Below are 243,793 nucleotides of genomic sequence, written 5' to 3' on the forward strand. Positions count from 1 at the left end.
ATGCAGAGTAGTTAAATCTCAAGCGGGTTGTGATAACTTGTGAGACTGGAAGATTGGGCTTCCAAATGGCAGATGAAACTTAATGTGGACAAGTGCAAGGTGATGCATATAGGGAAAAATAACCTTTACTGTAGTTACACAATGTTAGGATCTATCTTTGGAGTTACCACCCAGGAACGATATCTAGGCATCATAGTGGATAATATATTGAAATCATTAGCTCAGTGTGCTGTGGCGATTAAAAAAGCAAAACAGAATGTTAGGAATTATTACGAAGGGAATGGCAACTAAAACAATGGATGTCATAATGCCTTTGGATTGCTCCATGGTGAGACCGCATCTTGAATACTGTGTGCAATTCTGGTCGCCGCATCTCAAAAAAAGATATAGTTGCCCTGGGAAAAGTGCAGAGAAGGGCAACCAAAATGATAAGAGGCATGGAACAGCTGTACTATGAGGAAATGCTAAAGAAGTTAGGGCTGTTCAGTTTGGAGAAGAGACGAATGAGGGGGGATATGATAGAGGTCTATAAAATCATGAAAGGACTTAAACAGGTTAATGTAAATCGATTATTTAGTCTCTCAGATAACAGAAGGACTAGGGGGCACTCCATGAAGTTAGCAAGTAGCTCATTTAAAACAAATCAAAGACAATCTTTTTAACTCAGCACATAGTTAAGCTCTGGAATTCATTGCCAGAGGATGTGGTTACAGCAGTTAGTGTAACTGGGTTTAAAAAAGGTTTGGATAAGTTCCTAGAGGATAAATCCATAAAATGCTTTTGATCAATAAGGAACAGTAGCTTGAAGATCTATTTGTTTGGTACTTGCCAGGTATTTGTGACTTAGATTGGCCACTACTGGAAACAGGATGCTGGGCTTGATGGACCCTTGATCTGACCCAGTATGGCATATCTTAGATTCTTATGATAAGTTACACCAGCTTTCAAGCAAATGCATTTTTGTTTGTCTGTGCTGTGCTGTGCTGGGTTCTACACATACCGATGAATTTTCAAAACGTGTTTATACACATAAATCTGCTTTGAAAATCCAGGCAAAAAGTCTGTGGGAAAAAAAGTACGCCTTGATTTTAGTCCCTTACAGGCTGCTGAAAATTGCCTAGTTTTAAGAGTGTAAGTGGCTCTTTGAAAATAGCCCCAGCTGATATGCACTCAAAAGTACACACAGAACATGATTTTGAACCCATACCCTGTCTACCAAATAGGCATTCTGGGGAACAAATTTGTGGTGGGATCAGGATTTGCATGCATATTTTTCAGCAAGTATAGTTTTGTGCATGTATGCTGTGCTGGGTTACACTCACACGCATACATTTAATTTGGGAATCTGGGCTAAAGTCACACTCATGAGACTGTAGCCCTACACAGTGCTGCTGAAAGTTACTCTTTTTACAATCTCCCAGGGTTTTTGCTTTTTTTCTTTCCACTTGCTCTACTCTTCTAATTATCTTTCATGTTTTACTGAATTGTGTTTCAAAATAGTTTTGTGTTTCAAAATGTTTTACTGAATTGTGTTTCAAAATAGTTTATTCCATAAAGCATCTACGGTTGTCCAACTGAGGTTATTTCCAAAGGGCTAATAAAAGTCATTTAAGAAGTAACAAGATATTGTGCACAGATGATTTGCTCTGGTGAACTATGCAAGCAGTGTCTTTGTCTTATAAAAAATAATGTTCTATTAGTCCTCACAGACATCTGTTAGCTCAATTTGCTTTAGATTAATATCTGTTAATGACTTTTAACAACCTCTAGTTAGTGTAAATTTCCTTAAGAAAAAAACCTCTTTTTATTGGAGTTGATTTTCCTCAGCAATTAATCAGAAAACTACCAGATTACTTTACAGTAGTTCCATAGAAAAAATGGCAGTATAATAGTACAGAACAATCTGTAATAGTTCACATCATCATCGTTTATATATTACATGCTCTTCCAGCGAGGGAGCTCAAAACATGGACCAATGTACAAAGAACAGAAATGTGAAATATTTATCTGAGTTCATGCAGTACCCTGCACTGATTACCATTGGATGTCTATTTAGTAATCAATATATTTTAATCTAGTAATGCAGTTATTCAATCAAGAAATGCAGAATCATGTTAAAAACAAACCAGAGTGCTTAATCTGTGATGACATAATTATCCAACCTCAGTGGCTGTAACCATGCAATAACGGTTACAAACATTTCTAATAAACGCCATATCAAGCAAAGAGAGACCAAGGAGAGCTAGAGATGTCTATTCTGTGGAGTAAACAACTTTGAATTTGATTCAAGCAATAATTTAAAATCCTATATGACTGTTTTGCCTCCCTCCCTCCCCAGCAACACCACAAGCATAAGTGTTAGGGTTGGAGGGGGAGCGAGGGAAGAATGTAGTGGAGGGGGCATTATTTTATAATAATACTGAACCAGGGAAGGGGTAGAAAGAGGGGGAGGTCTCCCTGCAGACCCCCGTCCCCTAACATTTGTTTTTCAACTGCTTACAGAGGGGTTTGGGGGGATAGTGGAGGCTCAGCCAGTAGGATTCATGTTTTATATATTGGATGGGGGACTGTGCTTTGGGCCATTATGCCCATGTGAGACTTTTGTTTTTATTTTTTGTGAAAGATATGGCCACTTAACCAGCTATTTTCTTTTGAAAATAGCCAGTTAAATCTAATGTTATCTGGTCACATGAAGCTTAATATTGTAACTTTAAACCTAACCGGCAATATTCAAAAGCTAACAGGTTAGGTTTAAAGCTATTCAGCTAAAGGTAGCCAGATAACTTTATTTGAGATATTCAGTAGAATGCTTATCCACTGAATATCCAGGATAACTTATCAGCCTAAATTTAGCCAGATAAGTTATATATTCTATGTTTTTTTTAATATTGGCCTCTGCATTATGTAATAATATATTGGGAGAAGATGGACTATGTTGAGTTGGATGGATGCTGTATTCTTGTGAACCACATTGAATTTAGGTGGTATAACAAGTTTATTAAATAAATAGAATAATTTTGGAGGGTCTGTAAATCTGAGTCAGTTTTTATTATCCTTTTTCTAATCATTTTTCTTTTAAACACCAAAGTATATTTATAAAAGTGTGCTACAAATTGTGGCTTTAGTGCACCTTCATATTCACTAAATTGGGATAATTAAGTACTGCAATTTAGTGAATACTGTGGTACTGTTCCCATGGATGGGCATGTGCAAACATTACCAGTGGCAATAATATCCACATATTATCTGTGGTCACTGTCTCTTCTCCTTCAAACACACTCCCCACCCTCCACCCCCGAAAAGGTCTAAGGGAGTATGAAACTTCAGTTCTTTCTCCAACTGTGTCAGAAGTAGCTCTCCTCCCCAGTGTATCCCCTCCAGTTGTGAAGTAACAAGTACACTTCCTCCCCTGAACCCCCCGCCAAATGTTGAAGAAGTAATCCCCACTCCCTAGCACAGTCTCCTGCATGTTCAATCTAAAGGCCTGTCACCTGCAGACAACTCCCCACCATCCAAAAAAAAATAAGAAAGCCCCCACACATCCTTCCAGACACTCCCTCATCCACATTCCTGGGAACCTTTGATTTCCAGTCACCCTGAGATTACCATGAATGGGGGGGGGGGGGGGGGGAGGGAGGGTGCGAGGGACTGGATGTGTACAAACATTACTCACACATTAACACACTCACATGTTCACAATCGCTTTCACATACACACACATGCTCATTCCTCATTCTCTGACATTCTCACATGCTCACTTACACCTTTACTCCTTTCATTTTCTCACATACACACACTCTCATACACATGCTCGTTCACTCAGTTCTCTCCCTCTACCACACACACACATACCCCACTCACTCTCACACCCATGCTCATTCACACTTTCACTTCTCTTCCTCTTACAGAAACACACACACACGTACACATACTCACAGACATGCTCTTTCCCATCCCCCTGATATAATCCCTTCCTCATGCACATATCCATTCACATACACACACACAAATGCCCTCCCTCACATATACACACACACACACACACACACATATGCCTTCCTTCACATACACACATATATGCCCCTTCACATATACACCCACATGCACACATATCCCCCCACCACCACCACCACCACTCACTACCTCTCCCCACCCCAAACTTACCAGTAGCAGCAACCTCCTCCTGGGGCTGATGGGAAGACTCCTTCTTCCAGCCAATAGCAGCAGCAGCATCTTCTGCTGCTGCTGTTGGCCTCCTACCCTCTTTCTGTCCCTACAGGCCAATCAGAGGCCTCCTCCCTTCACCCTGCCAGCACAGTCAGAAAAAAGGGAGGAGACATGCATTAGTCTGCAGGCACAGGAAGAAGAAAGGAGGCCTCCAATTATTCACAGGACAGGGAAAAAGAAGGAGGCATTCAATTGGCCCATGTAGGCCAATCAGATATCTTCTAGTCAGGCTGCTTCACTAGTGCAGCAGCAGCAGCAGCAACAGATTACCCAGAGATTATAGGTGTTGGCCTGGAAACCCGACAATTCCATTAGAATACCAGAGTCTCCAGGTCAAATCCGGAGAATTCCCAGGTATGCTCATCCACCTTCTTTCCTCTGAATTCTCCCTAGTTGTAAGAGCCCCCTGGGTTGAAAAGGGGCAGCAGTGATCCTGTCCCCATCCAAAATGGTGATGGCTTATCTGAGAATCCCATTTGTCCCTCACATGTGGGTCAGAAGAGATCAATGATTCAACCAATGCCATTGGATGACAGCACTGTGAGGCAGGAAAGGCTGAGGGTCACTCCTGCCAATTTTTGACCTGGGTGGTTCCCACAGATAAAGAGTCCTGGGCAGAAAAGGAGAAGAGAGAATGCAGGTTTTCTGCCTTTTTGGGTGAAGGCAAGATTGCTGGGGGCTAGGGCTTCATATTAAACATCTGGGAGATGCTAGGAAGCAGAGGGGTTACTTATTGGATTTTCAGAGGTGCTGGGGAGGGGGGTTTACTTCTGCCTCATGAGGGGGAAAACTCAGGGTTTGTGCCCTTCTAGGTCTTTACTGAGTGGGGGGGGGGGGGGGAGAGAAAGATGGCTAAAAGGATTGGCATGCACATTAACCTAATATAGTTTTCAATAGTAATTAACTACACCTCAAAAAGTGTAGTTAACTAGTGCAGCTTAACATAGATCAAAACATTTATTCTGATCCATGATAATCCTTTTGTATGCCACAGCTCATTAATTTGCAATGAAATTATTATTATTTGTATTTGCTTATTTTTATTTGTAATAGTGTGTGCACATTTTTGAAAGTATGTGAGAATGTATTTTTAACTTACCAATGCACCAGTTTTGGCATTTAAAGTGCATTGACATGTTATCACAGCTTAATAAACAGACCCCACTGAGTTCCTGAGTGAAAGAGGAATGCAGAATAATTCATGTCATCACTGTCACAAAACATGGCATTGAGATACACTTGAATGGAACAAGCCAGTGCTGTAAAGTAGAGGACATGCTTAATGCACATAGCTAAGAAGGAGCATAAGATTAGATACAGATGTGAAATTCTACAAGTCAGGACAAAGTAGCCATTTTAATTTTTAGTACTGAGCTCTATATTGCTGTAATTGTTTGTCACTTTGGTAGCTATCCCATGTATTTCCTACCAAAGGTGTTTTTCTCTCTTGGCTTGTGGTTCATGCACTTTAATATTCATGGCATTAAAAGTGAATTGACTATGTAAAGTTAAGGCATCATGGAATTACAAAGCCACTTACCATCAAGCAAATTGTAAGCAATCACCACATATGATGATATGTTGAATTGTGCCTTACACAAAGTAGTAATATCATTGCATTTAATATTGCTATACATGTCATTCTAAAATGCATTAGCAAGTTGGTCTTAAAGCTTTCAATAAAGCTTTCAGGCTTACCTGTTCATGGCAGCATTTTAGACACATTCATATCTAAGCCTGCCTTAACATGATTTTTCAAGGCACCAGTTGTTTTTAAATATTAAAAAAAAATAAAATAAAATCCTACCACATTTGCAGTTATTTCATAGCTGTTAACAATAAGCTAAAATTGAGTACAAAAACATACATACTGTATAATCAAAAATCATATATTAAACCAAACTACCTTTGGAAATAGTTTAAATTCACTCAAAGGGTAAGCAATGAATATAGCTATAAACTTTTAGAACTCAAAATGACTTGACAGATCAGCACTGATTGACAATATTCAGTGTGCTTCATTTTTAAAAATGAAATAGTACCATGAACCACTTTGAACTGAACATAGGCATGTCTGTCTTTGAACCCTTATTATTTAAAAAAGAATTCATCTGCCTCTCCAAAAAGAGCTCTGAGGCATAGTTCACCAGTGTTCTTGATAATTAAAGCTGAAAGTTAACATACAATTTTTGAGAATTCAGTTTTCTTTAATTCCAATGTAAAAATCTATAGTTAGATGTAATTATGATTTATCATAGACAAAAAAGGATACAGTGGTTCCTTACTCCAGTCTTCATGGTCTCTAGGAGGTCTAGTTTTCAGGATTACCAATGTATGAAAATTAACCTTGTTCTTAGATAAACATGTATGTACCTATATCTCATGAATAATCATTGTAGTTATCCTGAAAGCCAGACCTATTTGTGTCCAGAAGGACTGAAGTTGAAAATCACTGCCTTAGTACTTATGACCCGTAGATATTTAGGGTCTTATTTTAAAAAAAAGACTATGTCTCATTCTCTATCCATGGAAAACAATTGTTATTGAATAATGTCCTTAATGCTTTTGTACATCATTGACAAAACTATTTTCAGAACTGGCATGTCAATGTCCCAGTATGCAAAAGCTCTTCATTACCTGTGATGTCTTTAATTGCTGCTTTCGCTCCAGCCACTTCTGAAGCCACGGATGCATAAATAATTCTTGCTAAGTCTCCCACTATGCCATGTAGTGCATTAAAATTCTCTACGTTGAAAACATGCTTGTTGAAGGGTGTACTGGCTATTTCCTTTAACTCCCCTTCATCTGCATTTTGCACACCAACTGCAAACATGTTAACATCAGCAGATTTGAGCACAGATGACGGTGAGCCAACATTGTCCTCGGATCTCCTGTCCGTTAACACTACAATAACCTGAGGGACTCCATCGCTGGCTCTGCTCCCTGCTTGTTTAGTCAGATGGTTCTTGATTAGGTACTCTAATCCTTTGCCGGTCCTGATGCCTCCCCCCATATAAGGCATATTCCATATATGGAAAAGAATGTCCTGGTTAGCCTTATATGTATTTAACTTGAACTCTGTGTGCGGGTTTCCACTGTACTGAATCAAGGCAAAATGAAAATCATTTCCTCCAATATCTAACCTTTTAACCACATTGTATAGAAATTCCCGAACCTGTTGGAAATGTTCCTTTCCAATACTCCAGGAAGAATCCACTAGAAATATTATATCTGCAGCAGCAGCAACAGCACCGTTTTTGTCATCTTTAAAAAAAGACATTGATTTAGGATTTTTCCAAAATTTTCCCTTATTCCATATCTTTATTTCATTACATTTTTATTCTCCTCTTAACTTTTTGACATGTGCTTCTTTCAGTAACATAGAACCATCTTCTTTTCTGAAGTGATTTTTCCCGTCACCTATCTATCTTAAAAAAAAAAAAAAAAAAAGTATGGCAGGGATCCACCATGACTAACAGAATATGTTATAAATGGATGGAGATCTATTCTTTGAATAGTCAGCACATGTTACTATACTGATTAGCCATTCTTTCATAGGGGATGTGGATACTACTTCTAAAATCTGTGGAATTTCAGGCTGATTTGAAAAAAAAAAAAAAAAGACTAAACTGGCCACCCTATATATTGCATTCCTGTATTGTAGATGGCAGTCCAGATTATTGTTTTATGTTGATGTCACAGTCAGTTCCTCTGTCCTAATGGCCCCTAGCTCTATGGTAAGACCAACCTATATTTTTCTTTTTATTCTCCCACAAATACATACTAAACACAAACACTGACCCATTGCCATTACACCCAGACTTTGTTAATCCTTGGTTACTCCTGATGTCTTGTTAAATATTAGATATCGGTACACAATTCTTTAAAAATTAAATCAATCCACTACAAACTGAGAGGGATCAGAAGTGGAAGCACAAGTTTATAGATGCTATGGGATAAAACTGTCTTTCATGACATAGAGCTTGTTGACTGCCATAGTTTAATTTGTTAATGAGTATGGGTGCAAGGAAACTTGGGCAGTATTATAATTGGATATGATGTTTTACTATAACTGTTTCTTGATGTTGGTGCATATTGATGTTTTATTATATTTATTGATGCATGTTGTAGTCAACCTTGATAGGGTCAAATGAACTTGGGAGGCAGAGCATAAATTTGCAAATTAAAATTATAGCTACCGGCTTACAGAGATTCTTGCACAGAAACTCAAAAGACACTAATGCCCAATTCAAGGCAAATGAAGTTTGTCATGTGTTCGTTACTATCCATTCTCTTCATTCATTTTTCCAGGTCACAGAAACTTTCTCAGACAAGAGAGTCTTACCTTGTTGTGCATGAAGTCTGGAAACACTTGAAAGCAAGAGAAAAAAGGATGCCAATAACGGCAAAGATCGATGTTTCCTCATTTTGATATTTTTCTCTAAAAGCATCAGATTAATCATCTAAAACTGAAACAAAAATGTGAAGATTAAATGCAGGTATCACTTTCTTTAGATTATCACTTAAGACATCAAACCTACCACATTTGTTAGATTTCATATGTACTGTACAGCTGTCAATATGATCCAACCTGCTACATATAATCTATGGGTAAATTTTCAAAGACTTATTTGCAATCTTTGTGGGTAAAAGTAAGAGTTATGCTGGTAGATTAGCTATAAATATATATATATATAAATAAATAAGGGCACAAACAAACAAACCCGACCCTTTAAATCTAATTATTTAGCATCCCCTACCCTCCCGACCCCCCCCCCCAAAAAAAAAATGTTCCCAAAGTACCTGGTGGTCCAGCGGGGGTCCCAGGAGCGATCTCCCGCTCTCGGGCCTTTGGCTGTCACGGATCAAAATGGTGCCAATGGCCCTTTGCCCTTACCATGTGACAGGAGCTATCAGTGCCATTGGCCGGCCCCTGTCACATGGTAGGAGCAATGGATGGCCCGCACCATTTTTAAAGATGGTAGATATATAGAGTGTTAGATTGTCTCTTTAAATGGCTCTCTCTCTCCCTGCCTCTCTATCCCCGGTCACTTGTGAGTACATACATAAAGGCTCCACACATATACATGATATGGATATTTTAAATGATACACGTGTAACTGCACACATGATATAAAATTAAGCGTATTTTGCTCACATGGCCAATACACGTTTATGGGCGCATGCATGCTCCTTTTAAAATATACTTGTTAGATGGCAGGGGGAAAAGGTGAATTGAATTCAGACAACCGAAGGCCCTGACTTCCATGGTCTGGGATACTGAAATGCAGACAAGGGAAAAAGCACAGGACTTCTTCTCTGGCCAAATCCTAAAGGAAATGAAGAAAGCATGCATGGGGGTAACTTGCTGTTGCGGCAATTACTACCCTTAACCAATAAGCCTCGATACTTTTGATGCAACTCCAACATTGCTTTGTGCTTCAACGGCAAGGGAAAAGAGGAATTGGATTTAGACAGCAACTAATATGGGCCCTTACTTTTATGAGCTGGGGAATTGATAAGCATGAGGGAGACCTGCACAGAGCAGCAGTTACTCCCTTAACCGAATGCTTTTGATGCAACTGCAACATTGCTCGCTTCTTCAAAGGAGGTGGGTGGGAACTGGAGGGAAAGAGGAATTTGGATTCAGAGACAACCAACACAACCCATTACTTTTTTGCAGTCTGGCTCACTGATGCACAGACATTTAAAAGAAAAAACAAAAAAACCCCATAAGATTGTTTCTACAGCCCAGTCCATAAGCAAAGCACGTCAAGCAGCCCTGACTAATAAATGGGGTAACCTGCACATCGCGGCAGATACTACCATGAGAAGCTTAATGGGCAGATTGGATGGACCATTGGTCTTTTTCTGCCATCATTTCTATGGTTCTGCTTCCCTGTGGAAGAATAGATCCACCAAATGTGAATGCAAAGAAAGGCATTCTCTCTGACAGCCCTGTGCTAAGGCCGACTCTCTTAAATCCTCCTGTGTCACATGGGCACAGGAGTTTGGTTAACTCAAATGATCCCTCCCAGTGGGGTGGTATACCTCATTATACTGACATCACACATAAGGACAGGGTCTGTTGAGATGTCTGACTCATACTTCTAGCATAGTAGGGCCTCATGAGAGCACTGATGCCATAAAGGTATAAGGGTAGCTCTGCTAGTAAGAGGCAGATTTTGGCATCCCCTTACATCATTTTAATAACATTGAAGGGGGTTTTTTTTTGTTAACAAATTCCTGCTGTGCTAGCAAACAGTCTCTTACTTCCAGAAATGGAAAGCTTACATTGTTGATCTTTCCTTTTATAAAATGACAATTTTTTGGAACATTGTTCCTTCACATGCATAAGTTTCTTCCTATTCTATGCTGTTCCAAGGACCAAAATAAGTACAAGTAACAAGAGGGATTTATTTTGTTTGGTAAACAGCAAACTATCAATGTATGAGTACTACAGCCACTCCAGTTACATTTATTCAACAGAAAATAGGAACAGTAACTAAATGATTTTATGAGGTAACATAATAGCAGTCTGGTACTGATTCATGCAAGGCCTTGCCCTCAAGTATTGTGTGAGAGAAAATTCATGATCAGTCAGGCTGCTTGGTTTCCAAATCATACACCTGCAAAATTTAAAGACACGCTGTTAACTTCCTTCTTGCCTTGTTGAATCTGATTTATACTCAATGCAATGGTGAATCATTCCCAGGTTTAGTCTTGACCTGTGCACCAGTTTTCAAAGGGGGAAGAGGAAGAAACAATTCACAACAGAGTAAACTGAGGCAAAGAGAAATTAAGTGACTTGCCAAAGTCATAGCCAGTAGGAGGGATTTGAACTCTTGAGTCTCAGGGCCTCTCACTCAGAGGGCTCTGCTATAACCCATGGATCGCACTTCCTCCCTGGACGTTTGGATTTGTTTGTATAAATGCAGTACAGTTCCTCTCCTATTCTTACAGCACACAAGATGGTTTTCATCTGCTGCCTGACACCACATGCATGTTTCTAATCATTCTTCCAAGCTATAATCATTCTTTATTGCTAAAGAAAGCTATTTCCCTATTTCCCCAGTAACTACTTAAGTTAATACTATATATGGTATAATACATTTGGATCTATCTACAGCAGGCCTTGTCACACCATATATAGTATTACGTAGTTACTGGGAAAATAGGGAAATGGTTTTATTAATTTAGCAATAAAGAGTTTTAAAGAGTGATTGTCCAGGTTATGCATGGGTTGTGGTGCAGCGTGCATGGCTACATAGATAACTACGTATAGCTGTGCACGAGTGCGCCTTAGAGGGAACATTGTTTGCATGGCACATTCCATTTTTCTGTTAGTCTAGCTCTTCTGTGCAGTGATCCTGGGTAGGCCCCATCAAAGAAAAAAAAAGAGGGAGGCCTCAGCAGGGCCGCTGGCACAGCTCATGCCATTGGCAGCCAAAGTAAAGAAAAGATGAGAAAAACCCCTTGTGGGCCACCAGCAGTTCTCAATGTGCCAGCAGTCAAAGAAATAAAGAAGTGAGGGAGGCCCTGAAGAGATGCTATGAGTGTGTGTTTGAATGAGAGAGTGAGACAGCGTGCCTGGGTGATTGCGTGTCTGAATGATAGAAACTTTTGGCTTTTCTAATGCTTTTATTTGGGGGAAGGGGGCACTGTTGTGCATTCATAGTGGCAGACACGATTTTGTGAGGTTCCGACTATCCTAGGATCATTATCCACTAACTGTCCCTACTAATATTGCGATTTGTGTATGGATGACAGGATGAGGTGGTACATTTGCAGTTACAGTTCCTCTCTCATCTTTTATTGAGCTCAGTGGGTGAAATACGTTTGCCCGCAACATGAACAGTCGACACATCTGCAGCACACAAGGTAGGCCTATTTCGGACTTTGATTGCGAGGCTGGAGGGAAAGAGAAAGTGGGTGGAGCAGACCTCTCAGCAACGGCACCTGATCAGGCACTGATGACCCAAATTTTGGGTGAAATTAGAGGATTATGGGCTGAAGTGTCTAAGGAGCTGAGTGATGTGAAAACATTGATAGCCGAGCTCAAAGAACACATTGATAATATGGGCCCTAGAATGAATGAGCTGGAAAATCAGGTCTCGGCAATTGAGGATTAGGAGTCCTCTGCAGTGAACTCATGGGCAATGTTTAAAAAAATAAAACAGATGAACACCCTCGAGGCAAAGGTTGTTGATATAGAGGACCGCTCCCTCAGATCTAACATAAGAATTGTGGGGGGGGGGGGGGGGGGTCCCAGAGAAGATGGAGGGGCTGAGTCAGAAAGTTTCTGGAACAACTCCTGCATGCATTGCTACTACCGAAGGAAGGTGATCCCTGCCTAGAAATTGAGCCGCTGAGTAGGGGAGCCGGGTGGATCTGGTAACAGCTCTCCTCAAGTCTTCATTGTTAAGCCACACAAATTCCAGACTAAGGAATGAGTCTTGAGAGGGCTGACAGAACTTGGCCCCTTAATGTATCAGGGCATCCAAAATCACCATTTATGCCTGATTATAGCACTGCTACTCATATGTGGAGGGTGGAATATACATGGGTAAAGAAAATTCTTTATAACTTGAAAATAAAGTTCAAGCTCATCTACCCAAAAATTAAAAAAAAAAAAAAAAAAAAGCTAATAACATGGCTTTTTAAACAAGCGTTCCAGATTAGACTTTCGCACCTTCAGCATTTACACCTTTATGCGCAACTTCCCCTACCGCACCGCCTTCCCTCCCTTTCTCATCCCTCCCTTTTTTGCACCCCTCCTATTCCCCTCCCCACACCTATTGCACTTCTGTCTCCTCCCAGTGCTTCGCCCTGGATCTCTCCATGCCATGTCTCTTCCTCCACCCCAGTCCCCCCCTGCCCCCACCATACCAGCAAAATATCTTCCGCCACCACTTGTAATTTATACTTGCAATGCGAGTTCCACTCTATTTCCCCCCCTGCCCCCATACCAGGAAAACTTCTGCCGCCGCTACTTTAAATAATAGTTACATTGTTCTTGTTCTAAGCTCTTCTTATCCCCGCCCCAGTTGTACCTCTCCCTGTTCAATGTACTTTTGTTGCAAGTTATATGTAAACCAATATGATGTTCCCACGAATATCGGTATATAAAAATCTATATAAATAAAAATGTAAATGTTCGTTTGTTTAAAATCTTAAATCTCCAAAAGTTCTTCACCGATTGCTTTGAAATTTTGACACAGCATTGCATTCAATTTTGCGCGTGTTTTTATATACCTATATTATATAGATGTTACACCTGTAATAGGTAAAAACATGATTTTTTGCAAAAACAGCACCATCTGTTGGACGTAAAAGCAACACACGCTATCTACAATATAAATGGGCTCTGACCGACGGACCGCAAATGCGCAGTAGAGAGCAGCTCTACCACGCATGTGCGGACCATAGAGCTCTGCGCTACGTGCTGGGTGTCACAGGGGGGAGGAGGAAAGGGCAGACGAGTCGCCGCTCCGAGAAACGGCTCAGCCCGTTCCTCTGCCGCTGGGGAAGGGGGGAGGGAGTAGGGACTGCCGGACAGTTACACACAGGAGGAGGAAAGGGTAAAAGAGTCGCCGAGCCAGTCCGTCCACCGCCGGGCAAGGGAGGGAGGGAGTTGGGACGGCTGGAGCAGAGCTAATGCGCATTGTGAAATTAAACCAGACTGAGCCACAGCAACGCGTGGCCAGGTACAGCTAGTGTTAAATAAATAAATAAAATACCCAGCTAAATTGATGGTGATGACAAATGGGTCATAGAGAAGCTTTGATACACCCCACAAGGTGATGGGGTTTGCACAGGCTATGGAGGGGTGCAATGTCACCTTGACAGAAGAACTCGGGCTAGAAGAATGGGCATATGAGCCTAGTGAAGATTAATGGAGGGAGCCCTGCTATAGGAAATCCAAATTCTTTTGATGGTCACTGGCACTATCTGTGTGACGGGATCCCTTACTGCGACGCTGAGCATAGCATGTGCTTCATTCAGCAAGTCTGATGGAGAGAGATGACAAAGTCAAACAAGCTCACCTCAGCTGAATCTGTGATAATGACTGAGAGCAGAGAATCCACACAATAGAGGACACCTTGCTGGATGTCTGATAGCCTTTTGTTTGTGATTTACACAAACACACACTAGGATCCTTTCTATGGAATGAAAGGGGGCATAGATAGATGTAGGAGATGAAAGAGTCCTTTATCATAGAATAAATGACTCTTCATCATTTGACTCCTGGGCTAAAATTGACAATGAAATAGCTGACAATCTAAGCCCAGTCCAGACAAAAATACTTCAAAAAGAATGAAATGCCACTAAACAGATGAAGCCATGGTACAATGAAGAACTAAGACACACTAAACGATCACTGAGAAAACATGAGAAACAATGGTGGAAATGCCCATCCAGAGACTCACTAGGAAAATACAGATCCCTCCTAACAAAATACCGTATACTAATAAATAAAGCAAAAAAAGAATACTATGCGAAACAGATATACGGAGTCTTATTCAACACCAAACTACTCTTCGAAGTTGTAAACTCTTAATCAAAGACCTATCTTCCTCCATATCAAACAACCTCATCTTCTCAAAAAATGCCTGCAATGATTATGCAACCTCTTTATTAGATAAAATCAATAGATTAAAAATGCAAATCACTAACAGCTCACAAAGAAATGAACCAGATAAAAACCATGAACAAGCTAATTGGACCACATTTGACAGAGTAACTAAACTTGAAACCAGTGAAATCATTTCTAAAATTAAGCCTGCAATTCATCCATATGACTCAATCCCAGCAAACTCCTTGAAACTAATAAATGAAGTAATCACCACAACAATTATCAATCTTTTGTTCTCAGAAAGTCTGATCCCAAATAGGGCAAAACAAGCAGTGATAAAAACAATCCTTAAGGATAAAACTGGTAGAATTGACAATTGGAACAATATCCAAACTACCTTTCCCTCTCAAAACTACTTTAAAAAGCAGCGCTACACCAACTGGAAAACCACTTAGAAGACCATGACATTCTATATCCAAACAAATTCAGATTCAGAAGAAAATCACTCAGCCAAGACACTATCCATATTGCTAATGGATCCTATACTATGCGGAATTAACGATAATTTATCCTATATTTTGGTGCTAATAGATCTAACAGCAGCCTTCAACACTGTAGATCATACCCTGCTATGCCAGCAGCTGAGAAAAATTGGAATAGACGGCAGAGTACACAAATGGTTCTCTTCATTCCTTTCGAACAGGACATTCAAAGTAAAACTAAGAAACAATATATCTGACACATTCCCTATCAATACAGGTGACTCCCAGGGCTCAGCATTCTCGGCAACACTATTTAACATCTACATGCTTCCTCTATGTAAATTACTGACAGAATTAGGAATCATCTTTTTCCTGTATGCAGATCCACATTCAATTCTACTCATCATTTGAAATTACACATCGACACTCTCAAAATACATGAAGGCAATACAGCAAGAGCTTTCTAATCTAAAACTAACACTAAATAAAAAAAAAAACCAACACCTCATCTGGTTAAGGAGAAAGTCCTCCATAGTTAAACCTCCATCTCTTGACCTAGATAATTTTGATATCACACTCACAGATCAAGTCCAGGACTTAGGAATCCAGATTGACGAAAATGTTACAATGAAAAGACACATAAATAAATTAATCACAACAGGATATGCAAAACTGCGCATCCTACGTAGACTGAAACCATTACTTACTACTGAAGACTTCCGTACAGTTCCACAATCACTAATTTTCTCAAATATTGACTACTACAACTCCCTATTACTAGGACTACCAACCAGCCTATTAAAAAAACTACAACTACTACAAAATAGAGCAGCAAGACTTTTAATTGAACCAGGAAATTTGATCACATCACACCCTCGCTTATAGCACTGTATTGGCTACCGATACAATACCGATACCAAATATATTTCAAAGTTTTAACTCAAAATTTTAAAATCATCCATAATGATAACCAAGAACTAATAGGAGTGAAACTTCAACCATACACTCCACAATGAACCTTAAGGTCTCAAAACAAAGGACTATTATCTGTACCTATGATTCGGAGCACACACCTGACATAATTAAGAGAGTGGGTGTTCTCAATAGCAGGTCCTAAACTGTGGAACTCACTATCAAAGACAATACGACTGATCCCAGAAAGAAAGATATTCAAATGTGAACTAAAAAATCCTGGCTTTTTAAAAATGCTTATAATCTAATTTAAATTCTTTCAGAATCCTAAGTCAACAAGAACTTATATCTTAACTTAAACTCTATCTGTATGCAGAGTTAATAATAAGAACAAAAAACAATAACAAGTAATGAGAGAACAAAGTAGTTCATGACAACCCCCTACAGCCATGTAAATTTACTAAACAAAATCCATATCCTACTAACTTATTGCCCCCTCCTTCAGTTGGGCCATATAAGAGCATCATCCTAGAGTCATATGACCCACTTGAGTTCCTCCAATGTATATATCATACCAAAATATGTTTCTTATCAAAGTATATGTATCCTCAAACTGTATCTTACAAAAATTTGTGTTTTACCAATGTGTCACATCATAATGTAATGACCTAAGGACACTTGCTACTTTTGTAAACTGTTGTGATCTTCACTTGGAACGACGGTATATAAAATAACAAAATAAATAAATTAAATAAATGAATGTGGGATATGGGCCTAGAAGGAGAATTGGGGAATTAGGAAGAGGCTAGATATGTTTCTTGAGGGGAGAGGGAAGAGGGAAGGGGAGGAGGGATATGGGTGAAGTATGGCAACACATACCGTATATGTATTTTCCTTATCTCTGTCCTAAGCATATTTTGTGAGATGCCTGGCACCAGGAACAGTGAAGTCTTCTTGTCACACTGCCATCTTCAATATCAAGAGGGAGCGAAAATGCTATCCTCTTTAGAAGCTGGCATCCATTCTAATGTTATGGAGGCGAGAGACATCATATGGACTTTGGCGGGCACTAGTACACAAGTCACAGAGAAGAAGAGCCTTGATGATCGAGAGGAAGTTCCTGGCTATTCAGAGACGGCAACTGGAAGGCATCAGCTTAATGACTATTGTAGAAATAAGAGGCAGTGCAAGAGTTGGGGTTTCTAGGGGGCAAAGAGGAAGGATAAAGAGGCAAGATGGGTTAGATGGAAGGGGAGGAGAAGGCAGAGGGACGGACATTCCAATACGGGTCTTTTTCAGGTTTCTGCTTCTCTACACGTACATACAGACTGGGGTCAGATGCACTGCTCATAGAGAAGGGGGGAGAGAGTGGGTTCTAGACAATCTGGGGAATGAGGGGCATTGGCTGGTTTTCCTCTTATATCCCTCTGAGAATGCAGTTGCATTTAGGGATGGGAGTTTGCTGTTGGGTGAGTTGTTTACTGGGAAAATATTGCTTTGGAATAAGAGAGATACCAAAGAAAGCTGTATATATGATTATCAGAGTATTGTTACAGCAAACATAGGACCAATCTGGAGTGGAGGAGTAGCCTAGGGGTTAGAGCAGTGGGCTATTTGCTCCTTGTGACCTTGGGCAAGTCACTTTACCCTCTATTACCTCAGGTACAAACTTAGATTATAAACCCTCTGCAGATAAAAAAAAAATACCTTTAGTACCTGAATATAATCTGCTGTGAGATGCTATGAAAAGTGGAATATTTATTTATTTATTCGCTTTTATACATCGACATTCGTGGGTACATCATGCCGGTTTACAATATAACTGAAGGAGGAAATTACAAAAAACCAGGGTGGGGGGAGAGGGAGCAGATAGGAAGAGAGAAGGGGCGAGAGAAGAGAGGAAAAACAGGACTAGGAGAAAAGGATCAGCACCTGATGGAAAAATATAAAAATCTAAATAAATAAAAATATGGAACATGGCCTTTTCTGAGGCTAACATAATCTCTTTCAATGTAAGGGGAGTAGGCACTCCTATAAAATGTAAGCACATTTGGAAGAAACAAAATGTGAAAATTTCCCTTCTGCGGGAGACCCACTTAAGTGACACAGAACATGCTAAGCTACAGAGGGATTGGGTGGAAGAGATATTTTTCTTCATATAATTTGAAAAGCACAGGGATATGTATTTTGGTACATAAAGCACTTCCTATGCAGGTGCATATGCAGCTCGCTGAGCTGGATGGCCATTATGTAGTAATGGAGTGCTGGGTTTATGGGGAACACGTCACATTAGCCAGCATATATGGTCCCAATGAGGGACAGAGAGAATATTACAAAGCCTTGGTGGGTATCCTGTTAAAATTCTCCACACTGCCCTATAACATTGGAGTGGACTGGAACACATGTTTTGACCCTTGGCATGACAGGTCTGCACAAGGGCAGGTTATGGGTCAAGAGGAAGGATTGTGTTTGCCTGATGGAAAAACTCAGACTGCTGGATGTGTGGAGACCTCAATAACCTGCAGGCAGACATTATACAAACATCTTGCAGAGGCATCAATCCTACAGCGCATTGATTATTTCCTGAGTGTGACCGCTGTACTGTGGATAGCTGGTTCCATGGATATTTTGACAGATATCAGACCACAGCCCGATCTTATTCCCTTTAAAGTTTAATCAGGGACATCAAATTGTAAAGCCTTGCATTTCAACCCATCACTAGTAGGAAATGATAATTTTTGTGATATGATAGTGGATACAGTAAAGGAATATAGGGAGATCCATGTGAGGGCAGAGCAAAACCCTGTTGTGATATGGGAGGCTTTGAAATCCATGCTAAGTGGAAAAATCATCAGCTTTGTGTGTCACCAGAAAAAAATGAAATTGCAAAAAGAGAAAAGATTGAAACAATGCATAGGCTTCTTAGAAGCCCAACATAAAGGTAATTGTTCCCAGAAAGTGTATAAGGCTTTGCAGAAAGACAGGGAGGAGCTTCAGCAACTTCAAATTGAAGGATTAGAAAGAGTATTCCAGTTCTCTCGCCAGTAATTTTATGAGCATGGGAATTAAACAGGGGCACTCTTAGAGAGGATGATAAGAGAAAGGAAAGCCCACATGATGATCAAGTGTCCAGAAGATATCAGGTGGAGTCGTTCATGATGTTATGGAAATAAATGACATATTTAAAACCTATTGTGAAGATGTGTATTCTGATCAACGAGCATGATCGCAAGCAGACTTAGTAGCTTATTTACAGGAGGTGTTAAGCCTAGGGTGACGGTCAGGCAGGTGGCCAAGCTGAGGATGCCGAAAACAATGCAGAAGATCTACAAGGCAATAGCAGAACTGCCTAAGGGCAAAAGTCAGGGGCCAGGCAGCTATCATATAGATTTTTTTAATGGTTTTCTCCTGAGCTGTCATCGGTCTCATGGTGCACATTCAATCATTTTAGGCAGCTCCTGGACACAGAGCATATCATGACAGATGCAACTGTAGGCTAATTACATAAGCCAGGTAGGGACAATCTGGAAGTGAATTCAGATCACTCAATCTCTCTCCTCAACACAGATATTAAAATATTAGCTAAAATCCTATAATTGCAGTTAGAGATGATTTTGCTCTGTCTGATAAGGGAAGATCAAACAAGGTTTATAAAGGGGAGATTATCCACTACTAATAATAGCAGGCTCATGAACATTTTAGTGTTAGCCAGACAAGAGAAAAGAGAGGGACTAGTAGTGGCCTTAGATGCTGAAAAGGTCTTTAATCACGTTAATTGACCTTTTCTCTTTCAGGTGCTAGAGAAAGTGAACTTCCCTGGGGAATTTTGAGCATGGGTTGGGACACTCTACTCACATCCCAGAGCTTGAGTCTTAACAAACAGATACTGTTTGGATCCTTTGCTAGTACAGCAGGGTACAAAACAGGGAGCCCCCTATCCCCATTGTTATTTGATCTGGCCATTGAAGTGTTAGCGGAGAGGATACGTATTTGTCTAGGAGTCACTGGATTCCAGGTAGGAGGGATGGAGCCATATAATATCATTATATGTAGACAACATCCTCCTCACTCTGACAAATCCAAGACATGCAGTCCCAAAACTCTTAAAATTATTATCATCCTTTAGTAGAGTTTCTGACTATAAGATCAATTTTTCCAAATCTGAAGTATTTCTCATAGATGTCATGAGCATTCCTGATATCATAAGAACATAAGAAATTGCCATGCTGGGTCAGACCAAGGGTCCATCAAGCCCAGCATCCTGTTTCCAACAGAGGCCAAACCAGGCCACAAGAACCTGGCAATTAACCAAACACTAAGAAGATCCCCTACTACTGATGCAATTAATTTAATAGCAGTCTATAAACTTGCTTAATAGCAGTTAATGGACTTCTCCAAGAACTTATCCAAGCCTTTTTTGAACCCAGCTACACTAACTGCACTAACCACATCCTCTGGCAACAAATTCCAGAGCTTTATTGTGCGTTGAGCAAAAAAGACATTTCTCTGATTAGTCTTAAATGTGCTACTTGCTAACTTCATGGAATTCCCCTAGACCTTCTATTATTCGAAGGTGTAAATAACCGAGTCACATCTATTCATTCAAGACCTCTCATGAAATCCAGGGCGTAATTTTGCATTGAGTAAAAAAATATTTTCTTATGAGTTTTAAATGTATCACCTAGTAACTTCATTGTGTGTCTCCTAGTTTTTGCACTCTTTGAAAGAGTAAGTAACTATTCCACTCCACTCCTGTCACATGTTAGGAGCACTGGATGGCCCGCGCCATTTTTAAAGATGGTGCCGGCCATCCAGTGCTCCCTCCATGTGACAGGGGCCGGCCAATGGCACGGATACCCTGTCACATGGTAAGGGCAAAAGCCATCAGCGCCATTTTGATTAGTGGCAGCTGACGGCCCGGGAGCGGGAGATCGCTCCCGGGACCCCCACTGGACCACCAGGTACCTGTAAAATGTTTTTGGGGGGTCGGGAGGGTGAGGGAAGCAAAGGGATTAGTTTTAAAGGGTCAGGGTGGGTTTTTTGTTTATCGGCTCGGGCGCAGCCGATAAACAAAACCGCGATCGGGCCCAATGAAAAAAAACCCACATGTGAATCCGAACCGGAATCCGAACCGATTCCAGTTCCGTTCACATCTCTAACAGCAGCGCCCAGTTCAAAAAAGGATTACAACTGATTTATTGATGGATCTAACAGATACAGTTCTGTTTAATAATTATTTTTTGTTTGGCCAGCAATATTATCATCAGGTGCATGGCATTCCCATGGCCCCCTCAGTGGCAAATTTGTATGTCGCAGATTTTGAGGAACAATTTATTTTCACGTCCTCATGGTGGGTACACATAGAAGGATGGTATCGGTACATTGACAATGGGGTACATTTTAAAAAATAGCGTGCACGCGTACTTTTGTTTGCGCACCAGGCGTAGCCGCGCGTATCTTATAAAATCCGGGGTCAGCGCGCGCAAGGGGGTGCACATTTGTGCAACTTGCGAGCGCCGAGCCCTGTGCGCGCTGCCGGTTCCCTCCGAGGCCGCTCCAAAATTGGAGCGGCCTCGGAGGGAACTTTCCTTCCACCTCCCCCCACCTTCCCATCCCTTCCCCTATCTAACCCACCCCTCAGCCCTACCTAAATCCCCCTACTAACCTTTATCCGCAAAGTTACGCCTGCCTCCGGGCAGTCGTAACATATGCGCGCCGGCTGTCTGCTGCCGCGGCAGGCCCCAACACAGGCCGCTATGTCTGGGCACTTGGCCACGCCCCCAGACCGCCCCCACGCCCCTGAACATGCCCCCAAGCTGACACCATGCGCCCGACCGCCCCTTTTTGCAAGCCCTGGGAATTACGCGCATCCTGGAGCTTGTGCGTGCCGCCGAGCCTATGGAAAATAGGCTTGGCGCACGCGGGGGGGGGGGGGGGGGGGTTTCTCAGTTTGATTAATACCTTAGATGAACATTTACAATTTACAGCACAGAATTCACCACATAAGGTCACGTTTTTGGATGTGGCAGTGTCTTTTGATAAAGGGCAATTTCATACTTCAGTATACTGCAAGTCAACGGATAGGAATAATCTGTTGAAATTTCATAGTCATCATGCCCGGTGTTTCAAAATGGGTCTGCCGGTTAGCCAGTTTTTCCGCATCAGAAAAATTTGCTCTAGCACATTAGAATTTGAAAAACAGGCTAAGCTATTAAAGGAAAGAATTTCAGCTAGAGGATATCCTCATAAGGCAATACAATGTGCATACAAATGGGCCAAATATAATGACAGGCAGCAACTTCTCCAATATAAACTGGGGCTAGAACAATCTAGGTTGGTTTGTGTTTTGAAACAGACCATGGCGGTGGGAGTTTTATCCAGCAGGACTTGGTCTCTCAACTACAGATTCCTACGCTGAGACGAGAAGTTTCCCTCCGGATTACCTCCATTAAGGGAACGCTCCTTCCAGGTCGCATTTTGACCGCCATGGCTCCCATCACAGTCCGCACCGGGGCAATCCACTCGGAGGAGATAGCCTTCTTGGTTCTCCAAAAGGCTGTCCACCCCGTGGTGCTAGGGCTGCCGTGGCTCCAAAAGCACTCGCCTGTGATCCAGTGGGATACTCTGCAAATCACTAAGTGGAGTCCCTATTGTCTCTCTCATTGTATGAAGGTTCCCAAGCCTCCAACACTTCTGCTTTTGCACTCCGCCCTTGGACCTCCAGCGTCAAATGAGGACTTTGTGGATGTCTTCTCGAAGACTAAAGCGCAGAGATTCTTCCGCAGCATCGTCCATATGACTGCGCTATTGACTTATTGCCTGGATCTATGCCATCTCAGGGTAGGGTGTACCCCTTGTCCCTGCCCGAGACACGGGCCATGTCTGAGTACATCACTGAGAATTTGGCGAAAGGATTCATTCACCTGTCAAAGTTGCCCTCCGGGGCGGGATTCTTTTTCGTCAGCAAAAAAGATGGCTCCTTGAGGCCCTGTATTTACTACCGAGGGCTCAATGCAATTACCAAACGGGACCGCTACCCTCTTCCGTTGATTCCAGAACTACTTGATCACCTCCAAGGCGCAAGAGTTTTTACTAAGTTGGATCTACGCGGGGCCTACAATTTAGTAAGATTCCATCCCGGGGATGAATGGAAGACCGCGTTCAATACCCGGGATGGGCATTACGAATACCTCGTAATGCCCTTTGGCCTTTGTAATGCCCCAGCGGTCTTCTAACACCTGATGAACGAGGTGCTACGGGAATTGCTCAATGTCTGTGTGATCGTCTATCTCAACAACGTCCTGATTTACTCCCGTGACCTGCCTATGCATCGCCAGCATGTTCGCCAGGTTCTCCAAATTCTCAGAGAACACAGCCTATATGCTAAGCTTGAGAAATGCAGCTTTGAAAAGACTTCCTTGCCGTTCCTAGGGTATATTGTTTCGGCTGACAGCTTCCAGATGGATCCGGAGAAAGTCGCTGCAATTAGGAACTGGCCGCAACCGAGGGGTCTCAAGGCGTTGCAATGTTTTCTCGGCTTTGCTAACTTTTATCGGCATTTTATTCCTGGCTATTCTCGCATAGTGGCTCCTCTGACTGCGCTCACCTGGAAGGGAGCCAATGCGGTGGACTGGCCTGCCCAAGCCTGCCAAGCTTTCGAGGATTTGAAAAAAGCCTTCTTACAAGACACATGCCTCCGCCATCCTGATCCAAGTCGGCCGTTCGTGGTTGAGGTCAATGCCTCAAATGTAGCTGTCGGAGTGGTGCTGAGCCAGCACTCCGACAATGGACAGCTTCTCCTGTGTTCCTTTTACTCTAGGATGTTCTCCCTGGCTGAGAGTAATTACGGAGTCGGCGACAAAGAACTGCTCGCCGTGAAACTCGCCTTGGAAGAATGGAAGCAGTGGTTGGAGGGATCCAACCACCCCTTCACCATTTACATGGATCATAAAAATCTCTCTTTTCTCCACCAAGACCAGCGCCTGAACCCGAGAGAGGCCCAGTGGTCTTTGTTTTTTGACCAATTTGACTTCACGCTACGATATTGCCCTGGCTAAAAGAATGTGTGGGCAGACGCCCTCCCACGGTCCACCGAGATTGAGGAAACGCCTGAGACGCCTCAGTACATTTTGGATCCCAAGAAAGTGTGTCTCGCCGCCACCTCCGTGTCTTCCGAAGAAAAGACTGTAGTCCCACGCTGCTCTCATAGGGCCGTGTTGGCATGGGCCCACGAATCCCTCACTGGAGGGCATGCGGGCCGTACCGGTACGCTAGACCTCCTCAACCGCTTCTATTGGTGGCCAACGGTAAGACAAGATGTTCGTCTCTTTGTCGACTCCTGCCCCACTTGTGCATTGCAAAAACCGTTTGGCAGGAAGCCTAGAGAGTTGTTACACCCCTTGCCTATCCCAGTAGAGCCCTGGACGCACATCTCCACAGACTTTGTGGTGGATCTCCCAGTATCAGACATGAACACGGTCATCTGGGTTGTTGTGGACCGGTTCTCCAAAATATCACATTTTGTTCCCCTGTCAAAATTGCCTTCAGCGCCTGACTTGGCTAATTTATTTGTTCAACATGTGTTTCGACTTCATGGGCTTCCCCAGGACATCGTATCAGACCAAGGACCACAATTTACCGCCCGCTACTGGAGGGCGTTATGTAAACGCTTCAAGGTCCAGTTGAGTCTCTCATCAGCCTTCCACCCTCAGAGTAACAGGCAGACTGAATGTACGAACTAGACTCTAAAGACCTTTCTGCGCTCCTTTGTCAACGAAAGACAAGATGATTGGACCAAACTTCTCCCGTGGGCGGAATTTTCATACAACAATCATACACACTCCGCTACTGGAAGTTCTCCCCTCTTAGCTGTCTATAGGAAGCAACTTCAGCCGCCCTTGCCCTCACCTGAACCCAGCGCACTGCCAGCAGTGCAACTCTCTGCCCACCAGCCCTCTGGACGTCTATTCAAAATAAGATGCAAAGGGCTGCTCTTGCTGCCAAAAGATGGGCAGACACTCACCGTCAGCCAGCACCAGTTTACCTCCCTGGAGACCGTGTTTGGCTAAGCACAAAGAATCTACAACTTCGGATTCCTTCCCGCAGACTCGCCCTCAGATTCTGTGGACCATTCCGCATTGCCAAGCGAGTAGGAGCCGTTTCCTACTGCTTGTGTTTACCCTCCTCAATGCATGTGCATAATGTCTTCCATGTGTCGCTTTTGAAGCCTCTCATCCTCTCCAGGTACCATCCCCGAGCGCCCGAATCTGCAGATCCTTCCATGCCAGGAGACACCACCTACCAAGTCCGGGAGGTTCTAGATGTCAGATTCCATCAACGTTGCTGGGAGTACCTCATCGCCTGGGAAGGTTGTGGGTCCGAGGACAACACATGGGAGCCAGCCCACAACATCCTTGATAAGGACTTATTGAAAGCCTTCCATCAGGACCACCCAGGTAAACCCGGGCCTGCTAAGAGGGGGCGTAAGAGGGGGGATACTGTTGCGGTCCCATTCATGGCAGCCACGACTGGGCCCTTACCTCCTTGGCCCCGGTCCGTCTCTGAGGGTCTGCGGCCTGTTTCGCGGCATCCCCGTGGGGGGGACGCCGCCGAGAAGCCCTGCCTGGATGCCTTCTCCCTAGCAGTCCGCGCTTATGAAGGCCGTTTCCCACCACTAGAAGTGCTGCCCCACCGATGATGTCAGATGCCGCGGCCTATGTAAGGCCGCTGCGGATCCCAGGACTTTGCCTTGCAATGGGGTTCCTTGCAGTTCTCGGTTGCTCCGTGCCCCGGAGTGCGCTATTGCATTAGCGACTCCATTCCTGCCTGAGACCTGTGTTCTCTCCATGCCCAAGTCTTGCTTTTGTCTGGTTCCAGTAGCCAGTCCTGCTTCAGCTCCTGTCTGGTTCCAGTAGCCAGTTCTGTTTCAGCTCCTGTCTGGTCCCAGTAGCCAGTCCTGCTTCAGCTCTTGTCTGGTTCCAGTAGCCAGTCCTGCTTCAGCTCCTGTCTGGTTCCAGTAGCCAGTCCTGCTCCAGTTCCTGCTTGCTTCAGTCCTAGCCTGCTTCAGTTCCTGCCTGTCACCAGAGCCCAGCCTGCCTGCTTCAGCTCCAGCTTCAGTGATCGCCTAAGTCCCAGCGGCCGGGCTCCTACGGGCTCCTCCCAGGGGAGTACCTGCTTCCAGGGTGAATCACCTAAGTCCCAGTGGCTGGACTCCTACGGGCTCCTCCCGGGGGAGTACCAGCTTCCAGGGTGAACCTCACCTTCTGCTCCTGCCTGGTATCTGCCTCCCGACCTGTCACACTCCAAAGACTATAGTTCACCTCTCCTCAGTCTCTCACAAGTCGGCCAGAGGGTCCACTAAACACTTCATTCACAACAGGCGGGACATGAATTTTCACAATTGAAGTGGACTATAATTGAACAACTTCACGAATCTAAAAGCAAAGATTCCAAAAATAACCAAACAAAAAATCAATATGCAAAAAAGAGATGTCAAACAATGGGAAACATTCTACGAAATAACTGAAATAGAAGTTGAATTGATGCTAAAAAAAAAATAAACCCTGCCCCACATGCACAAGATACAATTCCAACCATAGACTTAAAAAAAGCAGTCAACATAGTCTCTCCAACTCTAACAAAAATCATTAACCTATCACTAAAGGAAGGAAACATGCCAGACTCACTAAAAGGAGCAATAGTAAGCCCAATTCTAAAGAAAAAAAAAACAGCGACCATCTAATCCTGAGCAATTATAGACAAGTATCAAACCTACCCTTAATTGCAAAATTAATAGAAAAAACCATACAAAAACAAATAGCAGAGCACTTAGAGGACAATAATATTCTATACCCATCACAACATGGTTTCCGCAAAAACTTCAGCACTGAAACACTACTGCTTGCACTAACAGACAACATCATGAGAGGATTTGACAGTGGTAAACAGTACCTCTTAATAATGCTTGACCTATCAGCGGCGTTCGACACAGTAAACCATAATATACTAATAAATAGATTAGAAGAAATAGGATTAAGCAATAAAACACTCAAGTGGTTCAAATCATATCTAAATAACAGATACTTCCAAGTACAAATCAAAGACGTAATGTCAGAGAAAATAAACCTACTAACAGGAGTTCCACAGGGATCTGCCTTATCTGCCACACTATTCAACATATACATGCTACCTTTATGTCACCTCCTAGCTGGGCTAGGAATTTTGCACTATATATATGCAGACGATATTCAATTAATACTCCCAATTGATGACACAATTGAGAAAACTCTAAACTTAGCCAACATGTACCTAGATATTAGGGATGTGAATCGTGTGATCGATCGTCTTAACGATCGATTTTGGCTGAAGGGGGGGGGGGGAAATCTGATCGTCTTAGTTTTTTTGGTTAAAAAATCGTTTTATCGGGGGAGGGGGGAGGGCGGGAAAACCGGCACACCAAAACAACCCTAAAACCCACCCCGACATTTTAAAATAAATCCCCCACCCTCCCGAACCCCCCCAAAATGTTTTAAATTACCTGGGGTCCAGTGGGGGGGGTCCCGGCGCGATCTCCCGCTCTCTGGCCATGGCTGTGTTAATAGAAATGGCGCCGGTGGCCCTTTGCCCTTATCATATGACAGGGCAAAGGTAGCGCCAGTGCCATTTTGGTTCCTGGCTCCGACATCACGAGTGCAAGAGATCGCTCCCGGACTCCCGCTGGACCCCAGGGACTTTTGGCCAGCTTGGGGGGGGCCTCCTGACCCCCACAAGACTTGCCAAAAGTCCAGTGGGGGTCCGGGAGCGACCTCCTGCACGCGGGCCGTATTGCCATTATTCAAAATGGCGCCGGCGCTACCTTTGCCCTCACTATGCCATACGAGCGACGTCGGCCCGTATGACATAGTGAGGGCAAAGGTAGCGCCGGCGCCATTTTGAATATTGGCAATACGGCCCGCGTGCAGGAGGTCGCTCCCGGACCCCCACTGGACTTTTGGCAAGTCTTGTGGGGGTCAGGAGGCCCCCCCCCAAGCTGGCCAAAAGTCCCTGGGGTCCAGCAGGGGTCCGGGAGTGATCTCCTGCACTCGTGACATCGGGAGCCAGGAACCAAAATGGCGCTACCTTTGCCCTGTCATATGATAAGGGAAAGGGCCACCGGCGCCATTTCTATTAACGCAGCCGTGGCCAGAGAGCGGGAGATCGCGCCAGGACCCCCCCACTGGACCCCAGGTAATTTAAAACATTTTGGGGGGGTTCGGGAGGGTGGGGGATTTATTTTAAAGGGTCAGGGTGGGTTTTAGGGTTGTTTTGGTGTGCCGGTTTTCCCGCCCTCCCCCTCCCCCGATTTACGATTTTTTGACGATAAATCGGGGGAATTGCTATTGTATCGCGGCTCTAATGATTTTTGACGATTTAAAATATATCTGGCGATTGTTTTAAATCGTCAAAAAACGATTCACATCCCTACTAGATATAATAAAACAACTTCTAAACCAAATGGAACTAGTTATCAATATAGAGAAGACGGAATTCTTACTCCTTGAACGAAAAAACAAAATGATCATTCAGAACCCTATAACAATCAACAACAACCAAAAAATACAACTAGCTGAGAAAGTACGAAACCTGGGAGTGAAAATCGATCCGAAACTAAATCTGAAACAACATATATCCGTACTAGGAGGTTGAGGTACTATATTTTCTTTTTTATCAGGAATTCAGTTAGGTCTTTCAGCAGTTACCTCAGTAGCCTGAGACATTTCTGCGCTACCAGCCTCTCCCCAACAGCTTCTGGCAGTGACACAGAAGCACGTGCAGTATTCTCCACCTCCATTACTTTCTGCTTCAGAGTCAGCCCCAGACTCATTCCCTGACCAAAGTTCACTACTAATTCACCATCTGGAATCACTTCATTCGCTGCTACCACCTCTGTCTTAGCTGCTTCCTGCCCTCTCATGTCTGGACATTGTTTCACTAAATGAGTCACATTTCCACACTGAAAACACTTCATATCTTCTGTTGTAGCAAACACAATGTAATCAGAGTCCTCAATTCTATATTTCAAAGAAACGCCAGTGAGTTACCATCTCTCTCTCAGAGCTTTCCCTGGAACCAGGTACTCGCTCCTCGAGGGTCTACTTCATTCCAGCCTCTGGGCTGCCTCAAGAGACTATTGTGTGAGTGTTACCATCAAGGTTCTGTTCCTGAACTCTGCCTACTCACTATATTCAGTTTCTCTACAGCTCAGCCATCCTGGGATCGCTGTTCCAGTGCCTGAGGGACTACAGCCCAGCCGGGCTCTTCCAGCTCACTACTGCCACCTCTGGTGGTTCACTCTACCGTTTAATAAAACATCTAGTGTGTGTCTCTCTCCCAACTATGAGCCTGACCGGTGGCCACTCTCAGGATCTTCTCCCGGGGCGTGGTCATCTGCCACCGGCCCAAGGATCCACCCATAATTATCACAAATAATAACACCTACTGCCAGCACACAGTCTTCCACAGTAGCACTTTCTGGAGGTACGAATCTTACCCCATGTCTTTAAGTTTAAACTTCACCATTTTCATTAGTTGAGATTTTCTTCCTGAACTGGCCATTCTGGCCAGGTTTGCTGATCAACGTCAGCTTAACCAACAACCTCCAGCCACTAAACAAACAGAATATAAACCACAAATAGAGAAAAACACATAGAAAAGCAGAAAACTCCATTTTCTACACAAACTTAGCACAACTCTGCACACCAAACACACGCAGCCTCACTCTCATGGCAACCCCACAATCCCTAGGGAGAGCATAAGACAGCATCCTGTGCATGTGTGTTGAATAAGAGAGAGTGAGACAGCATGCCAGTGCGTGTTTAAATGAAAAAGAGACAGCATGCCTCTGTGTATGTTTGAATGAGAGTGAGACAGCATACCTATGTACATGTGTGTTTGAATGAGAGAGAGTGAGACAGCATGCCTGTATGTTTGTGTGCAGAGGCGGATTGCAGGAAAATATCACCCTGTGGGGATTTTTTCAAAACCAGTCCATTTGGTAGCCGTCTGACTCCATAGTGTGCTTTCCCTGTAGAATGTGCTTCAACAGCTTGCAAAAGCATTTCAGGCTGACACTTGAGAGTACACCATGTGACCTGGAGCCTTGCAGAAATGAGCCAAAAAATCTCCAACATAAATTTCACATTTTTCCTAAATAACTAAGGAGTACAGCACACCCTAGACCAGGGGGGAGCAAACTGAGCATCGGTCCCCCTTCCATCCATGTAATCAGTTGTGTTTCCCACAAGTTTGGTTATATCTCTCATGGATTTCGGTCTGACATTAAAGACAAGCACATTGCCAGCCAATGTCAGGCACACACACACACACTCTCCCAGACACTAAGATATACACACACATACTCTCTCTCTCTCTCTTTGACACAAAGATACATACACACTCTCTTCTTCTCAGTGTATGGATGTGTCTGTATCTGAGAGCAAGGGAAAGTGCATCTATCTATGTCAAAAAAATGTACACCCATATACATTCTCTGACAAATAGCATGAGATAGGGTAGTGAGAGCTGCTGATCCACAGCAGCACTACTCCAGATACAATCCTGCTTCTCTACATGGAGTCAGTACAGCCAGGGCTGGTGCAAACGTATTAGGGATCATAGATGAACCTTACAGCTTTGCACCCCTAAGACACCGCCTTCCCTACCCATAATTAAAATGTATGCATTTATAATAGATTTTACATGAAAAAGAAGATTCAATGTACAGTTTTCAGAGATACAAATATCACTTACAACAATATGCATATTATTTTTACTTGCACTGCTGTGGTGTCAGCCAGAAAACCCTGAAGAAAAAAAAAAAAAGACATTTGGACTCCATATCGCTCCTCAGTAAACTTAAGCACCATGGGATGGGATGCACTGACTCAGTTTGAATTGGTAACTGGTTAAAAGATAGGAAGCATACAGTAAGACTAAATGGTCAGTTTTCCCAGTGGAGAAAGGTAAACAGTGGAGTGCCCCAAAGATCTGCCCTGGGACCAGTGCTGTTCAGCTACTTTAATAAAGATCCAGAAAGGGGAACAACACGTGAAGTGATCAAATTTGCAGATGACACTAAACTTTTCAGGGTAGTTCAAGTGCAAACAGAATGTGAGAAACTACAGAAGGATCTTGTGAGACTGGAGAACTGAGCATCTAAATGGCAGATTACATTTTATATGGACAAGTGACAGCCGGGAGGTCGGAGGCTGCGAGGGGAGCCCATCCCACTCGCGCTAGAAGAAGAGGGAGGCCCCCGGGCCATGGGCGGTGGGAGCACTAGGCGGGCCATCTAGAGCGCCACAGGTCTGGAGCCGACAACTGCATAGCCTTTTCTTCTTCCCGGCCCCCGCAAGCCGGAAGAAAAAGTGGTGGGTCCACGCGGGCGGGAAGAAGGAAGGGTCACGCAGTCGCCGCCCAAAGCAGAAGGAAGAGCAATAGTGCTGCTCCCCACCCTCCCCCACCACAGATGCAGGAAGTAGAGCCACACCAGCCCCCCCCCCCCCCCCCCCCGTGCCGCCTCAAGAAAAATGAAGAGTCCCCGTCTGCCGCCAGGGCTGAAGGAGGAAACTGCTGCTGTGCTTCTGATAGGGAGCGGGGTAGGAAGTGAGAGAGAGTGTGTGTTTGTGTCAGTGTGTGTGTGACTGTGTATGGGAGTGAGGGAGCATGTTTGTGTGTGAAAGAGGGAGCTGTGTGAAGGGGTGTGTGAAAGTGTGTGCAAGAGAGAGCCTGTGTGAGGGAGAGGGGAACCAGAGATCACTGGGTGGGTGGGCAGGAGGAGGGATGGAGAAGTGAATTGATGGGGGGGGGGGGGGCGGGGGGATCAAAGGAACTATCCACCCCGGGTGCCAAATGCTTTAGGTACACCACTGAAAATAACCTTAATTTTAAATACACGATGATGAGAAATCACCAAAGAAAAAGATCTAGGAATGATTTTGGACAGTACGTTTAAAACCTCGGCTCAATGTGCAGTAGCAGTCAGAAAAGCAAACAGAATGCTAAGAATTATTTGAAAAGGAATGGAGACTAAAACAGAGAACATCATAATGCCTCACTTTGAAGCACTGAAAAAAGTGCAAAAAGCAGAATATAAATCTGTACAGATCAACGGTGCAGCTGTACCTTGAGTACTACGTGCAATTCTGGTCACCCCATCTCAGAAAGGATATAATACATTTAGAAAAGGTGCAGAGAAGGGCAACAGAAATGGTGAAGGTGTTGAAACAGTTTCCTTATGAAGAAAGGCTGAACAGGTTAGGTCTTGTCAGCATGGAGAAGAGATGATTGAGAGGGGATATGACTGAGGTCTATAAAATCGTGTGGAGTAGAACAGATAAAGAGGGAACAGTTATTTACTCTTTCAAATAATACTAGGTGTAAGGGGCACTGAAACTAATAGGTAGCAGATTGAAAATAAATTGCAGAATGTATTTTGGACACTTAATTGTCATACTTGATATCTTTGTTTTCTTACAGGAAACCCTAGGTTGGGCTGTGACAAGGGCACCTCAAGTCCTGCCCTCTTTGAACATATAAAGCTATATATCCCACAGTCATGGATGATCTTCTAATAACCATTGTACTGCCTTTTGATGATGTGCAATTCAGTAAAATATATATATCAGTACAGTTACTGGAAGCTAATAACTTAGCTTTTTGTTTCCTTTTTCCTGTGCTAATATCTGTTTATTCCTATGCACTATCTTGCTCATAGCATAGTGATTATACTCAGTAGTTACTTGATTTGATTGTATGCTATTTAACAGAAAATGCTTCGTGCAGCAGTATCTCATAATATCATCTGCAATTAATCATTAATACATGCCTCAAATCTAGTATATCTGACTGAAGCACTCAAATGAAAAAAAATATTTTAAAAACGCTCATTAAAATTCAAGTTGTTAGGAGACACCATTTATCTTAAAATGGTTGTACTTCTGCCAGTTTAAGTCATAGTGTTCAAGGGAAAAATTAGCAAGGTGGGGGGGGGGAAGAGAAAAGTGCTGAAAAATTCATCTAGTTTAGAGTATTTACACAATATTTTGTTAAATCTCCTGGTCTTTGTTTTTAAATAAGAGCATAAGAACATAAGATTGCCTTACTGGGTCAGTCCAAGGGTCCATCAAGCCCAGTATCCTGTTTCCAACAGTGGCCAATCCAGGTTACAAGTACCTGGCAGGATCCCAAGGGGATTTTCTTTAAGGAAGCAATAAATCTACAATACAGCACTTATCACTCTGGCACACAAGTTATGGACACATGATGAAAACTGTACCTCATGTTCTTTGTTAAGTGAAAAGTTGAAAAACAAATAAGGATTCATGTTTTTGTAAAGAACACTACCTTCAGCCAAGTTATTTCAACGGCAGCTACATCTCTCAAAGGACCATTCAGTCTTTTTTAATTCCATGTGTCACTAGTTCCAAGGGAAAGCACATTAAAAAAAAAGCATATGCATGTAACCCTCTGTTCAACTACAAATTCTTTCCTGAGTGTTAAAACCCAGGTGTTAGTTTAGCATATGGGATCCCCACCTCTCTGCTAGCAATTCACTTAAATGCCTCTCCCAGTCCCTTCCCCCATCTCATCACTTACAGATACATGCCCTAACGATTTTTCTATAGCAATAAAAAAGTTTGCCTTTTAAATCTTTTTGCCTGTTGTAGAGTTCTAATAAATCATTAAAAAGGGAGAAGAGTTAGACCAGTCCTATGACTCAGCAGTCTGGGTGAACATTATGGTACTTGAGAGATATGTGCAAATTTCCACTCTGATAGAGCTGGCAAGGTTTGGGCACATCGTGAAGGTGATTCACTCAGGATATAGGTGGGGCAGAAAGAAATTGTCATTACATGAGTGACTCCTATTGGCAAAAGTGCAGCATTGAGAGGTTCAGTCTTGGAGGGTATGAGTCATCAGGACAGTCATCTAAGAAAGGCTTTTAAGGAGAGGAAAAATGGAGATAGATTATATAAAAAAAAAAAAAAAGAAGGGAAAAATTGTGTAAAGTTACTATTTTCAACTTTTTTCTTTCCAGAAAGTTACTTTACTCCTTTCCACGTCAATGAAGACTAGACTAAGGGTTTCCTCAGGAACTCTTGAACACTGGCATGAGCCATATGAGTATAGCACCCTAATACCGAGTTTGATAGTCAGAACAAAAGGTTATCACATGTCGTGCAAAACTAGAGGCAGAGATCGTGAAAATCAAACATACAGCAAACCACAAAGGGGAGCTTTTGCTGCTCAATCATGATAATGACTGAAGAACTCAGAGGGGCCAGATAAAAAGGTGAAGCAGGCTCAGCATACTCATACCTTTGTGAGAATCTCCCACAGTGTATTAAATGAACTGCCAAGAAGTCACAAGAGTGCACCGTATAAGAAGAAAGTAAATAAAAGTCATAAATTGAGAAGTTAAGGTTCTCATTCTTTCCCGGACTTCTTTTCCAAAAGCCTTAAAACTACTATTGATTTCTGCCAACAGTGTATGTACACAACATACATGGAGAGGATAATTTTCAAAGAGACTTACCTGGGCAATTCGTTAGTTAAACAAAAACACAATATAGGGCAGGAAAAAACACTCACAAGTAAAATTTTAAAAGCCCTGCACGCGTGAATTATGGGGGTTATGCGCATAAGTGCCGGGCCTTTCAAAAGAGGCGGGTTCGGGGGTGGGCCGAGACAGCGCCATTAGACGCTGTCCCAGGGAAGTGCGTGCCGGCAGTCGGCCAGCGCGCAGAGTTTACTTCTGCCCCAGAGGAGCAGTAAGTATAAAAATAATAAAAATTGGGGCTAGGTAGGGTTAGGTTAGGGGTCGGGGAGGAGAGGAGAGGGGGAAGAGGGAGGAAGGATAGCATTAGGATTATGGAAGTTCCTTTCCAGTCCGCCCTTAATGGGAGCAGACTGGGAGAGAACTGGGAAAAAGGGCAATCACGTTGCTGCGTGTAATTTGAAAATGCCCCCTCTGCGCGCGAGTCACGGGCTGCCCGCACATGCATGCGTGGATGTTAAAATCCAGCGCTCATATGCGCACGGCCATCGTATTTCGTAACACGTGCGTAGCGAGACACGTATGTTAGAAAATCGGTGCATCCATGAGTGCGCGCTGGGAACTGCGCGCACATGGATGCATGTGCACTGGTCTTAAAATCAATCCCTCAATGTCCATAAACTTATGATTCAAAAAGGTTTTTAATACAAAAGAGCCAGATGTATCCAGAGATATCCGAACTCAGAAGTGAAGTTACACAGTCTCCAGACATGGACCGCGTTTCGAACAAAAACTGCGTTGGAAGGAACTGAAATCCCAACATTCAACTTATGCAAAATGGATAAGGAGAACGAGTAATCTATTAGGCATCCAATCGAGCCTCATGTAACTTCACTTCTGAGTTTGGATATCTCTGGAGATACATCTGGATCTTTTGTATTAAAAACCTTTTTTGAATCATAAGTTTATAGACATAGAATGTTTTTTCCTGCCCTATATTGTGTTTTTGTTTGCTTTGTGCCTTGGGCAGTCACCTTGTTTCGCTTGATCAATTCATTAGTTACCCAAGTGATTCCCCGGGCCTAAAAATGATCCTCCCCTCAGTACCAAACTTTACAAGCTGCGGGAAAAGCGGGCATTCTCAGTGGCCAGGAGAGGTTAGAGGAGGGAAAGTTTTTGTGGGGTTATAATTTTCAAATCCATGTGCATACTCTTCCATGCAGACTCTACACACTATTAAAGCAGGCACAAAATCCGTGAATACTTTGTACCTGTGGACACGGTAGGAATGAATTTTTAAAGGGGGATCTATCCATGTAGTTTCCCTTTTCTTACCCTATCATTTGAAGCTCTTAGGAGAGCTTTTCAGGAGGATCCCAGGATTTCTATATTTCCATTCCTGCCACCTGATATAATGGAGGAGGGGAAGAATTCTAGATCAATTAAAAACTGGGATTTGGTGAGTCAGAGTGATTTTTAAATAAAAGGAATAAATGACTTTCCCTCCTATTAAAGCACGGTATGTTGAGATGGATACAATGGTTCAAATGGATTTCTTGTGCTCCAAATTAATAGGAAAGCAAGGTTCAGTCCGTCAAAGCTGGGTGCCCATTTTGAAGTATCTTGAAGTCTCCAAAGATGTTTAACATGGGGAGTGGGACTTCTGGGGCTTTTTTATTCAATGGCATGATGTCTCAGCCCTGGAGAAAACAAGACTTCTCTAAAGGGTGCTTTGCTGCTCGACCAGTTAGGGAGAGGGTGGAAAGGAATTTGGTTAGGTATGGTTGTTCAGGTCTCTATAGTAAGTTTTTGACTGTTGATGAACATTGTATATATATATATATACCAATTCTTTATAACTATTATTAACATTTTATCTTTTATAAAACCCCAATAAAGGCTAAGTTTTAGCTTGAAGGTCCATGGGCACATAAGAAACTGCAGACCTTCAAATTATCCTCCCTACTGAAAATTTCCCTGAAGAAATATATACATATATACTTTGCTATATATAGCAGCTAACTGGCGTTCCTCAACTGTATTACTCTCTGCCTAAACTTGCCTTCCTCTCTCATACTCCAACTGTTTCTGAATCATCATGGGAATCAAAATGAGGCCCGTTTTGATTCCTGCAATGATTCAGAAACAGTCCGAGGAGCGCCAGTTAAGCTGGGCGCAGGTTGATCTTTCAGCGTTCTTTTCCTCATCAAATGTGAACCGTTTGCAGTATGAATTTGTGATCAAGAATATGCAGCAGCATGAGAATCTAATGCCATTCTGGCCCAATGATGCGGTATCTTCAGGAATTTGACACACGTACTTCAAACTTTTAGCAAGTCGCGGTGCTTGTTTATGTAGAATTCCCTCTGAAGAAGCTGACGGGTGAAATAAGGGTCCTTATTGGGGATCTTCACAGCAAAGTGATAGCGTTGCACCGAGTCACCGTATATGTATTACTGTTTGTGGGTGGCATATCAGTTGTTGATTGATGTTGTTTCAAAATTTTGTATAATGAGTTTTGAAATATTCTTTATGATCTTAAGCATCTTTAATGTTTTGTAATTGATGAAATGTGTATTGTTTTAGTATGATTGCAGTATGTGTGACATTTGGTTTTGAGAAGGCACTTGTATTCGTTTGTGCACAGGGTGTGGCATAGTATTTTTAAAATGTATGTAATTTAAACCTTGCAATAATTAAGAAGTATACAGGAATGGTGTGTTTATGTTTCAATATTTGTGTGAAATTATTGATCTAATAATATATTTTCTGTATCTGACTTGTATTTTGGAAAATTATGCATTAGTGCTTTTTCCTTTTGGTTATCGCAGTGAATGTGTTATTGGGTCACTTATAATTTACCTAGTGACATTGTATTGGATATATTAATTATACATACATATATATATATATATATACACACACACAAACTAGACAGAAGAAATATTTAAGCAAACAGTCCCCACCCACTACACGTATAGTATCACTATTGTAGGAACCCAAAAATCTTTTTATTATCTTTTCTTTTTGTTATATATGAACACATAATAAGAACACTCTCCTTAAAAGGAATAACTGTTCTTATTATGTTTGAATACTGTGTTCATATATAACAAAAAGAAAAGATAATAAAACAGATTTTTGGGTTCTTACAATAGTGATACTATATATAAATAAAATCAAAATACCGGACAATGTCACTAGGTAAATTTCAAGTGACCCAATAACACATTCACTATGATAATCAAAAAGGAAAGAGCAGAGAGCACTAATATGCAGAAATATGCAGTGTTTTTTTTTTTTTAATACTTCTGTACCTTTAGATGTACTGACTTATGTGCGTATGTACTGGCTTATGCAGACTAGTGCAAGTTCCCCTCTGCAAATGTGCATGTTTTCTCAAACTCCACACAGACTTACACCCAGAAAGCTACATCCTGCTCAGAACAGATGTAACTTTGTGTGATTTATGCACACACTTCTGAAAATCAACGGTCTCTGCAGAAATGCTTTTCTCTACTCCCCCCTCCTTTACCCAGAATGACTACCATGAGTTTAAGTACGTGCAAAATTATGTTTTTTTGCATACTTTTCATGTACAAACCTCTGTTGATTTTTAAAGGGACACGCTTTGAAAAAGGGCTTTATGCATGTGAGGGCTTTATGCATGTGAGTTGCTTTGAAAAACAACAATTCAAATCCATTCAAATATAATAGCAGATGTGTTCTAATGCAGAGGAACAGAATCTGCTCACATGAACAAAGTATTTTGCTTCTATGGAAATATAAAATAATGGTAGAGTATTCCCTTAAACTCCACTAACAGGCTTTACCCTTGGATCACAGATAGAATTTTCTGCCAGAAAGGAATTCTGTCCTATTGCAAAAATGGTTGTCTCTGTCGCCCTCTTTCTGCAAGCAAAGTATCTGACAGCAAAAAAAAAAGAAAAAAAAAAAGGATTCCAAACTTTTTGTTTCTACTTTTTCTCCTAAAAAAAAAAAAAGAAATCTAGTTGGAGTTCAAAAAGTATCAAACTTTTCTCATCAACCACCGAAACACCTTTTAATGTGATTGTCATAGGTATATCTTTTATTTACATATATAATTGTTGCTTAGAGTAGTCTTTTCATATTCATTTTCTCATAAAGAGACTCCCATATAGTTATTTGCTCAAAAAATATTCATATCTTTTCATTTTTTTCTCTTCCCTTTCACACAAGTTCTATCTGGTGCACCTCACTGGAAAATTAAGAAATTTCCTGAGACTCTGTCCCCTCCCCAAACTTTTAGTTTTGGAGATCTGAAATGCTAACAGATATGCATGCATGAATTTCTTGAGCTTCCAACTAATGAGCAGAGGAAAGTTAGGGTATTCCCCAAGCAATCAAATGCAAGACAAGGCATGTGATTCAATGCTAGCTGCTTCTAACCCTGAGTGGGACATTGCACGGAGGGCGTTGCCTGCAGGAGTTCTGCTTTATGTTCTCCTCTCTTGCCCCCTACAAAACCTATCAGCAGTAAACCAGGGGTCACTTCCTTTATGTGTGTGCCAACCATATGCGAGGGTAAGGTCAGTGCACATGCCCGCTTTTCCTTCAAAGGAACAGTTACTGCAGCGAGGTCAGCTGCAGCATAATGCAAGCCTGCTACCCAGCCAACGTCAAAGACACTCCTGCAAATTTGCAAAACTGCAGGAGATGCAGAGTTTACCTCAGTCATTATATTCTCTGTGTGGCAGTTAAGTAAAAGTTAGCAAAAAGATTTCCAGACTATTGGAGGCAAACTTTAATAAGGGACTGTTTTCAATTTTAGTCTTTTCCAGTATCTCAATACATTCTTCTAAAATTCTGTGTTTTTGTAATATTTTTCTTATAACAAAAATGTGCTGTATAACTTTGTACAGTTAAGAGGTATCGCTTACTAGAAGATGCTTGTTTTCCAACAGACAGCAATTCTTAAAGCAAATATATAGAGAGAGAACAGAGAGAGAGAGAGAGAAAAAAACATAAGTATATATAGAGAGAGATAGATTGATATATAGAGAGATATACTGAGATGAGAGAGAGAAATAATAAGTATAAGCAACAGATGAAAGTATATGGAGAAAAGACAAATTTGAAAGTAAACATGATAACAAAACAAAAACTTAATTAGTATATTTCCACTTACCCCAAGAAGATTCAATGCCAAGTACTTTTTTCTGCTTTTGTTTGCATTTGAGTCATATTCTGATATGGTATCCTCCTTTTTGGGGTCTCAATTACTATGTTTTCTCCACCCAGCAAAAATATAAAAAAAAATAAGATGACAGAAATGGGGGAAGGAGAAAGTATTGCTAATCTTAAAAATAATTTAGAAATCCCTTTTGAAGGTCCTGCTTCCAGTGGGGCTGCTGGAGCAGTGAAGTTTCCAGCTGCCTTGTGTGGAAGATGCAGCTCGGTACTGGGACTGCCTCCAGTGCTCCTGTCAAGGCCCCCTCACTGACCGACCCAGAAACTGGAAATGAAAAGCAGTCTTGCACTACTTTGTTACATCTGGCCCTCATTTATGGATGATGTCACAGTTCGAACATTGCCTTTCCATCCACAAGCTTCTCTCTTCAACCAGATTTTTACATGAGCTCTTGAAAAACTTCTGTTCCTCCTCTGATCATACTTTTTTTTTTTTTTTTTTAATTTCTCTGTTCGCTTGCCTTTGCAGCAGAAAAGCGACAGAAGTGGAAGGTCTGCCTCATGCACCAACTATGTGCTGCCAGTTATTCTTAACCAACTTTTCCAAGTTTGGCTTCCAATGTAATTATTTTTTTTTTCCCCAGATGTGTGAACGTGAAAAACAGGACACTTAATCTGCTTTTTCAAGATATTTTTTTTCTTTATGTGTATTAATTTTTCAAAACAGCATTTCTTAGGATCTTATTTAATCAGATATCCAATTTTCTCCTGCTTATGTGGAGAAATAATGTCTGTTAATCTGCAGTGCCTTCATTGGCAACGACCTGCGATATTCCTCCCCTATTTCATTCACCCGCCCCCCGCCCCCCCAACCCAGCTCGGCCATTGCAGTTGCTGTCCTCGACTGGGGGCCACAAACGGCTGCCCCTTCCCGAGCCTGGCTAACATGGCTCCTAAGTCCAGCCTCTAAGTGTCACTACCACACAAGGACTGAGATTCACTCCCCGTTAGGAAGTGCGAATGCCACCACTTCATCACCCTCGAGCCCAGGTGAGAGGGGTGCTGAAGACCTGACCAGAGAATTCATCCCAGGTCCTCCACATGGCAGCGCACAACACTATCTCTGAGCCCAGGGTCGGCGCGTCCATTAGGCGAACTCCGGCGGTCGCCTAGGGCGCCGAGCCGTAGGGGGCGCTGAAGAGCATGTGGTGCTCACGGCAAAGAGAGCGGCCCTGAGAAGCACACAGTCGGCGCCGAAACAGGGGGGCAGCGCAAGGGTCGCCTAGGGTACCTAATACCCTCGCACCGGCCCTGACTGAGCCACTCAGCCAGCCCATATCCTGATCTTCTATGTATTTACTTTTTTTCAATCCTTTATTAATGTTTGTAAAAGTGGTAATTTGTTTTTTTATTATTATATTTATGATGTTCCAATGAGAAACGAAACACAAAAGAGTTCAATAAGACTGAACAGTAAAAGCAAAGCTGTTGAAAGACTTAAGTTTCTGAAGGGAAACTGTGGGCCTCTCCTGGTTTGTTTGTTTGGGTTTTTTTGGAAGTTGCATTCCAATACCCTGTGCTATTTGTAAACCTGTTTCTTCTATTTGAAATAAGCACTACAAATACCATGACACACTGAAAACTTATTTTAAAAAAACAAGACAGACAAAAGGCTCCTTCCTGCAACTGGAGCTCATCACTTTGTAAAAGTCACACATTTTCTCCTAGTCCTAACAACTATGAGTTCTGTACAGCTGATATATTTGCTAAACAAGATTTGAGGATGTGCCCACATCTTTTTGTCCTTCCCTTTTAATTTTGAAAGAAAAGCACTACATTAATACACTACACTTTAAGACCTAAATGGCAAGTTAAATGTATGAATGCAGATGCCTAAAATATGTAATGGATTTTCAGTCACAAGTCACCTTCATTACAGGGCTATAAAAACGGGCCTTTCCGCATATACAGAATTGCACACAAAACAACCATTCATAAACTGCCTGCAGGGCTTTTCCAGCTGTACTTGACCATACTTAGTACTGGCACATTTATTTCCCCTCAGCCCAGGAGGGGAGCAGCAGGTTAGGGAGCAGAGTAGCTGTTCTCTGCTCTGCTCTTACTGCTCCAGTCTCACCCCTCCCCCTCTCTTCAGGTTGCTGCCTGGGAGGGGAAGGGGCAAGATGGAGCAGGAAGCAGAGTGCTGTTCTCTGCTTGGCCCCAGCCCTGTTTGCTGTGACCAGGGACAATATAGAGCAACACCAGAACCCGGTAATTGCCTATACTATTAACTATTCTGTATTCTGTAATTTTAATAACTTTTATTAGCTGATACCTGGTAAAATTCCTCAGAGGCCCTTATTCACTCCACTCCTCCCCAGGTCAATCCTAGCTCTCCCTTCCATCTTCCACCTTCCCCGGCATGCTCTGAGCCCTCCTTCCCAGCCCACTGACCTCACCCTCTCCAGCCCTCCCCCAGGACTCCCCAACCTACCCATCCCAATCTGAGCATACTTCGACCACCCTAGTCCAAACCCAGTACACTGAACCTCCTCTGCAGCCCTACCCCAGGACCTCTGACTCCACTCCCCAGACTAACCCCAGCACACTCTGACCCCCTCCTCAGAACACTCACACCCCCAAACCAAACCATATCCAAGCATTTCTTTCCCCTCTCTAGCTGGATCTCAGCACAATCCAATCCCTTTCCCCAGGCTGACCTCAGGACTCTCCTTCCTCTCTCCAACTCAACCTACTCCCTAGCCCAATACAGCACCCTCCTCCTCCCCCCTTCCCAGCCTGCCCCCACAATTTCTAACACTCTCACTTCCCAACCTGGTTTAGCACTCACTGATTTTCCTCAGAACTCTGACCCACCTCCCCAGCCCAGTCCTAGCATCTTCTGACCTCCCCTTCCCCAGTCTGGCCTCACCACATTCTGACTCCCTTCCCCAACCTGTCCCCAGCTCTCCTTTCCCAGCCTCCCCAGCCTTACTTGACCCCAGCATTCTCTTCCCCAACACTCTCCTCCCCCCTTTTTCTTGCCTGACCTAGCAGTTTCCTCCACTTTTCCCCATCTGGACCTCCAACAGTCACTTATTCCTCCCTTCGTAGCTCAACTCCAGCATAGGCTGACCCCCACCATAGGCATTGTAAGAGTGGGAGCCATGGCTCCCCCAAACTTTCCTCCAACAATGGTAGGGGAAGCCTCATTGGTGGCAGGTAGGATGGCACATTAGGTCCTTTTCGCTGTCCCCCTCCCCTCAGCATTGCCGCGATGCCCTCACTCGCTCTCCTTGATCCTAAAGAATCTCTTTCTTGGCTGCTGGTACCTGAATGATGTCATCGGGCGCTGACATCGAGGAGGAGAAAACAGCCAGCATGGCAAGGCCTCAATCCTCCGAAAACAGGTTGGGCTGGGCCACCACAGAGCCCATAGTGCGACAGCCAGAGAAGAAGTGCAGGCTGCCATAAAGCCCATCCCACGGTGGCTGAAAATGAGGCCCTGGCCTGCCTAGGTCTGTGCATAGGTGTGTGTGAGTGCTTGCCTGTGTGTGTGAGACAGTGCCTACCTGCTTGTGCATGTGTTTGTGTGCCTGCCTGCATGTTTCTATGAGTTTGTGTGAGATGCCTTCCTGCTTGGCTGCATCTATGTATGAGTGTCTGCATGTGTCTGTTTGAGAGAGTGCCTGCCTCCATGTGTGTGTGTATGCCTATATGCCTGTGTGTGTTAGAGTGCCTTCCTGTGTATGTGTGTGAGAGAGTGCCTTCCTGTCTGTCTGTCTGCATGTGTGTGTATGTGCCTTCCTGCCTGAGTGTGAGAGTGCCTTCCTGTCTGCCTGCCTGTATATGTTTGTACCTGCCTGTATGTGTGTGTGAGAGAGTGCCTTCCTGTCTGCCTGCCTGTATATGTTTGTACCTGCCTGTATGTGTGTGTGAGAGAGTGCCTTCCTGTCTGCCTGCCTGTATATGTTTGTACCTGCCTGTATGTGTGTGTGAGAGAGTGCCTTCCTGTCTGCCTGCCTGTATATGTTTGTACCTGCCTGTATGTGTGTGTGAGAGAGTGCCTTCCTGTCTGCCTGCCTGTGTGTGTGTGCCTGTCTGCATGTTTGTGTGTGTGTGTGTATATATGAGTGTGTGAGAGAGTGCCTTCCTGTCTGTCTGCATGTGTGTGTGTATGTGCCTTCCTGCCTGAGTGTGAGAGTGCCTTCCTGCCTGTATATGTTTGTGCCTGCCTGTATGAGTGTGTGAGAGAGTGCCTTCCTGTCTGCCTGCCTGTGTGTGTGTATGTGCCTACCTGCCTGAGTGTGAGAGTGCCTTCCTGTCTGCCTGCCTGTGTGTGTGTGTGCCTGTCTGCATGTTTGTGTGTGTGTGTGTGTGTGTGTGTGTGTGTGTGTGTGAGTGTGTGAGAGAGTGCCTTCCTGCCTGCTTGTGTATAAGAGAGTGCTTGCCTGCCTGTATGGGTGTGAGTGCCTGCCTGCGTGTGTGTGTGTGAGAGAGAGAGCATGTTGGGAATGTTTGAGAGAATGAATATGTGTAAGTGTGAGCATGTGGGAAAGAGAGGATAAAGTTTGTGTGGCCACCCTTTCCCCAATCCACAACATTCTCAGGGTGACTGGCCATCAAAAGATCCCAGGTATGAAGAGCAGGAGATCTTTTAATATTTACTAGTTTTAATTTTAGGGTGTTAAGAACATAAGAACCTAAGATGTGTCTGCTGTTCTGAACTATGTTTTGGGGAAAATATTAAAACAATTATGTGAATTGTAATTATTGGATGTTCTATTCATTGGCTCTTTTGAAATATTTATCCCTTTTATTAGTCTGGTTTTACTATTTTGAATGATGTTTTATATTTCTAGATTTTGTTTGGTGTTTTATGAGGAATGGTGGTGGTTATTTTTCATTGTCACACTGCATAATACAGTAGGACTTGTTGCAGTTTCCAGTTTAGCTTATTTCTGCACGTTTCTATTTCTATTTTATGGTCCCTTATTTTGTATTTGGTGAGGGTCTGTCTATGTTCTGCAAGTGTGAGGTATTCTGCTAGCACAGGGGTGGCCAACTAGTGTCTCATGAGGTTACCATTGTAGTTTTTGTCTGCAAATATTTCTGTTTTTAATTTGTGATCACTTATTTTGTATCTGTTGAGGGTCATTTTGCATGTGTGACTAAGGTGAGATATTCTGCTAGCATGTAGTTTCTGTGCAGGGTTTTCTAGCAGTCTTGCTCATTGTGTTTTCCAAACAAGAAGTGTATTGCTATTCTAGGTCCTGGTGTAATTTTTGCAATGATGTTTAATCATAGGTAGGAGTTGTTGCTTTTGGAGTCTTGTGCGTTATTGCTGCTATAGTATGGCAGGTTTGCTAAGTATATGCTAAGTATTTTTTTCCCCCAAGTTTTTGTATTATTTCATAATGTGCCTGGTAGTGGAGGAAATTTATGTTTCTATTACTTAGATGACACCAGATTTTTTTTTCTGTGGTGAGAGATAGGGGAAAATATCCTGCTCTGCCCCCATTGTTAGAGAGCTCTGTGTGTGTGTGTTAGGGGGTGGCCTGTGATCACAAATACTCACTAGGTACTGACATTTCTGTTAGAAATGCTGTTTTTGTTGTTTCCTAGAACAAGGGGGAAAGCCAACAGTCACTCAGCAGTGCATGGTTCGGAGAAAAGTATCCTTGAAGGATACTAATGAAACAGGAGAGTTAGGGCATCCCAACAGAGAGGTTCCATTAAAAGCAAACATAGTCCATGTGCCTATATGTAAAAAATCACCAAACCTAATGATTTCTGAATTATCCCTAACAACTGAAAAGCAGGTTGTTAATACAAACAAAAAATACACTTTGCAATGTCTGTATGCCAATGCCAGAAGTCTAAGAAGTAAGATGGGAGAGTTAGAGTGTATAGCAGCAAATGATGAGATTGACATAATTGGGATCACAGAGACTTGATGGAAGGAGGATAACCAATGGGACAGTGCTATATCAGGGTACAAATTATATCACAATGATAGGGAGGATCAACTTGGTGGGGGTGTGGCACTTTATGTCCGGGAGGGTATAGAGTCCAACAGGATAAAGATCATACAAGAGACTAAGTGCTCAGTAGAATCTATATGGGTAGAAATCCCATGTGTATTGGGTAAGAGTATAGTGATAAGCATATACTACTGTCCACCTGGACAAAATGGTCAGACAGATGATGAAATGCTAAGAGAAATCAGGGAAGCTAACCAATTTGGCAGTGCAATAATAATGGGAGATTTCAATTACCCACACTCACATAAACATAGTGCAAGAACAAAGATACAGTTCCATCCAAACTTCACAATTATTTTTATTGTAAGTTCAGGTATTTATAGTTCATTTAAGTAAGGCAACTCCAATCAAGTGAACATGAAGAATATTTATAAAGTCCCCCGACGCGGTCCGCGTTTCGGGTGAGCTGCATCAGGAGGGACCACAGCGAAATTTTTAGTCTACAATAAAATAACATCAATCAAGAACGAAACAAAACAGGCTGCAAGTGAAAGATATAACATAGAAAATTCATACCTTTAGAGTTAACATCAGGAGCGCAAATGCCCCATACCAGTGACAGCCATTTAAATGAAAAAAGGCGCGAAAGAAAAAGGTTTCTCTCGCGAGATGCTGCAAGCGGTGAGTACACAGAACCACACATGCCGGATTAATGACTAATCAATAAAATAGATGCCATTCTATTTCCTCTCCTTCCTTGTTCTGGAGGTGGTCCCACACCCTCACCGGGGGGGAGACTACGCCGGGATATTAGGTAGGAGGGAGCAGCGTTGGATTTTTACCTTGGACACAGTTTCACCCAATGGTCTAAACAAGGAAATAGAATGGCATCTATTTTATTGATTAGTCATTAATCCGGCATGTGTGGTTCTGTGAACTCACCGCTTGCAGCATCTCGCGAGAGAAACCTTTTTCTTTCGCGCCTTTTTTCATTTAAATGGCTGTCACTGGTATGGGGCATTTGCGCTCCTGATGTCAACTCTAAAAGTATGAATTTTCTATGTTATATCTTTCACTTGCAGCCTGTTTTGTTTCGTTCTTGATTGATGTTATTTTATTGTAGACTAAAAATTTCGCTGTGGTCCCTCCTGATGCAGCTCACCCGAAACGCGGACCACGTCGGGGGACTTTATAAATATTCTTCATGTTCACTTGATTGGAGTTGCCTTACTTAAATGAACTATAAATACCTGAACTTACAATAAAAATAATTGTGAAGTTTGGATGGAACTGTATCTTTGTTCTTGCACTATGTTTATGTGATTGCTTGCTTATGTGCAAGGTCGCTTCTGCTGATTTCTGGAGATTTCAATTACCCCAATATTGACTGGGTAAATGTAACATCAGGACTTGCTAGAGATATAAAGGTCCTGGATGTAATAAATGATTGCTTCATGGAGCAATTGGTTCAGGAACCAACAAGAGAGGGAGCTATTTTAGATTTAATTCTTAGTGGAATGTAGGACTTGGTGAGAGAGGTAACGGTGGTGGGGCCACTTGGCAACAGTGATCATAACATGATCAAGTTTAAACTAATAACTGGAAGGGGGACAATAAGTAAATCTGCAGCTCTAATACTAAACTTTCAAAAGGGAAACTGATAAAATGAGGAAAATTGAAAAAAATTGAAAGGTACAGCTGCAAAGGTTAAAAGTATTCAACAGGCTTGGACATTGTTTAAAAATACAATCCTAGAGGTACAGTCCATATGTATTCTACACATTAAGAAAGGTGGAAGGAAGGCAAAATGATTACCGTCATGGTTAAAAGGTGAGGTGAAAGAAGCTATTTTAGCCAAAAAAAATATCCTTCAAAAATTGGAAAAAGGATCCATCTGAAGAAAATAGAATAAAACATAAGCATTGTCAAATAAGTGTAAAACATGATAAGACAGGCGAAGAGAGAATTTGAAATGAAGTTGGCCATAGAGGCAAAAACTCATAATAAAAATGTTTTTAAATATATCCGAAGCAAGAAACCTGTGAGGGAGTCAGTTGGACCATTAGATGACCGAGGAGTTAAAAGGGCTCATAGGGAAGATAAGGCCATTGCAGAAAGACTAAATTAATTCTTTGAGTCCATGTTTACTAATGAGGATGTTGGAGAGATACCAATTCCTGTTGCTACTGTCAGTTCCCGACTGCTTCACTCCACCTACCTTTCCTTTCTTGAGGCTCCTCCTGCTCTTGATGGACACCTGGCTGCCGTGGCGTCTGCCTGCCGTCCTCTCTGGCGTCCCCGGACCGGCTTGGGCGCTGCCTCCCGCTATGTTCTCCGAGTATCTTAGGGCACGTGCGCCATGCAGCCCACATTCTTATTTCCTCATTGGCGCATTCTTCAGGGGCGTCCTCCTGTGATGACGTCACGTTGCCCGGATATTTAAGCCTACTGTTTATTGCTAGCCGTTGAGTTAGCAAGGGTGATCTTACGGATGGGATTCGCTCTCTGTACCCAGCTACTCTGCCTTCCAACTTCCATTGGACTCTTTCTGCTAATGGGGTACCCGCTCCTCGGGGGTCTCTTTGCTTCTTTCAGGCCGCTATCAAGTAACCGGTACACGCTCCTCGAGGGCCCATGTTCCCTGACCCGCTGCCTGCATCTATCTCCACTTCTACGTGGAAGAATTCGCTACAGACACCATCAGTGAGTACTACTAACATCCACTCCTCAGAGCTGTCTCCCTGGAACCAGGTACTCGCTCTTTGAGTGCCTGCCTCCGTTCCAGCACCAGTGCCATCTCCTACGTGGAACCGCTGTGTGAGTACTTTGCCAACAAGTCTCTCTGCCTCCATGGATCTGGTACTCGCTCCTCGAGAGCCAGCTCTTCCTATCTCTGGGCTTCTCCATATTTGGGACTCTGTGAATGTCTATTGTACTCACTATCTCAGTTCTCTCCACTACAGCACTGCTACCAGAGGAACCACTGTTCCAGCGCCCTGGGGAATACTAGCCCAGCCGGGCTACATCTTCTACTCACTACTGCCACCTCTGGTGGTTTCTCAAACTGTCTAAATAAAGAATTATCTGTGATTGTGTGTCCAGAGCTGAGCCTGACCTGTGGCCCCTCACAGGACTTCCCCCCGTGGGCGTGGTCAGCTGCCACAGTGTCCAAGGGTCCAGCCAAACCTCACTAACTATAACAGATTGCTAACTCCATGGATCCAGCACAGCTCAATGCCCTGCAGGCCATCCCTGGCCTGGCCCTGCGCATTGCTGAACAACAAGACGCATTGGAGAAACTCACTTCTGCGTTCCATCAGCTGCACGCACAGAAGAATCAAAGCGCTGCTTCCAGTAATGGAGGTCAGTTACCTGAAGTAACTATAAAGACTATCGTACTTCTGGCTGCTCCAGTTCGTTTCTCTGGAGAAATTCAAAGAACTAGAGGTTTCCTAAATCAGTGCTGCATGCATTTTGCATTACAGCCTTCTCACTTCCCCACAGCCAACGCCAAGACTACTTATATTCTATCTTATCTTGATGGCAGGGCCTTGTCTTGGGCCTCAACGCTGTGGGATCGTAAGGATCCAATTCTGCAGGACATTGATGGATTTTTGGATTTGTTTAAATCCGTTTTTGATGATCCTGCTCGAGTGACTGTTGCTGGTTCTGCTCTGGTGGACCTGAAGCAAGGCAACTGACCATTGGCTGATTTTGCAATAGAGTTCAAGACTCTTGCTACGGAATTATGCTAGGATTCCAAATGTCTGAAAACCCTCTTCTTCAGAGGTTTGGATACTCGCTTGAAAGACGAGCTGGCCGCTCGTGAGACACCTGACTCGCTGGATGAACTAGTGGCTTTGGCTACTAGAATTGACCACCGGCTTCGTGATAAGGTGAAAGAACTCAAGCCTAGTAAAGGACCAGTTCAGAAGGAGGTTCGTGCTAAACCTGCACTTCGGATGGTTCCAGCAATACCTGTCGCCAGTGGAGAGGAACCGATGCAACTTGGTCACAGTCATCTGACTTCAAAAGAGAGAAGACTTCGGAAGAAGCAGGGCCTATGTATGTACTGTGGACAAGCTGGTTACGATGTCCCAACATGCCCAATTCGTCTGGAAAATGGACGGGCCTAAGTCCTGCGGGAGGACTGTTCTTAGGCCTTACTATGCCCTCTCCGCTCTCTCTCCCAGTCTCCCTGATCTGCGGACCGTCCGAAATTCAAACTCTTGCCCTGGTGGATTCAGGGGCAGGAGGCAGCTTTATACTTCGACACCTAGTGGAACATTTGAGGATTCCCCTCGTCACTTTGAAGGTTCCACTGCTCTTATCATCTATCCATGGAGAGCCTTTGCCAGGTGACGTGATGGAGGCCTTTGCCAGGTGACGTATGGAGGGCTCCGCTCCGGAGCCCTCCATACTGAGTCGATTTCCTTCTTTGTGTAAGAAAGGCCATGCACCCTATCGTTCTGGGGTTACCCTGGTTGCAGTTGCATCAGCCTCAATTCGACTGGGCCACCTTGGAACTCTCCCGCTGGGGCCCAGGTTGTCATGGCAATTGCCTTAAGGAGGTTTCTCCTGTCCTCTGCATGCCTACAACTCCAGTGATGTCAGGACTGCCGCCTCAATACGCATCATTTGGTGATGTGCTTTCCAAAGAAGCTGCTGACATCCTTCCTCCACGCAGATCTTATGACTGTGCCATAAGACTGAAACCGAACACTGAACCTCCTAAAGGACGTGTGTATTCACTCTCTGTAATAGAGAATAAATCTATGTCCGAGTACATCAAGGAGAATTTACAGAAAGGATTCATTAGACCATCAAAGTCTCCAGTCGGCGCAGGCTTCTTCTTTGTGGGGAAGAAGGACGGTACCTTACATCCTTATATCGATTATCGAGGTCTGAATGAGATCACGATCAAAGACCGATATCCCCTGCCTTTAATCTCAGAACTGTTTGATGGCTTCAAGTTGCCAAGATATTCTCGAAACTTGACCTGAAGGGAGCCTATAACTTAGTTTGCATTCGCAAGGGCGACGAATGGAAAATAGCCTTCAATACTCGAGGTGGTCATTTCGAGTACTTAGTAATGCCCTTCGGCCTGTGCAAAGCACCCGCTGTGTTCCAGAACATGATGAACGACATCTTGCGGGACCTGTTGTACAAGAGTGTCGAAGTGTACCTAGATGACATCCTGATATTTTCTCAGGACCTGTCTACTCATCTAGAGGATGTCAAACAAGTACTACGAAGACTTCGAGAACATTGGCTCTACGCCAAGCTATCCAAGTGCGAATTCCACAAGGAGTCTGTGCCTTTTCTTGGCTATATTGGGTCTAAAGATGGCTTCCAGATGGATCCCCAAAAATTAGAGAGTATTAAAAATTGGTCCCAACCTACCAGCCTAAAGGCCCATAGACGATTTTTGGGGTTCAGTAATTACTTTAGAAGCTTTATAAAGAACTATTCTTCTTTAACTGTACCCTTAACTGCAATGACCCGGAAAAGGGACAATGCTTCTAAATGGTCTGCAAAGGCCATTTCCATGTTCGAGGATTTAAAGACTGCCTTTTCCACTGAACCATCATCCAGACCCCAACAAGCCTGCCTTTTCCACTGAACCATCATCCAGACCCCAACAAGCCATTCATCGTGGAGGTCGATGCTTCTGATGTCAGTGTGGGAGCTGTATTGAGCCAAACCGGAGACTCCAAATCCTTACGTCCCTGCTCTTTCTTCTTGCGACGTTTCTCTCCGGCAGAGAAGAACTATGGGATCGGAGATAAAGAGCTCCTGGCTATTAAGCTGTCATTCGAGGAATGGCGGCCTTGGCTCGAAGGCGTTCAACATCAAATTACCGTGTTTACAGACCATAAGAATCTAGAGTATCTCCGCCATGCGCAACATCTTAACCATAGACAAGCCAGATTGTCCTTATTTTTTAACCGTTTTGACTTCGTGCTCAAATATCGCCCCGGAGACAAGAATACCAGAGCTGATGCCCTGTCATGCTCCTTTCTCTCGGAGGATGTTCCAGAAGAACCTCAGCATATTATCGACCCGAAGAAAGTCATCTTGGCTACTCATACTGTACCCGCTGGTAAAACCATTGTGCCTAAACACCTCAGGAAGAAAGTGCTCTATTGGGTGCACGAGTCCAAGCTGGCTGGCCATCCTGGTCAATGCCGTACCTTGCTGAAGCTACAGAAGTATTATTGGTGGCCAACTATCAAGGAAGATACACTCTCCTACGTAGCATCTTGTGCCAACTGTGCCAAGCACAAACCTACTTCTGGCCAACCGTGGGGATTGCTACAACCACTTCCAGCTCCGGAACAGCCCTGGATGCATATCGCTACTGACTTTGTAGTCTATCTTCCCCTCTCTGGTGGTATGAATACCATTTGGGTCACAGTCGACCGCTTCAGCAAGATGGCCCATTTCGTGGTGCTGCCTGGCTTACCTTCAGCCTTGGAGCTTGCGAAGCTCATTATAATCCACATCTTTCGCCTTCACAGACTACTGAAGCACATAGTCTCGGATCAAGGATCAAGGATCACAGTTCACGGCAAAATTCTGGAAGGCTTTGTGCAAGCTTTTCGACATCTCTCTAGATTATACATCTGCCTATCATCCTCAATCAAATGGCCAAACAGAATGGATGAATAGGACCCTGAAACAGTTCATTCGGGCCGGTGTGAGTTGCCGTCAGAATAACAGGACCGAACTGTTACCATGGGCTGAATTCGCCATTAATTCTCATCCAGCTTCATCCACTGGATCAACACCTTTTGAAGTGGTATATGGACGTTCACCATCACCGCCACTTCCATTGAAGCTTTCAGTGACGTCCCCAGCAGCTCAATCTACTGATGATGATATCCATCAATTATGGACTCAGACGAAAGAATTGCTATTCAAAGCGAGTGATCAAGCCAAAAGGTTTTATGACGCTTACCTTCCAAAGCACCTGTCTTTCAACCTGGTGACAAAGTCTGGCTATCCACTAAGTACCTTAGACTGAAGTTACCCTCCACTCGATTTTCTCCTTGCTACGTTGGACCATTTCCAATCCTTCGACGTCTTGGCAACATCACTTACAGTCTGAAGCTACCACCTGGATTAAACATCCACAACGCTTTCCATGTTTCACTTTTGAAACCACTCATTCTCAGTGAGTTCTCTTCCAAGTCTCAGGAACCATCTCCCATCAATGCAGAAGATGACCTAGAATACAAGGTCGAAGCCGTCCTTCTTGTCCGAAGACGAGGCAAGACTTGGGAATACCTTCTTTCGTGGAAAGGTTTTGGCCCCGAAGATAATTCTTGGGAGCTTCTGGCTAATATCCTTGACAAAGAGATGCTCCATCAGTTTCATCTCTCACATCCTTAGAAACCAAAACCTGGTACCAGCAGAGGAGACCACCCTTTGAAGGGGGGTACTGTTGCAACCGTCACTTCCAGATGGCTTCACTCTGCCTACCATTCCTTTCTTGCGGCTCCTCCTGCTCTTGATGGACGCCTGGCTGCTGCGGTGTCCGCCTGCTGTCCTCTCTGGCGTCCCCAGACCAGCTTGGGTGCTGCCTCCCGCCATGTTCTCCAGGTAACTTAGGGCGCATGTGCCGCGCGGCCCTCATTCTTATTTCCTGATTGGCGCGTTCCTCAGGGGCGTCCCCCTGTGATGACATCACGCTGCTCGGATATTTAAACCTACTGTTTATTGCTAGCCGTTGAGTTAGCAAGGGTGATCTTATGGATGGGATTCGCTCTCCGTACCCAGCTACTCTGCCTTCCAACTTCCATTGGACTCTTTCTGCTAACCGGGTACCTGCTCCTCGGGGGCCACTTTGCTTCTTTCAGGCCGCTATCAAGTAACCGGTACACGCTCCTCGAGGGCCCATGTTCCCTGACCCGCTGCCTGCATCTATCTCCACTTCTACTTGGAAGAATTCACTACAGACACCATCAGTGAGTACTACTATCATCCACTCCTCAGATCTGTCTCCCTGGAACCAGATACTCGCTCCTCGAGGGCCTGCCTCCGTTCCAGCGCCAGGGCTATCTCCTACGTGGAACCGCTGTGTGAGTACTTTGCCAAGTCTCTCTGCCTCCATGGATCTGGTTCTCACTCCTCGAGGGCCAGCTCTTCCTATCTCGGGGCTTCTCCATATTTGGGACTCTGTGAATGTCTATTGTACTCACTATCTCAGTTCTCTCCACTACAGCACTGCTACCGGAGGAACCGCTGTTCCAGCGCCTTGGGGAATACTAGCCCAGCCGGGCTACATCTTCTACTCACTACTGCCACCTCTGGTGGTTTCTCAAACTGTCTAAATAAAGAACTATCTGTGTTTGTGTGTCCAGAGCTGAGCCTGACCTGTGGCCCCTCATGGGACTTCCCCCCATGGGCATGGTCAGCTGCCACAGTGTCCAAGGGTCCACCCAAACCTCACTAACTATAACAGTTCTGGAGATGGTTTTCAGGGGTGATAAGTCAGATGAACTGAACGAAATCACTGTGAACCTGGAAGATGTAGTAGGCCAGATTGACAATCTAAAAAGTAGCAAATCTCCTGGACCAGATGGTATGCATCCTAGGATACTGAAGGAACTCAAAAATGAAATTTCTGATCTATTAGTTAAAATTTGTAACCTATCATTAAAATCATCTATTGTAACTGAAGACTAGAGAGTGGCCAATGTAACCCCAATATTTAAAAAAAGGCTCCAGGGGCGATCCGGGTAACTATAGACCAGTGAGCCTGACTTCAGTGCTGGGAAAAATAATGGAAACTATTCTCAAGATCAAAATCATAAAGCATATAGAAAGACATGGTTTAATGGAACACAGTCAACATGGATTTACCCAAGGGAAGTCTTGCCTAACAAATCTGCTTCATTTTTTTAAGGGGTTAATAAACATGTGGATAAAGGTGAACCGATAGATGTAGTGTATTTGGATTTTCAGAAGGCATTTGACAAAGTCCCTCATGAGAGGCTTCTAAGAAAACTAAAAAGTCATGGGATAGGAGGCGATGTCCTTTCATGGATTACAAACTAGTTAAAAGACAGGAAACAGAGAGTAGGATTAAATGATCAATTTTCTCAGTGGAAAAGGGTAAACAGTAGAGTGCCTCAGGGATCTGTAATTGGACCGGTGCTTTTCAATATATATATAAATAATCTGGAAAGGAATACGACGAGTGAGGTTATCAAATTTGTGGATTATACAAAATTATTCAGAGTAGTTAAATCACAAGCGGATTGTTATACATTACAGGAGGACCTTGCAAGACTGGAAGATTGGGCATCCAAATGGCAGATGAAATTTAATGTGGACAAGTGCAAGGTGTTGCATATAGGGAAAAATAATCCTTGCTGTAGTTACACAATGTTAGGTTCCATATTAGGAGCTACCACCCAGGAAAAAGATCTAGGCATCATAGTGGATAATATTTTAAAATTGTCGGCTCAGTGTGCTGCAGCAGTCAAAAAAGCAAACAGAATGTTAGGAATTATTAGGAAGGGAATGGTTAATAAAACAGAAAATGTCATAATGCCTCTATATCGCTCCATGGTGAGACCGCACCTTGAATACTGTGTACAATTCTGGTCGCCGCATCTCAAAAAAGATATAGTTGCGATGGAGAAGGTACAGAGAAGGGCAACCAAAATGATAAAGGGGATGGAACAGCTCCCCTATGAGGAAAGGCTGAAGAGGTTACGGCTGTTCGGCTTGGAGAAGAGATGGCTGAGGGGGGATATGATAGAGGTCTTTAAGATCATGAGAGGTCTTGAATGAGTAGATGTGAATCGGTTATTTACACTTTCGAATAATAGAAGGACTAGGGGGCATTCCATGAAGTTAGCAAGTAGCACATTTAAGACTAATCAGAGAAAATTCTTTTTCACTCAATGCACAATAAAGCTCTGGAATTTGTTGCCAGAGGATGTGATTAGTGCAGTTAGTGTAGCTGGGTTCAAAAAAGGTTTGGATAAGTTCTTGGAGGAGAAGTCCATTAACGGCTATTAATCAAGTTTAGTTAGGGAATAGCTACTGCTATTAATTGCATCATTAGCATGGGATCTTCTTGATGTTTGGGTAATTGCCAGGTTCTTGTGGCCTGGTTTGGCCTCTGTTGTAAACAGGATGCTGGGCTTGATGGACCCTTGGTCTGACCTAGCATGGCAATTTCTTATGTTCTTACCATTATGTCTGGTTTTCTAGCATAAAGGATGTAATTGGTCTGGGAATGAATACTTATACTCTATGATTTATGTGAATAATGCATGTAAAAGAGAATGACATTAACTATAAAAGTAATGTAAAAGAATTGGCAGTGGAAATGTGGGCGGAGCTTGCTACAGAGTTGGGGGCAGAGCTGGGGCAAAGCTTGATTGGCCTTCAAATCAAAAAGGTGTTCCACTGTCTCTGAACCCACCAGCTGTCTAACCTCAAAATATACAACCGCCTCCTCCCCGCAGAGCTCAACTCCAGCATCCTCTTATCCCCTTTACCTGGTATGACCCCTGCAAACTCCATCCTTTCTCTGCAGTCCAAGTGCAGAACTCTGTCTGATGCCCAACCTGAGCACTCCCTTCATCCACTGTAGCCTGATCCCAGGCCTCTCTGACCCCAGTACAGCCTGACTCTCCTACCCAGCGTGGTCCAGCACTCCATCCTCCACCTTTTCTAGCTTGCCTCAGAAATCTCTGTCCCAACCTGGCTCAGTAATCACCAACTTCCCCTTAGCACTCTGAACTACCTCCCCAGCAATCTCTATGTCCCCTCCACAGCTTGGCCCTGGCACTCTCTGACCTTTACATCCCCAATATGACCTCAGTACAGACCATACCCAATCCTTCCTTTCCCCCATCTCTGCCCTGTCCTCATGCCATTGCACTCAGACCCTCTCCATAGCCTGACCTGTAACCAGCATATATAGACTCCTTCCACAACCCTCTCTTTCCCTCTCCCTAGTCTGACCTGAATCCAGTGCACTCTTCCACATTACTCTCCTTCCCCCTTCTACAGACTGACTCCAGTTCCCTCAATGCTCCCTACGCCTACCTCAACTTTCCTCCACCCCTCCCTATCTGGACCCCAACAGTCATTTCTCCTTCCCTTCTCAGTCCAATCCCAGCATAAGACATAGTTAATGAGACAAAGCCAACATGGATTTAGCCAAGTGAAGTCTTGCCTCACAAATTTGCCTTACTTTTTTGAGAGCGTAACTAAACATGTCGATAAAGGTAAGCCACTTGCTATAGTGTAGCTGGATTTACAGAAATCATTTGACAGAGTCCTGCATGAGAGATGTCTTAGGAAATTAAAAAGTCATGGGATAGGGGGCAGTGTCCTATTGTAGCTTGCCAACTGGTTAAAGATAGAAAACAGAGAGGAGGGCTAAATGGTAAATTCTCCCAATGGACAAAAGCGAATAGTGAAGTGCCCCAAGGATCTCTTCTGGGACCACTATTTTTTTTAATATATTTATAAACGACCTGGAAATGGGAACAACAAGTGAGGTGATCAAATTTGCCAATGACACAAAATTATTCAAAGTTGTTAAATCCCAAGAGGATTGTGAAAAATTGTAAGAGGACATTGAAAAATTGGAAGATGGGGCATGCAAATAGCAAATAAAATTTAATATAGACAAGTGCAAAGTGATGACTTAGGGAAGAGTAACCCAAATTATAGCTACATAGTGCAAGATTCCACATTAGGAGTCACCACTCAGGAAAAGGATATAGGTGTCATCATCGAAAATATGTTGAAATCTTCTGCTCGGTATGGAGCACCAGCCAAGAAAGTATTGCAGAGGTGGACTCTTGGCCCGAGGTGGTTTTGGCGCCACCCATGGGGAAACCCCCACGGGTCCCCACCGTCAGAAGGTGAGGCCAAAAGGGAAGCGAAGGCCAACTGAAGCTTTGCCAGTACCAGCCCTCGTTCCCCGCAGGTTGAGCCCCTGGGTACCGGGGTCCGACTGGACTTAGGTGGGCCTCCGCATGATTGATCCCGGAGAGAGAGTGTCCAAGGCAGGTTGCCTGGAAGCAGCAGAGATGCAGGATCTAAAGGGAGAGACTGGATCCAAAGTCCGGACAGACTGGGGCAGAAGCAATGCAGTTGGAGACAAGATTAAGTCTAGACTGCAAGTCAGGCAGAGCTGAAGACGAGGCAGGGTTCCAAGTCCAGACAGACTGAAGCAGGCAGCACGGTTGGGAACAAGGTTAAGTCTGGACTACAGATTAAGCTGAAGCCTAAGACAAGGCCAGGTCCAAGCAAGGGTCATGGCTGGCGGCTGAAGATGAGGTCAGGTTCAAGCTGAAGTCAGGACAGGTGTCTGAAGACAAGGTCAGGTTCAAGCAGAAGTCAAAGACAGGGAGATCCATCTGAAGGGTAGAAGGAACAGAAAGCTGGAACAGGTATTGGAGCAGGAGTAGGTACTGGAACCAGAGCAGGTACTGGAATAGGAACAGGTACTGGAATCAGAGCAGATACTAGAACAGGAATGAAGCACACAACAGGAAGCGTGGAGACCTGTTGCCAAGGTAAAGTCTGAATGGTGGGGAACACCTTATATAAGGGGGCTGAGTGATGTCATCATCCGGGACCACGGGAGGCTTTCCCGCCACGGTCGCTTTAAAGCTAGGGAAGGCGCCCACGCGCCTAAGGCGAATAGGCAAAAAACTAAGAGTTGGCGGTGTCTCCCCACGACACCCGTGGGGAGACCCGGCTGGGACCGGAGGATACCACCGCAACACCAGAGGGGCCTGGGAGCTCAGGCGGAGTGCGAGCGCATAGGCAGCTGCCTACAGCTGCCAGGGAAGATGGGCCAGGTCCGGGGCCCAGACATCGGGGGTGAGTGAAGCTTGCTGCGGGCCAGCCACAGCTGGGGAATGCAACAGTACCCCCCTTTACGCCCCCCTCCTGGAGATCTGGGTTTGCCCGGATGGGATTGATGAAATTGCCGAAGGAGCCCTATGTCAAGAATGTTACTGGCTGGTTCCCAGGAATTTTCTTCGGGACTGTACCACTCCCAAGAGAGGAGGTACTCCCAATGGTAGCCTCTCTTCTGGATATCCAGGGCTTCTTGAACTTGGTGGAGGGTATCTATCTCAGAGACAACTTGTGAGGGTACTGGAGCCTTACGGGATGGCCAAGAAAGTACTAGAGGTTTGAGCAGCGAGACGTGGAAGGAGTTGTGCACTCCCAGCGTAGGCGGAAGACGGAGCTGGTAGGTCATTGGGCCAATGAGTCAAGCAACAGGAAATCGCCCTATTACCTGGGAGCAAACCGTTGGGAGGGAAGCTTCAAGTGAATATAGTGGGTACTCAGCCATACTCTGTCGCCAGGTTGGAACTCAGGAGCAGGTCTATGAAGGGCATCTGAGGTATTCTTGGCACATGCGGCAGCTTCCCGCAATCTTTGATTGGTATGTGTCCACAAGGCTTGAAGAGCATCAGCTGTTGCCTGAGCCGCTGGAGAAGGCACTGAAAGAGGAATCAGCAGAGGAGGCCGTGGCTGTCTTCTGTACACCAGAGAGAAGGGGGGAAACTCCCATGGCTGAAGCAATGTGGGAATTGTGCGAGAATTCAGCCCACGGGAGCAGTTGAGCCCAGTTGTCTTGCTGTTCATTGGAGTAAGCATGAAGAAAGCACTTAAGGGAGCTATTCATCCACTCAGCTTGGCCATTAGCCTGGGGATGATAAGCGGTGGTTAGACTGATGGAGATCCCAAACGTTTTCCACACTGAACACTAGTAGCGGGTGACAAACTGAGGCCCTCTGTCTGAAACGATATCTTCAGGCAATCCATGGAGACGAAAGATTTGTAGGAAGTGGAACAAAATGAGCCATCTTGGAGAACCTGTCCATGACCACCCAAATGACAGTGTTCCCCTTAGACATCAGAATGTCCATCACAAAATCGGTGGACAGGTGAAACCAAGGTTCTTTGGGGGCAAACAATGGCTGCAGTAGCCCCCAAGGTCGGCCCACAGGTGGTTTTTGCTGAGCACACATGGGGCAGGAATCCACATAAGCACATGTGTCAGAAGACATGGTGGGCCACCAGTAGTAATGCTGTAGGAGGGACATCGTCCATGCGCATCCAGGATGGCCAGTTATTCGGGAGTCGTGTGCCCATTGTAGCACTTTCTCACGAAGCCTGCGGGTACCAGTTTTCCCGGCGGGCACAATCATGGTGGCAGACAGGGAGATGCAGTCTGGGTCTATGAAGTGCAGAGGCTCTTCTTGGGAGTCCTAGGGTTCGAACGAGCGGGACAAGGCGTCAGCACACAAATTTTTCTCACCTGCACGGTAACGTAGGTCAAAATCAAACCGAGTAAAGCACAACGCCCAGTGGGCCTGGCGAGAGTTCAAGTGCTGGGCGTGTCAGAGATGCTCCAGGTTCTTATGATCTGTTAATATCATGAATCGATGTTGAGCGCCCTCCACCCAGGGGCGCCATTCTTCGAGGTCTAGTTTGATCGCAAGGAGTTCTCGATCCCCGATGCTATAATTTCGCTCCACAGGGGAGAACTTATGTGAATAAAAGGAACACGGATGCAGAACCCTTTTTGGGAAATGCTGGCTCAACACTGCCCCTGCTCTGATAGCAGAAGCATCAACTTCAATGATGAAGGGGCGTTTCTGGTCCAGGTGACATAAGCAAGGTTCATGCAGGAAGGCATCTTTGAGGGCCTGAAAGGCCATGATAGCTTCTGAGGGCCAATTCTTGGTGTCACTTCCCTTACAGGTAAGGGCCGTGAGGGGTGCGGCACCAGAGAGTAATTAGCTATGAAGTAACGATAGTAATTGGTAAAACCTAGGAACCACTGGAGCACCCAGAGGCCCATAGGCCAGGGCCAATCTTGGTTGCTTCGTAGCTTACCAGGATCCATGGTGAAAAGCCATGTCGAGAGATGATGTATCCCAAGAAGGGCAAGCTCTGTTTTTCAAACAAGCATTTATCTAGCTTGGCAAAAAGGTGATTTTCACGCAGGCGCTGCAACACCATGCGGACATCTGAATGATGGGTAGCAAGGTCCTTTGAGAAAATAAGGATGTCATCTAAGTAGGCGATGACCTTCACATAGAGCAGGTTGCGGAAGATTTCGTTGGTCATACGTTGGAACACCGCAGGGGCATTACAAAGGCCAAATGGCATCACAAGATATTCATAATGCCCATCCCTGGTACTGAAGGTGGTGTTCCAGACATCTTCAGGGCGAATACAAACCAGATTGTAGGCTCCTGATAAATCCAGCTTGGTAAAAATAGTTGCCCTTTGGAGGCGGTCGAATAGCTCATTGATCAAAGGCAGAGGACACTTGTCCTTGCGAGTGATGGCATTCAAGCCTGATCCTCTTGTCGGCGTTCTGCCGACAGGCGGCAGAATGCGGTATTAAGTACCATGTGAAGATGACGGGAGCCAAACCGTGGTATTGAGTACCAAGTGATTTTGATGGGAATTAAACCTTGCATTTCTTAAGTTCAGGCATAACAACTTTCCGATGCGGTTACAGTCCCTGAAGCAGCGTGGAGCGAAACGTACGTCGGACTGCACAAGTACCTTTGGATCGGAAGTTCACTCCTTTAAAAGCAATTCCTGAACAACTTCATCTGCAAAGCGCGGCAGCGCTACAGATAAAATCTGGAAGCACGGCGGCGCTCCGTACAAGTAAGGAAATACAGTCCTTTTTTGATTAAATCAACACTGTCACATCAAAACATTTTAACAATATAAGAAAAAAAGAAAAAAAGAAAAAAATTAGTTAAATTAAATAAAATATTTCAAGGACTTTAATGGATTAAAAACTTTAACGGACCGATGATTAAAACATGACCCGTTGTGGTTGAGAGCCTGGCTTACTGCCAAACCAACCGAGGGTGGTATGATGGTCCCACAGCTTTAAGTAAATAATGCACAGAAAAATGAAAAATTTGTAGCTTGCGACGTCTTTTGTGTGGAGATAAGTGTAGCAACTGTTCCTTTATAGTAGATTTTAATTACCCCAATATTGACTGGGTAAATGTAGCATCAAGATATGCTTGGGAGGTAAAGTTTCTAGATGAAATAAATGATTGCTATATGAGCAGTTGGTCTGGAAACTGATGAAATGTGTGTTGCGCTCCTCCCACAGCTGGAGCCACACGAGGCACTTACCTCCACAGCCCAGGCCGCCGCGGCTCCCTCACGGCCCAGAGGCTGCCCTGATACTATGTTCTCGTGGCTTGGAGGCCTCGCCGCCGCTCCTACCTCCGCAGCTGGGCAACTGCCATCTTCCGTCTCTGTGCAGCCAGGAGGCCGCATCCCCAGTCTCCCCTTCACAACTGGAACCGCCTTCCGTCCTTCTTCAGTAGCCGGACACCACCAATCCACGTCAGGGCCTGCCCTTGGCCCTTCTCCGGCTCCTCTTGCTCCTCTCTCGCAGCAGCAGCATGGCCACTGTCCAGGATCCTGCCCAGCTTCCTTCTAGGAGCGGGCCCGTGGCTTCCTCTGAGATATAAAGGGCCAATGCAGGTGTTGTCTTCCTGAACTCCTCCCAGGGAGTTGCCTTCTTTAGCCCTATAAAAGGGCTCTTCAGTCATTCAGTCCTTGCTTCGGCAAGGGGCTAGTCCTCCTAAGGGCTCCTTGTCTCCGTCCCATTGTCAGCGCAACAAAGTGGAGTCATTTTAGACCTAACTCTTAGTGGAATGCAGGATTTGGAATGAGAGTTAACAGTGCTGGGGCCTCTCAGCAACAGTAATCATAGCACAATTCAATTTGAGTTAACGACTAAGAGCACAATAAGTTAAGCAACAGCTCTAGCATAAAACTTTCAAAAGGGAGACTGATAAAATGAGAAAAATAGAAAAAAACCTGAAAGGCGAAGCTACAAAGGTTAAGAGTTTACATCAGGCAAGCCCAGTCCAGATGTATCCATGCATTCAAATAATTGGTAGACAGGTCAAATGACTACGTATCAACACAATTAAAAGAAGAGGTGAAGGAAGCTATTTTAGGCAACATAATTTATTTCAAAACTTGAGGAAAATAGGAAAAAGCATAAGCTTTGGCAAGTTAGATGTAAAAAATTGATAAGGCAGATTACAAGAGAATTTGAAAAGAAACTTATCTTAGAGGCAAAATCTCCATAATATATCTGAAGCAGGAAACCTTTGAGGGAGTTGATTAGACTGTTAGATGATTGAGATTTTAAAAGGGCGCTTAGGGAAGATAAGGTCATTGCAGAAAAACTCAATTAATTCTTTGCTTTGGTGTTAATTGAAGAGGATATTGGGAAGATACCTTTGCCAGAAATGGTTTTCAGGGGTGATGATTCAGAAGAACTGATACAAATCACTATGATAATTGCTGCCCACTTATTAAAAAAGATATTTCCATTAACAAAAAACACCACACCCCATGGTACAACAATGAATTAAGGATATTTAAAACAACACTGAGAAAAGCTGAGAGACAATGGAGAGCTTCTCCTTCCACTGAAACACTAACTTCAAATCTCTATTACATAAATACAACGAAGCCACCAATAAAGCAAAAAAAGAATTCTATTCTAACAAAATAAATAAATTTCAATATAACCCTAGAGCTCTATTCTCATACGTAAAAGACCTGACCAGTCCTATTGAAACTCCCACATCAAACAACTCTTCTAATTGCAATACAATTGCTCAATATTTAAAAAAAAAAACAACCTTTAAACATATTTAAAAAACGTAGCTCCTGTGAACTCTAACCATATTGTACTACCAAGCTATCCTAAGGACTATTTAACCTCCTTTGACACAGTTTCATCTCTTGAGGTCGAAGGTATAATTAAAAAAATGAACCCAGCTGCCCACCCAATTGACCATATCCCAACTAAACTATTAAAAACAATCACCAATATAGTATCTAAACCTATTGCCGATATAATTAACTTGTCCATAACCGAAGCTAATGTCCCACTCACTTTAAAATCAGCAATAGTAAAACCAATCACAAAACAACCACAAGCAAACTCATATGATCTCTCAAACCTAAGACCCATTTCTAATATACCTTGTATATAAAAAATTCTCGAGAAAGTAATTAACAATCAACTAACAGATTATCTGGATAAACATAGTACCCTGTACCCAGCACAACACGGGTTTAGAAATTATTTTAGTACAGAGACCTTTTAACTTCACTACAAGATATCATCCTAAGAGGAACAGATAACAGCCAATCTTACTTCCTGATCTTACTGGACTTCTCTGCAGCCTTTGATACAGTTAACCATAATATCCTCCTTGATAGACTAAACGAAATAGGCATTAAAGACTTAGCGCTCAAATGGTTTAGCTCTTACCTAATAAATAGAACATTCAAAGTAAAATTTCTTGATAAAGAGTCACATCCTATCGATCTCAGCTTCGGAGTGCCCCAAGGATCCTCTCTATCCTCTACACTATTTAATATCTATATGCTCCCTTTATGCAAAATTATATCAGGTCTCGGTCTAACACATTTTATCTATGCCGATGATGTTCAAATTTTAATACCGATCCAAAAGTCCATTGACCAAACTCTAAAGCTCTGGGACATATACCGATCCACCATTGAAAAGGTATTAACCCAAATTAATCTTTCCCTAAATACTAAAAAAACTGAAATCCTATATATCTCCCCTAAATTAAGCAAGACAAAAGAGCTTGAAATTCAAGAAGCGGCCAAAAACTACCCCATCTCCCTAGAAGCACGAGATCTAGGGATTCTTATAGATTGCAAATTCTCCATGAAATCCTGTGTTAAAAAAATCATAAGTGATGTTTACTTCAAATTAAACATACTCAAAAGATTAAAACCCCTCCTATTCCCTAAAGACCTTAGAACTGTCTTACAGGCACTTGTCTTATCAAGATTAGACTATTGTAACTCACTATTCTTAGGCCTTCCCGCAAATATAACAAGACCATTGCAACTTCTGCAAAACTCTGCAGCTAGACTCTTGACAGGCACTAGAAGATCTGAATATATCACCCCAATACATTGGCTGCCGGTCAAATACAGGGCCCAGCATAAAATCTTATCACTAATACACAAAACCCTCTACAATGAAAAAATTGAATGGCTAACCTCTTCACTTCACTTCCACACCCCCTCAAGAACCACCAGATCAACCGGAACAGGGATGCTACCAATTCCTTCCCCAAAAATTGCCCACCTAAATAATGTAAGAGAAAGATCTATCTCTATTGCTGGACCCCTTCTATGGAACTCCATCCCGCAGGAATTACGACTAGAAGCTGACATCAAATTATTTAAAATGGGGATTAAAACTTGACTTTTTAAACAAATATACCAAGAGCTGTTAGCATAATTATCTTACACTTCTGATTTAATACCAAGATAATGTATATTTTTATTATACTGTCTCTACCCTAACTATACTACCTCTCTAACTGTTTAAATTTTGATTATTTAGCATACTATTTAGTTTGCTATTTTAATTATATTATGAAATAATGTATTTACTTCTTTCTTCTTTGGAAATGCAAATAGTTTTAAATGATTAATTGCTAACTACTGTAAATTGATTAGATATGCTTGCATGAAAAGTCAGTATATAAAAAGTATTAAATAAATAAATAAAATAAATGAAGCGGAAAGATTTATTAAGGCAGACCGACAAAATAAAGAATAGCAAATCACCTGGTCTACATGGTATACACCCCAGAGTTCTGAAAGAACTAAAAAATGAAATTGCAGATATGTTACTGATAATTTATAACCTATTGTTGGGATCGTCAATTGTGCCTGAAAACTGGAGGGTAGACAATATAACACCGATCTTTAAAAAAGGGCTCCAGGGGTGATCCGGAAAACTATAGACTGGTGAGTCTGACTTCAGTGCTGGAAAAAATTGTAGAAACAAAATCACAGAGCATATAGAAAGACATGGAAGTCTTGCCTCACCAATCTGCTACATTTTTTGACAGAGTTAATAAACATGGATAATGGGGATCCAGTAGATGTTCAGAAGGTGTTCGTTTGACACATTGCCTCATTAGAGACTCCTGAAAAAATATTAAATCAACAGGAATGGAACAATACTTCAGGACAAAGCAGGACTAGGTTTTCAGTCTGACCAGCCCCCTCCCTCTTGGCTTGAACCCGCAGTTTCTGGGAACCAGTAGGACTTTCTGGCATGGTACATGATAGTGGTTAGGCAGGACAGGAACTGGAGACAAGGCTGGAATGGAAGGCAGGGCTGGAACTGAAGACAAGGGCTAGAACTGGAGACAAACAAGAGCAGTGACAGGCAAGAGCTGGAAATGAGGGCTGGAACTGGAGGCAAGGCCTGTGTAAAAAAATCTCTTTAGGAACTTATCCGAGAGGCCCTTTGACCTGGCTTTGTATACTTCAGTTAGTACCAAATTAAAAGCTTCAAAGAAAAATCTGTAATCACTAAGAAACAGAAGGCAATTAGCTTACTTCCTGTTTTTATTATCTGATGCTTGCATAGACAAAAATGCCACCAGCAGCTAACAAAAGATAATGAGAACTCTGAGTGACACAGTAATATGTCACACCTTATAAATGATTGTTGGATATGATTTATTATTAATATGTATTAAATTCCAAGAATCTTATGCCCTTGTCTGTGTAACTAATACCTATGCATAAGCTTATATTTTTTGTAAGAAATAACCGTAACATTTTGGAGTAAACAACTCTAACTACTCCCATATATTGTTAGGCTTTTGCTAATAAAGATTATATAAATATATAAATCCTAGCATTCGGCAATTACGTCATTCTCATTGCTTCTGCCTTAAGCTGTACTAGCTAGGCCTAAGAAGCACAGTTTCAAATCTCATGATGGCAGTTAGCAAAACCTAACTGGGATTTCAAGCCTGAAATCCAGAAATTCATCACAGGCCTAGACTGCAGGGACTGAAACTTGAGTCAGGCAAGAGCTGGAGACACAGGCTGGAAAAGGAAACAAGTTATGAAACTGGAGACAAAGACAGGACCTGGAGGCAAGGCAGTAGCAGGAGATAAGAGATGGAAGTGAAGGCCCATAGGGAGCACCAGGCAGGACAAGAGAAGGGCTTGACAAGACAAGACTTGGACAAGACAAGACTAGACCTGGACAGGACAAGACTGGGATGGGACAGGACAAACTTAGGACTGAACAGGACAAGGAAAATTCCATCACAGGTAACCAGGAACTGAAGCACAGCAAGGTATATATAAAATAAAACAAAGAACCACCAGCCAATGAGGCCTAAGCAAGACAAAGCAAGGTGACACTAGAAGGCATGCAGGCCACAAAGGGCAAGATTGCCAAGGAAGTTGCAGAACAAGGGGAGAAGGCCAAGGAGACCAGAGGGCAAGGTTGGAAGGCCAAGGAGACCATAAGGCAAGGTAAAACAAGAAGGCTTCAGGGGCAAATCAGAAGCAAAGCAAGGCAAGGCAAGCAGGGCCAATGCAAGGAACCAAGTGGGAAAGGCAGAGCTAAATAGGGTTGGCCTTGGTGCATCACAGAGCCATCAAGTAGGTGGCTAGAGTGGGAGAAAAAGTGGCTCAGTGGGGAACTGCTGGCATAAGCGAATTGTAAAAAAAATTGTAGGAGGACCTTGCAAGATTGGAAGACAGTATAATGGACAAAAACTGGAAAAACCGTGACACAATAATCTCAAAAATCACAATGAAGTCACATGTGTACTATGGTTCTTTTCAATTAGGTATACCCTCATTTATGGGCTAGTGCACACTTCCGCCTACCGGCGTTTTTTACTTTTAGGTACAATTGCCAATTTGGCTGCCCATTTAAAATACGATCATAGGGTTACCCACTTTTTAAGAAAAGACCATATTTATACGCCGCTGCTTGTCTTTACAAAAGCAGATGTTTCATGAAAACTTTTTTCTTTTTTTCAAAATTTATACCGCCCTTTTAGTCTTTTTTTCTTTTTTTCAAAAAAGTCTCTTTTCCAACTTTTTTATTAAAGAGAATATATCCACTTATCTTTTCAGTGGAATAGCAGTAGTCCCGAGAGCTCAACTGCATGCCGCTTTGCTAGCTTGCCCGACACCGCTGGTGTTTTGAAGTAAATTCTTCGTCAGGGGCTTAAATGCTGAAAGGATGAAACAGAACATGTTATCACAACTTTTAAAACGTTAAAATCCCTTTTTGGAAAACAGAGACCCTCATAAATCCACCTTTAAGACCAATAATTTCAAGCAATGGTTCTTTATTGGAACCATTGGCGATTATGTTGGATAAATTTCTTCAACCATTCGTGAAAAAAACCCAATCATTCGTCCAAGATACTACTCAAGTTTTGAAAAAATTGTCTGAGATAAAATTACCATCATCTTCAGTGCAACTTATTTCAATGGATGTAGTCTCATTGTACACAAATGTGTCACATGAAGTAGCAATTGATGTTATAAATGAAACTTTAATAACACATAAACACCGTATTCCATCATCTTTTCTTTTACAATTGACAGTTCTGGTGTTGAAGCAGAATTATTTTTTCTTTAATGGAAAATTTTTCCTCCAAACTCACGGTATTGCCATGGGGTCATCAGTGGCACCCACAGTAGCAAATTTAGTCATGAATAGATTGGAAACAAAGATCATTTATAAATCCCCATATTTTCAAGAAACATGTTTGTGGATCCGATATATTGATGACCTCTTTTTTATTTGGAAATCAGACATGTCTCAATTGCAAACATTTATATCGTGGTTAAATGTAATTGATGATGATTTAAAATTTACATCAGTAATATCAAATCAACAATTGCCTTTTTTAGATATATTGGTAATTAAAAATGGTACAACAATTGAAACAACTCTGTACCGTAAAGAAATAGACAGAAACAATCTATTACGATTTCAGAGTTTTCATCCCAGGGCATTTAGGAATGGCCTTCCAGTTGGGCAATTCTTTCGAATACGTCGAATATGTTCATCATTGAAAGATTTCAAAGTTCAAGCTTATGATTTGGCAAGACGTTTCTTTGAAAGAGGATACCCGCTGAATATAGTGAAATCAGCCTATAAAAGAGCAAGATATTCCTCTAGGGATTCATTATTAACATATCGGGATAAGAAATCAATTCCGCAAAATGTATGTGTGTTACAGTACACCGATAAAGTAGGGGACATAGTGGGGAGTATACATGCACATTGGCATATACTCCAATTACACACAATTTTTCAAGAGTTTCCTTTAATTTCATTTCAAAGGGGATTAAATATTAAAAATCACATAGTAAGAGCAGCATTGCCTTCCCCCTCTAAGTTTGAATGAATCGGTTCACACTCTACTTGTGGAAAATGTGACATGTGTGATCTGTCAATTACCGGAGACATTTGGAGAGATTCATGTACTGATATCATATATAAGAAAAAGTTTTTCACAGACTGTGACTCCTATCAAGTGGTATATGTTATTCAATGTGGCTGTCCTATGTTATATGTTGGGAGAACATCAAGGCCTGTCAGAGTGCGACTTAGAGAACATAGGAGCAGATTGAATACCAAAAATCTAGAAGCCCCGATGGTTAAACATTGTATTTTGAAAGGTCATAAGTTTACGGAATTACAAGGGACTATCTTAGAAATTGTTCCACAAACAGTTAGAAAAGGAGATTTGCACACCATACTTAATTACAAAGAACAAAACTGGATCTTTAAATTACAGTCAGAATCGCCACGGGGAATGAATGACGCCATCGAGTGGTCTTCGTTGATTTAAAGGGACATTTTAATAGCCCAGCTGATCTCTAAAGTAAGAACTCTCTGATTGGTTCATTTTGAATACGAGCACGTCTTTAAAATGTAAGCGTCAAGATGGCGGATCCATAGTAGCCACATATTTCGACCGATCCTCTAATGCAGTAAGTCTCTGTTTTCCAAAAAGGGATTTTAACGTTTTAAAAGTTGTGATAACATGTTCTGTTTCATCCTTTCAGCATTTAAGCCCCTGACGAAGAATTTACTTCAAAACACCAGCGGTGTCGGGCAAGCTAGCAAAGTGGGGCAAGCTAGCAAAGCGGCGTGCAGTTGAGCTCTCGGGACTACTGCTATTCCACTGAAAAGATAAGTGGATATATTCTCTTTAATAAAAAAGTTGGAAAAGAGACTTTTTTGAAAAAAAGAAAAAAAGACTAAAAGGGCGGTATAAATTTTGAAAAAAAAGAAAAATATTTTTATGAAACATCTGCTTTTGTAAAGACAAGCAGCGGCGTATAAATATGGTCTTTTCTTAAAAAGTGGGTAACCCTATGATCGTATTTTAAATGGGCAGCCAAATTGGCTATTGTACCTAAAAGTAAAAAACGCCGGTAGGCGGAAGTGTGCACTAGCCCATAAATGAGGGTATACCTAATTGAAAAGAACCATAGTACACATGTGACTTCATTGTGATTTTTGAGATTGGAAGACAGGGCATTTAAATGGCAGATGAATTTTAATGTGGAGAAGTGCAAAGTGATGCACATGGGGAAAAGTAACCCACACTGAGTTGCACAATATGAGGTTCCATTAGGAGTTACCGTCCAGGAAGAGGACTTGGGTGTCATAATGGACAATATTTGGAAATCCTCTGTTCAGTGTGCGGCAATGGTCAGAAAAGCAAACAGAATGTTAGGAATTATTAAGAAAGGAATAGAGAATAAAACAGTAAATGTAATAATGCCTCTGTTTTGCTCCATGGTGAGGCAGCACCTAGCATACTATGTACCGTTCTGGTCGCCACATCTCAAAAAAGATATAGTTGCATTGGAAAAGGTACATAGAAGGGTGACTACATGATAAAGGGGTGGAACAGCTCCCTAAGAGGAAAGGCTAAAGAAGTTGAAGCTGTTCAGTTTGGAGAAGGTGGGGGGATATGATTGAGGTCTATAAAATTATGTGGAATAGAAAGGGTAAATATAAATTGGTTATTTACTCTGAAAAAATACAAAGACTAGGGGGCACTCCATGAATTTAGTAAGTAGCACATTTAAAATCAGAGAAATGTATTTTTCACTCAACGCATAATTAAGTTCTGGAATTCATTACTGGAGGATATAGTTAAGGCAGTTAGCAGAGCTTGGTTTAAAAAAAAGGTTTGGACAAATTCCTGGAGAAATCAATAAACTGTTATTAATCAAGTAAACTTAAGAAATAGCCAGTACTTATCATTAAGCAATAGCAGCATGGGATATATTTACTATTTGGGATCTTGCCACCTACTTGTGACCTGGTTTGGCCTCTGTTGGAAACAGGTTGCTGGGCTTGGTGGACCCTTGGTCTGACCCAGTATGGCAAGTTCTTATGTTGTTATGGATGATGAACAGCAACCATGCCCTCAGATTACAGAAATCCCATAAATTTCCTCTCCCTGCAACTCATCATGTTCAGACCAACATATCTTGTATAAGCTAACAGGCAACTTGGCCAAATTATTATAAAACTTACATTATTACAACAACTTACAGGATATTCATAAGATACTCCTATCAACTCACAACATTCCTGAAATAGTGTACAAAGAGGCATACAAATGGGTCTGTCTCTTTGATGGGCCCCTTCGATCGCAGCCAACAAGCAGTGGTTTGTCTTGCAGGCTAGTGTCTTTGAAAGAACTGAATCTACCCCAGATGATGTGGCCAGAATCGTGGATCAGAGCAAGAGTAAAAGCCAGAAGGAGGGGGATACCCTGAAACAGAGCTTGTTCAGTCCAGCCCCCTCTTAAATAATGTACAGCATATGTAACCTATATAATATTTTTGGAAGTATTATTTTTAATAAGGCACATATGCCCATTAAAGACAGGGGAAAATCTTTCCATAGTGTTTGTTGTTTTATTGTTTGAATAACTTCACCCATATTTAATCTGTACAGCTCAGAGAGATTTATGGGCACACATATTCCCAAATATTTTAGTTTCCCTTATGCCCACATAAGCGGGAATGAACTCTGCCAACCAGTCTGCGATTCTACATCCAGTGCCAATGCTTCAGACTTGGTAAAGTTTATTTTTGGACCTAAAAGCTTGGAAGTCTTCACAAATTGCTATATGAAATTGCTATACTGGTTCTAACCGAGAGTCCATCAAGCCCAGCTTCCTATTTCCAATAGTAGCCAATCCAGGTTACAAGTACCTGGCAAGCACCTAAGAAGTAAATAAATTCCATGCTACTAATACCAGTAATACGTAGGGCTAGTCCCTAAGTCAACTTGGTTAACTGCAATTTATGGACTCCTCTTCCAGGAAATTGTCCAAACCATTTTTTAAACCCAGCTACAGTAACTACCTTAACCATATGCTCTGGCAATGAGTTCCAGAGCTTAATTGTGCACCTGAGTGAGAAAAATCTTTCTTCAGTTTATTTTAAATGTGCTACTTGCTAACTTCATGGAATGTCCCCTAGTCCTAGTATTATCTGAAAGAGTAAACAACTGATCTACATTTACCCGTTCTAGTCCTCTCAAGATTTTATGAACTTTTATCATATTCCCCCTCAGCTGTCTCTTCTCCAAGATGAACAGCCCTAATCTCTTTAGCCTTTCTTCATAGGGGACCAGTTCCATACCCTTTATTATTTTGGTTGCCCTCTCTGTACCTTTTCCAATGTATCTATATCTTTTTTAAGATGCAGCAACCAGAATTGCATACAGTTCTAAAGGTGTGGTCTCATCATGGAGCAACAGAGGTATTATGACATTATCCATTTTATACATCATTCCTTTCTTAATAATTCATAACATTCTGTTTGCTTTTTTGATCACCACAGTACATTGAGCCAATGGTTTCAATGTATTATCCACTGAAACGCCTAGATCTCTTTCCTGGATGGTAACTCCTAAATTAGAACCTAGCATTGTGTAACTACAGCAAGGGTTATTTTTTCCTATGTGCATCACCTTGAGCTGGTTCATATTCAATTTCATTTGCCATTTGGATGCCCAGTCTTCCAGTCTTGCAAGGTCCTCCCGCTATTTATCACAATTTACTTGTGATTTAACAACTCTGAATAATTTTGTATCATCTGCAGATCTGATCCCCTCACTCATTCCCTTTTCCAGAAGATTTATAAATATATTAAAAAGCACCGATCCCAGTACAGATCACTGAGACACTCCAGTGTTTACCTTTCTCTATTGGGAAAACTGCCCATTTAATCCCACTCTCTGTTTCCTGTCTTTTAACCAGTTTGCTATTCACAAAAGGGCCAGTGTCTTGAAAGGTGCGAGGTCAGAACCAATGATGTTACCCACTTAGGGGACATAGCCAGAATCATAGACTTATCATATTACCAAATTCCTCTCTCTTTTTAGGGCGTATATTTTAAATATCTTGAACCTGTATTAGTAAGGGATGAGCATTTGTTTTTAATGAATGCAAAAAAATCCAACATGAGGCTATTTTCAGTTTGTACCAAATAGAACAAAATAAAAAATAGCCTCTAATGAAAACACCCAAAGATTTTTTAGTTTCATATTTGTTGCATTAAAAAAAAAACAGGAACAAGACACCAACAGCCAAACACTACAGTCTAGCACCATGGCCTAACCCTGGCCCAGGTCTGGTGCCAAGGCCTAGCCCTAGATAAGAAGCTTAGCCCCAACACTGAGGCCTAGCCCTGGGCTGAGCACAGCTCTGAGGCCTAGCTCCAGCACTGAGGTCTAGTACTGGATAAAGTCTGGTACCAAGTCCTAGCCATGGACCAGGCCTGGGGTTAAGCCTCAGAGCTGCATCCAGCCCAGGGCTAAACCTTGGTGCCAGGGCTAGGTTTTTGTGCTGGGCTCAGTCTGGAGCTAGAATCCAGCACCATTGTTAGGCCTCTGTTCTGGGCCCTTTCCAGGGTGCTAGGCCTCGATGCCAGGCATGGCCCAGAATTATGTCTCAGTGTTGGGGTTAGGCTTCGGCACTGTGCCTGGCCTCTGGACCAGGCCTAGCCAAGGTCAATTTGTTGGTTTGTTTTGTTTTAGCAGTTCAGGGGTTTGTTGTTGTTGTTTTAAATGTATTTTTGTTTTGGCAAAAGAACCAAACTGAAAAGAAAAATTAACAAACCAAATAAAGACCCATAGCTCTCCACTAGATGGCCCTAGTTACCTGCCCTTGAATTCAGACAAATAGGAGGGAGATACTATTCCTTACAGCACCTCTCCTGGAGGATGTCTGAGGTGGTATAATCCTAACCCAGAAGGTAGGGTTAGTGTAGGGTGTAGTGAGGCAGTGCAGATTTGATTTTGAAAGGTCTAGGAGTATTTTCTGTGTGATCTCCAAGTTTAGGCCCCCTGCCTAGCTAAGGAAGGGAAAGGCACTGCCCTGCCAGGTCTTTAAATAAAGACTGGAGTAAAGAGAGCTAAAAAGAGATTTTTGACATTTTTGATGTTTTCATATTTTGTGTCTGAGACCTGTACCTGCTGTGAGACAGAAACTCCCTTTCCATTACTGCAGGATGGATCTGTATACTCCTTTGCCCCAGTAAGAGAAGGTTGCAGTGACCATCTAACAGTTCCAGTACTTTTTCTTACAAGTTTGAGTTGTAGTTATTCAGCGCAAAACTGGCGGCAATAAGGAATCTTACCTTTCGCCGCCAGCAATGTGTCCGCAGCGTCGGCCCCGGTGCCGCCCCGACTCCTCCCCGAGCTAGCTATCGCATGCGAAAAGGGACTTTTCGCGTGCAATAGCGTTAGAGAATGACCCCCTTAAGTGTGAAGAAAATATTTTTCTGCTGCCTTCCTTACCCAGAATCTTTAAGATTCTGCTTCATAAGCAGCCTCCCTTCCCTGGAAGGTCCCAACTTTTTCTGAGACGAGAAGGAAGAATATCTGGAAGCCCCCCAAACAGAGTTTCCACCTCAGGATGCAGGACAACAACCAGGCTGGAGATCAGGATTGTACTGTGGATCTCAGGGACACTTATCCATACTAGAATACCCCAGTTATGTTGGGATATTTATTCTCCCATGAAAGATAATCAAATTTCAACTCCCCTCACTGAGGGACATTTACACAAGGATCGAGAGACTGCAAACCTGTACTCTCCTGTCCTCACTAAACATGGATATATTTGGATCTTAAGTTATACATCTTGATTACTTTACACAAATTACAGTAAACGTTTATTTCAAGACCCATCCAATGAGTCTAGCCTGGATTGTACAAGTACCTGCCCCAAAGAGCCAGGATGATGCACACACAATGGAAGATATACCTGTTCTGGGTCTTGAAATTTATCCTTCCCCCCAATAGAAAGAACCTATACCTTGGGATCAGAAGAGGGGGGAGAGAGCCTGAGGAGATAGCCCTGAAGTACAAATATTTTTATGGCTCTTTGGGATATAGTTTATCCACGAAAAAAGGGTTACAGAAATTAAAAAAAAAACTGAACTGAAAACTTTGGGTCTGCACATCCCTAGTATCTATAGGACTTATGATATATTGAACAGTCTCCATCATCTCAATGCCATAAAAAAAATGTGACTCCTAGAATGAAAACAATACTAAAGCTAGTGTATTGCTAGTGATATATACAAGGTCAATATCTACTTTTTCCTACTGGTGACTTCACTTTATTCATCCAACTATATAGTAGAGATGTGAATCGTGTCCTCGATCGTTTTAACGATCGATTTCAGCTGGGAGGGGGAGGGAATCGTATCGTTGCCGTTTGTGTGTGTAAAGTATCGTCATAATCGTTAAAATCGTGAGCCGGCACACTAAAACCCCCTAAAACCCACCCCCGACCCTTTAAATTAAATCCCCCACCCCCCCAAATGCATTAAATTACCTGGGAGTCCTCCGTAGCGGCGGTCCGTGGCTAAATCGGGGGAAGGGGGAGAGCACGAAAACCGGCACACTAGATCGTGAGGTCTTCAGCCGGCGCCATTTTTCAAAATGGCCGCCGCAAAATGGCGGCGGCCATTTACGAAAACGATTCGACACAAGAGGTCGTTCCGGACCCCCGCTGGACTTTTGGCAAGTCTTGTGGGGGTCAGGAGGCCCCCCCAAGCTGGCCAAAAGTTCCTGGGGGTCCAGCGGGGGTCAAGGAGCGATTTCCTGCCGTGAATCGTTTTCCGTACGGAAAATGGTGCCGGCAGGAGATCGACTGCAGGAGGTCGATCTCCTGCCGGCGCCATTTTCCGTACGGAAAACGATTCGCGGCAGGAAATCGCTCCTTGACCCCCGCTGGACCCCCAGGAACTTTTGGACAGCTTGGGGGGGCCTCCTGACCCCCACAAGACTTGCCAAAAGTCCAGCGGGGGTCCGGAACGACCTCTTGCGTCGAATCGTTTTCGTCTATGGCCGCCGCCATTTTGCGGCGGCCATTTTGAAAAATGGCGCCGGCTGAAGACCTCACGATCTAGTGTGCCGGTTTTCGTGCTCTCCCCCTTCCCCCGATTTAGCCACGGACCGCCGCTACGGAGGACTCCCAGGTAATTTAATGCATTTGGGGGGGGGGGTTCGGGAGGGTGGGGGATTTAATTTAAAGGGTCGGGGGTGGGTTTTAGGGGGTTTTAGTGTGCCGGTTTTCCTGCCCTCCCCCTTCCCCCGATTTACAATTTTTTGACGATAAATCGGGGGAATTGGTATTGTATCGTGGCCCTTACGATTTTTGACGATTTAAAATATATCGGACGATATTTTAAATCGTCAAAAAACGATTCACATCCCTACTATATAGTTTACTTCTCCCTTTGCTTTATTGCAGTGGCTGGCAACCTTCAGCTCATTAGAGATTCATTTCATTAAAGAACGAGTTCATCCCTCCTAAAGAGATTTTGTGCCCTCAGTGCATGATGTTACACTTATATGTTTTGCTTCATTGTACTTAAATTTTACCCCAGGATTTTTACTGTTAAAAATGTTGAATATTTGCACAAATAAATCTGGAGAAAGTTTTGCACCAAGAACAAACGTTTGCTACATCTGCCAGAGGCTGCTGCTTTTTTTTTTTTTTTTTTTTTAGCTGGAATGAAAAATCCCTCTGAATCTCATTTGAAGCCACATCTGTAATTTCCTTCCCATAGGTTCAACATCTGCTGTTTTTAATATGAAATCATTAGAGCATTTTTTTAAAAATTGGTAACAGCAGCACAGTAATTGCCAGGAGAAATTTTGAGAAAAACAAAACCTAATTGCAAAGGGATATGTCTTTGGCTTCAATGGGCTCCTTGGAATCTGTAGGCCAGTATAAAATGATTAATCCTGAGACTACAATCCAAGTTTCAATACTTTACATTATTCAAAATTAAGGAAACCCTGTATTTATTTTTATGTACTTAATTAAAACTTTTATTATACTCTGTATTACCAAAGGTAATAAAAACCATAATAGGAATATATGACAAAATACTACAACTGAAAAAAAATGTGCAACAGAAAGAACACAACAAACAAAATGTAAAAATTACAAAATGATCAAGATCCTAAAAATGTATTCCAGCCCAAATACTATAAACAATACAAAATAAAGTTCTCCTAAACCCAGCAATTGATTCAAATATACAGTAAATTCTAAAAGAAATGAGTGGCATAAATATATAAAATCACAAGCATTCAATAATAAAAACAACAAACTTATAAAAGAAAACTATTCAGATATCAAAAAATTGCAAACAAGAAAGCATAACAACTAACAACTGAAGATAAGAGGGTAATTTTCAATAGTCTGTGTAAGTCATTGTGATTAAATGACCCTGATTTCCCCTTTTTGTGTGTGCATGATGCCTGGTCCACCTTAAATCCCACAGAGGAAGAGAGCTCTGTGGGCGGATCCCTACTGGGCTGGGAGAGTCCTGATGGTGGGATCAGCTGGGGCAGGATAAAAGTGTAAGTCCAGCTGGGTTCAGGAGGCCTCTGTGTCTCTAGGAAAAGGAAGCTCCTGTAAATGTATTCTGACCTAAGATGAAGGTATTGGGAAGTACACTGCTAAGAAAGTAGGCAGTCTACTAATTCTTCTGCTGTTAATCTGGCCGATGCAATACCATGACCTAGCTGCAGCGCACAGCTCAACACACGATTGGACGCGCAAATTGGATGCATGTCCATAATCTCTGATGCAAAACAGGGGTTAGCGAGTACAAAACGGGCGTCCAACTGAGCACGTAGCTAATAGCACTCATCACATGTAAATTAATGTTGATGAGGCTATTAGCTCTTCACCCCCCCCCCCCCCATGCAAAAAAAAAATGTGCACCCAACACGCACATTTTTACTCTCAAAAATGAACATCTGTCCCGGAGCAGGTGTTAATTCTTAAGGAGCCCAAAATGTTTACAGAAAAGCAGAAAATACTGCTTTTCTGTAATTTCTCTGAGGAACCATAAAAGGAGACCCTTAAAAATAAAAAAAAAGTGTGCCAGTAGTCAGGTTAGGAAAAGGGATGTTCAATTAACAAGCATCCGTTTTCCTAACCTGTGGCTGTGTACAGGTTAGGAAAATGTTAAATTGAGTGTCCATTTTCCTAACCCGCTGACAGCCACCTCTCCTGGGCGCCCGATGCCGAGGAGGCGCTGGGATGCAACATTTTCCCTAGCGCCTCCTTTTTACTGTGGCAGCTGATTTAAATATTAAATTGGGCCCTGGGAGAGGTGGATCGGTGCACGTTAAGAGAGCGGGGCACCCAATCGTGAGCACTAGAGATGTGAATCGTGTGCCCGATCGTCTTAACGATCAGGTTCGGATGGTGGGAGGGAAAAATCGGATAGTTAGAGATTGTGAATTGGAATCGTTCCGATTCCAATTCACATTGTTAAATTTTTAGTGAGGCCTGAGCAGATAAACAAAACCCCACCGACCCCCCCCCCAAAAATGTTAAATTACCTGGTGGTCCAGTGGGGGGGGGGGGGGGGTGTCCCCGGCGCGATCTCCCGCTCTCGGGCCATCGGCGCCATTTTGCCTACCACTGATAAAAAGGCGCCGATGGCCAGAAAAAAACCCCACCCCGACCCTTTTCAAATTACCCCTTTGCTTCTCCCACCCTCCCGACCCCCCAAAAAACCTTTTAGATGTACCTGGTGGTCTAGCGGGGGGTCCAGGAGCCATCCCTTCAATCATGCCGGTGCTGGAGGTTTCAAAATGGCGCCGATCGCCTTTGCCCTTACCTTGTCACAGGGAGCGACTGTCGCTCCCTGTGACAAGGTAAGGGCAAAGGCGATCGGCGCCATACTGGCAGTGTGGATAACTCTTCAGCAGGACTCTTTTACTGGTATCTATACTGGCGGCACTGATACAGATACTGCAATAGGAGCAGATGAGTATGGCAGGGAATGTATCTCCGAGATGAAGAAGGCTGGCTGAGGAAGGTCAGAAGGATGTAATAGAAATTGACTGATATATCTTTTGTTATTTCTCAGGTGATCATCAGCCGATGGATACAGAAGGACCTGCCACAGAGTTTAAGGCTGAAGAGAACCAACCAGTACCTCTGGATTCACCTCCAATGGGAACAGCAGAACAACCCACTGTCCATCCACAGCTGCCAAGCGAGACACAGGTACCTGATACAAAAGAAAACAGTCAGACGGTTGAGCTCCACTTCACCTGGCCCGACACATCCATGAGAGACATTCAGTATGTACCAGCAACACCTGGCACCAGCGCAGGCAACATTTCCACAGGTTGTACTGTGGTCAGCGGTGAGGCTTCAGATCATGGCATTGTTCCACCAACAGGAACACCACTCTCTGACATTGATTTGATGGCAGATCAGTTTGTACCAGAACTGATTATGAGGCAGGAACTCAATGAGACCAGTGTGATGGCAGGATGAATGGCTATACACACTGAGATGAAACGTGTGAGAAAAGAAATGCATTGGCTGCAGAAAAAGTCCAGACTGTCTACAAGAGAAAGCTCTGCTGCAGCTTTGGCAGATAGAGTTAGAGCTTTGTCCAATTTCATTGTTTGTGTCCTATGAGGACTTGGCTCATCTATACAGGATATGAAGCACAACCATACACATATGATCCGGTTCATGTTACCCCAGAAGGCAAGCTCATCGTCTAACCATAAAACCATGCAGTTAGTGATGTGGAGAAATTGCGTGCTCGGAGGAGTGTATCTATTACCGCCCCCGAGTATCCCCTTTTCCTCAGTCAAGCCCTTTCAATGGCCAGACCGTAAGAGAAAATTGAGGTGGATTCTCGTGGAGGATGGGACCTTGTCGCAGCAGGTCCCTGTGAGGGGGCAGGGGTAGGGGATCCCCTGCCAGTAGTCTTCTCATGTCTGCGTACCAGGGTCTTCTTGGCCAGTCCGGGGCCACCAGAAGAACTAGGCCTCTGTGTCGCTGAATCTTATGTATAATGGCGCCCAGCAGGGGCCATGGGGGAAAGGCATATAGCAGGATCCCCTGAGGCCATGGCTGCACCAGGGCGTCGATCCCGTGGGATAGAGGATCTCGCCTGCGACTGAAGTATCTGGGTACTTGAGCGTTGGACCTGTCCGCTAGTAGGTCCATGCCCGGAGTCCCCCATTGATCCACAATCATCTGGAAGGCCGTGGATGACAGCTGCCATTCCCCCGGGTTTAGGCTTTCTCTGCTGAGGAAATCTGCCGTGGTGTTGTCCTTCCCGGCGATGTGGACGGCGGAGATGTCCTGGAGATTTGCTTCCGCCCAATCCATCAGGGGGGCTATTTCGAGAGATACCTGTCGGCTTCTGGTTCCGCCCTGTCGGTTGATGTATGCCACCGTGGCAGCTGAGAGGGAATCAGAGACTCTCATTGTGGGTCTGGTAGGGCAGTTGAATGCGGTATAGTCATTGAAGGTCCAGTGTGGGCCTACATTTGAGATCCAGCATGGGCATAAAAACAAAAGTGGACAATACCAAGAGTCCAGCTCTGACACAAATGCTAACTGAACATTGTGGGGCAAGGGGTACATGCCCAGGAAAACTGATGGACAGATGTGTGCCAAGAACCAGTTGCAGAAGAGAACTGAAAGAAAGTCATCTGTGGTCCAGCATGGCAGATGCCTGCAGGATAGTCATTGGTGGTCCGACGTGGGGTTGGGATGGATCCAGATGGCATCATCAGTGGTTCAGATAAAGTCAGGAATAGTTCAGCATGGTGAGAACTTTCCTCATGGATATGGCCTCCAATCATGGCTCCCACCTCTGGCTCTGCTGCCTTGCATGGTTTTATGGTTTCATAAAGCATGTTTTTATATGCAGTACTGGGGAGGCTGCAGTCCACTTGAATACTTCAACCAGCAGTCTTGATGGTCAACCTCCGAAATCACCAAAACCCAGCTCAGGCCTGAGTGGCTCCCACCCTGCAGCCCTCCAGAAACTGTCCAGGTATTTGGGAAGTTGCAACCCATTTCCATACTTTCCCCAGCTGTTATGGTTAGTGGTGTTTGGATGGATCCTTGGACACTGTGGCAGCTGATCACGCCCACAGGGGGCAGTCCCGTGAGGGACCACGGTGTCATGCTAGACACTGGATACACAAACACAGATTTGCGCTGTTTCGAAGTCTGGGGGCAAATCGCAGGCAGGCTAACCTGACTGCCCATGCCTCTAGTCGGTTGATGTTCCACCCCGACTCTTCTCTGTTCCACCGCCCTTGAGCGGTTAGTTCTTCGCAGTGTGCTCCCCAGCCGCTCAGGCTGGCATCTGTAGTGAGCAGGGTCCAGGTTGGGGAGGACATTTTGACCCCCGGCTCGTGTGGCCGGGCTGCAGCCACCACCGTAACTGATTCCATACCCTGGCCGGTAGAGGTAGATGCACGGTGTAGTTCTGTAATCGTGGGCTCCACCGAGATAGGAGGGCGCGTTGTAACAGTCTCATATGAGCCCGTGCCCATGGCACCACTTCCAGGGTGGACGCCATTAGGCCGAGGACCTGTAGGTAATCCCAAGCTGTGGGCCGGGTGGTGCTCAGCAGAGTCTGTAAACGATTCTGGAGTTTTGATCTCCTCTTGGAGGTCAGGCTGACTCTGTCTCCCTGGGTGTCGAACCTGACAGTTGATTATGAAGACATGCCCTCCCTTTGCCAAGGCCATTTTGGCTCTTCCCTAATAAACAGTTCATCCATATGCCCAATAATTTTATTCTTAACAATAGTTTCTACTATTTTATCCAGCAGAATCTCAGGTTCTCTGGTCAGAGGTTTCCTGGATCACCCCTGAAGACCTTTTTAAAAACTGACCTTACATTGGCTAATCTCTAGTCCTCAGGTACCTTAAGAGATTTGAATGCTAGATTACATGTTAATAGTAAGGTCTGTCATTTTATATTTGAATTCCTTCAGAATTCTGGGATGAATATTACCAAGGCCCGGCAGTTTGGTTTAGGAATTTGCTCAAGCATGTCTTTTAGATTAACAGTGTTTGCTTCATATTTTAAGGAATCATTATCTCTAAAGAATGGTTCTAGAATAAGTATTTCCTCCATGTTATTTTGGAAGCTCAGACCATAAGTATTCAATGCATTAGAATAGGTGGAATGAAGGCCAAACAACTGCTGGTATGATTAAAAGATTGTCACCATTTCCCCTGTTGTGCAGCCTCACCATGTCCTGGTTTTACCTGCTATGATGCCACCCCACAAGCAGAGGCCACCAGTGAGCTTTGCTCACTGTTCTGCCAGATACATCCTCATTGGTAGCACCATGCCTCAGCCTCAGACCTATTTAACCCAGTCTGCTCAATATCTCGGAGCCTCTTCATCCGATCACCTAGGCTCCCTGGTCTGGACACCCTGACCCTGCTATCCTGTCTTACCGTGCAGCCTACCCAGTCCTCCTGCCTTGCCTTGTGGCCTCCTTGCCTTGCTCTGTGGCCTCCCAGGCTTCCTTGCCTTGTTCTGTGAACCCCCTTTCCTCTCTGCCTTATCTTAAGGCCTCCGGGCCTGCTAGGTTCTCCTAGCCAGTCTTGTGGCCTGTTGGGCTTCCCCTTATATGGTTGCCTGTCCTTTTCTAGTCCAGTCCTTTCCTTGTCCAATTCTTGTCCCAGTCCTGTCTTGGTTCCTGTCTTTGCCATGTATCCTGTATCCAGCCCCGGGTAGTCCCAATACTCAGTCTATGTCCATACCCAGCCCCAGCCAGTCCCTGCATTCAGTCTGTATTTGTATCCAGCCCCAGTCAGTCCCCGTACTCAGTCTGTGTCCATACCCAGCCCCAGCCAGTCCCTGCATTCAGTCTGTATTTACATCCTATCCAGCCCCAGCCACTCCCTGCATTAACTTTATGTCTGTATCCAATCCCTGCATTGTCCTTTTCCAGTCTGTCAGTCCCTGCATTGTCCATATCCAGTCCCATTCAGTCTGTATCCAGCCCCCGTACTCAGTCTGTGTCCATACAAGCCATACTGATCCCCAGACCCTCACCTGCAGGGAAGGGATTTGGATAGAAGACAAGCTCCAGTCCTTCCATGCAGTCTTGTACTGCCTCTGTGGGGGTGCTCCCACACTCCAGTCTGCCAGTCCATGAAAAGATGAGGTGAAAGAGGCTATTACAGCCAAAAGAACTTTCAAAAAATTGAAAAAGCATCCAAATGAAGAAAATAGTAAAAAGCATAAGCACAAGCAAGTTAGATACAAACATTGATAAGGTAGCCAAAAAGAGACTTTGTAAAGAAGTTTGCTATAGAGGTAAAAACTCATAATAAAACCTTTTTCAAATGCATTTAAAGCAGGAAGCCTGTAAGGGGCACTTAGAGAAGACAAGGCCATAGTGGAAAGATTAAATTAATTCTTTGCTTCAATGTTTACAAAGGAGGATGTTGGGGAGATACTATGCTGGAAACTGTATTTAATAGTGGTGATATGGAGAAACAAACAAATCACAATGAACATGGAAGATATAAAAGGGCAAATTCACAAACTAAAGAGCAGCAAATCACTTAAACCAGATGATATAAAGAAAGCCCTGAGTTCTGCAAGAGTTCAAAAATGAAATTGAAGATCTATTACTAATAATTTGTAACCTATCATTAAAACTGTCCTTGTACCTAAAGATTAGAGGGGGACCAATGTAATGCCAATCTTTAAAAAGGGATCCAGGAGTGATATGGAAAACCATAGTCTGATGAGCCTGATGTCCATGCCGGGAAAAATCATAGAAACTATTTTAAAGAACAAAATTATAGAACATATAGACTTACTTTAAGGGGGTACACCACATGGATTTACCTAAGGTAAGTCTTGACTCACCAAAACTACTAATTTTTTTAAGGGGATAATAAACATGTGGATAAAAGTAAACCAATGTATATAATATATTTTGATTTCCAGACTGCATTTGACAAAGTTCTTCACTGAATGACTTCTAAGAAAATGAAAAATAATGGTTTAGGAGGCAATATCCTATTGTGGATTGTGAACTGGTTAAAAGCCAGGAAATATAGAGTAGGACTAAATGGTCAGTTTTGTGAATGGAAGAAGGTAAATAGTGAAGTCCCCAGGAATCTGTACTGGGATTGATGCTTTTTAATATATTTACAAATGATCTGGAAAAGGGAACAATGAGTGAGGTGATCAAATTTACAGATGACAATTATACCAAGTTGTTAAATCACAAGCAAATTGTGAGAAATTGGAGGCTGGGCATCCAAATGGCAGATGAAATTTAATGTGGCCAAGGGCAAAGTGATGCACATAGAGAAAACATATAGAAACATAGAAATGACGGCAGAAGAAGACCAAATGGCCCATCTAGTCTGCCCAGCAAGCTTCACACATATTTTCTCTCATACTTATCTGTTTCTCTTAGCTCTTGGTTCTATTTCCCTTCCATCCCCACCTTTAATGTAGAGAGCAGTGATGGAGCTGCATCCAAGTGAAATATCTAGCTTGATTAGTTTGGGGTAGTAGCCGCCGCAATAAGCAAGCTGCACCCATGCTTATTTGTTTTACCCAGACTATGTTATTAGCCCTTATTGGTTGTTTTTCTTCTCCCCTGCCGTTGAAGCAGGGAGCTATGCTGGATATGCGTGACGTATAAGTCTTCTCCCATGCCGTTGAAGCAGAGAGCCATGCTGGATGTGCATCGAAAGTGAAGTATCAGGCCCATTTGGTTTGGGGTAGTAACCGCCGTAACAAGCCAGCTACTCCCCGCTTTGTGAGTGCAAACCCTCTTTTCTTCTCCCCTGCCGTTGAATCAGAGAACTATGCTGTATATGCATTGAAAGTGAAGTATCAGGCTTATTTGATTTGGGGTAGTAACCGCCGTAACAAGCCAGCTACTCCCCTCTTTGTGAGTGTGAATCCTTTTTTCCACATTTCCTCTTGCTGTTGAAGCTTAGAGCGATGTTGGAGTCAAGCCTGTGTATGTTTATTTAATAAGGGTATTGACTCCAGGCAGTAGCCATCATTCTGGCGAGTCACCCACTCTTCATTGGCAGCCTCTTGACTTTATGGATCCACAGTGTTTATCCCACGCCCCTTTGAAGTCCTTCACAGTTCTGGTCTTCACCACATCCTCCGGAAGGGCATTCCAGGCATCCACCACTAGGGATGTGAATCGGATCCGATATCGGATCCGATTCTGGTTCCGATTCACATCTCTATAGATGTGAATCGGATCCGATATCGGATGTGAATCGGATCCAATATCGGATCCGATTCACATCCCTATCCACCACCCTCTCCGTGAAGAAATACTTCCTGACATTGGTTCTGAATCTTCCTCCCTGGAGCTTCAAATCATGACCCCTGGTTCTGCTGATTTTTTTCCTTAGGAAAAGGTTTGTCGTTGTCTTTTGATCATTAACACCTTTCAAGTATCTGAAAGTCTGTATCATATCACCTCTGCTCCTCCTTTCCTCCAGGGTGTACATATTTAGATTCTTCAATCTCTCCTCGTACGTCATCCGATGAAGATCCTCCACCTTCCTGGTCGCCCTTCTCTGTACCGCCTCCATCTTGTCTTTGTCTTTTTGAAGGTACGGTCTCCAGAACTGAACACAGTACTCCAGGTGAGGCCTCACCAAGGACCTGTACAAGGGAATAATCACTTCCCTTTTCTTACTCGATATTCCTCTCTCTATGCAGCCCAGCATTCTTCTGGCTTTAGCTATCGCCTTGTCGCATTGTTTCGCCGACTTCAGATCATTAGACACCATCACCCCAAGGTCCCTCTCCTGCTCCGTGCACATCAGCCTTTCCCCCCCCATTAAATACAGTTCATTTGGATTTCCACTCCCCATATGCATGACTTTGCACTTCTTGGCATTGAATCTCAGCTGCCATATCTTCGACCACTCTTCCAGTTTCCTTAGATCCCGTCTCATTCTCTCCACTCCTTCCGGCGTGTCCACTCTGTTGCAGATCTTAGTGTCATCCGCAAAAAGACAAACCTTACCTTCTATCCCGTCCGCAATGTCGCTCACAAAGATATTGAACAGGACCGGTCCCAACACCGATCCTTGCGGTACACCACTTAAAACCGCTCTCTCTTCAGAGAAGGTTCCATTTACCATCACACATTGTCTTCTGTCCGTCAACCAATTTGCAATCCAGGTCACCACCTCGGCACTCACTCCCAAGCTTCTCGTTTTATTCACCAGTCTCCTGTGCGGAACCGTATCAAAAGCTTTGCTGAAATCCAAGTATATGATATCGAGCGCTCTTCCTCTATCCAATTCCTTGGTTACCCAGTCAAAAAAGTCAATCAGATTTGTCTGACAGGATCTTCCTCTGGTGAATCCATGCTGCCTCTGGTCCATCAATTCTCCGGACTGTAGAAAAGAAATTCAAATTGTAGTTACACAAAGTTAGTTTCCTTACTAGGAATCACCACCCAAGAAAAAGACCTAAGCATCATTGTGGACAGTATGTTGAAATCCTCAGCTCAGTGTGCAGTAATGGTTAAAAAAAAATAGAATGTTAGGAATTATTAGGAAAGGAATGAAGAATAAAACAGAGAAAATCATATCATCCCTGTATCGTTCCCATGGTGCAATTCTAGTTGCCATATCTCAAAAAAGATATAGAAGAACTGGAAAAGGTTCCGAGAAGAGTGACCAAACTGATAAAGTGAATGGAATGGTTCCACTATGAAGAAAGGCTAAAGGGATTAAGGCTCTTCAGTTTGAAGAAAAAATAGCTGACAGAAGATATGAGTAAAGATGGCCAGTGCCATCTTTAAAGATGGCGCCGGCCATCCAGTGCTCCTACCATGTGACAGGGGCCGGCCAATGGCATGGATACCCTGTCACATGGTAAGGGCAAAGGGGCATCGGTGCCATTTTTTTTTTTTTTTAGAACAGCTGATGCCTGGGAACAGGAAATCTCTCCCCGAGGCCCCCTGGATCTCTCCCTGAGGCCCCCCCGAGGCCCCCCTGGACCACCAGGTAATTTTAAAAGGTTTTGGGGGCGGGAGGGTGGGGTCGATTTAAAGGGTCGGGTGGGTTGGTTTTTTTTTTAGCGGCGCGGGCCTCCCTAAAAAAAAAAAGGGTCGGGAGGGTGGGGGAGGCTAAGGGGGTCGATTTAAAGGGTCGGGTGGGTTTTGTTTTTTTTTTTTTTTTATCGGGCCATCGGCGCCATTTTGGCTGCCACTAATTAAAATGGCGCCGATGGCCCGATAAAAAAAACAAAACCCACCCGACCCTTTAAATCGACCCCCCCTCCCCCCCAAAACCTTTTAAAATTACCTGGTGGTCCAGGGGGGCCTCGGGGGGACCTCAGGGAGAGATCCAGGGGGCCTCGGGGAGAGATTTCCCGTTCCCAGGCATCAGCTGTTCTAAAAAAAAAAAAAAAAAAAAAAAAAAAAAAGGCACCGATGCCCCTTTGCCCTTACCATGTGACAGGGTATCCATGCCATTGGCCGGCCCCTGTCACATGGTAGGAGCACTGGATGGCCGGCCATCTTTACTCATCAGCCCCTGGGGGGGTGGGGAGGGTGGGGTCGATTTAAAGGGTCGGGTGTTTTTGGTTTTTTTAGCGGTGCGGGCCTCCCTAAAAAAAAAAATTAGCGATGTGAATTGGAATCGGAAACGATTCCAATTCACATATTTTAACGATCAGATTTCCCTCCCCCCCCCCCCCCCCAGCCGAATCTGATCGTTAAGACGATCTGGCACACGATTCACATCTCTAGTAAGTAGCACATTTAAAACCAAATGGAGAAAATACTTTTACACTCAATGCACAATTAAGCTCTGGAATTCATTGCCAGAGATTGTGGTAAAGGTTGTGGTAACATAGCTGGGTTTAAAAAATGCCTGAACAAGTTCCTGGGACAAAAGTCCATAAACCATGATTAATCGGGTAGGCTTGAGTAAAACCACTGCTTATCCCAGGTGTAAGCAATATGTAATCTATCTTCACTGAATGACTTCTAAGAAAATGAAAAATAATGGTTTAGGAGGCAATATCCTATTGTGGATTGTGAACTGGTTAAAAGCCAGGACTTAGTTTTTGGGTACTTGCCAGGTTCTTATGGCCTGGACTGGCCACTGTTGGAAACAGGATGCTGGGCTTGATGGACCCTTTGTCTGACCTAGTATGGAGGTTCTTATGTTCATATGAAGAGAAAAGTAAATAATTTATTTAGTTTTAACTTTATCCTCCTTGAGAAACTTTTTTTTATTCCCTCTGGGTCATCTAATAGTCTGAAATAGTGGGTTTCTTATTTCTGATGTATTTAAAAATATTTTTATTAAGAATTTTGGCCCATTGGCAAGTTTCTCCTCAAATTGTTTCTTTGCCTGTCTTATTAATGTTTTATATCTAAATTTGCCAATGTTTATGATCTTTTCCATTTTCTTCATTAGATCCTGCTTTTCATTTCTAAGGCATCCCTTTTTGGCTTCAATAGCATTTTCCACACACCATTTAGCCATGTTAGCAGATGTTTTATCTTCTTTTGAAGAACATTTTATCTGGCCTGCAAAGATAGTATTATACAATTTCCATCTCTCATGCAGACTTTTAACCCTCACAACTGATCATTTTAGTTTCCTTCTAATTTCTTCATTTTTATCATAGTCTCTCTATTTAAGGTTAAAAACTGCTGTAGTAATTTTATTTTTCTCCCTCCATTAATTATGGCAACATTGTCTGCATTGTAATCATTACTGCCAAGCAGCTCTACCACTGTTAACTTTTGCACCAGATCCTGCATTCTATTAAGAACTAGTCAGTTCCAGGACTCTATCAGCCTTCTATATCTTTAAGGTTCACTACAGAGAATCTATTAGCCTAATCTGTTTAACAGAGAGTTTATCTAACTGAATCTAGAGAGCATTTTTTCTGTGTAGAGGGACTAAACTTATGGAATTCTATACCTGATGAGGTCAGGCAGGAGACCACTTAAGGTTTAGAAAGCAGGTTAAGGCATTTCTTTTAAACAAGCCTTTGAGTAGATGCTGTATTTATTACCAGAAATTGTTCGGCGAGAGTTATCTTTTTTGTGTTATGATATATTTTTAATGTTTATGCTTATTTTATTTATTTACATGAGGTTTTATATGATTTATTGTATTGTACGTTTTTATTTTTATGCATATTATTTTAATTGGAATATTATGGATGTTTTCCTGTGAGCAATCTAAGAATGTTGATAGGCAGGGTACAAGTTTTTAAAATAAACAAATAAAGCAGTCCTTTAGGGTTTTCATAATCTTAAACTCCCTAGCATGTGAGGCAAATCTGGACTTGCAAACTTTTATGCTCAGATAAAGTTGATAGTAGAATTTCTCCATGAATTTTTTATTCAAGTATAATCCAAAGGTGCTGTTCACAGGTTAGAGAAAAAGTGAGTTTGGTCCCTGACATGGAACCATGTTTCATGAGGAAGCTGCTTTGGAGAGGACTTATATCTGTAGAGTGAACAACAAAAATATTACTATTACAGTGAGCTTTTTAAGTTCTGGACATAAATTTAAGGAAACAGCAGAAAATGGCGGCAGTTTACCCTTATCAGCATAACAGCTCTAAAACAAAGGAGGAGTGGATAGCAAGGCTCTGAACAGCTGAGCAGAGATGTCAATCAAGTAACTTCAAATTGGCGCCAAGAGAAAAGATGTGACAAACAAGAGCCAATCAGGGAGGAACAGATGTAAGAGTTTGTGATATATCTTGAAAAGACAGGCTGAACTTTTCAGCAGAAAAACAAACAAAAATAAAAATATATTAGACAATAAGTGCTGAAAGCAGTTCAGTGGAAAAACCATCAAATGTAAAAATCAAAATTACTAAATAATAAGTAAATACATTCAGCAGGAGCTATTCAAAACAAGGCAAAAGAGACCATATTTTGTTTATATTGAGCATGAAACATTCAAACCAAAGACAAGATAAGCAAAAATGAATGTTCCAGGCATAGATCCACTTGAGAAAGTAGTATGAGCGGAAGAAACCTTGGGAGGAGGAACAGGAGGGAGAAAAAAGGGGAGGGGAAGAAGTGGAGAAGGGGAAGAAGGAATGAGCAAAGCTGGAGAGAGATTAATCATAGAAAAACATCCCATTCAATTTCTTGGTTTAGGCCACAGGGATGAAGTGTTTGTAAGGTTTATATCCAGAGTTGTTCAAGCTGAAGCAACATCCATAAGCAGATATCTAAAGAAGTCCCTAACCTGAGCAATAGGTTTATACAGAGTTCTATAGTAAAGAAACATAAATCATAAATTGTACGCAAGGCTGATATCCAATGTGTTACCAGAGGAGATTCCTCACAATGTTGGCGAATACAACTGCAATGTTCAAAAATCTGTATTTTAACCATGTGATTAGTGTTAGTTATTTTTTATTCTGCTTTTTGGCACTTCAAAGCCAATTATTCGGGTACTGCAGATATTTTCTTAACAGATGCCATTCAGGCAGGGGAGAGAGAGAGAGAAAGAGAGCGAGAGAGTGTGAAATATGATACTGTAAATAATTAAGTTATTTATCTTAACCCCATACAGTTCCTTCCTACTCCTCACTGTTCCTTTTTTCTCTCTCTCCCAGTTATTCTACCCCTGGTTTTGTAACTGCTTCCCCCTTGCACTAGTTCTAGTTCTACTGTTCGATGCACCCCTTGTTTCTATGTAAACCGGCATGATGTGACCTGTTCATGAATGCCGGTATATAAAAAATCTAAATAAATAAATAAAATAAATGTAACTTTACTATTTATACCACTGTAAGAGGGGGCACTTTTAATTCAGGATTGGGGGCAGTTTTACATACACAGAGGTACAAACAGCAAAGTTGACATCAGTGAAGATTTTCTGTCATTTGGAGTGTTGAATGGTAAAAGAGGAGTTGATTTGTACAATGCACTCTCTACCTAATTTGATGCACTCCCTACCTAGTGTTAAGAACATAAGAATTGCCATTCTGGGTCAGACCAAGGGTCCATCAAGCCCAGTATCCTATTTCCAACAGTGGCCAATCCAAGTCACAAGTATCTGGCAAGTACCCAAACATTATCGAAACCATTTTTAAACCCAGCTACACTAACTTCTGTAACCACATTCTCTAGCAATGAATTCCAGAGCTTAACTATGCGCTGAGTAAAAAAGAATTTTCTTCGATTTGTTTTAAATGAGCTACCTGATAACTTCATGGAGTGCCCACTAGTCCTTCTATTATCTGAGAGAGTAAATAACCGATTTAATTTAACTTTATCAAGTCCTTTCATGATTATGTAGACCTCTATCATATCCCCCCTCAGTCGTCTCTTCTCCAAACTGAACAGCCTTAACTTCCTTAGCCTTACCTCATAGGGCAGCTGTTCCATGCCACTTATTTTGGTCACCCTTCTCTGTACTTTCTCCAGTGCAACTATATCTTTTTTGAGATGCGGCACCACAATTGCATGCACTATTCAAGATATCGTCTTAACATGGAGCGATACAGAGGCATTATGACATCTATCATTTTATTTTCCATTCCCTTATTAATTCTTAACATTTTGTTTGCTTTTTTGATCACCACAGCACACTGAGCCAATAATTTCAATGTATTATCCACTATGACACCTAGATCTCTTTCTTGGGTAGTAACTCCTAAGATAGAACCTAACATTGTGTAACTATAGCAAGGGTTACTTTTCCCTATATGCATCACTTTGCACTTGTCCACTTTAAATTTCATCTGCCATTTGGAAGCCCAATTTTCCAGTCTCGCAAGATCCTCTTGCAATTTATCACCATCCATTGAGATTTAACTACTCTGCATAATTTTGTATCATCTGCAAATTTGATCACCTTACGCGTCTTACCCCTTTCTAGATCATTTATAAATACATTAAAAAGCACCAGTCCAAGTACAGATGCCTGTGGCACTACTCTGTTTACCCACTCCAGGGACATCTTCCATGAGCCACAGCATCTCTCATGGATCTGCAAACTGGACTCTATAAGGGTAAGAACTGATGGTAATCTTCTGCAGTCATGAGGGCTAGTTAGTTATGTCTATTAATTAACATACTTGAAGCAAGTTGAAGTATGTGACATATTTGCCATAATGGTGTTAAGGATGCAGAGTTTTACTTAGTATAAGCCTGTGCTGTGTTAAGGGCTATAGAGGCATGTGTTGTCTATCTTGTTCTAAGTGGTAAATCTAAAATGTCTGAAAATAAAGCAGTCTGATTCTGAGACAAACCGGTGTCCTTTCTTAGACTTTTCAGATCATATATAATGTAATAAATGGTAAGCTTCCATAGCATGGCTGGTACCCCCAGAGAGGGAAGGGGGGGGGGGGTGCAGTCTCACCCCACCCTACATATACTCTTACATTGCTTACAATCCTTTTATCAGTAGTGGAGTGAGCTGGTTGAAACAAAAGTCCCTATTGATATAAAGAACTCTTTTAAAGGCAGATTTGATAACATGGGCAAGGTAACTTTGCTTCTAAAAATGAGAAAACATTATATAAACTTGCAATAGAAAATCAATGCAAGAGTAGGTTAATCATTACAGTCTTAAGAATTGTCAAATTGGGAAATTATTGTGAAGATAGTGTGAATGGTAACTTGTGTATGTTAATAAGATGTTTGTCAGTTGTTTTGAGATAAATAGAGATGGCAAATGTACCGTTTTGCATAGAGACTGAAAAGTCAAGAAGAGAAATAGTAGCATTATGGATATTGCGAGAAAAACGTATATTGGAATTGCAGAAGTAAAGCCATTGTAGAAAGCAGTAAAACTGGTCCAAAATCTCAGTGCAGATCATGAAAATATCATCAATGTAACATAGCCAAATGAGAAAATGTGGCCAGAAAATAGACGATTAAAGGAACAGTGATTCAAAATCAAAGACATATAAACAGGCAATGTCAAAGGCCATGGTGCCCCCCCCCCTTGATGTGTCTTTAAACTGTTTTTAAATATGGCCATCAAAAGAAAAAAAAGTTATTTAAAGCTTACTAAAAATGTTCAAAATTTAAAAAGTTCACTGTAAGTGTTAAGTGGGTGAGTTCCAATAGCAAAGAAACCAGAATCCTAGGAAAACTATAAATGTAGAGAAAGAGTAGAGTGAGTGACTTATTGCTTCTTCCTGAGGGATATTAGAATAGAGTGATTCTATATCAAGGGTTACTAGAAGCACTGTAATATCAGGGAGGGTGATTTGCTTGAGCAAGGTAATAAAATGACCCGAATCCTTCTCTTTTTTTTTCTCCCTCTATCCCCCCTTTTTCCCTTCTACTTCTCTTTCTTCTTCCCTCCCCCAAAGTTCCTTCTACTCATACTGCTTTCTCAAGTGGACCTATGCCTGGCACATTCATTTTTGTTTATCTTGCAATCAGTTTGAATGTTTCTTGCTCAATATAGACAAAATACTTTCTCTCTCTTGCCTTGCTGAATACAGTTACATACAGTTTAGTATAATTTTATTTTTGATTTGTATATTTGTTTATGTTTTTCTGCTTATATGTTCAGCCCGTTTTTTCAAAATATATCAGACTCTTACATCTGTTCTTCCCTGATTGGCTCTTGTTTGTCATGTGATCTCTTCTGGAACCAATTTGAAGTTACTTGTTTGACGTCTCTGCTCAGCTATTCAGAGCCTTGCTGTCCACTCCTCCTTTGTTTTTAGAACTGTTATGCTAATAAGGGTAAGCTGCCACTATTTTCTGCTGTTTTTTTTTAAATTTATGTCCAGCACTTAAAAAGCTCATTGTAATAGTAATAGTTTATATGCAATTTCCTAGCATATTTCCCGTGTTGATGACCTAATTTCACTTTAACCTGTGAACAGCACCTTTGGATTATATCTGAATACAATTTCTTGGAGAAATTCTATTATAAACTTTATCTGGATGTATATATGTTTTAAGAAGCATATCTTTTTTACTGCATTTTCTGCAGTGTGTTTTCCTTCACCCCTTTGTTGTTTGGCTTTTTTCAAAACACTAACATTAAATAAGAGCAAATATCAGTGAACAACACCGAGTTCAATATTCAGTGAGCCAGTGACTGGTAAGTTATCCAGATAAAATTATCTGAAGATGACGCCTGAGCCATTTGGATAACAATATCCACATATTCAGCGGAACTGATCCAGATACAGTAAGTCTGCCACTGAATATGTCTGGATAAAATTTTCCAGATAAATTTAGGACAGCCTTTTCCCCACCCAAACTTACCTGCCTAACTTTAACCAATCAGGGCTGAATAACAGCACTAACCAGATAAACTTTAACCATACCCTGGAAATGCTTCCTGTACCACCCTTTTGTATGTGGGTAAATTTTGACCAGGCAGAGACATAATGCACTCACATAGGAGGGGGACTGCAGTAATTTGAACTCTACAGATTTATCCAACTAACTCCTAAAATTAGCTGGATATAGCTTTTGAATATGGATCTTAGTGTAGTTATATTCAGTTTAAGACCTGTTCTTATTCTTCCATCATTATGCATACAAGAGGACTCCACGGTTTAAGAAAAATGTATTTATGGTAACCAATCATGTTCAAGTTGTGAGTTATAGGCTAAACTATTTCTGGTTTTCTAACTTCTATCCCATTGCATGTAGGAAATTACTAGTCTTATTTTCTTAGGGAATTTAGGAATACAAGCCCCAGAATGCCATAGAAAACATATTTAAATGAGTAAAAAAAAAAAAAAGATGGACTCAATCTGTCTTTGACAACCTTGGAACCATCTGGTAATTCTGTATTTAGTAAGAATTAGAAGTTTCCCCCTTGTCTACAAGCTACACCCCTTGGATATTATAATACTAACATTTCATCATATCATATAAACAGAAAACCACTGTATGCATGAAGCCATGTTTCATGAGATCAGAGCTTAAATATAAATAACCCTAAGGGTTCTTGGTATATATGGAATATTTATAGTTTCCAAGCCTTTTCTGTACAGTGTTTCTTTTCCAGCCTTTGAAGACAAAACTCAGTGAGGCAGCTACAGATATAGTTTAATTTTTTTATTTTTTTTTTACTAATCCCTTGGCTGTTTTTATATGAAACGTGTCAATGTGATGCATCCCAGCTGTCAGATGGAATGCTTCCTCATGCCGACTCTTGGATGAATTTTTTTTTTCCCCAACAAGACAGAGACAGGAAAGATGGGGGAGGAAAGAAAAGCTCATTTGATACAATGCCAGAACAACTCTACAAGTCCTAATGCATTTTCAGAGAATACTACAATCCCTTGACTCCTCAGCTTAGAGTGACCCATCTTAACTATAGCCTGGGCTTCCAGTTTCCCATGATTCTGTGACCACTGCCATAGAATTTGACCCTTGTCATAGAATTGTGTGAAACTTCCAAATGACTCAGTACTACCCATCACTGCTGCCTTCCTGCCATAAGCCTGTAATGCAGGACCAATCTGATTCCCCTTAATCATGCCTCCTCTGTTCCGGTGCAGCTCAGCCTGATGCTTCCTCACTCCCTAGTTCTTGCTCCCTTTCAGTGGTAAAGTTATTTATGCTTTATGCCTCATCCCTCCCAGTGGAGTAGCTTGATATCTCCTTTCTCCTTCACCATGCGGCTCACTGTCTGATAGCAGGAGACAAATAACTAGAGAAGAAGTGGAAAAAAAAAAGAGCGCACAGCTCACATGACAAACTAGGACTGTGATGGAGAAGAAGCAGAGAAAATTCTGTATAAAACTGGAAAGAACAGAGACACAACAATAGGAAGAGAAAAAAACTGGGACATGAAAACCAAAGGAGAAAAGGAAAGGAGAAAAAAAAAGTTGAAGGGGAGAAAATAGAAGAGATATAAGTGAGGCAGACTAAACTGGAGGTGAAGGAGAGACTACAGAAGGAAGGAATAAAAAGTTAGATAAGAGATAAGCAGACAAATGGTAGAAGTATGTTTTAGGAGAAGAGAGACTGCCTGTAGCAAAAGTGTATGTGGTTAAATGGTAAAGACAGAAAAAGAAGAAAATTTGAAAAAAGAACTAAAAAAAGATAAGAAGAAAAGTGAAATGGAGAAAAATCATGAAAAATATATTTAGACTAAGGTGGAGTATATGTGCCACATATGAGGAAAATATGGAAATAACCCTAAACATAAATCCTGCAGAGAATATTTGATTGCAGCCCCCTATGAAGAATATGGAAAATTTAAAAAAAAAAAAAGAAACCTTACTATAGAGGCATGAAGAGTTTGGGGGGAGGGGGTGAGAGGTTGGGGGCTGGGGTTTGATGTGTGGGCTAGGACAAAAGGAGTTAACAGAAAATAAAAGAAACATACCATTGAGGAGGAAGCAGAACTAGCAATATTCACTAACAGCAAATTTTTCCTTTTTCTCCTCTATTTAAATTAAGGTCCTTAAGAAGAAGGTCCAAGAGTTGTGCCACAAGGAGAAGTGATTAGATCAGCTGGGTGCCAGGCAAGAAGGCAGCCAGATGTAAGTTCCATAAACTCCCTACCAGTGAGATTTCAACATGGGCGCTCTATTTCCTTCTTCCATCACAGAACTCACTATTGCCCTGCCAGCTAGCTATACCCTGCCTCTGCCAGTATCAGCCTCATTTTCCTAGCATGTAGATAGATGGATTCAGGACCAGTGGGTTATGCACCTCAACAGCAGAAGGAGATGGAGCAAACTGACATCACAATATATATAATCCTGCAGTTACATCAGCCTGCCAGTGTTCTCTGTCTCCAGTAGATGGTGGAAGTGTATTTCCCTACTGGGAATTGCTTCAGATTTTGGAAGGAGAAATAAAAGGAAAATTAATTTGCCCCGCTCTCCTGTGGTGATACCAAATGGTCCCTCTCCCAGTTGAAAATTCCTGAGGTGATTTCCGTGGTCCCTCAAATGTGTGCCTTTTCAGCCAGCATGGACTTAGCCGATTGTACAGCTTAAAGGCAACAGGTGCAGGAAGCAAAGCATGGCAGTGATGGAAAAAGCCGTTTCCCCCCACAGCCGGAGACTGTCTCTGTACTCAGCTGGGAAGGGCTGAGCTCGGGTCAGTGAAGGAGGGCTGTTCATGGATTCCCCTTCCCCAGTCTCCGAGCTTGGTGCGCCATTCCAACGTTCATCCTGCCCTGAGGGAGATTCAGGGAAGGGGGAAGCCTGGCAGGTTGAGCAGCTCCTTTTGGCTAAGCCTGCTCTGAGGCTTTTCCACTGTGTGCCGAGTGGTAGGCTGCAACAGTGTTTCACGCGCTTTTGCCTATGCATTCGGCTGCCCTCTATCGGATGTCAGCTAAGGAGTGTGCCTCAGTGTGTGTCCAGGTTATGCGTCCAGGTTTTGGACATTTAGTTGAGAATTGGCTTGGGTGTCCAGGTTAAGCGGTGTCCAGATTGGCTGTGCACTTATCCTGTGCGCACAAATTGGGCATACATTTGTGTGCACTTAAGTTGAAACGCTTAGCTTTGTGGTGCCTAGTTTTGGGACACCTAGTTCTTGGATGCCTATATTTTGGATGCATATAAAAAAATAGAATGGCGCCTATAACTAAGAAGCCTAAACGCCTTGCCTTGTTTGCCACCTGTCATATTTGGGCCTCTCAGCCTGGCGTGCCCTCTAACTTGTGCCAGTGCTGTTTAGAGGCTAAGGGAGAATTATCTTCCTCTCATTTTACTAAGCCTGGTTCTTCCCAGCCTGATGAGGTTATGAGTAAAGATGTGTCAGGAGAAACACCTGATACTGGAACTTCCTTGACTGGTTCCTCAGCAGGGGAAGGCAGCTCAGTGGGCACCACACAAGTGCCTCCTAGTTTTGGCATGGATCTTTCTGCTTTTTCTTGGGTAGAATTCTTTCAGGGACTGCAATCCTTTCTTCAGGATCAGTCCTCAGCCCCGTCCAATCCTGTCAGGTCAGTTCCTCAGGTGGTAGCCTCTCCCTCTTCTGATATGTTTAAGTGCCGAAGTACTCCTCGAGCTGCAGGTGTTCCCGACAGGAATCCAGAGAACACTGATGAGGAGGCAGATCCTGACTCTCTGGAGGATGGGGAAATTCCTCCGGGATTAGAACTGTATAGGACTACGTTGCAGTTCTTTCATAGAGATGAATAGCTGGCCCTGATTTCCCAGACATTGAACATGCTGGGAGTTCCTGGAGCAGATTCCATGTCCGAGCCAAAGAAAAAGCCCATTTTGGTCTCCTTGCGTAAAGCCTCTTGTTTTTATCCCCGTTATGGAGGCCATTCAAGAACTGATTGATCTTGAATGGGATGCTCCGGAAGCAAATTTTAAAGGGGGTTGGACCTTGGAAGGCCTGTACCCCCTGGATCCAGTAGCGAGAGTGTTTACGTTTCCCAAAAGTGGATGCACTGGTCTGTGCCATCTCTAAATGGATGACTATCCCTGTGGAGGGAGGAATGGCCTTAAAGGAAGTGCATGATGGGAGAATTAAAGGCATCCTTAAGCAAGCATTTGAAGCAGTGGTAATGACTTTGCAGATAGCTTCCTGTTGTTCCCTGTAGCTCACTCTTGTTTGCTTCTCTCTCAGGAGATTGATGACTGCAGTGTCTTCCAGGGCAATTATGGAACCCGCCACTGCCTTCTTAGCAGATGCAGGCTGTGATTTGGTCCGCACCTCGGCCAGAGAAGTGGCTTTGGTAATAACAGCCAGACACCAGTTGTGGCTGAGGAATTGGTCGGCCAATGCGACCTTAAGGCAAACCTTACAAAACTGCCTTTTAAAGGCTTGCTCCTGTTTGGGAGCGAGTTGGAGAAGCTGGCAAGTAAGTGGGATGAATCTCCGGTTCCAAGGTTGCTGCACCCCTTTGGTACGAGGGGTCATCTCTCAGAGGTTCCAAGAGTTTTCGTCCCTATAGAGGGACGACCTTTTAGGTGACTCAGCCTTTTGGCAGGTCTCAGTCCTTTTATTCCAGACAGCTCAGGTGAGGTGGGGGTTCAGGTAGTGCAATCTCCCGACCCTCCCAAGGAAGGTTTGCTGACCCACTCCCGGGAACTGGAGATAGGGGGAATCCTCTCTCTCTTTTATCAGAGGTGGGTCGAGATCATATTGGATCAGTGGATCCTGGAAGAATATGCGCTGAAATTTCACAGTGTTCCTCGGGACATGTTCATGGTGTTTCACGGCCACTCCCCGCAGAAGAAGCAGGCGGTGGAATGTACACTGTCAAGGCTCCTCAAGAAAATATGGGTCAATATTCCATTTATTTCACTGTGCCCAAGAAGGAGGGCTCTTTTCATCCCATCCTGGATCTCAAAGGGATCAACCGTCATTTGCGAGTGTCTCATTTTCACATGGAAACATTGCGCTCTGTGATAATGGCTGTGCAGTCAGGGTAATTTCTGACTTCTGAGGTTTACTGCCATATTCCTATCCAACTGGAACCCCATCGTTTTGTACATTTTGCGGTGTTGAAGTGCCATGATCAGTTTTGGGTGCTGCCTTATGGTCTAGCTACCACTTTTTCCAAGATTATGGTGGTGGTGGTGGCAGAACTGAGAAAGCATGGAATCCTAGTACACCTGTATTTAGACTGGTTGATTCAGGCTAAGTCTCTGGAAAAGAAACATCTGGTGACCTGCAAGATGATCTCCCTGTTATAGGAGCTCAGTTAGGTGGTGAATCTAGCCAAGAGCAGTCTTCAGCCATCTCAGCTGATGGAGTATCTGGGTGTGCGATTCGACAGGGCAAAGTTTTTCTGCCAGAAGCTCATATTCAAAAGTTGATGTCTCAGGTTCATCTCTTGGTGAGCCCTATACGCCCGAAAGTGTGGTCCTATCTACAGGTACTCTGGTAGATGGCGGCAAACCTGGAAGTGGTGCCGTGGGCGAGGGCGCATATGCTATCCCATTCCTAGCTAAATTATTAGAAAAAGTGGTTAACCAACAACTAATAGAACACTTAGAAAAACACAACATTCTTTATGCATCACAATTCGGCTTTCATAAATTTTTCAGCACTGAAACCCTATTAGTCTCACTCACTGACATAGTCCTCAGAGGCATAGACAACGGTCAATCCTATATCCTAGTAATGCTAGATATCTCTACAGCATTTGACACTATAAGCCACAAGATCCTATTAGACAGACTGGTAGAAATTGGCCTAACTGGCATTACACTACAATGGTTCAAATCTTATTTTGAAAATAGATACTATAAAGGTCAAATTAGGAAACCATCAATCCGAACCCATTGAACTAACCCAAGGCGTACCCCAAGGATCATCACTATCATCCACACTGTTCAATATATATATGCTGCCCATCTGCAAACTTTTATCTAACCTAGGACTCACGCAACCTCTATGCAGATGATGTTCAAATCCTTATCCCCATAACTGAACCCATAACAAAAACACTTCAGCTTTGGGAAATGTACCTCAATGACATTAACCAACTGCTCACTCAAATGAATCTAGCCCTAAATACCTCCAAAATAGAACTCCTAATACTATCTGAAGTGACCTCCAACCAAATTAAATATCCAATTGCACTGGAAGTGAGAGACCTAGGTATAACATTAGACAGTGAACTAAATTTTAATTAATAAACACAACAACAAAAGAATGCTACTATAAACTACATGTATTAAAAAAAATTAAGGCCCCTCCTACATCACTCTGACTTCAGAACGGTTTTGCAGGCTCTAATTTTCTCCAAAGTTGACTACTGCAACACCATACTACTTGGACTCCCAGCCACAACACTCAGACCCCTTCAACTTTTACAAAACGCCACCGTCAGAGTCCTTTCCAAACACATTACACCGGTCCTAAAAGATCTCCACTGGCTTCCAATTCCCTCCTGAATACTCATCAAGAGTCTAACCCTAATACACAAAACCCTAGACAATCAAAATGTTCACTGGCTCGATACCACCCTTCATTTCCAGACCCCACAAAGAACCACCAGATCCGCCAGCAACGGATACCCTACCGATACCCTCACCCAAAATAGCACACCTCACCTCCACCCGTGAATGATCACTTTCACTTGCTGGTCCCTCCACCTGGAACACAACGCCCCACGAACTAAGACTCAAGCCCAACCCACACACCTTAAAAAAATTGTGAAAACCTGGCTATTCAAGCAGGCTTACTCCTAACACCCACCCACCCACGCTGTCATCACATCCACCCACTCTGTCATCCTACCCACCAAGCACGTCACTTTATAAAATCCATAATACCCACGCTCCTGTACAACAATAGTTTTGTTCTACTTATGTTTAAAACATGCTAATAGTTATTTTTATGTTATTTCGTTCTGACATATTTCTAATAGTTATTTCTATGTTATTTCTTTCCTTGATATATTACCCTACCTCTTGCAACTCAACTGTTTTTGAAACCTTGAGATGTTTAAACTGGAGATGTAATTTCTTTTAGGACACCTTTGTTTGTTCCAACTCAGTTCTCTGTAAACCGATGTGATGTGCAAACAAATGCCGGTATAAAAAAAGCAATCAATAAATAAATAAATAAGCAAGCAAGCAAGCGTCCACTTCAGTGCTTCCTGCTATCTTGTTGGAACCTGCAGTCTCAGGTCTATTCGATTCGGCTCCACCTGCCAATGGAAGTCTTCTCTCACCTACAGTGGTGGTTGCAAGCGGATTATCTGAGAAAGAGTTTCCCTGACATTGCTGGACTGGTCGGTATTCACGACAGATGCCAGCCTCCAAGGTTGGGAAGCCCACTGTCAGGAACTAACGGCACAAGGGCACTGGAATACACAGGAGTCTCTCTGGAACATCAATCGGCTGGAAGCCCGGGCGGTCCGGTTGGTGTGCTTGCAAGTTCAGCAGCAGACTGCAAGGTTGAGCAGTCTGAATAATGTCAGAAAACGCAATGATGGTGGCTTACATCAATGGGCAAGGAGGAACCAAAAGCCAGCAGGTATTGCAGGAAATAGACCAACTTATGGAATGGGTGGAAATGCATCTTCAGCTGATTTCAGCATCACACATTGCAGGAAAAGACAATGTAAGAGCAGACTTTCTCAGCAGGGAAATTCTGGTTCCAGGAGACTGGGTATTGTCGGATGAGCTGTTCCAGCTGATATTGGATCACTGGGGCCTTCCATTTATAGACCTGCTGGTGACTTCTTACAATGAGAAAGTTCCTTGATTCTAGGGATGTGAATCGTTTTTGAACGATTAAAATTGTCAGATAATTTTAAAATCGTCCAAAATCGTTAGAGTGCACGATACAATACAAATGCCCCTGATTTATCGTCAGGGGCATTTGTATTGTATCGTTAAATAGGGCGCGGGAAAACCGGCACACCAAAAAAACCCTAAAACCCACCCCGAACCTTTAAAACAAATCCCCCACCCTCCCGAACCCCCCCCAAAATGTTTTAAATTACCTGGGGTCCAGTGGGGGGGGGGGGGGGTCCTGGCGCGATCTCCAGCTCTCTGGCCACGGCTGTGTTAAGAGAAATGGTGCCGGTGGCCCTTTGCCCTTATGTGACAGGGCAAAGGTAGCGCCGGTGCCATTTTGGTTCCTGGCTCCCGACGTCACGCGTGCAGGAGATCGCTCCCGGATCCCTGCTGGACCCCCAGGGACTTTTGGCCAGCTTGGGGGGGCCTCCTGACCCCCACAAGACTTGCCAAAAATCCAGCGGGGGTCCGGGAGCGACCTCCTGCATGCGGGCCGTATTGCCAATCTTCAAAATGGCACCGGCGCTACCTTTGCCCTCACTATGTCATACGGGCGACCGTCGCCCGTATGGACCCCCAGGGACTTTTGGCCAGCTTAGGGGGGCCTCCTGACCCCCACAAGACTTGCCAAAAATCCAGCAGGGATCCGGGAGCGACCTCCTGCACGCGGGCCGTATTGCCAATCTTCAAAATGGCGCCGGCGCTACCTTTGCCCTCACTATGTCATACGGGCGACCGTCGCCCGTATGGACCCCCAGGGACTTTTGGCCAGCTTAGGGGGGCCTCCTGACCCCCACAAGACTTGCCAAAAATCCAGCGGGGATCCGGGAGCGACCTCCTGCACGCGGGCCGTATTGCCAATCTTCAAAATGGCGCCGGCGCTACCTTTGCCCTCACTATGTCATACGGGCGACCGTCGCCCGTATGGACCCCCAGGGACTTTTGGCCAGCTTAGGGGGGCCTCCTGACCCCCACAAGACTTGCCAAAAATCCAGCGGGGATCCGGGAGCGACCTCCTGCACGCGGGCCGTATTGCCAATCTTCAAAATGGCGCCGGCGCTACCTTTGCCCTCACTATGTCATACGGGCGACCGCTGGACTTTTGGCAAGTCTTGTGGGGGTCAGGAGGCCCCCCCAGCTGGCCAAAAGTCCCTGGGGGTCCAGCGGGGGTCCGGGGGCGATCTCCTGCACTCGTGACGTCGGGAGCCAGGAACCAAAATGGCGCCGGCGCTACCTTTGCCCTGTCACATGATAAGGGCAAGGGGCCACCGGCGCCATTTCTCTTAACGCAGCCGTGGCCAGAGAGAGGGAGATCACGCCGGGACCCCCCCACTGGACCCCAGTTAATTTAAAACATTTTGGGGGGGTTCGGGAGGGTGGGGGATTTGTTTTAAAGGTTCGGGGTGGGTTTTAGGGTTTTTTTGGTGTGCCGGTTTTCCCGCCCTCCCCCGATTTACGATTTAAAAAACAAAACAAAACAAGACACAACGATCAGATTTCCCCCCCCCCCCAGCCAAAATCGATCGTTAAGACGATCGATCACACGATTCACACCCCTACTTGATTCTTCAGACGCAGGAGAGATCTGAAGTCCTTGCGACCATATTACACCCGTTTAAATTTCTCTACACTGGTTACCAATTACATATTGCATACAATATAAAACTGCTTGCATTTTATACAACATTATTTATGGCGAAAAAACTGAAATGGCTAAATAAGGCTATCCGTTTGCACATTCCTCAAAGAAACCTGAGGTCAGCAAATAATGGCTTATTAACAATTCCATCATTAAAGTCAGCACGCCTTAATCAGGTGTGAGATTGAGATCGAGCGATATCAATAGTGGGCCCCAAACTCTGGAACATGTTACCAGCCCAGATAAGACTACAAGCATTCACCAAGAAATGTAAGACCGAGCTTAAGACATGGCTTTTCAGATGTGCATATGCAGATATTATCTAACAAATGATTTCATGCTTATTGTTTTAGGTTTAAGAAACTTTTATTTTCTCGGCTTACTTTTCTTTTAATGTTTGTAATTTATATTGTAGCTGTACCTTTTATGAAATTTATTATTTGTAGTATTTGTACTGGCTCTTAATTATTTAATTATTTATTATTTTATAGTTATCTATTTTACCTGAACTTTGACTCTATTAATGATTTATTGTATTTTTCTTACTTTCATTTTATTGTAAACCGTTATGAAGATTTTACTGATGCGACTGTTATGGAGTCTCAATTTAGTGGACCCTTGGGCCGACCTGCAGGAGACTGGGAAAGATGTTCAATGTCTCTAGTATGAGGCAGGCCGGGAGGCAGATGTTCAGGCAGGACGTAGAGGTGCTCTTCACCCTGGAAGCTGGTACTCCCCCGGGAGGAGCCCGTAGGAGCCCAGCTGCTGGGACTTAGGCAGGTTGTTGATCAGGACTGAGAACTGGAACCAGACTAGAACAGTAGACAGGTACTGTAACAGGGCTCAGGTACTGGAACCAGGCAGGCAGGAACTGTAGCAAGACTCGGGTACTGGAACCAGGCAGGATCTGTAGCAGGCAAGCAGGAACCAAGCAGGTACTGTAGCAGGTAAGCAGGAACGGCGCGAGTACCAAGGCAGCTCACTCCAGGGCACGACGCAACAGGGAACCAGGAGGTAAACCCGTTGCAAGGCAAAGACTGGATGTCCGCGGCCGGCTTATCAAGGCCACGGCGTCTGACGTCAGGAACTGGGCGGAGTCACCACTGGCGGGAAACGGCCTAGAAAAGCGCCCAAGTGACGCGCGCGTGCACCTAGCAGCAGGGCGTCCATGGTAAGCCTCCCGGCGGTGCGGCCCCCGCGGGGACGCCACCAAACCAGCCGCAAACCAGGCCTCCAGAAGCGAGAATAGGTCCAGGAGCACGGAGGTAAGGGTCTGGTCGCAGCGCTCGCGGCCAGAACCGCAACAGCGACGGTATATAAAAAAACTAATAAACTAGAAACTATCAATGCTCTTGTGTGGGTCTGGCCAGAAGACAAGCTGCTGTATGCCTTTCCTCCGTGGGCAGAATAGTTCAAAGGATTGAAGGCCATAAGGGAATGGTGTTCCTGGTGGCACCGGATTGGCCCAGAAGACCATGGTATGCAGATTTGCGAAGACTCCTGGTAGAAACCCTCTTCATCTTCCTCCACATAGGAATCTGTTGCAGCAGGAGCCTGTCCTTCACGAAGGTCTGACTCGGTCTTGTCTTACAGTATGGCCTTTGAGAGAGCTCACTCGTTGAAGCGTGGATATTCTTCTGCAGTGATTGCCACCTTGTTACGAGCTCAAAGGTGTTCTACTTCCTTAGCTTATATGCGGGTTTGGCAAGTGTTTGAGGCTTGGTGTGAAAATCAAGGTGTTCTTCCTCGTTCAGTTAAGATCCTACTCATTTTGTAATTTTTGCAGGATAGGTTAAATAAAGGACTGGCCCTTAATTCCTTGAAGGTACAGGTATCGGCTCTTGCCTGTTTCAGGGCCAGGTGAATGGTGAATCCTTATTGTCTCATCCTGATTTGGCACATTTCTTGAGGAGAGTGACACATCATCATCCTTCCTTGTGGTTACCGGTTCCTTTGTGGGTCTTAACCTGTATTTCTTGGCGAGCTCTACTTTTTGACCACTGTGATTACTGACCTTGAAAACAGTGTTTCTGGAGGCGATTTGCACATCGAATATCCAAGCTGCAGGCCTTGTCTTGCCGGGCGCCTTTCCTTTGGGTGACTTCAGAAATGATACAGCTGTGTACTGTTCCTTTATTCTTGCCTAAAGTGGTCTTGGATTTTCACTTGAATCAGTCCATTTCCTTAACGTCCTTGGATAAGGAAAGAGATGTGGAAGAATATCACCTGTTGCGTCCCTTGGATGTCAAGAGACATGTGTGAGGTATCTGGAGGTTTCTAACCCTTTCTGAAAGACAGATCACAGATTATGTGTTCCAGGGGATTACTGATGTTTATCCAGTCCCTAGACTAGTATGCATTAGAGGTGTGAATCGTGTGATCGATCGTCTTAACGATCGATTTTGGCTGGGGGGGGGGGAGGGAAATCTTATCGTCGGGTTTTTGTGTTTTAAAAAATCGTTAAAAATCGTAAATCGGGGGAGGGCGGGAAAACCGGCACACCAAAAAAACCCTAAAACCCACCCCGAACCTTTAAAAGAAATCCCCCACCCTCCCGAACCCCCCCAAAATGTTTTAAATTACCTGGGGTCCATTGGGGGTTCCCGACACGATCTCCCTCTCTCTCTCTGGCCACGGCTGCGTTGAGAAATGGCGCCGGTGGCCCTTTGCCCTTATGTGACAGGGCAAAGGTAGCGCCGGCGCCATTTTGTTTCCTGGCTCCCGACGTCACGCCTGCTGGAGATCGCCCCCGGACCCCCGCTGGACCCTCAGGGACTTTTGGCCAGCTTGGGGGGGGCCTCCTGACCCCCACAAGACTTGCCAAAAGTCCAGCGGCGCCATTTTGAAGATTGGCAATACGGCCCACGTGTAGGAGGTCGCTCCCGGATCCCCGCTGACCTTTTGCCCAAGGTCACAAGGAGCAGCTGTGGGATTTGAACCCTGGTCCAAAGCCAGCTGCTCTAACCACTAGGCTACTCCTCCACTCCTAAGCAGAGGCCATGGCCTAGGCTGAGCACAATGCCACGGTCTTGGTAGAGGCATGGGCTGATGCAGAGACCCGACCTGAAGGCCAGATCCCAATGCTGGCACCTAGACCGAGGTTGGGGCCTGGACCCATGCCTGACGCCATGACCCAACCTGGAGGCCAGTTTCCGAGGCCAGGACCTCAGCCCAGAGGCTGGGTCCCAATGCCGGGGGCTCGGCCTAGATCGGACCTGGACCCAGGCCCTACCCAGGGGCTATATCCTGATGCCAGGGCTTCAGCCCAGACCCAGGCTCAATACCAGGGCCTCAGCAAGGGGGTCTGTCTCTGTATCGCTCCATGGTGAGGCCACAATTTGGGGAAGATTTTCAAAGGGGTACGCGCATACCCCCCAAAAACCTACCTCAAACCCCCCCTGCGAGTGCTGAGCCTATTTTGCATAGGCTCGGCGGCGCGCGCAAGCCCCGGGACGCGCGTAAGTCCCGGGGCTTTGCAAAGGGGGCGTGTCGAGTGGGCGGCGCGAATTTTGGGGCGGGGCAGGAGGCGTGTCGGGGCATGACGCCGGCCCGGGGGTGTGGTCGAGGCCTCCAGACCAGCCACTGGGTCGCGTGATGGCACGCCAGCAGCCGGCAGGCGTAAATCTGCCAACAAAGGTGGGGGGGGGGGGGGGGGGGATTAGATAGGGCGGGGGGGGGGGGCGGTTAGGTAGGGGAAGGGAGGGGGAAGGGAACAGACAGCGCGCCGGGCTCGGCGCACACAGGTTGCACAAATGTGCACCCCCTTGCGCACGCAGACCCCGGATTTTATAAGATACTCGCGGCTACGTGCGTATCTTATAAAATCCAGCGTACTTTTGTTCGCGCGCGTAAATTTATAAAATCTACCCCTTTGAGTACTATGTGCAGTTCTGGTCATGCATTAAAAAAAAAAAAAAAAAAAAAAGATATATTTGCACTGGAAAGATACAGAAAAGGGTGACCAAAATGATGAAGAGGATGGAACAACTCCACTACGAGAAAAGGCTAAAGGGTTTGAGTCTGTTCAGCTTGGAGAAGAGACAGCTGAGGAGGGATAAGATAGAGGTCTACAAATGCATGAGTAGAATAGAACAGGTAAATGTAAATCTATATTTTACTCTTTATAAAAATACAAAAAACTAGGGAATTCTACATGAAGTTAGTAAGTAGCACATTCAAAATAAATCAGAGAAAATTCTTTCACTTAATGCACAATTAAGCTCTGGAATTCATTACTGGAAGACATTTATTTTTATTTATTTATAGGTTTTTATATACCGCAGTATGGGCAGAGGACTGACCGTCAAAGCGGTTTACAATATAACATACATAATAAAACAAAGCACTTCATAATCAATACATTAAAACATCACTTTAAATATCACATTAAAAATATATTAAAATGTTAGCTTTAAAATGTGTATATTGGTCTCTTAACTGATTTTTTATGCTAGGGTAAAAAGGTATGTTTTGAGAAGTTTTTCAAAATCCTTTGTGTTGGATGTTAATCATATTTCTTCAGGGATGGAATTCCAAAGAGTTGGACCTGCTAATGAAAAAGCTCTTCTACAAGTCAAATCTAGGTGTGCTGATTTCACTGTAGGTACTTCGAGAATACACTTGTCCATTGAACGCAGCTGGTGGGTGGGTTTATAAATCCGAAGTACGGAACATAGCCATATTGTGGTTGGGTTGTAGAGTAAGTTATGTATCATTGTAAGGATCTTGTATGTAACTCGGTATGATATTGGAAGCCAATGGAGTTGTTGTAGTATTGGTGTGATATGATCTTGACGAGATACATTGTAAAGTACATAGGCTGTGGAGTTCTGAAGGAGTTGAAGTGGGTGAGTTGAGGAAGCTGGTAATCCTATATATAAGGAATTACAATAATCTAAAATTGTCAGAATGAGTGCTTGTGTTATAGATCGGAAATCTGATGTGTGTAATAGGGGTTTAAGTTTCTTTTAGCATATGAAGTTTATAGAAGGATTTCTTTACTAAAGTTGATATATTATTTGACATGGATAATCGGGAATCGATAACTGTACTTAGGTTTTTGACGTATGATTTTATTGTCAATGTTTGTCCTTCAAAAGTGAAGGTATTGGGCGGTTGGTGAGTTGAATCAGGAATTGTGGATAAGAAAAGTTGTTAAGTTTTTGATGTATTTAATTTTAGTCTATTGTGAGACAGCCAAATTTTTATCGAAGATAGATATAAATGTAATAGCGAGAAGGTATTTTTCCACAAATCGGTGAACGGTATGACAAATTGGATGTCGTCGGCGTAAATTTTAAAAGATATGTTGAGTCCAGATAGTAAATGGCATAATGGTAGTAAATATATGTTAAAAAGCATCGCAGAAAGTGATGACCCTTGTGGAACTCCAGATTTGGTGATGTACCAGTTAGATTTTGACGTTCCTAATGTTATTCTTTGTGGTCGTTCTTGTATGAATGAGGTGAACCAATGTAAAACAGTATCTGTAATTCCTATTTGTTTAAGGTTTTATATTAATGTAGTGATTTAAAGTATCGAACGCTGCTGAAATGTCAAGCAGCACCATGATGTAATCTGTGTTTGAGTCAAATCATCTTAAAATATTGTCAAATGATGAAAGAAGTAAAGGTTCACTACTATGTCCTTTTCTAAATCCATATTGGTTAGCATGTAATATATTATTGTCTTGTATGTAAGTCAGATATTTTCCGAAATACGACAGATTCGAAAATTTTAGCCATTGATGGTAGTGATGCAATAGGACGGTAGTTTGAAACATCGAGTGGGGCTTGGGTCTTAATCTTTGGTATTGGTGTTATTGCTGGGGTTTTTTTTGGTTTTTTTTTTTTTTTAAAGAGATGCAGGGAAGATGCCTTGGGACAAAGATGCATTCACTATATCAGAGATGGACTGAGCAATATGTTCTTTGGCATTCTTTAATAATTGTCCAGAGCAAGGGTTGAATGGACTATTAGAAGATTTAGATTTTGTTAGGATATTAATTATATCTTTGGTGTTTATCATACTGAAAGCTGGTAATGAACAGGTGGCTTGAGGAAGAGTCAAATTAGGAGTAGGTAATGTATCAAATTTGGTTGAAATAATTTCTATTTTCTTTTCAAAGTGTTTTGCTATATTACTGCATAGACAATCAGTTGCTAATTGAGATGTATTACATGATGTTGTCGTTAAATTTCTCACAATATTGAATAGAACTTTTGGATTTCCATTGGCAGTCTTAATTTTAGATGCATAGTAATCTTTCTTTGGTTTTAATATTTCTTTTTTATATTGTTGTAAGTATGTATAATATGCTTGTTTGTGTGCTGGTATCGGGTTCTTTCACCAGCGACATGGTTAAGGAAGTTAGCATAGCTGGGTTTAAAAAAGGTTTGGACAAATTCCTAGAGAGGCAAAAGCAACATGGGATCTATTTACTGTTTGGAGACTTGTCAGGTACTTGTGATTTGGACTGGCCCGCTCTCCCGGCACGCACACAGGCCACTCTCCTGTGCACGCGATACGGTATTTTAATTTATTTTAATTAGGGCCGGCGGTAAAAACAGACGCTAGGGACACTAGTGTATTCTTAGCGCCTCTTATATGACAGAAGCGGCGGCTGTCAGTGGGTTTGACAGCCGATGCTCAATTTTGCCGGCGTCTGTTCTCGAGCCCGCTGACAGCCATGGGTTCGGAAACCAGACGCTGGCAAAATTGAGCGTCTGGTTTTCGACCTGCCAGCCGCGGGTCCATTTTAAATTTTTTTATTTTTAAAAACTTTCGGGACCTCTGACATAATATTGCCATGATATTAAGTCGGAGGGTGCACTTTCCTGGTGCCCAGAGAAATTAGCGCCTACCTTTGAGTAGGTGCTAATTTCTTAAAGTAAAATGTGCGGCTTGGCTGCACATTTTGCTTTCTGAATCGCGCGGGAATACCTAATAGGGCCATCAACATGCATTTGCATGTTGCGGGCGCTATTAGGTTCGGGGGGGGGGGGGGGGGGGGGAATTGGATGCACATTTTGGACACGCTATTACCCCTTACTGAATAAAAGGTAAAGCTAGCGCGTCCAAATGCCGGCTAACAGTGCGCTCCGTCGGAGCGCACTGTACTGTATCGGCCTGCAAGTAAGTTAGAATATTCCAACAGAGAGGTGGCTATAAAAGCTGAATCCTGCCCCACCCCCCAGATTATTTAAATACAGAGCATGAAGATAAACATGACTCCAAAGTCCCTATATCATCTGATAATAAGCAGGTTGTGGGTGCATATATAATACAAATAAACCTACTTTAAAAATGCCAGAAGTCTGAAAAATAAGGCTGAAGAATTAGAATGTATGGTGCTAAAGGAAGATATAGACATAGTAGCCCTATTAGAGGCCTGGTGGAAGGAGGATAACTAAAGGGAGACTATGATAATGTTTATTTATTTATTTTTATTAGTTGGGTTGGGTTTTTTTTTTTTTTTTTTTTTGGTTCATTTTTTGTTTTAGTGCGCACTAAAAACAAAAAATAAAAAATGACTGCATATCCCTGCAAATTATATCAACATAACATGGCAGATAAAATTAGTGGAGAGGTGGCATTACATGTTAAGGAGGGCATAGAGTCAAGCAGAATATAAGTTTTGCAGGAGCAAACTGCACTCTGGAATCCTTACGGATAGATAGTGCTGGGGAGGAGCCAGCTGTCGTGGTACATGTGGGCACCAACGACATAGGAAAATGTGGACGGGAGGTTCTGGAAGCCAAATTTAGGCTCTTAGGTAGAAAGCTTAAATCCAGAACCTCCAGGGTAGCATTCTCTGAAATGCTCCCTGTTCCACGCGCAGGTCACCAGAGGCAGGCAGAGCTCCAGAGTCTCAATGCGTGGATGAGACGATGGTGCAAGGAAGAGGGATTCAGTTTTGTTAGGAACTCGGAAACCTTTTGGGGAAGGGGGAATCTCTTCCGAAGGGATGGGCTCCACCTTAACCAGGATGGAACCAGACTGCTGGTGCTAACCTTTAAAAAGGAGACAGAGCAGCTTTTAAACTAGAACAAAGGAGAAAGATGACAGTCGCTTAGCAGCGCATGGTTCGGAGAGAGGTATCTTCAAAGGATACTAATGATGCATTAGAATTAGGGCATCCCGACAGTGAGGATCCAATAATAAGAAAAGTAGTCCAAGTGCCTGTAACTAAAAACTCACCTGAGCTAAAACATTCTAACTTATCCCTATCAATTAAAAAGCAGAATTAAAATACAAACAAAAAACAAACTTTGAAATGTTTGTATGCTAATGCCAGAAGTCTAAGAAGTAAGATGGGAGAATTAGAATGTATAGCAGTGAAAGATGACATAGACTTAATTGGCATCTCAGAGACATGGTGGAACGAGGATAACCAATGGGACAGTGCTATATCGGGGTACAAATTATATCGCAATGACAGAGAGGAGCACCCGGGAGGCAGTGTGGCGCTTTATGTCCGGGATGGCATAGAGTCCAACAGGATAAACATCCTGCATGAGACTAAATGCAAAATTGAATCTTTATGGGTAGAAATCCCTTGTGTGTCGGGGAAGACTATAGTGATAAGAGTATACTACCGTCCACCTGGTCAAGATGGTGAGACAGCAGTGAAATGCTAAGAGAAATTAGGGAAGCTAACCAAATTGGTAGTGCAGTAATAAGGGGAGACTTCAGTTAACCCAATATTGACTGGGTAAATGTATCATCGGGACACGATAGAGAGATAACGTTCCTAGATGGAATAAATGATAGCTTTATGGAGCAATTGGTTCAGGAACAGAGAGAGGGAGCAATTTTAGATCTAATTCTCAGTGGAGCACAGGACTTGGTGAGAGAGGTAACGGTGGTGGGGCCGCTTGGCATTTGAATTAATGACTGGAAGAGGAACAGTATGCAAATCCATGGCTCTCGTGCTAAACTTTCAAAAGGGAAACTTTGATAAAATGAGAAAAATTGTTGGAAAAAAACTGAAAGGAGCAGCTACAAAAGTAAAAAATGTGCAAGAGGCGTGGTCATTGTTAAAAAATACCATTCTAGAAGCACAGTCCAGATGTATTCTACACATTAAGAAAGGTGGAAAGAAGGCAAAACGATTACCGGCATGGTTAAAAGGGGAGGTGAAAGAAGCTATTTTAGACAAAAGATCTTCATTCAAAAATTGGAAGAAGGATCCAACAGAAGAAAATAGGATAATGCATAAACGTTGGCAAGTTAAATGTAAGACATTGATAAGACAGGCTAAGAGAGAATTTGAAAAGAAGTTGGCTGTAGAGGAAAAACTTTTTAAAATATATCCGAAGCAGAAAGCCTGTGAGGGAGTCAGTTGGACCATTAGATGATCGAGGGGTTAAAGGGGCACTTAGAGAAGATAAGGCCATCGCGGAAATTAATTGCCACTGCTTCAAAGGCCTGCTTAAGGATAGCCTGAATTCTCATATTCTGAGCATCTTTCAATGCCGCTCCTTCTGGAATGGTCGTCCGCTTGGTGACGGAATACACTAGCACATCCACTTTTGGGACATGCAACTGCTCTCTCGCCACCAGATCCAGGGGTTTTCACACCTTCCAAGGCTCTTCCCCCTTTAAAATTAGCTTCTGGAGAACCCCATTCAAGTTCAATCAACTCTTAAATAGTATCCATAACAGGGAAGAAACAAGATGCTGTACCCAAAGTAACCAGAATAGGATTTTTCAGTATCCGGTACACCCAGCATCTTCAATGTCTGAGAGATTAACACCGGCAACTCATCTCCATGAAAGAAGCACAACATTGTTCAAGGTTCTAACCCCGGAAGAATTTCCTATCTTCAGGGAGTAAGGATCTCCTTCCTCATCTGTGACATACAGGTCCCCATCAGTGTAACTCACAAGGCAGACACACCTTCCAACTTTTATTTGCAGCACCAGCTTTGCAGGATTCTGCGATCCTGAAACTTCAGGCTTGGCTGGCTCTGCCAAACATGCTTCTAGTCAGGACTGCAGTCCCTGAAAAATTCCACCCAAGAGAAGGCAGAAGGGTCGTTGGTCCGGTAACCTCCCCTGCTCATAAACTAATTAGGACAATCTCAAAACCAGGCGAAACTTCTGATGGGTCCCTCTCTATTTCCCTTCCTGCAACCTGCTGGGAAGGGCCGAGCTCAGCAAAATTAGTTGAAGACAACTCGCCCTAAGCCTCCAAGCAGTGTTGACAGAGATTAGAGGGAACCCCAGCTGCGATGCACAAATATGGCAAGCTGTGAAATCGCTTAGTCTTCTTTGCTACCTGTGCCATGAAAAAAAGGTTGTCCAGAGGCAGCATGCTCAACACCACAACTGCTGAACAACTGTGCATCCAATAGTTCATCTGTTGTCGGCAAGCCCAGACAGGTCACCCAAGCATTAGGAGATATATATATATTTTAAGCTACATTTTCTTGGTCTCTGATTACATCTCTTGGCATTTACTACTACTTAACATTGTACAACATACGAAGTGCTGTACAAACACACTAAAAAGACAGTCCCTTCTCAATAGAGCTTACAATGTAATAAGAAACATACAGGACAAGAAACTTGGGGTTTTCAAAAAGCAAGACAATGGTTAAAAAACAAAAGAAAGAAAAAAAAGTTAATTAATGAGACTAAAGACAGACAATCAGGCCTAAGATTTAAAAACAGCTTCAAAAAGGTGAGTCTTTATAGATAGGATTTAAACATGGCAAGAGAGAATGATGCACCAGTAAGCACACGGCATAGCAAGGTGAAAAGCAAGCACAGAGTACAAACTAGTCGTTTTGTATGAACACTTCTATTAATAATGCTGTTTTTGTAGTTTTCTCCTTTACCATTATGTCTGATTTTGCAGCATCAAGTTTTTTTTTATTGATTGGTCTGGGAATAAATAATCACGCTATGATTTACACGAAGAACGCAAATAAGAAAAAAATGACTAACTATAAACACAAGGCAAAAAATTGGTAGCAGGAGATAGGGTGGAGCTTAGCTAACCTGCATGCATGCCTGCTCCCCCCCGAAAAAAGGTAACAAACGGACGTGATCAGGGCAAGTAGCGTTCTTTTTTCTTTCTGAAACGAACACTTAAAAACTCTAAAGCAGTTAAGAAATAAACTCCGAAACATGTTATAAACCTCTAAAACCCAAAAGTTCTGCTTATACACAACCCGTAGGTCTGCTACCCAACACTAACATCCCCATTTCCCCAAGTATGTAAACATTCATATCCAGGTCATGCGGTCAGCAGCATTTACACCACTATACACTAAAATCACCGCCACCTTAACAAAGCGATTTGGATGAACACAACTACTCCAGGTGAGCCGTGTGGAGAGAACATACAAACGCTAGAGGAAGTAACGTCCTTTACGGAGCGACGCATACTCGGAAGAAGACCCTCCTGCCGCTCTTCCATCTTTAGAGGAGACCTTCCCGGAGCCTGAGGACACCTAAAAAAAATAATTCCAGCCTTATCACCATCTTATGTAAGGGAATATTTGCCCCTTCTACTCACGCCCTTTCCCTCCCGTTTCTGATTTGGTGATCTCAAGTTCAGTTTCAGAAATGTTTTGAGGGGTTGATGTGAAGGTAAATTTGGAGATTTGCAGTTTGATGCTGGTCCACTTTTATCTAGCTCAGGCGCAACTTAGACAAACACGTTCAGTTTGACGTCACTCGGCACACGACAGAACAGAAAAGGCCCCCAGCGACATTGGGCTTCTGCTGTCCTATTTAATGAGACTGAGGTCGAGAGATGTCCTGCTTTCGCAGAGTTCTGTTACAGCGTTTGCCGGTCATAGGATTAGCTGTAAGAGGCGGGGAAGAGGGTGTGTGACGGTAGGGAGTATTGAGAGGAGGCGGAAGGGAGTGGAGTTTGAGTGACAGTGTAGGCGATGCTGAAGAAGGGGTTTTTTTTGGGTAGAGTTTAATGTAGGTCTGTGGGTACTGCCTTTCTTAGTGCTGGTGTCGCATCAGTGCTGCTCGGATGTTTATTCATGAGCCGTTTTCTAGATCAGAGCATAACATATCAGAACTGATCTAAGCAAAATAAGATAACATCCTAACCAAAATATTTCCCCAAAATCTTATACTATAAATGAGATGTAGTAACAATTAAGATGAAATATAAATTAAAGTGTATGTGGTATTTTAAAGTGGATTATGTTCAGGTATTGTAGGTATTTACTTGTCCCCAGGGGGCTCGCAGTCGCAGTTTGATAGGCTGATGCAGTAAGATGCGTTCAGTCCACTACACCTTTCTTCCTGCTTGAACGAGCAGTTTATGGGCGCAAAACTTACTGCCGGTGTAGCAAGCAGTTTTGTAGGAAGAAAATGAGTTCCTAAACGGGAGTACTACTTAGCGCGCTCGCATGGAAATCCCATGCAAATGAGGGCATTAAGCAGTTCTCCCCGATATAGAGAGACTGCAGCTGGCCCACGTACCTTTTTTAGCATTGGAAACTTAACTCCTGGGATCAGGGTTGGAGTTAAGTTTCCAATGCTATGAAAAAAATAAAAGGGTAAAAAAAAAAAGTCACTAGCTCTCTGGGTAAGTGCACACAGCCATTGCCACTAAACCAGATAATTGTTGACTTAGCCAGTTAACTAGCGATGGTTGCTTGCGCTTACCAGGATAAGTACAAATTAGCTGGTTATGTGGCAGTGGGAAGCAGCTGTCAGCCAGATAATTCAGTACTTATCCGGCTATCTCACATGGTTTGTTGCTATTTAGTTTGATTATATATTTATGTGGGTAAATGGTAGCTACTTACATGATAGTGGCAGCCTGTGAGGATTGCCTCCACTCCCTTCCTGTGTTAAAATGTGTATTTGGCCTGTGCTGAATGCACATTTAAAATTTTAGGTGCATCTGGAGTTTAAAAAAAAAAAAGTGTGCTGAAAACGAGTGCACAATTTAATGCCCAGATTACTGTATCAGTTTATGAATTTGTACCTGAGGCAATGGAGGTGTGAAATGACTTGCCCAAGAGTGCAAGGAGTGGCAGTAGCAGGGGTAGTTCTATCAAGAGGCAGGGTGAGGGGATAGCCTCAGGTGGCAGAATTTTGAAACAGCAAAAACTGCCTCTCCAAAACACCTCTATTGCAGCCGTCGCCTACCTTACCTCCAGAGTCAAACATTGGATCAAGCAGGGGTAAACCAAACCCCTGCCCGATCCGCTCAGTGGTAACACATCCCTAACCCTGGGCAGCAGGAGTCATATTTATCCCAATGTCACTTCCTGCTGCCAGGGGGCCAGTCTCGCAGCTTTTACCGCCAGACTGGCCCCTGGCAGCAGGAGATGATGTTGGGATAAACGAGACTCCTGCTGCAGCCCACCCCACAACTGGTGGCATAAGAGAGGGGAAGGATACGGTTGCTGACAGCGGACCCCCATCTTATTGGTGGCTGAAAAAAAAGCCTAGGCCCTTTGAGTGTCTGTGTGCGGGTGGGTGACTGCCTGGGTAGATGGATGACTACATGTGTGTGTGTAGGAGGGGATGAATGTGTGGGAGTGTGTGTTTCTATAAGAGAAAGTGCCTGTGCATGTGTGAGAGTACCTGTAGGTATGTGTGTGTGAGAGAGGTTAAAGTTTGTTCACCCTCCTCCAATACTCAACAATCTCAGGAGGACTGGAAATCTAAAGTTCCAGGTATGGTGACTAGGCCTCTTTTTTTTTTTTTTAACTCCTTGTTAAAATTATTGGATGTGATGTATCTGCTGTTTTGAAATATTTTATTAGTGCTTGGTAATATTTTAAACATTTTTATACATGTTTTTAATTGGCTAAATTTATCAGCTGATTTGACATTTTTATTGGTATGTTTAATGTTTTATATTTCTTGATTGTGTTTTCATTGTTTACAGAGTTTGGCTTCTTGTGATTTCCAGTTCAGTTTTTGTCTGCACATTTCAAATTATATTTTATGATCTCTTTATTCTGTATTTGGTGAGAGTCTGCTTGTGTAACTGAGACTTTAGGTATTCTGCTAGCATTTACTTTCTGTGTAGAGATTTACAATCACCTGGCTTTAAACTGTTTTCCTAAAAGGAGGTGTATTGGTGTTTAGGGCCTGATGTAATATTTGCAGTATGGCTTTTCATAGGTTGAGAGCTAGCAGTTATGATATGGAAAGCTTATTATATTGGAATTATAGTTCAGTTTATTCCTGGCTTTCTGTGGGACAAGTCCACTTTACCATAGGCCTAATATCATATGGAATCCAGTAAACTGCCTTGATTACTATAAGAAATGTAGTTTATTAAGTCTAGTAAATTATTATTATTGAAAATGTGTTGTTTGTTTGTTTTTTTTGCTAGGTATGCCTATATAATATATATTGTGATATTTTTACTTTGAATGTCTATTTTCCATATGCAATCTGCCTTTTTAGATTGGGGAAGTTAATACATTTTAAAGTGGAAAAGAATGCATAAGTTTTAATTATGTGGGGAGGGAAGGGGAAATGAAAGGCTGTAAGGTTTGTCTAAGGCATCTAATACCCTTATATCAGTCCTAAGAGAGAATGTGTCTCACACACAGACTCCCACCATTCACCAACCTCTCACAGCCTCAGGGGGCAGATCCTGGAGAAGAGTGGGAGGCAGGCACTAGGGAATGGAGGAGTCCTATTTCTAGACCCAGGGGGCCTTTGGCTGCTCCGCCCCATTAAACATTTCTCCGGCACCCCCTAGTGCGAATGCTGAAGATTGAGAACAAAAAAATAACAGACCCAAAAACTGAGTGGTTAGAGTAGTGGGCTGCAAACAATGGAAGCCAGGGTTCAAATCCTATTGCCATTCCTTGTGACCTTGGGCAAGTCACCCTACATTGCCTTCCCCCTGCCCTGGCCCTCTGTGATTTCACCTGCACCGGGCCATGGGGGGGCGGAGAGGGTGCCATTTCATTCTTTGCCAGGTAGCAGATTGTCTTAAGCCAGCCCTGGGCAATAGGCTTTTAACCCTGGCTTCTCTGGTTCACATCCTTCTGCTCTACTCCTAAGCTACTCCTATAGTAGACTCAGCATCAGTAGCACAGGATCCATTTAATGTCTGGGTACTTGCCAGATACTTGTACCTGGATTGGTCATTGTTGGAAACAGGAGGCTGGGCTTGATGGATTCTCTGTCTGACCCAGTAAAGATAACTTATGTTCTTATGTATGTATTTATCCAAATGTTTACCAAACTGTTCCTCAAAGCCCATTCAGTCTGGATTTCAGGCTATCAATAATAAAGTCTATTTACATATGTTGAATTCTGAAGCCATATACATTGGGCCACATCAGCCTGCCAGTATTCTTTTTTTTTATTATTTATACTTTATTAATTTTCAAAATTAGACAGTATTTAAATTTGTCAATATAAAAGTATTGATTAATACATTTAACCAACCAAGGTTACAGTCATGAATGAGGTATAAATCAATATTATATTGAGTATCAATGTCCTAGTTGGTAAATTGAAAAGAAGAAAAAAAATGCACAAAGTATAAAATTCTTAAGACCCTTATACAATGTAATTAGGGGAGAGATCCAATTCAACTTAAAGGAGCTCAGATGGCGCCGGGGAGGAAGCTCTCTCTCGATTGTATTCACTATTTCTGTTTCTTTTGGCGATTTTCCTCTAAAAACAATGCCACACACTAAAAGAAAAGGAAAACTGACAAAAACTGTTTCTTCGTTGCCTGGAACGCAACAGAAACATAGAAATGACGGCAGAAGAAGACCAAATGGCCCATCCAGTCTGCCCAGCAAGCTTCACACATTTTTTTCTCTCATACTTATCTGTTTCTCTTAGCTCTTGGTTCTATTTCCCTTCCACCCCCACCTTTAATGTAGAGAGCAGTGATGGAGCTGCATCCAAGTGAAATATCTAGCTTGATTAGTTAGGGGTAGTAGCCGCCGCAATAAGCAAGCTACACCCATGCTTATTTGTTTTACCCAGACTATGTTATACAGCCCTTATCGGTAGTTTTTCTTCTCCCCTGCCAATAAGCAAGCTTCTCCCCTGCCAATAAGCAAGCTACACCCATGCTTATTTGTTTTACCCAGACTATGTTATACAGCCCTTATTGGTTGTTTTTCTTCTCCCCTGCCGTTGAAGCAGGGAGCTATGCTGGATATGCGTGAAGTATCAGTTTTCTTTTTTTCTCCCCTGCCGTTGAAGCAGAGAGCTATGCTGGATATGCATGAAGTATCAGTCTTCTCCCATGCTGTTGAAGCAGAGAGCCATGCTGGATATGCATCGAAAGTGAAGTATGAGGCACATTTGGTTTGGTGTAGTAACCGCCGTAACAAGCCAGCTACTCCCCGCTTTGTGAGTGCGAACCCTCTTTTCTTCTCCCCTGCCTTTGAAGCAGAGAGCTCTGCTGGATGTGTGAAGTATCAGTTTTTCTTCTCCCCTGCCGTTGAAGCAGAGAACTATGCTGTATATGCATTGAAAGTGAAGTATCAGGCTTATTTGATTTGGGGTAGTAACCGCCGTAACAAGCCAGCTACTCCCCTCTTTGTGAGTGTGAATCCTTTTTTCCACATTTCCTCTTGCTGTTGAAGCTTAGAGCGATGTTGGAGTCACAGTAAGCATGTGTATGTTTATTTAATAAGGGTATTGTCTCCAGGCAGTAGCCATCATTCTGGCGAGTCACCCACTCTTCATTGGCGGCCTCTTGACTTTATGGATCCACAGTGTTTATCCCACGCCCCTTTGAAGTCCTTCATAGTTCTGGTCTTCACCACATCCTCCGGAAGGGCATTCCAGGCATCCACCACCCTCTCCGTGAAGAAATACTTCCTGACATTGGTTCTGAATCTTCCTCCCTGGAGCTTCAAATCGTGACCCCTGGTTCTGCTGATTTTTTTCCTACGGAAAAGGTTTGTTGTTGTCTTTGGATCATTAACACCTTTCAAGTATCTGAAAGTCTGTATCATATCACCTCTGCTCCTCCTTTCCTCCAGGGTGTACATATTTAGATTCTTCAATCTCTCCTCGTACGTCATCCGATGAAGATCCTCCACCTTCCTGGTCGCCCTTCTCTGTACCGCCTCCATCATGTCTTTGTCTTTTTGAAGATACGGTCTTCAGAACTGAACACAGTACTCCAGGTGAGGCCTCACCAAGGACCTGTACAAGGGAATAATCACTTCCCTTTTCTTACTCGATATTCCTCTCTCTATGCAGCCCAGCATTCTTCTGGCTTTAGCTATCGCCTTGTCACATTGTTTCGCCGACTTCAGATCATTAGACACTATCACCCCAAGGTCCCTCTCCTGCTCCGTGCACATCAGCCTTTCCCCCCCCCATCGAATACAGTTCATTCGGATTTCCACTGCCCCATATGCATGACTTTGCACTTCTTGGCATTGAATCTCAGCTGCCATATCTTCGACCACTCTTCCAGTTTCCTTAGATCTCGTCTCATTCTCTCCACTCCTTCCGGCTTGTCCACTCTGTTGCAGATCTTAGTGTCATCCGCAAAAAGACAAACCTTACCTTCTATCCCGTCCGCAATGTCGCTCACAAAGATATTGAACAGGACCGGTCCCAACACCGATCCTTGCGCTACACCACTTAAAACCGCTCTCTCTTCAGAGAAGGTTCCATTTACCATCACACATTGTCTTCTGTCCGTCAACCAATTTGCAATCCAGGTCACCACCTCGGCACTCACTCCTAAGCTTCTCGTTTTATTCACCAGTCTCCTGTGAGGAACCGTATCAAAAGCTTTGCTGAAATCCAAGTATATGATATTCGAGTGCTCTTCCTTGATCCAATTCCTTGGTTACCCAGTCAAAAAAGTCAATCAGATTTGTCTGACAGGATCTTCCTCTGGTGAATCCATGCTGCCTCTGGTCCATCAATTCTCCCGACTGTAGATAGTTCACTATTCTCTCTTTCAACAGTGACTCCATTACTTTTCCCACCACCGAAGTGAGGCTAACCGGTCTGTAGTTACCAGCCTCCTCTCTGTTCCCACTCTTGTGAAGCGAGACCACCACCGCTCTTCTCCAATCACTCGGCACCATTCCCGTTTCTAGGGATCTATTGAACAGGTCGCACAGCGGTCCCGCCAGCACATCTCTGAGCTCCCTCAGTATCCTTGGATGAATCCCATCAGGCCCCATGGCTTTGTCCACTTTCAGATTCTTTAGCTCTTCCCATACATTATCTACTGTAAATGGATTTTCCTCTGTTCCGCTTCCCTCCAGTTTCTTGTTGTGTAGAGATGGTCCTTCTCCAGGGTCTTCTTTAGTGAACACAGAGCTGAAGTATTCGTTTAATATTTCTGCCATTTCTTCGTCTCTCTCCACACATTGATCATTTCCACCTTTCAATTTCACTATACCACTTTGGACTTTTCTCTTTTCGCTGATGTATCTGAAAAATGTTTTGTCACCATATTTTATCTCCTTGGCAATCCTCTCTTCCGTTTGACTTTTTGCCAACTTGATTAATTTCTTAGTCTCCCTCAGTTGAATCAGATATTCTTCTTTGTGCTCCTCCCTTTGGGATCTTTTGTATTTCTTGTATGCAGTTCTTTTAGCTTTAATTTTGTCAGCCACCTCCTTTGAGAACCAGATAGGTTTCATTTTTCTTTTGCTTTTCTTTACATTTCTAACATATAGAGCAGTTGCCTTGGCGATTGCTCCTTTTAGATTGGTCCACTGCTGATCCACATCTCTCTCATTTTCCCATCCATTTAGTTCTTCCTCTAGGTACTTCCCCATTTCCTCAAAGTCTGTGTTTTTGAACTGTAAAACTCTGGTCTTTGTGCTTCTTTTCCATATTCTTTTAGTGATATTAAACCATACCGTTTGATGATCACTGGTGCTGAGGTGGGCGCCCACCTTGACATCAGAGACGATATCTCCATTATTGAGCACTAAGTCGAGAATAGTTCCTTCTCTTGTGGGTTCCAATACCATTTGTTTGAACAAAGATACTTGCATGGCATCCACTATTGCTCTACTGTTTTTAGATTCTGCAGATGGGATTTTCCAGTCTACATTTGGCATATTAAAGTCTCCAACGATCACCACTTCCCCTTTCTTACCTATCTTATGGATGTCTTCAACCAGATCTCTGTCCAGCTCTTCCTTTTGGTTTGGAGGCCTGTAAACCACTCCAATATAAATGGATGCTCCATCATCTGTTTTTAGGTCGACCCATAGTGCTTCTTCCTTGCCCCAACTTCCTTGCAGCTCAGATGCTTGGATATTATTTCTGACATAAAGAGCCACACCTCCCCCTTTTCTATCCACTCTGTCCTTCCTTAACAAGTTATAGCCTGGTATTGCCGTATCCCAATCATGAGATTCTGTGAACCATGTCTCTGTGATAGCAACGATGTCCAGTTCTGCCTCTGTCATTAGGGCCTGCAGATCTGGGATTTTATTTCCCAAACTATGAGCATTTGTAGTCATAGCTTTCCAGGTACTCGGAGGTATAGAGAGTTTCTTCGCAGCTGAACCCAGAAGGACCCCGGCAGGAGACGCCGGCATGGGAGCTAATGTCTGCGTCTATAGCTTCATTGACATCTTTGAGTCTGGGGGCGCTGATTACCCCCTCCCTGCCCTCTCCAGCAGATGGTGGACGTGTATCTCCCCACTGGGGATTGCTTCGGGTTGTTTGGAAGGAGAAATTTGAATTAAGGAAAAGAGAGCCCCGCTCTCCTGTGGTGATTCCAAAAGGTCCCTCCCCCATTTGAGAATTCCTGAGTTGATTTCTGTGGTCCCTCAGAGGTGCACCTTGGTCCATTAGCTGAGTTTCCCGGTGTGGACTTAGCTGCTCGTTCAGCTGAAAGGCACATGAGTGCAGGAGGCAGAGCGTGGCGGTGACGGCAGATGCCCTCTCCCACCACAGCCAGAGACCATCTCTGTCCCAGGAATACTCCGTTCGCCTCCAGCTCCCAGAGAAAGTGCAGAACCAGCTCCAATGGTGGCAACAAAAAGACCATTTAAGCAAGGGAGTAAGGCTATCTCCACCAACCTGGGTCTTGCTCACCATGGATGTGAGCCTACGAGGGTAGGGACCCCACTGCCAGGAACTGACGGCCCAGGGACAATGGAACAAGGAAGAGTCGGGGTGGAACATAAACCGACTGGAAGCCCGGGCGGTCAGACTAGCCTGCCTACGGTTCCGTCACAGACTCCAGGGCAAATCGGTCAGAGTTATGTCGGACAACGCCACAACAGTTGCCTACATCAACCGCCAGGGGGGGACCAGAAGCCAACAGGTGTCCCTGGAAATAGATTCCCTAATGGCGTGGGCGGAAGCAAACCTACAGGGGATCTCAGCCGCCACATCGCGGGAAAAGACATCACCACTGTGGACTACCTCAGCAGAGAAAGTCTAGACCTAGGGGAATGGAAGCCTTCCAGTTGATAGTAAACCGCTGGAGAACCCCAGCCATGGATCTCCTGGCAACCCAGTCCAACGCTCAAGTTCCCAACTTTTTCAGTTGCAGACGAGAACCACAATCCCAAGGGATCGATGCCCTCGTCCAGACCTGGCCACAGGAAGACTTGCTTATACGCCTTTCCCCCCCCATGGCCACTACTGGGTGGTATCATCCGCAAAATAGAGCACTACAGGGGACTAGTACTTCTAGTGGCCCCGGACTGGCCAAGAAGGCTGTGGTATGCAGACATGCGAAGACTCATGACGGGGAGCCCTCTCCCTCTACCTCCACATAGGGATCTGCTCCAGCAAGGCCCGATCCTACACGACGACCCAACTCTGTTCTCTCTTACGGTCTGGCCATTGAGAGGACACGCCTGAAGAAAAGCGGATACTCGAGGGCGGTGATTGACACCCTGCTTCGAGCACGCAAGTTCTCCACATCGCTAACCTACATATGAATATGGAGAATATTCGAAGCCTGGTGCGAAGACCACGACACCCTTCCGTGGACAGCCAAAATTCCCACGATCCTGGAATTCCTGCAGGACGGCTTACAGAAGGGATTGTCCCTAGACTCCATCAAGGTTCAGGTGGCCGCGTTGGCATGCTTCGGAACCAAAGTGGAAGGCATTAGCCTAACATCTCATCCGGACGTTTCCCACTTCCTGAGAAGAGGTCAAGCAGCCACCTTAACGGCAGAATCCTAGTCAGATACCTGGAAAGGTCGGAACCCGTACGAAAGACGGACCACCTATTCGACCTTCACAGCAGGAAGAAACAAGGAGAAGCAGCCTCGCGGGTAACCATAGCCCGCTGGATCAAAGAAGTAATCAAGGCGGCCTACGTAGAGGCAGGCAAGCCTCCACCGCTACAAGTCAAGGCCCATTCCAGTAGAGCCCAGGCAGTGTCCTGGGCGGAAACAAACTGGCTAAAAGACAGGAAACAGATTAGGATTAAATGGACAATTTTCTAGGTGGAGGAGAGTGGGCAGTGGAGTGCCTCAGGGATCTGTATTGGGACCTGTGCTTTTCAATATATTTACAAATGATCTGGAAAGAAATAAGACGAGTGAGGTAATCTAATTTGCAGATGATACAAAATTATTCAGAGTAGTTAAATCACAAGTGGATTGTGATAAATTGCAAGAAGACCTTGTGAGACTAGAAAATTGGGCATTCAAATGGCAGATGAAATTTAATGTGGATAAGTGCAAGGTGATGCATATAAGGAAAAATAACCCATGCTATAGTTACACAATGGTAGGTTCCATATTAGGCGCTACCGCCCAAGAAAGAGATCTAGGCATCATAGTGGATAACACATTGAAATCGTCGGTTCAGTATGCTGCGGCAGTCAAAAAAGCAAACAATGTTGAGAATTATTAGAAAGGGATTGGTGAATAAAATGTAAAATGTCATAATGCCTCTGTATCGCTCCATGGTGAGACCGCACCTTGAATACTGTGTACAATTCTGGTCACCGCATCTCAAAAAAGATATAGTTGTGATGGAGAAGCTACAGAGAAGGGCGACCAAAATGATAAAGGGGATGAAACAGCTCCCTTATGTGGAAAGACTAAAGAGGTTAGGACTGTTCAGCTTGGAGAAGAGACAGCTGAGGAGGATATGATAGAGATGTTTAAAATCATGAGAGGTCCAGAATGGGTAAATGTAAATCGGTTATTTACTCTTTTGGATAATACAAGGACCAGTGGGCACTCCATGAAGTTAGCATGTGGCACATTTAAAACTAATTGGAGAAAGTTCTTTTACACTCAACGCACAATTAAACTCTGGAATTTGTTGCCAGGGGATGTGGTTAGTGCAGTTAGTGTAGCTGGGTTTAAAAAAGGATTGGATAAGTTCTTGGAGGAGATGTCCATTACCTACTATTAATTAAGCTGACTTAGAAAATAGCCAGTGCTATTACTAGCAACAGTGACATGGGATAGACTTGGTTTTTGGGTGCTTGCCAGGTTCTTGTGGCCTGGATTGGCCACTGCTGGAGACGGGATGCTGGGCTTGATGGACCCTTGGTCTGACCCAGTATGGCATGTTCTTTTGTTCTTAACTCAGCTGTAATCCTAACAGATTGAGCTTGGCTGTTGCCAAACGTACTTTATCCAGCTAGCTAGCCTCCAAATCAGACTGTCAGGGCTCACCGAGTAAGAGCCATAGATATCTGTTCCTCACGTAAGAGCTGTTCTTTTGAAGATGTGTAAAGGTGCAGTTTGGTTATTAGTTCACACCTTTACATCCCACTGCTGTCAGAACAATCTATCCAGAAGTGACAGTAATTTTGGGCAAGCAGTTTTGCACAGCCTGTTCACCCAGTAGTCTACTGTTCACAGGGAAATCAATTACCTATTGAGTTTGTGCTTGTAATGCTCAGGGGCCTCAGAACGCATTAAGGACACCTCCCAGATATCTTGTGCCAGAATACCTTAAGACAGGGAATTCTAGGTACAGGATATCTCCTATGAGTGAGAGATATAAGGTAGGCTGAGAGAGAGCAGAGGGAGGCCCTGGGACTCCAGGAAAAGCCAACTTCTTAATATAGTTGACCTGTTTTGATGTTTTCCTATGAATGTGGCTGTTTTGCTGCACTGTAAAATAAAGCATTTAAAAGAGGGAAAATCCTTGACTGCTTATCTCTGTGCCACATATGGTTGCAGTAATGGGATTTTCTGTGCTAGGCAGAAATCCTCATCTCAAGACAGAAAAGTGTTTAGTGCTTTCTTAAAGACGACTGTTTTATAGAAAACTCGAGATAGGGGATGTACAGAGCAGTGCTCAAGAGAAGTTTGGTTTTATTTTGTTTTTAATTTGGGGTCTCACTGAAACAGCCGTTGAGATGGATATTGTCCGTGCAACGGTATATAAAACTGTTTAAATAAATAAATAAACAGCCTGAGTTTATAGTAAGCCAAAGGGAGTAGCCCTGCCTGGATAGTCAGGAGACCAGTATGTTAGCCTTAGGAAATTAAAATAATTTAAAAAAAAAAAAAAAAGTCTATCCCTGCACATCTGAACCAGCAGATTGTTTTATTGCCTGCTTTAAAAGAAAGGAAAGACTGAACAGGGTGGGACCCTCTGAAAACAGACTAGTATGGCACAGTTGATTATAGATCCTTCCAGAGGAGCAGGTGCAGTTGCAGGCTGATCTGGAAGCCCAGGGGGATTACTATTAATGCCGCCTCAAGGAACTGAAAACCTTGCAGGAAGGTACAGCCAGGAAATGGGGTTCTGTAATAAGCTGGGATTTCACAATGTGCTTAGACAGTTCCTATGATACCAAAGTTTAGGTCTGGGAGAAGACACGGAAGCTCTTCTGGTGAACTTTGAGCGGACTACCTGAATGGCCAGACGCCATGTTAACTACCTGCTGACTGGCAATAGCCAAGCTGCATATCAGTTTGCAAACCTGGTCGGAAGGGCTAGTTATATGGACGTGAAGGTGACCCTACTGGAGAGAGGGCCAACTAGACTCTGAAGGCATATCTGCTATGCTTCCAGAAATGGATCCTGCACGCTGGAGAAAGCCCCAGAAATCTTTTTCATCGTCTTATAGACCTTGAATGGAAAAGGCTACAACCAGATGGGAAGTCTGGCTGTGGAGTCACCAACATAGTCTTGCTTGAACCATTCATAGGAGGCCTACAACCAGCCATGCAGCGGTAGGTATGCCAGCATGCCAAGCTTACCCTGGATTCTGCCATAGAGATGGCTGAAGCCTTCTGTTAAGCCCAGTTTGCAACAGACTATCCGGTTGATCGGTTGAGGGTAGAGGGATACCCTGTCCTGACGTCCAATCATAACAGAGTAAAGTGACCCAACAACCATCCTCGGCACAGGATGTTCCCACCTTGGTATTCAGGGGACAATCAGCAGGCTCCTTGCCTTGTTTCAATTGTGGCAGGTGAGGGCATTTGACCAAAGACTTTTGGTACTGAGGAGGATAGGCCATGGATGTTGGCCTAGTTGTACAGCCTACATGAGAGACTAAAGAGAGAGAACCCTTAAGTGAGAAGTGACGTCGAAGGAGAAAAGGAGCTAGGGAAGCACCTGTCCACCTGAGTAATGTCTGTCTTTGAAGTGTATACCCTTAGATTTGGATTGTGTATACCTGTGTTTGTAGCTCATCCTTTGTCTGTGAGTGTACACTGTTGTGGTCTAGTGATTCACACAGGGAATGATGGTATATAAAACACTCATAAATAAAATAATGAAGGTTGGGACCCTTTTTCCTTTTGTGCCCTCTGTGTTGGGACTGGACATGAAGAAGACTGTTGCCCCTATTATATGAAGGAAGGGGAGAAACTCATGGAGGGGACAACAAGGTTAAAGTGGAGAAGGTCTCTCTCGGAATGCTACCACTGTAAGACTACGGACCATATGGATGAGGAGTGCCTATGGCTGGAAGATCTCGAATGGAAGCACTAAGTAGCAGAGCAAAGCAAGAGACAGCACGATCAGCCAAAGGAAGAGAAGAATGAGCCCCTTGGTGAGTGCGTTTGAGCTCAGTCCAAAGGAGCATGTTGACAAGGATGGGCCCCCACCTTGAGAATGAAGAATGGGAACATGAGTGGGCCCATACCTTTGTGAAGCTGCAACCTGTTGGATGGTCCACATCTAGGACTGGCAGACTTCATGATTCCAGTCAAATTGAATGAAGTCCCCACCCCAGTGTCGATAGATTAGCAATGTGGCAAGACAATCATTTGGAAGTTGAAAGGGTGGGTATCAACTATAAGAAGGCGGCAATCCTTGCATGTGTACATGGGGACCAACAACAGTATCTCACCTGTCAAGTGGTACTGATAACTACTGCAGGGCAGCCCATATGGAGGTCAGAAAACTGTCTCAACTCCCATTCCCAGTAAGTAGTAATAGATCAGGACTGCCCACAGTTTGAGGCACTCTGGGACCACCTGAGGACTAGCCCAAACAAAGCAGACTTTAGACTTTGAAAGAACCAACGAAGAAGTCCCAACCTAGTCCAGGATATTAGGACTATGGAGAATGGGACTCCACAGGGGAGGACTGAAAAGCTTACCGGAATGAGGCATTTTCTCACCCCAGGGAGGTAGTCCTAGCACAGACAGATGCTTAATCCAGTAAGGTTGAGCTGAGGGGAAGGGTATGTAACAGAGTGTATATGCCAAGGGACCTCAGAATACCTTAAGGACTGGTCCCAGCTATCTGGTCCTGGAACATCTTAAGATAGGGAATTCTGGGTGAGGGATATAAGGTAGACAGAGAGAGAGCGCGAGCAAAGGGAGGCCCCCAGGTCTCCAGGGGAAGCCAGCTTAATATAGCTGACCTATGTGAGTAAAAAGGGAAAGGTAGCCCCTCGAATAGCTGACCTGTTTTGTTTTGTGAACTGGCAGTGTGGATGTTTTGCTGTACTGTAAAATAAGAGGAAAAAACCTTGATTGCTCATTTCTGTGCCACAGTGCTCCAGTATGCAACCCTCAGCTTTGGTCTCCCCATGTGTCATGGCTAATTCAGCATGATTGTCGATAGGGAAAGCGAGTTTACTTACCATAAAAAGGGTTCTCCATAGATAGGGTTAGCCATGCTTAATACCCACCCACCACTCTGAGAGTAGACTACCTAGCTAAAGCTAAGCTCTACAGTCAACTGAAGGGTTCACGAGGCAGTGCACACGTGGGAACTCTGAATAATCACTAGTAAAACTTTACTGGGCTAGAAAGAGAGATCTGTTTGGCACTGTTGGATGTCATTGCCACTTGTCATGTCTAATTCATGCTTCTGTCTTCAGAAAACCCTGTGCTTTCTCTCTTCAGTTTGAGGAGGTCAGGCCGCTTAGACCTGACCTATACTGTGTAAAGCTGCCGGAGGAGGGAAAAGTGCAGAATAATGGCACAATAAAGATAAATTGAAGGAAATCTTCATTATGTGCAGCTTTTATTGCAGGGATCTGTCAGTGCCTTCTGTCATTTGCTGTTTATGCTTTTCTCTCTCTCAGCGATGGATCCACATGAGCTCTCAGCAGCAGTTGCGTTATGGTTGGTGGGCTTATGTACTGGGAGAGAGTTCTTTGAAGAAATTCACTGACTATAGCAAGATCATCACTGTGGATGGGAACCTGGCTTCTGGAAAAGGCCAGCTTGCTCAGCAGTTAGCGAAAAAACTAGGTATGTGGTGTTCTTACAACTGCAGTTTTGTCTAGGCAAGTCACTTCATCTCCTTGTGTTTCTTTGTAATTGAATAATAGGATTCCCGTCACCTTTTGGAATTAAGTACTAAATGATAGAGGTATATTGAGAGGTTATTGATTCCAGTGGTGGATGCAAGTACATTTCAGATGTTCTATAAATGTAAAGTTTAAGGTGAATAACTGTGTTACAAACTGTGGGGTCGATGCAGTATCAAGGCTGAAAAATCATGCGTCCAAACTGGGCGCATGTTTTTTCAATACACACACATCCCTCTCTCCTGGGCACCCAATGCAATAGGCAAATGAGCTGCCACGCTAAAAAGAACACGCTAGGGATAAATTGTGCATCCCTAGCGCGTCCATTGCATCGGGCACCCAGGAGATGTGGCTGTGAGCTGGTTAGGAAAACATACCATAAATTGAGCATCCATTTTCCTAACCTGATCATCATCAAGACTTTTTTTTTTCCCCTGATGCTGCTTTCTGTGGTTCCTCCTACTTAGTATCGTGCTGATATTAAGTAGGAGGAACCACAGAAAAGCAGTATTTTCTTCTCTTTTGTGGAAGCTTGGAGCACCTTAAGACTTAATGCCAGCTCCAGGGCTAGCGTTAATTTTTGGGAGTAAAAACATGTGCCTTGGGTGCATGATAATTTTTTGCATACGGGGTAAAACCTAATAGCCTCATTTACATGGCATTTACATGGAATGAGCGCTATTAACTACGCACTGGTTTGGATGCGCGTTTTGGATGCGCTAATCGCATTATTACATGGTGAGATATTGTAGCGCGGCCAACTGTGTGGCAAGATGTGCGCTACACTGAGCACACTGGATTGCATCAGCCTAATTTTTGATCCTGAGGTTTTATTTTTCTGGCATACTGTAGTGTGCATAATTTTGCATATAGTCTTCCCATTACTAAGGAATTCAAATAACTGTAGGTGATCATAAATGAGTTTTAGTAAGCGTAATTAAATAAAGACAGACCTTTCTGTTCACCCTTGTGGTTAATATAGAAATGGTTTGGATTCTCACCATCACGGTAAAACAGACAAGGGTAATCAATCCTACACCATTAAATTATCATTATTCACAAAAAATCAAAAAACGGTGTTCTTTTGAAACTTTAATATACATTACAATCAGTAATTTTTTCAACACATAACATTAAAACCCCACCCAAATATTGCACAGCCCAATATTACACAACCCAACTAGGACAGTTTCAATGAACAAAAAAGTAGTCTTCAGGGGACCCACCCAATTAAAAGTACCGTATACCAAAACAAACCCAAAACATACAAAATAGCCCCACATTCAATACAACATAAAATACCAATACATAATATCACAAAAAATGTTGGCGCTAAATACAATATCTTTTATCTTGTATATTTCACAAAGCTGTAAATCCTAAATACAATATCACATTGTTTTGATGCATTCATATAGTACCTAAAAACAAACACACAATAATTGATTAGAAAACCCCTGTTACTCAAAACGTATTCAATACAATATTTAAATAAGACACATGAATAACCTCTTATAACCCCCACAGTTACAATGTAAACTTACCCAAATGTCTTCACTAACTCTTCTTGCCACCTTATAAACAGATCATAATCTAAAACGCCAAAAAATATATACACAATTGACCGCACAACCATCTTATATATAAATTATACGGCTTCACATTTTTATTGCAATCTTCAACCCTACCCACTACACATTTATATTGTACTTCCACACGGATCATCACAGCTAAATATCAAAGATGTTACACTCAAATAGTTTCGCTGAAAGATCTTCTCCATCAACTTCCAAAACCATAGTTCTATCACGAAAACGCCAACACATGCGTATAAAGAACTTTTTTACTGCATACGCAGTCTCCTAATCTAACTGCACATCTATTTAAATGTTCACACAGAATTCACAAATCTTTCTACAAAATAAAAAGAACTCTAATAACCCATCATCTCATCATTCAAAAATTCTCACCAAAATCAATGTAAACTTACCTACCGTAACTCCAAAGATTTCGAACCATACTCTAAAACAAATTCACCCAAAGCAGGCTAACGCATGCTTACAACCGCACTTAGTTCCATATCCTCCCGCAATGTCTTACCTTAAATACATCACTCAAAGACCCGCTTCAAATTTAGATCCTCCAATGAGAGACGTATGGCTAATTCACTGATGACAATACTTGTCAATCTAGCAGAAGAAACTGATTTGTTAGATATTCTCAACAAATCTATAAAAACACCTTCCATTCAATGTCAACATTCATTCCATCTGTTTCCATGGTATTCCAATTAAAAATAAATCTTTGTTGCTTCCTAATCAAACACTTTTTTCAGATCAACATGTTCAATTATACAGAATCTTAAATCCTCCAAACAATGATCCATTAATTGCCAATGTTTAATCCAAACCAGACATCCCAACTGTTGCACTATATTGCTGCTATCTACTGTAAAGTCCTGGAGCGTATGATTGTACACTGCATAGTTTCAGGCCGATTCAATAAGAAGCGCGGGAGAACAGGTGCCCTGTGTTGAACGCCCGCTCTCTCAACATGCGCCCAGCCACCTCTCCTGGGTGCATGATCCTGTATTTAAATGAGGGGCCGCGTAAAAAGGAGGCACTAGGATGATAGCGCGTCCCTAGCGCCTCCTTATTAGTGGCACCCAGGAGAGGTGACTTATCAGCGGGTTCAGGAAACAGACACTCAATTTTACACGTGTCTGTTTTCCAAACCCGCTGACAGCCATAGGTTAGGAAAACAGATGCCAGTAAAATTGATCGTCCGTTCACATATTTTTTTTTTACATTTTTGGTTACTTCGACTTAATATCACTAGGATATTAAGTCTGAGGGTGTACAGAAAAGCAGTTTTCTGCTTTTCTGTACACTTTTTCTGGCTGCTCAGAAATTAACGCCTGCCCTTGGGATTGGCCGCACACTTTACTTTTAGTATCCTGGGTGAATAACTAATAGCCTCATCAATATGCATTTGCATGTGATGAGCGCTATTAATTTCCAGGGGGGTTGGCCACGCGTTTTCGACACGCTAAACCCCTTACAGTATAAGGGTAGTACACTCGTTGAAAACGTGCGTTCATGCACATGTTAAACAGTGCGCTCAGCCGAGCGCACTTTACAGTATCGGCCAGTTTAAGAGGTGAAAACAATCCAGAGTATTGCTCAGAGGGTTTCGGACAAGGTCTAAATACTTGTGACTAAGTACTTGTGCTGATACCATTCGCTGAAAATGGATTTAAAAGAACCTTACAACAGGGACTGTGTTTTCCTTAATCTCATAGCAGCGTACCATAACGTTTGGCATACCGATCTGAATATAAAAGTAAGAGCCCTGCCAGCTTGAATGAATGATTTTCAAATTTCTTCTCCACGACAGATTAATTTTTAATTATAAACTGCCTATCCAATAAAGACTGTAAGCAAAATTATGTAACACATAACAAATACAAATATCATAAAACTGCACAAATACAAGCAATAAGCATAGTTCTGCAAACTATCAATAATAAACCAAAGGATGAAAAATAAGCATCGTTGAAAGCATCTTTAAAAGGCCACAGAATTAGTACATAACTAAACATTATTTAAAGCAGAAGTAACCAAGCTTTATATAGTTTAGGAAAACTTAAATAATTCTCCGTGAACATCTGGATGGTAGTCCTCATACATGGGTGACATTGGATGGAGCCCAGCATGGAACTTTGATATCAAAGAATCTAGAACTTTCAAAAAGACCCTACTGAGCATTTGCAGCTGTAATCATCACCCTGCCCCCTAGGCAGTGTCCCTCAATCTCTTTTTTTTTTTTTTCCTGCGGAGCTGTGTGGTCGCGGGAGCCGTGTATGTCACGGTATTCAGCTTTGCTCTCTCCATACAGCTTTTGTAAGTGATTTTTTTTCTAGAGCTGCAGCTGTTTCTTTCATTTACTGTAGTTTTATTTCTTTTCCTTTTTCTTCTTTTCTCTGTCTGCCAGCTGCATGGCGGGCCTTAGTCACTGTGCAGTCTGGCAGAGTCTATTTCTATTCCTTAAAAAGGAAAAAAAAAAATACTGCATCGGAGTTTAGTATCTGGGTCCTCTCCTTGCTCTGTCTGTTTTTGTACCTTTTGTCAAGTGCTGGCAGGACTGATTGAATGCAGTCCATGGGTGATCTGTGTAGGCCGCTGAGCCTGGGGACTCGCCTGAGTTATACCTGGGCAGGAGTTCATGTCGTTTCCTGATCAGTCGGCATTGATGGAGATTCAGACAGTGCAGAGATCAAGGACCACGCTGTTCCTGTGGGGGAAAAAGCTCATCCTCCCTATATTCAAAGGAACTAGTCTCCACGGGCAGGAACCCTGGATGACGTAGCCTCTCCTCCTGCTTGCCGGTGATGGCATGCAGACTCCTTGCGAGAAAGAGTGAGAAGGAGCTCGGGCAAGCAGCTTGCTGCTGCACCTTCGGTGCCATGCCCAGTAATTGTTGCTTGTGCAAATCTGTGACCAGCACACTGTTGATCTGACACATCAATGTCAGGATTGCATTGAGAACCAGGACTGCTAATGAGTGCCATGGTCACCCTTAATGCCGTTGAGGTGCCAGGGCACCTTCGATGCCATTAGAGTGCATAACTGCCCTCGATGCCATAAGGGCCTTCTGTGCCATAGGCATTTGTGGATGTGGAGTCTTAATGCTCGGAGTCACTGAGCGCCTTGGGCTTGATGAAGTGGAGTAGCGGCACCGACCTTTAATGTATCGATGTGCCATCCTTACCGTTGAGGTGTGTGAGTGGCCACCCCGGATGCCGTTGAGGTACATAGCCTCAATGCCACAACCACCCTCTGGGCCTTTGCAGTGTGTGGCCTTGATGCCATCAAGGTGCAGGGCCGCCATGGAGGCCATCGGGAATGATGATCAACAATGCTTTTTTTGCTGCTCTTGACAATGTCGAGCACCACCAATGAAGCGCTAGGATCGCCATTGAGCGTCCTGGTCATCCCCGAGGCCATCGACCACCGGGGATCTTGAGAGCCCTTGAGTGCCACTGAAGCCCTCAAGTGACGGATTTCGGCCTTAAACCGGGGTCGCCATTTACTCATGGCATCCAAGTGCAGTGGTCTGGTGCCCTCTATGCTCTTTGGTGGTGTCCCGAAGGGGCATTATGTTGTCCCATCACTTGCCTATGGCTTTCGGGCACCATGGATGCTGATGATCTTGGGGGGGGGGGGGCCCTGAGCCGCTGGAATTAGGGGGGGCATTGGAGGCCCTGCCTGGATTCGTGCACCTTTGGTTTTAATGCATGCTAGCAAAGCTATTGTCAGCCATAGCTGCTGGCGAGGGATGCCATCGATCTCGCAGCAAAGACGTCCTTGGATGGATCCTACCTCCTTATTCTTCTAGATCTATCCGCTGCCTTTGATATGGTAAAACACACCATACTTATAGACCAACTAGCCAACATAGGTATCAAAGGCTCAGCTCTCAGCTGGTTTCAGTCCTTCCTAAGCAACAGATTCTATAAAGTCAGTATAAACAACAAGGAATCGCTTCCAGTTCTTTCAGATCAAGGAGTCCCTCAAGGATCTTCACTCTCACCCACCCTCTTCAATATCTATCTCCTCCCTCTTTGCCACCTGCTCTCAAACCTCAAGCTTATCCATTACCTCTACGCAGATGACATCCAAATCCTTATCCTGATTTCAGAATCCCTTCAAAAAACGATCAGCTACTGGAATGACTGTCTACAGCCAATTAAAGACTTACTCTCAAGCCTCAATTTAGTATTGAATGACAACAAAACCGAAATGCTCATTATCTCCCAAGATCCCCTCACCATCTCTTCAAGCTCCTCTCAACCAAACTCAATTAGCAAGTTCTCACCAGACGTCAGGGATCTTGGAGCCTGGCTAGACAACAATCTAAACCTAAAAAAGTTTGTAAACAATACCGCAAAGGACTGCTTTTACAAACTTCAAGTCCTCAGAAAGCTAAAACCCCTCCTTCACTTCTCTGACTTCCGGCTAGTACTTCAATCCATCATACTATCTAAGCTCGATTATTGCAACTCCCTCCTTCTCGGTCTACCCTCAAATACCATCAAACCCTTACAAATGGTTCAAAACGCCGCTGCCAGAATATTTACAAACTCTAATAAAAGAGATCACATCACTCCAATCCTTCGTAACCTACATTGGCTTCCTATTAACCACAGGATCCTCTATAAAGTGCTCACAATTATTCACAAAGCAACATACAATCTTGCTCCGATCATGTTAAGCACCCAACTCCAACCTCATACTTCATCCAGACCAATTAGAAGCGCATACAAAGGCACATTGCAAGCCCCACAGGTAAAATCATCACTGAGCAAAAGAGCACTATCTTCAGGAGGCCCCCACCAATGGAACGCGCTCCCCCCAGATCTAAGACTAGAACCAAGTCATCAGGAGTTCAAAAAAAAGCTAAAAACATGGCTTTTCCGTCAAGCCTTCCCAGACATCTAATGCTACCTAATCGAGTCTTTTAACCCAAATCATGGGTTATCTCACTGTTTTTTGCTATTAAGATTTTTTCAACTGTACCTTAATTTTTGAGCTCTTTCATCTTTTGTATTTATACTGTATTCACACTTCATTTACTCTATCCCTTTTATATTTATTTTCTATATAATATTTATTACTCTATTACTATGTTTAATTGGTTATCTATTCTATTTGTTCCATCATTATTGTTAGTGTTCTATTGTTACCTGTTTTATTGTTCAATTGTTCTATGTAAAGCCCCCTACTCTTTTTGGGCATTTAAAAGTTGTATGTAAACCGGATTGATTTGTAGTTCCTACAAGAACTTCGGTCTATAAAAATTAAAAATAAATAAATAAAAATAAATAAATAAGTGAGCCGAGGGGAACAGTTGATAGCGCTAGCAGTCATTGGTTCTTCTGGGTAAAAATGGGGCATGTCTGGGCTGCAGAGCCTCTGCCTGCAGGTGCCCCTGGTATTCTTGGTACCACCGGTCCATCGATGCCTTTGGGCATTGGGGTCTCTATTGGTGCTGCTGGCCTGTTGAAGTCCAAGGGCGCCTGTGGTGCTGGGGATGGAGCTATATACCATCGAACTGATCAAATTTCGTTCAAACGCTGGTGAAGCCCTGTGTAAAGCGTCGTTTTATGCCATTGATGCGATCCATCGGTGAGCATGAAAGCGCTATGGCCCTACAGACGCCGTCACCACTGTGGGCACCAGTGGTTGTGGTTGGATGCCGCAGGAAACGACTGTAGAGCTCCATGGGTACTATTGATCGCCATGGACTTCGCTGTTGTCGTTCCATGAGGAAAACTGTGGTGTGCTATTCCCGATGCAGTTCAAGGGCTTTGTCCAGCCTCTTGGAGCGTTAGCAAGTACTGGAGGGGGTGACGTCATAGAATGCCACCCACCACCATACCATACCCAGAGCCCCCAGTGGTACTAGGGATGCCGTCATCACACTGTTTCTATGCACTCCACTGGGAGTTACTGCGACAGTGGAGTGCAGGATGCGCGGTTGGATTCAGCAAAAGCATCTATTCCAAGCACCTCAGGCGATGGCAGGTGGCATTCTCCCTGTCTGCGCAGGTCTCAGCCATGTCAGTGTTCTGCCGTCACTTCAGTTCTGTGCCACAAAGTTCTGGGGAGCATTGTCAAGGAAGGCGTCATCACACACTTTGAGATTTGCCTTTTGGCAGCATGCAGCCACAGACTCTAGTAAGTGGTGTTCGGTCCTTGCTGTGCCATGGGATTCTACCCACAAGTACGGTGAGTGAGGTCATAAGTGTGCCACTATCCATAGGATGGGGTAACACTGAGTACTGGTCAATGTGCTTTTACAGCAGAGGGCTCCATTCTCCAGTGGCCCCCTACTGTATTGGGTATGTGTGTGTTTCCCTTGTGGTGAGTACACCAGGTTGTGCACTGCAGCCACAGGACTGACCTAGGACGGCGTTCCTGGTCGAATCCCAAGGGGAGTAGACACTAGGAGGGTAGTGTCGGGGTCTTCTCCTTCCTTAGAAGAGGAATATGTCTTTTGACTCCTTCCATGTCAAAAATCCCCTTTGTGGGGAATCCCCTGGGGCTCTGTCCGTGGCAGGCTTATCACTAAATGGGAGTCTCGATTCTTTGAATCTGTGCATCTCCTTGTAGGCCAGGGCCAGGGGACGGCAGCAGCAGTCATCTGACCATTTTTGCTGGGGCCTCTTCGATGATTACTGTGGTGAACTTCCCCTTCTGAGGATGGCTCCCACTGGCAGACTGTTCGCTTCTGAATCTCAGCGATCAGTGATCTTGTCTCAACTCGAGTTGACAGATTTTTCAGGATCAGGAGGCTTCAATTCCTGTTTTGCTTTCCTGTCCCTTCAGGAAGGGGGGATTCGACTGGGTTCCAGGGCAACTCTTAAGTATCTCCCTTGGACGCCTGGTTGTCCAGCCTTGTAAGGGGTGACCCTCTTTCTCCGATTCCCAGGGAAGGCGTGTCACAGCTTTTGACTGGCGGTCGCTCTTGGTTACTCATGGGATGCAGAGCCGGTCAAGAGGTAGTGCTCGCCTTAGGTTGTCCTAAGGCACAGCAGGTCTATTCTCCGAGGGATCCTTTCCAGAGTAGCTCCCCAGTGAAGATTATAGGTTTCTCTTGTCCAGGAGTCACCTTTGATACCTACTGAGCTCAATAGGTGTTTTTATGATAAGGACCACAATTGCCAGTCATTCTCACCTGCGGGAACTTACCTCAGTGAGGAGGGTTCTAATCCATCTAATTGGTGAGTTTGCCTTTTATTCTATCACCATATCCATGGCTGAGGGAGTTGGGGGACAAAGGACCTTACAGCAGAAGTGCTGCTCTTATCTTGCAGTGGCTTGCAAGCTATAGTTCCCCATTTTAAGGATAATCCTGTTTGCAGCAGGGGAGTCCTGATTCATGCAATGATTGCTCTATTTACTGAACTGTGTGCTTCCTTGGGGGAAGTTTATGCTATCGTGGCTGAGGTATTAATACCTAAGCCAGGTTCAGGGCAATCTGTTCCAAGATCACTCTTGTCCTGCCCTGGTACTTCTAGGGTTTCCGGGCCAGTGAAGAAATCCTGCTTGATAGGGGTTTGCACTTGCAGTACCCCAGCTTCCTCTCTTAGTGGAGTGTTTCTGGATTTCTTCCCTGTGGAATTCGCTCTTAGCTTTAGCTGTTCCAAGCAGGCTGAGGGCTCTCTCTGTGGGTATCTCCCTACTGGAATCAGCAGCGAGTTATTCGCTTGGGGTTGAGTTATATGGCCTAGCGATTTGTGCTTACCTCGGCAGTCCAGCAGTCTGCCTCCTTGTGTTCTCGCTCCCTTTGACTTCCAGTTGAAATGTAGGGGGCAGGAGAGAAAAAGCTAAGGCATTCGTGGTATATCTTACTGTATACCAACAGGGAAAAAATACACCACTTTTCTCCTATATTTTTGCCAAGCTTTGGCCAATTCTGCCTTTAGCTTTTCTCACTTTACTAGGTTGCCCAAAGGGTCTTCCTGCTCACCTGAACTATCCTGTAGATAGGATGGATATCCCTGCCTCTGACAGAGTGCAGTGTGGTTGAGTTTCAAGCCTAACATATCTCCCTTTGCAGGGGTTTGGGCTAGCGATCCCATTCAAGGATTTCCTTTCATCCCTTGAAACTCTTGATGCTGTCCTGCTGGTCAGCTTTGTCTGGTGCTTTGGTATGTAGGGTCTGTCACAGACCCTGCTGTTGTTGCTGATTGTTCTTCCAAGCGTTGCTTGGGTTTTCTGCCTATTAGCCAAGCATGGGCAAACTTCTGCAGAGACATTCTGTCCTTTGGATGTTAGTGGACCACTGTTTCTTTCTGGGGAGTTCTCTGGGCCCAGTTGGTTTTTCGGTAGTCTTGAAACATTGAAGGAAACGGTGCGGTTTTCGTTCAAGAGTCATTCATTCTCTTGTTTACATCTCTAGACTTTTTCCTGTATCCAGGAGGTTCTAGATCTACTGTCGTCACGGTTTACTGATCCAAAACCCTGCTTGTAATGTTTTCTGTTATGTGGAATATGTTTCTTGCTGACACTCACATCACTCCCATGCCTTAGGCACCTCTGCTACGCATCGGGGTTTTGTGTCTCAGTCTTTTCTATGGTTTTCTCTTTTCAGAACCCACCTTTTTCTGCATAGACTCCTTTCTGGGTTGGCTGCATACAGGCGAAAGGGGAGAGAAGTGGTGCTTTCAGCACAGTGCGGATTCTTGCTTGTCCTGCTCGGACAGCCTGTAGCTTGGGATTCACCCATGTGTGAGAACTAATATCCTGCTTGCCCTCAGAGAAATCAGAATTGCTTTCCTGTAACAGGTGTTCTTCGAGGACAGCAGGGTGTTAGTCCTCACAAAACCCAACCACCTCCCCTGGGAATTGGTTTCTCCATGTATTGGCTATGTTATGGACTAGGGACTCTGCCTAGGGGGCAGAGTGATGACTATAGCTGCATATGTTCAGAAGGGCATGTTTGAAAGTTCTAGATTCTTTGAGATCAAAGTTCCTTGCTGGGCTCTATCTGATAATGTTACCCATGTGTGAGGACTAACATCCTGCTGTCCTCGGAGAGCACCTGTTACAGGTAAGCAACTCTGCTTTCTTCATCATCCACTATTCCTTAGGCATTGAATTCCACAAATGAAGGCCTAAATAAGAAAAAGCTTTCTTCCTGGTGTCTACAGATATATTAGGGTGCATGATAGTGAGAAGACAGATCAGTGAATTGCCTCAGGGTCTGTACTTGCCTTGATCTCACATAATCTCTACACCAAGGCTGGACAAATCTTGAATACCAAATTGTCATGACCCCTAGAACGTTCATCTTGATGCCTGAGATTCTTTAGGAAGCAGCAAGGCTAGGGCAGAGGAGGACTGGGACCATGAGGCCTGACAGGAGTAGCAAGGATGTACATCTTGGTGGTGTTGGGAGGCATAGGGCTGGGTAATGGCAGAACAAGCAGGATGAGTAGGGCAATGCCAGAATGGTAGGGGAAAACAAAAAGGGGCCCGCAAAAATTGGGGTGCAACCGTAGCCTGAAGGGAGCCATGGTTCTAATCCTGTCTGAAGACCATCTCTATGATGGTTGGGTTAAGTGACTTAGGAAAACATATGAAATCATGGCAAATACAATACCTCAGTTAGTTGTGAATGTAGGCCCATGGTGCTATAATCTAAATAAGCTGCTTCCAATTGAGTTGGAGATCCATAGGCACAAGAGAAAATTTCCAGAACAAAGAAAAGAAAAAGCAAAGCGTTACAGCAGATATTTATATTTGTTAAGTTTTCAACAAATATGGCTGTTTCTCAGATCAGGGTTGTAAATATACTTAGGAGTTAGAGAATTTTTTTATTTGTCTTCTCTCTTTGAGGAGTTATTTTATTTGTTGTTTTGGAAGTATTTTCTTATTCTCCAAGGACAAGCAGGATGTCAGTTCTCACAAGTGGCGACATCAGCCAAAGGAGGCCAGCCTGAAACTTTCATGTCAGAGTTTCTAGAACTTTGACTGCCTCACTGAGCATGCCCAGCATGCGGTGGCCCTCTTTAGTCTCTTTTCTTCTGCAAAGCACCACCAGTCATGGTTCTTTACTCTTCTGCTTCTAGGCTTCTGTTTTTGGATTGCAGGGTCATTCATTGTGGTGCCCCGTGGTCTTGTATCTGTCTTCCAGTAGTTTCCTTAGGTAGATATTTTTGGTCATTTTTGTAAGTTTTATTTCCCTCTCTGTGCTAAGCTTTCACAGCATTGGTGCCTGACGGGCATCTGTTCCTTTGCTGCCATTGAATTCAACTTTGTCTCCCTTCTTTTCAGGTCAACCATTGGTGCGCTAGGATTATGTCTATCACTATTCTCATGATGTATCCTGTGCCTGCAAGCATTACATGACATCCAGATTTGTCACCTGTTTGTAACCCTGAGCTGAAATGATGTCAGTCTTGACTGGGACTGATGTAGAAGCAGTTCGATCCACCAGTGTCAGCATTGAAGGACCATGGAGCTGCACCAGTTAAGGAGTATGCACTGGAATCAGGGGAGCACTTAGTTCCCCTCAGTGTTGAGAGTTAGTAGAGCCCCCCCCCCCCCACCCCAACCCTTGCCTGGATCTTCCCAATCGAAAAAGGCAAAGGGTTGTGTATCTTCAAAACCTTCATCGAATGAAGCACTGGCACTGACCTCTGTTGTTGCCAGGAGTGATGACAGTCCAATTGCAGCTGCAAACACCCCCCCCCCCCTGAAGTAATCCTGTGGTGAAGAGAGTTCATCTTCACTAAGGGCCTGGGATCTGTGCTAGTTTTTAAGAGTCCAGGTGGTCTGCCACTGATACACCTCTTGGTTTCCAGGAAGACATGGTGAACTCTCCTGCCTCCCAGTTGATGTTGGCATCAGCTGTATTTGAGGAGTAGTTGGACAAGAAGATTCAGCAGGCCTTGGACAAGGCTGAGCAAGACCTCAGTGCTCCGGCAACAAGAACATCAGGGCTGACTAAAGCCAAAGTCAAGCTGTTGCTCAAGTCCATTCAGCTGCCCGGTGGCTTTCCACCAGTATCAGTGCTGATGCTGATTCCTAGAGGGTAATCAGGATCAATGTCTGTGGCCCCAATGGGGATCCCCAGCCCATTGGGGAAATAAACTTTACTAGAGTTCCTTGGGTTTCAGGCCAAAGCAGCCAAGTGTACCCCTCTCAAAGGCTTTGACTGCGGATTGGGTACTGTTGGTGTCATCACCACTGCCTACCAGTTGGGGGTCTGACTCTGAGTTGTCATGGTGGTATGGCTATAGAGCAGATGATACCTCCTAAAGAGGAGGCGTCAACAGGTTTTCCTTATGAACAATTTCCTCCCCTGGAGAGAAGGAAGTCACCACCTGAGTACCTTCTCTTCTCTAGATTTATTCAGAGAATGGTGGAGACCATTCCATTTATTTTTGCTGTCAGAATTTGAAAACAGAACCAAGATGCTGGACATCCTCCATCCTCCCCTAAGGAGGCTGTGGCAGACCCAGTCCATGAAATCCTTCAGGAGATACAGATAAAAATGTGGGAAAACCCCTTCTCTGTTGCTCCCATTAACAGGTAGAAGGACATGATTTATCTCATCTAGAAGGATTCCGGATTTGAAAAGAGAGAGTTATCACACCAATCTGTGATGGTTGAAACCACTTTCAAAAGGGCCAAGAGACAGAGGACTCAATGCCCCTGGGGAAGGAGTCTCATATCCTAAACACACTTGGGAGAAAATTATTTTTCAGGGATCTATGCTAAATGCCCGCACAGCTTCCTACCAGCTCTTTATGGATCTCAAAAGCAGCAAGATGCCTTCGGTCACTAGGAGATAAGGGAATGGAGTGCTAAAACACATGGCCCACTCGACCTTTATTTCAAAATGGCATTGAATCCTTTTCTGTGGGAATTGGTGCTCACAGACTTGCCTAGCTCAGACTTCTGACCAGAGATCCAGTGAATTTTTTTGTAGGTGTGCCATGTTCTAGAGAAAATGTCTTTGGAGATGAGGTAAAAGCAATGGTGGTAGAGATCCATGTGCAATGCTAAGGCAGCTCTCTACTACCACTCCAGACCTGCCTTCTACTTCCAGGAGGTATGTTAGGGTAGGGCAGAAGATGCAGGTTTTACAATCAAGGAAGTGCTGCTTTCCATTCCCTCAGTCAGAAACCCTAGAGGCCCTGTGAGCCTGTCCAAGGCAGCAGTAGATTTTGACTTGATCATAGCGAGCATAGCCTGAATCCCTGTATCTGCAACAGCCTGTCGGAGGCAGACTGAAGTTTTATGTAATCAGTTTGGCCCAGTGTAACTTCAGACATGTGGGTCCTCAGTATCATAAGAGTGGAATTTATAGTGCCTCCCACCAAACTGGACCCCCAGTTGGGGTCACTTGCCACATCAGGGACTACTTCAAAAGGAGCTCTCTGTAGTGGGATCTAAGAATGGTGGTTTTTCCCTTGCAGTCTGATCATAAAAAAAACACATTGATATTGATTGCAGCTTATGTGAAAGTATGAAAAAGGTATATAATGTCACAGAACAGACAACACAGATTTAAGCAAATACTTGGTTTACTAAATATTATAAAATATGGTAAAAATTAGTAAAGACAAATAGTATTACAATGAATATCAGTAAAAGCAAACAGCATTACAATAATAAAATAAGATAAAGATTTATACAAATAGGATAAAGATTTTATAAAGAGAGGTCCCCCTGTTGTGAGTCAACATATCTGCGAAAACAATGAGGAACACAAGCCCGGAGAAACAGCAAGAAATGGTTAACGGTGCTCTTTCTCTGATTTTGAAGTAAACTGTTAATTACAGTTAACTTTATACTATCCTTTCTGGCTCTAATTTAGGTTTTGCAAGGCCAGTTCTAATTAGAACTTACAATTTCAGCAAGATTTATACCCAAGTAGGAGGCATCTTATGACAGTTTCAAGCACTGGATCTTTTCAGACAGAAAAAAACAGATGCTTGTTATCTCAGTTTGTTACTACTGAACAGGCTAAGGAAAAGAAAGAGATATCATGCTGTAGTACCATACCTAATGATTCTGTACTAAGCTATGCAATATTTATTGATCCACATTTATTCATTGGTGATTGCTTTGTTCCAGTATCCCAACTGCATGTACAAAGTTCTTCCGGTCCACTTTAACTAACTCCCAGTAGCTTTCCACACTCTCCTCCCTTTTTGAGATCAGGGAGGCTGAACCTGTTCCACCAAGGGGGAAAGGGCAGGGATTCTACATCAAGTATTTCCTGATCCCAAAGAAAACAAGAGGACTGTGTCCCATCTTAGACCTAAGGACCTTAAACACATTTCTAAAAAAAAGAAAAGTTCAAGATGGTTTCCCTGGACATTGCCATATTTTTTCTTTAAAAAGGAAATTAGCTATGCTTTCTTGATCTCAAGGATGTTTATTCCCACATAGATAAATTCTCCCTTCACAGGAAATATTTCAGATTTGTTGTGGGAAACCATTGCCTCCAATACTGCATATTGCCGTTTGTCTTAGTATCAGCCCCATGTGTCTTCACCAAAGCCTTACTGTGGTAGTGGCACACTTATGCAAGCAGGGGGTGCATATGTATCTCTATCTGGGCTGTGTCAAGAACACATCACAGGCGGATGCCACAGAATCAATGTACAAGACCATCCTAGTGTTGGAGTTACTAGAGTTCATCATTGCAACTATCCCAAGCCCCACTTGAATCTGTTAAACTCCAACTGAAATGTTGGAGCTCTGTTAGACACAACTCAGGCAAGAGCCTTTTTTCCTCAATGGAGAGCCATCATCTTGATATCCACAGTGGAAAGGGTTCAGCTGAGTCAGCAGACATCGTCAAACGACATGTTGAGGATGTTGGGCATTTTGGTCCAGTTTACATGTCACTCCTTGGCATGTCTCCACATGAAAAGAGCCCAGTGCACCCTCAAATCTTGGTGGCTGCAGGCCACTTAGGATCTGCGGGACAGCATCCATGTCACAAAGCTGTTCAGGGACTCCCTGTCCTGGATGCAGGACAATTCCAATCTGACGAAGGGTATACCTTTCCAAATTTCTCCAGTCCAAATTGTCCTCACCATGGATGTGTCCAACCTGGGTTGGGGAGTTCAAGAAGTGGGGTTCTGTACCCAGGGTTTTTGTCCGCTTGGGAAAAGCTTCATCAAACGTCCTGGAGCTAAGGGCAATCTGGTACATGCTGAAGGCTTTCAGGGATCATTTGGCCAGCAAAGTAGTTCAAACAGCCAGACAGGTTGTGATGTTTTACATCAACAGGCAGGGAGGCATGGGATTATAATTCCTGTGTCAGGAGAGTGGCCAGCTGTGGGATTGGGTCATCTCTGAGGATGGTTCTCAGGTCAGTGTATCTGTCAAATGTGGAGAATGTCCTGTTGGACAGATTGTTGATCCTGGAACCACATGATTGGTCCCTAGACTGGGGGATAGTAAGCCAGATTTCCTGTCAGTGGGGCATCCCACAGTGAATGTTTGGGTCCTCTGAACAGGAAAGTTCTGCCCTTCTGTTCCAGAAAATATGCGTAGGGCAAACTAGCCTTGGATACCTTACTGCTAGTGTCAAAAACACTTATTTGAAGCCAAGAAAGAACCAGGGAACCATGATTCTCATAGCCCCCTTTTGGCCAAGACAGATTTAGTTTTCACTCCTCAGGGAGATGTCTTTCAGGGAGCCAATCAGGCTGAGGACTTCCCCAGAGCTCATCACTCAGGATCAGGGCAGGTTGTGCCATCTCAGTGTCAGTTCCTTGGCTCTCACTGCCTGGATGTTGAGCGGTTGACCTTTCAACCTCTTGATTTATCTGACTTATCAGGTAGATTTTAAAAGCTTTGCTTGCACAAACGTGGCCCCATAAACGCGCATGTGGACTCTGCGCGAGCAACGCAAATTTTAAGAAGCCAGGAAGTACGCATGTTCATACCTGTTCACGTGTCAAGAATAAGCAGGCAGAAGAGGGGCGGGGAATAGGCATTCCAGGGTGGGGCCAAGACGTATGTGCATAACCCCCAAATTTTGCAGTGCTGATCATGGCAACGCATGCCATGTTACCTACGAAACTTTACTACTGGTCCTGATGAGGTACAAGTCTGGAGATTTTGGGCCAGAGGGATCCTCAATACTGAGGGGAGAGAGAGAGTGCCTCTTTTAAAGAGACAGCCTGGCACACTATATAGCTCCTGCTGTAAGAGGGCACTTTCAACTCAGGGTGGGTTTAAGGGCAGGTGGTATTACATTGGTCTGCCTGGGGTGCAAGGGTCTGTGTAGACCCTTGTAACATTACCTCCCCCACTCCCCCCGCCCCCCCCCCCAAAAAAAAAAACCTACCCTGCATTGAAAGTACCCCTCTTACAGTGGGAGATATAGAGTGTCAGATTGTCTCTCTAAAAGAGGCACACACTCTTTCACTTATGCGCATAAAGGCTCCAACACAATACATGTTGTAGAGATATTTGAAATAGTACACGTGTACTTGTACGCATGATATAAAATTGAGCGTATTTTTGCTCACGTGCCCAATAATGTGCGTTTATGGGCTCAAGCGCACTCCTTTTAAAATTTACTTGTATACGTTTTGTGTTCTGTTGGCTTTTTCTTTGTACTATCACTACCTCCTCTTGTTTTTTCTACTTCCTTTAAGCACTACCTTCCCTTTCTATCGCTACGCACTAGTACAGATCCTTGCCACAGGGAGCAGTTCCATGTGGCAGAATATTTTTGTCCTGGGCCCCAACAACTTTTGTGACTAGGCTGAGCCCCTAACCTTGGTTGTGTTGGTGGCTTCTCAGCTGAGGCCCCTGACATAGAAGCCCTCTCTAGTGCTTGGGCCTAGCTGTGACAAGAGGCCCAAGTTTTTTTTTTTACTTTGTCTTGGTTGTTAAAAGAAGTTTCTAATTGGTTTATTCTATTCTTTCCAGAAACGAATTTTGCACCACCATAAGGGGACAAACTGGTGTTTCTCTGATTATCCTATGGACGGGGTTTTTTCCTGCTCTAGTTTTAATATACTAGGCTCCACCAGTGATGTTGGTAGCTTGGATAGGATGTATCCTCTTGAGAGAGACAGTGTTTGAAAGCTAGTCAGATTGATTGATTGAGTTAGACCAGTGAAAAGATAACAGTCTTGTTTCTTATTTCTACATATTTCACTGGACTAGTACAGCCACAATATTTTGCTGAGAGAGAATGGATACTGTGATATGGTTTTGGTATTTTGGAAATAATAAAGGAAACCATCTGACTGCGTGCATACCTAGAAATTAACTTTAAAAATAATGTAAGCTCTGTGATTTGAACACGTAGGCCAAACCTGAATAAACTAAATTTCCTTCTCTGAATCTTTATGTGCCAAGGTCTGCGACACTTCCCAGAACCGGATGAGCATTTCTTGGATAGGATCACTGGTGACGGAACAATTCTGGACTCTAAGTTCAGTGGCTACTGCAGCCTGGAGAAGTTTTACAACGATCCTAAGAGTGCCGATGGGAACTCCTACCGCTTGCAGCTTTGGATGTACAATATGAGGATTCTTCAGTACTCTGATGCCTTGGAACACCTGCTGAGCACAGGTTTATAGAATTTGTTGTGTCTCATTGGCTGTGTGGTGGGCTCAGGCTTTAGAAAATACATGGTTAAATTCTGCAAGGCTTTTGTTGAGAGCCAAGGTTTAAAACAAACACAGGCTCAAAGATATTTTTTGGCAGAATTTCAAAATGGCTAGGCATGCAGTGTAGCAAGGTATGGAGTTGTCAGTAGAGGACACAAGTAACAGCAGTTTGCCTGATGAATAGAGTTCACAAAGAGAAGTATAGGGGGAGCTAAGAGAGAAGTAATGAGCTGCAGAGTGAATGTGTTTGTAGGTGTGAAGAAGAAGCTGGAACTGTATATGAAAGTGGATGAGGTGCCAATGTAGTCACCTGAGTGGAGGGTTACACTGTGCTACAACATTGAATGAAGATAAGTGACTGAATTTTGAGTAAACTGTAGTGGGGCTAGATGGTTCAGTGGGAGTTCTGTGAGGAGTAGGTTACAGTAGTCCTAAGTGACGAACAATGACAGAGTACATAAGGGTTTTGATAGTGTGTTCAGGAAGAAAGGAATGGATTTTGGATAAAGGAATGGATAAAGAAGTGACCCATTTTAGTAGTATTGTATGTGTATGCAGGGAAGGAGAGAGAGAAGTTGAACATGATGCTGACATTACTGTCTGAGGCAATTTAGGAGGATGATGATATCCACAGTGAAGGAGGGAATTAGGTTTGGAAGGAAAGATTGATGAGTTCCATCTTGGCCATATTAAGTTTAAAGTGAGGGTGGAACATCCAAGCACTGAAGTGCTCCATTCAATCTGCCCAGCAAGTTTCTTATTTTATTTATTTATTTTTTATATACTGACATTCAATCTGACATATCACATCGGTTTACATTCAGGTGTACTATAGGTATTTTCCTATCCCCAGAGGGCTTACAATCTACAGTAGCAAGTGTCACTGTACATGTTACCCTCATGTTTCTATTAAGGGTAGTAACTGCCACTCTATGTAGGTTACCCCTAAGCCTTATGTTAAAGGTAGTAATATTTACAATCAAAATCAAGCAACTATCAAACCCATAACATAAGTACTGCTAGCAATATTTTTTGGGGTGAGCAGCCTTCATGGTAATTGGCAATGACGCTTGAACACGCTTTGCTTTTTAGCCATAGAAGCAGTTCTGTGCTTTTCCCCTAATATCTATATATCAGTACCCCGCACCATAAAAGTTGGGACCCAGGGTTGGCTGTCATCTGAAAGAGCAATGTTGCAATTGCTTTAAAAGCATTAAGGCTAACTGTTAAAGGTTTGTAATTCCCATGTTTTCTGTTAAGAGTAGTAACTTTCGCTTCATACAGATTTTCCCCCATGTACTCATTTCTTCATTTCCAACCTCAAGCCTTTAGGGAACAGCTGTTGACAACCCTTGTAACTGCCTCTTTTAGTTTCTACCTGAATACTTTTCTCATTTTATCACCGTCCCGTTTTGAAGTTGAATACTGCTGCCGTTGTTGTACTTAATATTTTTTCTACAGTGATTATAGCAAATGTGATAGCTTTATGATCATTATTGCCAAGTATCCCCAGGAGCGTGTTTTCCTAAGAGTTGTCTGCTCTAGCATATCTGCTGACCCTGTATTGCCCTCCTCACATACTTTATTCATCCCAACCAGATCTGCTGTCTATTCCTCCATTAACATAAATTTAGATTGGAAGCAATTTGCCAATCTACTTTTAGCTATTACAGCTCCATCTTTGTGGAATATGTTGCGCCAACCCATCCACTTAACACCATTCTCTCTTCAGAGTAGGTTCCATTTACTATTACATGCTGTCTTCTATCAGTCAACCAGTTTGTAATCCACGCCTCCACCTTGGCGCTCACTCCCAAGCTTCTCATTTTATTCACAAGCTTCCTATGTGGGACCTTATCAAAAGCTTTGCTGAACTAGATCACATCAAGCACTCTTCTTCAAGCCCAATCAAAAAAAGTCAATCAGATTTGTCTGATAGGACCTTCCTCTGATGAATCCATACTGCCTTGGGTCCAGCAACCCACTGGATTTTAGATAGTTCACTATCCTTTCCTTCAGCAGCGTTTCTATTAATTTTCACACCACTAAGGTGAGGCTAACCAGCCTGTAGTTTCTAGCCTCCTCTCTGCTACTACTCTTGTGAAGTGGGACCACCACCACTCTTCTCCAATCCTGTGGCACCACTCCCAATTCCAGGGATCTATTGAACAGTTCCTGCAGTGCACCAGCCAGCACATCTCTAAGCTTTCTCAGTTTCCTGGGGTGTATCTCATCCGCCCCATGGATGGCCTTGTCCTTTTTCAGTTTTCCTAGCTCCTCCCATATATTCTCTTCTATAAACAGAGTTTTGTCTACTCCATCCCTATCTACAGTCTTGTTAGCCAGCAACAGTCCTTCTCCAGAGTCGTTTTTAGTGAATACCGAACTGAAGTATTTGTTTAATATTTTTGCCATTTCCTTGTTTCTCTCCACACATTGCTCCTTGTCACCTTTCAATTTCATGGTACCACTTCTGGCCTCCCTTCTTTCACTGATTATATCTGGAAAATGTTGTCTCCTCGCTTTACCTCTCTAGCCATCCTTTCTTCCACCTGACCTTCTGTTTTCCTTCTTTCTTTCTTCGTTTCCCTCAGTTTTAACAGATATTCTTCCTTGTGTTCCCTTTTTGGGATCCTTTATACTTCTTGAAAGCTGTCTTTTTGCCTTTATTTTTTCAGCCACCTCCTTAGAAAACCAGATCAGTTTCATTTTCTTGTTGACTTTTCTAGCATAAACATTTTTTGCATTTGTAATAGCTCCTTTTATCTTGGCCCATTGTTGTTCCACCTCACCCATTTTCTCCCAGTCTTCCAGCTCTTTTTCCAGGTATGTCCCCATTTTGACAAAGTTTGTATTTGTGATATTCAAAACTCGGGTTTTGTGTAACTTCTCTCTATCCTGTTTGCAAAATCGAATCATAACATCTGATGTTCAGTGGTGCTCAGGTGAGCCCCTATCCGAACATTAGAGACATTATCATCATTGCTGAGCACCAGATTGTGTATCACATCCTCTTTTGTGGGTTCCATTACCATTTGTTTGAGCAGAACTCCTTGAAGGGCATCCACTATCTCTCTGCTTCTCATAGCTTCCACAGACAGATATTCCAATCCACAATCCGCTTGTGATTTAACTACTCTGAATAATTTTGTATCCTCTGCAAATTTGATAACCTCGCTCGTCGTATTCCTTTCCAGATCATTTATATATATATTGAAAAGCACCGTTCCCTGAGGATCTGTACTTGGACCGGTGCTTTTCAATATATATGTAAATGATCTGGAAAGGAATATGACGAGTGAGGTAATCAAATTTGCAGAGGATACAAAATTATTCAGAGTAGTTAAATCACAAGTGGACTGTGATATATTACAGGAGGACCTTGCAAGACTGGAAGATTGGGCATCCAAATGGCAGATGAAATTTAATGTGGACAAGTGCAAGGTGTTGCATATAGGGAAAATTAACCCTTACTGTACTTACACAATGTTAGGTTCCATATTAGGAGCTACCACACAGGAAAAAGATCTAAGCATCATAGTGGATAATACTTTAAAATCGTCAGCTCAGTGTGCTGCAGCAGTGAAAAAAGCAAATAGAATGTTAGGAATTATTAGGAAGGGAATGGTTAATAAAATGGAAAATGTCATAATGCCTCTATATCGCTCCATGGTGAAGACCGTACCTTGAATACTGTGTACAATTCTGGTCGCCACATCTCAAAAAAGATATAGTTGCGATGGAGAAGATACAGAGAAGGGCAACCAAAATGATAAAGGAGATGGAACAGCTCCCCTATGAGGAAAAGCTGAAGAGGTTAGGGCTGTTCAACTTGGAGAAGAGGCGGCTGAGGGGGGACATGATAGGGGTCTTTAAGATCATGAGAGGTCTTGAACGAGTAGATGTGAATCGGTTATTTACACTTTCGAATAATAGAAGGACTATGGGGCATTCCATGAAGTTAGCAAGTAGCACATTTAAGATTAATCGGAGAAAATTCTTTTTCACTCAACGCACAATAAAGCTCTGGAATTTGTTGCCAGAGGATGTGGTTAGTGCAGTCAGTGTAGCTGGGTTCAAAAAAGGTTTGGATAAGTTCTTGGAGGAGAAGTACATTAACGGCTATTAATCAAGTTTACTTAGGGAATAGCCACTGCTATTAATTGCATCAGTAGCATGGGATCTTCTTAGTGTTTAGGTAATTTCCAGGTTCTTGTGGCCTGGTTTGGCCTCTGTTAGAAACAGGATGCTGGGCTTGATGGACCCTTGGTCTGACCCAGCATGGCAATTTCTTATGTTCTTATGATTAAAATCTCCTACGAGCAGCACTTTACTCTTCTTTCCCACTTTTTGAATGTCTTCGATGAGTTCTCTGTCCAGTTCTTCTGTTTGAGTTGATAGCCTGTAGATCATGCCTCTAAAATTTGAAGCACCATCCTTTTTTTATTTTTTTTTAAGGACGTCCCTTTCAATTAAGTTGCTTGGATATTGTTTTTGACATAAAGAGCTACTCCTCCCCCTTTTCTGTTCTTTCTTAACAAGTTATAGCCTGGGATGGCATATCCGAATCTCTAGAATCAGTGAACCATGTCTCCGTAACAGCAGCAGTGTCCAAGTCTGCCTGTAAGTCTGGGATTTTGTTACTCAGACTACGAGCATTTGTAGTCATAGCTTTCCAGCTGCTCTTCATAGTCGCCTTTTCTGCTTTTTGAACTTATTGCTTTTATTTTCTCTTCCCTCTTCCTGTTTTGCTTGGGGTGACCTGCCAAATTTACTGGCCATCTCCTGCTACCCCCACTCCCTAGTTTAAATGCTGAGAATGTATGCTCTGAATTTTTCACTTGGTATCCTCTTTCTTGCCATAGACAAATGTAGACCATTCTTACCATAAAATATTTTATTGCTCCATACATGGCCCCAGCCTTCAATGTATCCAAAACCACATTCCTTACACCAGATTTTGAGCCAGACATTGAAATTATCTATATGGTCTAACCTTTCCTTTCCCTTTCCATGAACAGGTAATACTTTTGAAAAGGCAATAGTCTTTGCCATGGGTATAATATATTTTCCTAGATTTTGGAAGCCTTTCTGTACTTCATGGGCATTGTTCCTAGCAAAGTCATTAGTCCCCAGATGGATGATAACATTGATATCAAAGCTCTTTCTTCTATAATTGTGTTGACCACCTGGTTTGCATTTCTGTTAGCTGAAGATCCAGGATGGCATTGAACTGTTGTGTCCCCATCAAAAGAGTTCCTAAGTTGGTTCCTCTGATGAATGAATCTCCCAGTAGAAGCAGCTTTCTTTTGATATTTGATCATGTTGAAAGGTTTCTGGGTGCCTTGGGTGACTGGTTTCCCTTCCAGATAACATTTTGTTATTGATGGAACAAAATTGTGGTCCTGTTCTTGAGGAACTTGAAGCTGACTACAAATTTCTTTTTGGTGAAAGTTGCCAGTGTATGAAGTACACCATTGCACTACTAACGCGGATAGAAAACCACTTTGAGGACTACTTACCATGATATGACCTCAAAGTCATTCTTACATTTAACCAGAAAATAATCTAACCAGTGGATACCTCCAGAAATTACACATTGTGCCTGAGTAATACTCTAGATATCATTCAATTTCAAGAGCCCCTGATGCAGCCATAAGGGCGAAACTCGGCCAGAGTCAGGCGGGTTCTGTTCTATTGAATAAATCTTCTTTCCAAGGCATCGGTCTTGCTTTTGAAAGGTTTCTGGGTGCATAGGGTGACTGTTTCCTTCCAGATAACATTTCATATTATGTTACTTGGACTTCTTCATTTTCCAATGCAGAAAATGCATTATGTAAGGGTAACAGCGGGTAGAGTGGATTTCTCTTCATCACAGACCTTATTCTACCAGAGCCCTTTGTAATCTATTCCTAGATTCTGAATCCTGGATGTCTGATTTCTCTGTGGGAGTGGGGACGGATATTCAGGATGCTTCAAAGATGGGGAAACTGGGTGTCTGAGTCACAGGTTTTGTTCTATCGGAGCCCACTGTAAAGCATTTATATCTGGGTTTCTGTATCCTCTGTAATCTTATTTTATGCCTTTCTAGAAAATTGTCTCCATTTCCCCTTTTAATGTAAGAATTTTATTGTATTTATAATACTCGATGTATACCTTGTGTTTCTATGTTTACTTTTTTGTTAACCGTTATGATGTATTTATATGAATGACGGTATACAAAATTGTTTAAATAAATTAAAAAATAAGTTGGGAGAGAGATTCTGGATGTTGTAAGGAGGGGGAGGATATTTGAATCTTGTATAATATCGTTCAGGTACATTAGCTCCTTATTCATGGCAGAAAGTTGAAAGCAAATTAGACAACCCTTAATTCTTCAAATGATAGGCCTTGGAGCATAAACACTACAATTATTGCACTGAATAAAGGACATTTTGCTAAGAATGACTAATAAGCAAGTTGAGAGTTTGGTACTTCAGTCCTATATTATTCAATTATCCTAAGTCCTTAGAAGAAATATTTAAGAAGGAAACACTCTAAGGGTGGGGGGGAGATGGGGAGGGTGGGAGGGAATAAACAGAAATAAGCAACAAATATTGGGGACAAATACAGAATAAAATTATATTAAATTAGACTGTTAAACTTAGCCAAACAGGAACTAGGTGAGCTGTGCTGGAATGAGGACCAGGTAAGCTGTGCTACAGTATTATGTGTAACTAGAATTTAGTAGTGCTTGGCTTGATTATCCCTTCCTGTGCTACTGATTACACCATGCCCAGAAAGTTATTTCCATGCTGTCTTCAAAGGGGAAAAAGATAAAATGGTTTCTTGCTAACAAAAATAGTTTTGCCAGTTAGCATTGTTTTACTTATTGTATTTTTCTCTCTTTCAAAAAAGGCAGCTTGTTGCTCAGAATTCCCCAGCTGTAAGGACTTCACATCTTGCTCATTTTAGAGAAAGTGAAAGTTGCTTGCCTGTAACAAGTGTCAGAGGACAGTAGTTTATAGGTTCTCACAGAACCTGCCCATCTTTCCTTGGAGTCAGTTTCAGTATGTTTGAAGGGGGCTCCACACATTGTCTATATGGCATAAAATAGATTAATAGCATGCTCGCATGCAGTGTAGCAAAGCAAAAGCTTCTTGAAGCTATGAAGTACAATTTCACTGATCTGGGCTCCATTAGATGACATCCCTCAGCTGAGGATTGGAATTTTGCTGTCCTCGGAACATCTGTTACTAGTTAAGCAGTATTCACTTTCCATCTGGAATGATGCTTGTTTTGTTAATCTAAACATTTTTTTTAAGTAATTTGCGGGCCAACAGCCCAGTGCCCACCCCTCACGCCATTATATTCACATTGGATCCAGTGGGCCAAGCTGTGCAAACCCCAGCAAATTCCCCCATATCGTAAAATTTGTTGGCAGTGAGTGGGGGGGGAGGGGGCTGTCTCAGATTGCTTCCAATCTGCTGCTGCTTCTCTGTTTTGATGATTTTTTTTATAATCCAAAGCTCCCTGCTGGTATCCCTCCCCACCCACAGTCACATTAATATCCCCCTACCCTGGATCACCAGAAACTCTGCCAGAAGTGAGGTAACCTCTTACCTGCACCCGGCGCTTGTTATAGAATAGCGCTGGAAACAGGTAAAGAGGCTCCCTTGCTCTCAACAGGGATTTTGGTGGTCCTGGGGGGCAGGGGTAGAGAACAAGTATTATGAATGTGGTGGGTAGAGGGGCTGGCAGGGGAACCTTGGATTACAAAGATCACCAAATGGGGAAGCAGGAAGTTAGGGTAGCATAAACAGCCCCATGCCCCCCTCCCAACAAATTTTACAGTATGGGGGTGTTTGGTAGAGTTTGCATGGTTTGGTTTATTGGGGCCAATATGAACGTAATGGGGTGGGACATTTTTCCTGTTGAATATATAGGGCAGGCTATCTGACTAACTTTAGCCGAATAACCTGTCCACTAAATAGCTTACTAAATAATGGATCTCCTGGTGTCTGTTATGAGTCTCGCAAAAACTCCTTTATAGCATAAAAACATCTCCTGATATGGTAGGAAAGATTAGAATTTTCCCAAATGCTGCCCTGTGATTGTCAGATGTCTAATTTATGATGTGTAGGCCTGTATGAATGTATTTATAATAAGGTATCACTTTGCAGTGTGGTTAATAAAGACATGCTGTTGCTGACTTGTTTGTCCAGGGTTCAGAAGATATTTTCTGTGTCCCCACTGTAGGACAAGGCGTGATACTGGAGCGCTCTCCCTTCAGTGACTATGTGTTCTTGGAGGCAATGCTCAAGGAAAACTACATCAGGAAAGAGTGTGAGTTTCAAGGATACCCTCTCCAAAGAAAAGCAATCTTGCAGAGAACAAAGAGTACCTGCTAGTAATATGTCTCATTATTTTCCTGGAAGCAGCAGGCATGCTGTGAGTCATACATAGAAGTCCTTTGTCTTGGCAGAATACTCACATTTTTTTCTACCCTGAGCTTTTCATGTTGTCATGAAGGTGGAGATCTCATTTTTCTGTTGATAAGCAGGGCTGTGAATTAGCTTGATCTATGGGTGACATTAGGTGGCACTGAACAAACTGTCTCCAAGCTACTGAGCATGTGCAGGAGTTCCTGTGCGAGCGTTGCATGGGTGGCTTCTTTCTCTCTCTCTCATGAAATTCTTTTCTCTTTAGTCCTTTTAGATTCCTCGCTATTTTCAATAACCCACAACCTTTCAGTGTTACCTTGTTCTCACCTTTAAAAAAAAAAAAAAAAAAAAATTCTGAAAGGAACTTCTGGAAGCTTCCTGATGGTCTCAAAGAAAACCATCAGCAGCTTTAAATCCTTATATGGCCAAATTATGTTCATCTCAAACAGGGCCAGTGCAAGGTTGTTAGGCGCCCTAGGCGAAACTTACAGTCTCCTGCCCGCCCCCCCCCCCCCAGGTCACACCCTCACTACATGGAAGTAAAATTATGCATTTAGGCATCAGCAATTTTTTAGAAGGAACTTGAGATGCGCGTGCAGCAGGCCATGGAGAAAGCGATGCGTGACTTTGGCGTTAGAGCACAGACGACACCGGCACTGTCATTACGCAAGCCACTGCTGGAATCCTTGAACGCACTTATTGGCATTTTACTGATCCTGTCCCCAGTGTCTGTTCCCAGGGCGGCGTCAACGCTCTGTGGGACACCATCACCACCAGCCGATCCAGTGCTCATCCCTGGTTCTTTGGAAGAGGAAGCTCTCCCAGTGCTGGGGAAGTTACCGGGGCCCAGACTAAAATGGCCAGTAGAACCCAGTGCCTTCACTTTTGAGCAGGGGCCAAGCGCCCAGGGCTCTGTCACCAGTCAGTGATAGAGGAGATGAGGACATTTATGGACCCTGGGGGTGGTGATTCCTTTGTTTCTGATGATGCTTTGAATGGTCTCTCTTCAAAACCATTTCTTCCAGAAGAGCAAAGGAAGTTTCCAACAGAAGATCTCCCCACTACATTTGTCTGGTGATGGCAGAGGCCATCTCATTTCAGTTACAGACAGAAGAGGATTCCAGGCACAAAAAGCTAGATATCCTCCAGTATGTGGAGCCTCCAAAGGAGATTATGGCAGTCACAGTGCACGAGATCTGTGTGGAGTTCCTGATGAGGATGTGGGAACACCCCCCTCATGATGCTTCCCATTAACAGGAAGGCGGAAACAGTTTATCTCGTCCAAAAGGCTCTCCAATTTTAGCTGCCCTGTGAATTAATGGTCGTCAAATCCGCTCTTAAGAAGGCCAAGCACTCTCAGACCCATTCTTTAGTACCCCTGGGGAAGGATCAGAAAGCGAGGAAGGTGTTCCAGAGAGTTATGTTCATTGCCCACATAGCAGCCCACCAGCTCTACATGAGCCAGTACATGCGTGACATCCTGAAGTAAGTTCAGTGGATTGCCATGCAACTGCCTTAGCACAGCAAGACATCCTCCAGTTGTTGGTATATAAGGGTATGAAGTGCATAAAGCACGGGAGTCTGTTCGACCTACAATGTTTTCAAAATGGCATCGGCGCCTGCAGACTCTTATGTTGTGGGCCTCAGATCTCAGACTGGAGGTGCAGGAGCCATGTATGGGGAAGAATCTCTTCAGAGATAAAGTGAAGGTCACTGTGGCCCATATCAGGGATCACCATGCAGCACTCCAACAGCTCTCCACTTGATCTTAGGACCCATCCTCCTCAGCCAGGGTGGTGTTGAGGTTTGGGCCCAAGAAGTCCTTCTTCCACTCAGAGGTGCTCTCCTCTGCTCCCTCACTCCGTTCACCAACACCAGGCCTCTCGTAGCCACGTAAGACAACAGAGAGCCCTGAAGCCCCAGCTGGCGCCTCAGTCAACTCTGGGAACAGCGTTTTGGCTGGATCACAGGAATCATAGCCAGGTTGCCCGTATCTAGAGTTACGGGCCTGCCAGTCAGGGGAAGGCTACGGTTCTTTGCAAATGGGTGGCCTAGTATAACCTCAGACCAGTGAGTTCTTTCCTTTGTTAGTGAGGGGTACAAATTAAACCTTTGGGGTGTCTTGCCAAATTGCCCTCAAGCCCATTTTGGGGCCCGGTAGCACATCAGAAGATATTAGTAGGAAAGCTCTCCTCTCTCAACTGCCAGGGCGGTCAAGCCCATCCCACTAGGGCAAAGCAGGAGGGCATTTTACTCCCGGTATTTCCTGATACCAAAGAAAACAGGAGGACTGTCTAATCCTAGACGTAAGGTCCTTGAACAAGTTCATCAAAAGAGAAAAGTTAAAGATGTTTTCCCTGGGCACCTTGATCACCCTTCTTCCAAAAAGGGGACTGGCTATGCTCCCTCGATCTAAAAGACATCTATACCTAAATAGAGATCTTCCCAGGTCAAAGGAAGTATCTCCAATTCGTGGTGGGAAAGCAGCACTTCCAGTATCGTGATCTGCCATTTGGGCTCGCGTCAGCCCCATGTGTCTTCACGAAAAGCCATAGCCGTGGTGGTGATGCACCTCTGTAGTCTGGGAATTTGTTTTTCTGTATCTGGATGATTGGCTGGTCAAAAGCACCTCTCGAGCGAGGGCCAAAGAGTCCATACGCTCGACCGTCTGGGTGCTGAAGTTATTAGGGTTTGTTGTCAACTACCCAAGTACCATCTGTTTTATTCTTATTCTGTTCTATGTAAACCGCTAAATGTAGCGACAGTTACTGTTCCTTGTGAACCGGGGTGATATGTATATTATACAGGAACCTCAGGTATATAAATCATTTAAATAAATAAATAAATAAATAAATAAATCTCAGCATCACCATAATTAGACTTCATTGGAGCCCTGCTAGACAAGGCTCAGTCCAAGGCCTTTGTGCCCTGGCAACGGGCCATCAATCTGATGAACATCGTGGCAGGAATTCAAGAGCCAGCAGGCATCAGCGTGGCACATGTTGAGGCTAGTGGGCCACATTGCTGCTACAGTACATGTCACTCCCTTGTCATGCTTTCATATGTGAAAAGCCCAATGGATCTTAAGGACATAGTGGTGCCAAGCCACTCAGGAACTCCAGGATCGCATCGAATTACACCGTCCTTCCAAACCTCTTTGTCCTGCTGGCAGCACATCTCAGATCTGGAATGGGGGTGTCCTTCCAAAGTCATCCTTACCACTGATACATCCACCCTGGGCTGGAGAGCTCATGTAGATGGACACAGCACCCAGCGTTTATGGTCCATCCAGGAACATCTCTGCCAAATCAATTTCCTGGCACACCGGATAATAAAGTACGCAATGTGGGCTTTCAGAGATTGGCTGTCCGACAAAATTGTGCTGATACAAGTAACCATGTGGTATGTCACCAAGTGGTCTAGATCTGATCATGGACCCATTCCCACATGATGGTGCACAGGGCCACATATCTGGCTAGAATGAAGATGGCGATACAGAGCAGACCCCGCGAATGGTCTCCGGACTAAGGGGTTGTGAGTCGTATCTTATACCTCTGGGAAAGCCCGGACTTGGATCTCTTCACAGCATCTTGGAAACAGGAGGGTTCCTCAGTTCTGTTCCCTGTACAAGACGTATGGCAAACCAGTCTCAGATGCCTTTGCCCGTCATTGGGGCAATGGTCTTCTGTATGTGTATCCTTCAGCTTCACTGGTAGCAAAGACTCTCTCTTGAAGCTTCATGAGGACAAAGGGACTCATAGACCCACATTGGCCGAAACAGGTTTGGTTTCCACGCCTCCATTAGGTGTCCATCCAGAAACCGATCAGGCTGGAGACTTTCCGAGATCTCCTCAACCAAGATCGAGACAGGTTGCGCCATCCCACCCTTTAGGCCCTATTGCTCACAGCCTGGATGTTGAGATTGATATTGCAACTCCTCGATCTCTTGGAATCCAACTCTGGTCCTGGTGGCTTCCAGAAAACCTTGTACTAGAAAGTCCAACAGACTGAAGTGGATGAGGTTTTCCATATGGTGTGAGTAGAAGGCCCTAGGTTCTTTCTCCTGCTCCCCATAAAAACTGCTTGACTACCTTCTACACCTTTTGGAAGCTGGTTTGAAGACCAACTCTGTTAGAATTCATCTGAGTGCGATTGATGCATATCACTGTGGTGTAGATGGTAAGTCCATCTCTGTACAGCCTATAGTTGTATGTTTCATGTGAGTCCTGCTTCAGTGAAGCCTCTGCTAAGGACTCTCACTGGGTTTTAGGACCTCAACATGGTATTGACTGAGCTGATGAAAGCTGCTTTGAGCTCTGTGCTCCTGTGACCTGAAGTACATGATCTAGAATGTCATATTTTGGTGGCGGTCCTTTTCAGCACACAGGATCAGCAAGCTTGCAGGGCTTTAGTGACTTATTCACCTTACACTAAGTTTTTTCAATGACAGGACAGTTCTACATACACACCCTAAGTTCCTGCCTACAGTGGTGTCGGACTTCCATCTTAACCAGTCCATCGTCCTGCCAACATCCAGCCCACTTCTTGTTTCTTTTGATCAAAAAGGTTGGGGGATCGCAGTTGTTAAGCAGACTCTCTCCAGTTGGCTAGCAGACTGCATCTCCTTCTGTTGTGCCCAGGCAGGACTGCATCTTGGGGGCCATGTCAAGGCTCATTCTGTTTGAGCCATGCAGTGTCTGTCGTCCCACCTGCAAGCAGTTCTCATGGAGGAGATCTGTAGGGCTGCGACTTGGAATACTATCCACTCATTTACATCAACATTACCATCCAGATAGGGATGGCAGTACAACAGTAGTTTGGCCAATCTGTCCTTCGGAACTATTTGAAATGTAGAACCCCCAACTTTATTCCCGCATAGGGCCCGTTCTTTTTTTCAGGCTGCTTCCCTCCTTGTTACCAACACAGCTAGTTGTGACTGTTGGCACTTATTTTGGTGTGTTGTTGGTCCCCTTTTATATGTTGGGTGTCAACCTGTAGCTAGGGATTCACCATGTGTGAGGACTGCCATCTTGCTAGTCTCAGAGAAAATAGAGTTGCTTATCTATAACAGGGGTTCTCCAGGAACAGCAGTATGTCAGTCCTCATGGAACCTTCCCACCACCCCACGGAGTTGGGTTTCCACTATGTGGGTTTTCTCATTTTTATTTATTACTCTCTTAATTCTATAATATAAGACTGTGGTTTCCACACGTGAGCATGCTCAATGATGCTGTCAAAGTTCTAGAAACTTTGACATAAGTTTCTGTGCCAGACTCCATCTGATGATGTCACCCATGTGTGAGGACTGACATTCTACAGTCCTCTGAGAACATCTGTTACTGGTAAGCAACTCTGCATTCCAGGGCACCATGTTTTATGGCGAGGAATCACACAACATCTGTTCTATATAGTACAATACATTATGATGTGTCCAAAATTTAAAATCCAATATTCGCTTGGAAACAGGAGAACAGATTTTCCCCTATTTCATTCTACAATTTGGATGAAGCTGTCTGACATCTGCTACAATCGGTGTATGAATCCTTTGATACAACAGCACATACATTTGCTGTATCCATAGGAGTGAGTTGTATGGCATGGCTTAGAACCAGTATAATTAGAGAAGATGTATATGAACAATTATCTGACGTTCCATGTCTCAACAACAACCTCTTTGGGGGAAAAGCTGTGCGAAACTGATGCCCCAATAAAAGAACAAAACATAGCAGTTCAATCACTATCAGTATTGTTGGAACCTGGCTACTGTCTCAACTTCTCATGCCAACTGGTAACCCTACACATTGTGGTACCACTGCCCGACCCCACTCATCTTCTACTTCTGCGGCAGGAGGTACAACAGCTCTTGTTACAGAATGCAGTAGGAGAAATGCTGTCTTCTCTTCACAACCATGTATTTTACTCCCAATATTTCTTAATTATGAAGAAAACTGGTGGGCTTCAGCTTATTTTAGATCTTCTAAATCTCAATCAGTATCTCTGCTGAGAGAAATTCAAACTGACTTCAATAAACACAAATCTCTAATTCATCCAGGAGGACCACTGGAAGTGCTCCCTCGACCTCAGAGATGCTTATGCCCACATTCCAATACACCCTTCTTACTGACGTTTCCTATGCTTCAAATTGGGCTTTCACCAGTACCAATACAATGCTCTTCCATTTATTTATTATTTATTTATTTATTTTAGGTTTTTTTATATACCGGCATTCAAGACAGCAGTCACATCATGCTGGTTCACATAAAACGGGAGTGCAAAATAAACTTTAAACTAGGACTATGGTGCAGAAAAAAACAGTTACATGTAACAAGGGTTGATAGAACTGGGCGAAGAGGGAAAAGAAAGGACAGGCTAATAATGGATAACGATAATTACAGGTAGTTAACATTGAAGTAGTTGATGTTTATGTATTGATGTTGAGATATTAAATTAATAGACTAAGTAAAATATTCCACCCACAAAAGTGGTCCTTGAGTCAAGCCATAGCCAATCATCTAATCAGGCTGTGAGGTCAACTATGGATCGACCTCTTTGCATTTAGACTTTCGGCTGTCCCCCAAGTCTTAACGAATTACCTTGTAGTGGTAGATGTCTACCTGCACTGTTAAGAGATTTGAATATTCCCTTATCTGAACTGACTCCTGGAAGCCCCATGAAGAGAGACCTCCGGTCATATCTTCGCCCAGCAATAACTCTTCTTCTATCCCTAGGATTTAATATCAACATTGAAAAATCAATTCTAGAACCCATTCTGTGAATTCAGTTCATTGGAGTCATTATAAATACCATGCAAGGATGAGAGTTCCTCCATTTAGACAGAGCAACAACGCTCTGCAAAGACTCAAATGCTCTGCTGAAATCTACAACTCCCTTATCACATTCTGGTACTTTTGGGATATCTAGCAGTGGCAATTCATGTAATTCTGTTAACACACTTATACATGTGTTGCCTACAGTCGGGATTAAGAACTTGATGGGACCTCCTTCTTCTTTAACCACTTCATACTAAGATAATCCTCACTTTGGAGAGGAGAGAAGCTGATAGTTACAACCAGAAGTGCTTCAAAAAGGTACTCCACTTCAACAAGTATCATATCAGATGGTACTAGTTACAGATGCCTCCACCGTGGGCTGGGGAGCCCATACTGGCCACTGCAAGACACAGTTTGGTCAATCTGGGAATGATATCTCCAAATCAACTTACTGGAACTCAGAGTAATGCACAAAGTTCTATGAACATTCAAACACATCCTCCGAGGGAAACACTTAATGATTCATACAGACAATCAAGTAACAATATTCTGTGTCAACAAACAAAGAGGAACCAGATCATGGATCTTATGCCGGGAAGTCCTGCCACATATGACAGTAGGCAAAACAGAATAAAGCTACAGTTCAGGCTACTTATTTGCCAGGTATAATGAACACTGTGGCAGATAGACTAAGTAAAATATTCCACCCTCAAAAGTGGTCCTTGAGTCAAGCCATAGCCAATCATCTATTCAGGCTGTGAGGTCAACTATGGATCGACCTCTTTGCATCCGAGGAGATCGAAAGCCTAGTTCAGTTCTGCTCCATTCTACCAAACAGGTACGCGAAGCTCCAGATACCTTCCTAATTCCCTGGAACACAGGCCTTGTGTATGCTTTCACATTAATACCGATTATCGAGAGGGTTGTACAAAAACTGATGTGAGAACAAGCCACAATGATCCTAATCACATCAGAGTGGCCGAGACAACCATGGTATGCATATCTGGTTCAATTCTCAATCAGACTTCCCATTTGCCTGGGAGATGTCCCATCCCTTCTATCTCAAGAAGAAAGTTCACTTTTACATCCAACTCTTCCAGCCCTCATTCTGATGGCACATGTGATCCAAGCACAATGGTCTCTTCCTGATCCAATTCAAAATGTACTCCACTTGGCAAGAAAGCCTCATCAAGGTACTCTTACACCTTCAAGTGGAAATGTTACTCGGAACGGTGTGTTTCACATAACCTGGACCCATTCACACATGCGAACCAAGACACCTCCTATCTCATCTACACCATCTTTCCCAATTTGGTCTCATCACTACATCTGTGCATATACATCTCAGCGTTATGGCTGCCTATCATTCCCAGGAAACGGTGTACTGCTTTCTGTGCATCCCCGGTCTCAGAATTTAAGGGGCTACTGCATTTGTGCTCTCCAGTTCGAAAACTGCCAGTGCAGTGGGTCATCAACATAGTTTTCACTTATCTAATGCAAACTCTATTCGAGCCACTAGACTCAGACACTTATCCTGGAAGGTTCTTTTTGTTGTAGCAGTACTTCTACTGAAAAGTCAGTGAATTGTAAGCACTAGTTCATTACTCACCTTACATGCAGTTTTTTCATGATAAAATAGTATTCAGGACACATCCCAAATTCTTACCAAAAGTGGTTCTTTTCTTCTTCTGCGTTCTACTTAACAAATCAATAGCCCTTCCAACATTCTTTCCATAATCTCATCACATGATTGTGAAAAGAGGTTGCATACATTGGACTGCAAAAGACGTCTGGCTTACTATAAACATCATACATTAACATATAAAAACTGTTAAAAAAAAAAAAAATCATACACAATCCCACACAAAACAGTCACAACTGTTCGTCTCGTATGATCCAAACAGACTAGACACAGCCGTAACAAAGAGAACACTTTCTAACTGGATCACCAGTTGCAATCAGCACTGTTAAGCGGCAGTTGGACTCAATCTCACTATCTAGTTAGAGCTCACCAGGTATGAGCAACAGCTTCCTCCATTGCACATCTCAGAGAGGTTCCAGTTGAAGACATACTGTATGTAAATCAGCAGCCTGGTCTTCAGTGTGTACATTCACATCCCACTATTGCCTAGATACCTTGGCTTCCACAGACAGTGCAGTAGGTCAGACAGTCTTGCACCACTTTGTACGTAAATAGTCTGCTCTCCACAGTGGAACATAAGAACATGCCATACTGGGTCAGACCAAGGGTCCATCAAGCCCAAGCTTCCTGTTTCCAACAGTGGCCAATCCAGGCCATAAGAACCTGGCAAGTACCCAAAAACTGTCTATTCCATGTTACCATTGCTAATGGCAGTGGCTATTCTCGAAGGGCCTGATTTTAAAAAGCATTTACTCGAGTAAAAACCAGGTTTACTGGAGTAAATTCACTTTACTTGAGTAAATGGCTTTTGAAAATTCTGCTACAATAGTAGCTACATTTATACGCATGTAACTCCTTTTTGAAAACTTACCCCCCTAAGTGAACTTAATAGCAGGTAATGGACTTTTCCTCCAAGAACTTATCCAATCCTTTTTTAAACACAGCTATACTATCTGCACTAACCACATCCTCTGGCAACAAATTCCAGAGTTTAATTGTGCGTTGAGAAAAAGAACTTTCTCCGATTAGTTTTAAATGTGCCATGCTAACTTCATGGAGGTGCCCCCTAGTCTTTCTATTATCCGAAAGAGTAAATAACCGATTCACATCTACCCGTTCTAGACCTCTCATGATTTTAAACATCTCTATGGAGTCTGGGATGCTTACCAATAAGTGATTCGCTGCAACCCTCAGCTTGGGACTCCCCACAGATCATGGCTAATTCAGCCCTGTTTATCGATAGAAAAAATTGTTTGCATACTGTAATGGTATTTTCCGTAGATAGCAAGAGGAATTAGCCATGAGATACCTGTCCTCCTCCCTGGAAAGCAGACTAGCCTATTCTATTTTTTAAACAGCCTGAAGAGACTGAAGCATATTTGTACAGCAACTCCTGCACATGCTCAATGGAGCTCAAAGTTCTACTAGCTTGGAGAGAGAGTTTTGTTCACTGACACCTGATGACATTAACGACAGATCATAGCTAATTCAGTTGATGTATATTATCACAGTACTGATATTGGCTTGCGTCGTTATGCTGATAATTTTATTATTTTATTTCTCACATTATACCTCATTGAGAGCCTTACAGTAGTCCCCAGTTAGTGATGGTGATGTCGCAGTGCATGCTGACATTGCCTTATAGCAAGGTAAGAAAACTCTGTTCCTTAAATGCTGTAAACAGGTCTGGTTTTTGGATATCCACAATGCTCCATTGTATACATATATCTCTCATGCATATTTATTGTGAATACTTCAAAACTAAACCTGTTTGCAGCACTGAAGGACTAGAGTTGCAACCCAAGCTTTATAGTGTTCTGCTCTTCTTCGAGGACAAGCAGGATGGCCAGTCCTCACACATGGGTGGCATCATCTGATGGATCCTGGCATGGAAAACTTATGAAAGTTTCTAGAACTTTGACCAGCCTCTTTTTTTTTTTTTTTTTTTTTATACTTTATTAAATTTTCAAAAGTGCATTATGCCATGTGGTGTCTCTTCAGTCTTTTCCACGGAGCCCAGTGGTTGCGGTTTCTCTGAGTCACATTGCCTACAGAATTTTTCTTTTTCGGGAAAATTCTTTGCCTAGTTGTTGTCCACAGTTCTTTCTGTAGTGTCCCTAGATAGGTTTTTCAATGTTTTTCTAAGTTTCCTTTTGGTCAGTTCCCCCGGGTGCCTTCGGTGCGCTTCAGCCATCGACATTCTCACCACTATAGAATTCATTTAGCATCTCTTTCTTTTGCGTCAACATCTTCAAGAGACAGATTTGGTGTCTGCTTCTCTGGGAGATGTCTATCAGGAAACCAATCAGGTTGGGGATTTCCCCCAACTCTCATCACTCAGGATCAAGGCAGGTTGCAGCATCCCAACCGCCAAACCCTAGCGCTCACAGCTTGAATGTTGGAAAGGCTGATTTTACAACTTTTTTTGTTTGGTTTTTTTTTACACTTTATTAAATTTTTCAAAATAAATACAAGAACAAACTTTGCACAGAAACATCATAAGTAATGAACATTAAAGAATAGAAGTATAAAGGTAAAATAAAACATAAAGAATATTCTCTAATTACATAACCCAAACAGTTGGGGGAGGAGAAAAACAAAGAGGAGGTTAGACCGAAAACAAAATCCTGAGAGAAAGGCAACATCAGCACTAACCACTTCTATATTACTGAAAAAAACTTCTCAAAAAATTAGGTATTCGAGGACAAAGTCCTAATCCTAGCATCCAGAAAACATCTGAGTTACTCAGGAGCAACAAAATGAAACAATTGGCATTAAGCTTGACCACACATTTACATGGATACCTAGAGAAAAGGAACTCCAAGGGCCCAAACCTCTTGATGCATAGTAAGCTTTTATTCCTTTTTTGGGTAACTTTTGCCTAATCTGGTAAATCCTAACTAATTCACCCAAGGAAATTCAGATGATTGAAGTAACATTTCATGATAAAACTCAGATCTTGCTCGTACATAAATGAAATACGTGTAGCTAATTCATACTAGGTTGAGGCAGTCCCTTCTGAACCCGTTCATTGTTCTTTAGGGAAAAATAAAAACATTTCAAAATCAGGAAATTGTTCCTCAGGGTTTGCAAGACTTCCAGAAGATAGTTCCCCTGGGTAACCTGAGGAACTTCACCAGGAACTTCACCAGGATAGTTAGTAAATCTCAAATTTAGATAGATATGATACAATTTTTCATAATTTCTTCTTCTCTTAGTCAGAAAACCCCCACACTCGAATAATCGTGGCATTGACTGACTGAACTTCAGACTGGATTTGCCCAGAGTGTTCTTGAAAGATTCTCTGATGGTCTTGAACAACAGAATCCAGTCTCTGAGAAACTGCATCAACTTTGCTAGAATGCTCCATAAACAAATTTAGCTAGATTGGCCACCAAATCCTATAGTGAATAGAGTGTCATTACTACTGGTTTAACAATCACAAAAGAAGCCTGAACTGAAGAAGACTCACCCTCTGCCTGAGCTGAAATTGTGTAATACTGGCTTCTTGGCATCCGTGTTCTTGAACGGAGATGTTTCCACAACCCATCAGTAAGTTCATATGGGAAAGAACTCTGCTCTTGAACAGATGTAACATTGGCAGTTCATTCAATGTGGGCGTTTCTGATGATGTCATCACTATGTGCCCTGATGCCCCATAACTGGTGGTAGATGACTGTCTGACGGGTTGAATTAAATATTCCCAAGTGATTGCAGAGCCCCTCTTTCGGTATTACCAATGGGGCTCAAAGCCCACAGTGTTGAAGTGGGAGATGCAAATTCAGAGATGGAATGCAGATCTGAGGGCAGTGAGGTCATGGAAGTAAAAATTTGCTCACACTTTCCTCTGGATGACATTATCGAAGTAACAGGTACAAATAAGAGAAAACATGTCTGGCTCATGCTGCTGTCTTGACTCTTTCCCCCATTCCCCTGATCTTTCAACCTCTAGATCTTTCAGAGGATGAATCTCGTGTCCTCTTGAATTCTAGAAAGCCTTCTACCAGAAAGTCCTATGGACTGAAGTGCAGGAGGTTTGCTGTATGGTGTGAGCAAAGGACCTTTTCTCCTGCTTGACACAAAAACTGCTGGACTACCTACTAATCTTTCCAACACTGGTCTCAAGACCAACTCAGTCAGGGTTCACCTTAGTGCAATTGGCGCATATCATCACAATGTAGAAAGTAAGCACATCTCTGTGCAGCCGTTAGTTGTGTTACTTCATGCGAGGTCTGCTTCAATTGAAACACCCCCCCCATAAGACCACCTGCTGTGTCAGGGGACATCAGTGTGGTCGAAGGTAAACTGATGAAAGCTCTTTTTGAGCCACTACACTCCTGTGACCCTGAAGTACCTGACCTGGAAGATCATATTTTTGGTGGCAGTCACTTCAGCCAACAGGGTCAGTGAGCTTCAGGCCTTAGTGACTTATCCACATTACATTGTTTTTTCATGATAGGGTGGTCTTGCGTATGCATCCTAAATTCCTGCCTAAGTTAATGTTGGACTTCCATCTTAACCATTCAGTCGTTCTTCCAACAATTTTTCACAGGCCTTATGCTCACCAAGGTGAATAAGCCCTGCATAGTTTGGACTGCAAAATGGCCTTAGCCTTCTGTCTGGAAAAGACAGAAGCCCATAGAAAGTCCACTCAGCATTTTGTTTCCTTTGATCTGGGCAAGCTGGAGATCGCCATTGCCAAACAGACCCTCTCTAATTGGCTGGCAGATTGAATTTTCTGTTGTGCCCAGGCAGAACTGAATCCTGTGGGCTTGTTGCCAAAAGAAAACCCCAAAATGTTTTTATTGTGCCTGTTGGCACTGTTTTGTAGGTTTTATTTAATTGGGGTTGCCACCTGTACCTAGGGATTCACCCATTTGTGAGGACTGCCATCTTGTTTGTCCTTGGAGAAAGCAGAGTTGCTTAACTGTAACAGGTGTTCTTCAAGGACCAACAGGATGTTAGTCCTCACAAGACCCACTCTGCCTCCCTGTGAGTTGGGTCTCCACAACATGGTAGTTATTTTCATTTTTATGCTATATTTGTCTTAAGGGACCCCACATGGCTGCATGGGATAATACATGCATAGGCATGCTCAGTGAGGCTCAGACAAAGTTCTAAAAACTTTGAAGTAAGTTTTTTTTTCTATGCCGGGCTCTATTGGGTGTGAAGATTGACATCCTGTTGTCCTCGGAGAATACCTGTTACAGGTAGACAACTCTGCTATACTACTGAGAGCCTCAGTGCTTCAGTTATTAATGCACAGTATGTCAGAGGGAATGCTGATAATACCTTGTTCTTTAAGTTCATATTTTAGCTTTCATTTCTGAGTGGTTGCATGTCTTAAACCCCCCTCTCGTCTTCCCAGTAGGCAAATGTTAGAATGTAAATGCTACAAGCAGCCAAGTCTATCTCTTGTGATCTATTGTTTTTGGTTTTCTTAAGGTCTTGCACATTATAATGAGATTAAAGGTATCAGCATTGATGAGTTCCTGCCACCTCACCTGGTGATTTATGTGGATGTCCCTGTTGCAGATATACATAAAAGATTCAAAACAGTGGAAAGGTAAATGAGCCTTTCTTCCATCTCCATTTGCTTAGCATCGCCACCCATGCCGTGGAATTGCAGAGTCATTTGTAGAGCCTGTTGGCACACTGAGGATTCATTATGCTACTTTTTGGTCTTTTTCCACACATCTGCCTTATATTAAACATGATGTGCGGAGGAAATATGTTGAGATATAAGATTCTGCTTGGAACATATTGTGAATTTGCTGGTTTGGAGCTGTGACGGTACACTTTTTATTTTAACAGCAAATAATTAAAAGATTCTTAGGTTCATTCACCAAAGTCATATTTGTTTCCATTCAACATGTGGCTTGGCTAGGTCCTGCACCACATAATGCCTGTCTTTGAAAAATCGGTAGACCTAAAGGTATTGCATGGTCTGCTTCTCGTCACAATCGCAAGCTTTGCATATGACAGAGCAGGGGTTCCCAACCTTTTCAATCTCTAAAAACTTCACGGACTTCCAAATGCTTCACTTTATTTTTTTTATATGCAGTTAAATGCCATGCGGAAAACTAATTAATGTAATAAATATTATGCACGCTCGAATTGTTTTGAAAATGTGTAAATCTTATTAAATAAAGAGCAGTTTCTGATATAAATTGTGCTCTCTCCTGTCCTCCTTTTATGGCCCCTTCATAAGTACTACAACATCCCCCCACAGCTACCACCATGGCCCCTTCCTGAGTGCCTTCCATCCACCCATGACCCCTTCCTGAATGCTCACCCTCCTGTCCTGCTTCTCTCCATCCATGGTCTTTTCTTGTGGCCTCTTCTTTGGTTCGTGCCTCTCAAGGCCTCTTCTCTCCTGCACTGCTTCCTCTATGGCCTGTTTCTGAGTGTTGCACCCTTCCCTCCTTAGCTCCTTCCCAAGTGGCTTCCATGCTTCATGCTTCCTCCTCCATGGCCTTTTCCTGAGTCTCTTCCTCCCACATGGCCACATCCAAAATGTTGTCACTCTTGCCCTCTTTAAAGACCCTTTCTGAATGCTTTAACTTCTATGTTCATACTCTTGCCTTCTCTTCCCTGTGGACCCTTCCCTTTGCCCCTCCTTTGCTTCTGCCCCCTCCCCCACATGACCATACTTGCTCACTCAGTGCAGCGTTTTTCTCCCTCAATCAGGGCCGATACAGTACAGTGCGCTCCGACGGAGCGCACTGTTAACCTGTCATTGGATGCACGTTTTCCCTTACCCCTTATTCAGTAAGGGGGCGGAAAACGCGCGTCCACACCCGCCGAACCTAATAGCGCCCTCAACAGCAAATACATGTTGATGGCCCTATTAGTTATTCCTGCGCGATTCAGTAAGCCAAAATGTGCAGCCAAGCCGCACATTTACTTTCAGAACGGGAGGCGCTAATTTCTTCGGGCACCGGGAAAGTGCACAGAAAAGCAGTAAAAACTGCTTTTTCTGTGCACCCTCTGACTAATATCATGCGATATTAAGTCGGAGGTCCGAAGGGTAAAAAAGAAAAAAAAAATTTGAAGTCGGCCGGCGGCTTGTTGGGGTTGAAAACCGGACGCTCAATTTTGCGGTGTCCGGTTCCGAGCCCGTAGCTGTCAACGGGCTCGAGAACCGACGCCGGCAAAATTGAGCGTCGGCTGTCAACCCGCTGACAGCTGCCGCTCCGGGCCAAAAGGAGGCGCTAGGGATTGCGCTTGTTGTCCCTAGCGCCTCCTTTTGCCCGATTTCTCCGCCGGACCTAATTTAAATACTGCATCGCGCGCACAACGCGCCGGGAGAGCGGTGCATTTTTCCCCGCTCTCCCGCGGACTTTACTGAATCGGCCTAATTGTCAGTGCTAGCAGGGCATCCAGAGCATATATAGAAGGGGTTTGAAAAGCTCTAGGGTTATCTCTGGTCCTGTGGTATTTGAAGATGTTGGTGGCAATGTGCTTCTCCTTCTCATGTTGGCAGTCAGCTGCACTCTTTACTCACCTCCTCTCCACACTGGTTTGGGATTCTTAAGGCTGTGATCTCTCCTCTTCTTTGCAAGGGGATAAGGCATGTGGGATTAGGCAGCAGCAGCCTTAGAACAGAACTCCTCAGAAGTGAGGGTCACCTTTCTTTTTCTCAGCATTGGCACTTTTAGTTGTTTCTTTTCAGGCAGAGGTTCTCACGGACCTCACAGGTTGGGAACACATCTGTGACAGAGTATTTCTCTTTTTGTCATGTGTGCTCTTCATTCTGCCAACTTGGGTTTGGGAGATGAGTTAGGTCCTTCCTGGTGGTCTGTTCCTCTGTCTGCGTGGGATGTTGTTCAGTTGGTCAGATACCCATGTTAATCATGTTGCAAGATTTCCATGTTAGATCTGCCATTTCGTCGCTTTGGGCGGCACAGGAGTGGTGGTAATTGCCTCTGTTAATTTGGTGTATGCCTTCATGCATGTTTTTGCTGTGCCTTCTGTTTTGCCCACTTCCTCTTTTCTCTAACCTGGCCACAACTGTTTGGACGTCTGGCGATGTTTTTTCCAGCAAAAATAGTTATGATAAGTTGGTTTAAGGCAAGCAAATAATAATTTCCCTGTACGTACCCAGATCAGTCCAAGACAGCTGGGTTTGCCTCCCTTCCAGCAGATGGAGACAGAAAAAGGTTTTGAGCCCACCGCCTCTTAACCCAGTGTGCCACCTGCACCACTTCATGTATTTCTCTGTCTCCAGCATGGTGGAGGTGGTGCAAAATCTACAGCTCTGTACCTTAAAAAACAAAAAAAGTAGCAAAGGAAATTTTCAGCCTTAAGATTGATTTGTCTCCCTGGGAGGTTGTGAGGTCCATGTGGGGACCATCCCTCCCAGTTGTAGGCACTAACGAGCAGGGGTGGGGGGACCCCAAATTTGACTGGCCTGTTGTGCAGCGGGGTGACAGCCAGAGGACTGGTTCCCTCCCCCCCCAGCATGGTGTCTGAGGGAGCCTCTGCCATTTGCTGTTCAGGAAAGTATTTTAGCCTTTTTTTTTTTTAAGAGAAAAGTCTTCTGCAGCCAAGCAGCGGGCAGTTTTCGGGAAGTGATTCTCTCTCCCCGCCCCGGTCTCGTCCATGATCTCCGGCTCCTGGTCCGGTGGGGTAAGTCTTTGCCAAGGCTCCCTCCCTGCTCAGGCGCATTCCTTGCGGTCTCTCTTCCAACGGCCCTCATGCCGCGATGAGGCCGTGGAAGATGAGGGCCGCGATGAGCCGTGTCGCCATTCCTCAGACTTTAAAAAATGTCTTCCCTGTACGTACCAGGATCAGTCCAGACTGCTGGGTTATGTCTCCCCCTCCAGCAGATGAGTCAGAGAGAAAACTGAAAGCACCTCCCAGATATACTGGTGCGCCACCTGCCGTCCTTCAGTATTTCCTCTGACTCCAGCAGATGAAGACATAACCTGCGGTTTGTCCTGCCTAAAATTTTCTTTTAGGTCTTTTCTTCTCTTTTTCTGACCAAACTGTCAAAACTGTCTAGATCAACTGGGGTTTCCCCTAGTTTAAAAAAAAAAAAAAAAAAAAAGATTTTTGGATTTATTAAGTTAACAGCAGTGCTCTAAGGGGTTTCAGGCAGGCGTGGAGAGCTTCGCTCTCCCTGTTTACCCGGATTAAGTGTCCCTTTGGTATCGGGGGAGAGCTTACCGGTGGGGCCGGTCACCCTCCCCCCTCCCCTCTTTAGGGGTATCTTTGCCAGCATAAGCTGAAGAGGGTTTTTTCATTTTAAAAAAAAAAAAAAAAAAAAAAAATAAAACTTTGTAAATTTGAACCTTCGCGGACACGTAAGGCCTGCTGGTGCAGGCAGTGCCCTATTTTAAAACCCTAGCCTGCCGCGCTTACCAGGGACTCCGGAGGGGGTGGATTTTGAGTCCACCCGGCGATTTCTTCTCGAGCTGCTGTTTGGCGCGCTTTTCTGGGGCTGTGCGAACTCTTACCTTCGGCGCGTCTTCTGTCCCGGTCTCGGCATGCCGCGATCTTCGGCCTGTACGGCCTGTGGTAGGGCGGGGCGCGACTCTCCAGGGAGGGTCTCTGCTCCCGTTGCATTCCCGGGGGCGAGGGACCCTCCCTGGGGCCGAGCGCTGCCCGCAGCGGCACTTTGCAGTCGTCTTCGGCGCGACAGGGGAGACTGGCTGCCGCGCGGATCGTCAGCCCCGCCTCCCTGTGTGAGGGAGCCGGCGGCCATTTTGACAGCGCGGCAAAATGAGGGTTCAGCGTCAGATGAGGAGGCTCTCTCTCCTCTCTCGCCGCCTGCCTTAAGCCCACACTGTGGGTCGGAAGCTGCTCCTCCAGCCCCTCCCCCCTTCAGGCTCAACTAAACGGAGGGTGCCTTTCTCATCAAAGTTTGTGCTTTTAATGCACCAGGCATTCTTGGAGGCAGAGGCAGGCTGGGAGCCAGATGAAGGCCCCCTACCGTGAAGGTCCCTAGGGTGTCTCCTATCCCAGGTAAGCCTGAGCTCCCTGGAAAAGCTGTGGCTCCAGTAGGAACGGGAAATATCTCTTTAGGGGGTACGGGTGGCCTGGAGGGCCAAGATTTTACCCAGGAATCTCCGGATGGCGCAGGCCCGGAGGTCTCGGACCTACAGGGGTCCCTCGAGGGAGATGACCCCGAAGTGTTGCGCTTATTTGCCAAGGACGAGCTTAACTTTCTCATCCTGCATGTGTTGAAGGAATTGGAGATCCCCCCCCTCAAACTTTTCCCTTACATCCCAAGGTAGTGCAGCTTGTTTCTAAAGACTGGGACGTTCCAGAGGCATCGCTGCGCGGGAGTAGGGCAATGATTAAGTGGTATCCCCTGCCCTCAGATTCTTTGGAGATCTTTAAGGTTCCGTCCGTTGATTCGGCGGTCAGCGCTGTGGTTAAGCATACTACCATTCCGGTCACTGGAGGAGTAGCCTTGAAAGATCTCCAAGATAGAAAGTTAGAGGTTCTTTTAAAGCGCAATCTTTGAAATAGCGGCCCTGGGGGGTCCGTGCAGCGGCTTGTAGCAGTAATGGTGCAGAGAGCCACTCTCTGCTGGGTTCAGCAGTTGCTTACCACAACAGGAACTTCCGCCGGCTGAGGCGGAGCAGGCTAACTGTGTAGAAGCTGCGGTTGCTTACAACGGCGGACGCCTTTATGATCTATTAAGAACCTCTGCCCGTACTATGTCTTCGACAGTCGCGGCTCGGCGTTACTTTGGCTCCGATGGTCGGCAGATGCCTCCTCTAAATCAACGTCTAGCCGCCTTCCCTTCAAAGGGAAGTTATTGTTCGGTGGGAAATTGGCTCAGCTCATCAAAGACCTGGGGGGATAATAAGGTATATAAAATTACCGGAAGACAAGCCCCGTCAGTTTCGGCCTTTCGGGAATGCGCGATCCCGGTTCCGGGGGCAGCGCAGATTTCACTACGGCAGGGGTGGCTCTTTTTCCCAGAAACAGCAAGGCCCTAGGTCTCAATCGTGGTCTCCTTCCTTTCGAGGCGAGGCGACCGCAGCGATTGGGATCCTCCCACCCATTGCCCGCCGGGAAACCCTCGCAATGAAGGCGCGCTGACCCATTCCTCCTTCCCCCGAATCGGAGGTCGTTTGTCCCTGTTTTGGGAGGAGTGGGTCAAAATCACGTCAGATCACTGGGTCCTCGACGTGGTGCGTTACGGTTACGAGTTGGACTTTGCTCGGCCCCTCCGGGGACTTTTTTTTATGATATCTCCTTGCGGGCCTCGAGAAAAGCAACTGGTTATAGCCCAAACGGTAAATTACTTACGGGCCCTAGGAGCAGTGCTGCCCCGTTTCCTTCCCTCGGACGAGGTAAGGACGGGGCCTCTATTCCATTTACTTCCTAGTCCCAAAGAAGGAAGGTACGTTCCGTCCTATCCGGGATTTGAAGCGAGTAAACAAGGCCTTGCGCGTTCCCCGGTTTCGCGTGGAAACTCTAGGGTCTGTTATTGCGGCCGTCCACAAGGGAGAATTTTGGCTTTTCTTTGGATCTAGCCGAGGCATATCTCCACATCGGAATCCGGGAACGTCATCAGAGATTTCTGAGATTCAGGGTGTTGGGCGAACACTACCAGTTTTGCGCCTTCCAGTCGGCCTAGCAACGGCTCCGAGGGTGTTTACCAAAGTGCTTGTGGTAGTCGCGGCCTTCCTGCGACGTAAAGGAATATTGGTGCATCCCTACCTGGACGATTGGCTCATCCGGGCAAAATCGGAGAGCGAGTGCAACCGGGCAGTTCCAGCTGGTGATACAGCAACTGCAGTCGCTAGGCTGGGTGGTCAACTTTGCAAAGAGCCAGCCTGCTCCCGAGTCAACGGTTGGAATTTTTGGGAGCACGTTTCGATACCTTGGTAGGCAAGGTATTCCTGACTCAGCAGGGAATGGAGCATCTGATGTTTCAGGTACAGAGACTTCTGGATCTCACGTTGCCCACGGCCTGGGATTATTTGCAAGTCATTGGACATAGGGTGTCTACTCTGGAGATGGGGCCCTGGCTTTTGCTCACATGGCGGCCGTTGCAAAGGGCTCTTCTTTCTCGCTGGGACCAGAAATCCGAGCGCGGTCCAGCTTAGAGTGGTGGTTGGTCCCGGACAATCTTTTACAAGGAGTGGACCTCGAGCCCCCCCCCCCCCCCCTTGGGTCATAGTGACAGACGGATGCCAGTCTGACCGGCTGGGGAGCAGTCCTGTCAATCGCGAGCGGCGCAAGGGTCGTGGACCCCTCATCAAGCTTCTTGGTCCATCAATCGTCTGGAAACCAGGGCGGTACGCCTAGCCTTGCGTCAGCTTCTGCCGATGGTACGGGGTCGGGCAGTTCGAGTTCTGACAGACAACGCAACCACGGTAGCGTATATCAATCGCCAGGGCGGCACGAAAAGTCAGCAGGTGGCGGTCGAAGCGTCCTTGGTTAATGACCTGGGGCGGAACGCTACCTGGCTCGCATCGCGGCTACTCGCATCGCAGGCGTAGACAACGTCCAAGCGGATTATCTCAGTCGTCAGTACTTGGATCCCGGGGAGTGGGAGCTCTCGGACCAGGCAATGAGTCTCATCACCCGGCGATGGGGAGTGCCGCGACTAGACCTGATGGCAACCCGGCTAAACGCCCAAGGCAGCGCGTTTCTTCAGCCGAGGGCGAGAACACGGATCGGAGGGGGGCGGACGCGCTAGCGATTCCATGGCCTTGTCACACCCTACTCTATGTGTTTCCCCCCTGGCCCTTAGTCGGCAAGGTGTTAAGACGTCTAGAATCCCATCAAGGTCCAGTGATTCTAGTGGCTCCCGAGTGGCCAAGAAGACCATGGTTTGCGGACCTAGTCAATCTCGCCAGGGACGGGCCCTTACGGTTGAGCCACCTTCCGAACCTTCTTTGTCAAGGACCAGTATTTTTCGATCTGGCGGATCGCTTTTGTCTGGCGCTTGGCTTATGAACGGAGGCGGTTGAGAAAGAAAGGTTATTCGGAACCGGTTATTTCTACCTTGCTTCGCGCGCGGAGACCTTCTACCACACTTGCTTATGCCGGGGTGGGGAAAGTATTTGACTCCTGGTGCGCGACCGCCCACGTTGAGCCTCGTCGTGCAGTGATAGCGGATATCCTTACTTTTCTACAGGATGGTCTGAAGAAGGGTTTAGCTTACAGTTCTCTGAGAGTCCAGGTGGCGGCTCTGGGTTGTTTGAGAGGAAAGATTGAAGGATCCTCTCTCACATCCGGACGTGGCCAGATTCTTGCGCGGTGTTCGAAACTTGCGTCCTCCTCTCAGAGCCCTTTGTCCTTCCTGGAGCTTGAATTTGGTACTCAAGGGCCTCACCGTCGCGCCCTTTGAGCCGCTGAGGCGAGCCTCCTTAAAGGATCTCACCCTCAAGACATTGTTCTTAGTGGCCATCGCTTCTGCCCGTCGCTTATCGGAACTGCAGGCGCTCTCATGTAGAGAGCCGTTCTTGCGCATTTCTGACTCCGGGGTGTCGTTACGTACGGTTCCTTCGTTCTTGCCTAAAGTTGTGTCGGCTTTTCACGTTAATCAGTCTGTAGATTTACCATCCTTCTCGGAGGCGGAGCTGAAGTCTTCTCACGTGTCCGAGTTGAAGCGTTTGGATGTTCGTCGCATGCTCTTGCACTATTTGGAGTTCACCAATGCCTTCAGACGGTCGGATCACCTGTTTGTCTTGTGGCAGGGGCCACAAAAAAGGGACTACAGGCCTCCAAGACCACTATTGCCCGTTGGCTGAAGGGCTCGATCGCGTCCACGTACATTGGTTGTGGTAAGCCCGTTCCGGACGGCCTTAAGGCCCACTCTCTGCGTTCTCAGGCGTCTTCCTGGGCAGAGAATCCTCTGGTTTCTAGCCAGGAGATCTGCAGGGCAGCCACTTGGAAGTCATTACATACTTTTGCTCGTCATTATCGGGTGGATGTTCGTGGGCCGTCGGCTGATTCTTTTGGCAGTAGTGTAATTCGAGCGAGACTCTCGGGGTCCCATCCCATTTAAAGCGGCTTGGGTACATCCCAGCAGTCTGGACTGATCCTGGTACGTACAGGGAAAGGAAAATTATGTTTCTTACCTGATAATTTTCGTTCCTGTAGTACCAAGGATCAGTCCAGACGCCCGCCCTATTTTGTGCGTAGGAGAATCCGCTCGACTCCCATTTCTATCACAATTCCGCTTTGCACAAGGTAAGTGGAATTTTTCCTTCTTTCTCGTTTGGGGAAGGAATGCCTTAGGGGCTGCAGATTTATTGTTCTCTTCGTTTTGCGCATTGCGTTCTATTGGTGTTTGCATTGTTTGCGCTTTGCCTTTTCTGCACGAGGTTACTGTTTTTTACCTTCCTTACTACTTGATCTAGACAGTTGCCATGGTTATTTGGCTAAGTGTGCGGAGGAGTTCTCTTCTTCTTCTGCTTGGTTATCCATTATACTGAAGGACGGCAGGTGGCGCACCAGTATATCTGGGAGGTGCTTTCAGTTTTCTCTCTGACTCCATCTGCTGGAGGGGAGACATAACCCAGCAGTCTGGACTGATCCTTGGTACTACAGGAACGAAAATTATCAGGTAAGAAACATAATTTTCCTATCCTACTTGTAAGGACTGACATATTGCTGTCCTCAAAGAATACCTACTACAAGTAAGCAACTCCAGTGCCTCGTGAGCCCCTCAAACTTGTGTTGTACAAGCTTCCACATGGATGTGTTCTCTTTGTTTGTTTACTTTTTTGTGTTGTTAAAGTGCTTTGCCTGTATATTTGCCTCATTTCTTAGTTTTTCAACAGTGCTGCTATATCCTCTTAATAGCGCCTTGCCATACTACATACACAAAAAAAGTTAGAAGATGTTGAATGAAAAGACCAAGAAGGCAATTAGCTTCAAGTTTGTATCTGTGAGCACTGGATGTCCATTACTTGGGCGCAATCCACGATACTTCAAACTGCTGCAACTGTGATTGTTTGACCCTGACTTCTGAGTGCAACAGCATTGGGCCTGGAAGATGGAGGCCCTTAGAATAGTGATGAAAGGTAAGCATGAGGCCAGACGTTGGCGTTGCTTCTTTTCGTGGGGCACAGCATCATCTGGATCCTGGCACCAGGATTCGAGGCATGAATCTTACCCCTTCTTGTCCCTGTAAAGTTGGGAGGAGCACCCTCTCCCTCTTCAAATCCATCGCTGATCAGGGATTGAGCAAGCCACAAGAGGTTCTTGGTGCCTAGAGAGACATATAAAGTGGTGCCTAGGCAGGGCCCTGCACCTGGAATGGCCCTGCCAGAGTCAGAGATCAGCACAGGACTCTGTGACTGCGGGTCTATCATTGGAGTCTACTTGGGTGAAAGTTGTCTTCTTGCATAGTATAGATTATTAAGGCGCTGAATCACTTATTTTACTTGAACCCTAGCCCCTCCAGGGCTCCATCTGTGACATTGGTGCACTCAGTCACCAAAGCCTATTAGCAATGCCGAATCGGGGTCTGTTGATGTAGAGAGCTAAAGCTTACTCTATGTCTCTATTGTGGAAGGAACCTCTAGAGCCACCCGCCGAGCGGGGTAGAGGTCCACTGGCATGAAACGTTTAGAGCCAGGGGCTCTTCCCTGTAGCTAAGCACTTCAGCTATGTTACCATCAAGAAAGGATGAGCCTAGTTTGGTTTGTGAGGAAAATGTACTGTCTCTCCAACTCTAGTTCAGAGAGCCCCTTGGCACATGTAGCAGTTAATGGAGATAGTTGAAAATTTCTTTGCCTCCTTAACACATGAGAAAAAAAAAAGGGGTTGGAGCCACTCCTATCCAAGATAGAGGAAGTTTTTCTACAAAGTGGAACCCCTCCTAGCTCGATGCCAGTGCATGCCTCATGAGACTCACCAGCCCAGGGCTTCATCCCTCGACAGGCAGATAGATTCACCAGGGGAGCCCCTTAATGGATTGTAAGGTGAAGGAGCATACATTATCATTTCTGCTGGATGTGTACCCTGCAGGGCAACAGAGATCTCTACCTTGGTTGCTCTCATCTTCATCGAGATCATGGCTAAGCATTTCCCCATGGACAGGAGCCAAAGAAGATTCTATGGGGAATTCTGTCTGACCACCTAACAGATTTACTGTAAACTCTCCTCCAGAGGATATCTGCTACTTTTAAGATTTTTGACAACCTAGCGAAGATACTTAACATCAATATCCAGAAACATAGGACCAGAGAACAGATGTCTTTGGACTCCTACAGTTACTGTAGATGCTAGCAGATTCTGCTAGCAGATTCTGCAGCAATTCCGGTGCACAGGTTGCTCCAAGACCTTCAGTCAAGGATATGGTGGTTTCCCATCTCATGTTTTCCAATGGCCTGGAAACTCAACTTGAAGTGCAGTGGGCAGGCCACTCCTGGGCTCGATGTAATCCAAGTTCCACATCATTCCTTGGTAGTGGAGTCTGTACCAAAACTTAGAAAATGCACATGGGATCACTCCAGTAGGTCCCTGGGAAAAGACCTGAAAATCTTGGACACGTTTGGCAAGAATTCTATGTTGAGTTCCCATATTGCAGCTCACCAGCACTATATGGTGTAATATCTGCAAGAGTGCATCCAGAATTGAAGCCCTACTCTGACTCAGGTCAGGCAGATGTTCGGGCAGTGAAGGATACAGAAGAGTATGAGAAATGTTTGTTTGATAAGGCAACTAGAGTGTGTGGCAGCTGTTGAAGCTGCCTTGATGCTTTTGATGCAACTGCAACATTGCTTTCTGCTTCGAAGGAGAGGGCTGAAAGGAAAGCAAAATTTGGATTCAGGGACAACCAACATGAGCCATGACTTTTTTACAGTCTGGGGTGCTGATGCTCAGACATTAAGAAAAAACACAGGACTGCTTCTACTGCCAAGACCATAAGCAAAGCACGTTAAGCAAAACTGATAGATACATGGAGGTATCCTGCACGGTGTGGCAGATTCTACATGGGAATCTTGCTGTGCAGACTGGATGGACCATCGGTTCTTTTCTGCCATCATTTCTATGTTTCTATGTTTAAGATTTGCATGGTTGCACGTTAGCAGCCTGCATGAAGATGTACCAAATCGTATCACAGATATCCACTGTATGGAGGACAGTATGATAGTCTCAGCAGAGTGCTTCTACTTAATTAGTGGTCCTTGTATCAGAGAATAGCAGGCATTGTATTCAGTTACTGGGGGGCAGCCAATGATCAACCTATTTCCTTCAGAAAATGGAAAAGTCAGAATTCTGATTCATGCATCTGAGCAGGCACAGATCATCTCCAAATGCTTTTCTGCTAAACCGCAGCATCGGTCTACTGTATATGTACCTGCCAATCTTTCTGGTCACGAGCGATTCAGAAGGTCCTTCGAGACTCATTGCATTAGCCTGGCCATGACAAGTTTTGGTTTCTATATCTTGTCCAACTAGCAGTGCAAGTTCCATGCTCCTCACACAGAAGAATAGCACACTCTGCCATCTGAATCAGCTGTCATTCTTGGCCTTTACAGTAATCTTGTTTTTGCTCTTTCTGAGAGAAGTGGAGGATGTTTTGATTTTGGCTAGGAAGCCATCAACTAGAGAATCTACAATTTCAAAAGCAAAAGGTTCCTGACTTTGTGACTCCATCTGTCAGGTTCATTTTGCCTGTGGCCCGAGAGATTTACTTCAGTATTTATACTTCCTTTTGTCCTCAAGTCTCAGTACCTCTTAAGTTAAAGTTCATCTCCGCAGTATCACATCGTATAATCAACTGGTGAAGGGAGCTCCAATCTCTATCCACCCTTTGGTTTCTAAATTCATGAAAGGATTGTGGCATTCCAGAGTTCCAGTCAATAAACCTCATGCCTTGGGACCTCAGTGTGGTCCTGGCCCAACTCGTGAAACCACCTTTCAAACTTCTGTAATTGGTGAGTTTGAAGTTTCTTACCTGGAAAGTAATGTTATTGGTAGATATCACTTTTGTAAAGTTACAACAAAGTATGGAACGATGGCCAAACACACTAATATGAACACAATCCAATAGTTGTGTTTGAAAAATCAATTGCAAAGGTCCATGTAAAACAAGCCAGAAAAAACAATTTAAACAGGAAGAGTTCAGTAATTCCAAAATGCCAAATCTTTATTGAAATGTCAGTCCCCCGACAAGGACCATGTTTCACAAAGGCTTATCGAGAGGGACCAATTACTTGTGGTAAAATAAAATAAAGTGGCATTACATTCTTGAGAAATGTGTCTGCGAAAACAAAATCAATTGAACAATTGTTAGGACCAAAGAAAGGATGGCATGGCTACATCACTCAAGTTAAAACAAATTTTAAAGGGCCAATTACAAATAAATGAAGGCTCAAATGGAAACCAGAAGAGAACTTACAATTGGAAGAGCACCGTTCTAATGGTGTGTGAAGAAGGATGTTAAATCATAGAAAACATTAGCAGTAAGAAGCAGGTTGATAAAATCACTGCATCTCCTATAAAGAGAGGAACAAGGGGACATAGAGTGAAGAAAAGTGAGCGTCAAGAAATACTTGAAACCGACTTCCGGTCAGGTGAAGCAGCTGTAAGGAAGCAAGCCACATTTGCTCCAGCCGCGATCCACATTCATCCCAACAATTGCCAGTTTTTATCACCACCAAACACATAATGTCGCCTGGAAAAGAGGCTTCCAAATGGTCAATACCCTGTCTTTGTGTGGAAAAAGGCAGCAAACCCTCCAAAACGGGGAAAAAGACAAAGATCGCTGATCAGCAAAATATGGCCGACTCTGCCTCTGAAGCTGAGAGCCCAGATGACTCATCTGGCCCACAGGCAGAGCGCCAGTACGTTCATGATCTAATAGAAAAATTTGCTGAGAAGTTTACAGCAAAATTGGACTCCTGTTTAGGGATAATTGTGGACAAAGTCACGCAACTTGTGGAAACCGTTCATGACAATACAGCGAGAATCGGGGAGGCAGAGGAGAGGATTGGCGAGATGGAATCTGTGGTAACCTCCCTTAGTGCGAAGGTGGAAAGATGAGATTGGCAGCAAGTGGAGGCCTTAGAAAAATTGGACAATTTGGAAAATCGAACGAGACGCTATAACATTCGCATGATTAGCCTACTAGAAAAGGAAGGGGGGAAAGATGCTGCCGCGTTCTTTGCGCACTGGCTGCCCGAGGTCTTGGCGATGGCGTCGTCTAAAGGCATGATAAAGATAGACCAGGCCCATTGCTCGTTAGCTCCTCTGCCGGGCCCGAATGCCGGCCTGCGGGCGGCAATTATCAAGCTGCATCATTTAGCTGATAAGCAGAGAATACTGGCCGCAGCCAGAGACGCTAGTGCGATCACATATGAAGGGCACCAGATTATGATTTTCCCCGATTTCTCAGTGGCTCTGCAAAAAAACGACAGCTCTTTCTGCAGGTCAAAAAAGACTTCCAGCAGTTGAATATTCGGTATGCAATGCATTACCCAGCTCGATTGTGGGTTGTAGTGAACAGAAAGACTTCGATCTTGGATAATGTGAAAGCAGTGAAAGACTTGATATCACACCTGCGTCATGACCGTGGAGCTTCATGAAAACTATATGTTTCAGCTTTTTTTTCTGCCTTTTGTTTCGCGGTACTCCCCAGGATCTAAGCTGGTGACTACTCTGCCGTGAAACTACAGAGGGACCTCCCTTTTCCTTTTTTTTTATTACTATTTTCTTTTTTGTTTGTTGTTGAGAATGAATTGCTTTTCCTCTGGCTTTCCCTCACACCCTTCTGCCCCGCCATAGGTTGGCCTTCCAGTAGCCCTGTTTTTCAGACTTTTGCTGTATTCATTACTTTTATTTTATTTACATATACCAGGGCTTTATTGTTGTTTTGCTGTGGTTGGAAAGAATGGAAGACTTTACCTGGCAGCCCTGTTGGGGGCAGGGCTGGCAAGCTCACTTATCATACACATCGACTCTCCCACTTCCACAGTGGCCTGGATTTCTTTGCCAGTTGGATGGTCGACGGAATAGAGATTTATATTCACTCTTTTTTTCCTTACAGAGTGGCGGTCCAGAGGTTGGCATAGACTGGATACTACATTTGGACTTCTTTTTTTTGGATTGTCTATTAGTATGCTCGTTTTGAGCAATCATTTTTTCAGAAGTTTTGTAACCTCTCTAAGCAATAGATGTGTGCTACCTTTACATGCCTGCATCATGTGGCTTGCAGAGATTTGGCTCTGGACCTGGGAGCTCCAAATTATATTGCTTGGGTTAGGAGAGGTCCAGATCGTTATCTCACCAGGTGGTATTGTGGTCTGTCCTAGCGCGTGGGTTTTGGGAGATGATGGATTGTGTCGGGTATAGAGGGTATGGGAGGGGGATTGTTGTTTGAGGCTTGTTTGGTTGGTTCTATAAGGTTTTTTGGGGGTGAGGCAGGGGGGAGTTTTGGGGAGGGTAATAAAAAAAAAAAAAAAAGGCATACGACTATGCAGGCCACACCATACAACTTTGGCTTCTTGATAAAAGCAGTCAGTTCTATCTGTAGTCAGGCGACCTATTTGGTCTCTTCGTCTTGTTCCCTGAATAATGATTATAAGGAGGGTCATGAATTCCTGCCTTAAATGTGTGTCCCTCAATGAAAGAAGGATCTCTAGTTCGATCAAAAGGAAACGTATTTTGCAATTTGCCAATAGAAACAAAGTAGATATCCTTCTGTTGCAAGAAACACATTTGACCCACACAGAACATGAGAAGCTAAAAAGGGATTGGGTGGGGAAAATTTTTTATTCCTCATATAACTCCAAGAGTCGGGGAGTGTGTATTTTAGTTCACAAGAATCTCCCTTTACAGGTAGATCGCACTCTCTCTGACCTGCATGGTCGGTATGTCATAATTGTGCGTTGTGGGCAGAATCCTTTACCTTAGCAGACGTTTACAGTCCCAATCAAGACCAGAGGGTGTTCTTTGACAAACTCCTAAATGTACTCCTAGACTGGGGGAATCGTCCATTACTAGTAGGGGGAGACTGGAATCTTTACTTAAATCCGTCTTTAGATAAGACCTCCTCGCCCAGGCTCAATGTGGGGACCGCCAAGGAGTTGGTTAATTTGATGACTACTCTCTTATGGACATATGGAGAAGTCAGCATCCCACAGAACGGGACTACATGTTTTACTCTCCATGGCATTTAATGTATAGCCGGATTGACTACTTTTTATGTTCACCAGACCTAGCGCTTAAGACCACACACACTGATTTTTTGGTCTCTTGTCTTTCGGACCATCACCCAGTGGTGGAACAACTTGCACTGGGAGACAAAGACTTGCTAAATTCTTCGTGGAGATTAAATTGCTCGCTCTTAGGGGATAATCACTTTACGGAGTTACTCAAACAAGCTATAACTGAATTTAATACCTTCAACCCAGAGGGGGAATACACTCCTGTATAATGGTGGGAAACCTTTAAGGCATTCCTACGGGGCAAAATAATATCATTCTGTAGTCATTTGCAAAAAGCTCGGAGGAGGCAGATGGAGGCTCTGATAGCTAGAATTTAAAACCCTAGAAATACAGCACAAAAAAGACTGTTCCCAGAAGACCTTGCCGTCTTTGGAACAATGCCATAGGGACCTTCAGTCGCTTGAAGTAGCCAAAATTGGTAGAGCTTTTAAGTACTCTAAACTTCGATTTTATGAGCATGGGGACAAAATAGGATCTTTTTTAGCTCATTCCATTAGAAAAAGAACTGGAAAATCTATAATATCCAGGGTACAGAATTCACAGGGTCAAGCTATGTCTGATCCCAAAGATATTAATTCGGTCTTCTTAAAATTTTATGAGCAGCTATATATGAATGCTGGACGGGAGAACGGGGTTGGTATACAAGGCTTTTTAGCTTCTCTTCCCCTACCCAAACTTACTGAGGACCAGTGGACTGGATTGATGGCCCCCATTACTAGGGACGAGATCCATTTGGCGATATGCTCTCTGACTAAACGGAAATGTCCAGGCCCAGATGGGTACCCGATTGATATATATATATATATATATATCAATCTCAAAGTATTTTGATGATATAATCCTATATCTAACTCTGGTATACAGTCAAGCTAGGAACCGGGTGGAAATCTAAGCCATCTGACAGATGCAACATTCACCTTGCTCCTCAAATCAGGCAAAGATCCCTTAGAGTGCGGCTCTTACCGCCCCATATCATTATTAAATTCAGACATAACAATTCTGGCAAAAGTGCTGCAACCTACCAAGTTACCCCCTTACTATAGGAGTGGTTCAATTCCTTGAAGGCCGGTAATCCCCTTTCCACAAGCGTCAATGTAGCAGGAATCCATATTTTGATTGAGCCTGGACGGGACCCCTCCCTGTGCGGGTCCTACAGGCCAATATCTTTGATCAATGTTAATCTAAAGATCTTTGCCAAGATTTTAGCAAACAGATTGAAGCGTGTCATGACTAAATTGGTACATAAAGATCAGGCAGGCTTTATCCAGGGTCGCATGACGGCTGATAATGTGCAAAAAGTTGTGGATCTTGTCTGGTTGGTTAAGGAGAAAGGGACACCCGCAGTGTTACTTTCCATTAACGCAAAAAAGGCCTTTGATATGGTCCATTGGCCTTACTTATTCAGCTTATTGCATAAAATGAATTTTGGGCACTCATTTCTGACCTGGTTATTAAATTTATACTCTAACCTCAGGCACATATCAAGATTAATGGAATTTATTTGGAACCCTTGACTATTCAGCGAGGCACCCGAGGAGAAGCAGCAGGCTAGATTACGATCATAGCTTCCTTTTAAATGGGCTAAACAAAGTATAAAATATCTAGGCATCAGGATTAGCAAGAATTATGAAGATTTGGTTGAGTTGAATTATAAACCGCTTTGGCAAATCTTATCAAAAGAACTGGAAACATGGGCCCCATACTTGCTCTCCTGGTTTGGTCGGATGGCAGCAGTGAAAATGAATATACTCCTTTAGATTTTTATATTTCTTTCAAGCCCTTCCGATCTCTTTACCTAATGCTATGTTGAAATGTTGGCAGCAGCGTATCTTTTCTTATATTTGGAAACGGAAGCCACCCGGGATCAGGAGAGATGTCATGTATCAACCCACTCTTGGGGGAGGGCTGGGAGTCCCAAACCTTCAATGGTACTGGGTAATGACCCAGCTGAAGGCACTCATCAACTGGCATAGAGACAAAGAACTCCAACAGTGGGCAAAAATAGAGCAAGAACGGGTGGGGTCTGGGCCTTTGCAGACTAGGGTTTGGCAACCCAGGGACACCTGGCCCAGGGCTGTTCATATGATTCCCACCACATGATTAACCTGGATATTTGGGAAAAATGGCGTGTATATTTTGTGGGAGCATGACGTTACTTTTATAGTACGGCCATAAATTATAATACTAAATTATGATTATTTAATTTTTATATACCGAAGTTTCATGAGAACATATCACATCGGTTTATATTAGTTAACAAATATTCATTTAAAAATATTTGCATTTCCAAAATTAAATGAAGAGAAGAAAATACAAAGTTTCATTGTAAACTAGTAAAACAAAATACAATAGTAAAATAATACAACAAAATTTACACCGTTAAAGAAGCAGTGCAGTAAGAGCAGAGATAATATAATTAACTAAATATTTATATTAAAGGTGGAATATAATCCTTAGGTTAAAATTTTTGGAAGGCTTGTTTGAATAGCCATGTTTTAATACCCTTTCTAAATATTTTAATGTTTGATTCCATCCTTAATTCCTGTGGTGGAGAGTTCCACAGCTGAGGCCCGGCAATGGAAATAGCCCTTTCTCTCACATTATTTAAATGAGCGATTTTAGGAGATGGGATGGGTAACATCCCTGTACCTGCTGATCTTGTAATTCTTGATGGGATATGAAAATGTAATGTTGAGGTTAACCATTCTATAAGAACATAAGAAAATGCCATACTGGGTCAGACCAAGGGTCCATCAAGCCCAGCATCCTGTTTCCAACAGTGGCCAATCCAGGCCATAAGAACCTGGCAAGTACCCAAAACCTAAGTCTATTCCATGTAACCATTGCTAATGGCAGTGGCTATTCTCTAAGTGAACTTAATAGCAGGTAATGGACTTCTCCTCCAAGAACTTATCCAATCCTTTTTTAAACACAGCTATACTAACTGCACTAACCACATTCTTTGGCAACAAATTCCAGAGTTTAATTGTACGTTGAGTAAAAAAGAACTTTCTCCAATTAGTTTTAAATGTGCCCCATGCTAACTTCATGGAGTGCCCCCTAGTCTTTCTACTATCCGAAAGAGTAAATAACCAATTCACATCTACCCGTTCTAGACCTCTCATGATTTTAAAACACCTCTATCATATCCCCCCTCAGTCGTCTCTTCTCCAAGCTGAAAAGTCCTAACCTCTTTAGTCTTTCCTCATAGGGGAGTTGTTCCATTCCCCTTATCATTTTGGTAGCCCTTCTCTGTACCTTCTCCATCGCAATTCTCTGTACCTTCTCCATCGCAATTATATCTTTTTGTTGTAGAGGGTTTTATGAATTAGCGATAGAAATTTATGCTGAGCCCTGTATTTAACAGGCAACCAATGAAGGTCTTTCAGTATCGGTGTAATGTGATCAGATCTTTTAGTTCCTGTCAAAAGTCTAGCTGCTGAGTTCTGTAATAATTGTAATGGTCTTGTAACATTCGCTGGTAGGCCCAAAAACATCGAATTACAGTAATCTCATTTTGACAAAACAAGAGCTTGTAAAACTGTTCTAAAATCCTTTGGAAATAAGAGAGGCTTCAATCTTTTAAGGACATTTAATTTATAATACCTATCGTTAATGATTTTTTTAATGGCTGCTTTCAGTGTCTATTCACAATCAAGGAAGATCCCAAGGTCTCGTACCTCCAGGGTAATGGGATAATTTTTGGCAGCTTCCTGAATTTCAAGTTCTTTTGCCAGGGTTAATTTAGGTGAAATATATAAAATTTCAGTCTTTTTTGAATTCAGAGAAAGATTCATTCTGGTTAGAACTTTATTAATGACAGATTGATAAATATCCCGGCTGGCAGAGAACTCGTGAACTTTCAACCGCTGTTCTGTAAGGGCATAGGCCGCCTGGAGCATATCTGGGGAATACAAAAGTTCTACACCTTACAGTAACTCATGGAGAAATATCAATTGGGCAGGGAGGCCTGTTTCCATTAAATACAATTATATCACTTTGTGATGGCAGAAAAAATCGGGATAGAGATAAAACAAGGCAAGACACAATTGGAACACTGGTGTAACAAGGCTGACTACATGGCAGGTGTTATCTCTACTCTTTATGGGTTTCTTGGCCATGCAAAGAAGATACAGGCCCCATATGTAATGGCATGGGAAAGAGATTTGGGTAAACCACTCACCACGGAACAATGGGATTTGATATTTTCTAATACCAAACGTAGTTCGCTCTCCGCCCTATTGTCAGGAAATAGTTACAAGGTGCTCATGAGATGGTATCTCACGCCTGAAAGGCTCCATAAGATACAGACAACGATAAGTGACATCTGCTGGAAAAATTGCGGAGCGAAAGGCACATACTTCCATATGTGGTGGAGTTTCCCTCATCTGAAGTGGTTCTGGAAAACACTCATCAGTTTTCTTACAGCCATTATTGGTCAATCCGTACCTTATGCTCCCGAACATTTTTTGCTGAATATGCCACCAGATGTACCTACTACAAAGTAGTTGCTGGCTCACCAAATTATCCTAGCAGCAAGATGTGAGCTTGCTCTATACTGGAAACAGACCGCCCTCCCTACAATGGCGGAAGTGGGTACCCACCTAGGGGCGGATTTTCAGAGCCCTGCTCGCGTAAATCCGCCCAAAACCGGGCGGATTTACGCGAGCAGGGCCCTGCGCGCCGGGAAGCCTATTTTACATAGGCCTCCCGGCGCGCGCAGAGCCCCGGGACTCGCGTAAGTCCCGGGGTTCTCGGAGGGGGGCGTGTCGGGGGGCGTGTCGGGGGGCGGGCCCGGTCGTCGCGGCGTTTCGGGGGCGTGTCGGCAGCGTTTGGGGGCGGGTACGGGGGCGTGGCTACGGCCCGGGGGCGTGGCCGCGCCCTCCGTACCCGCCCCCAGGTCGCGGCCCGGCGCGCAGGAGTCCCGCTCGCGCGCGGGGATTTACGCCTCCCGGAGGGAGGCGTAAATCCCCCGACAAAGGTAGGATGGGGGTTTAGACAGGGCCGGGCGGGTGGGTTAGGTAGGGGAAGGGAGGGGAAGGTGAGGGGAGGGCAAAGGAAAGTTCCCTTCTAGGCCGCTCCGATTTCGGAGCGGCCTAGGAGGGAACGGGGGTAGGCTGCGCGGCTCGGCGCGCGCAGGCTATACGAAATCGATAGCCTTGCGCGCGCCGATCCAGGATTTTAGCCGATACGCGCGACTACGCGCGTATCTACTAAAATCCAGCGTACTTTTGTTTGCGCCTGGAGCGCAAACAAAAGTAGGCTATTCGCGCTCGTCTGAAAATCTACCCCCTAGAGCGTAATTTAATGTATAAATTGACTGCGTTAAAAAATCACAGCCTACCCAGATTCTATAGGATTTGTAATCCCTACATAACATGGCAGAAAGAGCAAGCAACTGATTAATAAAGATGCACCAGGGCTAACTGTTGATGGTGCATGTCCTATGTCTGTTTATTTGAAACTGTGTAAAATTATAATAAGTACTCTATCTTTAATTATGTGACTATAATGTTCTCAGTTGGGGGGGAGGGGGGTAAGTTCTGTATATTGAGAACATTTTTATTGTCATGTGTTTGTCATTGTAATGTATTTTCTTCTTATGATGACAAATTATAATTTAAAAAAAAAAGTGCTGCAACCTGTGGCTAACATTATTAATATATCTTTATCACAAGGGAGTCTCCCAGACAAACTAAAATGTGCCATAGTCAAACCCATTCTGAAAAAACCTCATCTAAGCCCCTCTGACCCAGTCAATTTCAGACCTATTTCTAACCTTCCCTTCCTGGCTAAACTACTGGAGAAAGTTGTCAGCCTGCACCAATAACTTCTCAATGTATATTTTGTTTGTGGTTTTACCTGGACCACTGGCACCGCCATGTCTCTGCTTGCACTACAGCTGCTCAATTGCCTTCTCTTTCTTCCCCTTAGCCAATGGAGAAGAACATTTCTACTTCATACTTGCAGAGCATTGAAGATTCTTACAAGAAAAATTTCCTTCCTCAAATCAGGTGAGTCAAGTATATAAGTTCTTCCATTCAGCCATTGTGGAAAATATTAGTGCCACAAGTCCTCCGTGATTGTAGCAACACTGGAGCAGGTTTTGTCCCCAGTCTTCCCTGCCACATCTGGCTGCACACAGTATCTGTATGTTTGTGTGCATATTGGTGTGAAGTTTCAAAGGAATTCCACATGTAAAATTAGCATGTATGTGGGAAACATAGTATGGATGCATATACAGTTGTTCACATACCTCTGGCAGAATTTGCAAGATGTGTAGCATTTTAAGAAAATCTGAGTGATCAGACAAAGCACGCCTGTTATTTTTAGTGTTTCAAATTAAACTATTATGCATCACAGAACAGCACAATCATTAAACAAACCATAGCAATAAGGGAAATAATAAAATGGTCCTGTTCAAAAGTTACAAAAACACGTGTACTGCCTCTGTTCACAATACAAATTATACAAAAGTTTGCATAACCTGAGTTCTTAATATCACTTATTGCCCCCTTTTGCATCAATGACAGTTTGCAGTCTTTTGTGAGAGTTGGGAATGAGGCCCCTCCAGATCCTGTAAATTCTTTGGTTGTCTAGCAGGAACTGCATGTTTGAATTTTCCCCAAAGTGGCTCAATGATGTTGAGGTCAGGCGACTGTGATGACCACTCCAGAACCTTCACTTTCTTCTGCTGTAGTCGCTGAAGCATTAGGAAATACAAAGAGAAATAGATGCCTCGGTCTTTTTCAAATCCTTTATTGAAGTGGAGACGTAAAAGAATCATACAGCCCGACTCTGGCCGAGTTTCGCCGCTCTCACAACGGCTGCCTCAGGGGCTAAAAATCAAATCAAATCATATAAAACATTATTACAATAAATAAATCTTTAAAACAATGAAAACATTATTGAAAAAAGTAATAAATGCAAAATTGAAAAAAAAAAAAATTAAAATAAAAATTTTTTTGTTTGACAGTATTCTAAAATGGTGACTTATAGGATGAAACAATCGCTGAAGGATTGACTTGGCCTTATGTTTAGGATCATTATCATATTGGAAAGTCCAAGTGCACAGCTTCCAGGCTGATGAATGCAAATTCTCCTGCAATATTTTCTGATAAGATGCTGTATTCATCTTTCCATCAAAAGATGGAATGTTGGGAATTATTAGAAAAGGAATGATGAATAAAACGGAAAATGTCATAATGCCTCTGTATCGCTCCATGGTGAGACCGCACCTTGAATACTGTGTACAATTCTGGTCGCCGCATCTCAAAAAAGATATAATTGCGATGGAGAAGGTACAGAGAAGGGCTACCAAAATGATAAGGGGAATGGAACAACTCCCCTATGAGGAAAGACTAAAGAGGTTAGGACTTTTCAGCTTGGAGAAGAGACGACTGAGGGGGGATATGATAGAGGTGTTTAAAATCATGAGAGGTCTAGAACGGGTAGATGTGAATCGGTTATTTACTCTTTCGGATAGTAGAAGGACTAGGGGACACTCCATGAAGTTAGCATGGGGCACATTTAAAACTAATCGGAGAAAGTTCTTTTTTACTCAACGCACAATTAAACTCTGGAATTTGTTGCCAGAGAATGTGGTTCGTGCAGTTAGTATAGCTGTGTTTAAAAAAGGATTGGATAAGTTCTTGGAGGAGAAGTCCATTACCTGCTATTAAGTTCACTTAGAGAATAGCCACTGCCATTAGCAATGGTAACATGGAATAGACTTAGTTTTTGGGTACTTGCCAGGTTCTTATGGCCTGGATTGGCTACTGTTGGAAACAGGATGCTGGGCTTGATGGACCCTTGGTCTGACCCAGTATGGCATTTTCTTATGTTCTTATGTTCAAATTTGACTAAATTCCCTGTGCCGCTACAGCTTACACCCCCCCCAAAACAGCAGAGATCCACCTCCATGCTTCATGGTAGGGATGGTGTGCTTCTCTTCATACGTCTTGTTGACTTCTCTCCACACATAGCATTTATGGTTGTGACCATAAAGTTCAGTTTTGGTCTCATTGCTCCAAATTATTTTGTTCCAGAAGCATTGAGGCGTCTCTGGATGCTGTTAGGCGTAATGTAAGCAGGCTGTCTTGTGGCGCTGGTGCAACAATGACTTTTTTCTGGCAACTCTACCATGTAGCCCATTTTTGTTCAAGTATCTCCTTATTGTGCATGATGAAACACCCACACTACTTTGTGTTAGAGAAGCCTGTATTTCAGTAGAAGTTGCTTGTGGGTTTTTCTTTGCATCTTGACACATTTTCCTAGCAGTTGTCTGAAATGTTTCTTGATCTATTTTGATATTATTTGTTTTGATATTTTTAATTTCCTTATTTTATTTTTATGTGATTGTATTATTCTATATTGTCTTATTTCAAACTGTCTTTATTATTTTACTTGTTATAATAATGCTAGATGGTTTTAATTGTTTATAATTGTAAATCATTATGATTCTTAAACAGAATAGTGGTATATAAATCTAATAAATAAAATAAACAGAACCCATAATTTTCCACTTCTCTATCAGAATTTTAACAGTACTGACTGGCATTTTCAAATCTTTGGATATCTTTTTATATTCTTTTCCTGATTTATAAAGTTGAAATACTTTTGCTCGCAGATCCTTTGATAATTTGTTTTTGCTTTCCCCATGTTTCAGTAATCACTAAGTCAGTGCAATCCTGGATGAAATGCAGAAGGGTTTCTCAAGAGCTAAGAAACTCATTTACTATTTATACACCAGCACTAATTACAAACAAACAAGGCACTAGTGTGTGTGTCAACTTGAGTGATTATTAAAGGCCCAGATATTCAAGGGTATGCAAACTTTTGAAAAGTAGTGGTTTAATAGCGTTCCAGGATGGGGTTCAGAAGTATGTGCAGTAGATGCTACTTTGTAAGAAAGACATATGTATACATTGTCAAACTTGTTTGGATACTTTTACACCTGCTAATTGACTTGTGTAACTAAAATTGGACTTGTCTATCTGCAGTTTTTTAGGTGGCAGGTCTGAGAGAACTGGTAATGATTCAGGGTAGAGGGGACTGTGTTAACAGGTGGAATTATCAATGAACTGATGACGTGCACATACTTTATAAAATATCTGCCTTTGTGTTTATAATATGGGTAGATAATGCATGCCTTTTCTTGCGTTGAAAATATACTCGTACTGAAACATGTCATTTCAGAGCACTGTTTATAAAATACTAGCATTAATCTCCATGTATCCAAGTACATGTGCAAATCTTGTGCCTTGGATAGGTTTGAAAATTGGACTCCCTCTATAGTTTGGTAGCGAAATGCCATGCTTATCTTCACTGTAAATAAGTGAGGGGGAGGGAACAGATACAGAGGGCAGTGATAAGAATAGGGATGCAGGAGAGCTATATTTTGGGACTTGAGTGTTGGTTTATAATAACATAGTAAATGACAGAAGATAAAGACCACAATGGTCCATCCAGTCTACCCAGCAAGTTTTTTAGTAGCTGCCATGCCATGCAGATTGCATCCAAGCATTTTATTAAGGGTAGTAAGAACATAAAACATTGTCCAACAAGCCCAGCATCTTGTTTACAACAGTGACCAATCCAGGTAACAAGTAGCTGGCAAGTACCCAAACAGTAGATATGTGGGCGCATGCCCATGCCCAAAGCCCCACCTGTAAACGGGCCACGTGAGTGGACGCCTGTCTGCGACCCACCGTGTGCAGCTCCGGTGGCGTGTTTGGTTCCCCTGCCCAACTTGCTGTCCCTCCTGCTTCTCAGCACGCGCAGCTCCCGGGACGCCGATGACACGGTCCAGATGGAGGGAGGGGAGCGGTCGCAGCTGGATGTCACAGCCCGCTTAAAGAGCTGGGACTGGGGCACAGTTGCCCTCTTTGTTCCCGGCCAGCTTTAGCAGCAGGCATCACGTTCACCTTAACTGGCGGTCCATCGGGTGTTAGTGATTGCGGGCCTGGCGACGAGCAGCAGCGTTTTTCCCAGCCATACCGGCACTTCAGCACACAGTAGAAGAGGAGGGACTGAGACGCATACAGCTGAAGCAGGCACACGGCTGAGGCTGTTGGCCGGGATTAGAGGGACGCCATCAATGCTCTGGGTTTTACTTCAACAACAGAAGGAGAGAGGCAAGTCGGCCTGAGACTGTGCATTACCACTCCACCTCCCTGCCGCAGCGAACATGGCAGAGTCCGTGTAGGAGCACAGACTGCATTTATGAAATGGCTCTGACAACAACCCCTGCATGGAAGGGCCAGGCTAAGTCACAGTGGAAAAGAAAGGAGAAACAGTTGGCTAGTGATGGCAGTGGGGAGCACGTCACAAGAAATAAGAGATCGATGTAAAGGTGAACCAAGATGGAGGCACCAAAACTAACCAGGGAAGCTGCTAGGGAGCGTCATCCTAATGTGACCCAGAGAAAGCGGGATAGCTTGCAGACCCAACAAGTGGTGAGGGATGCAGGGATTACATCAGCAGAAACAGCACATGGCCAGCAGCAGGACCACCCCTGTTGGGGCACTGACTTCTTTAAATACACATTAGTGCCCCTGTGGGAGCACACAAAAATGAGGCTTCCGGATGCAGGGCTGTTTAAAGGACCCTTTTTCCCCAGTGGGAGCTGTTGGAGTGGTGCAAACTTGAACGTCGCATGGGCAGGCCTTGGGGGTCCATATACCCGTCTGGGGGTACTAGAGCCAGATGTCCAGACAGCATGACCTTTGACCCCACTGCATGACAGCAGAGAACTGCATGGGCCCTCAGCTCAGTTCATGCTGGGGTCCCAACATCCGTTCCCACAGCGAAGCAGCACCCTGGGGTTTTTCCTCATCCACCAGTATGTTGGGCCATATCCATGCCCTCCTACATGGGGTTACTGGCCAGTGCCTATGCCTGGATTCAGCTCATTGCCCAATCTCCAAGTGCAGCCAGGCATGAGGTTCCACATCCCAGTGCAAGTCATATTAACGAAGAGGAAGAAGCCAAACCACACCGGCGTTGCATGAAAATGCCAGTCATCCGAGATTACCCGCTGTTGATGGACACACCTCAGGTTGATCGGGCTGTATAAATCATCAGGGAACGCAACTCAGTTTGCAAGCCCCACTGACAGCCATAACAATTCAGGCAGAGGGTGAGTCTCAATGGGACACTGAGGTCTGCAGACAAGTAAGAAAAAAGTCAGGGCTAAGCGCAAACATAAGGCACCGGCTCCTTGGAGACATCTGACTCGGACTTGGCGTCGGATCACAGACCCCTCACCTGTCAACTTAGGCCGGGAGGCGACTAGGGGAACCCCAGCCCTGACAACCTTATCTCAATTTTGAGAAAGCATCCCTAGATCCTTCTGCAAGAAGATCAAGAAACAATCGTATATTGACATTTTCAGGATCCTGGAAGGGAAGGCGTTGGAGAGGCGTGCGGAAGAAGGCAAAGGATGCTGCACACAGACCATACCCAAGAATGTTTTTCAATTGGACTTGTGCATTCCTGAGAATAAGCGTTATCTGACAAGATGACCCCTTTCAGTATGGCCCCATGCTAAGTTATGCGGATACTATTCTGGAGGAGTACAAGGAGTGTGAAAGCTGGGCATGGCTGAATTATGATGAGAGATATTGTTACCAGATGGAGGAGAATCATTTCATGTCCTGGTGGACGCAGGATATCAGCGTATGGCTGAAGCAGATGACTCGCAAGGCAAGCAATGTGGGAACACACAAAAGAGCACCTAGGAGGTCCTTAATGTTGAACATACAGGCTGCTGGGGGACAGCACAGGTGTCTGACAATGTCTGCTGGCACTATAACAGATCTGCATGCAGTTTTCCAGGACTGCAGATTCAAGCATGTTTGTTCATCCTGCGCAGCCCCTCATACAGTCACCAAGTGCATCAAAGTTTGCATGTACTGAGTCTCTATGATATGCAAATGTATCTCATGCGTATTTATTGTGGATATTCTGAAAACCCGACTGACTGTGGAGCTCCCAAGACAGGTTAGGGAATCCCTGCTATATTGACTACGACCCTAGTAATCATTTATGGTCGTCATAGGCTGCCTTATTAGTTGAACCATCACCAAAAGCTGTTAGATTTCCCTGTACTAAGAAACAGACATACTTTTTCTCTTGTAGCCCCATGTAGTTGGAATGGTCTGTCACAGTGCTTCTCAGTCTTTTTAATTTCATGGCACACTTTCAGGTTGGCTCAGTCCTTGTGGCTCACCAAACCAAATTTTGCCCAGTTCTCACGCCCCCTTCCCCCAGTAGGAGAGGAGTAGCACTTTTTACCTGAGCGCCTCGTTGTGCGTGCTTTGTCTAACATCAGAACATGTAAAACCAGCTGATCCTGTGAGATTAATCTTATGTATGTTTTACATGTAAACCACCGTGAACGATTAGAAGTGCGTGGGTTATAAATCTTTTATTTTTTTTAAATAACACTTTATTAAGTTTTATAACATAAGATACAAAACAGGAAAATCACAATCATCATCAAAATATCACCTATATAATTCTGAAAAAATATTCATGAATGAACCCACATTATAGGGGGGGACCATTATAAAAGCATATAAATTTAAAATCAATACCCCATCTTCAAGTTAAATTTATGTCTTATCAGTTAAGAAAGTTTCCAAGTGTGTTGGATCTAGGAAAATGAACTTGTTACCCTGGAAGCAAATAACTCACTTGCAGGGGAACTTTAGGTAAAATGATGCTCCTAAAGCTAATACCCAGCGTTTCAGTTGTAAAAATTGCTTCCTCCTCAACTGAGTCTCCTCAGATACATCTGGAAAAATCTGGATCTTTTGACCACAAAAAAGACTCTCCTTATACTTAAAATACTGATGGAAAAAAATATCTTTATCTGAACCTAGTAAAAATGTAACTACAAAAGTAGCTCTTGTATTTATATCATCTGCTTCAAGAAAAGCTGATACATTAGGACTAGATATTGGGGCCAAAATATCAAAAGACCCTTCTTCCATAGTTCCACCCCTTTTCTTAACAGGCAGATAATAAGTATTAGATAACAAAAATGTCTTATCAACAGAAAATTGAAGAACCTCATTTTCATATTTCTGAAATTACTTGACCTCCGAAAGGAGATGAGTTATAGGAAGATTCAATAAATGTAAGTTTTTTTTTGAACGCAATCTGTTTGCCATAATCTCTCATTTCTGATGAATAATTGTTATCCTTAATGCCTGCAACAGAAGTAGATTGCAAGTTAGCAATAACTCCAGCCTGCAATTTAACATTGGATTCCAAGCTAGATGATCTTCTTTTCAATTCTGTAAACTTCAGGGATGCTCACAGTATAAAGACAAATACTATATATTGTGATATTTTGGCCTGAAATTTGCCCCCCATCACAGTATGCTGCTTTGCTTGGCATTTGCATGCTTTGATTTTGCAAATCTGTGCAAAGCAGCTCGTGCATATCTAATCATGTGCAAATAAAATAATGTGCCTGACTTAGAAAAAAAATCAACTTCGTTTATTTTATTGCATTTAAGAGAGGTGTAGTTATTTTACTGTGGGAGCATTGGGATGCTAGTGAGGGTTCTGGGTAGTTTCATGGTAAAATTTAAAGATCCAAGTGCCTGAACTTAATCCACCCCTGGGGTCTTGTGAGACTCATGCACATCACCTTCTCTGCTGCCTTTTGAAGCAGTGTCAACCCCAAAAATAATGAAGAAAAAAAAAAAAGCTGTGAGTGCATGTCAATACCCATCCCATCTCATTCCCAAACTCATCCACTTAAGTCGTAACACCAGCCCCAAACAATACCCCTCTCCCTTGCAATAAACCCCCAGCATTAGACACCACCCCATCCCCCTTACCCCTGGATAAAATCTGCAAAAATCTCTGGGGTCTAGTAGTCCCCTAAGCCCCTCCGCCCCCCCCCCCCAAAAAGACCCTGGTGGTCTGGGCATGACAACTTGGACTGCTAGACCAAAGAGATTTTTACAGATTTGACCGGGGGAGGGGTTAGGGACTGCTACAGGGGAGATTATTGCAAAGGAGGGGTATTGCTTAGGACAAGGGGTTGGTGTTAAATTTGCTACTTGCTAACTCCATGGAGGGCCCTGTAATCCTTGTATTATCCGAAAGAGTAAATAACCGATTCACATTTACCCATTCAAGTCCATTCATGATTTGGTAGATCTCTGTCATATCCTCCCTCAGCCCTCTCTTCTCCAAGCTGAACAGCCCTAACCTTTAGCTTTTCCTCATAGGGAAGCTGTTCCTTGCCCTTTATTATTTTAGTTGTCCTTCTTTGTACTTTCTCCACTGCAACTATTTCGTTTTGAGATGCAGTAACCAGAATTGTACTCGTTGTTCAAGGTGCGGTCTCACCATTTATTTATTTATTTATTTAACAGTTTTTTTTATACCGACCTTCATAGTAAATTTACCATATCAGATCGGTTTACAATTTAACAAAGGGAAAAACAAGAGTAACAAATTCACGTAAACGAAAGATAACAATAAGTAGGAGTAAGTCAAAAAGTTACAATCAACAAGGGGAGAGAACTTGGAAGCTTGCAACAAGCTGGAAGGAAGATAGGCCGGTAAAATAATATTACCATAGAGTGTACAAGTTAAAACTTAAGGACGGTGTTTTAACCTTAATGTCTCTGAGTCCATTTATTTTTTCTTTGAGAAATGGAGTGCCAGACCGAGTAGGAATGAAGGCCAACTATTGAATGTCTGGTTCAGGGAAGGCTTGTTGAAAGAGCCAGGTCTTAAGACCTTTTCTGAAAGTTAAAAGGCATGGCTCCAGTCTGAGGTTTGATGGGATACTGTTCCAGATCGATGGGCCAGCTATCGAAAAGGCTCTGTCTTTGGTCGTAGCAAGGCGTGAGGCTTTAGTGGGGGGAACATTCAGAGTGCCTTTGTAAATGTCTCTAGTTGGTCTGATAGAAGAGTAGAGTTTGAGAGGTATTTCCAGGTCATGGAGCAATAGAGGCATTATGACATTTTCTGTTTTATTTGCCATTCCCTTCCTAATAATTCTTAACATTGTTTGCTTTTTTGACCGCCACAGCATACTGAGCCGACAATTTCAATATAATATCAACTATGACGCCCAGATTTTTTTTTCTGGTTGGTAACTACATTGTATGACTACAGCAAGGGTTATTTTTCCCTAAATGCATCACCTTGCACTTGTCCACATTATATTTCATGTGCCAAGGTGGTCCTGTAATATATCGCAATCTGCTTGTGACTTAACTACTCTGAATAATTTTGTGTCATCTGCAAATTTGATCACCTCATGCTGTTACGAATCTGCTCATGGCTAGGGCCGTGAGCAGCCTCTCACCTCTCTGCTGCCTGCTTTCCTGCACTCCATGGCAGTCAGAGCCGCCGTTGTTTGGCCTGCGTGGCTGGTGGCTGCCGACACTGTTGCTCTTCTTGCGGCGGTCAAAGCTGCCGCTGTTCCGCCTATGCAGCCTGGAGGCCGCCGACACCGTCGCTCCTCTTGCAGCAGTCAGTGCCGCCGCTGTCCTGCCTATGTGGTCTGGAGGCCGCCGACGTCACCTTCTCCCCTGCTCGGGGAGCTTCTGCTGTCAGCATTCCTCCTCGCAGTGTCGAGCCGCCCCCAGCCTCTTTTCTGCGGCCTGGAGGCCGCCACTAACGCTGGGGCTGGTCCTGCGGCCTACTGCCGTTCCTGCTCCTCTTCGCAGCATGGACGCCGCTTTCCAGGGTCCTGCCCCTTGGCGCAAGGCCGCGCCTCTCCTGCCTTCTTAAAGGGCCCGCGGTGTAGTAGTCCCACAGCCCCTCCTGATGATGTCATCCTGGGTGTTCCTCTTCAGCCCTATAAGAAGGGCCCTTTGTCAGTTCTTCGTTGCCTTTGCAAGGAACCAGTCCGTTCCTGGACTTCTCTATGTTGCCAGATTCTTCAAGGCATTCCATTCTTTGTTGGGAATTCCCTTGTAGTTTTCTTCTGTGTTCCTGGTCTCTCGTCGGATCCTGTGTCTCCGTCTCATCGGTTCTGATGTCATTGCTGAGATGTTCCTGATGTTCCAGATGTCCTGTTCTCCAGATGCTCTCATGTCCAGATATTCAGTCTCTCTGTGCCTCCTTGCTGCTCTTGACTGATTTTCCTGGGGGTCCGAGGTCCAGATGTCCAGTTCTCCAGATGTCCTGATGTTCCATGTCCAGATGTGGTACTTGCCTTCTTCAGTCAGCAGCGCTAGTCTCCGGAAGATCTTTGTTTTTAATGTCTAGTTCCAAGTATCCTGAGTCTTGAATCCTGAGTCTTGAATCCTGCATCCTGAATCTTGTCCTGGTCTTCGGAGTTCCTGGTGCCTGCTTCCATCCATGCCTTAAGACTTTGCCAGAGTGTGCTTCGCCCTCGGCACGATCCGTGACCAGCCACGAGTGGTTGTGTAGGGTGCGCGGCGATGCAGCACTCACTCAGTACTTTCTCCATAATCCTGAACCTTGCCTGAAACCTCCAAGCAACCTGAATCCTTGTCTGAGTCCTCCAAGTATCCTGAGTCCTTGTCTGAGTCCCTCAGTAACCGGAGTCTTCGTCCGAGTCGTCTGAATAACCTGTGTCTGCGTCTGTCTTCTTGTTCCTGCCCTCAGCCTCTGTCCATCCTGTCGCATCTGCTGTACCAAGTAGCAGGTCCGAAAGGGCTATCACGTGGCCGGAGGGCTACTTCAGAGACCAGCATTGCGTCGTTGGGTCTCTCTCGATGCGCTCAGGTTCGGCAGAGGCCAGGGTTCCTGGTCTTCAGTCTGTCCACACATGCTTGGACACGTCTCGCCTGCCTCAGCACTTACCCGGATCCCCTCTGCGGTCGCGCCGTGGTCCAAGGGCACACTACCTCTTTGGAATGGGGACCTCTCCCTGTAACACACTCATTCTACCCCTTTCCAGATCATTTACAAATATATTGAAAAGCACCTTGAGGCGCTCCACTGTTTACCTTTTTCCACTGTGAAAGCAGACCATTTAATCCCGCTCTGTTTCCTGTCTTTTAACAAGTTTGCAATCTAGACTTTTTAGTTTTATTAGAAGCCTCTCATGAGAGACTTTGTTGAATACCTTCTGAAAATCCAAATACACCACATCTTCTTGTCCCTTTATCCACATGCTTATTCACCCCTTCAAAAAATATATAGCAGTTTTGTGAGGCAAGACTTCCTCTGGGTAAACTCAAGCTGACGTTTTCCCATTAAACCATGTCTGTCTATATGTTCTGTGATTTTATTCTTTATAATAGTTTCCATGATTTTTCCCAGAACAGAAGTCACACTCACCAGTCTATAGCTTCACGGATCACCTCTGGAACCATTTTTAAATATCAGGGTTACGTTGTCCACCTTCCAAGCTTCAGATATAAAGGATGGTTTTAATGATAGGTTACAAATTACTTGTAATAGGTCTGAAATTTCATTTGTGATTTCTTTCAGAACCCTGGTGTGTATTCCATCTGGTCTTCAGTTTGTCACTCTGGCCTAGTATATATTCCAAGTTCACCGAGATTTGGTTCATTTCATCTGAATCGACACACTTGAAAAACTGTCTCTGGAATGGGTATCTCCCCAACATGCTCATCAGTAAACACAAAGAAAAGAATTAATTTAGTCTTTCTGCAATGGCCTTATTTTTCCTAAGTGCCCCTTTAACCCCTCAATCATCTAAAGGTCCAACTGATCCCCTCGCAGGCTGCCTGCTTTGGTTATTTTTTAAAAAGGTTTCATTATGAGTTTTTGCCTCTACAGCCAACTTCTTTTCAAATTCTTTCTTAGCCTTTCTTATCAGTGTTTTACATTTCATTTGCCAATGCTTATACCTTTTCCTATTTTCTTCAGATGGATCCTTCTTCCAGTTTTTGAAGGCAGATATTTTCATTAAAGTAGCCTCTTTCACCTCACCTTTTAACCATACTGGCAATTATTTGGCATTCTTTCCACCTTTCTTAAAGTGTGGAATAGATCTGGACTGCACTTCTAAGATTTTTTTTTTTTTTTTTTTTTTTAAAGTGCCCACACCTGTTGTACACTCTTAACCTTTGTGGCTGCATCTTTCAGGTTTTTTCTAATTGTTTTTCTTATTTTATCAAAGATTCCCTTTTGAAAGTTTAGTGCTAGAGCCATGGATTTACTTACTGTCCTCCTTCCAGTCATTAATTCAGATTCGATCAAGTTATGATCACTGTTGCCAAGTGGTCCCACCACCTTTACCTCTCATAGAAAATCCTGCACTCCACTAAGAATTAGATCTAAAATAGCTTCCTCTCAAGTCAGTTCCTGAACAAATTGCTCCATAAAGCTGTGATTTATTCCATCCAGGAACTTTATCTCTCTAGTGTGTCCTGATATTACAGTTATCCAATCAATATTGGGGTAATTGAAATATCCTATTATTACTGCACTACTAATTTGGTTATCTTCCCTAATTTCTCTTACCATTTCACTGTCAGTCTGATCATTTTGGCCAGGTGGATGGTAGTATACTCCTATCACTATACTCTTCCCCAACACACAAGGGATTTCTACCCATAAAGATTCTATCGTGCATTTAGTCTCTTGCAGGATCTTTATCCTTTTGGATTCCATGCCATCCCAGACATAAAGCACCCCCCCAGCACCACCACCAAGTTGCTCTTCCCTATCATTGTGATATAATTTGTACCCTGGTATAGCACTATCCGATTGGTTATCCTCCTTCCACCTTGTCTCTGAGATGCCATTGCTATACTCTCCCATCTTACTACTTAGACTTCTGGCATTGGCATACAGACATTTTAAATTGTGATTTTTGTTTGTATTAACAACCTCCTTTTCAATTGTCAAGGATAATTTGGAATCTTTTAGCTCAGGTGATTCTTTACTTGTAGGCACATGGACTACTTTGGTTTTATTGGAACCTCACTGTCGGGATGCCCTAACTCTCTTGCTTCATTATTATCCTTCGAAGATACCTCCCTCTGAACCATGAGCTGCTGAGCGACTGTCTGCTTTCCCCTTTTTCTATTGTAAAAGCTGCTCTATTTCCTTTTTAAAAGTTAGCCCCAGCAACCTGGTTCCATCCTGGTCACTTTGGAAAAGATTCCCCCTTCCCCAAAATGTTTCCCAGTTCCTTACAAAACTGAATCCCTCTTCCTTGCTCATTGTCTCATCCACACACACAAACTCCAGAGCTCTGCCTGCCTCTGAGGACCTGTGTGTGGAACAAGGAGCATTTCAGATAATTCTATCCTGGAGATTCTGGATTTCAGCTTTCTATTTCCTGCCCACATTTTCCTATGTCTTTGGTGCCCACATGTACCATGACAGATGGCTCCTCCCTAGCACTGTCTAAAATCCTATTGCATCTGGCAGGCATGTTACCGATCCTCACGTCCCCAGTCACCCAGCTGTCTACATTCCTTATAATAGAATCACCAACTGTGAAGTCCGACCTAACCCTTCCCTCCTTGGTAGTATCTGGGGGAGACATCCTCAGTGCAACTTTCAAATATTTATTTATTTTATTTATTTAAGGGTTTTTTATATACCGAGGCACGTTTGCAAAACATCACCTCGGTTCACAATGTAACATAACTTAGCAACAAGCTTTACAATGATATCATTTTTAACAGGAAGTGGGATTAACAAAATTGGAGGAGATAATACGAAACTTATATACATATGTACATATATATTTAACAAGGGAGTTAATCATAGACAGTCATGTTATTAGCAAGGGGAAGGTAATAAGAGTGGAGGGGAAGGAGGGGAATGAAACCCACAAAGGGTGGGGAGTAGAGAGAATAAAATATATTGTGCGTGAGTCGGTAGGATGGTAATGTCATAGCTTTGGGGGGGGGAGTCTGTTCGTTATGTGAAAGGAATTAATAATACCCCAAAATCAAACCTTTTCCAATAGAAAGGAAGCAGTAAAACTAGAGATCATGATGATAAATGCTCCCAAGGTAAGACTCAGGACCGATGTCAGGAAATATTTCTTTTCGGAATAGATGGTGGATGCTTGGAATGCCCACCTGGAAGAGGAGTCAAGAATGGGATTAGAATTCAAAATGGCATGGGATAAACACAGAGGATCCCTAATAATTAGAGAATGAAAATGAAGAAAAGGGGTAACCGTTTTACTAACTTCAGATGCAACATTTCTGAATTAGGGTAACCTATAAGGAGTGGCAATTTCCACGTTTAACAGAAGGCATGGGGGTAACCTGCACACTTGGTAGTTACTTCCCAAGCAACTTGCTGGGCAGACTGCATGAATCATTTAGTTCTTTATCTACTGTCATTTACTATGTTACTATATCTTATGCATATGTTCATTGTGGCTATTGAGAACCGGAGTTGGCTATCCCTGCCATTTTATTTCTGCATTGTTGAGATGCTTTTGAGCTGGGCCTGCATGATTTCTATGTCTGTTCCTCAAAAATGCCAGTAGCTGTTCTTGGGACTTTCAGACTAATTATATCATGCATCTCTTAATACTTATTTGAGAGAGACTTTAAAAGTTGTTGCCTGTTTAATCAAAAGTTTCCATTTTTCCATTTTTACTTTTCCATGGTTGCTGTTTGTTTACCCAAAGAACTCCTGAATATGTTTTATAGCTATAACTTACAGTATCACAAGTTTCATTTAATGGATAATAAAAACACTACCATCCATCTCCTATTCAGATTGTGCATTTTGAAGAAAAACATCCATACATGTAGTAGTAAAGACAAAATTATAAAAAGCTTAAATAGAATAATTATAGCTGAGTAGTAGAATCAGCAGCAAACACCGATATTTTATCCTGTAACCAAATAAAATTAAATGCCATAATTCACGTATGTTGCCACAATAACTGACAGAGTGTGGGAATGATGTTAAACTAGTAAGTTACAGATGATGGCAGATTTCATAAAGCAACAGAGAATATTTGAAAAAGGAGAATTTCTAACACTGCCAGGTGAGTAATGTTTCCATAGGAGACATCCCTGAAAAAAGTAAAGATTGGGACAAAGGAGAATTAGCTCCAGATCAGAGATGAGAATTATCTACAGTAATAGAAGCAACCAATCAAATCCTCCAACCACATAATAAGAACTGGGGAGTATGTATAGTAATAGAACTAATTATTAGATCCCAATACAAAATTGGAACTGGGGATTTTATACAATGACAAAACCAATCCTAAGTCTTCAGTTACCAAATCTGAACTGGAGATGCACAAAAAATATTAAGGCTTGGAAAGCAGTTCAGTCATATTACAGCAGTCCCGAATCTCCTTTTTTCTTTGTCTTTTTAAAAAGGAATAGGAATCCTTTTGGTAGGGCAAGAGGGAGAAAGTATATATATATAAATATTTCATGCTTTTTAATGTTCGATGAATAAACTCTTCTTAGGTAAACCTTTCTGTATTGCACAGGGTGAAAGGAAAGAAATGTCCTCTTTAGCAGAGCCTAAGTATGTCAGCTCCAGCTCATAGTAAAATTAGAATAAACTGACTACAAAACATAGGGAACAATTTATATATGAAGACTTAAGATCTGTGATTTCCTTTAAAAATATAAATAAATCTTATCTGTTTACAGTGAGACCAGTGAAATATTACAGTACTCTTCGAGCGAGATCCAGGACGTGGAGAAGGTAAGTCTGCAGATTCATGATACGAGATACTATGGATAGAAATCCCATATATGAAAGAGAAAAGTATAACATTAATTGTATGCTGCTGTCTGCCTGACCAGGATGAAGAACAGACACTGAAATTCCAATTTTATTAGCCTTTCTAATCTGCTAGCAACATAGTAATTCTTGAAGATTTGAATTACCCCAGCGTTTATTGATTAAATGTCTCCTCGGAGCATGCAAGGGAAATAAAGTTTCTGGATGCCGTAAATGACTGTTTCATGGAGGAGCTGGTATCAGAACTGATAAGGGGTAACTAAGTCACGGAACTCAGTGCTAGTACTAACCTTTACAAAGGAGATAGAGCAGCTTTTAAACTAAATCATGAGGAAAGCAATTGCTCAAGAGACAGAGTTCAGAGTGAGGTGTCTTCCTAGGATACTGGCTAACAGGGAAGTTAGAATATCCTGACTCAAAGGTTGTAATAGATGTAGTAGCAGCCCAGATGAATTTAAATAAAGAACAGACAGAGATAAATGATTCCAAACTATCCATTTTATTTGCTATGCAGGTTGGGAATACAAATAAAAAAAACATACTTTGAATTGCCTGTATGCAAATACCAGAACTCTAAAAGTAAGATTGGGGAATTGGAATGTATGGCACTGAATGAATGTGTTGGCATAAAACACATCAGAGACCTGGTGGAAGGAGGATAGCCAATGGGTCACTGTTATACCAGGTTACAAATTATATAGAAATGATAAGCCAGGTCAAATTGGTGGAAGAATGGTGCATAGTGACAAATAGGATAAAAGTATTGCAGGAGACAACAAGGAACACTTGTTACCTGTTTACACAACAAAAGAATATAAAGAGAAGAACAATGAGCAATTAATATACCCAAAGATATAGTAATAAAATGTTACAAACGTGGAATCTATATGGATAGAATTTCCTTGGAGAAGTATATAGCGGCGGGGGTGTACTTCCATCCCGCTTGACCAGGATGAAGAGACAGTGAAATGTTAACAGATTAGGCAACCCACTAATAATGGGAGATTTCAGTTACCCCAGCATTGACTGGTTAAATATCTCATTGGAACATGCGAAGGAGGTAAAGTTTCTAGCTGCCATAAATGACAGCTTCATTGAGCTTTTAATCTTATTTGTGTTTGCTTTATGTGGTCTTGCTCCTGGCCCTTCCTCAGTAATAAACACCGAACAAGAATATATTTGTTAAGCAACTCTGCTTTTTCTTCAAGGACAAGCAGGATGGCAGACCTTACACATGGATGTCATCATCCAGTGGAGCCTAATATGAAAAATGTATATCAAAGTTTCTAGAACTTTGACTGAGCCTACTGAATATGCCCATGGCATGCATTATGACTCCATGCGGAGTCCCTTTAGTCTTTGGTTTTTTTCCATAGAGTCTCTTTAGGGTGTAGAACCCAACTCCATGCCTCCTATAGCCTGTTATCTTGGTTCCTGGCTGCCCCTCTAAAAAGTAAGAGGGAATAAAAATGATCCATTGCCACCAAAACAGTTTTTACTGTTCCTCAGTTTTTTCCATCTCCAAAGCAGTTCGGGACTTCACACACGCTTGCACAGCGTTAGAAAACCAAACTCCAAATTCAAAGAAGAAAGAAAGAATCTTACCTATAGACGAGACCCGCTCTCCTGCGGTGATACCTAACGGTCCCTCCCCCAGTCGAGAATTCATGAGGTGATTTCTGAGATCCCTCAGAGGTAAGCCTCGGTCCCGGCATGGACTTTAGCCCCCTGTGAAGGGAGCAGCTGAGAGGCAGCATCGGTCCGGTCGCCAACCCGGCATGGACTTAGCCCTCTGAAAAGGGAATGGCTGAGAGGCAGCGAGTGCAAGACCGAGCGTGGCGGTGTAGGTATTCCCCTCTCCCCTCCCCCCCCCCCCCCCCCCCCCCGCAGCCGGAGACTGCCCGGCAAGAGACCAGGAAGCGCCGAGACAAGATAAGGTAGAAAACTTTTCTCTAAGTCTCTGGTCTCCGAGGCTCTGATAACCGCACAGATCGTCCCTCCGGCGTCTGTCTAATTGGGTTGAGCTGCCCTGTCCGGGCTAGACCCTGATCCGGCTCAAGGGTCTTCCCACGTGGAGAACCTCCGGGGGCGCCGCCATCTTGCTTGCATGGTTGCCGGTGCCATTCCGCCCCCCCCCCCCCCTCCCTTAGTCGCCGCTTTGTCCACACAACTGAGCCGTGCACACAGCAGCGAGCCGGGCGCATAAAATACTCGTGCGCACAACTAGGCCTGTGCGCACAGCCACGTGCACATCTTCCGTTCCTAGGTGCACAACGTAGGCGCACTCGGAACGCATAACCAGGCCTCCCAGCACGCGCATCTGTACAGGATACACGCGCAAATCATGGCACCGCCGTCCAAGACAGCTAAAGTCCCAGTCCTCTGCCCGGCATGCCACCTGAGAGCGGCACAGCCTGAGGTGACCTCCGCCCTGTGCCTGTTGTGCGAAGAAGCTTGAGGGGAGCTGAGACAAGGTCCCCCTGGAAGAAGGGGAACTCTCTCCAGGAACGGAACCGCATCGCACCATGACGCGCTTCTTCCCAAAAGATGAATTATCAGATCTCGTAGCCACGAATCTGAAGGCATTGGCCATCCCTGACACATGCAACACAGCAGAGTCCAAGGCGAGCCCCTTCCTGGCTGGGCTCCGCCAAACCTCACGCCATTTCCCTACGCTACAGGCCATACAACAACTGATCGACCTGGAATGGGACGCCCCAGAGGCCACCTTCAAGGGGGGTCGAGCCCTAGAAGCTCTCTACCCCTTGGACCCAGCGACGAAGGAACTCCTGATGTTTCCCAAGGTCGATGCCTTGGTCTGCGCCACCACAAAGCGCACCACCATACCAGTCAAGGGTGGAGCTTCCCTCAGGGTTGCCATGACAGACGGCAGGAATCCATCCTTAAGCAGTCTTACAATGTATTAGCTATGACCCTACATCGCCTGCCTGGCGATGGCCAGGGACGCAACTACGCCATTCAAGGCATTAGACCCGGCAATATCATTCCTCACTGATGCGACCTCAGACCTGGTGCGTACCTCAGCCAGGAGCCTCTCAAAATTATCCAAACACACATATATCCTTAATTGCTTTTCGAGGAGAAAACTGAGGAACATAGCCTTGTGCACGGGTATATGTAGTGCTGACGTCAGATTGAAATCTGACTCCGTCTCCAGCTGCTATCAGGAGCACATTCTACCCATTGGTCCTGAGTCCATCTGTCTACACTAAGGAAAATGAAATTATCAGGTAATTTCTCCAATAATCATTTTTTCAATAGTATGTCCACAATAGCTTTTGAAGAGAATACTGAAGGGCTGAGGACACTGCAAGGGTGTATCTAAGGTGACATCAGCTTTGAAACCTGACTCCATCTGCTAGCAGGGGTGCACATAACCCACTGGTCCTGAGTCCAACTGTCTACATTAAGGAAAACAAAATCATCAGGAGAGTGATTTCTTCATAAAAAGGGCAATAGATGTGTGGAATAGCCTTGGAGGTGAACTGGTGGAACCAAGACTATAACATAATTCAAGAAAACATGGGATAAGCACAGAGGATTTCTAGTTGTAAAGAAATTAAGGGAAAGCCAGACATCAACTGGGTTCTATGGCAGTAGTTTTCAACTCTGTCTTAGAAGCACACCTCTGCAGTCTGGCTTTCAGGATACCTATGATGAATATGCACAAGATAATTAGCAAATAAGTATATGCAAATCTGTTTCTGGCATATTCATTATGGACATCTTGGAAACCAGACCAATGAAGTGTGCCTCCCAAATGGAGTTGAGAACCACTGATCAACGGAAATGTTTCTGGTTTTAGCTAATCCGGCTAACAATCACTAGACTAGTGGTAAGTGGCAGAAAATGGTAAGAGTGGTGCTTTGAATCCAGGAGTCATTTTGGAGATAAGCCCTGAAGATCTGAAGTGGTTCCATTGGAAAGGGGCCAGTACAAGAAATGCACAAAACTTTGATGTATCTCTCTCTTGCCAGCATGACTTTGTACATAATTGCTTTTTGATGTCAGAAACAGATTTCGTGTGGACTAAGTGCTTATAGGACCTATTGTTAACTCCCTAATAACAGTCCACCTTTTCTTACAGGTGTTTGAAGATATTGAATACTTGAAGTTTGATAAAAAGCCATGGGTGGAACAAACTGATGTTAGCTTGCACCACCTTAGAATGCTGTAAGTATGTTCAGTGTCATTTTATTTATTTATTATATTTATATACCACCAATCTGCAATCCAAAGTGGTCATCACAGGTGCTGCAAAATTAAAAACCCAATCCAAATCAAATCATTATGATTTTCATACAGTTCTGCAAGCCCTGACTGGTCTTGATTACTGTAAATCATTATACTGTATATTGGGCTACCTGTAATTGTTTATCCAGTCTAGTCTTTCTAAAACTTTCACAACTCTGGCTGATGATATTATCCCTTTCTGATAACGGCTCGTTAGGATTAGCCAGTCGTTAAAGTGTGGATGCTCAGAAATTCCTTCCTTCCTTAAATAAGCTGCCACCACCTCCATAACCTGGTGAAAGTTCTGGAGGCAGTTGCTAACCCGAAAGGTAAAGCTCTGAATTGGTAATTATACATAAGAACATAAGAAAGTGCCATGCTGGGTCGGACCAGATGCAGAATCGAAGAAATTTGTGATGGGATTCCTTTATTGGAATGTGGAAATAACTTCTCTGGATCTGAAAGAGGTTTAAGAATTCCCCTCTCTGTACTGAGAGAATGACAGAACAAAGTGTATTCCAGGTAGTCCTGAATATGGCAGCATGCGCACACATTATTCCAGGGCTGTCCACTGGCTTTCAGTTAAATGGAGCATAAAATTTAAATTGTCCATGCTGATACATAGAGCTGTTTATTGTGATATCATCACTTTGTATAAATGTGGCCTTGTAAATCTATAATCCTCCTAGGACCAATCGCTATCCTCTTGATGTGTTGTTATCTCAGGTGATATGTCTCGAGGGTAGCTGGACGAGAATTTTTTGAGTAGCAGGACCAGTTTTGTGGAATTTGCTCCCAGACAAGTTAAGGAAAATAGAATATGCACAACCTTAATAAAGACTGGAAACTTTTCTCTTTGAGCAGGCTTTTGAGGTATAAGACCATATGGATAAGATCTTGACGTGTTAGTCATATTTTGAGCATGAATGGCTGTAGTGCAAAAGACTAATGTGAGGGCTTTTAGGAAAAAGAAATATCAATAGTGTGTGTGTTAGTTTTGTGTTTCTATTATGCATGTTTTATTAACCTGCCATGAACATTGGAATGTGTGAGTAAGAATGCTCTTTATATAAATTAAATAAAGGGCCTACAGGTGCAGATGGGGTACCTTCCTCAAATAATAGAATCCCTTTCACATATACTAAGAATGTAGAAGCTCATGGGCTAGTTGGTCCATGCACAAGTCTCTGAAACCCAGTTACTAACACATTCATACATTTGAACTAGGGAGAATAGAAGAATTTTAAATAGAGAATGCAAAGGGTCATGTGACATTTATTATTTCACAAGAATAGAGGTACAATTATTAAAACTATAAATGATTATGGGAAGAGCTGGCATACCACAGAAACACACAAATAAACTACAGAGATTGCTTGTAATAATGGGGCACATTCCATAGCCACAAAAGCAGTCATAACTGAGACAGCAAGAGAGAGTTTGAAGGCTTACTCAAGTCTCAGAAATCTGACTTTTAATATACGGAACCTGAAGGTGCTGGGAGCAGCAGCATTTCTAAAATCTATAGTTTTGTTTAGGCTGCAAAGGCGTAAAGCAGCTTGTAATTTTGACAAGCAGATAAAATTAACTAGAAGCTGAGTTTATACTGCAAGTACAGTAACAACCAGAAGGCCTAATAGAAACACAGGCACTCATGTAGCGATGTCTGTCTGGCAGGCTATGCAGGGCACCTGAGAGATTGGATGTTAAAGCAACAGCAACACTAGTATTGGTAGCTGTTTAGATTATTACAGGTTTAGGCAGCTCCCATCATTTATTTATTTATTTATTTAACATTTTTCTATACCGACCTTCAAGGATGAATACCATATCAGGTCGGTTTACATCGAACAGGGGATAGATAAATATAACATAAGGAACCACTTTTTATAATCAGAGGAAGCAAAAAGTAAGAAAGTAAAAAAGTAAAAAGTTACATTAAAACAAGGATCATGAACTTGGAAGCTGATTCAGCTGGAAGAAGAAAGGCCTTAAGAAGGGTATTAAATTAAATTAAATTAAATATAGTGAATCATGTCCGAGTCTGGTCTAGAGCCAGTTAGCTTATTAGGTTAGGTAACTAGTAAATGAGGTGAATATTGGGGGAGTGAAGTTCCATATTCATGAGTGGATTAGTTATCTAGTGAGAGTCTGATGGATTAGGGAAGGCTTGTATGAACAGCCAAGTTTTGAGTTTTTTCTTAAATGTTAGCAGGCAAGGTTCCAGTCAGAGTTCTGAGGGGAGGTTGTTCCAGATGGCTGGTCCTGCTGTAGAAAAAGCTCGGTCCCTGGTCGAAATGAGTCGTGTGGCTTTAGTTGGCGGGGCTTGTAGTGCTCCTTTGTAAGTTTCTCTCATTGGTCTGTTTGAAGTATGGAGTTTGAATGGGAATTCGAGGTCGAGATGGAGGATATTATGAATAGATTTGTGAATTAAAGTTAGAGATTTGTGAAGAACCCTGTGATTGACTGGTAACCAGTGTAGGTTTCGGAGGATGGGCGTAATATGGTCACTCCGTTTGGTGCTTGTCAAAATTCTAGCTGCGGTGTTATGCATCATCTGTAAGGGCTTGGTTGTTGAGCTGGGTAGGCCTGTGTAGAGAGCGCTGCAGTAGTCTATTTTGGCAAATATCAAGGATTGAAGGACTGTCCTAAAGTCATGGAAATATAGGAGAGGTTTGAGTCTTTTTAACACCTGTAGTCTGTAGAAGCAATCTTTGGTTGTGGTTTTGATCATATTCTTTAGGTTAAGGCGGTTGTCGATAATTACTCCAAGGTTTCTTACGTGAGTGTGGGTGAGAAGGTGGTTGTGATGGGTCTGAGGCGGGAGGTTATCTTGGTTGGAGGAAATGAAGAGGAGTTCAGTCTTAGAAGCATTAAGGACCAAATTTAGACTGTTGAGGAGATTTGTGATGGCTTGTAGGCTGTTGTTCCAGAGTGAAAGGGATTTGTTAATAGATTCTGTTATGGGAATCAGAATCTGAACATCGTCCGCATAGATGTAGTGAATGAGGTTAAGACTTGTTAACAGTTGGCAAAGGGGGAGGAGGTAAATATTGAAAAGAGTGGGTGATAGGGAAGAACCTTGTGGTACGCCAAGAGAGGAATTTGTAGATGGTGATTCTTTATTGTTGATTTTGACTTTAAAACTTCTGTTACTGTATATACTGTATGTGTATATATACAGTATATCTCCTGGATAAGAAGAGATCTTACAAGCTGTCATGCTCTAAAGTTGGTAATTGGGATGTTTCTATTCCAGTATAAGTTAGAACAAGGTGTGTGTCCAGAATGTCTGCCTGTTCCCAATAAGACAAAGTATTGTTCCAAATCTTCATATAGAATAATAATTTCTTTAGTGTCCAGTCAGGTGAATCCAGAACAAGTGGGTTATGTACCTCTACAAGCAGATGGAGATGGAGCAAACTGATGTCACAGTATATATACACCTGCAGTGACATCAGCCTACCAGTATTCTCCGTTTCCAGCAGATGGTGGACATGCATCTCCCTACTTGGGGATTGCTTCATTTTGAGAAAGGAGAATTAAGGAAATAAATTTGCCCCGTTCTCCTGCGGTGATACCAAATGGTCCCTCCCCCAGTTGAGAATTCCTGAGGTGATTTCCATGGTCCCTCAGATGAGTGCCTTGGTCCAGTAACTGGTTTTCAGCCGGCTTAAGCAACTGAAAGGCAGTGGGTGTAGGAAGCAGAGCGCAGTTGTGACGGCACATGCCCTCTCCCCCTGCAGCTGGAGACCGTCTCTGTCCTCAGCTAGGTAAGGCTGAGCTCCAAGAAGTTTAAAAAAAAAAAGTAATATACAGAGACTTAGAAGAAGGCTTTTGTTGCGTAGGGCTTCCTCCTTCCCCTGGTCTCCGTGCTCGGCACGCCATTCCAATGGTCATCCCGCTCTGTAGGCGGTCGAGGGACATGGGCAGCCTGGCGAGTTGAGCAGCCTCTTTAGGCTAGTCCCCGCTCTGAGGCTTTTTCGTTGTGTGCCGTATGGTAGCCCGCAATGGCATTTCGCATGCTTTCTCAGGCTGCACTCTACAGGATTGTCAGTTCGGCGTGTGGGTGTAGCTGTGAGTCCAGGTTGTGCACCCTGTTTTTGAAAGCACAGTCTAACCTTATAGTCTGTGCATCCTTATAGTCTGTGTTTCTATAGTGGTCTCATGCTTACCTGTGCACGCAAGTTGTACTGTGCGCTTAAGTTTTGTTTTTGATTTTTTTTTTTAAGGGCGCTTATCTTTGGGGCAGTTAGGTGTGGGTCGCCTAATTTTGGGGTGCCTAAGTTGGAAGTATATATATAAAAAAAGCAAAAACAAACAGCTAGACACATGCCTCTGGCCACCCCTGAGCACACTGTCAGCCATAATGGTGCCTATACCTAAGAAGCCTAAGCGACTTTCTCTTTGCACTGCCTGTCATATTAGGATATCTCAGCCAGGAGTGCCCGCCAACTTGTGCCAGCGCTGTTTGGAGGCTCAGGGAGATTTATCTTCCTCTGATTTCACTAAACCTCGTTCTTCCCAACTGGTTGTAGATCTGGGAAAGACGACTCAGGTGGGGTGCTTGAATTTGGACCTCCTCTAACTGGTTTCTCAGCAGGGAATGGTAGCTCAGTGAGTATGCCTCAGGTGCCTCCTGGTTTGGATACTTCTATTTTTCCAGGGGTTGCAATCTTTCTTCAGGCGCAGTCTTCAACCCTGTCCAATACTCCCAGAGCAGAGGCACAGGTAGGAACCTTGCCTGGATTTTCTGTTAAGTACCAAAGCACTCCTAGAGCGGCAGTAGGACTTCCGGATAGAGATCCGGATGGCACGGATGATGGTGCCGATCCTGACTCTCTTGAAGATGGTGAAATTCCTCCAGGATTAGAACCATATAGAACTATGCTATGGTTCTTTCATAGAAATGAACTGCCTGCTGTGCTCTTCCAGACCTTGGAAATGCTCGAGAGTCCTGGGACAGATTCCGGATCTAAGCCGAAGAGAAACCCCATCTTGGTTTCCTTGCGTATTGTCTAATTTTTTGGACTCAACGCTTAGGGCAACAAGAACATTTCAAATCAACAAGAGGTTTTCAAATTTAGTTTATTTGGCTTCTTAAAAGTCAAATGTTCCTGTGAGATGCAATATGCCCTCTATCTGTAATAACTAGCATCTCCTCCAACACAGGAAGAGAGCCTTCTTTTATAATTAAAACATACAGTATTGCCGAAACTTCCAGAAAGGTGTAACCGCCCACAAACACATGATGTTGTTGTCATGACAATCTATCCTGTATAGGAAATGCTTGTGAGGATCACTCCCCCCATTCTAAGAATTCTTAACCAACTAAACCTGTATATCCTCCCACCATACAAGTTCCTGTATCACTCTGGCTTTGATGCACTATGTTCTTCTTGTCTTCTTTTGTTGTGTAAACAAATCGCAGTCTGGGTCTTGAATAGAAGCTAGACTTGAATTCCACTTCTTGGCACCAGGATTCATTCAAAACTGTCACCTCACAGGATCTTCTTTTCAACTGATTTCTGTTCGTTGAAAGAGGCATCTACAAGACAAAAGCCTGCAGCCTGGACAGTATCTCTGTATTGTGAAGTAAATGGTGCCATTAAATAGGCCTTTTTCCTGTTGTTGCCAGCAAATCTGTCTCAGGGATTTTCTGCAAGTCATGCTCAGAAAAGCACTCAAAGTTCATTCACCTTTGACAAGCCATAGTACAGCAGAGGCATCTGGGAATTCTTGGTTATCTGCTCGGCCTATTCTTCAGTATAGCCGCCTCTTTTTTTTTCTTTTTCCATGTAATGGAGGCCATTCAAGAATTGATTGATCTAGAGGCTAATTTCAAAGGGGATCGGGCTTGGAAGGCGTATATTGTCTGGATCCAGTGGTAAGAGAGCGTGTACATTTTCCACAGGTAGATGCACTTGTGTGTGCAGTCTCCACTATGCTCATGATTAAAAGATTGAGTCTGTCCTTAAGCAAGCATTTGAAGGCGTGGCACTGACCTTGCAGATTGCTTCTTATTGTTCCTTGGTGGCTCACTCTTGTTTGCTTCTCTCCCAGGAGGTTGATGACTCTGGGGTAAGCTCCAGGGCAGTTATGGAACCAACCGCTGCCTTCTTGGCAGATACAGGCTATGACTTGGTCCGCACTTCGACCAGAGGGGTGGCTTATGTAGTAGTGGCCAGGCGTCGGTTATGATTGAGAAATTGGTCGGCTGATGCGACCTCCAAGGCTAACCTCACCAAATTGCCCTTTAAAGGCTCACTTTATTTGGGAGAGAGTTGGAGGAACTGGGGCGAATCTCCATTACTTTGCTGGAGGGTAAGAAGCAGATGCAGCCTTCCTTTAACATGAGGTTGTGCTTGAGGATCCAGGCATTTTCGACCCTATAGAGGTGTGTCCTTTCAGAGGACTCAACCTTTCGGCAGGTCTCAGTTCTTTCATCCAGACAACCCAGGAGGGGCATGGACCTCGGGTAGTGACACCTTCCGAGCCTCCTAATGAAGGTTTGTGGACCCATCCCTGGGAACAGAAGATAGGACACCTCTCTCTCTTTTATCAGAGGTAGATTGAAATCACAGTAGGTCCTGGAAGTGATGCAAGAAGGATATGCAGTGGAGTTTCGCAGTGTTCCTCGATGCGTGTTAATGGAGTCCCCCTGCCACTCCCCGTAGAAGAAGGGGGCAGTGGAGAGTGCATTGACAAGGCTCCTCAGTCTGAGAGTTGTGGTCTCAGTGCCCATGTCTCAAATATGGGGCGATGTTCTATTTATTTTGTCATGCCAAAGAAGGAGGGCTCTTTTCGTCCCATCCTGGACCTCAAAGGTGAAACATTTTCTCATGAAAACCTTGTGCTTGGTTTTAATGCAGTCAGGAGAATTTCTGACCTCACTGGATCTGTCCGAAGCATATCTTCACATTTAATGTTTTCTGTGGTTTGCAGTTATGGGGCGCCACTTTCAGTTTCGAGCGCTGCCCTTTTGTCTGGCCACTGCTCCCAGAACCTTTTCCAAGGTAATGGTAGTAGTTGCAGCAAAGCTGATAAAGTTTGGAATCCTAGTACACCCATAATTGGACGACTGGCTGATTTAAGCCAAGTCACCAGAAGAGAGCCACCTGGTGAGTCACAAGGTTATTTCCCTGTTGCAGGAGCTCGGCTGGATGGTGAACCTAGTCAAGAGCAGTCTTCAGCCTACTCAGTTGCTGGAATACTTCTGGGTTTGATTCGACATGAAGCTGGGCAAGGTATTCCTGCTGGAAGCTCGAATTCAGAAGTTGCTAGCTCAACTCCTTCTGTTGTTGAACACTCTGCGCCTGACTGTTTCTATTTATTTTATTTATTTCGATTTTTATATTCCACTTTTTGGCACTTCAAAGTGTATACCCAAGCGGATTATATTCAGGTACTATAGGTATTTCTTTATGGTCTTACCTGCAAGAATTTGGCTTAATGGCAGCAACCCTGGAAGTTGTACCGTGGACGAGGGCGCATATGCGTCATCTTCAGTGCTCTCTGCTGTCTCTGTGGAATATGAAGTCTCAGGACTATTTGATTTGGCTCACCTGCTGATGGAGGTCTCCTCCCAACTGCAGTGGTGGCTGCAGGCGGATCATGTACGAAATGGATTTTCCCTGACTCCACCAGACTGGCTAGTACTGACAATGGATGCAAGTCTCCTTGGTTGGGGAGCTCACTGTCAGGAGCTGACAGAACAAGGGCACTGGAATGCAGAGTCTCTCTAGAACATCAATCGGCTGGAAGGTAGTGTGGTCTGATTGGCATGTTTACAGTTAGTCGATAGGCTGCAGGTTCAATAATGTCTGACAATGCAATGACTGTGGCCTACATCAATCAGCAGGGAGATGCCAAGAGCCAACAAGTGTCACTGGAAATAGATCAACTTATAGGATGGGCAGAGGTGCATCTCCAGTTCTCAGCCTCGCACATTGCAGGCACAGACAAAGTAAGAGCAGACTTTCTCAGCGGGGAGAGTCTGGACCCAGGAGAGTTTGAGTTGTCAGACGAGGAGTTTCAGCTGATTCAGAATCACTGGGGTTTCCCATTCCTAGACCGGTTGGTGATTTTGCGCAATGTGGAAGTTCCATATTTCTTCAGCCGCAGGATGAAGTCAGCGGAGATCAATGCCCTAGAGCAGGAGTGGCCAGAAGGCAAGCTGTTGTATGCCTTTCCTCCATGGCCCATGTTGGGCAGACTGATTCAAAGGATCGAACACCATAGAAGGATGGTGCTCTTGGTCGCTCCAGATTGGCCCAAGAGACCACTGTATGTAGATCTGCGGAGGCTCCAGGTGGATTTGACTCTTCGAGTTCCAACGCACAGGAACCCATGCAGCAGGGACCTGTCTTCACGAAGATCCAACTCGATTTTGTATTACGGTATGGCCCTTGAAAGGCTTGCCTGCTGAAACATGGATATGCTACGGCAGTGATTTCCATCTTGCTAAGAGTTAGAAAGTTCTCCACTTCCTTGGCCTATGTCCGGGTTTGGAGAGTGTTTGAGGCCTGGTGTGAGGATCGAGGTACTCTTCCTTCCTTGGTCAGGATTCTGCTCATTTTGGAATTTTGCAGGTTGGCTTGAATAAAGGCTTTGCTCTGAATTCCTTAAGTACAAGTAGCACCTCTTGCCTGTTTCAGGGGTCAGGTAAATAGTGGATCCTTGTTGGTTCATCCTGATGCGGTCGTTTTCTGAAAGGAGTGAAACATCTTCGTCGTCCTTTGCAGTTTCAGGTGCCCCTATCAAGTCTTAATTAGATTTTAGATTTTTTGGCAGGCCCTCATTTAGACCGCTCCGTACTTTGTCTTTGCAGTTGCTGACCTTAAAAACGATGTTCCTTGTGGCAGTTTGCACTGCACATAGGGTTTCTGAACTGCAGGCTTGGTCTTGCCAGGAGCTATTTCTCCAGGTGACTCCAGGAGCAGTACAGCTGCATACTGTTCCTTCCTTTTTACTGAAGGTTATCATCTGTTGCGACCCTTGGATGTCAAAAGGCATATTGTTAGGTATCTGGAAGATTCTGATCCTTTGCGGAAGTCAGATCATTTGTTTGTCCTTCATGGCAGTACTAGGCAGGGAGAGCCAGTCTCGTGGGCTACAATAGCTCATTGGATTAAGGAGGTAGTCTCGGCTGCTTATGTGGATGCTGGGAAGCAGTTACCTAGTCAGGTTAGGGCTCATTCAACCAGGGTTCAGGCAGTGTCTTGGGCAGAAGTTAGGTTGTTGTCTCCCATCAACATTTGCCGATCTGCGATATGATCCTCCTTAAACACCTTAACCAAGAATTATCGTCTGGATGTTCAGGCCTGGGAGGATGCATCCTTTGCACGTGCGGTTTTGACTGGACCGCGGGCAGCCTCTTGCCCTATTCGGGAGTAGCTTGGGTATATCCCACTTGTTCTGGATTCATCTGACTGGATGCTAAGAAATGAGAAATTACTATTTACCTGGTAATTTCCTTTTCTTTAGGACAGTCAGATGAATCCAACTTCCCTCCCTTGGCTGCAGAATGATTGCATAATAATCCTCCTGTGCGCCTGCTTGTTACTGGGATTACTGTTAAGTGTTACTCCTGTCCTTTGACTAGTGTTATTACATTCTGGTTTGAGTGCAATGTTGCCTGTTGGCTGACTATTGCAGTAGTTAACTATTTTTAATCTAGTTTTTTGCTAGTCTGTCCACAGTTGCTTTTGAAGAAAATACTGGCAGGCTGATGAACTGCAGGGGTATGTATACTGTCACGTCAGTTTGCTCCGCCTCCATCTGCTGGTAGAGGTGCATAACCTACTTATTCTGGATTCATCTGACTGCCTAAAGAAAAGGAAATTATCAGGTAAGTAGTAATTTCTCATTTTTCAATTTCAAGCATCCAAGCAATTACAATCCCCAACATGGCCATGTTTCGCCATGGGGGCTGCATTGGGAGGGACCCAAAGAAGCAAATTTACATCTAAGAACATAAGGCTTGCCATACTGGGTCAGACCCAAGGGTCTATCAAGCCCAGTATCCTGATTTCAACAATGGCCAAGCCAGGTCACAAATACCTGTCAGGATCCCAAGGGATATATAGAGTCCAAGCTGCTTATCAAAGAATAAGCAGTGGATTTCTCTAACTCTACCTTAATTGTTAATGGACTTTTCCTCAAGGAACTTGCCCAAAACATTTTTAAACTCAGTTATACTAATAGCTTTCACCTCTTCTTCTGGCAACAAATTCCAAAGCTTAATTATGCATTGAATAAAAAAAAATATTTTCATTGTGTCCCCTGGTCTTTTTACTTTTCAAAAGAGTAAACAGCTGATTAACATTTACTCGTTACATTCCACTCATTTTATAGACCTCTATCGTATCTCCGCTTAGCCGTCTCTTCTAAATAAAGAACAAAAAATTATAAATAGAACAGTGGCAAAATCAACAACTAGAAAAGTACGTGCAATTAGTACATACCAAGTTGTAATTCATAATATAAATGCAAAAATGAAACACTCTGGACAACTTGCAAGACTGCAAGTACTTTGTCACTACAGACCTGTAAGTGAATTTTCAAAGAGACACTCCCCACAATTTGCCTTAGAAAATTTGGTCAGTGTGCACACTGATGGTATTTTGCTCCTATTTGGGAGCAGGAGTAAATTATGCACAGTGTTAACTCCGCATCTCTTCCCTGCAGGCAGAAAAGTATGCATATCTTTACCTGCACTAAATTGTTTTTACGTGGGTAAACACACATTTACTAGCATGAGAACTTCAGATTTTTGTCCCCTATGTTACTATGTTAAGTGCAAAGGAACAGAAGAGGACCGGAAAGGTCATCTACATACCTTACCCAGTAGCCCAGGAGAGGACTGCAAAGGCCACCATGAGCTATCCAGGCTTCAGTCTCCACACCCCCAGCTTCCAAAGGCCCTGAACCCCTTGCAACAGAAAAGGACTGGAAGGGCTCATCTGCATACCTTACCCAGCAGCTCCGGGAAAGGACTCCAAAGGTCACCACGAGCTATCCAGGCTTCAATCTCCACACCCCCAGCTTCCAGAGGCCCTGCATCTCTTGCAGCAAAGGAGGACCGGAACACATGAGCTTAACAGTGCATGTGCCTCAAAACCCCTTACTATAAATTTACTACAGATTTGATATAGAAGGAATTTAATTCAAGAGTCAATAAAGTAGGTTAATAGGTAGCTCCACCTTAACCAAAGTGGAACCAAGCTGCTGGCACTAACCTTTAAAAAGAAGGTAGCACAGCTTTTAAACTAGATGATGGGGGAAAACTAACAATCACTCAGAGTCACATGGTTTGGAATGATAATATCTTTGAAGGTTATTAAAGGAACAGAAAATTAGGACACCTCAGTAGAGAGGTTACAACAAATGCTAATGTGGACCAGGTGCCTTTTAAGTAAGGAGCAGACAGAATAGAAAGATTCCAATTGACCCCTGTCAACTAATAAGTGGGTTGTTAAACCTAAAAACATGTTTGTATATGTGTCTGTATACAAATGCTAGAAATCTAAAAAATAAGATGGGAGAGTTAATGTATAGCACTGAATGAAGGGATAGATATAATTGGCATCTCAGATCTAGTAGAAGGAGGATAAACTAATGGGACACTGTAATACTAAACTATATCAAAATGATAGGCTCGATCAAATTGGTAGAGGGGTGGCACTGTATATATTAAAAGAGCATTGAGTCAAACAGGATAACAGTTCTGCAGGAAACAAAATGCAATGCTGAATCTTTATGGATAGAAATTCCAGGTAAAAAGGGGAATAAAATAGCAGTGGGGAGTATATTACCATCCACCTGGCCAGAATGAACAGATAGATAATGAAATGCTAAAAGATTAGAGAAGCTAAGAAAATCAGTAGCACACTAATGGGTAATTTCAATTACCCCAGTATTAACTGGGTGAATGTCACATCAGGACATGCTAGAGAGGTAAAATTTCCAGATGAAAGATTTTCATGGAGCAACTGATACAAGAACCAAGAAGAGAAGAAACTATTTTAGACCTAGTCCTTGGTGCAACTGGTAACAGTGTTGGAACCACTTGGCAATAGTGATCACAACATGATTAAATTTGACTTAATAACTGGAGGGAGGACACTAAAGGAATTTACTGTAACAGCATTTAACTTCAAAAGGGTAACTATGATAAAATAAGGAAAATGGTTAGGAAAAAACTGAAAGGAGCAGCTACAAAGTTTAAAAGTTTATATCAGGCATGGACCTTGTTTATAAAGTCATCTTGGAAGCCCAGACCAAATGAATTCACCGCATTAGGAAAGGTGGAAGAAAGGCCAAATGACTACTGGCATGGTTAAAAGGTGAGGTGAGAGAAGCTGTAACAGTTAAAAGAACATCTTTTAAGAAATGGGAAAAAGGATCCGAATTAAGAAAACAGGATCCAACACCAGTTTTATGTGATGCAATATTTATATGACTATCTTCAATCACTAAACCCATTCATGAAGATCCATCCCTTCATGATATGGAGGAGGGTCTCTAACATCTAGTGAGGGCAGTCTATGAAGGATTTGTTACAGTGGTAAGAACATTAGCGACCTTGATTGCAGCATGGCACATGGCATGGCTGTGGGCCGATGACATATGGGAAGATGTACATGAAAAGTTGGCAGATTTGCCTTGCCTAGGGGATAATCTCTTCAGGGAGAAGGTAAAGGAAACTGTCACCCAAATCAGACTAGAACATTGTGGTGCAATCCCTGACCACAGGAAACGAGCAGGTTTTCACGTTGCACCATTTCTATCCACAGTACAAGAGGCTTTTCTACCAGAGGAAGCCCTACTGGCCTTACCAGGGTTACTGTCAACCTTCATATCAACAGCCATGCATTCAACAAGCATCTCCATAATCAAGGAGAAAAGGTAGGCGCCAACAAAAACAGACACCACAATTGGCATCCAATCTGCAGCAGCCTTTTTAAGAAGAACACCATCACAGCAACAGACACCAGTAGGGGGCAGAATCCAATCTTTTTCAGACTCATGGTCAAAAATAACAGACCAAAGGGAGTTAATGATAGTCTAAAAGGGTTATTGTCTAAACCTCAAGAGCCAGCCCCAAACACCCCACCTATCCCCGCTTGCACTCGATCGATTCCAACTAGATCTCCTAATCCTGGAAGTGCAAGCCTTCCTGCAGCAGCATGCCATATAAGAGCTGGCACGCTCCCAGGTCAGTCAGGGCTATTACTCCAAATATGTCCTCATTCCCAAAAAATCAGGGGGTCTCCAGCCCATACTGGACCTCAGGGGTCTCAACAGGCACCTGTGCAGGGAAAAGTTAAAGATGACTTCCCTCTGCACCATCCTGACTTTCATCCATCAATGGAATTTGGATGTGTTCCCTGTACTTCAAAGATGCTTATGCTCATATACCTATGCACCCATCCTGTTGGCGATACCTGTGCTTTCATGGTGGGGGACAACATTATCAGTACAAGGCTAATAGCCACTGCCATTAGCAATGGTAACATGGAATAGACTTAGTTTTTGGGTACTTGCCAGGTTCTTATGGCCTGGATTGGCCACTGTTGGAAACAGGATGCTGGGCTTGATGGACCCTTGGTCTGACCCAGTATGGCGTTTTTCTTATGTACTCCCTTTTGGCCTGTCGTCGGCCCCAAGAGTGTTACAAAGTGTGGTGGTGGCACACCTACACTGGTTGGGAGTGCGGATGTTTTCTTACTTGGATGATTAGTTAATAACAGCCCCCTCAGTTCTCACACGGAGTTGACATCACCTGTCTGGAGGATCTCTGTTGTGTTATAAATTACAAAAAATAAAACTTATATCAGACTCAACCAATACTGTTCATAGGATCTCGGATAGACTCAATTCAGTCCAGGGCCATCCTACCAGACAACAGAATCGTCAAACTTTGGAACCTAGCCAGATGAATACAGCTTCAGTTGGCTGTGCCAGCTCAGCTCAGTCTCTCATTATTAGGCCATCTGGCAGCAGCGATACATGTGGTCCCATTAACTCATCTACACATGAGACGTCTGCAGTGGGGATTGAGAGCGCAATAAAATAAGTTCCTACACCTACTTTCATCTCCAATTGTCATAACCAACTTCATGAAGAAAGACATAGCATGGTTGCTATGCCCAGGGGTACTGAAATTAGGAGCCCCTCTACAGCCATAACCCCACTAATGATAATCACCAAGGATGCCTCCAACTGGAGCTGGGGCACACATCTACAATTAAAGACACAAAGTCTATGGTCACCCTGAGAGTCACATTACGAAATAAACTTGCTAGAAATAAGAGCAATGCATCATGCCCTCAAAGCATTCCGGCACATACTCGGAGGCCAACACATAATATTCCACACTTTCAGTCAGGTAACAATGTATTACCTCAACAAGGAAGGGGGAACGGGGACTTGGATCCTCTGCCAGGAAAACTGCTAATCTGGCATTTGGCAAAAATCAACTTTGCCTTCCTGCAGGCAGTTTACTTTCCGTGGATCGTAAACACAGAAGCAGACAAACTCAGCAGAGTATTTCAACCACACAAATGGGCTCTATCTCAAGCAGTATCCGACTATGTCTTCCATCACTGGGTGCACCCTTGGATAGATCTGTTCACAATCGAGCAGAAAAAGAAAGTGGGTCGATTCTGCTTCCTCTGACCAAGCCGTTAGAGGCCCTGGATGCATTCCTAATCTCATGGTCCCAGGAACTCTTATACGTTTTCCCACTGTTACCACTAATTGCAAAATTAGAATAGAAGTGCATACAAGATCAAGCCAAGATGTGGACTGCCAATTACCTATTAAGTCACAAGGCTAGAACTTGAGTCTAATCCTGGATTTTGAGCTTTCTATGAGCCCTCACATAAAATTGGTTGTGTCATCTTTTTATAAAGCTACGCATCCTATATAGATTAAAACCATTGTTTGGAGGGAGAAGCCAGATGACTGCAAGCTCATAGATGCTGAACTTGCTACCTCTGATTTCTTCTTTTATTTATTTCCACATGGCTCCTAAGAGTAAGGAGAAGGTGAGAGTCTTTCCCTCTGAGAATGCTTGCCTTCCCAGTCAGCAAGTTATTACTATCTATCTATCTATCTATCTATTTATTTAACAGCTTTAATATACTGATATTCGTTTGCACATTATATCGGTTTACATGGAACGTATAGGGGTACAAAGAACATGATGAAAACAACATTGACATATTGGTTTACAAGGAACATATCGGGGTACAACTAACTTTGCATCCACAATTCCTGTTCTACCCAGAGACCAGGTCCCTGTTATAGGGCCAGCTGTGGGAGCGCTGACCCAGCCTGAGAAAGAGGTTTCCCTTAGTCCAAGGGAATAAGATTACCCGCCGGCAGTCAGAAGCGACCCCTCCCAAGAGACAGCATCGATGCAGGATGACATTTTCTCTCCAGCACCTGTGCAGGAGGGAGCCGAGGAGGGTTTGCTTTCTGCTTCATTTCTACAGGAATGTGAGGTGGCTCCCAGCATTGAGGATTTGCCTTGTCAAGCACTTGATGCCTCGGTGGGTGAATGCTTCAAAGTGGCTGTTGCTTCTGGCTTGCCTATCGAAGAAGGTTCCTCTGCTAGTGAGTTCTCACAGTTTCTCCAAAAACAGCGGTAATGATTCTGGATTCTCTGTGGGAGATGATGGCCAAGTTTGGCCAAATTTTATGTGCCTCTACTATTAAAATGAATTCCTTTGCTTTAAAATTGGAGCCTCAGGTTTCCAGACATGAGACACAAATACTATAGCATGGGAAACAGCTTTTTGAGCTCAAAGAAGACATGGGGAAGATGCAAGGAACTCAATCTGCTGTAATGCAAGAACTAGGAGTGCTGTACCAAAGGATTGACATGTTGGAGAATTTTTCTAGAGGGCTTCATCTCCGTATTTTGAATTTCCCTAAAATTGTGAGAGAACGTCCCTGGGTCACCTCTTTAAAAAAAAAAAATTAGTGGAATTTTTGGACATGCCTTCTGAGATGCTCCCTGCTGTGAATAAACTGACATTTTTGTCATCTTCTGCTCGGTCTAATATTATGTTTGTTCAAAATGCTCCTGTTTCTTCTCTTAATTTAACTGAATTTCTGGAAACATCTGGGCCAGAAATTGAAAGAGCCACCTTTACTTTTTTTTGAAGCCGATTTATGTAAAGGGATGGGTGTATATTTCAGGAATTTTAAATGTAGATTTCCTAGGTCAAAAGAGGAGGATTTTTCCGGATTTATTACGGATGAGACAAAGAAGGAAGACTTTATTGGTTTTTAGACAACATTCTTTGTCGTTAGGTGCTTGTTTTGTTTTGCGTTATCCTTATAAAAGTTCTCGTCTTTTCTCCTGATCAACTTAAATATTTCTTAGAGGCTAGAAGGATGTTGACATCTTCTCCTGCGCCTGTAGAGATCTAGTAAAATCTTGTAAATTAGTTTAAATTCAGGGATCATTGTAACTCGCTACTGTCTTTTCTTCGTGGATTAGGTTTCCTTATTTCTCCCATTTTTTTCTCTCTGTCCCTCATTTGTTTCTTTTATGATGGAGGTTATATTTAGATAGGCTTGAATATATTATTGCCTTGTAGTTTATATTGTTAATCTCCTTGTTTCTGTACAAAGTTATTTTGTGGTTTGTTAAATTGAAATTGCATTAAAAATTTAGAAAAAAAAATTGCTTGATCCTGTGATTTTCGTACTATGTTGCAGGTCTTGGTTTTTCTTGGTTTGTAGTATTGCAGTTACCTCTTCATCGGGTTCCTGGTGAATTCTTTGAGAGCCCTACAAATTGTTGAGAATTCTGCCTATATTTCAACTGCAATTCTTGACCATATAAATTCCGCACTGTACTCCCTGCACTGGTTACTGATTCAGTGGTGGGTTAGATTGAAAATTGCATTGTTAATCCATTAATTTATTCATAACACCTCCACCCCATGGATTATCTCCATTCTCTAGATCTACAACCCACCTTGATCAGTTAGATCTGCTAATTGTGGCTTATTAGAAATTCCCTCAGAAGTGGGCCTTCTTGGTCGCAAGCTCAATTTTTTGGAATTTCCTTGCAGAACATCTTTGCTTGATGGAAGATATGTCTCAATTCCAAAAACCTTTAAACATTTTTCTCTTTCAAGGTGCTTTTGATCTAACAGATTGATCACAGCTATTAACTTTGTTACTCCTGTTTTGTCTGATACTTTTTTAGGTATTGTTAGTTTTGGTCTCTTATAAACATATGATATGACTACATGTGTAGTATTGCTGTTGCAGCTAGACATTTGTTTATATCTGTTATTGATTTTTGAGTTGTTTTATGTATCCTTGCTTTGAGATTATGAATGTTTTATTGTACCACACATTGATCATTGAGGAGTGTGGGTGAGAAATGTTTTAAATAAAGAAATAAAATAAATCTGCTCACTGTCAGTAGTTCATGATGACTTTCAGGAAAGCCACATCACTGAGGGATGGCTTCTAGGTAGGTATGCTGTTCTTGCTACAACCACACAGCTATCAATCTCTGCTGCTTATTTTCTTTTCCTGATATATAGGTGGACTTATTGCTTAGGCCCAAGGGGCCCACTCCAGCCTCTGTTTGGGTACAGCCCTACTGCCTATCAACAAGAGATATATGACTTAACTCTTCTCTGCCCTCTCCCTTACAGGAGAGGGCAGAGAATATCCCTGAATATTCACTCAACCTTGTTCATGATTCTGCTGGCATACCCACAGACTGCAGAAGATGTGCACTACAACAGGACCCACCAGCAAACTATGGCAGTTATTGAGCAAACCTTTGGCCTACTCAAAATACAATTCCGGTGCCTGGCCAGATCTGGGGAATGTCTTCTCTACTACACCAAAGTCTGTGAGATCTTTCTATCCAACTGCATGCTTCATAACCTCACCAAAACCAGAGGTCTGTCATCTCTAGAAGGACTAGTTGATAATCTTGAGAATGAGAAGGGCATTTGACCTGAGTGCTGAGAATTGCAAGAGATACATCACCATACTCACTAACAGGCTGTAGAAGAAAGGAACCCTCCGATTCAAAGACATTTTCCACGGTAAATATGCATTTATTACAAGACAATGGTGATATTAGTGCATAGAAAGCAAATGATTCCTTCCTAGGCAGTCCTATCTTTTTGGAGGTCTTGGATTGGCCCAGTCTGGTGCTCCTTGTCACAGATCACTTTTTACAGTGCCTTCAGAGGACATGGACACTGAGGATAATGGCAAGAGATATAAACTGCAAGAAGGCTGTAATATGGAGAGTAGCTTTTGAGAAGCTGAAGGTCTGACAGCTGTGTAGTGTGCCTCTTCAGGTGCAGCATATGACGAGTTCATCCCTGTGGTAGAAGAAGTGGGAATTTCCTTTGCTGTGGTGGAGATGTAGCTGGAGGATACATCGAGTGCAGGTGCTATACTCAGTTGAGGATGAGGTCCCATTATGATGGTGGCGGACTCATTGGGGGAGCCTTCCACTGGGCTGGAGGACGAACAGGCAATGGAACAATTCAAGGTGGTGGTAGTGCTACTACAAATGATTGGGAGGCTGAATCCAGGGACCGGTGGCTTCTATGGTGCATTCTATACTGACTGCAGTTGGCAGAGTAGCATCCGCTGCAACATCTCCCCCAAACAGCAGTCATCCTGCAGCATTCTGCTAATGCCCTGGATCTCCTAACAGACACACCGCATTTCCTCATGTATCACTTCCTTCAGGTCCTGGATGTCCTGCCATAGGTCTGTGATCTGGTCTGCAACTCTTATATTTAATTGCAGCAAATGGCTTGCTCCTGCAGTACAAGGCATCTCTTCTCTAACAGAGAAGCTAAGCTGCCCTCTTCAAAGTGCCTAGCCTCCCCCTCATCTCCAGCATACCTCGGGAGTAGTTGGCTGGGTATAGGTGGCCCTCAACGACTATTCCTGTTCCTCCACCAGTCTGGTGGTGCTCAGCATCTGCCTCCACCTCCTTCTCATTCTCCTTTTTGTTAGTCCTGGACTCTTCTGACTCCTCCTCATCCTCACCGTCTTTCTCCGGGCTTTCTGGCAGTACTTGTGCATACAATTAAGCCTCTTCTAAGAACACTGGTTTCAGGACCATCAGATTCTTGGTGTTATGTTTGGCAGCTCACAAGATGGCTCCATAAATCACCTCACCCCTGACATCATCAACAGCGCTCTGTGGCCAGTACACATAAGCATAATATTGGTATGACTCTACTTCAGGAAACCCATCTATCTGAAGAGGAGTTTAAGATGTTATAGAGGGAATAGGTGAGGGTTTGTTATGCTGCATCTACCACAGTTTCCAGGAAGGCGGAAGTTACTCTACTACTACATAAATCCTTATCAATTAAAGAGCAGAAAGTTGTAAAGGATGAGGAGGGTAGATTTGTTATCTTTCTTAGGCAAATATTTGGGGAGACGTTAGGATTGTGTTTTATTTATGCCACTAATAGTTATAATCCTACATTTTCTTGGATTTAGTCACGTTCCTAATAGAGATTGGGGATATCCCCTTAATCATGGGGGTGATTTTAATTGCAAAGTAGACCACATGTTGGATAAAGACAGCTTAGGAGAGTGGCTCTGGGACAAAAGAAAGGGATACCTTTTTGTGAAATATATTGGGGCTGGTGGATGCTTGGAGTCCCCTACATCCAGTAGAGAAAGAATGTACGCATGTCTCCAGGGCCCATCATTGCTGGACCGGATTGGGCTAGCTTTTGATATCCTAAAGTAATCTATCTAAAATCCAATTTGCTGCTATAGAGCCCTTTTACGATCTCAGATCATGCCTCCGTGCTGTTAGAATATTCTTTTGAAAGATGAGATAAATGTATATGGCGTATGCCTTCCCATCTTATAGAGGAGGAAGCTTTTAAAAAGTTTTGTAGGGAAAAATGGGAGGAGTTGGTACAGCATATGCAGCATGTAGACATGCTGCAACTATATTTGGAAACAGTGAAGGTGGTGCTGTGGGGGGAGATTTTCTCCTACTCTATGCGTAAAAAGAAGCAGATGAATCGAGAATTGCTCAGATTAGAAAAACATTAAAGCACAAAGAGTGCTGGCAAGAGATATGACTGAAGCTAACAGGGTCAGCTTTTTTGCCTTACAAGGACATGTTAATACTTTGATACACCAAAGAACCATAAACAGCTTACTCTATCAAAAGCATAGATTTTTTTATTTTAGAAATTAAGTGGGGAAGAGTCTAGCATGATTAATTAGATCCTCGAATGGGTCCCATTTAATCCCAATGGTGTGGGATGAACATGGAATTGAATATTAGACTAATAAACAAGTGAGGTTTTGAAAATATTTTATGCTCAGCTGTATGAAAGAGGGATCCAAGTTCAATAACTTTAGATTCTTTATGTGCAGGACTATAATTGCTGCAACTAGGGGAAGACCGTCTACACAGCTTAATCAGCCTGTTGCGGGAGATGAACTATTTTGAGTAATTAAGGACCTTAAACATCATAAAGCCCCTGGTCCAGATGGGTTTACAGCAGAATTATTTAAGAACCTTCAGTCACTAGGGAAACTATTTCAGGAAATAGTGCAGGTGGGAGAGCTGCCTAGATCTATGAAAGAAGCCTTAATAATAGTACTTACAAAAAAGGGGCAAGATCTGGAATTACCTGCATCATATAGACCAATATCCCTGTTTAATACAGTCATTAAGATATATGTAAAAGTATTGGCAAATAGGTTGACAGACCTAATACCTGATCTAGTCTCCCCTGAACCAGGTGGTTTTCATCTCTGGGTATACAGTGACTGCAGATGTACACAGGATTTTAGCAAGCTTAGTAACTGATTCACTAAGGGTTTTTCCTATAGACACACAATGGGAGAAAAGCCTTAATGAATATGGCCAACAAACAGATATACAGTCACTTTTTATAAGCTTTGACATAAAAAAGGCTTTTGACCATTATCCTGGGATTACGGTATTTATTTACCGTGTGTTACAGTGGTATGGGTTTTGCGGCGAGCATGGCTTTTTGCTCCGCAAAACAGGAAAAAGAGAAGCTAAAACCCGCGTCTCCCAAAATGGCCGATGGCGCGGGAGCTATGTCGACAGAGGATTTGGATGCCACACTAGTGACAAAGCTTACAGAGGCCATTGTGTTGACCCTAGATGATCGCTTCTCCCATATTTCCACACAAATAGAAGAATTAAAATCCTCTTTCAGATCTGGGTCTTCGCTTGGATCATGCAGAGGGCAGAATTTCTATATTGTGGAAGCTGATGTCCTGCAGTTGGAAGAACAGGTGCACAGCCTTGAAAAAGATATGCAAGAAAAAACCGCAAAGCTGGATGATTTTGAAAACCGAGCCTGCAGGAAGAATCTATGCTTTGTGGGTGTAGTGGAGGAAGATTCCACTATTAATGTGGTCAAGTTATTGGAAAATTGGCTGTTAACAGAGCTGGGCCTTTCTGAACTTCGAGGTAAAATAAGTTTTGAAAGCTCACCATATAGGGCCTAAGGTGCCAGGGAGTCCTAGGCCCAGAATTGCCATTGATTGTCTCATTACTCATATAAAGGTATGATTTTTCATGCCTTTTACCAAAAAAAAGCGATTGTTTTATAAGGAACACAAAGTGCTGATCTTCCAAGATTTTTCTAACCTTGTGATGCTGCAACAACACGAATTCTCCTCCGTTTGTTCCAGTCTAGCTCAACATAACATCCAGTTTGCTTTGCAATACCCTGCTCAGATTTGAATATGGCATGACTTTCGAGTTGTGAGCAAGCCCAGCAATATGTGCAGCAATTACAGCTTAAGGAGATGTGAGGATTTGTATTTCAGCTCCCTTCCACAGATACAAGCTGTGGTAACGATGGCTGGACTGTTCGTTACCTTTTGATCTTCTATGTGAAGACCATGGCTTGTACTCTTAAGTGCATGGATTGTTTTGCTTTCCTCGGCTTCAAACTGTAGTTACCGTAGCTGGATTCTTTTTTATTTTTTTATTTTCTATATGGTGATGAGGTTTGCACCAAACCTGCAGGGCTTGATTTTTTAATTTTACCTCTGACATGATCTGTTTTGATCTCCATGCTCTCTTCTTTTTTCCCTGCGGGGTATTGTTTTGGACGAGGATAAAAGTGGCTGAAATGCTCTTTACTGTCTTACACTTTGTGAGCCCCACTGCTCATAGCACTGTTGTTGCAAGACTGGCTCCCTTAGGAGAAGCATCCAGCCAGCATTATATTTTTTTCTGTATCTGTTCTTTTGTTTTTGTTGAAATTTCTCCAGCTGCGAAGCTCTGGAGTATATTTGAGCTGACTCTGTTTGTTGACTTTTACTTTATAAAGGCTCAAGTAATTTTTTCCTTTTTGAAATGTGCCTGACCCCTGGCAATGCACCCATATGGTGTGGGTAAATTGTCTATGTGTATATGCTGTTCTAACTTGAAGGGGGATTTGTAGGGGTGGCAACCTAGCACATCTGACTGATCCTTTGCCTCTCGTTAGGCGATGGTTGTGCCTTTGGATGCTTGGGGGAGTTGGGTGGTGGAAGGGCTGGGGGATATCGAGGTGTTTTTGCATAACTGTTTTTATTTTACGCAATTATTGTATTAATGTATTATAATTTCTGTTAAGATGTAAGTGATTTTATTATGTGTTGTCTTGTTTATAACTTTTATGAATGTTTTTATGTGATCCGCACCGAACAGATATCTGGAGGTCGCGGAATATAAGATCTTAAATAAATAAAAATAATGTAACACTGGAGCTTGCAGAGGAACAAGTATAAAGAAACAGCAAGAGAAGAAGTGCCATAGGAAATAGAAAGCCTTGGGGTGAGACATGTAGGATCTCCAAACAGCTGATTTTGGGCTGTGACCCAGTCGAGCCTCATTAGTTTATGCCTTGTTAATACTAGAAAATCAACTTCCCTACTCAGAGCCTGGAGGTTGGGAGTCCTAGCAGAATATGATATTTCCTTAACTGTGGACAAGGTGCCAGGAATTTTCAGGCTGGGGAAAGGATAAGAAAAAGCTGATCTTTATCTTAAATAAACAATCAATACTAACTCTGCCTTTCCTTGTTATCTTTAGTGTTGAAGACAAGCAGAGAGTGGCCAATCTCATGACCATCCCCCTCTTCATCCCAGAAGTGACCATCGGAGCCCTTGAGTTTGACCGCGCCTATTACCAGTACAGATCGGTGAGCATATATCTGTCAAGGAGGTCGTAGTTAAAGAATTTCAGGCTGTCCTAAACATGTCAGCTGGGCATTCCCATTCTGGCAACCTCTTTCACTATTCTGCACTTTCTTTAACATCTCATTACCTATATGCGCTTTGTTCTATGTGATCACACAGCCAGGATAGAGCGTAGCCTGCAGGCAGGGTGATGAGCTTAGCACCATTTCACAATTTACTGTGAACTGCTTTGACATCAGTCATTTGTGACATGGTAGTTTCAGGGGATATGTAGAATATCTTTTTCCAGGAGGGACGACTAACAGCCAATATCAGAAAATATTTCTTCACAGAAGAAGGGTGGTGGATGCCTGGCATGCCCTCCCACAAGAGGTGGTGAAAACAAGAACAGTTAATTCAAAAGAGCATGGGACAAACACTACGGATCCGTAAAAGACTTAAAGGGATGGTATAACATTTCTGCATGAGGGTAACCTGCATGGAGCGACAGTTACTACCCTTAACAGAACGCAAGGGGGTAACTGGCAGGAGTGGCAGTTACTTATCATAAGCAAAGTGCTGGATAGACTAAAGGGACCATTCAATCTTTTTCTGCTGTATGTTACTATGTATGTTATGTTTCTTACTTTTTCCTTGTTTGGTGGAAACCTTTGAGCTATTCAATGGAAACTCTTGTGTTGCCTAGAAACATTCAGGCAGATAAGCTAGCCTCGGGTATGCTTTCAGTTCTGGCATGACCACCTTGGTTTCAGCTGCCTAGTGCTATCCAGTGTCCTTTTTTGGACTCTATTTGCTTTCATGTGTATTGCTAGTATGTCGTCAGCAGACTTTGATAAGTCAGTAAAACCTGTTCTGGCACTTTGGAAGTAAATATCTGAGTGTGACTAAATTTATAATTAAGATGATATCTTAAAAGTACTCTAATTGGTGTAATATGATCTGGTTTAATTTTTGCAATGTCTGATATGATTCTTGCACATGAAGACAGCAGACTTTATACACCTGTAGATTCTTTCCTCAGAATGTCTTTTTTATTTCTAACTTTGGAATGAGAGTCATGCAGTCATCATTAATCCCAAATGAAGGTCAAGTAGCCCACCGTGGAAAATGCTGGTGTATTTGGTGTTATCACAGCCAATCCTGTGCAGAGAATCATTTTTATGTTGCTGTAACTGCGCCATCATTTTGAACTGCTGACTGTGGGTGTGGCACATGTGACAGTTTACTGGCATTCAGCTTCTCTTTTGTAGTCCTTTTCTTGCTTACTTGGATTAGATTTCTCATTGGCCTTCCTCTGTGTGATCAACTCCAGTCTTAGAAATCCCTACACTGGTTACCTATCGTATCCAATACAAATTAGCCGTCATTATCCACAATCTCCTGTATAAATCACCTTGGATTACAGCTATTTTGATAATACATACCCCCAACAAGAGCCCTGAGATCAGTGAACCAGAGCTTGCTCGACATTCCTTCCCCCAAAATAGCACACCTTGAAGAGACCAGGGACCGAGCCTTTTCAATTGCTGGTCCTCTATTTTGGAACTCCCTCCCCATTGAAGTCAGAACAATTAAAGAGCCCACATTTTTCAAAAAGGCGTTAAAAACGCCCCTGTGTAGGCAAACCTGCACATCATGATGACATATCAATGACCTAAATTTAAATTAAATTTATGCCTCTGTTGCAGATACACTGTCTTGTTTTTATTCTGTCCTATTTGTTTTATGTATTTTAAATAATGTGTGTGTTTTTCTGTACCCTGTCCTGAACATAGGGTGGGCAATAAATGTTTTAAATTAAATAAATAAAATAGACAACTTGATCTGTATCGCTGTTTAACATGTATCTTTCCTCTCCCGGTTCTTACAAGTATATTGGGCCTTATTCAAAAAGGAGGTGCTGCTCTTTCTGCATCAATGGAAAAATCTTTATTGAATAACGCCTTTTGAGTTCTAATGGTATATATTTTATCAAATCCCATTTCCTCACTAAAGAAGACAGTTGCTTTCCAAATTTCTGTAGTTTTCCCAGAGACCTTAGGTAGGAAAAAAGCCACACAGTGTAGAGGAGTGGGCTGTGTCCCAGGAAAACCAGGGTACAAATCTTGCTGCTGTTCTTTGAGATCTTGGGCAAGTCACTTCCTGCATTGCTTCAGGTACAAATTTAGATTGTAAGACCACTATGAATAGGGAAATATCTACAGTACCTGATTGTAATCTGCTTTGAAGTGCCTGAAAAAGCAGAACATATTTTTAAAAAATAAAAATAAATAAATCACCCTTTTCCTCACGTGTAACCAAATGGACTCAGAACCAGTGGGTATTGTGCTCTTCTGCTAGCAGATGGGAGATGGAGTCAGATTTCAAAGCTGACGTCACTCTAGATATACCCCTGCAGTAACCTCAGTTCTTCAGTATCTCTCTGTCTCCTAGCAGATGCGGACACTATCCCACACACTAGAATAGTGTTAAGAATTACAACAAGAAGAAACAAAAATTACCTTGAAGATCGAGCCACGCTTCTCCTGTGGTGATACCTAAGGGTCCCTCCCCCAGTCGAGAATTCCTGAGGTGATCTCCGATATCCCTCAGAGGTGTGCCTTGGTCCTGTAGCTGGTCCCCGGCGTGGACATAGCCCCTAGTGTGACTGAAAGGCAGCGGGTGCAGAACCGAAAGTGGCGGTGAAGGTAATTCCCTCCCCCCTCCCGCAGCTGGAGACTGTCCGGCACATGATCGGTAAGTGCAGAGACCAGGTAAGCAGAAAACTTTAAATTCAGGTCTCCGGTCTCCAGAGCTCGGATTGCCATACTAAATTCTTCTTCCAGCAAGGTTAAAGGGAGCACCGATCAGGTTGAGCAGCCTTGGTTGGGCTAGGCCCCGATCCGGTGCAAGGGTCCACACATGTGGAGACCCTCGGGGGCATTATCTTACGCGTGGGGGTCGTCGGCGCCATCTTCCCTGCTTGACCGGCAGAATGCGCGGGATAGGCCGGGTGGCCGATGCGCCTAACTTGCCCGCGTCCAATACAGACGCGCGCATAGCTGCGCACAACTGAGACACGGTGCACAACTGAGCGCATCTGTGCACATAACTACACACACAGCTGCGTTTATAACTGCACGCGTGCAAACACAATGGCACCGTGCACCCAAGAAGGCCAGAAGGCACTCCCTCTGCACAGCCTACCACATAAGAGCCGCACAGCCTGAATTGGAGTCCTGTCTGTGTCAACATTGCGAAGAAGCCCAGGGTGAACCTAAGCCTGGTCCCTTGCTGTCGGAGGATGGGTCCAGAACTACCGCCGATAGCTCCCCGGACCTATGCATCTCTGAGATGGCTTCTCCACAGGAGGGCACCTCTGGGGCCCCTACTCCAACTCCCCCTGGGATTAACAAGGGATTTTTCCAAGGCCTGCAATCCTTCATTCAGGCACAATCAGCCCGGGCTCAACCCCTGCTGAAAGCACAAGATCCTCCCGGCCCTGCTCGGATGCCTCAAGACATGCTTCGCCTAACCAAGAACTTCCCTGACAGGGATCCAGACACCTCAGATGATGAGGGTGACTCCCTGGAAGAAGGAGAAATCCCTCCAGGAATGGAACCATACCAAACCATGCTTCACTTCTTCCACAAGGATGTATTACCAGCCCTTGTTTCCCAGAATCTGAAGATGCTAGGTATTCCAGGCATGGACCCTATGGCGGAACCAAAGGGTCCCTTCGTAAGGCCTCATGCTACTTTCCAATGATGGAAGCCATCCAGGAACTGATTGACCTGGCGTGGGATACCCCGGAGGCCAGCTTCAAAGGGGGTCGAGCCTTGGAAGCCCTATATCCTCTAGATCCAGCGACCAAGGAACGCCCGCGTTTCCCGAAAGTGGACGTTATGGTCCATGCCATCTCAAAGAGAACAACTATTCCTGTTGAGGGAGGGGCTGCATTGAAAGATACTTAAGATAGACGACATCCTCAAGCAGGCCTTCGACGCAACAGTAATGACACTACAGATTGCTTTCTGCTGCACACTGGTGGCACGTTCCTGCTTGCTCCTTTTGAGAGAGGCAAATAATTCTGGAACGTATACCGGTGAGACGATGGAACCTGCAGCAGCTTTCCTGACGGAAGCAAGTTCAGACTTGTTGCGTACCTCAGCCAGGGGCGTTGCCTCGCTAGTGGCAGCCAGAAGACAACTATGACTATGGAATTGGTCTGCGGACGTGACATCTAAAGCGAATCTCACAAGAATGCCCTTTAAAGGATCTGTCTTGTTCGGAAGCGAATTGGAGAAGTTAGCCAGCAAATGGGGAGAATCCCCAGTGCCTCGGCTACCGGAAGATAGGAGTAAAAGATCTCAGGGTCCCTCCCCCAGAAGAACCAAGGGCAGAGGATCGTAGTGCTTTAGACCCTACAGGAACTCGCAGTTCCAGGCACCTTGTCCCTCTGGAAGGTCCCAGCCCTTTCGGAACCAACAGACCAAGAGAGGGACAGGCTCTAGCCGTGCTCCACAATGAGAATGGGCCGACCCATCTACAGGAAGAGGAGATAGGGGGTCGACTTGCCCTCTTCTACCAAAGATGGGTCGAGATAACGTCAAACAAATGGGTACTAAGCATCATTCAAGAGTTCTACAGCATCCCTGGAGACAAATTTATGATGTCACCCTGCCACTCCCACACCAAGAGACTGGCAGTGGAAACCACTCTAACAAGACTACTCAGCCTGAAGGTAATAACTCTGGTTCCCACACCCCAACAAAATATGGGGCGCTATTCCATCTATTTTATCGTTCCCAAGAAAAAAGGATCTTTCCGACCCATCTTGCAACTCAAGAACGTCAACCGCCATCTGCAGATACTACACTTCCACATGGAAACTCTTTGATCCGTCATAATGGCAGAACAACTAGGAGAGATTCTAACCTCCCTTGTCCTCTCTGAAGCCTACCTTCACATTCTAGTCCATCAGGACCACCAGCATTTTCTACACTTTGCGATACTGGGTCACCATTACCAGTTCCGAGCGCTACCTTTTTGGCCTAGCAACCGCCCCCAGAACATTCTCCAAAATTATGGTGGTCGTGGCGGCAACACAAAGGAAGGAAGGGATCTTGGTACACCCTTACCTGGACGACTGGCTGATCAGAGCAAAGTCTTCGGAAGAGAGCCGGCAGGTGACTAGCAGAGTCAAGGAACTACTGCAGGAACTCGGTTGGGTCATGAACACGGGCAAGAGCAGTCTGCAGCCCTCTCAGAGTACCTGGAGGCCCGTTTCGACACCAAACAGAACAAAGTCTTCCTCCCTCCCCTAAGGAGAAGCTTATAATACTTCCCTGAGTCATCTTCGAGCACACTCCACCAGAGCATATGAAGAGAAGATATACTGTGTAGAAAAAATTTGCAAAATATGGATTTCCATTCTTGCCTTGATGAGCCATTATTGAGTGGACATATGGGTGACACTGAGCATGGCAATGAATAAATGAGATCTCCAGGCACTGTGTAAAATATTCTGAGGCTCTGCCATGCCACATCCCACATGTTCTGACTACTGAAGAATGTAATAAACTGGGAATTTTCTTTACTATCAATTGTATTTTTAACTTATAGAAGGAGGACTGTCTCTCCAAAGAAATAGTTGGTGCATGCTGGTCAGTTCAACACCTGTTGAGAGATTTTTTTTTTTTTTTTACAGCATCTCAGTCCTGGAGAAGTACTCAGATTGGAGCAATCGGAGCCATTGCTGAGAATAAGGGAATAGGACTGGAGTAATGAAACCTATAACATCTTTGTTTTGAAAAAAAATGCCGTTTCAAAAAAGTTGGGATGTAGTAACCCACTGGTCATAGCTCCTGCAGGAGTTAATAGTACAGACACGGGTAGTAAGTAAAATTCCCATTACCTTCAAACCCATAAATAAAGGTACTGGACATAACTTAAAATCATGCATTGGCCTCATGGTTTCAGTGTTTAAATACTTTTCAAAAATTGACTTTGAAAAACTGAAGCTTTTTAAGTTAATGAATTTACTGCAGTTATTTCTATTAGCTGTCAGTAAATCCTGCTTTCACTGTACTGTATATAAAATGTAAATCCCAAATATAGTTGCTTCTACAATAGTGTGACTTTTTAGTGCTCACTATGAACTTCTCTCTTTCAGCTTCCTGGTAGGAAATATGGTGAAGGATACAATGCGGATATTGGCGACAAGTGGATTTGGTTGAAGTGATTTCTGCTGATTCTTCCAAGAAGGTCTTTGCTAACTGACCACTGAACTTTAATCATGGTAACAAATAGCACGCCCTAGTACCAACACCCCAACTCTCTGGCCAGAGTTAGAATGCCCAGCTTTACCTAAATCAGCAGTACTGAAGATGGGAAACCCATTTATCTTGATAGAAGATCTCTAACACATACTCCTATTATGATTAAGGACTGCTCTTTGAGGGGAGGGCACATATTTGTAATATAAATATGTCATCTTGCATTATTGGTGATAGCAGTGAAGAAAGAGAGGCAGTGAGAGTAACTGCATGTGCTATTTTAAACTAGAGAGTCAACAGTAATGAGGGCCCATGACTGAAGTTCTGTGCTATGGTGTGTTCTTCCTTTGAATTTACAATAAAAATTAAATCTATTATTTCTTTGTAAAGTGTTCTCTAATAAATATTTTGTCTAGCCTGAGAAAATTCCGTTGCTTACCCTGTCACTCTGTGTGCTTATTCATTGCTCATAGAACTGTTAATCCTTCCTCACCACCTGCACAGTAGAAAAACTTAACATGAAAGTTAGTAACTGTAATAGAGTAGCAAACTATTCAAAATACTTTGGTCTATGCAGCATTAAATCACCACACTGAATGGAATTGTATTCTTTACAGTTAATCACAAAGGGGCCGATTCTGTAAAGTGCGCTCAACCGTGCACACTGTAACGCATTTGGCTAGAGGTCCGATTGCCAACTAGAACAGCTGGTAAACAATTTTGGCATTTAAATGACAGTTTATTAAATGATAAAAACTTCGTGGAGTCCTTGACTAGTGAAATTCAGTATTATTTAACTCTAAATAGCACAGAAAGCATAGCACCTGGAACGATCTGGGACTGCTTAAAGGCGGTTGTTTGGGGGAAGTTAATCTCAAGGGCCAGTTTTCTTACAAAAGAAAGGAATGCTAAGCGCTTACATATCATGCAGCGCATTGCCAAATTAGCTGTCTGCCATAAGCGTTCCTTAAATCCCAGGAAGCTTGACCAACTGGAATCTACCAGAAGAGAATTGCAAACTCTCAACCTAGATAAAATAGCATTTCAATTAGATCTGCTATGCCAGACTCACTTTGAATTTGGCAAGAAGGCTGGAAGCTAGGAAGCTTAAGGAAAGAGCAGCACAATCTCTTATCACTAGAATCAAGGACTCCAAAGGGGTGATCTTACAAGATGCGAGTGAGATTTACAATCGTTTTACCTGCTTCTATGAAGAATTGTATGCATCAGAGGACCTGGGGGGAGATAAAATTATTGATGAGTATTTGGAAAGGGTAGAATTACCATCTCTCACGGAAGAAGCTAGTAGGTTTTTGAATGCCGAAATCACGCACGCCGAGCTTTATCAGGTGATTCAAGGTCTGAAGTTAGGGAAGGCCCCAGAATTAGATGGTTTCACCACCAAGTTCTACAAAGTCTTCCAGACTGTGTTGATTCCACCCTTACTTCAGATGTTTAATGCTATGAGGCATGAGGGCTCAATATCTCAAGATGCAAACCTGGCAGGTATCACCATATTGGCTAAGAGTGGGAGAGATCCTACACTTTGTGGGTCTTATCACCCTATATCCTTGATTAATGTCGATTTAAAATTATTAGCTAAGATACTAGCAACCAGACTAGGTAAGGTGGCCC

At 43.7% G+C, this 243,793-nt stretch overlaps 2 protein-coding genes across 6 annotated transcripts in view; one reads left to right on the plus strand and one right to left on the minus strand.

Moving 5' to 3' along the window:
• Nucleotides 1-40,328, minus strand: part of COL6A3 (collagen type VI alpha 3 chain) — a 385,613-nt gene extending 345,285 nt beyond the window's left edge. Inside the window, exons 1-3 of one of the 5 annotated variants that reach the window (XM_029606488.1) lie at nucleotides 39,903-40,328; nucleotides 8,573-8,696; nucleotides 6,865-7,491 (exon numbers count right to left, since the gene is read on the minus strand). In XM_029606488.1, coding sequence (XP_029462348.1) covers nucleotides 6,865-7,491; nucleotides 8,573-8,690 — 745 coding nt within the window. In that variant the 5' untranslated portion in view covers nucleotides 8,691-8,696; nucleotides 39,903-40,328. The remainder of the gene's footprint in view (nucleotides 1-6,864; nucleotides 7,492-8,572; nucleotides 8,697-39,902) is intronic. The other 4 variants (XM_029606487.1, XM_029606489.1, XM_029606490.1 and 1 more) reach the window with 4 other exon arrangements.
• A 75,321-nt stretch (nucleotides 40,329-115,649) lies between these two features.
• NDUFA10 (NADH:ubiquinone oxidoreductase subunit A10) lies at nucleotides 115,650-242,535 on the plus strand. The gene is made up of 11 exons (XM_029606492.1): nucleotides 115,650-115,786; nucleotides 130,369-130,537; nucleotides 148,509-148,724; nucleotides 157,001-157,087; nucleotides 171,043-171,155; nucleotides 181,767-181,775; nucleotides 192,690-192,769; nucleotides 208,331-208,385; nucleotides 212,533-212,618; nucleotides 235,795-235,903; nucleotides 242,056-242,535. The coding sequence occupies exons 1-11, from the start codon at nucleotides 115,733-115,735 to the stop codon at nucleotides 242,122-242,124; spliced, it is 1,047 nt and encodes a 348-aa protein (XP_029462352.1). The 5' UTR covers nucleotides 115,650-115,732; the 3' UTR covers nucleotides 242,125-242,535.
• Nucleotides 242,536-243,793: the final 1,258 nt, after the last annotated feature.

The sequence above is a fragment of the Rhinatrema bivittatum genome, chromosome 6, assembly GCF_901001135.1.
Source record: "Rhinatrema bivittatum chromosome 6, aRhiBiv1.1, whole genome shotgun sequence".
In the NCBI taxonomy this organism is placed as follows: Eukaryota; Metazoa; Chordata; class Amphibia; order Gymnophiona; family Rhinatrematidae; genus Rhinatrema; species Rhinatrema bivittatum.

Excerpts from the sequence above, each read along its gene's own strand:
- NDUFA10 (XM_029606492.1), top strand. The coding sequence starts at position 115,733 with ATGTCCTGCTTTCGCAGAGTTCTGTTACAGCGTTTGCCGGTCATAGGA. Across the intron at positions 157,088-171,042 it reads AAACTACATCAGGAAAGAGT|GTCTTGCACATTATAATGAG; the intron begins GTGAGTTTCAAG and ends GGTTTTCTTAAG. Across the intron at positions 235,904-242,055 it reads CCTATTACCAGTACAGATCG|CTTCCTGGTAGGAAATATGG; the intron begins GTGAGCATATAT and ends TCTCTCTTTCAG.